At 32.7% G+C, this 251,127-nt stretch overlaps 6 protein-coding genes, 1 long non-coding RNA gene and 1 other non-coding gene across 10 annotated transcripts; 3 read left to right on the top strand and 5 right to left on the bottom strand.

Moving 5' to 3' along the window:
* Positions 1 to 23,942: 23,942 nt before the first annotated feature.
* LOC108914136 (dentin sialophosphoprotein-like) lies at positions 23,943 to 49,682 on the bottom strand (the record flags this gene model as incomplete). Its single annotated transcript, XM_018719861.1, has 5 exons — positions 49,514 to 49,682; positions 31,474 to 31,545; positions 28,687 to 28,819; positions 25,421 to 28,424; positions 23,943 to 24,006 (listed from the first exon to the last, which is right to left on the bottom strand). Coding segments are annotated over exons 1-5 (3,294 nt in total), but the record flags the coding sequence as incomplete, so codon positions are not given.
* A 6,417-nt stretch (positions 49,683 to 56,099) lies between these two features.
* On the bottom strand, positions 56,100 to 56,173 carry Trnai-aau. The gene has a single exon. It is a non-coding gene; the product is annotated as a tRNA-Ile (tRNA).
* Positions 56,174 to 75,945: 19,772 nt separating this feature from the next.
* Positions 75,946 to 95,339, top strand: LOC108914139 (paramyosin, long form-like). The gene is made up of 10 exons (XM_018719867.1): positions 75,946 to 76,192; positions 76,550 to 76,606; positions 79,273 to 79,359; positions 79,419 to 79,585; positions 85,737 to 86,608; positions 87,012 to 87,139; positions 87,499 to 87,611; positions 92,464 to 92,788; positions 93,393 to 93,965; positions 94,748 to 95,339. The coding sequence occupies exons 1-10, from the start codon at positions 76,073 to 76,075 to the stop codon at positions 94,940 to 94,942; spliced, it is 2,637 nt and encodes an 878-aa protein (XP_018575383.1). The 5' UTR covers positions 75,946 to 76,072; the 3' UTR covers positions 94,943 to 95,339.
* LOC108914140 (paramyosin, short form-like) lies at positions 90,240 to 91,417 on the top strand. Its single transcript, XM_018719868.1, has one exon. It carries the CDS (start codon positions 90,640 to 90,642, stop codon positions 91,387 to 91,389), a length of 750 nt encoding a protein of 249 aa, XP_018575384.1. The 5' UTR covers positions 90,240 to 90,639; the 3' UTR covers positions 91,390 to 91,417.
* A 2,522-nt stretch (positions 95,340 to 97,861) lies between the features above and the next one.
* On the bottom strand, positions 97,862 to 106,337 carry LOC108914141 (microcephalin). The gene is made up of 5 exons (XM_018719869.1): positions 105,667 to 106,337; positions 104,917 to 105,081; positions 102,059 to 104,530; positions 100,180 to 100,257; positions 97,862 to 98,232 (listed from the first exon to the last, which is right to left on the bottom strand). Exons 1-5 carry the CDS (start codon positions 106,246 to 106,248, stop codon positions 97,924 to 97,926), a joined length of 3,606 nt encoding a protein of 1,201 aa, XP_018575385.1. The 5' UTR covers positions 106,249 to 106,337; the 3' UTR covers positions 97,862 to 97,923.
* Positions 106,338 to 106,734: 397 nt separating this feature from the next.
* Positions 106,735 to 107,569, top strand: LOC108914142 (protein SREK1IP1-like). The gene has a single exon (XM_018719870.1). It carries the CDS (start codon positions 106,922 to 106,924, stop codon positions 107,333 to 107,335), a length of 414 nt encoding a protein of 137 aa, XP_018575386.1. The 5' UTR covers positions 106,735 to 106,921; the 3' UTR covers positions 107,336 to 107,569.
* Positions 107,570 to 112,162: 4,593 nt separating this feature from the next.
* LOC108914137 (titin) lies at positions 112,163 to 210,772 on the bottom strand. 3 transcript variants are annotated; one of them, XM_023455452.1, is made up of 37 exons: positions 210,406 to 210,772; positions 202,524 to 204,084; positions 202,240 to 202,469; positions 200,801 to 202,165; positions 198,843 to 200,699; positions 198,637 to 198,780; positions 198,162 to 198,563; positions 196,504 to 198,102; positions 193,504 to 196,262; positions 191,559 to 193,446; positions 191,266 to 191,497; positions 190,851 to 191,209; positions 190,101 to 190,443; positions 188,610 to 190,044; positions 182,989 to 183,118; positions 169,886 to 177,202; positions 168,333 to 169,636; positions 168,171 to 168,277; positions 166,433 to 166,662; positions 165,767 to 165,841; positions 161,929 to 162,033; positions 158,146 to 159,272; positions 157,455 to 157,515; positions 157,238 to 157,288; positions 149,159 to 156,778; positions 145,884 to 149,027; positions 145,345 to 145,746; positions 138,945 to 145,286; positions 123,747 to 138,881; positions 123,153 to 123,476; positions 122,129 to 123,097; positions 120,815 to 121,878; positions 120,338 to 120,653; positions 116,793 to 117,101; positions 114,985 to 115,284; positions 114,174 to 114,479; positions 112,163 to 112,960 (listed from the first exon to the last, which is right to left on the bottom strand). In XM_023455452.1, the coding sequence occupies exons 1-37, from the start codon at positions 210,551 to 210,553 to the stop codon at positions 112,770 to 112,772; spliced, it is 61,251 nt and encodes a 20,416-aa protein (XP_023311220.1). In that variant the 5' UTR covers positions 210,554 to 210,772; the 3' UTR covers positions 112,163 to 112,769. The 3 variants fall into 3 exon arrangements, with proteins under 3 accessions (XP_023311220.1, XP_023311218.1, XP_023311219.1); XM_023455450.1 differs by having other exon boundaries at positions 112,770 to 112,960; positions 145,345 to 145,647; positions 145,785 to 149,027; XM_023455451.1 differs by lacking the exons at positions 166,433 to 166,662; positions 168,171 to 168,277; positions 168,333 to 169,636; ... (2 more) ...; positions 188,610 to 190,044; positions 190,101 to 190,443 and having other exon boundaries at positions 112,770 to 112,960; positions 145,345 to 145,647; positions 145,785 to 149,027.
* Positions 210,773 to 244,943: 34,171 nt separating this feature from the next.
* Positions 244,944 to 249,393, bottom strand: LOC108914138. Its single transcript, XR_001964664.1, has 3 exons — positions 249,267 to 249,393; positions 247,898 to 248,078; positions 244,944 to 245,431 (listed from the first exon to the last, which is right to left on the bottom strand). It is a non-coding gene; the product is annotated as an uncharacterized LOC108914138 (long non-coding RNA).
* Between the last annotated feature and the right edge of the window lie 1,734 nt (positions 249,394 to 251,127).

Raw genomic sequence — 251,127 nt, 5'->3', positions numbered from 1 at the left:
ATCACAAATTAAAGGTACAAAAAGATCAAGAATTTTAATACAACCAAATGAGTCACGCACCTTTCCGTCTTGACTTTAAATTTCATCTACAATAATACGGTTGGATAATTCAAAATAAGCGTTATTTCATAGTTTTATGTTACCTGGCCGCGACTGAGGTAACGGTTTCCAGTATATTCCAAAACGATGTCCCGACACGAACTCCTAAACACTTCATCATTTGCGTCGTCGCTATGTTTGCTATACATAACATTATAATGGACAATAAAATTCGGTTATCCAAAAGCTCTGTAGCCAGAACAAAGAAATAAACGCCCACATCGAAAATATCCGCCAATTGTTTATTATACTACCAACTGCTGTTCTGTGAGGTGGACTTGTTACTCATGGTTTTTTGTATAAATTAACTTAACAATCGCCAAAGGCGTTTCTGTCATTTATTTATATACTACATTAAGTCATCTCACAACTAAAACTACGTTTGTGATGGCATTGAATAATCGAATGGTCGAAATAACGTTTATATTTTTTTAACAATTACATTCAACTTTATAGTCGGTGTAATTGACTCTGTAACATCATCCCATGGCTACAGTTGATAATTTTATGAGATGGCGGACAGAATTTTAATGCATCTACGTTTGCGGTATTAGATCATCCTTTAATAATAACCAAAATTTGAAAACAAACCTACGCCTGCAAAACGAGCAAAATGTAAGTGTAAACGAAGAAAACAGGTTTTGCAAATATCAATATTTGATTCAATAAGTTGTTCAAGTTGTTAGAATTTTGCCACTGAATACCTATGGAAAATCGGTAAAAATCCCAAATTTGGACCATATTTAAAACAAATCATGTTTTAGAGACAGAATTATTCACAGGAATTTTTCAAAAATCCTCAATTAAGGTCAATCAATATTCTTTGATATTAAAAAACCAGATAGATAACGAAGAACATTGGTTGACTTTATTTGATAAGATTTTCAGAAAAAAAAATGCTTTTAGAGAGAATTATTGACCGGAATTTTTCAAAAAATTCTCAATTAAAGTCAAACAATATTCTTTGATACAAACAATCCAGATAGCTTACGAAGAACATTAGTTGACTTTATTTGATAAGATTTTCAGAAAAAAACCGCATTTATTTGAATTAGTTAATTAACTGAATTAAAATAAAGCTAATAATATACTAAAAAATAGTCCTAACAGAACTAAACAATATCTGATGTCGATCTGTTTTCTTAACAGTATGCTCAGATTCACCCAGGAGTTAAATGATCTATATACACAACTGATACTAATATACAAACTAGCCTTAGGGAACCAATATAACAAGAATGATTTGAATTAGAATAAAGTTACCATTCTGAGTGGAATTACATTTATTTTCACAGTTATCTATCTACATTTCAACGATTTTTTCGTCTTTTAGAAAATAAAATTGATACATCGCTGACGGCAATACTAGATAAAAGGAAACGTCAGACGTTTGTAGTTTCTGAACTTTAAGAACTTTGAATATCTTTTCCAAACATAATGATTCGCTGCTTAACATTTAAGTTTTAGAAGTGTCTTTCGACCAACAAATTTTAGTTAAATTTTTTTTAATTAAATCTTTTTAACCGAAATGTTAATTTAATATTAAAAAAATAACAGTATAATAATGTAATAAGAAAATTTCCTTTGTTTTTAAATTAAATAAAATTATTTAAATATGCTGAGCCAAGGAATATAAATTATCACAACTGAGACTGATATGTTCAAAAGTAAAGTCATGCGAACAAATAAATATTATTATGTAACATGATAAAACATCTAGGTAATAGGTATACAGAGGACAGATATGAATATATATTTTATCAGGTCAACGAGGCCAAAAACTAAAGTTTTTAAAAATAAATAATGTCTAAAAGAGAGACTTTTAGACATTATTTTGAAAACTGAATCGAATAGCAAATATTTTCTGAATGTATTTATTTGTATTGCATAGTTTTATTTTTTTCTTTGTTTATTAATTCGACCACCTGTGAAAAAAAAATAATAAAAATTAAATAAAACATTATGCCAAAATAATTTGTAGAGGGCAATTTTAATGAAAAATATTGAAAAAACAGACAAATAAGAAACGCCCATAAATAAAAATAATAATAATATACCTGAAAATTAATATTATTTAATTTAATTTCTTAATTTTTCCTCACGTGTGAAATACCCAAATAAACAAAGCAAACAATACAATAACAGAGTTATTGAACTTGTCGTACTGTTGAAACACTCATAGTATGCAAAAATAAACTACGTATAATTACAATTCAGTAATTAGGTACTAAAAAAAAACTGTGAGTGCTTAAATTAATTATTTGCCCAATATGCCAATAAATGCTTGCAATGAGCTAGTAGATAATAAATATATGGACCATGGACTTTGTTTAAGTAAATATAACGGATATTTTGTTAACCGATGTGTCACTATTTAATATTATATTATTGACATTGACTTCTAAAATAATGATGTTTGCCTATACACATGATTAATAGCCATAGAAAAAATCAAATTATGAGTCCATTATGAACTCATTTAAACATGTGTAACTAAAAACTGGAAATTCAGAAACTAATGTAATCTAGGTAGCAACTTTTATTGTACAACGATTTCATTCTTAGATGCACACAAGTAAATTTATTCCCACGTCGTTGTCAATCTATTCATTTAGCAGGTAGGCACGTTTATAAATGAACAGAATGTAAAGTAAGTCCAATTACAGTATAATTACCTAAATAGAACCGTTGCTCATTAAAATTCTGTTTTATTACATAGATAAACCAATTGAACAGTTCCTCATTACGGCATGTACGAGATTTAAAATCACCAAGGGATCACTTGGTGCAATGGTAATATTTATCTTTAAGTAAATTGTTCGTCGGTTTGTTCGTTTGTTCCGAGGTTTGTCCATTCACATTACCTCTAACTTAAACTCAACAATCATAGAATCAAAGTTCGTAGCTTTTTTTAAAATAATTGGCAAGATAACTAAGGCAAGCCGTTTAGTAGGCCTTGGGATTAAGTCCTCTGGTCGGTATTAATAAATGTTTTCAATGCAATTTTATCCAGAAAAATTAACTAGGAATTGAGTAACAAATCTGTTCATATTTAAGTATTATTTAACTTTTAGATATTACTGATCAAAATGACCACACGTTTTTTTTCTTGATAAATATCAAAAACTCGTATAACCCACTGGTTCAATTTTTTACTTAATATTGACTGTAGTTTCCGTTGCTAGCAGAACTGCGCTTAAAATTTTAATAATCCAAACCGACTGTCAATGTAGAAATAAAAAAAATTATCGACCGCAAAACTAGCGCTTTATTGCATGCCGGCCACTGTTATTGTGTAAAAAGAAAGGTAGCTCCTAACAACAACTCCTAAAATCAATCATCAAAACAGGTCAAGGCGCGTACTTATCGGTAGCGTAACTGAAAGGGTGGAGCTCATAAAATTTTTGCGGGGGCTCTCAAACCAACAAATTGTGTTTCAACTAATCTCATTTCTGATGCGATATTCCTGTTATGCGTTGAAGAAATTTATAAATTTCTTCCAGTGTGCAACCTCACTTATTTCGTGTTATGAATGTTGCCAATCTACATCCATTTTCAGTAAATAGAGAATGTTATGTGGTAAAAGAGGAAAAGTTTTAAAAATTAACAAGACCAGCACTTGTGACAAAAGGGTTATTGTTATGACATTATTTGATTAATTAAAAATTCAACAGTGAAAAAATTAATGAAATAACAAATGTGACAGTATGTCACTGCACTTTTGAGTCAGTTTACGTTTCGAAAATCAATGTATAGGGTGTTTGGAAAAGTTTGTACAAAATTTAGGGAAATGAAAGTAGAGACAAAAGTAGTAAAAAAGTTCCTATAAATATTGGTCCTCCGGAGCACCGTTACTGAGATATGACCCTCCAAAGGAGTCTGATCATTTGGATATTTTTTACAATAACTTTCTTTCTGATTAAAATAATTGAATGGAAATTGTAGGTAATAATCATACCATAAGGGTCTTTAACTATCACAAGTAGCAAATGAAGCAAATAACATTATTTTTTAATGAATTAGACTTTTTTGAAGAAAAAATATCGCTACTTTTTTTTCGAATTCTGCGTAGATCAGTCAGAAATAATTATTTTTTAAATAATGTATGGCTCAGAACAATAACTTTTTTTTAACATTTTCACATAGTAGGCACCTTTCATGGTGACAGTTTCGTTGTAATGACACTAATGACTGTCACTTTCGCGTCTATCGTTTAAATTCTTACGTTTCTTAGTTGTGATCTTTGTGCTTGACTTTGCACTTCATTCGATTTTTTTACAACCATAAACCATCATGCTTTTACTAACCGTGAATATGCCGTACCGTATATATGCATATATATTTTATTTATGGTTTCTGTAATGGAAATAGTCTGGCGGCTCAAAAAGAGTATCGGCAACGTTTCTCTGATAGAAGGCAACCTTCCGCAAAATTGTTTGGAAAAATTCATGCAAGAACGATGGAATCAGGAGCACTAGCTCCAAGATATCGTGAATTTGGACATCCAGGGAGGCGTAGGCATGATTTAGACGAAGTGATTTTAGGATTTTTTTAACGTAATCCTACTGCGAGTGTAAGAAGAGCGTCTGCTCATGATGGTTCATGGTTGTAAAAAAATCGAGTGAAATGCAAAGTCAAGCACAAAGATCACAACTAAGAAGATAAAGAAACGTAAGAATTTAAACGATAGCACTCGAAAGTGACAATCATTAGTATCATTAAAGCGAAATTTTCACCATAAAAGACGCCTACTATGTTATTTAAAAAAATATCCAATGATAAGATTCCTTTGGAGGGCCATATCTCAGTAACGGTGCTCCGGACAACCAATGTTTATAGCAACTTTTTGACTATTTTTGGCTCTACTTTCACCTCCTTGTACCTTCACCTTGTTGTAAATTTTGTACCAACTTTTCCAAACACCTTGTATTTTCGACATAATTAACGTTTGTGTTGAAATAAATAAGTCAGTTTATATTTTGTTGTTTTATACCTAGAGTATCCTATATTTATATTATTATTGGAGTCCAAAAGGCCCAAATTAATACCAGCTTTGAAAAAAAAAATAGTTATTATCTCCTTACCGTTTAGACTACGAAGCCTATAAAATTTCGTTTTCCCAGTGTATTCGTATTTTTTTATCAAATTTACTCCATGTTATGTATCTAGTGCATTCGCAAGATAGAAATACAATTATTTCGATTTTGAACACCATTATTTAAAAAAATCTGCTTGCTTTACAGTGAGATTTATAGTTAGGTAAAAATAATCTCATAAAAATAACCCTTTCTGATATATTAGTAAATTTGTGAAGATATATTTGGTAATTTTTTCATAAATTTCCAAATTTAGTGTGTATATTTTTGTAGAATAGTCTGTCACATTAATTATAGTTTCTGAAAATATTTCAAACTAATCACTGACGAAAATGGAAAGAATTACGATTATAAAACTTAAGAAAGACAGAAGTAGGCAACGCAAGATGTGAACAACGTTTTTTGCTTATTAAATAGCTTTTCCAGAAAAAACATGATTAAAATTAGAAAAATAGGATGAAAATTATAAAGAATATAATGATTGTGCATATTCTTAATTGTATGCAAGTAACCACTCCGGAAGGAAAGTCCAACAGCAATTGTCAACGACCCTGGACCAAAGGTACTATTGTTACCCCTTCTTTGGTTTGTATTCATTGTTACTTCTTTCAACCATCCTCTTATAAAGAAGCTGCATTGTGCTGATGAACGGCAATAAATCTGAAACGTCGTACACAATTCGCGTTTGTTTCTTGTGTCTCCTAGGTACCTGTAACTTTTTCCCTTTCATATTCTCTGTACTATAATCATTTCCTTTCTGATTAAAATCAGTTTTTTTATGACGTACTGGTTTTTCAACTTAAAGTAAAAATATAAAAACACCCATTAATATAGTTATTTTATCACAATTCTCTTGTAATTCTTGAGACATAAGAAATAGTTTAAATTAAGTAACAATCACACCTAATTTAAGTTCTTTATCACCTAGTTACGAGTTATTAGGACACTAATATTGAACAAAAGAATACTGTAAAATTACAGAAAGATTCAAAACAACGCAGAGAACTGCGAGTCGTTATCTTAGGAAAATATTTGGAATATTAATTAAGAATACGATTAAAACGTGATCCTATATTAAAATTGATATTTAAAAAGTACATACAAAATTATTTATTCATTTTCTACTCCCAATGAGATGCATTCGGTCGGTGAATAAAAGTCAACAGAGTCGAACGCGGTGCTCGTTGAAATTCAATTTTCAAATGAATGTGAATGTAAATCAATCTAATTTATTCCATTGTATGAATAGTTATATTATATTTTCAAGAATTTAATTACAGCACATACCACAGCTACTGCGCTATTATAACAACAGTTTCCTCCTCACTTACATGAGGTAAGGGTATTATTCTTTATTCAAGACGCATATCTAAATAGGTTCGTACGGAGTTTTTAAGTAATTTAAAAACTACTATTTTCTAAAGGATTCATTTCCTGTTCAGTATTTACTACATATGATCCTCATGTGAAAAGGAATGTTGTACTCTGTATAAAATGAATTTAGTGACAAATAAATCCAAATGTTTCGATATGTTCAAAGTAAAGATCTCAAAAAATGTAAGTATGTAGTTTTCGTATACAATGACTCGAAATTTAGTTTTGTTTACTAAAGGCATATCCTCTTTCATGATTTACCGAGATTACGTTTTGAAGAAAGGTAAGAAAGGACACGTTCTATCATTTACATCACCATGTCTTGTCACGCAAAATCACGCAAGAAATTCTGAATAGTGTGTGGAAAAGGGTAACATCACATGGCGAAATTATTTGCAATTAAAAATGCAGCTAAATAACCCGTAATCTGTAAAATATAATAGAATGTTAGGTACTAGTGGTCCTAATCCCCAAATTAAACTGAAAATAAAAGCAACGTAAGATTAATTAAAAATGCTTTCAAATACAATTAAAATGTTTATCCAAACCTTAAAACAGATTATACACCACTGATGATACGTTTTTTAGATACCGGCTGTTTATTTCAATTATAAAAAAAAGCAATTGAAAGACGAGTTGTTTTATTCAAATCTAGTATAATGTGAATATCTGCATATTATTATCATTATTTAAACAATAACTTGATGTAATGAGAGTTTTGGCAATAAATAGATACAGGATGCATCAATTTCGACACTTTTTGAAAATTTCACCTATTTCCTGACAACAGTAGTTATTATGTTACGGGTTAATTTTTCGAAAAAAAAAAAAATAAGAAGGCAAAAATCGCATCTCGATGTTTTGATTCGTTTAATTTTTTATTCGGCCGATTTTCAAGATATCATATAACTTTTAGCCCAACTAAATGGGCCTTTAAATCGCAATTTTGGTCAACTTGCCTGAATTTTTGATGTTTTGAGGTATACAATAACAATAAACGACAGTAATTTTTTTCAACCCCTGGGTAGGGGTGAAAAAAATAAAATAAAGGGGTTTTTCAAGTTAACTCAAAAGGGGTAAAAGTTAGAAAAAAGTTTCTTATAAAAGTTGTAGAGCATAAAATTCTACATAAAAATGGTCTATTGACTTTTACTTGTACTATCAAAATTAACAGAGTTAGGGGGACTAGAAGTTAAGGGATGACTTCAGAAATTTAAAAAATCATAACAAGCAGAAAAATGAATGAATTTTATAATTTTTTTTTCTATCTACTCCAAAAAATGTAATGTTTTCAGAGAAGTAGATATATTTTTTAATTTTTAATAAAAAGTTGTAGGTAATAATGTCACAAAGCGAACGTGATTTGTTGTCGTAAAACAAAATTTCGACAGCAACTTTTCATTATTTTAAATAATCAATCGAATGGCATAGAAAAAAATTGTTTTAGTGTTAAAATCAGAAAAATTAACGATTAAAAAATTGAAACTGTTATAACTTTTTTTATTAAAAATTAAAAAATGTATCTATTTCTCTGAAAACAAAGTTTAGGTACATGTTTTAGAGTAGACTGAAAAAAAAATTAAATTCATCCATTTTTCTGCTCGTTATGATTTCTTAAATTTCTAAAATCATCCCTTAACTTCTAATCTCCCTAACTCTGTTAATTTTAATAGTACAAGAAAAGTCAATAGACCATGTTTATGTACAACTTTTATAAGAAACCTTTTTTCTATCTTTTATCCCTTTTGAGTTATCTTGAAAAATCCCTTTATTTTATCTTTTTTCACCCCTGACCTGGGGTTGAAAAATAAATTGCTGTCATTGTTATTAAATACCTCAAACTAACTTATATGAAAAATTCAGGCAAGTTGACCAAAATTGCGTTTTAAAGGCCTATTTAATTGGACTATTTGTTTTCTGAAAACATCTAATTTTGACATATTTATAGGAAATATTAATTTGTTACCATTCCACTAAGAATTTTAGTTACACCCTATTCATTATAAAATAAAGCATTGTCTAAAAATACGAATCATTTAGAACATGATTTTGATGAATGTCAAGTTTAGTGAACTTGATATTCACCAAAAGCATAGGAAAAGAAGGTGCCTGGAAAATTAAAACAGTTTTTTAACTATATTAGATGACTTGGTTCTGTTTCTAAGAAAATCTTAAACAGTTAGGCAAATTATGAACAACTCGAAACTTTATTTTAAAGAATTTCATTTCTAATCTCGGATAATAAAAGAAATAAATCAAATCGCCAATCGACATTGATAAAAACACAAACAAAAATATGGATGAATACACTTTGACAAACACTTTTATAAATAATAAATCTGCCTTTTATTTTTCTAATTTGTGTTCATTCTAACTAAATTTAAAATACCCACGTAGCATTTATATTTTCTGTACAGTAGACTTGATATCAGACCGTGATTGACAGATACAAGGAGATTATGTGCAGGTATTTTTTAAACTCTATCAGCTACTTCAAAAAATTCTCAACTGTATTTTAATTATTTTTATTTTGAATTCAATAATGATACGTTTAAAATACATCACAAACACAGAGAAATTTACAAAAACCTCACATCTACTATTGTATATATTTGTATGTAAAATTTATTGTCAATATTAAAACAAGTGTCTACGGTTTTTTGTTACATTTAGATGTCCATCAAAGACAAAATGAAACTCTCATAACACACTGGGTCCAAAAACCAATCCCGGCATTACAAATTCGTTCCATTTCAGAATTTGTAATGGAATCTTATAAATTTATAGTGTTCTCAGTTCAAGGTTATATCGGTTTGTGTATTACCTACAGTAGTACCTACAGTAGTTCTATTTATATATTTACTAAAAGTGACCATTCTAAATTTTATGCATACTTTCAACGGACATTACTTTTCCTACGCCGATAAGTAAGTACTGGTACAGAATGAGAGACAGCATAACACACCGCACCGTCCTGTCATTAATTGTAGCCAGAACGCTTCTCTTGGAACTGGTTTTTTGTTAATCTATCAAAAAGTAACATTTTATTGGTCGCCTGACTGCTTGCGAGCTCATTTATAACCACATGCAAATTTCAGAAGGCGAAACTAGAAACAGTTAGATCAGTACACGCTTGTTTATGTTCTTGTGAAACTAAAAAATATACAACAATGTATTAATCCACGCTACGGGAAGTTCAAACATTGCACCCCCGTTGCATCACCATTATTATAAAAATTAATGACGATACAAAATAATTTATAGAACATCTTCGGCACAGTTAACTTATCCCCTGCCGCTAAACATCACATGTAAATTAACCACAAACGTGCGTGATGCGAACCGCCAAATTTGCATTAAAAAATATTTTAAAAGTTGGTTCAACAACAACTGGAATGTAGCTGCTAACGACTCTCAAGATTCTCAATTCCAAAATTAAAATATACAAGTTTAGGGTTATGACTGGAACCGTATTTCCCACTGGTAGTTATCGTTATACAAGCTTTTACTTTATTTACTTTTTAACCATAGAAACAAGTCCTTACAGTTCACCTATCAAAGTTGGGTAAATCTGGTAATCAGCTGATTCAAATTTTAAATCACCATTCCTTGGCTTTAACCTGTTTGGTCACCACCACTCCACACACACAGTGCAACTCGATGTGTAAGGACCATACGCGAATTTCCGTTCAACAAACATTTTCGCGAACATTGGCCACAAACGCTGAAATCAAAAGTGAATCTGTCAAGTGACAATTAAACCGGTAGCATGCCAAAAACGAACGGCATCTATAAAAATACGTTTACGCTGTAGGAAAACGTGGATATTAATGAACAAAGACCAACTCTAGTATGCCAAACCGTCCGCACCGACGAATTATCCAAAAAACTAACAAATTGTACAAATGCATGGCTACCTGCGATCAGCAAACGGGGTCCAACGTCCTATTTACAAGGCGAACGCGACGCGACTGCTCTTTTCTATATACCGGCAAGTTGTGCACACAGCGCCACCTCACATAAACAACTACACAGCCGGGGAAAAGAATCAAAATAAAAAAGAAAGAAGTTACACAGCATCGTCCGGTACGGTCAGTACCTGTGCTACACCTGGTTCACCAGATTCTGTAATCTATCATCTTTAAGGTAAATCGATTTTAAATGACCCGTTTCAATGAAATTTGAAAAGACTATTTTACGTTGTTTATTTGATATCCGCACGGTGTCAGGTTAATACTGTGGTATGGATGCAAGTAAAAGTAAACTGGCGAGCACTCCCATGCGATTTTTTTGAAATGTGTTCGATATGCTGATATGGGTAATTGTACCTAACACGTCGCCGATAATGACTTACATTCAATTCGTTGAGAAACACCTATTAACCTGTTTACATCTAAACGAACTGCATTAAACTGATAATGGTTTTGGTTCAGGTAGGAATACGGCTAAATTGGATTTTTTTATGGCTATAGCGGGTTTTGCCTATGTAAATGTTCATAAGTGGAATTTGGACATCATGAATTTTCTGTGTACACCTCCACCACCTGTAGTCAAGTGGTCTTGATAATTAAATGCTGGATAAGTACAATGTCCTTGTAAGACTACCATATTAAATGAAAAAAATAGCAGTACTTTATTACTGGTGTCCAAATTAACATAAGCACATTAAGATTTTGGAATAAATAGTGCAAAATATTTAAACTATACATCGTGTCCCATTTTAATCGACAACACCCAGGATAACCTCTAAATGAAAAAGTTGTAAGGTTTTAAGGAGCAGAGGTCATCTGGACGTCAGAATTTCGAATGGAAACTCCATTTGTTTTATCCAGAAATGGAAAGGACAGGAAATTCTACGTTTAGAGGTATAGGTATATTTGATCTTGGGTCAGATTGACTCCTAGGGTCCCTCTGAAGATCCAATCAGCTTTCCGACTAAAATGTTTACACTTTATGGCAAAGGTTGATTAATTTTTGTGGAAAATTCTGTACAAACTACCAAGATTTAGGGGTCATTTAAGCTGATTTGAACTTCAGAGGACCCCTAGACACATATCTGCTCCTTCCATTTCTGGATAAAACAAATTCCATTTGAAATTCCAAAATTGACCTCTAAAAGACCCTTAAGATTGACCTTTGGGTCAAGACCAAGGTCATTCATGTACGGCCCTCTTAGAAATTTTTGTGATAGAAGTTCTTCAATTGGAGATTATCCTGCAAAGTTATTCGGGGTGATCGATTAACGATGGATATACGGGGTGTCCCAATATTCCGTGTACATGGAGCTTTCACTGTTTCTTACGTCAAATCAAATTTACTTCTATACTAAGTGGATTCGTTTAGCTGCTAGAAAAAAAAAAATGGAAAAACTGGTTTAACAGAACTATGAAAAATACCATTTTTGAACAAATTTTGACGAGGATCATACTATAGCTTCTATTTTTCTTTGTCTTAAAGATCAAGGTTAATTTTTAAAAAAATGTATTTGTAATAATTTTGGGTTAATTAACTTTTTATTAGATCGTTACTAATGCATTTTCGATTCAAACTTGAAGTAATTACGTCATTTCAAAGGAAATTCACTTGATAACAGAAGAAAAAAACTTGTAATAGACTGTTTTCTTATAAGAATTGTTCAATATGATCACCGTTTTCTGTAAACAGCATCTCCATATCTGTTCCACAGTTGTCCCCCACTATCAATACTCACTGAGTACACCCAAGTAAAACATGACATGGATTTAAGTCAGGTAAACGTGGTGGCCAGTGAATTTGAGCATCGTATCCCTTGTCTCTCATTCTGCCTGGAAACTGATCATATAATTGTTCTCTCATATTGCGACTGAAATGCGGTGGTGTCCGTCATGCATTAAATGCATGTGATTACGTAAAATAACTGGTAGATCATCAAACAATTCTGGCAATGTATTTTGCAGAAAATCTAAATAGCCATGCCATCGAGACGATTTGGTAATCTAATAGGACCAAGCAGAAAGTTGCTGATAAATCCAATCTACACGTTTATAAAAAATTCACAATGAAAATGTCTTTCTTAACCACATAATGATTTACGTTTCGTAAAACAATATTCGTCATTGAAAAGAATTTCATATCTCCAGCTCTGTACTGGCAAATAATCTGGGAGAATTGAAGATGCGCTGCAGGATCAAGAGGTAGAAGTTGTTGAACCGAGTGAACATACAAAGGGGGAATTAGTTGTTCGGAGAGTACTCTGTTCGCTGTGTTTTTGCAAACTATAGTCTCCCTGTGTATTAATCTGATACTGGTTACCGGGTTCTCTTCCATCATTTCCAGAATTTCTTCTTCCACGATGTGAGTTCAAGTTTGACGAAGACGTTCAACATTACCTCTATTAGTTTTAAACTGACCAGTTGCTCGAAAATCTCTTTCAATATTTCTGGAAGAGAGAGATTGAACGATTCTGATATCTTTGTTCGTCAAAACTGTATCTACCGTTCATCTTAAAACAGTTAAAACCAACGAAACTGAATTAAATGGTAATGACAACTTTAAGAATACATTATTTTCCAATTATCACATTAAGGCCTATAAGATATTGGCCTTTAAAAAATTTTAAAATGACACTTTTCCTAGGGATATAGAAACGAACAGTGAACATCTAAAAATTTATTGACTTTAAATGTAGCACAATTAATTGTATGGTTGAGGTCATCAAGAACAGGAGTTTTATGTCCTAAAAATTGTGTTAATAACCATTTTCTTTTGTAAAACACAATGATAATATAATATAACATAATTTGGCAGATCTTGTATTTTTGTAAAACCTTCGTTAGTTTAGTTTTCAAAAGTCGATACTTTTACCATAATGCATTTGTTTTTTTATTTATTATTATTTTTTTAGTTTTAACCGTAAGAAATATAAACTTTCAATATAATCCACATTGACTTCTAAATAATATGTTCACATCTAACAATATTGTGAATGATTATAATCATTCATAATTATGAATGCCATAATAAAGTATGGAGAACGGTTCTATAAATTGTACTTTCTCATTATCGAATAATGAGAACCGATTGTTGTGAATGCAAATGATTTAAAGGCGTAATTACTTTCTTCCTTAAACATGCATTATTCCAGTCATGAAAAGTTAGAAGCATTTTGAGTTTATATACTACGTAATATAAATTCTACAGAAGTATTACAACATTACTAACTACAATTGTTCTTAATACCGTAAAGCTTCGGCTGCATTCATAAGATGTGAATTGAATTTAAAATTATTTTGTTTATTCATCACAAACACCTTTATGAATAATTTTCATATCGTTATTTGATATAAAATTGTAATAAATGTTGGTTAAGTTCTATTTTATTGAATATAGTATAAATTTAATACATAGTTGAATGCATACAGCATGCTTTAATCAAAACTTTCTTCCATTGCCTTGTTCGGATTGAATTTTCACAAACGTGGATTCCTAGTTAGAGACACATTTTAACTAAAAAATATATAATATATGTAGTTCAAATAATACCTTATTTTAAAAGATTGTTCAATTTCTGTAATACTATATTTTTATTTTATGAATGTATCAATTGGTTTTTGAGAAACTACTAAATTTTTTTAGAGAGATATATTCAATAATGATTTCATAAGACAAATTAAAAGGGAATTAAATACTTTTAATTATTAATCTAAAAATATACCTATTATAAAATGACTGATAGTATGAGCAATCAAACGTCAAAAGCATTATTGAAAAACGGTAAAGACAGTCGTCATATTCCCATGTTTTGAAGAATATATCTTTTTATCTATATATTTAGTTTCTGCTTCATTGTTTGACATTTGTTTATCTTTGATGTCGTCTTCAAAATACTAATTTTCTTATTAGATTTAATTTTCTGAAAACTCATGTTAAGTTTTTGGGTAGAACATATAGGGATTTACAGTGTACAACTATGAGGATGTATTAGGATTTCTTGGGGATGTATGGGGATTTCTTTAGAACATCTAAGATGTATTGGACGTAGCAAAGATATATTTGGATTTATAAGGATGTACAGGCTTGGATTTACCAGGGATATACTTGCATGCGGATTGCATTAATTTTTTGCCACAGCCTCATAAAAGTGAGACCCTAAAAGTTGTTCTCTAGATATCTCCCAAAAAGCTCGAGATAACAAATTGAATTTGGAACTGAGCATTAGTGTTATATTTCGAATCTAACAGTTAAAGTTGCGTCGTTTTTGAGCCTACAATTAGTTTAAAAATTATGTTAACATGCAGAAAATATCAGGACGTACCTACTAATATACTTTGAAAATAACTAATAATTACTTATTTGACAAGAAGCTAAAAAATCTCTCAAACTTGATGCTAAAAATACAAATGAACACAAACAAATGTTATGCTGTCGTTGTTTCCATGATACACAGATTTTTCGATAGTCGATATTTACGCACTATTATTTTTTGAAGCGAGAGACTAGAATAATTTTTAATCAATTTTGCTTCGAAACAATACTGTCGACGACAACTTTTTTTTCGTCTAAAATCTCAAATTTTGGATCAAATCGATATCAACACACACAAAGTTGGAGTAAAATATTGTCACACCAACCCCCTTTCATCTCAGTTTGATATGCCCTTTATAAACTCATAATTTATTTTTTGACCAGGATCCAATCCAGTCCAAATCCAATTTCAAAATTTCAAATTTTCATTTTTAATGATTTTGGAGATATCTTTTAGAAACTGACTTATAAAGGGATGCAACCCTTTACAAGACTTTTTAGTAGTTTTAGCAATTCAAATTTTGTCATATAAGCTCGTCCATAGAAATAATATGTGTAATATATTAATAATTATAGAATCTGCAAATACTTGTGAGAAGTATATTTTCCTAATATCAATCACTGATAATACTAGAGAGGAACAACTCCATTTTAAGCATGGTATATAGATGGCTTAAAGACAGACAAGCAAATGTAGAACAATTGGTGGGATTGAAGTTCCCACCACATCCCCTACATCACACTGTTCAAGTCAAAAGTGATATTCGACAGAATTATCAAAAAATAGCATTAAAAATGAACGAAGTGCTAAAAGCAGTCAACTAGTATGAAGTTCTTTCAATATTTTGATAAATCTAGGAAGACAAAATGATATGACTTTTGTTTTTGTACTAGGGCAAAAGGGACATCGGAAAGGATGATCTAGAGGTGGCTCATCGACCATGTTATAAAGACGCTCATGGGTTGAAACCCTCGAAGGGGCAAGTCAAGTTTGTGTAGTTTATTCCATGGGAAATATAAGATCGCAGCATATACGTCGAAATCTAATCATGGTGTGCTATCTGCTACTCAGAAGAAAAAACCGGGAGCTGGAAGCTCTGAAGAGACGTCACCATGAATTATGGCGCCAAAGACTGGCAGAGAGTAACCTGCTATTTCGCAGAGTACTTGTTTCCTGCATTAATGTCACTTAGTTCACAATACAAATCAAAACAAAGTAGTTCCATTAAAAACAAGCTTGTTTAAAATTTGTTATATATGTATTTACCATATTTTACATGTGGCAAATTCCGCTTCTCTTTACATCTCTTAAATATGTCGACATCCTCTCCAAATTGGAATACTACACGAAAAAATGTTAGTTTATTTTCTCTCTTATGTTTTATAAAATATTTGATTCCTATAGCACAGGAAACATAGCTTGTTAGTATCGTTCCTTTGCAATTTTTCACACGTAAGCAAATAATTACGTGCCGCTACATGGGATAACAATTTGATTGAATACAGCCTTTGCGTTTTGTACGTGAGAAAGTTACAAGTAATATATTAATATTTATGGGATGGAAGAGGAAATTAATTTATTGGTCTGGGTCAAGGGCACGAAGAAACGCGATCTCGATGGTATTTGGTATATTGAACTGGGTTATTTATTAATGTTACAAGTGCAGTGGATGTTGAAGGTTATGAAATAACGAGCAGTCAAAGGCATTTTGTAAAAACAATCTTAACTTAATATTAATTAGTTTGATTCAATAAATAATTGTTTCTACAGAAGGACCGGAAATTAGTGTTTTAATTATGTAAAACTTGCTTCTAAAACTAGGAGCAAACGGCAATAAACCGACAGTCTCGTAAACACCACTCTTAAAAATTTCAGCGGAAATTTAAAGTTATTCTTAAAATTAAGAAGTCATAATTAGCGTAAAAAAATTAAACCAAAGATTTCTCTGACCAAATTGCACTTGACATAGAGGAGTTTTTAGGATTACTTGGGCGTAAATAAAAGTTTGTTAATTATCTAAAACATAAATATTGCCAAAAACACCTAAAACAGTTCTTTGCTATCTTTATTTTGTTAATAAACGTTTTTAGAATTTTTTGAAACATTGCTTTATTTACTGCGAAAAAGGTGTACTTGTAGCATATGGCTAAAATAACAGCGAGAACATTTGTGAATCCCTATACACCATTTTAAAAAACATTTTGGTATTGAGATATGAAGTCAATTATTATTTTTTTACATCTATGAATATTGTCTTTTAAATATTAAATAACAAATCAATTCATTCATACGTTACTTATTATTTTTTTCTGTTTCACTTTCTCATAAAGTTAAACAAATTACAAAGTTCCTTTATATTCAGTTTAATTTCAATAAAATTTTATACCTATTATCCTGTATCCTAGTCAAATGGTAGTATATTTAAATTAATCGTGATATAAACAATTTTATATTCTAATTATAAACTTTTTCTAGTAACATCACAGTGTTTGGAAATGAACGCTGTGTTCTATTTTCTCCTATTGATCCAGGATCACTGTCAGGAGTAAAGTTTCAAGCAAACAAAATTAAGTAGGGCAGGAGCAACAACCTGTAAAGCTACTTCCTATTTTCTAAATAAAGAATTCAGTGGAAGATAAAACGGTAACCTGAAAGAGGATCAAAAACACGAAAAACAAAATATGAATTTGTCCTTTGTCCTTTATTGAAGTAAATAGAATGTGCTGTAAATCTAGAAACTAAATTTAATCCTGGATGTTTTTGTATGCCTTAAAAAACATATTTGTAACTAAAACAAGTATAACATGTGGCTTATTTCAATACTTTAAGTTAGTTTTTCTTCAAATAAAATATGTTTTTTGGATCATGAGAATATATAAGCTTTTATAGTGTTACAAATACTGATATTTAATACGTATCTTAAAAAACAAATAGGTATTACGAATTATCAGTTTTTTAAATTTACAATTTTATTATTAAAGTAACCATTCGTCAAAATATCTTCAATTAATTTATTTATTACTTATTTTCATTCAATAAGTTTTAAAAATATGAATGATGCATATATATTTAAACCAAAAATTTAACATATCCTGTATGTTAAAATTTTGGTTTAAAATATGGTCCAGATTTGTAATTTTTAATTTAAGTATAGTGAAATATTTCTTTACAAATTTTAAGTATTAGATTTCATTTCGTTATAGCCTCCATATTCAGCATGTGTCAAGATTATTTGATTATTTTGTTTCTGAGATACTGTGTTGCAGTTTGAAAAAAATATATATATATTTTTTGTGTCCCTTAATGATGTTTGACGTAGATTGAGGAAGACTAAATTTGTCTAATTAAAGAAGAATTACTGAATTCAGATCTAAAAACGTCTGACAGCGGTGTAGTTTCCAAGAGTCTCTATTCTGAGGTATCAGTTTCTGCTTGTTTCTTCTAGTGGCAATTCTAGGAAAAAATATGTCATTTTATTTGAAAAACGGACTGTTTGTAAATTATTTTAGCTACATTTACTTTAAAGAACACTGCAATAGGCAGCACTAGACCTACATGTTTTGCAAAAAATTTATAGATTTTTTTACTGGAAATAATCTAAATACAATGTACCTACTCATGCCGTAAAAATTTGCATTTTTTCCGATTTCTGGCCCCTTCACTTATAAAAAAATTCCAAATTTTTAAGGCAAAAATAATTTTTCTGACTCTTCGACAACATTTACAGGAAACACATCCTACGAAATTTTTTGGAAAGCCAGGAATTATACAGTTATTTTAAATATATGTTAAGTAATGGTGATATATACATAAGTTAAAAAAATGGAACTGGATAATTGTGTGTTGTTGGAATAAAATCAAAGATACCAGTTTTCTTGTAAATATCGCTAGAAGTAGCGGGATACTCAAAATACTCAGTGGCCACGAAAAAGGTATCATCAATATGCTTCAAACGTCTTCAAAAATATTTTGAGAAAATGCATTTTTCAACATCCTGCTTCTTGAAATCAAAACATTTCCCGACACTCAATTTTTTACTTATTTTGACCACCTAGATCGAAATTTTAAGTGTGGTCTAATAATTTTGTCTGAATTGTCCTTTGTAATAATTGAACGTTAGTCGTTGCCCGTTATATATAATAAAGTTCCCTAAATTTTCCTTATTTTAAAACTATTTTTTTATATATTTCAGCAATCACATTTAACTACACACAATTACATGCCAATAACAATGACACAACAACGACTACCAAGCCCACCAAATAAATAACTATGTCCTGATCTATCCAATTTGCGGTTATTTTATACAATTAGCAGTCGGCTCAACAATTGAGTGTCTTTGCCATAGGGGCTAAATTTGGGGCCAGTATATTAGATAATTTCACAATTTACCCTTATTGTCTTAGGTTTTGTATCACGACATTAAAAATATAGGTGGGTACTGATATTAACTGAAATATTTATTATACTATATACGTTAATTAAAAATTTTCATTTAACTGGAAACCAATTTTTACACAGACAATTAGTTCAAGTTACGTTTGAAGCACATGAAATAATTTTCTAAACTTTAGGAAATTGGTTTCCGTAGTGTATTACATAGAATGTGTCAATCATAATAAAACGATGATACAGATGGCTGACTAGACTTTTAATAATTGTTACTATTATTTTAGTACGACAGTAAATAACTTTGTTTCATGTGAACAGTGTGTGGCTAGAGTAAATATTCAATATATGGGTGTAGCTACTTAAAAGCAAGTTGTGAAATATGGGTATATAACTATGCGTCCTTGTAATAAAGCGTATAAAAATGTTAAATAATAGATTATTGAGATGTGTGCCTGTGTCCGTTTAAAAAATTCAAATGGCTAGTGTGGACTTCAACACTAACAATTATAAAATAAATATTAATACCTGCACATATGTACTCGTATAACTGGTAATTATTACTTGAGTAATATTTTTCCATATTGTTCTATTCTAAATACCTACATGAACATACAAGTGCATCAATGATAGTCCCAATTTCAAAATTAAACAGCAGCACTGAATTAAGACTTCTGAAGGCGACAACATTAAAAAAATAGACATAAAGACGATTTCACACCTGTGCACGAACGTGTTCCACGTAAGGCAAAAACCGTGTGAACATATAAGTGCTGTACCGCACTGTGCGTATTAATGGAGCAGGACCGATAGCGCAGGATGATAAACGCCACAGCACATATTGAACCAACAAATTCAGATGAGCGGAAATCTTCCTCTTCGGTATGCAGAGACCTTCCGCATTTCGCCAATTATGTGTTTTGATTTTTTATGAAGATGACAGTAGAAAAACAGATGAAGTCCAAACAAAATGGCCGCGAATGTTAACTTTGATAATTTAAATGGAACTTCCTGTATATTTTTACATATTTAAATAGAACGTTGTCTGTCATAATATAAGGGTCTAACATTAAACGAGATACTATTAAAAAACGAAAAGAAGGTTTTTTAATCAAGAAAATAAGATATTTTGTAATTGTTAGACCTCCTTCAGACATTTCTGCCTTTTTTCCAATTAAATAAGGATTTACAGATATATTTTGACATATCGGACATTTGATATGGTCCAAGATACGTGCTTATAAGTATTTTAAATAAATCTCAGTAATTAGGCCGTGAGAGGCCTAATTACCCATGGACAATGTTATATGGTAGGCCGTGACAGTAGCAGGTAATGTCATGACAGCGTTGTTATTGTTTGTATTATTATTTAATTAAAATGGGTTACACATTTTTTTATGAGTCTAGAAACAAAACAAATAATGGGGAGGTCAAAATATAGTGAATCACCCTGTACAGCCTATACATGAACAAATATATCTAATTTTCTATAAATTCTCCTAAAACATAAATAAATACGTAAGTATTAAATTTAAAAAATATGGGTACAGTTACATGAAAATAAAAGTGTTTAACGTATATGAGCAATGCATTTTAAAAATAAAATATTTTCTAAGGATTCTACATTTTACTCTGCAAAGAATATATAAAAATTAAAACTTCTATGTATATTACAAATATAAAATACAATTGCAAACATTTGTCAAGAAATTTTAAGGAGCATGATACAAATATAATATTCCAGGACTTTATCAATATTACTCGTTAATATTTTAATGTAAAATGTTGTGGGTACACATGCCGCAAGTGACCCATGTTTGAGGATTACGTCAAGAGCGCCAGCAGGACGCTGCCGGACGTGTTCCAGGAAGGGTCTTCGGCGGACTGGCGCCGGCGACCAGATGCGTACTCATATACCTACGACCGACTCCACACACAGGAACTCTCCAACGAACACTCACCCTGTCAACACGTCTTTTTCTATACAACTTAGTTTTCAATAAAATACTTTATCATTACCGTTGAGAGAGCGTTTTATTCTTGCTGTACAACGAAAGCAACCCTCAATATGTTAAGTATATCAATTAGAGTGGTTGCAAATCAGCTAAGGTGATTAAAAAAATATTGCAAGATAGTAATAAAACTATAAATAATTCTTCAAATTAATAATTTTAATGTTTTTATTATTATGACGATTATATCTGTTTTAATACTCTCTCCTGCACAAGAAAAACATTTTTATTACAGTTCTGATCGGCGCTTCTCCATGTAAGGATACCGAAAATGGCTGAATGAGATCACAGTGTCGACAACGGAGTGAAATTGCTGGTTTGCATATGCTGTGGTAAACATGTGCAGTGTTAAATGACAGCGTTCAGACTATGCGCTACCGACCCAGTTTCATCGCTCCCCTCAAAACGCACAATGTGGTCCAGCACTAAGTGCAGACGCTACTCGAAATACGGCAAACTTCTGAGGGTCAGGACCAAGATCCTTGGAACGCAATTTCTGCTTCACTTTAAAGTGTTAAGTCGGGTACACATACATACAGAGGCAAGAGGAGGCAGAACGAACGCAGCTTTTGTAGATTTGTTAGGTAAACCATGCTCACATTTGAGGAAGAAGAGGTACGAGGCAAGACGTGAATGTATGAATGTACAAATATGGACGTTTCGATTTCATTTCGCCTCGTGCATTTCTGATCAAAAATCGGTTTTGAAGCAGGAAGAGATACAACGGTTGTCTCTTCTCTTGTGTCTTTTTCGTCACAAATGGATTCTCTCGAGACACCAAATCAGCGACAATATAGTCAATGATTCACACATCGAATTGTTATTACTGGAAAAACATGTCGAACGAAGTAATGGTGGTACCTAAATATGCGTTTGTAATTATTTTTAGTTTACTTTTATTATTTGTTATTATTTTTTGTATATCCACAACTTTCAGATTTGTTTTTTTTTTTTAATGTTTTAATGTATTATTTTAAGTCTTCTGAAAGTTTGTAGTTGTTGCAAAATAATATTATTCATTACTATGTAATTTCCTTAAAAATCTAATAACATATTTAAATTTCTTCAAAAATGCCCCATTTTAACCAATATGCACACACATTTTTAAAAAAGTAGTTGTAGAAAATTACACATCACGAAAGGAGCAAGTCCATAACAGAATTACCAGCATGGTATGATTAAACATAGTTATTACACTGTAAAATTATGTGAAGCTATCATTACACATTCTTGAAATATTTAAAAAATATATATTTCTCGAAAAAAAACATATGTCTCAAAACCGGTACATTTGTATAAACTTTTTTACTTATTTTCACATGAGGAATGTCCGCCTAAAGTTTATGCACAAAATATAAACTATTTCTCAAGCAAGTATCAAAACAGAATTTCTAGGATTCCAAATAATCTGAGTTTAATCAGTCTATGATTCCATTAGACAAAAACGTCGGTGTTTTAGATTTGCACGTGAATAACTAGCCGCTATTGTTGGCCGTTGTTGGTAGTGCCATCTAAGTCGCAGAAAATCTCTGATTTTACATATTTCAATACGCCGCGTTATCAAAATTTAATATTATTTAGAAGTATTTTACCGACATATGATAAACAATGAGGTAATAATTATTCTGTTTATTGTTTTTAATAGTAAAAATCAAAGTTAAAACTTGCATATACTTACTTCACTTACGTAAACGACTTTATTATTGTAAAAGTATGCTACTTTGATTTAAAGTAATCTGAAGAATAAAGCAGGACAAAATTTGTATTTTGGCAACGAACGAACCTTGTAATTTCATTCTCAGAGGAACTATTGGACTTATTTTAATTTCGATTTTATTTTTACACACCTTATATTCGTCTTTATTGGAATAAATAAACGCATAGACAAAAACATTTGTGCCCTTTATCGTTAATATACATCCACCAACCAGGAATTAAGAACTTGCCACAACCCACTACTTCTTAATGAAGCCGGATCTTCAGAGCATCTGTGAAATTTGGGTTTACTGTTTTTCGTGTAATTCTCTTTAAGCCTGTTCTTTATTACCTTCACGTCTGAAAGTTGATGAGGTCCATCAACATTTGTTTGTGCAACGTATATAAATAGGTAGTTCACCACAAAGAAATATTTGACGTTAACGTCAGCACCATCTAAAGTTATTACCTACATGTAAAGCAAGTAGTTATTACTCTTATTCAGATTGTTAGATAACAAAAAGATTCAGCTTGTTTTGTATTTTTATGAATTAGTTTTTTCACAGAATAAACTCAGCGAAATCTCTCAGATATATATTATCAGTTCTTTGAATACTCCGGTATTTTTTTCAGAAGAAATAAAAATAATATTTTATACATCAGTCACAATCCTGCTACCCTGCTTTGCCTAGTAAGCATAAGCGTAATGTCTATAGTAGTACTTATGTAATAAGGTGACTCTTGTAAGAATGATAAGAATAAGAATAACATAAATATACCTACTGTAGTCTGAGAATCTACTAGGAATAAATATTTATTTATCTCACTATCTTTCCTATTTTTTATATTAATGCTTAAGTATTTTTTTGTACTCTCTAAGTAAATTAAAACTAGAATGATATTTTCCTAATAAAAAATTTTTTTGGTATTTCCCCGTTGTAAATATTTATTAAAATTCCGGTTTTGGGACACAAGAATATTTGCCATACAAACATAGAAAAACCACACATTACTCACCTTTGTATGAGCAGATGGTTTTGGAAAACCTGCCTTGTTCCTGTAAACCAAATATTTCAGCAATTAATGGCAAAGTAATGTTAGCATACTGTAGACAATATGAATATAAATTTTAATAATGATACACAGTTATTTTAATACATCAAATGAAGGATTACGATTTTCGTATATCAATAAATGTTAAACAAAGAATTAATTACTATTAGATAATAAATAGCAGGCAAATTTTTTTGTTTGTTGAAATTTGTTCGCTTCATGAATTAATTTGTAAATTCTACTAAAATATGAGTAAAACTGTGTGTGAAACTTTTCTTAGCAGTAAATTCCTAGCACTTATTCTAGGCTCAATAAAAGTATCTAATAAACATTTAAAAAATTTCTATACAGGGTGTCCCACTAAAGTCGGCGAGGTACGATATTAAAGAAATTATAGGCCCTAGAGCTTCGCGATTTTTTTTATTTATAAATCGACAAAGAGAAATCGCTGGAAATAGTTTTCAAGTTCGGCCGCTACATGAACACAGTTAAATTTTTTATTACATATTTATTTTTTTCTCACTAATTTGCGAATAACTAACTAAAGATACCGAACCCTTTTTGATGGAAAAATGTAGCTATTTTTATGCTCTTCAAACTAACCTATAAAAAGTTTTATCCTGCAATTTCACTTTTTTAAGAAAACGTGAAACAACCTAAACTTGGGTAAATAGCGCCATTAAATAAACAACACTTTCGTTATAAATTTCAAACTTATACTATATTCATCAATTTTTTGTGCTTCCATATTGAGGTAAATGACGCATTCACAACGAGATAAAGCATGAAAAGATCTTTCCAACGAGGTATAACACTATGGGCTTTTGATGAGCCAATCTTTAAAAAAATGCATTTTTCTTATCAGGCATTAGTGGCTTACCCACCCTTTCTGTCAAAAGATAAAACAAGATGCTAATAACAAAATTTATGCTCAATGAATCCGCTATATTATCCCTAATTTTATAGCTCGCCTAACTTAATGGTATAATGTATAAGTTTTATAATAGACAGTATCGTCCTGCGATAAGTTGTGCATTCTCAACTACGTCACCTATTAAAAATCAGCGTAAAATATTTAGCTATATTATTATTTTCTAGAGAATTTCACAACATAATTTTGATTTTGTTTATTAATTAAACTGTCACCACTAATCCGCTGTCTACCCTGTCGCAGAAAAATAATTAAATAATAATAACACAATAAGTTAGTAAAGTATATAGCAGGGAAAAATTGTCATTTATTTTATAACTTATTTCCTCATTCCCAGTACCTGACGTAAACATTACTGTGCTCACAAGTATATGTTTTATTTGTCCCTTTCTCCTGTATCATACTAGTTAAATATAACTTTCAGGAGATATTTTTAATTGACCTACTATTAGATGTAAGTAATACAGAGATAAATATATAAACTTACAGTATGTTGGCCTGGTTGACTGTCCGTTGTGGTGTGCCCTCGTGTATGATCACCTGCGCCGCGTCAATTTCTGTGCATTCTTCGTTTCGACCACCCTCATATCCATATAGCCTATCCATCAGCGGACTCCATATTTGCGTGGAACCCCCAAGAATATCATCTATATTAGTATGCTTTGAAATAAAAAACGATAACTGCGAAGGTCTCTTGGCTCTCTGATTAGTCCGTACGTTATCATAAGGACTCAGACGGTGTTCATCCTCCTTGGGCATTTCCAAACCTTCTGGGCTAGCTCTGTCGCCAAGAGGCACTTGTTCCTGGTCAAATTCATATTCGGAATCCCTGTTTTGCTCTGAGGTGTTCTGTTGCAACCACCAAGCCTTTTCATTAGAGTCTTGATGGCGTATTGCGTATTTGGCCTGATTTTGGTTAGATCCTTCTGTAGCTTGAACCATTTCGGATATATTCTCGGAACTGTTTAGCCACCACGACCTTTCTCCTGAATCTATGTGCCTTATTTTGTGTTTGTCCAAATATTCGGAATCCATTATATTCGACGGCTTAGTTTGGTTTGAGTCTGTCTTATCGCTGTTACTAAGCCACCATGATGTATCTCCCGAATCATTCTTTCTTATTTTGTAAATTATCCTTCCGTCTTCAGTTGTGCCATCCTCTCTAACCCAGTTAGGATATGTCTGAACTCCTTCTGGAATTTCAGCATTCTCGTCCAACCACCAAGGTATTTCACCAGATTCGACATGTTTGATTAAAGGCTTCTTTAGATTTTCTTGATGCGACATTTGCTTGGGAGACCTAGAAAGGTCTTGTCCTGAAGATTTCTCATCTGACATTTGATTCCACCAAGCAATTTCTCCAGATTCAACACGCCGTAAGAGAGGTTTAATTGTGCTGTTTTCTTGCTTTGAGGTCTGTTTCGGGGAACTGCTCTGATCTTGTCGCGAAATTTCAGATTTATCGTCTAATTCTTGATTCCACCAACAAACTTCCCCAGAATCAACATGTTTTAAGGAAGGCTTGTTTGGATTATCATCCTGCAGTGACGACTGCTCCGAATTTCCAGATTTTTCATCTAACCACCAAGGTTTCTCGGTAGATTCAACTCGATGTATAATTATCTTGGCTGGTATTAATCCAGTTCCGGTAGGTTTTAGTCCAACAGATTGTGTATTCTGAGTCCCAAACGAGTGTAAATTTTGAACATCATCAGACAGAGAATTTTTACTTACTTCATTGTTACTTTCAGAGTTAGGATCCATCCAGTTCACCTTTTCCTCTGATCCGTGATGTTTGACTTTAAATAGATTTGTTACTGGTGCCAAAGCTCTCATTAAAAATGATTTTGCTTCAGCTTCGGATTTCATGCCGTCTATTTTCGGTCTTGGACTTTGTGGAGGTTTGGGAGATTTATCTGAAGAGAATTCGTCAGCGGAAGATACTACTATCGAAGTTCTTGATGAAGCAGCACTTTTTCTTTTAATTTTCTCATGTTTAGTTTTTAAATCATCGTCACTGCTACTTGTATGGCATGAGGTACTGGCGTCGGAACTGGGAGATCTACTATTCCTTTGAAGTGATTTATCAGAAGAAACCTTTTGAGGTAGTTTAGAAGACGAAGTGTGATATGATTTACAACTAGTTAGATTTTCCGATACATCCGTCGCATCAGGATCTGCCGCATCGGATTCGGCGGAACTCGCTGAGTTACTGCGCCTGCCTAATTTCTTTTTTGATTTTCCGTCTGGATTCATATTTAGTACCGATTTACGAAAGTCTTTGTTAGTAGTTTGTAAGGAATGTAACGAATTTGATTTATTTGTATTCTCACATTTCGGAATTTGCGGAGGAAGTTGTTTTTTATCATTGGGTATTTGTTTTGGGGGAACAATTTTTGATTTAGGAGGAGACGGTGACGATTTTTTTATATCCTTCTTTTCTGATTTAGTGGAGGACGGGCTTAAGCTTTTTGACGAATTGTTTCTGGATACATTTTTTGGACTATCACAAATTTCCTTTTGTTTCTCTTCTTCCTGACCGGAATTTTCCGATTTATTTAAAGTCTTTTGTTTACTATTTGGACTAGAAAATTTCATATCTAAAATCGATGACCAAGGCGAAGTTGATATCCTTGAAGCTCCAGCAAACCTAGATGTTCTTGTGGTATCATCCAATCTGTCTGACTGCATTTCCTTGTCTACCATAGTGTGGGTTCTGGTCTTTGGTCTTGTAATTTGTTTCTCTACGTACTTTGCTATTTCAATTCTCCTACTTCGCAGATAACTGTTGTTTTGTGTCGTTACAGGTGATGGAGACGTTGCTCTTGTTATAACTGTTATAGTTTCCATCTCTACTTGTTTTGGAGGTGATTGTGACTTACTCTCAGTATGCAAAGAGGAAACTGTTTCGTCTGGAGTTACAGATGAACATCTACTAGAAGATCTACTCAGTCTCTCTTGTTCTTGTTGAGCATGTAGAACACTTAAAAGTTCCCTATTTTTTCTACTTGTTTCATTTGTTCTTATATTTGAAGGTCTTGTGTGAGCGGTATAGCTTTTCTCAACGGCATTTTTAGGTAAAAACCTACTGTTGATATATTTCTGTGATCCTGACGAAAGATCTTCTCTAGATGAATTCCTACCATACCTCGCAGATAAAGAATCATCTTTGGAAGTTGAGGACCTACCAGTATACCTTGGAATTTCATCTCTCCCAATAGAGGTTCTACCGGTGTATTTAGGTATGGTAGTAGCCGGACTGGAATCTGATTTTTCGCGGCTGGCTGAACCTTGGTATGGTCTTGGATACAATCTATTATAACTATAACTGGAAGAAGAAGAGGAACTTTTTTCCGATTTATCTACTGGGCTAGGGTCTCTAGATCTTGATCCGGTGCGACCAATGGGTCTATAAGTTACAGGGGGATGACTCGTATCTTTTTTGTCCAGAACTGGTTTTATCCTGGAGGATTCGATTCTTCCAGAATATCCTGAAAATGAAATCGCACATTGTGTAAATTGAAAAACGGAACAATTAATGCATAAATTAAGAGATCCAAATGAAAGTATTCTAACATTAAATTAACAACGTAGGCAACCCGTAATTCATATCTCTTCTGTTTAATACAGAAGAACATTTTTATAACTTTAAATAGATTAAACTATAAGTTTTTATTCGGATAATGTTTGTGTTAACTTTATATGTTTTTAAGACAAACAAAAAGTCATCAATTGAGTAGCGTTATACCTTACCTGGTACACTACTGTCACGTTGGTAGCCCGCACTATAGGAGCTGCCATATCTTGTAGCAATTCTGGATGTGCCTTTATCATCATCTGCCTTTTTGCTAACATCAGTTCGATTTCTTCCAAATGTTAAGTCGTACTGAAATAAATGCATTATAATTAGTTAATTTTTGACAAAATTATTGAAAGAATAATGTAATATGTTCATACGTATTTAGATTTCTCAAATGTGTAAAATCTTTAAAGTTATGAAGTAGTAAGATAGCTGATCAGAGAGGCTAGACGAATGAATAAAACATAATCGAATTTTAGACAAAATAATCTTTCAATCTATTTCATTACCATGTTTTCTGATACTTGACACTGTTGCTCTTGTTACTTCTTCTCTACTTCTGTATATCTTTTCAAAAGTTGCGTTAAGTATTTTATTTTTATCTGTTTATAAGATCTAGCTGCTATTAACTAAAAGTTATTGTCATACAGTCGGTAGGTATATTTTTAAATAAAGATTTTTATCACCAAATTTGGATTCAGCAGCTGGTAAGTTCTTGCCAACACAGTCATAGATACATACCTATACAGTAAATACATAAATGAAACAATGCTAAAAATATCTATGTTACAGTTAATTGGAAGATGATTTAATTAAAACTTAAATCAAGAAGGAAATTTCTACTTATACAACAATGGCTGCACAAGTCTATTTTAAGATAATGATCATTTTAATGGAAGGAAAGGAAAAATTGTCCTGTCAACATAAATGCACTTAAAAGTGTTTTCAGTCTCGTGTTTACATAAAATACGTCTTTATTTTGTCATACGAGCTGCACGAATTGACGCCTGTTTTAAATAAAACGCGTATGTGTTTATGTTTGTACTAACAAATGTGTTTGTCTAAATTCGGAATTTATAAAGATAACTACCTAATTTTCTTGTTTTATACTGAATATAGTTAGAGAAATTTCAACACTTAATTTTAATTTACTCTATCTAAATAACCAGTATCACAGTGTTTATTATTTTCCTTTTACTCACCACATAGGCTATGAACATGTCAAAATAAGGCTGTTATCTCAAATTACACTTTTTGTACGGGGACACAAACTTCGGAGGCCTTACTTGGCATTATACTGATCACTATTAATAAAATGTCACTGCTGATTAGATCTTTTTTATAATTTGGCACGGTTCCTTCAATTAAATCTGATCTAAAAAATGCCTATGCTTGTGTCTAGGCACTAAAATATGTTTCATTTGATTTAGCAAATGTATAAGCGTTACTTTTACTTTGTTACTCAAATTGTAAAAAATTTTCTAAAAAGTTTTTGATGTCAAATTCCTTGAAAATAAATAGGTTGCAATAATTTATTACTTAAAAAATTTTACCTTCAGGCTTTGCTACATTCAGCTGAATCATCAATAATATCTCAAAAACGTACTCCTTCAGAAAACTCATTACTAACAATGAAAATGTTATCATGGACATTGGTCTGCATATATGTACGTAAAAAATAATGACGTTAACCACATGGATACATTTTTCTTATTAGTGATACTACCTATATTATGAACACGGAGATACTTTGACATTTAACAATTCCTCAAGGGTAAAAAATTAATGTTATCTGCATGCATCTACGCTAGGGTTAGTACTAAAGCTTGAAAGTCAAGATCGAACTGTATATAAAAACTCATTTTATAACATATTTTCCAGTAGAAATTGAAAAGTGTATGTATGTTATGTTGTATGTCATATAACATATGATATGCAATAATTATGCTTTAGCCTGTAAATTAGGCAACCCTTAATACAGATGCTAAGTCCAATGGGACCTTCTCACGTTTTGGTAGAGAATCACTCCGCCGTGTTTTCAGTTGCTTCATCGTTAGGGAAATTTCGATAAATAATTAGATAATTGCAAACATTATTTCTTGTAATTAATATTAAAATGTCGTTAAAATAAACTTTCTGGATATATTTTTCGGACTATCACAGAAAATTAAAATAAATAGGTTAAACTAAAAATAAGTCTTTATCCAAACAATATATGTTTTAACTTTGCTCATAAATAAAAGAAAAAAAATCACCTGAGTTCTTGACATTCTTGTTTTATGAACAAATGAAAGATGAAAGTATAACATACCTGTTGCATGTAAAAATCATTTAAAGGGTATTCAAAATACACTGTTACATCTTACATGTATACAGGGTTGGAAAATCCACATGGTCCATCTGCCTTTACATGAGAGCGACAAAGTAAAGAAATCCGTACGATAGACAAGGATGGCTATAGTGAAGACGTTTAATAATCTGAATAATCACCACCCGTTTCGGGTTAAAAGTTTGAGTAACTATTCAGATTATGAAACGTCTTCAATGTAACCATCCTTGTCTATCGCACGGATTTCTATGACTTACTTTATCGCTCTCACGTAACGGCAGATGTACCATGGGGACTTTCCGAACCTGTATAGGAATCGTATAAGAAGCTAAACATACAAAAATAGTTTACTGTGGTCCCATAAAATCTGATTTTATTTGATTTTTGTGTATGTACATTGATGCAATTGAAAAAACATATAAAGTCTTCAAGCATTGGCCCAAATATAAAATAAATATAATAAATTTTTATTAATAGTGTACATTGGAAATTAGAAATTGTCAACAACATATTATTTTATTTATTTGCAATGAAACCAATTATTATTTATGGAAAGCAGGAAAGTAATTTTAGAGGAACATATAATTTTAATACTGAAGCACGTCCAGCTGAAATTGACGATGTATCTTACCTTTGGTATTCCTGGGGATTCCTTTTTGATGCCGCTGGAGTAACTACTTGTGCTGGTCTTATTCCATGGTGCCTGGAAAGTAATTTTTACGGTGAGTAATTCTAGTAATGCGGTAATTGTATGCCGACCTTTAGCAAAACTTATTTTAGAAAGAATTAAATACCAATTAGTTCATCGGGCAAGGCTACAACTTAAGTTACAGTCGGGAATTACTTTTTATTATATTTTGGTGAGCTGCCAGAACCCAACTACTGGATTAATTTAAATTAAATCAGGGCCGGCATGTGCGACCAACATAGTCTAATGTCTAACTTTAATTGGAACAAATAAATAATTATAAGTGGTAAATGTACCGGAAAAATATAACATCAACATTAATTAATAATAATACTGATTGTGAATGAAAAATGCCTAAAGAATTTATATAGGAGCATAAGGATAACGAAGTATTCGTTTAGAATTAGAATTAGAATCTGATAGCGAAGTTCTGTTGTTTATTCGGTATCGGTAATGTATATTAATTAGTACATTTCTATGATTTTGTCCAAATTTTCAGTAATTTTTTGAACATATTTTTGCTAGAAAACATAATTTAGCCTGTTTGTATAGTGACATTTTTGCAGTGATTTAAAAAAATTCCTCAAGTCGGTCCTGTACCCATGTGTGAAATAGCTTACTGCAAATGCATGCCAGATTTGTTTTACTGACATCAAATAAACTTTTAAATCTAAAAATAATAGTTAGTTTCACCCTTCATGATGTCAAATAGTGGTAAAAAGATTATAAATTGGCTGTAAAACTCCCTAAAATGTGAACTGAGAAAAATACATTGTTTTAGTAGGTATGTGGTTACATGGTCTTCAAAACATTTTGTTCATGAATAAATCGAATTGTTTTTAATTTGGAATTTCTTGTAGGAAATATGATTGCATTTAATTGTGTTTTTTAATTCCAAATCCCAACAGAAATAAACCGTCTTTGATGTACTTTAATTACCTTAATGCAATAAAAACAGTTTTATTCCATACCTATTTGAAAATCTACAAAAAAAAATAGTTTTATACCAAATTTGAAATTACTAAACTATACCTATTTGAAGGAATTAAAGTACTAGCAGTAGTTAAAGTAATTAAACATTTACAGAGTTAAAGATAATTAATATTACATTGTATTTTATCTATTTCTGGGATGTACGCATTTGAAAATTTAAACAACTCAAATATTTTAAATGGCAAAAATTGTTTTTATTGGTCACAGTTTGGCCTATTTCAAAGAAAATGTTGCCAAAAGTTTATCTGTTGACAATTTATGTTTGCTCCCATCAAAGTCAAAGTGTCAGTGTAGGAAGTAGTGACGCTTTCTCATAAAATTTGTCACATATCACATACTAGTGGTATTCAATACAATGTTAAACCTTATGAAATTAGGCAGAAAATACATTCTACATAAAGAATAAGCTCTTAATAAGTTGCATAGTATCTTAAGATAACTTTTAACAGATAGATAAATTCCTAATGTGATTTAGTAGATTTAATTACTTATAATTCTTTATAAAAACAACTACTATTATAATTTTTTGTGGTATGTAGGATTTATTTAAATAAAAAAGTTGTCTACAAAAGGTGAATTGGTGGAAAATCCACTAGTTTCAAAAATGACCACTCGAAATTTAAAATAGCTGGGAAACATATTTTCGTTGCCGTTATATAATAAAATTATTTTAGGTAAACGTTACAAAAATTAAATACGATTATAGACTAACGAAATTTAAATTTATTACTTTGTGTATGCTGCAGTTAATGTGATGATTTTTTTATTTTTCCTGTCCTGATATATTATTTAGTATATCAAGTTATTCAACACAGTGATATACAGTAAATAAATAAGGACAAAGTCATTTTGAGAAAACGATGTTGCAAAACGAATTTGAAATAAAAAACTACCATCACATGTGAACAAAAAGACTGCAAAGATGATAAAATAGAACAAAAATCACCGATGATAAGTACCAGAAAAGAATACAAATACAAATTTGCTCCTAGCAATTTCCTGAAAAAATTAAGAAATCTAATCAACATCAACAAATAACAAGTCTAGTGAACGCTCTGCCAAATGTCACTCGATATCTGGAGGTACAACAAATCGTTTTTATATTGATGGAGAAATTGATAGGCAGATAGATAGTTCAAGATGAAAATCCTTAAACCGAATGAAAATATCCAGATTTCTAAAACAAAGTCTTAAATTGAAGTTTTGCCATGAAATTTAATACAAATATATTTTGTTAATTATAGTACTATATGTATTTTAAATAAAACATACATTTTTGCTGACAAAATGCCTCATGATCTACTATTTCAAGTTAACAAAGTTTAGCATCCGTGAAAGGATGTATGGTGGTCTACTAAAAACTTAATATTGCTGCTTAATTAAGCATCACTTGTTGAAATTAAATTTTCCATTCATCGTTTTCGTCATTTGTAGATACATTAAACTTAAAATTGCAAAGTTTCGCTCGAAAGTGCATGTCTTTTACAAAAATTCGGATATTGACATCAACTGAAACCAAGCAATTATAAAAAAAATTTAAAATTTTTGTTTCAAACATATAATTTCTTTAAAAAATTACACCTAGATATTAATTTTAAAACAACTAAGTAATAATTGACTTATCTGTCATCAGGAACTGTCATTTATTTTATTCTTAAGATGTGAAATATTAGTTAGTGTCTGTAAAAAAATGGATGAATATTTCAAGTCTTATCAGAAGAACGGTCTCCCATTCAACTGAGATTTTCGGCAAAACGATACACTATACCGATTTTCAACAAGTATACCTTTTTTATGTAGAATTATCCACGGAATCTAAAAATGAATTCCAAATGATTATAAGGATATTGGCGTAGAAGTTGGGGTAAAAAAATCCCGCTTTACTACCCATTCCTACGCCACTGACCTACAAAATTTTGTAAATTTTGCAGTAAATTATCCATATGTGTAAATGTACACACAACACACCAAATTTGAATCAATTTGTTATAAGCATATCAAAGATTTCGTAAATAACATGATTTTAACAACCGACCAATACGGCCCTGTACAGTGAAAACGGTGAGACTTAGACCGTTGCTTTATAAGGCAATCCTGAATTATTTATTGAGTTCTATTTGTGGTTAAAGTTCGACTCACTTGAACTGAAACACCCTGTATAGACCTTTTTTACTTTTCACATGAGAGGATGCGAGTATACGCCGAATGTCATTTACTTAAAACGTTCAAAGATGAATTTTAATGAATATATTTAATCGGATTACAAATCCCATTAAGCCATTTATAGCAGCGATCCGAAATAAGAACCGGATACGATAACAGACAGGAAGTTGCCAATAGAAATACTGGGGAATGCCGTCCAGCATTAGTCAAAGGTGTCTCATATTCTACATAATGGTGGTGTGACACTGCATGGGAAGCGCAGACTAAAAGTTGCTTCGGTACTTCGAAGCGTCTTTAAATAACTGAAGTGCAGGGATTAGTTGAGTATTGTCAACAGGCGTTGACTATTTTATAAACTACTCACTTCCAGAAATAGGTGCTTCGGTTATTGATTAACTTCTTACGGGAATGCTCCTTTTTTCATATTATATTTCACGTTCCTTTAAATTTGTTCTTTTTTTCCACTTTCTAGCTAGGCGCATTCCGAAGACAGACGGTAGAGTTTTAGAGTGATGCCTATCATGCTAATTAAGAGTCGAAATAATGGGGGAGTTGAAAATTAAAAATTTACGTCCATTAATTTAGTAATTTGGCACTGTAAATTTTTACCTACTAACCGACATTGAATAGATCTGTAAATCTGCCAAGTTGTGTTAAAAATACACGACTTTTATTGACATTTTTTAAACCTCGGCTCACAATCAGCAGATAAACGTACGTAAAAATAAAAGCTGGAGCAAAATATATATTAAAGCTTTTTAGCACCTTTCCTTTTAAATATTCAACAGCATGTCAACTTCAAATTGTGAAGTTAAAAGAATCATGCTTTCACCCTTTTGTTATTTCAGGATATTTATTACAGAAAAAAGTATATTACTTAACTACCTTCCGAGGTTTGATTAAAATGTAACGGGATTTATTAATCTCAGAAAGTATTTATCTAATCTTCAATGTTATCCCATTCTCTTTAAAGAACAATAGTTTATTTGGCAAAACCGATTTATTTTATTCAAAATAGTACAATGATTCGCATGGTCTACTCGTAAAAGCATGTCCAATGAGTGTTTTAGATCGTCGGCAAGGATGTTCTTCAGGATGCCAGTACAAGCCTTTTTGATGGCTTCTACGTACACAAAACACTCTCCTTTCATCGACAAATGCATTTTTCCGGAGAGGTAAAAGTCTCACGGTGCAAAATCAGGCAAATACGGGGAGTGGTTGACAGTTGAAATGCGATTTTTAGTAAAAAAAAATCGATCAGAAGTGTCGACCGATGAGATGGCGCGTTATTGTACAACAAACGTCAACTTCCTTTCACGCGAAATTCAAATACGAGAAATACGATGCATCAAACGCCTTAAAAAGCCAAGATAGAATTGTGCATTAACGGTTTGGCCCGGTGGAACGAACTTTTTGTGGACAATGCCGTTGGAATCGTCAAAGCAAATCAACATGAACAAAGAACAAAAATGGTATTCGCGCTTTAAAAGTGACTTTACCTAATAATGAAATTGTCATGTATTCATACAATATTTTCTAAAAAACTGATCTAAGATAAAGCGAGATCGTAAAATTTTTATAAATCTTACCCCGCTACAACGGCAACGTGATAAATATAGAAATCTGGAGGAACAATTAAAATATCGTACTGATAATGCAATGGTGAATAGCATCTAGCAATTACATGTAGGTATCCATGGAATTCCACAAATGGTTACCTACTAAAAATACTAATTACTCTCAGCAGTTACCAAAATAATTTGCATTGCTATTATCAAAACATCCGTGATCTTAATACTGATTGTAAAATGGATATTTTTTCATCAGCAGTATCTACTGAAGAATATGACGTGATAGCTCTTAGTGAAACTAATTTGCGCGAAGATGTGTCTAGTACTGAATTGTTTCCGGATTCTTATAGGGTTTATCGTAAAGACCGAAACCTTAAACTTGTAGATAAACTTGGAGGGGGGGGGGGTGTATTATTCGCTGTCAAGAATGTTATGCTTTGTGATATTATTGCTACATCTCTCCTTGATAACAGTTTTCCATTAATTGATTTTCTTGTATGTAAATGTTCATTTTTCGACAAAATCGCTTATATATCAGTGATTTATAGTCCACCTTCTGTGCCTATTGACATTTTTTAATCATTTTGTGAATGTTTGGAGCAGCTTGATTTTTTTAATAACGAAATAGTTATCGTCTTGGGGGACTTTAATATCCCTAAATTGTTTGGGTTTTGGCTCGTCTGGCTCGATCCATTCAACGGTGTTTGGTTCCAGGAGCATACACCACGTTTCATCACTAGTCGGCCAGAATGTTGTAAAGGAAGTTTTTGTCCTGTTTGGCCTTCTTGATGATGTCCTTCCAATGTTGAATTCTGAGCAATTTTGGTCGTCAGTCAACTTGTGCGGAACAAACATTGCACACACTTTTTGGTAGCCCAAATGTTCTGCCAAAATACGATAAACTGATGTTTTCGAAATGCTCGATTCCAATTCCATGAATTTCAATGAATATTTTGACTGATCTTTGCGGAATTCACGCGTAGTTTTGATGGAATCTGGAGTGATCACGGAATTTGGTTGACCAACATGTTATGTTGCTCTTCATTTATGTTCTCACGACTGTTTTGAAACAGGGTTTACCACTCATTAACTCTGCCACGGGATAAACAAGAGTTAAAAAAATTAAAACAAAACTAAGTGTTAGTCCTATGTACGATGCTCACTTATATACCGATGACACAAACATACTGTTACTTCGGACGCAATAGCACCGCTTCTATTCGTCCAAATGTCATGAAATTTTCACAGTGTATCACTGAATGAGGTACATTTCCAACGCCTGTAATTGCCAATAGATGGTCGCACTAGAAGTACCTATTTTTGAACGCGCCTTATAGTTCTTGTACTGGACAACCCAAGGTTGCATTAAATTATGTAATTATTGATTCATCGCATACTTTTAATAGTTTAATTAAGTATAGGATAGTGTAGATTAAACAAATAGCTGAATAAAATATATGATTTTCAATAACATTCAATTAAAAAAATTAATACTGATTTGAAGCAGGTTAAAACATTGAGAGCTTCTGTCAGTTTTAATATTATATAAATCACACACACTAGGATTAAAATAAATATATCCAATGATAGTGTAAAAAATTTTACTCATATTTGCGTTATTAACAGCGACATTATTAATATAAATATCAATTACCTAATTCCTGTAGTACAATTCTGTATCATTTTGGCAATGGTATGACTACTACAAAATTAATAATTGCCAAAAAGGTTATAGACACTTTACTCATATGTTTTAAATTTAAAAATTGTAATTTTAATTTTAAAACATATAATTAAAATTAATAATCTCCTACCTCCTACAACTTTAAACTATAAGTTAAATTAAATACTAAAAATTTCTTCAAAAGGGCTTATATAATTGCACACGGCTTCTAATGCTGTATCTGTACTTTATTTTTTTTTAATTGTATCAATTACCTTTCATTCATAAATTAGTAAATTTGAAGTACTATATACAAATCATACTTTGCTTTTGACAATGATATACTGTTTAAAAAGATTCTCGTTAAAGTAAAATTTCACTATTCTGTAACTCTAGTTCTGAAAATAATTATAGTTGTATAACTGTGATCATAATCAAATTTTCAAGTTTTTGTTTACCATTACTGAATGTTCCCATTTGATCGCAACATCGTTTCTATTTTTTGAATTTCATATTTATTTGTACAAGTCCTTGGAAACTTTTTTGAACAAGAGAACCAGGTGACGATATTTAGAACAAAATATTTACAAAATTGCAACAGATATTCAGCCTATTGCCCATTGATTTGGAGCAAAGCCAGAGAAATCTGGAAATTACATAAGCGTATGTTTTCTGTCTATTTAATGGTGTTACCTAAAATCTAAGTCTGAATTCAACTTTTTCTTAAATCACCAAAAAAATATATCAATTTAATTTAATACTTTTTAATTATTCATATCAACGAATATCATTTAATAAATTCTTTTAAATTTTATGTACTGGATGGGCCATTAGTGTGGGAAAGTAAAATCACTCCCTTGTTATTCATAATACAGAAAAAAAGTTTATATAAAACTGGTACAGAATCAAAGAACCTAAAGGACAAAATTAATTTGAAATACACAGGGCGATGAGTAAAAACGGGACTCACCAAATATTACATTTTTTAAATGGAACACCCTGTATATTTTTAAACTATGGATTTCTGAGAAAATTCTATATATGTCAATATAAACAATTTAACATTTTAGTGCGGGGTTGCCAAGTTATGTAGAAAATTCTTCGAATTTTGGAAAAGAAAATGATGACCTCGATGAAGTTGTATTAACTTTCAACTACTAAGACTTGAAGCAAAAACATTTGACATAGTTATAGGCAAATGTTAGGCAAAAACTCATATATTAGCTAATATCGATATTTTATACAGGGCATTTTTTTATAATACGATCATTTTTAGTATATTCTGCACCTAAAGTTGTTAGTTTTTAAGATATAACAACATTTCTGGAAAAATCTATTATTATTTTATTATTTTCGGTCGCACGAAATGGCTTTGGAAAAAACGGTCACATTGTGTTAATATTAATCTGTGGTATTCTATAAAATAATAAAAATTAAGTGTTTTAAGAAATGTTGCTATGTCTTAAAAACTAACAATTTTAGATATAGAACATGCTTAATAAAAGTTGAAGTGGACTGACATGTGAATAAAATAGAATAATAAAACACATTTGAAAGATTTTAGAAAATCAAGTTTAAAATTTTATAAATGATCGTATTATAAAAAATGTAATATATAAGTCTTTGCCTACATTTGTCTATAACTCTATCAATTATTTTTCCTCCAAGTGTTAGTAGTTGAAAGTTAATACAACTTCTTCGAGGTCGTGTTTTTTCCAAAATTCAAAGAATTTTTTACATAACTTGCCAAACCCGCACTAAAATGATACTGTAAATATTGTCGTATATAGAATTTTCTCGTAAATCCATATGTTTAAAAATATAAAGGGTATTCCATTTAAAAAATGTAATATTTGGCATGTCTCGTTTTTACTCATCACTCTGTATGTACCAAATTAATTTTGTAGTTTAGGTTTCTTGATTCTGTGTAACTTTTATATAAACTTATTTTCTGTATTATGAGTAACAAGGAAGTTATTTTACTTTCTAACACTAATGGCCTATCCTGTATATAAAGAAAAACCAGTGATATAATTTGGGAATGCGGTCAAAAGTGCTAACGGCTCCGCGTTTGTTGTCAATCTTTCGGAATTGTTAATTTCCTTTCTCAAGACGTAAAACATGAGCTTGTATTAAAAAAACTGTCAAAAAATAATGATAAAAGTCCATTTGTTTAATTAAATTTTGTCAGTTCCATTAACAGTAAAAATACCAATAGAACATTATAAAAAAAATTCATTCAATATAATATTGAAACATTTAAAAATGAAAAGCAGCAAAAATTGCTCCTTTTAATTTCTATAATAATCCTCGCAAGATAAAGTCTGATTTTGTTGAATCAGGTAATCTAACTAACCAATTATTTTTCATCTAATGTGGAAAATATTAATTCAAAACATTATTTTACTAGCTTTTATTGTAAATAGCGGCAATATACGTCAAAAAGTTTTACGCGTTTACAAAAAATATGAGAAATCTCAAATGTTTCGCTAAGTATAGGAAAGAGACCTTAATATATCTTTAAAACAAATAAATTTAAAAAAATCATAAAACAGACAAATTTATCAAAGTTCCATTTAAAAAAATCAAGGTACTCGTGATACAAAACTCGAAATATCCAACTCCCAAACATAAGGTATACGTGTAGGTACTTTGTGTTTTCTATTTATCTACTTCTTCAATCTGTTTTAAATATATGGTTAGGCAAAATTACTTTTATAAAAAATAACACTTGACCTATTCCCGCGGTGAGATGTATTATATTAATTTTATATTTTTTTCACATATGGAAAATGCTGTCGGACACCCTGTATTGTGATTACTTCTTATCCCCTGCGTAAATTCTAAAATTGGGACAAAATCCAGCGTATGACTCCTGTCGGATGATATTTTGGTTAACCAGCACAACTTCTACAACTGGAATAGAAAACTGGGTCGCTCTTGAACACTTCATTTATTTACTTTATCCAGAAAATAGGTCAATCTAGTGTGTGATTAAAAAATTTAATTAGTCCGGCACCGCCAAAATATTTAGATCTAATTACTTCCGCGCACCCACTTTATTACGGATAAAAATTGAATAGGCAGATTTGTATGTGTATTTTGAAATTGATATTTAAAAATAGCATCAGAGAAACATCTTAAAATAACGAAGGAGTAACAACCTGTACTCGTCTATAATAGAAGTATGCTAGGATCACATAAATAAGCAAAAGTTCGTCGGAGTCAAAGTAAATGCATCAGGTATTTAGATTTCGGGACATCAAGGTGCTTAAAATAGGATTAGATGTCGATTAAATAATTCGGGTTAACGTGTTATATCTGTCACTGCACCTAATAGCTATTTGACGAGATATGTGACAAGAAATAGAAGAAAAGCACCCTTAAAAATTCACAATTAAAAGTCTTCGTAACATACATATATACACAAGGTGTCAAACATTTGAACAATCTCACAGTGCGACAAAAAAGTTTTTGTCTTTTAGATCAGACCCGGTTTTTCCTATGTATTTTGATGTTCTGAAACTAATTTCAAGGTTAGAAAAAATTCCAATGCAAGGGTTTTCCACAAATCACCCTCACATGCGCGATATTTCAGGTTTTCTGGCTTTTTTTGGAAATGTCACTCATCGGACTTGTGTGATATGAACGGAATTCTAATTTTTAAAGTTTTTGACATAAGAGACTGCGTATGAAACGTTGAGGTACAGATTTCCAAGCTATGGAGTATCATCAATTGCCCATTGACTGTCGATAGACTGTCAATATAGGTAAGGTGGTCAAGAGCATCATTTTCTCAAAGGAACTGGGTGCCAACGAATCTCTACCTTCCGGTTCATTTGACAGTCAACATCTTGTCTTCCAGTGGCATCAATTTGTAGTCGGTGATATCATTTCCGTGTGCCTATGACATAGGTTATTCCTCAAGATGGCGAAGATGGTGGCCTTGGCGCTTGAGCTCTGGTTGAATGTTGATTGGTTTTCAATTCAGTCAATATTCATCCAGAGGGACCTATGGGCAGGATCCCAGAATAAAAAACCTAGAATGGACGGTTCAACGGAAGCAAATCTTACGCGAGAGGGTCTCGAATATCCAGAAGGGGCAGGAATGGAAGTAGACAAGCGGGCTTCTACCGGTCCTTATCAAGCAACCGCAATGCATTGGAGTTGTCCTCTAATGTAGCTAATGCAACAAGGCATCACAAGGATTATCTGAATCCAGTAGACAGATAGATAGATCCAGATAGAATTTGTTTTCCGTGTGGTGAGTATACTTTCAACAAATCTCTTCTGTCTCTATTGTCAATAAACTGTCAATATAGACCACCACATCAAGCATTCTCCAGTTAATGAAGGAGCTCATTGCCTGTGGGATTTTCAAGTTTCTGATGAGTGTTCTAATGTCGTTGCATCGATGATCTAACGAAGGAAACGTTAATAAGAGAAACGTTAAATCAACCCCCACTATTTTTGCAAGAGCAACTCGCTCTCCCAGTTTTTTGAGTTATGAACGGGACACCCTGTATAATATACGGATATAAGTATTCCATAATTTATTTTTACAGTCATCTGGGCCTAGAATGAGAGATCAAAACACATAGATATATTAAGTACAAATTTTATTATCTTTCGAACTATTTATAGAAAGCATAGTTGGCAACTGCCTGATAAAAAAATAGGCGTTAACAACATACGAATTTATTTTTTAATGCGCTGTATTGCTCCTAATAATATTCATCATCTGGCTTTTTAAAATAATTAAATCGTTACCATGAGCGCAAATATATATGTACCTACTAAATTTTAGGTAACACGATTTTTCAACATGTGAGGTGTTACAATATTTCAGTTATTAGCAGTTATTGTTCATACATATTTATTTGTTCATTTTATGTCTAGCTTCTCATTACACGAAAAAGAATATATACAACTTGACTGATTTTTTGTTCAATAGGTTTCAATTTAATATGTTATATTTAATTTTCTTTTCTTTTACGGCAAAATATTTCATAACTTTACTCAAATAAATAATCAAATTTGTATAGCCGAAGCGAAAGCAAGTAACAAAAAAAATCAGTAAATAACTCCTTTTGTAAGCAAATTAAAATTATTGAAATAACGCACACCTAAACACGAACTCAAATTCTTATGTTTTCCTGAAGAATAAATCATTGTAGATCAGTGTGAATTAGAAATACCAATAATTTTTACAGATTTACTAGTTTTACGACTTCATTAATTTATTTTTAAATTATTTCTCGTAATATGTATATAATAACAATGAATTTTTCATTAGTCTGTCTCATATTAATAATTCGAATATCCAGAAAATTAAAGAAACTCAATTTTGTAATACATTTAAAGACAAAATAATAACATTAACAATTTTTATTTGGTTTCTTTATCATAAGTTTTATTTAACACAAACTTGGTACAGTACATATCTAATTAGCAAAATCTTAACGAGGCTTAAAACAACATTACATGTACCTCTTTTTATATTTTTTTCTGGCGCCACCAGACTTATTCTGACTTCCTGAAATAGCAACCCTGCTAGAAACGGCCAGCTTTTATCACGTCGTTCTCAAAAACGATTTATTATTTATGGAGGTGTGATCTGGTAGTTCTATTATTACTCTTTATTACCTTTCGCACGTGTGCCTGGTGAAAGTTGTCCATTCAAGAATACCTACTTCGATTATTTAAAAGTGATTTTAATGATTTCACAACACATGCTAATATTTAAAATATGATTTTTCGGGTTGTCATGCTGTTGCACATATACAGGATCACCGCCAGTCCTTAGCCTTAGCTGGTAATATTTAACCTGCTCTTGTTGTTCTTGAGCTAGGTTCTGTGGATACGAACCATCAGAACACCTAACCTCACTCTAATATTGATTTCGGTTGTTGATGTTGGTTAATAACGGAAATGAATTCAAATCTGTTTAATAAAATAGAGCAACCCAGATTTCAGTATATTTCGCTAAATTTATAAAAAATCAGAAATATATATGGATATTCTAATTTTTGTATCCATAAGGAAACAATTTTAAATGAAGAGAATTATATATGTCTTCATATGCAGTCGACACGTATTACACTGAACTGATAATCACATATTGATGTACAGCAAAGATTTACTTTCCTTTCTATGAATTGCCTGTGACTAAAAATATTAATCTCAAGATGTTGCGACAAAATTTAAAAGCTTCTGTTAATAAAACAAACAAAAAACAAAAGGAAATGGAAAACAGTACCTACATTGATATATTTTCCTGAGGCGACTATTCAAGAAGGTTCTATTATCCTTTATCCCTAATGAGTTACAAGCAGTTAGAAGATTCAAATTTCAGGACAACGTAAAATAACCATAAAGCTAAGCTAAGATAATTTGGCCAAGCTATACTTATAACAAAATTTAAATAAAATCCACACTATATTAGAAGATATTTTAACTGAACCCTGTATAATTATATTCTTAAATTTATTAATACAATTGAACAAATGGTTTGTTTACATTTGTGGATATTGATAGAATTTCCTTGACGTGACTTTACGGATGAACAGTGTTTTCTTCGAGAAAGGTCAAGAGTCACAAAAAGTTTGGTTATAAATCGCCTACCCAGATCTGTAAAAGAAGTTTCCCGTCGACATAAAAAATTTTTAATTTAATTTCAACGTATTCAGTCTAATTTTAACGTTACCGTTCGTAGATAAATTGTATTTTAATTTATTATATTGGTAAGTGCTATAAGAAAACAACACTGTAAATACCTCATTTGAAATTTATTGTTTGAGTAATTAAAAAATAAAACAAAATTTACTTCACATCATATCATTAAAGAATCCTAGAGCTCCTAAAATAGTTTTAAGGAAGAATTTTTTTATTGTGCTGAGCAATCGGATCTTAAAGTGTATGGCGACGTCGCTTTTACACTTTGTAAAACTATAAATTAAAATATTTTGACTTTAAACTCAGTTAACCTTAAATAAGATCTGTAAGCATAATGTGTTTTCACCCACTTCTTTATTATGTTTAAATTATTTATTTTGACGGAAGTAATTTGAATTTTTATTGACGTTAAACCAACTGGTATCGGTTTTATTCCTATAGTAGGTATCATTTCATGGAACAAATCACTTCTCTGGACCTCCTTACAACATAAAACAAATGTTTATAATAATTCACGTGCAAATTTTTCCTGTCTTTAGAAAGTTGAATTCCTATACAAAATGTGTACCTATTAGAGAATTTATAACAAAGTATGTGTGTAATATTCAAAGGTATAGAAAAAATTTGTTTTTAGTGAATGAATTAACTGTTAATTAGTTAATTTACTTGACCTTGCATATTTCTAGTATTTGCGTGCTGCCACCTTCAAGTTATTTCGGTAATTAGGTATTTTTGAATTTCAAGGTATATTTTTTATATAATTCTTGTTGTTCTTATATTGTGACACGATCCAAACATATGTTAAAATATCGTGCAAAAATATTTAATGCCTAGTTACGAAATGATACTTTAAAATGGAATTTGCTTGTCTATCGTCCAATATGTAAAATATTTCATCATAATGTCATATGAGTGTCGATATTGCTTACAAACTATCTATGTTTTCAACAAAAATACTTTTTTTCTTCTCATATATTCGAATTTTCTCTCTTCAACCGAAAGTCTAGTTAGTAGTAAGGTGCAATGGGTCTGTTACAAAAATGTTTTAGTTAGTAAAAGTCTTGAAATGATAAACAAGTACTTATCTAATTTCAAACTTATTTCATTGATTCTAACAAAATATTTTACAAAGTTTATTATTTATACAAACAGTAAGTTAAAATAAACCAATCGCGGTAAACGTTCAATACGCTTTAAAAGTAGTAATAACAGTAGCAAAAATAAATGTATTGAAAAACATTTGAGTTCAAAATTTTAAAAAATTGCCGACTCGTACATAATTTATCTTCACGATCTAGGTGGGTATATTGGAATCTAGGTATGTAATACGCAAATATTTCACATAAATTAATGTTCAACAGTACGGTTGTGATTTATTTTGAGAAAAGCAACTGGAAAGTCAACTATCATTTTCTACATAAACCCCTTCTATAAATTTCTTGTCATTTTAACATCTGGTTATAAAAATATATTTATGTTGACAAGTCAGTGAACTCATATAAAGTAGGAAGCGTCGATACGCTGAAAAATCGGCATATGTTTTTATGCTCTTAAAACAAAAGTCGTGATTCTTTGCACATGATTTTCGCAGAATTTCGGAAATGAGAATTGGCTATGTTTATATGTTTTGTATAGATAGAAGTTTTCTGAAATATGTGTATACTGTTATATGTCTAGTTTGTTATAATTTTCATTCTCCATTACTGTAACATGTAAATATTTAATTATCGGTTGTAGTGAATGATAATGACAAATGAACGACAGACAAATTACATAGGTACGTGAGATAATTTTCGACATTTTAATATACAGCGCTATCCAAAAAGTTCTTCGATTATCAGTTGTCTCTGCATGTCGTCAAATTAAAATAGCGCCCATCGAGCCTCATAAAACGTGTGTTATATACAAGGGGCAGACGAAAACTGCAAATCGGCCCTAGAGTAAAGTACTTTTATTTTCAACCCTAGGAGAAAATGTTATAAAGAAAACTTAATTCTTTCTAAAACATTAGCCCGAATATAAAGTTTCAGTTCGTTCTGTTGAAAAAGCAATTCCTCACATTTTTGCTACTTTCCCTCGTACCATAATTCTAGCGAAATCATCCATTACTGAAGTCACGTTTCTTTAGTACGCTTTTACAAGAAAAACATAATTCCTGAAAACTTGTTGAATCACGAAATAATACGGCCGTTATAACAAATGGTGTAGAAAATAAGAACAAATTTGGTGCCAACTTCATTTTATGTTCAAAAAATATATAAAAACTATGTAAATTCTTAAATTAACAGTTTCAGTTCATTCGTTCAAAAAATATTAACACAATATTTATTTTAAAAGGTTATACAAAAAAAAACAAATAAGAAATGCCAAAAGAAAACAATCAACTCTATGACTACGGACAACCGTACTTCTAGGTGAAACATTATAGGCGATACTTCTTGAACAACATTAAATTAGCGTTAACATTTAAATTATTCTTGGACATAAAATAAAGTTTGCACCAAATCTGTTCTTATTTTCTTCCTGATTCAACTTGTTTTAAGGAATTATATAATGTTTTTCTTGTAGAAACGTACTAAATAAACGTAACGTCACTTTAGTGATGAATTATAGTACGAGAGAAAGTTGCAAAATTGTCAGGAATCGCTTTTTCATCATAATTAACTGAAACTTTATATTCTGGCTCATCTTTTAAAGGGAAATAGCTCTTCTTTAAAACATTTTCCCCTAGGATTGAAAATAAGGGTACTTTACTCTTGGGCCGATTTGCAGTTTTCGTCTGTCCCTCGTATATAATAAAAGTTTTGTGAAATTCGATGGGCGTTATTTTTATTTGTTCTACATGCAGAGACAATTGACAATCGATGAAATTTATTAAATTTGTACATAAAAACGAAATTTTTGAAATCTTTTTTTTGTTTCATTTCAGCCTTTTTTAAGGCGATATTGTAATATGTGATGGTAATAGTTTAAATGATGGACAAGTTTCCTGAATTTCGTCAAATTGTCCTGTTACTCAACAAAAATATGACGAATTTTGCTTGCTACAAATCCTCACAAGATGCTGATTCAAAAAGATTATGTATACTATTTTGGATTGGAAACATTGGCTATGTGACATCCATTTTTTGACACCAAAACAGTAATTAAGAATAAGAAATACCTCGAATGCAAACTATAAGAAATAAACCCCAAAGTATCCGTATGGTTAGACTATTTTTAATATATTTTTTAGATTATTGTTAAGTAGTTACGATCTTCTCTATATAATTATTTCCTTAAGTACCTACCTATATAAATAACACCTAATAAATATAATTAGAATTTAGGAAAATATATAAAATTAAATTGAACTAGCTTAAAAAGTTTGAAGTTACGAAGATTTATACTCAAAAGGTATTTTCAATATTCAATCACATATAATAATCTAATTTAAAAATTGCATTGTAAAATGAAGATTTTAGTTTATTATATGGTTTCAAGAAGAGTTGAATCAACCATAGATTTCCCCTTACGATAGAAATCTGTACAAAAATAGTTACCAAGACCGATACACCTGATTTACGAAGAAAACAGAAACATTTGTCAAATTAGTGGCAATGTATTAAATTTCACTTCTAAGGATGTTAGTTTTGTATGCCTCTTTTGTACAGACGAGAAAATATGTGTAGACAGTCTGCTGTGAGTCTAAATAAAGGTCTTAAAATACCTGCTTCTATAGCTTTGATGTAAAATTACATATTCATATAGAGAATAAAGTGAAATCTGATAATTCCGTCCTTTGTCATAATCTGATTTGTATATTTATACACTGAATCATTTTTGGACATCTCCACATGATTTCAATTCTACACATTAAAAATTCCTTGAAACATGTACAAACCAATGAAACAATGAGATGAGCTAAAAAATATAACTGTTTATTAATTCATATTTATTTTACTTGATCGTTAAAAAAGTCGTTTTAAATACTATTTAGAATGGTGTCATACAGTAAGCAATATTCTCATTAAATTAATCCAAATATTGAAATTTATGGTGCAGTTAATACACATTTTATAATTGTTGGTATGAGAAGCACATTTATTTCAAGTAGATATGAATATGTCAGAGTATTCCATCAAAATATTTGATTTCTAGAAATATGTTCAGTATTTTTAATTTCAATCTACATTTTAAAAAGTATCAAAAACTATTACAAATTAATCCAATATAATATTAATTGCTTTGGATGCGACAACTATGAATTATTCCTCAATTACTTGTCCCTTGCAAGATTTCTGCTAAGATAAATAATAAGAAGAAACAAGCATTCAGAAAGGGTTATCAGAAACTTTATAACGTGACATACTGTGATTATTAAGCATTGCTATTTTTTTAATATACTAAAATAATGTTCATTAGATATACTTCAGGAACTGAACATCTGTCAATATCCACATATAAATGTCTCTATTAATGATGTTGTTTTCTACCAATTTCATAGTAACAGATCTTTAGGAAAGCATGAAAAAATTAAACAGTATATTAACAGGTAATTGAAAAAACTAAAATAACTCACTAACTTCTGATTTTAAATTCGAAATAGGAAAACAATTACGCAGGTGCTTCAAGTCCATACTGGTAATTGCTTAGTCAATTAGATATTTTTGGTTTCAGTTTTAAAAGTATACGTTTTACTATTTTGACTATAAAACTACTTCCTCAGTCTCTTATGTTTATATTTCGTGCAGCTACAGTTTATACTTTGAGAAAGAGAAGTTTATACATTTTATAGTGTATTGTTTCGAATTCGACCAGGAACAAGGAAACCTAAATATACCTCAGTTCCAGCACTGAACGAAAAACAAATTTACGATTATCATTAAAGTTATTTCAGGAGAACAAATCTTGAGTTGTCTTGTCAAACGAAACTTACGTAGTTCCTGTAGTTGCTCATAATTCGAAACTTGATTTGTATCCTCCAATGTCTTCCTTATTTCCCACACTTAATCACTGATGTCTTCAACTATCCAAAGTTCCACCACTAATTCACCTAGTGACATTTGTGATCATTGATATTACACGAAATATTAGTTTTAGTACCTTTTAACTGGATGAACTCCAGCTGAATGAGTTACAATTTAATTTAAGCAATGAACGTAAGTGGAGACTGCAGTGATGTCTGCATTAAACGTTGAAATAGTTTTTCATATGTTAATCATGCAGTGACGGACAATTCTGAGAAAAAAGTCAGTTTGTTTTGTGTGCAACTCTAAATAACCTAAAAGTGCATACCCAAAATACACAACACACAAACTATTTTTGTTACAGGGAGTTAAATCAAAAATAGAAGAACAGTGTAATATTTCATGTAATATTCTCTCACATTTTACCACCGAAATTAAACAAAAAGGACTCACTGTATTATTCTAACCACTAACAACGTGTTCGAATGATTTAAGGTACCGGCGCTAAGCGTCTTTAGCGTCGAGTCGAGCACTGTCGAAAAAATACGTCAATAGCCGATAGCACTATTTAAAGAACGGGGTTCGATTTCGAAAATACATTTAATAATGCTGAATTAATTTTATTGGTTTAGATTTGTGTTTGGATTAAATGAGCGCCATATGTTCAGCTGATCTGTACAAACAGTAATATAATAACGAAACACTTCGTTAAAAATTGTCATAAAAATTATGTGTGGATAATTTTATTAGAGGTCAAACGCTTTAAATTGGAATTAAGGCGACGGATTTTAAAATAAAATATTTTTGTTTGCTAAAAACTTCTGTCGGATTAAAAACAAGGATGCATCGCTTAATTCAAGTTCGAGTGTTTGTGTGGGGTATCCTCTGACAAATCACTGTTTATTTTTTTAATGTTCTTCTCATTATTTAAATGCAGGCACTTAATTCTAGTTCAATGTTATAAGAGAACCCATTATTTTAAGCTTATCCACGTAGAAATGTATTGTTCTCAGAAATAATGTACCTAATTTTCTTTAACGATATGTTTTAGAGGAATTTTATACATTGATTTTTTTTCTGGTTTTTGTTTTGGATATCCTGCCACTAACGTAAAATTGAAAAAGTAATGGAATATACTTTTGCGCCAAATGGATCAGTCAAGAACCGAAATGAACGGCAGGACGAGCTTAGGGGTTCTAATGCGGATCCGCCGCCTCAGAGGCTAGCCCGAGAACAACAACAGCAGGGCAACGTTTCCTAACTAAATCTAAGAAAGTGAAAGGTAATTTTGTAGCTGGCGGCGACCAGATTTTAGTTTAAATATATGATGTTCATTCTAATATTAATTACTTATTCTTTTAATAGTTGCAGTCAATGAAGAGTCACGGAGTACTTTGATGCACATCTTTCACCATTTAATACAAAGATCGCTTTAATTTTATTTTAAATCTTTTACGTATTTTCTTTCTTTAGAATTTTATCCGAACCATTGAATTTATATGAGTATTTTCCTAAGTGTTTTCTTCGTGTATATCTAGTCTAATATTGGTGGGGAGGTCTCTCCAATATGACGTTTATTGCATTTTTTGCAAAGTAAGCTGTAAATAGAATTTCTAAATTTAATGCGTCATTATTTGGCTGTATTTGTGCAAAATTAATCCACAAAATTCTCCAAAAAACTGTTTTAATGTTAAATTTGTTATAGCCTTTCCGATCTCAATTGAAACGTCAAAGGTTTTTTGTGAAAAAGAGATTTTAACTACAATTATAGGAATATTAAATTGATGGAAAAATGGAAAAACTCAGTAGCGTAGAAATTTCGTATTTTAAAGGTACTATGCGCAAAACATCGACAAAATAAAAAATTTCTACGGCAATGAGTGTTTTGACATTTTTGTAAAAGAAATTCAATTCAATTCAATCAGAGGTTGTGGAGAAGCCCGAATTGAATTCCGCTGGTAGCCTGAATTTTGAAGTACCTCCACAGAATTGTTGCATTATAAAATAAAGGTAAATAATGAATAGTAAATACCACAAGTGTAAATTTTGTAATTACATACCTAATTGAGAACAAATTAGTTAAAACAAATGTTCTTAAATCAGCCATTAAAGATATCGGAAAATTAAAATGTAATTATAGATAAAATATAAGAATTCCTTGCGAAAAATTACTTAAATCATATTCCACCTTTCCAAAGATAACGCAATTACTATCGAATATAATATTTTCGTTGGATTATTCTCTTATTTCATTAAATATAATATTTTAATCATTAGGCTAATAAAATACAGTTCAATTTCTGAATGAAGGTGTATTTTGTAGCAAAAATAAACATTATTTTTAGTTTGAAATACCATAATTGAGCGCATTTTCCAACAAACCCAGGGGACGACGGGCATTGATGACTCACATGGATGATGATTAAAATTTAATAGCAATTTTTTTTCTAATTAATTCCTTTCATCGGTCGCTATATCAGTATTGCATTAATGTCTTCATCTGTTAAGAAACGAATGCTTAAGTATTATTTAATTTTTTTAGCCATTTAAGTTTAATTTAATTTTATTCTAGTACTCATAATATGTATACAACAATATGATCAACTATTTCAGCAGGGAAATAATTACAGGGTCCAAAATGTCAACATAACACTATTTAAAATGCAATCAGTAACCAAAGTAACTTACTGATATCATCCTCCTTTCATACATATCTGAAAATTTGATATGCTTATATTTCCGTAAATAAATACCATTAATTAAACACTCAACGCACAATATTCCTCGCACCAACTAACACCTTAATGAGCTATGACTATTAAAATACATAAGTCATCTCTCTTCCGTTTGTTTAATATATCTTTGCAAATGTTTTATGTGACGAAATAATTCACAAATGGAATGTACCTTTCATATTTATTAGCGACGGATGTGTAATAGATTAATAAAATACGAAATATTTCATTTGCTATTAAGCCTCCGAAAATTAGAAAATGTATTATTACAACTGCCCATTCAATGATGAAGATCTGTCAGTAGAGTCTATTTATCATTCAACCCGATTTATTTAAGGATGTCCACCATGGAGAAATGAAAGGGCTAAAAAGTTTTGTAACATTTATAGATTACCAAAAAAGTGGATTTTTTATAGTTTTTAAACAATTCTAAATTTAAATAATTATCACCTAAAAATGCCAGGAAAAATAAAATAATATCTAAATATTAATAATAATAAATAGCTTCTAGATATTGGTAGACGATAGTGACGCCTTCTTATTCATTCTATGGAGATAAATAATTAAACAGCAGTTTAATATGATGTAATCTAATCTTACTATTTTATAAAAGGAGCAACTTTTGTATAGTAAATAGTGGTTTGTTAGTGTGGTAAAGTAAAATACCACACTAACAAACCACTCTTTACTTTATAAAAGTTGCTCCTTTTAAAAAATCATAAGATTAGTTCACATCGCATTAAGGCTATAACTCCTATGCTCCTTTATATGTAATGTGTCGAAATTTTGCTAATTTGAAGGGCAATATTGATATTTTCCATACCACGGTGTCTAATATTAAGAAATTATTTTTAGGATAACTCTATTTAAATATTTTTTATTGTTTGTCAAATATTGTCGTATTTTCTGTGTATTTTCAAGTGTTCTTGTTTTTTTCTACAGCATTTTGTAATAACTTTGTATTTGAATAATCGAAATATCTACGTGAGGTGGTGTCAATAATTTTATATTCAGTTATGGCGTTGTCCAATTATTTCAAATAATCTTTAAATTTTACAAAAAAAAATGTTTGTGAAAATTTGTATTTCTTTGTTAAATGCCAACAGTTAGAATTTCTGTATTTAACAATATAGTAGACAAAGCTTAGATTAGGTTATTATTTTATATAGGTAATATGATGGTATTAAAAAATAATGAAATTACACAAAGTATTTTAAAAGCTATTAAAAATTTTGAGGGCGTCCTTTAGAGGCCTGTATCTCCTCTCTAGGGAAAATTTGTATAGGAACATTTCATGTTATTTTAACGCCCCCGTATAAATCCGAGAGATTGCCCACATATTCTGGGACACCCTGTATAAAAAAATAAAATATTGGTATATAAGTTTATTTAAAAAGAAAACAAAGTGTTTTTTAATTTTCAACTTTTATTTGAACACGTTTTTTTTTATAATAAAGGAACTATTATGTTTTGGCACATTAATAGACCACCTTATATTTTTACATATTTTCTAATGGAACACTTTCCTACAGTCGCCTACAATTTGAAGATTTTATCCGAAATAGTGTGAAAAATAAGACCAAATAATTGTTGTGCTGTAGGAGTAATTTATATTAGCAGCTACATATAACAATACGATTTGAAGCCATGCGAGCATCATTTGCATCAAAAACTCCTGATACACATTTTTAGAAGATGGTATAAGAAATAGGCCCACCAAATTACTCATGTTGTGTTTCTACAACCCACAATACAGCTAATAAAAAATTGTACATAGCACCGCACCGAACATTAACTTTGTGCAAATGTAGTTATGAAATATTTACAGACATATATATCTATTTCTCCTGGTATTTATAGGTAGAAAATATGTGATATATGCAAAGGGATTTATTTTTAATATCTACTGTATGATTTTCATATTCAAATTGATATAAAAAATCGTTTTAAAATCAGTTCACATGAATTAATAGCAAAATAAGCTCAAATTTAAATTTAAATTATTTTAAATTATTCCATTGTTAACTATTATCATTCGACTAATAAAAATCGTTTGTACCTATCCTAATTATCATTTCATCAAGATATCTCTCCAAATTTCCATCACTTACGCCCCTAGTCCCTCTATCCATCAAAGTCTTACCGGTTGCATATCCTAAATTGCAATCCAGACCACATTATTGCGTAATCACAATATGCAACCAACAGTACGAGGAAAGCTCAGGTATTTAACCTATCCTTCGATGTTAAAATGACACATTTGTCATTAATGTACTTTTCTATTAATGTCATATAAAAACTATACTTTTATACAAGTTCTTGAAAGCAGATATGTTACAATAAGATACCGAAGTGCAATATGAACTCTATAAGACACGAAACTATGTTGGAACATAATTCTAATACATCAGGGTCCGGGATGTGTGAGGGTGTAGAATTGTGAAAGTTAACATGGATCTAAGTTATCAGAAATCAAAAACTGTATAACTCTGGGTACACCCGCAATTCCAATACTCGGGATTGTAGAACCACGAAAGACCATATTGATATGGATCTCGTACAGCAGAAATTCAAGACTATACCTATGTATAATTCTGAGCTTACTCGCTATCGCAATACTATGAGCTTAGGATCTGTGAAACCACGAAAGACTGTGTTGACATAGATCTCGTACATCAGAATTTCAAGTCTATATAATTCAGGGTAAACGAGCTATCCCAGCACTTGAGACACGCAACCCCTGTGAGCTAATGATCTGACTGTGAATACTTCTGTTACTGAGTCAGCTAAAGATTCTCTTTCCAACTAGGGGGACTATAACAGAATGTTGTAGTTCTATACCCTCGCGTCTCTCGTGTTACAAGGTTAGAGAGTTATGGGGTTATGCGGACCATGAATTGGAATGTTATTCCAATCAATGACTACTCAGGTCAGTTTGAAACCTCGAAAACCGCTTTCCAGAGAAATTTCTTGGTGTTAGGGTCGAAATGCGAACCAATCCGGGAATTCTGATTTAGATTCGGAGTCAGCGGATCAAAATAGTATAGGATGTACCAATGTAGTCCAAAGCCCAGTCCACTTTTTGTTTGTGGCACTGAGAATTTATTAAAAACCATATTTTGCATCCCATCTTTGGTAATTCAATAGGATAGCACATTGTTTAGGACAAAAAGGAAAAAATCGTACGTCTGTTTCTTCTTGTTTTCTTTGATGAGAACGAGGGGAATAATTTGCCAAAATTTGTGTGAAATATTTAAACACATATTTGATAGTTAAAAGATCTCAAATTAAGTAACTATGCATAGGTATAAGTTATAATTATTATAAGTATGTATATCTTATTTATTTAAGAACCTATTTGAATGTAGTAAATCAATGGAAATGCTCTTTTTGATAAACGTGACTATAAATTTCAATCTGAAAATTACATAAATTGGCTCATTCAGTAGTACATTAAATACTAACTTCGTTAGATTTTATTTCAAGGATCTGAGCGACTAACAAATAGATATTTATAATAGATAGGTAATCTAATTAGATGTATATTTTTACAACGTAAAAAAAGAGACAGGAAGTGCTCAGAAGTTAAAATTATTCACAATATCGTTGGTAGAATAAATATTATTTTAATAATAGGAACATCAATTCGGTTAGAGGAAAATTTAAGTAAACAGTTATACATCTATTATTTCTGTACGTATTTTTATATGATGCAGATCACCTAGAATTGAAAAACAGTACAGTATATCTTGAAATTTATAATTAATTTTAAACAATACTTTACCTTCATGCATTATCAATACTTATAATAAAAAAAAATTGGCCCATGGGGGGATCGAACCCACGACCTTCGCGTTATTAGCACGACGCTCTAACCAACTGAGCTAATGGGCCACTTGGTATATATTCTCTTGATATGATATACATCCTACATATATTTAGGTTTATAAACAGGTCATCCTGTTATATCCTACATATATTTAGGTTTATAAACAGGTCACAGTATTCTTAGCTTCTCGCCATGAAATGGTATACTCGAAACATCAGCCAATCACAGCAAAATAGCTTAACATCCTCAGTGTTTACAAAACAATATTGTCCATGCCGAATCTAGTAGAGATAAGATCGATGTGCAGAATCAATCTAGAAGCTTGTCACAACTTCACTTTACATCAGACCAAATTTTATATTTTCCAATAAAATTTTTCCAAAATAGAATTTATCTCGACCAAATTTGAATGACACAATATCAAAACAAAAGTATATTTTTGAAAAATAATATACCTATGGAAAATTATATAAATTGAATTAAATGCTCAAATGTTGTTTATTAACGGCGAGGCAATACCCTAATCTAGAGAAAAACGTTTATTGAACATTGTCTAATATTTCCGGGGTGAATGAGCACATTTCTTGTAGAATTCTGTATTTTAAGGCCTCAATATTTATAAGCCTACTAAAGTAAATTTTAAATTATCCAAACAAAACCCAAAAAAAATATTTAAAACCAATCTGTTGATTTTAGTGTTATTCCCGAACTCGACATGCATAATGAGAAGGTGTTCAGTCTTGCTGTAACCAAATTATAGGATCAGGTGTTCTGCATTAGAAAACAACACCGCTAAATCTGGAATTAGTTTAGATCGGAGGAAGTCCAGGTATTGTTCACTACCCAGCATTCCCTCAAAGAAGGATGTTGGATAATTCGATTATTCACTCTTCCATGCACATGTTACCCTTTTGGGGATCTTGTGTATTCACCTTCTTTCATCGCCCAAATAACGGCAGTTTTGCTTATTGATGGTACCATTTCAACAAAATGTTGTCTCATCACAATAAACAATATTTCTAATGACTTCAAGATTGGAGAGTTCCACAAAATTGATCGATCAAAATCATGGGTTATAGAGAAGTCTCAAATCTGCCCTTTTGACATATTAAGATATGAAGAGACTTTCAAAGGATTAAATGTGAAATGTTCTTCACCATTAACAAGGTTCTATGTCTTCATTTAAATCGTTGGACGTCCAGTCCAGTCTTATGCTTATTTCGTACATATCCAAGATCTTGAAATTTGTTCTCAACTCGATTTACTGTTGATTGCTATATTAGAGGACGGTTTGGGTTGAGTTTCATTGAATAAAATAGGGATTCCTTCATGTCTCCGATTTCTACCTCCACACCCAACCCAATCAAGTAATATTTTTGCTATCTTATTTCTTAAATCCATAAGGAAGTAATACATACGCACTTCACTGAATTGTGTTTGACATCTAAAAACACACAAATTGCATTTTTTTACCTATACTTTTGCTTCAGCCGTATCAACGCCCGCTCCAATATTGGCATTTTCATTCACTTTTTTGTTGTTATATTCAGTGTAGAAGCTGTCAATCAAGATATCACACGGAGTACTTCTTAGTGGGGTTGAGGGATGAGGGGTTGAAAATTACATCTCTGATGGTTGAGTGAATGATTTAAAAGAAAATAAAGTGTCCGAGCATTTTTTGAAATATTTTTCTCCGCGATTTTATAGACTTTTATCCGTTACTTTCAGGAATCACAATATAATCATAATCCATGTGAACTTTTTTGCTTTTTTGCAGTACCCTTTGCTTTTTAATCTTTTTGCATAGTTCTAACACCTTGTATAACGTTTCCATTCGCGTCTAGAGAAGTTATGTGTCCCCAGAATAATTGTCAACTCGAATGTATGCACTTCTCATTAAATTATATATTCAAGTAAAATTAACGAAACGTATTATTCAGCCGAGGAAACATTTGAGTCACAACCTAAATATTTTAACTAAGGTGGGTGTTGGGCCGCAGCCAAAGTCTCTGTGCAAGATTTAAGTATCAGGAAATACTAAACTCGAATCCGTAGAGTACATCTGAGAGGAATGGGATTTTGTTGAGAATTCTCTACATTTTATTCTACAGGCTGACAAAATTGTGCAGAAAGTAATTGTTGCGCTGTGAGCCGAGGCCGTAATTCACTTAAGCCTCAAAAGATTAGTCGCAGGTCCATATATTCCGGGTGTTACATGACAAGCTTCGAAAAGTTAAACGTCAAATTTCTCATGCAGTAAAAGTCTTATGAATCATGGGTCTGAAACATCTCCCGAATTATAAAAATAATGATTTCCGTTCGCGAGAGTTCTGGACATGTGTGTCATGATTTGCCGTTCAACTCATCCTTAATGCTCGTGAAAAGGAAAATTGTTGAAATATGTTGTAAACTGAAAAAGGAAAACAGACAATACTTTACTTACTTCTTTTGACGTAGTTAGTTACTAAAATAAGAGAAAATATCAGTAAAAGTGAAGAGAATATAGAATAATTTGAGAAAATGTATTTTTTTACGTAACAAAATCCTTTGATCTGTGAAAGTCGCACCAAAGGACCCAATATGTTATTATATACGTTTATTCGAATTTAGGCGTGTGGATTAAGGAAAATTTTCAAGTTTTTCCATTATCTGATTAGTAATTTAGATATAAAAGTTTCTTATAGTGGTATACGTCATAATAAAGTATACTTTCCCTGCTTGTCATTGACTTTTGGTCTAAATATTTTCTACTAGCCTGGTAGCTATCGCACTAATTTTCAATTAATTTAAATGTACCTCTTTTCTTCCACACGATATACAGGGTGCTTATTAAGTACTTGTACCAACTTTAAAGGGTAAATGGACGCTTTGTATCTCAAGAACCAAGCCGTTGCAGACCCATGTTCATATGAACTTTTTGTCTTAAAATTAGTCAAAGATTCACCGTTTAAAGTTTGTACAAGTACTTAATAAACGCCCTGTATTAAAATTAACGGTATTAGCGAAATCTAGAATAGTTAACACAATCAAGAACTCCGTTAATAAGTCCAAATATTCCCTGGCCAAATTTGCCATTCTATATTTATCTCACTGGTTATAAAAGTGACTTGTCCTCTTGAAAATTTAGATAACTATTCTCACTCATATCTTGGACAAAATAATACAACTAAATAAATTTTTATTAACTAATGAAATTTTAAACTTTTAGGTGGGCACTTATTTTTCCATTTTGTTAGATATTTATTTATGGTCAAATGTTGAAAGGCCATATACGTATATTGTTCACGCCTTTAAAATATACAAACCTTCGGGAAAATTGTCGTTTACAATAACAAAATGTTAAATTTAACCCACGTCACTATCAAAACGCTCTTAACATCTTCTGTTTTTGAAACTACAATGTACTTAATTTTTTCCTTTTGTTTACGTATCTATACGTAACGTGTATGGTATAATCCAACAAAATTAGTAAATATTGTGGGAAGTTGTGAATTTCTCTGCCAATTTCTCAATAAAATATATAAAGGAACAGTTGAAGCTAGAATGTACTAGTCTATTACAAACGTTAGAATAAATATCATAATAAAAAATGTATAAATAATTATAACTTCGTTTTAGTTCCATTATTGATGATTCTCGAGTAGGTAGTTCAAAATAATTAACCACACTTGTACGACTTGCAAATAATACTACTCTCTATCGTTCTTCTGCTATCTAAACGTTATTTATTGGAGTACTATTTACAATATCAGCAACTTATTTGCCTTTTGTATTTACAATTCTCTCCACAAATAAAAACTAGAAAGACAATTAAGGATGCCATCCTGACAAAAGAGTGTTTTTTACAAAGACAAAAGCAGAGACGTACTATTTCATTTAGAAAAATATGCCACCGATACCCTGTACCTCCACCACTGGAACATGTAAATTTTACGAAAAGTCCTCGGATTTTGGACAATGTTTACATAAATGCATGTGCCCAATTTCAAATTATTTCACTTACTAGTTTTTAAATTATTTAAGAAAATTAAAAATGTTTTTTGAAGTTTAACACCCCGTATCTTTTTAACAAAACGCCCTAGATAAAAACTTTATAGGAGAGACTCCCCCTAAAATTCATCAAATAATACGAGGTTTAATTTTTGGTCACTATTTATGAATCACCCTGTATGAAGGTGAACATCGAAGCTTTATTTGGTATTATCCTTGGTAACAATTATTATTACATGATGATGTACTCCTCGATTTTACTCTAAAACTGTGTTTTCTAGCAAATCTTTTAAAGAGCAATAACTTTTCAGCCATCGTAATTATTTCATGCCCCAACACATTTTCCAAGAGACAATGAAAAACATTTTATTTATCATGCGTCTGAAAGATTTTTAATATGTATTTGAAGATGCTGTAACCCCGTAAAATGTCGTAACTGAATTTATTGTGTTAATTTTCATAAAGAAACATCCCCTAGATGTTTGGCAGTCGAATTAAAAAACGCCCTATACAATAATTGTGTGTATGTTATTTATGTATTAAAACTACTTGGTAGTAATGTATACACATATTTTTTTTCTCATTTAATAAAAGGGAAGTACATTTTAACTTTCCCTTGCCAATATAAAGCAGGAAAACTTACATTAATTATTACCGTAGAGAAAATATTTGTATTTTACGAAGTTCTTAGATTTCGTTAGATCTAAAAATAATATTCCACATTCCTTTTGTTAAACGTTCGCTAGAACCTCATGAACTTGACAACTTATATATTAATTATTGTTTCCTGCACAGATCCTGATCTGAAATTATAAATATATCACCAAATATTTATGCAATTTTTATAAGCTTTTTATTTATATATAACCTGCTTAACCACATAATGATCTGTGAGAAAATAATAATTAGCAACAGCTACGTTATTTATAAACTTTATGATCTAAGTCAGAGTTTCACTGAGGTGAAAAAACAAACATTTGGCATAGATTCGAATATACATATCCTCTACCAAAAATAACGTTTAAAGATCCTTCGCCGAAAGAATGCACTGATTTGAAAAACAGGTGAGCATGGATACAGGTAAAATAAAATTTTAAAATTTACGCTCAGCCAGCATTATCATAAATTTAACGTTATTCATTAGGTGAACGTACTTGGTAAGTTTCCAAAAACCCGCGAAACAGCTCGCACTGTACAGGATGTCACTTCATATTTATTAATGCTTTACATCCTCTAGTTTTAAATCCTACAGACACATTCGCTTTAAAAAAATTGAAAACTGTTAATTTAAAATATTTAGGTTTCTTAAAAATATCAAGGAATACGTATACAATTGTACCTCCTATACTACATTTCGGTCATAATTCTAGTTAAATGATAAAGAACATGCAAAAAATAATTAAAATATCATTCTCGTTCAAAATATATTACCTTTACCTTTAAACAATTACCAAACATAGTTATACTCGATGCATTCCATAATTTTCGAGAAAATGTAATGAGTCATACAAAGTCTTCAAAAATGTTTACAATCCACTTGAACACCGAAATTAGGCAACCAACGCTACTGTTAAGCTTACCGTTTAAAATGGTAACAAACATTTAATATTTCCAATTGTTTTAAAAAATGATCTCACATGTTTTTATGTTAATCAATCTTGTTCCAACGAAAAATACTTTTTACTCTCTGTTTTAAACAAAAACTAAACCGTTCCAAAAATAAACAAATGTCAAAAATACCCTGTTAACGACTTTAGAAACAATGGATACAGTTTATTTATTTAATGTGTTGCTGTTATAATTTCAAAAAGTAAGAGAAATATTTAAGTTGTAGTGCAAGGGACTTTATTTTTTCCGATGTTGTTTACATCTTTAGTTATAAATATTTCATTATTACACATCTTATACAAATAAAATACAAATTTCTAGTAACATTTATTAGAAATTTTACACATAAATAGAGTATAATTGATTTCCAAGACTTCCTTGGTAATAAAGTAATTTGAGATTTGTTCAATTGTATACTTTCACAATCAAAGAAAACATGTTATTAATAATTAACACACACCTCAACACCACCAGACACTTTTTTAACTTATGCATTTATTCTTGAATAGTGAGCAACAGGGGTCACACGTTAATCAAGCACCCAAAGTCATGACATGCGAAAGAACTCACGTTAATCAAGCATCTTAAATCCTGAGAAGCGAGGAAATTCACGTTAATCAAGCACTTGAATTGTGAGAAGCGTGAAAACTCGCGTTAATCAAGCACACCAAATTTTTAGAAAAAAAGGGAACTCACGTTAATCAAGCACTTGTATCATGAGAGGAGAGGAGACTCGCGCTAATCAAGCACCCTAAATTCTTAGAAGTGAGGGAACTCACGGTAGTCAAGCACTCGAATCATGAGACACTACGAAACTCACGTTAATCAAGCACCCCAAATCCTTAGAAGCAAGGAAGTTTACGTAAGTCAAGCACTCGAATCATGAGAGGCGAGAGAACTCACATTATTCAAACACTTGAATCATGAGAGGCGAGAAAACTCACGTTAATCAAACACTTGGATCATGAGAGGAGAGGAGACTCACCTCACGCTAGTCAAGCACCGTAAATCCTTAGAAGTGAGGGAACTCAAGTTAATCAAGCACTCGAATCATGAGACTCTAGAAAACTCACGTTAATCAAGCGCTCCAAATCCTTAAAAGCGAGGAAGCTTACGTAAGTCAAGCACAAATCCTTAAAAGCGAGGAAGCTTACGTAAGTCAAGCACACGAATCATGAGAGGGAACTCACGTTATTCAAACACTTGAATCACGAGAAGCGAGAAAACTCAAGTTAATCAAGCACACCAAATTCTTAGAAATGAGGGAACTTACGTTAAGCAAGCACTTGAAGCATTAGAGTAGAGGAAACTCACGCTAATCAAGCACCCTAAGTCCTTAGAAGTGAGGGAACTCAAGTTAATCAAGCACTCAAAACATGAGATTCTCTAGGACTCTCGTTAATCAAGCACTTGGATCATGAAAAGCGAGAAAACTTACGTTAATCAAGCACCCCAAATCCTTAGTAGCGAGGGAACTCACGTTACTCAAACACTTGGATTATGAGAGGAGAGGAGACTCATGCTAATCAAGCACCCTAAATTCTTAGAAGTGAGGGAACTCGCGTTAACCAAGCACTCGAATAATGAGATTCTAGGAAACTCACGTTAATTAAGTACCCCGAATGAAACAGGAACGTACTAGGTACATGTCACCTCTTCTGATTACAGNACTTGGATTATGTGAGGAGAGGAGACTCATGCTAATCAAGCACCCTAAATTCTTAGAAGTGAGGGAACTCGCGTTAACCAAGCACTCGAATAATGAGATTCTAGGAAACTCACGTTAATTAAGTACCCCGAATGAAACAGGAACGTACTAGGTACATGTCACCTCTTCTGATTACAGTGAAGTATAGGTTATGTTAAGTAATTTAATCTAATTCAAATCTGACGTGGCAGTTCTGCTAAAACTATAAAATTACATTATTGTATGGATTTGGAACCTAGCTTTTGGTTTTACTGTAGAGCTATCAAGTTACTACCTGTCTGGAGTTTTGAACGATGGATCTATAAATGTCTGTTTTGATTTAGTACAATAAGCATGCAACTTGCCAGTTTTAAATATATAGATTTTTAATTAATATGTTTCAAGCTTGAAATGAATGCGTAGATGATAAAATTTTGCATATGTTTTAGCACTTGAATGGAGATAACTGATTGTTTTCTGAAATCAGTTAAAATTTAATTGGCAAGAAAAGGTTGTATCGAGACGATCCAAAATGAAAATTAAAGAAGTAAAAAAACGTATCTTAGGTGCAACAGGACTTCAGAATATGTCAAAATGTCTTTTTTGGAATTTTATTTGAATATCTCAGGATCCGATTTATTTTTGGTAAAGGAAAAACCATAATCTGGTAAAATACAAAAAGGTATGAAGAGATAATTTCCCTGTTACGTAAGTTAAATATTAAATTTTTAACAATATTTATGGACCACCCGGTATGAAGAAGGTGAGAACATCCGATCCAAAACTCAACCTGGCATTAAAAAGAAATTTCGCCAGGTAGATGGACCCAGAGTACCTTCACATCGCCGCTGATCGGGCGCGGACGCACGTGTCTATAAAAGGACGCCCCCCACTACAGGTAACCTGAGCTAAGCGTCGCCATAGTCCCTATGAGCCAGCACAAATATAACTTCGCACGAAGTCGTTCTTCGTCGGGCCTTCAAACGAGCGAAATGTAAATGAACTGGCATATCTAATGAAATCCGAATTGGACTAATTATAAAACAATTTATTGACAGGTTGTAACCCGCGGAAAGATTTATTCGTGGGTAAGAGAAGAAATACGGTTGCTCTGTTGTGATAGAGTTTGGTTCTGGAATATTGGAAATTCCCTCCTTTCGTTAGTTAGAAGGCGTATGTTTTCTATTTTTAAAAGGAATAATTTTGAGTGGGCCAAAAAGGTGAAATATTTGTAGCCCACGGGTTGCTTCGCTTTTTGGAGTTATGGAAACAGTTGACAACGAAAAGCAACTTTATATTTATAAAATTCAACATTATTGCTTATTATACTTAAATGTTTACTAATGTAATGTTGCATTTGACATCTACTAGGAATAGAATACATGCATATTTTAGGATAAACACGATTTTCAAAACCAATTGATTTATAGATTAGATATAAATAAATACAAAGCCAAGGCACATCTGCTTCGTGATTTTGAATCGATAGGTTTGTTGTGCACTCCTCACCCAATGCAGCTACTCTCAATGAAATACCTTCTAATGCTTTTTAAAAATGATTTGAAGCAACGCACACTATACCACTGGGTTTGGAATGTACTGCGTTTTCGGTCAAAGCCAAATATGTTGCCCAGTATATTCTGATGGCTGAATAATTTTCCAACTGGTTGCCACGTCATTTGTTTAATTCCTTTAACATTATTTATGAAGAAGTCCAAATCGGCGACTGCCACGGAAGCCTGCAAACTAAACCAGTATATTCTGAGCCTAAAGAACATTGCAACTGGTGGAAATCATTCAAACAAAATAGAATTTGTTAGGTGTTAGATACCCATACGTTATCTGGTAAGTAATTCCATAATGAATGAAGTTGAATGAAATTGTTTCAGATTATATCAGAGTCAAGTAGGTTAATGTATTTTGTTACAATTGTCTCTTTATTTCCAATAATAATTACTTGGCTCTTACATGCACTCATAACCAGTGTTGCTTCAATTAAATAGATTTAATAGAATCTAAGATCTAATCTAGATCTAAATAGAACAGTTTTAAAGTGTGAGCAAAATTCTGTAAATTAAGGATTACAAAAAGTAGAGTGGCATTAGGTGCATACTGGTCAAAAGTAGTAGGTTCATGTTCCATTTTGTATTTTATTTGTTTCTTTATGTATTTTTGAGATTGTGACATATTGGAGACCCACAAAGGTATTCACTAACTCAGTTCAGTTCAAAATAAGTTAATAATTTAACTATAACGTTAATTTATAGTCAACAAGATTAATTATCGTATTAAAATGTTCATTAATAAAATATTTTTCCTCACTTTGAAATCCAAAATGTCATTTTAAATTCAGTTATTGGCGAACAAATAATTATCTGGTGACACGTATGTTCTATCTGTTAAAGATAAATCATTACTTATGGATGAACATTTAAGGTTTTTAAGCCAAAAGTGTGGGCTTCATAACAACACTAGGAACAGGATCTAGAAATTGCGCAGAATATTATTTAAACCAGAACAACGGGCTAAAATTAGTATTAAAGTGAGTTTCCACCCAAAGTTATATATTTTAAAACAATAATAATTTGGATAGAAAAGGACAAATGAAAGTTTCACATTTTATTCATCTACGTAACAATTTGTTGAATATAAAAGTTTTATAAAGCAAAGTTATATAACAACTTTTAGCGTCCCACAGTGTTCAATTTAGACCATCTACAGTTATTTAATATTTACTAACGATACAACGTCACTGATTCATATAGTTTTAATTGTTTGAAATAATAGAAAAACTACGCAGGGAGAAAATTTCTTCGGGCTACAAAGGAAGAGGGACTTTTCCAATATGGTCCTGGAATTTTCAAGAATCTGTTGGCCTTCAGAGGTCATGTAATGTCAACCAAAATCCCACAAGTGGTTACAATGTTAAGGAAAATATATAGCTATTTTAATTGAGACAATAGAGACAATAAAGTCTTGTTTGATCTGTCCAACACAATTTCTTAAAGCGAAAGAAGTATAGCCATCATGTTTTTATATACAGGGTGTTGCATCACGAGAGGGACATAGCTTAATGGGAGATAGAGGACATCTAGGGCAACTAGGATCGCCTATAGAAATAGCTCCTTGGCCATTCTATATTGAGATACAGGGTGGTATATGATTTTTGGTCAAAACTGCTTTATGTCGTAACTTTGGTAGGGAATGGAATAATGGGTTCATATATGGTAGGGTTAATGCACTCACGATNAAAAAAAGTAGGGATAGCTGGGGGTTAGGGGGTTGAAGAAAAATTAATTATTATATAACCGAAAGATGGGGGAAAATCAAAATCAGTTAACGTGTTTCGGCGTTTAATAAAAATACTCATTCAAAAGATATGAATTTTATTCCGTACTTCTGGCCATCCCTGTATATCTACTGTATTATGATGTTGATTACATATTCCTCGGTAGAATTAGCGTGAACATAATATAATTCTTGTTGTCGTAGGGATACCTATGATATGAGGTAGCCAATATTTAATATTTCTAATGTATTTCAAACGTACCGTTTCAAATTTTTAAGATACCAACTGAATATTGAAAAATACAACTGGCAGTTTTGTTTGGCAGTTTGAATTATTTTTATGTATGTTTCCTGTGACTTACCTTAGATTTAAAATAAATAGATATAAAATACGTGTTAGTGAATTTTAGCTAGTATTCGAAAACATGATGTGGTAAATTGTTTTGCATTTTACAGCGTAGGTATCTAATTTAATAGCTGATAAATTCTTTGACGACATTGTATATTAAAGTTTAGATAATAATTTATGCAATATAAACGAAATACAAAGTAATCATCACGGTGAAAGATTAGCAATAACACATTCAGTGAATACCTCTATATTTCTTGTATTATTTTGAAAACATCAAGCAAATCCAACTCATTCTTTATACGTAGTCTAAAGAGAAGTTTGATATAAAGCATATATCTACGAAAAAATATTTCAGAATACAAAAATAGAAAATAGTAACACAAAGCTAACTTAGAGGGCATAGGGTCGCATAGAGAAAGTTCTCTAAAATGACATGGAGAATTTATACTGAATACTTACATTTTTAAACACTAACACACAGATTCATCAATGAGGCGTAACGCTAGTCTGACTAGCGGAAGTTGCGCAAAAATTTTGCGCCCGTGTTGCGCGAATTTAAATAAAAAGCGTAGTCCCATTCACAAAAAGTGCGCGAAGAAGGCGCAACTATTAATTATAATGCCACGTCTATTGTCTTGTGGTTAAACTGTTATGAGGCACTGGAAATACTTTTAATAATAGATGGCAATTAAAAAAATAAAATGCAATGAACTTAATAAACTACACCTTAAGTTGCACGATTTTTATGCATGTCATGTAGAAGGTCTAAATTTTGACGAAAACTATTAGCGCAAGTAAAAGGCGCAAGGGAAGCGCATTTTTTGTGAATACGTTTACACGGGCTCAAAACTCCTTAGTCCGACTAACGCCTTGCCCCTTTCATGAATCCGGCTGAGAGTGTTTAGATAGTATTCCATTTTAATAAAGTACAAGCGTTTATTTTCTTTCCTAGCACCCACAAAAATAGAATTATACATTGGTACATATACAGGGTGTTTTTGAATGGAGTATCATAAATGATACCAGTGAATCTACATTTCAAAAGAACACGATCTGCAAAAAATCGCCTTAGTAAAATGTTCACCCCTGAAGAGATATGGGCCATCAAANGGTCACAATTAAAATTTGTAAAGTAAAGACACCTATTATTTTCTTTGTGTTTTATTGTTATTTGTTTTCCGTGTTTTATTAAATAGTCTTTGTTTCCATTTGCTTTTTTATTTCTATTTTTTAGAAATCCTATTTACTAAAAGAAATAAACTACTATGTTTATCATGTATTTTTTACTTACTCATGTCATGTGTTTCTTACTTACTCGTAATTTCATTTTAAAAGCCTTATTACCGTATATTGAATAGCATATTTAAGTAATCAATCAAAGAAAAAGAGACATGTCGCTGAGATTACTTTTTTATGTTCTTTTCGATAATCGTATGGGAATACCAAAAAAATACATACGGGGCGATGTTTTCTAGAGTTACAAAAAAAAATTAAAATTTTGCAGTCCGGACCTGGAATACATATTATTTAAAGAAAATGAGGTTTATGTATATTTATGTATTAAATATGCATGCTTATTTATAACATCTACCCTCAATTAAGCCTTCGCTAATTTTAGTTGCAAAACCATTTTTATCATGTGTCCTTTACGTAATTTAGGTTTAGAAGCCGTAGTCTCGTATATTCAATAGCTTATTTAAATAACCACCAAAGTGTAACAAAAAAAAGAAACACGTCTTGAAGATCACTTTTTTATCTCTCTTTCCGAATATCGTATCGGAATTTCAATAAAATACATACAGAGTGTTGTTTTCTAGACTTGCACAAAAAATTAACAATTTTTGCAGTCCGGACCTGGATTTTTTTGCTGTTATACATGCATACATGAAGTATCGTGAGTGCATTAACCCTACCAAATATGAACCAATTATTCCACTCCTTACCAAAGTTACGACATAAAGCAGTTTTGACCAAAAATCATAAATCACCCTGTATCTCAATAAAGAATGGCCTAGGAGCTATTTCTATAGGCGATCCTAGTTACCCTAGATGTCCTCTATCTCCCATTAAGCCATGTCCCTCTCGAGATGCAACACCCTGTATATATTTACTGTATTATGATGTTGATGTTGCATATTCCTCGGCAGAATTAACGTGAACATAATATAATTCTTGTTGTGGAAGGAATGCCTATTATACTAAGTAGCAAATATTTAATATTTCTAATGTATTTCAATACCTACTGGTAGTTTTGTTTGGCAGTTTGAATTTTTTATATATGTTTCTTGTGACTTACCTTGTGTNCTATAAAGCAAAGTTATATAACAACTTCTAGCGTCTCACAGTGTTTAATTTAGACCCCCTATAGTTATTTAATATTTACTAACGATACAACGTCACTGATTCATATAGTTTTATTTGACCGAAATAATTGAAATAATTGAAATAATAGAAAAACTACGCAAGTAGAAAATTTCTTAGGGCTACAAAAGAATAGGGATTTTCCAATATGGTCCTGGAATTTTTAAGAATCTGTTGGCCTTCAGGGGCCATGTAAAGTCAACCAAAATAAATTAATTCTCAAAAGTGGTTCCAATGTTAAGGAAAAAATAAAACTATGTTAATTGAGATAATAGAGACAATAAAGTCTTTGATCTGTCCATCACAATTTCTTAAAGTGAAAGAACATGTTTTATATACAAGGATGGCCAGAAGTACGGAATAAAATTCATATCTTTTGAATGAATTAATTTTTTTTTAAACGCCGCAACACGTTAACTGATTTTGATTTTTTCCCATCTTTCGGTTATATAATAATTAATTTTTCTTCAACCCCCCAACCCCCAACCCCCAGCTACCCCTACTTTTTTTTTAATGGAAACAAGGCATTAGGGGGCTCGTTGAAAAAGCTTATAGAAAACCGAATCCAGCCATGTTTCCATTTGAAAAAAAGTAGGGATAGCTGGGGGTTAGGGGGTTGAAGAAAAATTAATTATTATATAACCGAAAGATGGGGGAAAATCAAAATCAGTTAACGTGTTTCGGCGTTTAATAAAAATACTCATTCAAAAGATATGAATTTTATTCCGTACTTCTGGCCATCCCTGTATATCTACTGTATTATGATGTTGATTACATATTCCTCGGTAGAATTAGCGTGAACATAATATAATTCTTGTTGTCGTAGGGATACCTATGATATGAGGTAGCCAATATTTAATATTTCTAATGTATTTCAATACCTACTGGTAGTTTTGTTTGGCAGTTTGAATTTTTTATATATGTTTCTTGTGACTTACCTTGTGTGTATTATTACCTCAAAAGGTATATTTATAACATAAGATTTGAGTAGATATAAAATACATGTTAGCGAATTTTAGCTAGTATTCGAAAACATGATGTGGTAAATTGTTTTGCATTTTACAGCGTAGGTATCTAATTTAATAGCTGATAAATTCTTTGACGACATTGTATATTAAAGTTTAGATAATAATTTATGCAATATAAACGAAATACAAAGTAATCATCACGGTGAAAGATTAGCAATAACACATTCAGTGAATACCTCTATATTTCTTGTATTATTTTGAAAACATCAAGCAAATCCAACTCATTCTTTATACGTAGTCTAAAGAGAAGTTTGATATAAAGCATATATCTACGAATAAATATTTCAGAATACAAAAATAGAAAATAGTAGCACAAAGCTAACTTAGAGGGCATAGGGTTGCATAGAGAAAATTCCCTAAAATGACATGGAGAATTGAAACTAAATACTTACAATTTTAAAGTGTTTAGATAGTATTCCATTTTAATAAAGTACAAGCATTTATTTTCTTTTCTAGCACCCACAAAAATAGAATTATACATTGGTACATATATATTGCTGATACGTTAATTTGCTGAAAAGGTAATTTGATTAAATTGGCGGAGCTAATTTAATCATTTTCAGTTCGAATTTCGTTGTATTTGGAAATGTCTTAATTTGCAATAAATTCAGAACTGAGTCGAAAATTTCTGTGGCTTTGCTTGCTGCCGACGGTATCTCAGCGGTCGGTGGCATGTTCCACTAGCATCGTCCGTGATGGCTGTTGTTACTTAGCCGCGTATAGGAATTTTTGTAAATTTTCGAAACATGCTTGAAAATTTTATTTCCTGCTTGGCACCTTCCGCTGCATGTAGTAGGTCGTCTGCGATTTCTTGCCTATGGTTTTGTAATTTTAACGGGATTGTGCCTTGCGAATGGCTTCTGGAAGGTTTCCTGAATTATTTTGGAAGCATGGGTGAAAAATCAAAATTTTTGTAATTAATAATTATCTTTACAAACTACAATTATTATTAGTTACATTATCATAATTTAGTTAGCATCTATGTCGTAAATGTTATCGGAATATTTATCAACAAATGTGCAGAAAATTTAGATAACAACAAAATTAAGAGCGTTAGGCACAATCAAAGAATTCGAAAATGTAGATTTCATGCCTGCTAACACACTATAGACACCATTCCAAGTATCATTCAGTAAATTTAGCTCTGACCTCCATTCGCAAAATGTCTGTGTATACATAAGCAGTTTATGAGCAATGATCATTTGAAAATAATTAAATTTATGTACTCACTTAGATATAGAATATATGCCAAGTATTTCTGGCACTTTAATATTAAAAAAACTTTAAAGACGAAATAGATACCGAACATAATATTTAATTAAATCAATAATTAATTCTCATATGTTATTTCTTCTCCTTTCCTATTTTCCTTCTTCCTCTCTCTATAGGCTTTCCAAAAAAAAAAACAGTTTTAAATAATTTCGAAATATTGTTAAACAAATCATTCATGTGGAGACACTGGAGATGTACTTATAAACATTTCTATATTTTTTTGTGGATTTTAGTAGAAGATGAATCTATTCAATTTTGTGGAACAAACTTTCATAAACTGNCAATTTTAGAGTGTTTAGATAGTATTCCATTTTAATAAAGTACAAGCATTTATTTTCTTTTCTAGCACCCACAAAAATAGAATTATACATTGGTACATATATATTGCTGATACGTTAATTTGCTGAAAAGGTAATTTGATTAAATTGGCGGAGCTAATTTAATCATTTTCAGTTCGAATTTCGTTGTATTTGGAAATGTCTTAATTTGCAATAAATTCAGAACTGAGTCGAAAATTTCTGTGGCTTTGCTTGCTGCCGACGGTATCTCAGCGGTCGGTGGCATGTTCCACTAGCATCGTCCGTGATGGCTGTTGTTACTTAGCCGCGTATAGGAATTTTTGTAAATTTTCGAAACATGCTTGAAAATTTTATTTCCTGCTTGGCACCTTCCGCTGCATGTAGTAGGTCGTCTGCGATTTCTTGCCTATGGTTTTGTAATTTTAACGGGATTGTGCCTTGCGAATGGCTTCTGGAAGGTTTCCTGAATTATTTTGGAAGCATGGGTGAAAAATCAAAATTTTTGTAATTAATAATTATCTTTACAAACTACAATTATTATTAGTTACATTATTACAATTTAGTTAGCATCTATGTCGTAAATGTTATCGGAATATTTATCAAAAAATGTGCAGAAAATTTAGATAACAACAAAACTAAGAGCGTTAGGCACAATCAAAGAATTCGAAAATGTAGATTTCATGCCTGCTAACACACTATAGACACCATTCCAAGTATCATTCAGTAAATTTAGCTCTGACCTCCATTCGCAAAATGTCTGTGTATACATAAGCAGTTTATGAGCAATGATCATTTGAAAATAATTAAATTTATGTACTCACTTAGATATAGAATATATGCCAAGTATTTCTGGCACTTTAATATTAAAAAAACTTTAAAGACGAAATAGATACCGAACATAATATTTAATTAAATCAATAATTAATTCTCATATGTTATTTCTTCTCCTTTCCTATTTTCCTTCTTCCTCTGTCTATAGGCTTTCCAAAAAAAAAAAACAGTTTTAAATAATTTCGAAATATTGTTAAACAAATCATTCATGTGGAGACACTGGAGATGTACTTATAAACATTTCTATATTTTTTTGTGGATTTTAGTAGAAGATGAATCTATTCAATTTTGTGGAACAAACTTTCATAAACTGCTCATAATTTTCGAACGGCTTAACGATTCAGATGAACCAAGCATACGATATCGCGTCTATTCAGTTGATTCCTTTTTGTGTACTGGTAGCACTGTCAATTTTTAGGCAGCTGCCACACTTAGTATGTGTTTAACGACTAAATGAGTAATACATACCCATCCTGAGATAGAACATTAATGTCTTTTGGATTTATAAACACATGATAGTTTTTATAGACTTATGCTCTTTTTAAAACACACCATTTTCATCTAACATTTTTTTCCCAATGTGCCAGTTTACATCTTCTATTTAATCTTGTTTTTATAATTTGGGAACACCTTATATAGTACACATCAATAATATATAAATTAAAATAACCTTTTTATAACTTCCTAAATTTATTTTATTCATATGCTAACTTATCCAGCTATCACAAACTCTCAACCTCAATCAGCTATTTACGATCGCGTACTGAAAAATAAGTTTCACAATCACAAATTATAGGTGCTTTGCACTTATTTTTTTCCATTTAACATTTCACATTCGTATATTGCCAATGCTTCCTGTTTACGTTTATTGTCATGAGTTATTTCTGTGGTTGAAATAATTTAAAATAAATAGGCACTTATGTATGCTTAACCCAGTTATATTGGAATAAGTTTATATGATTTATTATTACATATATGTGTTAACCTTACGTTCACATATTTAAGGTACCTAAATATAACAATTACTCCTAATCTTTATCATTTGCTTTGCTTCGTTCATTTTATTGTTAAATATTTCTGACTGGCATTCAAGTAGAAAGGTTGAAATGAATGATGTTAAAGTTGCTAGAGTTCAAAAACTAACTTTAAAGGCCTTTTAATCTTTATGCGCTTTTGAAATACTTGAAATAGTAGTTACAAGTTCCTCTTATTCAATCTCAGGTTACGATTGGTTAGCCGATTTCATCAATATAATCAACAATAATGCTGTAGTGTGTGGTGTATTCATTTGGATTTGTTTATTAAAGCATCATTAGTTTTTAAAGTTATTACAGGTATATCCAGTGATATTTATAATTAGTGATAATCAAATTTGTAAATGCCAATTTTAAAGGTATATAGTTGAAATATATTTAATACATTACTAACTTTCGGTGACCATTACTACCATTTCCGGTGACTTTTCCATGTCCATTAATACCAAAAGTCTTTATACTTTTTTTTATAAATGAATGACAAAAGATGCTCTGAAATTCTAATGAATGATTCTAATGAAATATTCTCTTCTAAAGTTGCATTATTGAGAAATAGAACACATTGCTCTTTTCTCTCTTTATGGCTGTTCCACATATCTAACCGCTGTTTCTTATCCCTTCCACATTTGAGTATTTGAACAGTATCATGAGTCTTTTCTTTACAGATTCCGCTCCTGCACATCTATATAGATGTGCAGGAGCGGAATACAAATACTTTGTAATTTTGCGATTTTGCAAAAATATCCTTTCCCAATACATTCAAAAAACCAATTAGCAATTTGCACTTGGATATACCTACAGCACAGGGATATAAGATTACTCGTATACTTACTATATCTACTTTTTTGTCATAGTTGTCAAAAAAAAATTGAAGATTGTCTTTTATGTCGTACTGACGACTATTTCAAACAATCATAGTCTCTTCTGTACTTTAAAAATTATACCTACTCTTTATTATTTTTTTTCTACTTACTGACTGAAAATGTACTCAATAATTGCACTCAGGACTTTTTTGCTTTCATTAAGACCAATTTATTTACATTGTATTCCGAAAATTAAAGAATTTTCAAACTTCTCAAATAAGTACATTTGTCGAAACTATTTTGTCTTTTCCTAACCTCACAAAAAGATCTTGTAAGTTATTCAAATGACATCAGAAATGCAAATTCCCTTTAAGCTTACAATGTAAAAAAATTAAATCAAATTTACTCAATTTTACTCAATATTGTATTAATTTCGTCCTACATCCACAATTTTAATTGTATTAGTATCAGCACAACTTAAATTTTATGAGTGAAATTATTACAACAGAAGTGAGTGAATTTTACTCAAATCCGAGTTTCTACTAACTACCAAGTGAGCACTACACGCCATACACCACGCTACGAAATGACTTAATGGAGACGATGGGAATAGACAAAGACAACGCACGACAACCATGGAATCGCATGAGGTCACTCAATAATGAGGACATTTACTCCTATTTAGTTTAAAGTGTACCAAATACGAGTTTATCTGCAGAATTTATTTCACGGGTACCTATATTTGAGTGAATGTACTCAGTTTTAGTTCAAATATTATCACAAATGAGTGAAATTATCAAAATGCTCAATACTGGGTGAAAATGTACTCAATAATTTCACTCAATGGATTAATTCACATCGATTTTTTATGGTGCAGCTATTATAGGTACATACTTGTATTTTTAGCTCATTTCTCACTCATAAGCATCTAATACTCGATGAAAGAAAGTGTATGATGAGCAATGTCTTTGATTCGATAGAATTTTTGGAACATGTCGCGTGAAAACGATTCTGGATAAGCGGGCTTACGAATAAAGTTAAATATGGCACTGAAATTGCCAAGTATTAAACTTGGTCTATTTTAATCACGGATTTTCTGATGAACCCGTTTATTAAATGCATAAAAATGCATAAACAAAAATTAAAAATACCCATAACGTCCTTCCAAAAATACACACACATCTGAGTCAGGTGCGCAAGTGGTTGCGCCGTCGACCGATTCTCATAAAAAAATTTCCGGTATAACACGCAAGCGCGCGCCTAAGCTATCACTTTATTCTAATTCTCAACGTCGCGACGCTCATACGAACGACTTAGCCACCACTGTTAGGCGGCGACAGCACGCGGGTTTCAACACTGAAATTTTCGACGGTCAGTGCATCAACGAAAAAGAGACTATCCTCCAGCAACAATGTCTTCCTCAGTGGCGAGGAGCTCCAAATACTCATACCGCTCATCGGGAGCAGCTGGTGGTAGTGCCGATGTCAGCATCGAATACAGTGCTGATTTGACAGCCCTTTCTAGGCTTGAGGTAAAAATAAATCCCGACGTATGCCAGACGGATCAGATTACCGGAATCTGTCAGAATCATTTTTTTTTTAAGAACTGTGCAAACCTGTGATATTTTTGTGATCGTGTGAAGTGTACCGACAGTGATTTTGGCCGAGATAAACGTCAATTTTGTGATTTTCTTTTTATCTCTCTCAATGTGTTAATTTGTCACCAAAACCCACATATACACGTCACAAAAATAAATGCCATCTCTTTCCAACACTTACTTTACTCCTTTTAAATATACACTTCAATATTTTGTCACAATTTGAAATAACTAAATAGAGTCAGAGTATAAAGTCTAGAAAGAATTATCTAAAAATTACTATTTTTACAGGACAAAATTCGTCTACTTCAAGATGACCTCGAAATTGAAAGAGAACTTAGATCAAGAGTGAGTACAAATTTTTGCAGTAAAAATGCTTCTTCCATGCTTTTAAAAGACATATATGTTTGTTGGACAATAACCAAATTATCTAAGTTTGCGCTTGGATATTGCTTTCATATAATTTTTACCTCTATAAAGTTCTCTGGTCCTTAAAAAAATACGTTCATAAATGTCTGCACCACACTACCAAGTGAAACAATTACGTCACGACCAGCACATAGAAGACAACTTATTCACTGTTAACTAATAGATACAATATACTAATAAAAACATTCTATAATTTTTTAAGAGTGAAATTCCTTTCAGTGTACATTAAACGCTATTTTAACTGTTTCGCCACTGTATTCATAAAATTACTTTACATTTTCATTCTGCTTCACAAGACTAACCTCATTCATATTGCTTATGTTTTTAATAAAATGTTGCCAAAACTCTTATTTTCAAATGATAGTTTAGATAACGAGCGTTTTGTGGCCGTTTCATTCAAAAAATATTTTGTGCAAAACCTGCTTTTAGAAAAGTGATTCAATTAGGTTACAATCCGGCTATTTTAAATTTGGCAAGGTGTATTCCCAGTTTAGTTCATCTAGTTCAAGCTATTCCATTTCATTGTTCCAAAAATATACAGAAGGGGGGTTCAAAAATTTCGGAGATGAATTATTTCTACCTGTTTTCTAAATATGTAGATCTGCACTGTGACAGTTATTAATCATTTTTTTAAATACTTATAAAATAACATAAAGCATACATAATCAGTTTTTCTCTTCATAAAATTCAATTTTAAATTAATATTGGATTACTAAATAATACTGGTATAAATAAGTACATATAACTGAAAAAGGTATTAATTATTATAAAAAGTGTTTTACTCCAGTAAATGTTATATTTAATATTTCTGCTAATTTTTAAAATAGGTTAAAACTACGTTCGTGTCTACTTGTCTTGGATAACAATTGAAAACTAAAAGTTGGCATTTCCAGACGTAAAAATAAAACTATTTTCCCCTCCAATAATACTGAAATATATTTTTAGACAGAGAAAAACTACACCAACTTCCAACATTTTCCAATTTCTCAATTTTGACTACTAGATATTCATTGCTACCTTACGTAACCCCAAAAACCGACGCTTGTGCCTTGCGCATGTGATTACCTGTTTTAATCTATTAACCCATATATACATTTTTCTGTTACTATTATTGTAGTACAGGGTGATTACGAGAATAGGCGGCGATTACTTCCTTCCATGATTTAGAAAAGAAAACCTTGCCAAGGTTAAAGAAATACATTTTAAAAGATAATAATATAGGTTCACTATTCTAAATTATTGCTTTTACATTATTCTTCTTTTCTTAAGTGACACACACTAGGCAAAGGTTGATTGTTTGATTTTATTTTTATCTGCCTGTGTATGGGTTGAAAGAACATAAAATATAATAAAAATGTCTACTTACCTAAATCGTAGACTAATTCACATATGCTTCAATCAGATAAAAAAATATTTCAAGGCGATGCTTTAAATATAGGTGTATCTTGTCTGTTTAGGTAATAATTTCCAAAACAAAATCGTAAGTTAAGTTTAAAAATATATGTAGTTCATTTATTTAAAATAACTTGCTTCTAAGTTATTTCAATGAAATTTGGTATATCTAAAATTCTGGAGTACAGGTGTTGTATGCAATGTCATTTTATTTACTCTACAAAAAAAATTATATTTATTGCATGTCAAAAAAAAATAGATTTCAATTTTCTTCTGCAGCTGTTAATTAGGAACACTTGAGTTTTTCGGAAAATGCGTCTTATTTCTGTTTCTTTTTTACAAAATGCCTTTTACTCTTACATTTCTTAATTTGAAAATAAGTTGTTCCATTGTTTTTAAAACTGCATATAATCCAATGTTTTGTTAACTTTCATTATTAAATACATAGAAAACATTAAATAATGATTATATAAAAAATTATGTGAAACAACTCATTTTACTGAAAATATATAAACAAATTCTTTTTTTCAGAACTTTGAATTCTATTATCCCCATATAAGAGGCGATACTATAATTTTCTCATAAGTAATAGCTATAATACAATTTAAGTATCCTGAAGGATTTGCCAATTTTAATTTTCATTATACGTATTATAATTATATGTATTTCAAAATCCTATTTAAGTATAATCCCGTATACTAAAAAAAAAAACGGTGGATATTTATAATAAAAGACTCGGAAACATCATGAACAAATTAAAACTAAATTTAAATATGAGTAATAAATTATTGAATAAAATTATTAGAAGAACAAAGAGTACCATCACAAATATAAAAAAAATAAATACTTACCTACTTAATTCACCAAATCACGCACCTAAAATTAAATTAATGACTATAAAGCAATATTTGTACTATTGTACGTTAATTCTAGTTTTTTTCTTATGAAATACTTATACCTACATGTTTAAAAGAAAATTACCAGTGCATTGACCTAAACTTCAAAATTTTTTGTCTCTGAAGATTCACATTAACGTAAACATGGTTTCGAATTAGAAAATAAAACAATTATATGAGTTTAGTATGCTTTAACTGTGTTCCTAAATGCGTACCTAGCTATATTTACTAATTTTATTTGCATAATTCCATGCTAAGTTACATCTGTTCATATTAACAAAATTGAACGTATTCCAGATTGAAAGAGAAAAGGCTGATCTCAGTGTACAGGTTATCCAACTTTCTGAACGATTGGAGGAAGCCGAAGGTGGTGCTGAAAGTCAGGTAAACTTTTATCGTACATAAAGTTTGGCGGAAAATTTAACAAATCGATGAAATTTCAGTTTGAAATTAACAAAAAACGCGACACCGAACTGTTGAAACTTCGCAAACTTTTAGAAGATGTCCATTTGGAATCCGAAGAAACTGCCGCCATCCTCAAAAAGAAGCACCAAGAAATCGTCGTCGACTTCCAAGAACAAATCGACTCTCTTGCTAAAGCCAAATCTAGGTATGTATAAATATATAAAAATATATCATTTGAGTGAAAATGACAATAAATTGATGTTAACTAATATAGTTGGCTCTATATTATTAAAAATATGTCGATATGTTTCATTTCCGAGAATATTTCTTTCAGTAGCCCCATTAACCTAATATAAAGATTAAATAAACATGAAAATTATTTCGTGTAAACTACAACTGACATGTGTCATAAATAAATAGTCTTTTTCTTCAAACACTGGTTTCTCTAAATAAACAAGTACGATTTTAACCTAGAAACGTGGTATTGGAAGTGCATGCTTTCATTAAAAAAAATAGCTAATATTCATATTTCGAATCGCAGCATCTTTTGAACACAGAAACAAGATAGGAAGAACCTAACGCATTTTTGTCGACTACTAAACAATCAATGTTTAAAATACATCACAACTAGCGACTATATGCAGCTTGCGAACAATTATAACATGTTTGATTGTTTTTCTTAATTCTCTTTTATCACATGTATTAAGGTACAATATTGTTCAAATGAAAATGTACTTCCCCATTTTCTAGAACTAGATTTTTCGCTAAAAGAAGTAACTATACGCATTAAATATCATGTCATTAATATGCAAAAAGCATACGCAATTAAAAACAATTTGGAAAACTTCACGTAGGTGCTTTAAATAAGTATTCTTCCGCTGTTTTGTATCATTAAACTTCCAATTTTTTTATGTTGAAGAGATCTAATCGGTTTAACTAGAAGTTTGGCCACTTATACTATCATACGCTTATAGAAAAATTATTTCTGCTGTTAATTAGAGCTCTGTCTATACACCTTACAACTTCTACATTTTATAAGCCGCTAGTATGAAAAACAACTTTGTTACTTAAAACATCTTCGATGTGGTTCAAGACTGCAAACGGTGTTATCCTCTGCTGTTTACGCCATATACGATTTACATTCAGATCTTACTGATGATGGATATTTTCGCATAAGACCTTTCAAATAAAATGCTGTGTTGACAGCAACTTTTTGTATGTAGTTTTAATAATGTGTATGCTATATAGGCATAATTTTATTAATATCTAAATAAATTAAATTACAAAAACATAGTTTGGTAAAGAAATGTTACTCTAACGTTGTTAAGAAGTCTGCAAATAGGTGGATTGCAAAAAAAAACGAAAATAGAACAAAATTTGTAACACTAGCGCATTCGCCATTTCTTCGAATTGGCAAATCCAATACCAATTTTTGAAATTACATAATTAACCAATTAAAATGCAAATAAATACGTACAATACAAACTTCAATTACATTTGAAAATAGTCCTCTGTAGATTTTAATGTCTTTAATTTTCATAATAAGAGAGATATGGCTAAATTCAAAAATAGCATGGATTTTTTTTTATTCTTCAATCAAAACATAAATTAAAGTTTTGTGCATTGTATTTCCTATAAGAGGTATTAATAAAAGTCTATCTATCTATCACTTTCTCGTTAAAATATTATACAGTATGTGTTTAAATAAAGGAGCACAAACCCTACTAGATAATCTTGAAATAAAAATATGATAATTATGGCAAATAAATCTTGGTCCAAAGCTACTTCATTCGCATGTTAGAGCGTGTTTAGGTTTTTGAAAAACAACACAAATACCTCGAAAGGTATTAGATGTTAGATTAATGATACTTGGGCTGTCGATTTAACTAAATCGAGATAAAAATGCACTGAATTTGTGTGCAACGTTATTAAGTTCAGACTTTCGACTGAATATTTTGGAAATTCTATAAGTTTGATTTGCAATTGTATTTCAGTGGAAATAAATCTATACTATTTTATTCAAAACATTGACCATTTTCGAATCGTTTTTTGAACATAAAATTAACTTTTCACATATGTAGTTACATAAATTGAGGATAATTCTAACATTATTCTCCTTACAAAAAATATACAGGACATTTTTTATTGCACATACAATTTCGAATTATTAATTAATTGTTACTAATTAATCGCATATTAAAAGTGCCCATTTTTTCCTCAAAAATTTCAAATTTCTACGAAAATGTTTTTTATTCTTAATGATGACATTATATTTAAAATTGTATTTGGAACAAAAAATTCCCTTAAATGTTTTAGAATTATTTTTTATTTGTATAGACGGTGTTTATTTGGCTTTTGGTGGAATTTATTTTAGATTAAAAAAATAATAATATTCGAAAAATACTCAAAATAGATCTTTGAACGAACAAACTTACAGAATTTCCAAAATTCAGAAATTCCTAATGATGGTGTTTATGGCCACTAGTTGTCTACAAGTTCAGTATATTTTTCCCTTTATTTTATTTAGTCAAATCGTCAGCCCAAATTTAATTTAATAAATGTAAGTTGCAAATAAAGCAACTTTGAACTTAAGTATATTTAACCCAAGTACAGTCCGTACAAGAAGAAACATTGCAAAACACAGTATGCACTGCAAGCTGCTGCACTGAACACCACGCCGTCAATGCTTTTCTACCTAGGGCCTCGAATGAGGTTAACTCCAAGAAAGTGACGCAGAGGTCTTTTTGGAATTCTACCTCAACAAATATCGTACGGACTGTACCATTTAGTCTTAAGATTATCTGGTAGCATTTGTGCTATTCCTTCATTTAAATTCACTCTACAACCAATATAATTCATGCTTAAGTACTAGAATATTCACTAAAAAAAAATCGGTGTCGAAACGGATACAGACCAGATATTACAAAAGTACACACTTAATTTTTACGACTGTTAAGATTGTGCCATTTAAATTCTAAATTGAATAAAATTCGTTGCAGAATATTCTGATGGATGTTAATGGGAAGGTGATAGTTCAGATATGTTAAGTAATCATAAATTATTTCAATGTGCTAGATTTCATGGTTAATAAAATAATTGGACTTTAATAAATGTTCCTTGTAATTAAATTTAATTAATTAAGATGTATTTCTTATCCAAGATTAACTAAACAGATTTAAAGTCTTCATACACTACAATTGTATCCACATATAATCAAATGTATAAAGAAAAACAAGCAGTTAGAGAAGCCCACACGTGATATTTTATATAATTCTTAGCTTTTTTGTTGATGTTTTCTTTATTCTAATTCACTTGGCTATGAATACGACATAATTTATAAAAATGTAAGAGCTTACTTTCAGTTTATTTTGATTTTTCTTATACATAAGCATCCAAACTAAAGTTTGACCAAACCCAAAATTCCAAATCTCACCCGTGGAAAATATTAGATTAGATAATAGTTCTGATATTCGGTCCGCGCCGGCTTACTCCGCGATGATATAAATAACTTCTCCTAGTATCCTTGCCATATTTGTCTCGGTCAAATCGCCGTCGTATAGATCATACAGTTACTGTTGCAAATGAAATATCCATCCGAATATTTCTTGTTACAGGTACCGAGAAATAGAGCAGACACGTATGTACTCGTGCCGGTTTCGACCGTATGCAATAAATAAAACGTCAAATAAGTCACAGTGGGCCGTGCCTAATATCAACTAAAAATAATTATTTCAGAATATATACCAGAGAATTTGGAACACAGTTATTTACACATATTTTCGCGCTAAAAATAACCTTTTACTGTTTACGAGAGTTTCAGACACCTCCGAATTCTCATTTATGTAAAACCATTTTTTCGGACCAAAATTTTACGTCACTCTTTAATGCCAAATTTTTAACACCGTCCTGTTTTATTTTAAAAAGATAGAATTATAAATATATCATACACAGATATTATTTATTTTGCTTTGTTTTAAAAGTATGTGTAGTAGTTTCAACAGGCTGTTAATAATATAATTCTTGGTTTAATTCTTAAAGACAATTATAGATTATTTAAGAAAATATTTTCATTCCTTTGCAAAATAAACTGAAAGAATGTCAGTTAATGTTTTTATACAATTAGTTCGCGGATGTAGCTAAAAAGAAAGCTTGTCTTTGTATGTGGAGAGACATTCTTATTTAAAAAAATCTGCCTATAATCAAACGTACAAAATATAGTTTTATTTGACCAACAAATACAGGGTGTCATGAACTGATTACAAATATAATCAGGGAACTCAATAGTACAATTTGCTATTTCAAAAATTCTCTTCCAAAATGTTCAACATGTCCTCAGATCGACAGAATATCTTTGAGCAGAAATGTAACAATTTAAAGACCGAATCTTTCTCTGTCCTGTGTACAGGGTGGTTCACTATATTTTGATCCCCCCTTTAACTTTTTTGTTTTAAGAGTTATAAAAAAATATGAAATACAAAAGTTGCACAATTTTTTATGAATTTTTCGAAAATGATATACAAATAAAGTCCAAACAAAATGGCCGCTGATGTTAACTTTGTTAATTTAAATGGAACACCCTGTATATTTTTCCATATTTGGATAGAACGTTCTCTATCGAGCATAGTCATATAGGGTTTGTTGGGTCCATCTCTAACAATAAGCGAGATACTATTAAAAAACGAAAAGATGTTTTTTTTTTTATTTAGAAAATAAAACGTCTTGCAACTGTTAGACATCTTTCAGGAATTTCTGCATTTTTCTAATTACATAAGGATTTACAAATTTAGTAATATATTTTGCCATACCCGACATTGATATGGTCCAAAACGCGTATAGGTATTTTAACTAAATCTCACTAATTAGGCCGAGAGAGGCCTAATTCATGGACAATGTTATATGGTAGGCCGTGACAGTGACAGATAATGTCATGACAATATTGTTATTGTTTGACAGTTTATATTATTATTTAATTAAAATGGGTTATACAGAAGAAGAAAATTTAAATAAAGTTCTTCTCCATACTCTATATTTTTTTCTTACTATTCTTTTCCAAATAATATTTCAATTTTCTACTTCTGTGTAATCTATTTTAATCAAATAAGTAATACAAACTGTCAATCAATAATAATGTTATCATGACATTACTACCTGTCACTGTCACGACCTACCATATAACATTGTCCATGAGTCCTCTCACGGCCTAATTAATGATATTTAGTTAAAATACCTATACGTATTTTGGACCATATCAACGTCCGATATGTCAAAATATATTATAATTAAATCTGTAAATCCTTACTTAATTGGAAAAAAGCAGAAATGCCTGAAAGATGTCTAACAATTACAAGATATCTTATTTTCTAAATAAAAAAACCATCGTTTCGTTTTTTAACAACTTTTGTATTTCACATTTTTTTATAACTCTTAAAACAAAAAAGTTAAAGGGGGGGTTCAAAACATGGTGAATCACCCTGTACCTAAGTGCTCTTTTTGTGTAAGAAATCGGTAAAAGAAATTGATTAGAAGCTGTTTAGAATTAAAATGTATAAGTGTCCCAGAGTTAGTAATCGGATTTAATTCAGCAATTTAATGACTTGATTTTTTTATACCTGTTATCAAAACGGACCTTAAAATTTAAAAATTAGTGAAATAAATCCTTGCTCCAAAAGGATCACTCAAGGGTTATTTTTAAGAAAATAGTTTTGCCTAATCAAAAAATCACACTGAAAAAAGCAAACAAATACAAAATATATACAAAGTACACATGATTTTGTCTCGCACACTTTAAAAAGTTGTTGACGTTTCGAAAATCTATCTGTTTTCTGAACTTATTTTGACTTTTCACTTTAAACTTTCTAAACACCTAAAATTAAAACTCACAAAAAAAGTTCAGTAGACGAAAACAGACAGATTTTCGAAACGTCAACAATCTTTTAAAGTGATGTGTTTTTTGTACTATATTTTGCATTTGTCTGCTTTTTTTCGGTGTAAAATTTTTTGATTAGGCAAAACTATTGGCGCAAAGGTATATTTCAGTAAATTTTAAAGTTTTTCACAGGTGGCAAAACCCAAAAAATAAAGGAAAAAAAGTCAATAACCTGTTGACGTTAAAATATAACTAATAGTTCAAAATACTGACAATTTGTACTAGAATGATTATTATCGATAGGTAATATAATAATTATTCCATAATTTCGACTTTATTTGGTGACTTAGATACATAGATGTCATTATCTGAATGTTATCTTTAAAAAAATTGAGTACAAATTTAATTGTCTCAAAAATTGAACCCCCCACACTTCAAATGGATTTGGACTATACTTAGATACCTAATTTTTGCCAACTTCTTATTGCAGAGCTGAAAAAGAGAAGAGCAAATTCCAGAGCGAAGTGTACGAGCTTCTCGCTCAAGTAGAGAGCGTAACAAAGGAACGCTTAATCTCCGTCAAACACGCCGAAAAATTGGAGATCACCATCAGCGAACTCAGCGTCAGAATCGAGGAGTTGAACCGCACCATCGTAGACATCACCTCACACAAAACTCGCCTCTCTCAGGAAAACATCGAACTCACCAAGGAAGTACAAGACATCAAGGTCAACCTCGAAAACGCCATCTACCTCAAGTCCCAACTCGCTGGCCAATTGGAAGATGCCAGACGTCGCGCTGAAGACGACGAGAGAAGGCGCTCCCTCCTGGAAGCCAACCTCCACCAGGTCGAAATAGAGCTCGAATCTGTACGTGTCCAACTTGAGGAGGAAAGCGAAGCCCGTCTCGACCTTGAACGCCAACTCGTCAAATCCCAAGGTGAAGTTCAAGTATGGAAGTCCAAGTATGAAACCGAAGCTGCCGCCCGCGCCGAAGAAGTTGAGGAACTCCGTCGTAAATTCAATGCCAGGATCCAAGAACAGGAAGAACACATCGAAGCTCTCTTGGTTAAGGTCAATAACCTCGAGAAGCAAAAGTCTCGCCTCCAATCTGAGGTCGAGGTTCTCATCATCGACTTGGAGAAAGCCAACAACACAGCCAGGGAATTGCAGAAGCGCGTCGAACAACTCGAAAGGATCAACATCGACCTCAAGACTCGTCTTGATGAGACCGTCCAGCTGTACGAGCAAAGTCAACGCGATCTCCGCAACAAAGTCTCTGAACTACAGCGCACTGTCCACGAATTGGACAAAACTCGCGAACTTAAGGACCAACTTGCTCGCGAAAATAAGAAATTGGCCGGTAAGTTCAATCATTAAGTACAAGGCAATCAAACAGGAATCGTTTAATAATGTTTCGTCAGAGCGCTTTTGATGGATTTTCGTCTTCATATATGTACCTTAACTTTCAACTTCTCAAATGTTTCTTCAAGCTATAGATAAGTCTTTGACTTTTTAAAGGATTTTTTGATATTTGCAGCCAAATAGTTTTTTTTTTGTAAAGAGCCTCCACAAGTTTATGCATGGTGGACTAAATGCATATGCAGGAAGAGGATTATCCCAAAATATAAAGCAAAAATTTCAAGAAGCACTCCTTTGACAATGTTATTAAGCAATTCTATTGCTCACATAGTTAATTGTTGTTGGATATACATATATTTTTTTGGCAAGCAACCTGTTATAATTAAGATTAAAATTTGTTTTAGATGACCTTTCTGATGCCAGAATTACCATCACCGAACTCACCAGACGTCTGCATGAGGCTGAATTGGAAATTCGTCGTCTTGAAAATGAACGCGAAGAACTTACCGCTGCTTACAAAGAAGCTGAAGCTGTAAGTGGTCTTTTTTATATAATTTAATAAATATATCAAGAATCGACTTGTGAGAAATATTTAATGAGAAGTTGTTCATATAGTCACTATAGTATATCAAAAACCAGAAAACCTATATCAAACTCTTTCATTGGTTCTTCAATTTAAATGAGCGTTTTGATGTCGAATTAAGTTGTGTTATTATGATTCAAAGTAGATTTGCAACAAAAAAGTTAAAAGCAAAATTCATTCAAAACAAATCATCAATAAAATGTTGCAAGGATGTTCTGGTGCATGAACCATGCCACCTTTGAATTGAAAGGTGTAGAAATAAATGAATGAAATGAATGAATTCTTAATGATTATTTCTACGTCTATAGGGACGCAAAGCTGAAGAACAACGTGCTCAACGTCTGTCTGCGGAACTCGCCCAGTTCCGTCATGAGGCTGAGAAACGTCTTCATGAGAAAGATGAGGAAATTGAAGCCATCCGGTGAGTGAACCTTTTATATTCTTATTTCTAGCCGAGTTATGAATTTTGGATATGAAATCATTATCTGAAGAGCTCCATCACAGTTACGAAAAAGAAATGTGGTGTAAATATTTTATATTTGCAATTCTCGCTAATTTCAATGGTTTTCAGTATTAATTAGCTATATGGTTTGTTTTGCTGTACCTGCCATTCCAAAAATCAATTAGGTACTAGCATTGTCTCTCTGCAAGAGTTTTGTGGTAATTATTAATTAGAGAGAAAAAAAGAACAATAGGAGTTGTGTGACAATTTATGTACCCAATAAGTTGTAATAAGTAACCGATTGCATTTTCATATTTTATTGAACTGAAGTTACGCTAAAGATAGGTGGTTGAAGCTAACTAAATTGATTTTCTATTCTGTCATTCGAACAAAGCCTTAAAACATTATATCTATACGCAATTGTCAAATGATATAAAGAAAACGCATTTGAAACAATTTAAAAATTTAATTTCGGTAACTTTTAATAAGGTAACACAATATACATATTTCAATTGTGTGATGCTTCTGTCTTTAGTGGATCTTCACAGCGACTGTGTTATTTTAAATGGAATATCAAATTTTCTATTGCATTGTTACAGATCTTCTGAATTTTTGCGGTAATATATCTCCGATCCTTAAAAAATAGATAGGAATTATATTCAGAGTTTGACTGAAAATAGACTCAGCTGCTAATATGTTGAGTACGTAAGTACATACTGTAATTGAAAAAAAAAGAGTTTCACTACTTTTGAAGTTGCCAAGTTGGTGATTAATCTTTATTGATAAGTTCAATAACTATATTTACAATCGAATATCAGCAATTAAAGTTCTCAGTTCTCAATATATACCATAAAAGAGCAAAAAGTACAGACTTAATAATTAATTAGATGTGTATAATATGTTAGTTATTCTTTACTAATAATAATATACAAAATCAATTATAAAAAATTATATCCACTTTCTAAAATATAAACTAAACATAAACTATATACCAACAAGTTTTTTTTTCAAACTAAAAATTTATACCTGTATCGATATAATTTTATTTTTTGTCTTTTTTTATTTTATACTTTCTTAAACTTTGGCCTATTTATATTTCAAATCTGGTAAACATATTTAACAAATTTGATTAAAATAATCATGAAAATGAATTAATTGAAATTATTATTCGATAATAAGAATACGTTACAAATAATTATTTGAAAATGTTTAAAAACTGTATGCATACCGATGATGCCGCACCATACATTTACTCCAAAATGGCCTGGTTTTGGACTGGATTTACAATGTGGGGATTTTCAATGGACCAATAGTGTTCGTTGCGCCTGTTTGGCATACCATTACTGATAAACCGACTTTCGTCCGTCCAAAGAACATGCCGAAAAAGGTTCTGATCAACATTTACTACAATTTGGACCATAAAATTTTTAATAAGTTTGTTTTCAATGTGAAGCGCAGGCAAATACTCCAAATTCTGAATTTTGTATTAATGATACCCATTGTTGAACGGAAGATTTATCCAAATTCAATTCCCGTATACAATTTCATGGATTTTGTTCGAAATCCTGTAACAGTGTAGCTGTATTAACATTGTTTCTTACCCTTCGGTCAATTATTTGATTTTTCCGAACAGAAAATGCATCTTCATTTCGTCGCAGAGACGCTCTGGATACCTTTCTCGATATACTTAACTCTACAGCTCGTCTTGAATTTTTTTGTGACTCGCCGTAAATTAGCAACATATCAACTTTTTCTGAATGAGAAAACATTTTGTAAGCACAAAAGTTATACGTTTGACGTTCGTATTGAGTAATGAGAAGATTTTATGACATTTATGCACTTTAAACAACGAACATTCAATTATTTTCCAATGACTATTTGATCCTTCTACCCATAATGTGATTTTTAGATGGTATTTCTTTTGAGACTCTTTAGGGCGATATTGCTTTTAACTTTTAAAAGTAATACAGAAAAATTTATTTAATAAAAGTTTATTAGAAAAAGAGAGCTTTTTAACAGGAAAAAAATTTAGGTATGTTTCTGGAAAAAATATAATTGATGACGTCATATTAGTCGTTTCTCTGAAATCCCAAAGATAATACTTTCGATTGAAAATGGAGCTGACCTCATTCCATTTAATACCACGTGTCCCAAATTTGATTTAAATTTCTTATATCATCACAGTAGGTCCATATTATCGAGTTTGAGATACCCTGTACCATAAGTACAAATTATAAAATTCTTACGGTTTTTAAAAGTAGGTATAATACCTACATATAAAAAATAAACTGACATTACGATAGATAAAAAATATTCGGTCAGAATAAACTTATTACTTAAAAGCAACTAGTGAACTTTTCATTTAATTAAATATCTTTAATTGAATGCTGTTTCAATTAACTTCATTTTTGGGAGGTTACACAAAATTGGAAAACCATAATAATTAAGTGTACAAAATTTAATCTTAACCGTAATTATGTATGTATTAACTTTGTGTTGAACATTTTTATAATTGTAGTACATTTTTCACTGAATTAGCATTTAGTTTTAGCATTTAAGAACTTGGCAGAGGCACTAAAAAACTTTTGCAGGAGCACTACTGACAGTAATTACCTAAGTCACCTCTAGATGTGTGGGATTAAAATTTGGAACGGTTAATTCAGTTGGACAATAACTTCATTTCGAAATACTGCTGCCAGGTTTATTATAATTCGCAATATTTCATGTACATGTGTGAATATACAGTTTAGAAAGTTAGCGATAGAAAAATGTCTTAATTTATCTTTTAATTAAACAACGCAGTCTAATTATACTCAATGAAAAAACACGGTTCATTATATTTTGGGATCATTTTATCAGGAACGCGCTTCTGGCAACTCTAAAAATATTTAACCCTGATAAGCCGCGATCCGATTGGTTGATCTTCGAAAATAAATCGTACAAGGTATAAAAGGGTCCCGCTATCGACCTACATACCAGTAGTTCGATAATTACTGATGATTGAAAAATGTCCCGCGCCGCCACCACCACAAAATGGCGGCCAACAACTGCAACTTACGATTATAATTACGGCGTTGGCATAAATTTCTATCAACCCATGGTCGACTTCATAGAAGAAAAAGATAGCGGCAGAAAAAGGGGCCTGCCCCACCTTCCTTGGACGGATGAGCTGGGCCTGGACCAATACGATCCCATGAAAATTAAAAGTTACTCCCAAGATGATCTCACGAGAATATCTCGTAAGACAGAAGCCAGTGCGAAGGAAAGGTTAAGAGACTTTAAGTCGTGCGCTAGTTCTACTTTTGTTCTCAGCAAATCCGTATCGGCAGCGTCAATAACCGAAAAAGTAAAAACCGAAACGAAAAAGCAAAAAGCGATCATCAGGGAAATTAAAAAGTTAAAATCGAAAATGTACGACGACCTCAGGGACTACAATCCCGACAAAGACAAAGAAATCGAAAGGCAGCTGATGGCATCCCAAAAATACCTGCGAGGAAAGTCGGCCAGGGGAATTGAGGCCCAATTACTCTCCGAGAGTAGAAAAACCATCTCCGAAGGAATAGAACAGGATAAGTTTACGCAAAGTACGCTACAAAAGTGTAGTAGTTCCCGTAGCTTACATAAACACGTGAAAATAATGGATAAAAGGATGCAAGTGGAACTTGAAGACAGCTTTATGGAACCCCTCAGTAATCTAAGTACAGAATTAAAATGTTTCGATAGAAGATCGACGCATTACTTCATTGATCAAAGGTGAAAATGTAATGTTGTGTGGTTACTTGTTACATCAAGTGAGTACATTCAGAAATAGAAAGAACAAACTCTTTTACATAACAGATACATTGTGTCTATAAATACGCACAAGTTGAACTTCTGGTACCAGTGTTTGCTGCTGATTGTAATGCTATTTGCGTCTCTCTACTGCAGAGCAAATTAAAATATAGTTAAGCTTTAAGATCTATTCGTTTATAAACTAAATGCCTAAAGAATTTTTGAACTTGAATATATCACCAAAAATTAAATTCCAAAAAACAGAAAGATTTTACGAAAGTTTCCTTCAAATTACATTGTAAGAGATCATCGATATAATTAGATCTTACCATTTAATATTTATTTTACACAAAAGATCAAAAGTAATTGTGTTTGAACTGATCATTCGTTGATATGTAGACATGGGAAGCATTCCAAAGAAACTCGCGGAAATATTTAAATTACGTTTAAATATCATCAGCAGCGATATTTAAGAAATAAGTTTGTAATCACACCAATTTATATTGTGACAATGAATTTTTGGAGATGGTATCACTAGTTGAAGCAAATCAGCAAAAAAACTCTTGCAATTTTTCTTGAAACACAATTTTTGATCAATGTTGATGACTCAAGAGGCATTGAAAATAGTACATCAAATTTAGTGTAGTGCAGTTTCGTCATTTCATGCAAAGTTAAAAAAAAAACAAAATTATAATCATTTATCGAGTTTTTGCTTTCATAAAATAAAATGAAAATTGGAAATGTTTATCTATATCTGTACAATTATCTCTTGCTCTCTTACCCTCTTTCTCTCAGCCTAATTCTGACGAAGCTGGTTACATTTCCTTCGAAGTTTACAATATTGTAACTGCACTGTGCTAAGTTTGAATTCTATATCTTTAATAATTGCTGAGTAATTAATTTCATTTCCAATTGGTGAAAGAAAGAGTCCTTGATTCATTCCAGGAAATATGTTAATCTTGTTTTCGATTGTTTCGACGAGAGAAATAAGTTATGAAAATTTGTCACAACCTTGCTGCTGTATGTACCTACTTAAGTTATCATTTCATTTCTTCCACAGCAAAGCTACCAGCATTGAAATTGAACAGCTCAATGCCCGTGTCGTCGAGGCCGAGACCAGGCTCAAGACCGAGGTCGCCCGCATCAAGAAGAAGTTGCAGATCCAGATCACTGAACTTGAAATGTCCTTGGACAGCGCCAACAAGATCAACATTGACCTCCAGAAGACCATCAAGAAGCAGTCCTTCCAGCTCACTGAAATCCAAGCTCATTACGATGAGATCCAACGCCAGTTGCAGGTCACCTTGGATCAACTTAGCGTCTCCCAAAGGAGAGTACAAGCCCTTACCGCAGAAGCTGAAGAGATCAGGGGCAACTACGAATCTGTGAGTACTTGAAATGAGTTTCATATTTTCTTAATTGTTGCTAATAGAAGTCAGTTAACATTCTTATATAATTGGGTCGCTTTAAGTCTTTCTAAAAATAAGAAGTGTTAGGTACTAGCCAAAAAGAAATAAGATGATGAAGTTGTATCATGAAAAGAGTTGCAACTGTAAATCCCTTTTTTATAATTCGAGAGAGACACAATACACTTTTTTCTATCAAAAATGTCACATTGTTGACTCAGGAAAAGCTTCCCTTTTTCCTGATTTTGACAGATAGGTAGGTACCAGTAGCGCAAAATATTTACATTTATTAGTAAAAAGTTTAATATAACAATAAACCTATATTTTGATACACCTATTTGTTTTGAAACAGATATAACTTTAGTGCAAACTTTTGGAAAATGAATTTATGTAAGGACCTACCAACTCTGACCTTTTTGTTTGTTATACTAAGGCAAATTACTTGATTACGAAAACTTAAAATTTTACTTTAGAGATGCTGATTTTATGACTTAAAGTATACCTTCCTGCATGCTTTAAAATAGTTTATAGATATGATCAGTTTCTGACCAGTATCATTGTTATTTTTACTCTTTTTTATTAGGCCCTTCGTGGTAAGAGACAAGCCGAGCAACTGTACGAAGAAGCTGGCACCCGCATCAACGAACTTACCACCATCAACGTCAACATTGCTTCAGCTAAGAGCAAAATTGAACAGGAACTGTCTACCGTTGTTGCTGACTACGATGAAATCACTAAGGAACTTCGCATTTCAGATGAACGCTTCCAACGCGTTCAGGCTGAACTGAAACATACCGTTGAAATCCTCCATGAAGAACAGGAACGCGTTGTGAAGATCGAGGCCATCAAGAAGAGTCTTGAAATTGAAGTGAAGAACTTGTCCATCCGTCTGGAGGAAGTTGAAGCCAATGCTATTGTTGGAGGAAAACGTATAATCAGCAAATTGGAATCTCGTCTTCGTGATTTGGAAGCTGAATTAGATGAAGAAAAAAGACGTCACGCTGAGACCATCAAGATCTTGCGCAAGAAGGAACGCACAGTTAAGGAAGTCATGATCCAATGTGAAGAAGACCAGAAGAACATCGCTCTTTTGCAAGAATCTCTTGACAAATCCAACCAGAAGATCGTCTTATTCAAGAGGCAGTTGCAAGAAGTGGTAAGTTGAAGTTGTGTTACAGCAAACTTTTGGGGGGTTAAATGGATAAATCGATTTAACAGGCAGATTTATCGTACGATTCTTTCCGTTTATGTGCAAATTGTATCGAACAGAATTATAGTAGTTTCAATCGCAGATGATATGTAACTGTCATGACATTTGTTATGAGAAGATTTTTTCGTGAATTTTCACTTTCTTCTTGAATTTATTTTGATAGCAAATATTCCATTACCTATAAAATTTTAAGGTTTTGGCCATGGACCAGCAACAGACTGAGGAATGAAAGCCCGAAACGTTGTTGTCGATCCTATGAATGCAACAACCTTCAAAACTTCATAAATTATCTTTTCTATTCTCCATTTTTCGGTCTTATTTTTCACTGGAGCAAATAAAACTTACGTCTTCGTCAAGTTGTAGGCGTGTTAGTTTCGTCCCTTTTATTCTAGAAGAGGAATAAAATGCCTTTGAGAAACATTGTTCATTTGACAGGATTTTCCTTCCAGCATACTACTGGAGGTAGGTACAAGGTGAAAAGAGAGATATATGTTATGAAGGTACATGCTATCTCTCTCTCGCCGAACGTGATTAGCTTACGACCAATCTCCGATCTCTATATATACGTGACAGGAACAGCCAATCGCATTCGGCGAGAGAGAGATAGCATGTACCATCATGTCAGCTATCTCTCTCTTCGCCTTGTAACGCGCCCAACAGTATATGCTCAAAGGGACTTTTAGGAAAAAGAAATATAAAGTAAAAATATTAACTGTTGCGATTTTCAGGAGGGAGTTTCCAGCCAGAGCGTGACCCGCGTGCGCCGCTTCCAGAGAGAATTGGAAGCCGCAGAAGACCGTGCCGAAACCGCCGAATCAAACTTGTCCCTCATCCGCGCCAAGCACCGCACTTTTGTCACTACCAGCTCGGTACCCGGCTCCCAGGTCTACCTGGTGCAGGAAAGCCGAACAGCCGAGATTTAACTGCCCATCATAGCGACTAATAAACTGCCTCATGTGTCTTAACATTACCTTTATTTCGACATGTGATGTAGTAAAAATATGATCATGTTATCCAAATAATTTTTTATTTTTTTTTCTTTCGTGCACATAATAAATAGATAAATATATATATATAACAACCACTCTCTTTGAAATATTTTCAACATAACGAAACATACACATTTCATACAAAAATAAAAAACATAAGCGATTTATATTTGTTTCTCGATCGCACATGTAAATTACGTTAGGAGGAAGAAATATGTAGGTTTCAGAATGTTATTGTATCAGCTGTATTCTTTTAATGGAGATGCAGGGGTATTGAATATGTAATATGTAAGTTGAATGTACTGTGTAAGAATAAATTGCTTATATACAGTTCAGGCCTTTTTTTTAAACTTAAAAAACAAAAATTTGTTCTCGGTAAAGCCTGCAAAATAGAAATATAAAGACGCATATAACAATAGACCTTTTTAGTAGTGACGTCACATGCGCCAAATAATAGGCAACCCCATAGTACACATTGTCATGAAGAAGATCGATTTTCGACCTTACGTACTTTGGAAATAAGTGCCAAGAAAATGTCTAATTTGTTATGACCTTAAATATGGCGATATTCTGGCTAAATTAGAAATATTTAAGAAGTACGCTAATGATGACAGCGATGATATATCAACAAGATCTCACCTGCGTATGAGGCTATATTTCCCGAGCATGCGCATTAGGGATAACACGGCTAATGTTAAATTTTTACTTTATTTAAATTTAGGAATATTCTTTTATATAGTTTTTGTAAGTTTTAAGCACATTAGTGTATTTATTTTACGAAACACTGGTTGTTCTTAAATACTTCCAAATCATTGTAAAAATAAATTAATTTGAAGTTGTTCATTGCTATAGTATTTATGTAAATAGTAAACAAAGGTCAGATTCGATCGGGACAATTTGTTGCCGGTTGCCTAATCATGTGACGTTACACTAAGAGTCTATTATTCCGCTAACATAAAAAGAATTCATAAGCTCAACTTTTCACCGACTTTCTAATATTTCTGGCAAGGCTCCGAAGATATCGCAATTACCGCCAGAGGCACCCACAACGATGGTTAAATTTCATCGCTGTTTCTAAAATTTTACTCGCCAAGCTATCCAGAGTGCATTCGCTTTTTCAATAATTTGACTGATTTGATTAATGTAGAAATTTTCGAACATTTTAGATTCCACAAACTACAGTATTTACTGTAAAACTTTAAAGGACAAAATGCAATAAAAATATTCAAACTATCTTTAAAGTGGCGACCGTCGATTGACTTTGGACGAGATGAAGAGTGTTTCCACAAATCTCCAGATCTCTTCTGCATGAAATTATTACTAAAACACTTGACTATCAAATATTGTGTGTGAGATGAATACCAAAACAGCTCACAGATCAACACAAAGCCAACAGAATCGCACCTTCACGGGAATTTCTCGAGCGCTTCGAACTGGAAGGTGTACAAATCATTGACAGTATCGTGATTGGCGACGAAACATGGGTGGTTTACTATATCTCTGAGTTGAAATGACAATCAACGTAGTGACGACATCTGTCTTCACCATCAGCAAAAAATCATGACAACTGTGTTTTGGGACCCTCAAGCAATTGTTCTCATTGACTTTTTGCCTCAGAAGGAAACAAATGCTACGCGGTACGGTGAAACGTTAAAACCAGTGCGCACGGCAATACAGAACAAAAGAAGGGGAATGTTAACGAAGGGAGTGGAGTGTGCTTGTTGCAAGGCCAGTGCACATCCTCATGCACACAGCCCAGCTCAAAGTAACTATTGGATTCATTCGGTTGGAACATATCAACCACCCCGCTCACAGGCCTGACTTGGCACCTCCTAATTTTCATATTTTCTCTTCTCTGAAGGTGTTTAAAGGTAGGAAAAGGTTTTTCTATGGACGATGAAGTCCACAGTGCCGCGAAACGATGGGAAATTTTTTTTGACGAACGTATCAGAAAGCTCATCCTTCGGCTCACAAAGTGCATTGAGGTTGAAGGCGACTATGTCGAAAAATAGTGTTTGATGTACCTTTCAAAATATGTAAATTTTTCATAAATATACCGTTGTTCTGATTTTTAAAAACTTAAGTAGGTACTCTTATAGTCCTTCTGAAGTCAGTTGAACATGTATAAAACGCCTAGCAATAAAATTTAATGAGATTCATAGGCGTCCTTAAAAAAGTTTTTTGCTGAAGGTAAAAAAATTATAATAATTTATAGGTATATAATGTGTAGAAAATTTCTATTATATGTTCATTTGGTTTTAATTATTGATGTACTCAAACAATTTTATTATATTGATGGAAAATTTCGATTTGTTCTGTTTCAAAAGGTCTCTAAAATGCCATGCTGTAAAAATATTACTAAACAAATATCCCTGTTATATCTCCCTTTCACAATTGTAATATGAATGATTAATAGAAGGTGCCTATAATAAATTAAAATTATCTGAATCACACCAAATTCCGAATTGCTGCACTGCACTGCTAGGCCATTTGTTGACAACTGAACTTATGGCCAGATCGCCCAGTGCGGCTGTGTTTGTGCCGCGTTTGAACGCGCGCTCATTCTCCAACTGGGCGACCAGACTTGTATATGGGCATGGCTAAATAAATATGGGAAAAAGTTTTTCAAAAATTCCAATGCCGCGTTGCTGCGTCAGCGATCGAACCTGTACATACTGCCAACCTCTTGGTTCTTCAATTGAGATCGAAAAGAATATACTTTGTGGATAATATTTTTTGACACTGAATATATTTTCTGATATTCAGATTATGGTGAGGATAAGGAAAACTAAAAACTCAAAAGTAATTAAAAAGAAATATACTTATATTCAATAAAATGCAAAATAACACAAAAATAAATATATAAGAATGAGCAGTAAATTAAAAATAAAAGTAAACTTAATAAAAAGCATTTGTTATACAATAGGACTACAGTTGGTTGGGGGAATTAGATATTTTTTTAAAGATATCCTTTTATTACAAGTTATAGAATCCAGTACCCAGGTTTCCCTAACACATTTTACACCTTCGTACTTGACATACTCTCCTACTACTATGGCCGCATTTCTTGGAATACTGCAAAGGTTTCCCTTACATAAAAGAACCAGTTCTTTTAAGTCTGAACACCTAGGTATACTTCCCTTTGCTATATAGATTGGTCCACAATCTTGGAAGATGTCCATAGTATATGATGGTCCAAAGGCTTGACGTTGTAGGCGGCATCGCTTTTGGTAAATAAAATTTGTTAAGGTGGTTATATAGCATGTCCCTGGTTGAGGAGCCACACTCTTAAGAATTTTCTTAGTTTATTTTTTAGAAAACGTCATTCTTGATAGAAAAAATTTGCTCGTTTTGTAATGGTTGTGATAAAATGTTAATATTTCGATTATAGTTTATATAAGGTGTTTTTGAAGTCCATGTCATAACTTCAGAGTCATATTTCTTGTATTATTTTTGTCTCAGAAGTCTTAATAAAGAAGGGGCTTAAAACCACCAGCTGCTCAGATACAGTGTGTACAAATTTAAAGATAATATCACTTTTTTCTCAAACATGTCTGAAGAATAATAACTTGTTCCAAATACACTTTTAAATATATTATCATCAAGGGTCATCTAAAAAAATCACTGTAGATGAAATTTTTAAATACCTAAGCAATGGTAGAGTAATGGTCGTATTTAATACAGGGTGTTACAAGTTTGACTGCCTTAATTTCAACAGACGATAGAATACATTAAAATAAACAAAAAAGCCAGCAACCACCAATACGCAATTCAGTTGGTATCTGGATTTGACCGTGTCGGAGTGTTTTTTGCGTACCACTATTTTCCTTTTCTTGAGGTGTTTTCCAGCGAGAGCACGAAAATTGGATTCGAAGGTGTCGTGCATGCATCGAAAATGGTGGTGAACATTTTGAGCATATGTTGTAGTTTGTTTTGTACATGAGCATTTGAAAATTACTGAATTTTGTTTTTTGGTAAGTACCTAAATTATAGTACGCGAAGCACAAAGGCTCCATCTATCGCGCTGACTTCCACTATGCCATTCAAATGGCTACTACGGTGGAAGCGACCTGCTAAAATTTGCCAGGTACTTTATTGCACGAATGTCGCCTATAGAGGGCGAAACTAAACGACTTACCTAAATTATTTTTAATACGTATGATTATTTGAACGACGTGAATCTTTGGGTACTTTAATTACATATTTTTCAAATACATAATTTGATTAAAAGTTAAGTTCCTGTTTTAAGAGATTCATAATTACTAAAATTCGAGCTAAAATTTAAGCACAACACTAGGTATCTTCGTACTACAAAATCGATACATTTTATTTTATTTATTTAAAAACTGGAAAACAGTTGTCTTGAAATTTACTAAATGTTTCACAATAATAACTGTTTACATTTTTTCCGTAGGACAAGTCTGCCACGTATACAAGTGGTGTGCATCAGCGCTGTTGTCACGTTGTGATGAAACTCCCCAATATTAATATGCGCTGAAATTTGAAAACTCTTAATCTTACACCTCGGTAACTTTTTTGTTCATTTATGATTACTCTATTTCATGCTGAAGTACTGGCAGTCAAATTTCTTACACCCTGTATAGTTTGATCTCTAGCCATCAAATGTCTACATAAGCAAAATTTTTTATTAAGAATGTTTTCTCAAAAAAATAATTAAATAAAAAGTTTACGGGAATGTGGTACCCTATCTAAGGATGACTGTATACATAGTTAGATGGTTAGAATGTACTGGAGGGAAAGAAAATTTATTTTTCAAAATACAGAAAAAATTATTCTTGATTTCATTCTTGATACTTTTAAAATTAGAAAGATATGAGGACTTCTATGTTCACATGTGGAATATTAAAATAAAGGTGAAAAATATGAAAATGGCGTATTTTTTACACCATAAAATGTATTAAGATTAGTTGTTTATAATTATATTAGAATTTAATTTTTTGGATAAATCGATAGTTCTGAAATAAAATAAATGGTGGATAAAGTAAATTGGTTCGTCGCATGGATATTTTTTAAATCCGTTAGCAGTTCTTTAAGAAAAATATTTACTTTAAAAAATTATCAGAGAAAAGTTGATATTTTGAATATGTTTCGCATAACAAAGGATTCAGATTCTCACCATTTCAGTTTTTTAAGCTTTTTATAATACTCACTTGAACTGCAGGTGAAAAGTCAGTTTCCTCAAAATCTTCTTCTGGAAGCCATTTCCCTTCTTCAAGTGACCTCAGGAGCTAATAAAGTGTCAACATAAGTAACATATACAGGGTGTTCGCGCTTAAATGTAATACAAGCGTGTAGCTTCTTTGTTTTTTAACCGATTTCAAAATTTTTTTATTTAGAGTGTAGAATAAAAAAACTAACTGTAATGCTGCTGTTTTTATTAATTCAATTCACGACCAATTAGGACGCGTTTTTTGACGTCAAAACAGCTAATTGGTATTAGCGATTTATTTTCCAAAAAACAGATTACGTATTCTCATTCAGCATCCCTTAAAATGTCTTATCACCAAGTTTCATCAAATTCGATACATCTTCAGGCAAGCACTAGTTGGCCCTGTTATTACATTATTAAAAAACAGCAGTATCACAGTCACAGTTTTTTTACCCTACATGTCATAAAAAAAAAATTAATAAAGAAGTTAAAGGCTTGTATTACATTTCGTGACATCATGGAGTGCTCACCTGAAGATGTGTCGATTTTGATGAAACTTGGTGGTAAGACATTTTAAGGGACGCTGAATGAGAATATGTAACCTATTTTTTGGAAAAAAAATCGCTAATACTAATCAACTGTTTTGATGTCAAGAAAACGCGTCCTAGTTGGCCGTGAATTGCATTAATAAAAACAGCAGTATCACAGTTAGATACATTTTTTTTACCCTACATTTCCAAATAAAAATGTATCATATTTAAGCGCGACACCCTGTATATCGGGTGTCCCAAAATTTGCGCAAGATTTGAATTTTACAATATTTATGCGGTGAAATGTTGCCAACGAAAAAACAAAGATATAGTGTGAGCTGTGAGTTTTCGATTTTTTTAGATGTTGCTGTGGGTGTGTGTCCTCTAGTTTTTGCTTTTTTTGTACAATATGTTGTGGGTATAGATTTTTCTTTTTCTCCTGTGTCGAGATTTTTTTTGACCTGTGTGGGGAGTGTTTTTGTTTTTGTTCTTTTACATTTTCTCGCTCTTTTTCCACGTGTTTTTCTATACAACATCTCGGCGGTTTTCGCGAGTGTTTTTGTGAGTGTCGGGACACCCCTTTTGGGCTGTGTTGTTGAGTTTTTTATTTTTGGAGGCTTTTTCTAGTGTGTTTTCTTGTGAGATTTTTGTCTTTTTATTTTTACAGTTTTCTTTTGTCTCGAGCTGTGACCCGTGTAGTCTACAGAGCGCGGAGAGTTCGTTGAATGGGTTATGGATTGATGATTGGGCTCATTTTCATCTTGATGGATTCATTAATAGACAAAATTATCACATTTAGGGCTCAGAAAATTCACGAGTGACTGTTGAGAAACAAATGCATCCATAAAGTGTAACTATTTGATGAGGAATATGGGCTGGAGGCATCATCTGACCATTCTTCGAAACTAGTCAAGCAATATCAGTGATGCTTGCTATCGCGACATGAAAATCGAGTTTTCTGTGCCTAAATTGCAAGACATGGATGTAGATGACATGTGGTTTCAACGAGATGGTACCACATGCCATGCCCGAGAAACAATTTTATTAATGCATGAATCATTTCCTGGTCCTGTGACTTCCCAATTTGGTGATCAGAATCGGCTGCCTAGATCATGCGATTAAACACCGTTGGACTTTTTTCTATTAGGAAGGAGAAAATTGGAATACACTGTATATTTTATGATTCAATACAAAATTAACAATTTTTAATTAAAAACCTGTGATTTCTATCAAAATTACTTCTTGCCTGAATTTTGGGACACCCTTTATTATAACAAAGTAAATGAATAAGGTTTATTTTACTCATAAATTATTTTTAGCGCAATAAAAAAAATTAAGGAAATTACTCACCCATTCATGTTTTAGTATCCAGCATCCCATAGTCATTGCTCGTAACATGTTTATCGTCCGTTTTGGCTCTCCAGCCACTAAATGTGTCGTTTTACTACTAACTTCATCTTCGATCACAAACCCTCCAAGTTTTCTTACAATCTGGTTAAATATCTGGATATCTTCTTTGTGCAATTTGGTACAAACAATACTTGGACGTTTACTTTTGTCAATTTTTAGTTTTTTATTCGAACTCATTTGTGATTTCGTCTGAAACTCCATGGTACTTCTTCTATTCACAAGTGGTGTGACCGGTACGATACAATTTTCATCAGAACTTGAGGTACTGCCATTTAAATTTAATTTCCTCCTAGGATTCTGGGACAATCTAGCAGATTTCCGCCTTTTAATTATTTCCTTCTTTTTCGTGGTGCTTCCTGGTGTTGCTTTTTTAGGCAACTTCTCGTTCTGTTTATTTGTAAATTCTGCGGCTAGCTGACATTGTTCATCAGCTTCGCTGTTTCTTGAAATTTGTTTCTTATTCTTTTTAGTTTTCCGTTTTTTTGATACCTTTGCTTTGTCCTCTGTTTCTGTATTTAATATATCCTGGACGCTGATTTTATTTTGGTCAACGAATTTTTTGGCTTTAGAAGTTAGCAATGTGTTGGGAGAAATGGTTACAATATTACAATTAAGTACCACTCCTTCCTCTGATTTTCGCTTTTTTATTTCATTTCTCTTGCACTCCCTCTCTGATTCGTCATTTGTGATTACTTCCTTAATCGATTCATCTGGATTGTACAATTTCCTTGTTCTATTCAATTTTTTGTTACTTCCCTTGCTTTTTGAAGAATCTTGTGAACTATCTGATAATGAACAGCTTTTTTCAACTTGCTTAGACAAATCTGAGTTAATATATTTTTTGGAAACCCGTTTCCTTGACTTTGTTTTTTTATCGCTGAACTTTATCTTTCTACTTTTATCTTGAGGTGTAAACTGTTTCCCGGTAGAGACATTGTCAAATTTGATGGCTTTTTTTGATTCATCTTCAATATCTTCTGCCCTACTTAAGGTTCCTCCATTCTTATTACACTTGCTTGAACTAATAGGCAAATTATTATTTTTAGTTTTTTTTGCAGGGCTTCGCTTTGGTGGTACATCTTTGTCAGATTCTACATCATTATCTGATTCCGTTCCATTTACATCAGGAGGTAGCATTGTTCTTCTTCTAGTATTATAACCACTTCTACTTTCAGTGTATTGTCTTTTTCGTCTTTTTGTAATGTTTTCATCTTTTGACGGTGTTTCATCCAACATATCCAGCACTTTCTCTATAACACTTGAATTTATTGGACTGAAACTATTCTTTCCATTCAGCGATGTCTCTTTCTCCATGGATTTTTTATTTAAATGTAATTCTAAGATGTTATTATTTTCTGAGTTCTTATGGTTCGCAGTGTCAGCAGATTTATCTTTGCCTGAATCTGACGATATCTGCAATGTAGACAAGTTGGTACTTGTTGAAACACCTACAGCTTCATTCGCTTTACCAGAATCAGACTTTTCTTTATTCAGGGAAATCTGAAGGGAAGACATGTTTGTACTGGACGTTTTCTCCACAGTAACAGTAGAAGTTATAATCGAAAAACTATTCAAAGCTGCAACATTATTATTGGTATTACAGACATTTTTACTAAGGATCTGTAATTCAGTAGACCTGCGATGTAGTTCCAAAACCGAGTCACTGGTTGTACGAGAACTATTTGTATCAGCTTTTAATTTCGATCCACTGTTACTATGTGATCTAGTTTTCCTTCTATACCCCGTATCCTTTGGAATATTAAATTCATCCTCTACCGACTTAGGACACGCTTTGTCGTTACTTATTTTATTTTTAACGGGAGTCTTTTTGTGATAGATACTTTCGTCAATTGAACTATTCGGAACGCAATTCTCCTTGGCGTTGTCACAAACTGAGTCATTTAAAAGCACCGTATCCTTCAGTTCTGATATGCCTTCAATCTTTCGAGACAAGTTACTTCTTCTGGACTTTACATTACCTTTCAGAGGCGTTGATTTTTCTAAAAATGTTAAATCCATATTTGAATCCTGCAACTCATTCTCAAAATTGATGTCATTGTTACTGTTTGGTAAATTGGGAAACAATGAACTTTGTCTTCGTCTTATACTTATACCATTAATGAAAGGACCTAAATCTGAGTCATCGTCAGAAGGTAATTCACTGGGCACTTTTTCGGTGCCCGAGTTGTTACCCCATGCAATTGTTTTTCTACGAGAACGTAAAATTTTTTGCACTTCTATATCCTGAGACGAAGGAAGCTCTTGAGAAAGTTTGTTAGATGATGAAGGAACTGGTGTCATTAGAGTTCGGCGTCTATCAATAAGGGCCTGCGTTGAAGGCAATGGAGTTCCAGTGGCTAAACTACGATGGAGTTCGTCTCTAATAAGACTTTCATATTCTTTCTGCAGTTGCTAATGAAACGAAAATATATTTGAAGGAAATTCTCTTCGAATTTCTTATTAACCCTCATTATACCGTCTATAATGATTTAATTATTGTTATTTCAGTTAGTTTATTTGTGTCATTTTATATAATGTGAAAAATTTAATGAATAATTTAGCACGGTTGACAAGGGTTAATAATTTGCATAATTTACTAAATTTTATAAAATTATATTTATACGCCATGAAAAAAATCAAAGGTCCTGTGATGAGTGCATTATAACAGTTAACTACTTATGAGAATAATTTTAATAATAATAATAGCTTGAATAATAGATATAGCACTAAAAGTTTTATATTGGACAATGTAACTGTCAGAAAAATGAACAGATATAGATACCTAAACAATGACTTACTGAACACATCGATGAAACATTACTGTCATAAGTTTCCGTTCCCAAAGCTGGAAATTTTTTTTCAGGTACTCTCATGTTGTTACTTCTAACTGCCTCTATCCATAGAACCGACACTAAATGAACTTTCATCAGTTTGGCTTTTTGATACGTTGTAAAAGAACCATCCTACAAAAATCAAACAGAAGTAATACTTTTTATTAAAGAACACAAAATATCTGCAATGATTTTGGTTATAACTTAACACCATCTATAACTATCTATTTTTATTCTACTGAGGATATGTTTGAAGAGATATTGCAGACAGAAAAATGAAATTGGGCATAAGGCAAATTCAAATTAGGTAAAATTGGGACTAATTATTAAGACATAATGTAATATAAAATTAAGTTTGAAAAAAAAATAAATAAATAATAAGGAGGATGCTGTGAAAGGCAGAAGCATATCTAAATCTAAACTATTTAATAACAAAGTCTGAGTAAAACATAACCAAAACTCAAGCCGAAACTTTACTGCATTAAACGTTAAAGTAATCCTTCCTGTAACCTCATTTCTATTCGACAGACAACTAACAATGTTTAACGTGAACACACCTCAGAATATACTAATTTTGTACTAAATAGCTAGTTCCTATTCCTAATTTAGTATTAGAGGAGGGATTCATTAAAATCATATATATGACTAAAACTCATAATTGTCTCTATTTCATTTTTGTTTTAATGCAGTACAGTAAATGTATTACTTTAGAAATACCTTAAATATAACATGCGTAACATCCTTGGTAAACTTGTCCCTTATAGTAGCTCCCATAGCTTTCATAAGTGCTTTTGCACCACTGGATCGATCTTCATCTTTACTTTTAATTTCTACGTATGCGACAACCCCATTTAGCAATTCATTAAATGGGACAGTGGATGGACAACTTGAAGCACTTGAATGTTCAGAGCTAGATTGACTTATACAATCCAATAGATCATCTTGGTTATCGTTTCCATTCTGGCGATTTTTCTGTTCTAAAGCTCTACGTCGCAGTAAAGCAGTAGGGCTTTCACAGTAGTTTCTTTTAACTTTATGCAATGGACTGCCATCAACGTCTTTTCTTAGATCTTTGGTTCGGTTACGTTTATATTCTTCTATGTTATCCTTTTCTGAATTGATTAAAGTTAAAACTAACTGACGTTTTATAGGGCAACTCATAAGTTTTTGGAAAAAACTGTCACTCAAATCTTTTACACTGGTCAAGTTTTCATTTGATTCTGTACGTTTCACTTTTAAAATACGTTTACTTTTGTTGGTTTGTGGGGTGAGATATCCAGTACTACATTTAGGTCTCATTTTTAATATTATAAATAAAAATAAACCTGCAGAAACTTGCAAAATATGTCTTACTTAAGAAATATGAAATGGTGATAAGCATTAAGCAAACAAAAACAAACAATCAATAATATTGAAATTAGGTGCAGTTCACAAAGTCCGCTAATCCGCGATAACAACTTCACAGCTAATATAAGAAATAGAAATATCATCGCGTGTTAAAAAGTGTAGACGCTATAGAGAGAAAAGGCGATAGCTCTGATGCTTTCCCTCTCTCCCTAATCGTTGTGGAAGGAGTTGCTTTAGCCAATCACGAGCCTGCGCGAGATAGAAAGGTGATACTCAAACTATCTCTTTCTCTCTATCCTACCGACATAACTAAACACTGAACAAGTAGTAGAAAAAATAACAGCGCTTTTCATGACGCATATTTATTTGTTCTGTTTCTGTACCTTGATTGGAGAAGTGTTCTGTGTTCTGTGGTGGTTTATTTATATGAAACACGTCATGTAATGTACATGTGATTTTTTGGTTGGGTTTTGTATTTTGTTTATATACTTCCTGTATTTATTGTACTCCAGTTAATAACCACTGTAATCAGAAAAAAGAAAAATTGTCATAATTTTAAACAGTGAATATAATAATTTTGTCTTCTGCCATCATATAAGTAAAAATATAACCAGTTTTATTTTCAATGAATGAGTATGGCTCTCGTTTGCTTCCTCCAGCCAAAGAAAGCAGTACTCGCGCTGCGTGTAAGAAATGTGGCTACGCAGGGCATTTAACTTATCAGTGTAGAAATTTTGTTAAAGTAGATCCTAACAAAGAAATTGTTCTTGATGTTAGTAGTACAAGTAGCGAATCAGACCAAGATTATCTCACCCCTCTTACAGAATTAAGGGAAAGAGAACTAAAAGAAAAATTAAAAAAACAGAAGAAAAAGAAACATAAAAAGAAATCGAAAAAAGTCAAGAAAAGGAGACATTCATCCACATCTGATTCTGAAGAAGATACTTCATCAAGTGAGAGTGATAGCGAAGCTAGTGATACGAACCATAAGAATTCAAAAAAACATAAACACAAGAAAAGAAAGCATGAGAGAAAATAATTTACTTATACAAGAATTGATTTGAAAAAGTACAATCTGATTGTACTAAGGAGTAAGCAGTCGTTTTTCTTCAATCGTGATGAATGTGTAAACGTACCAAAATTTTGTTTCAAATGTGCTATTCGTAATACCTATATTTTTAAAACGTAATGTAAAGTGAGCTTATAAACAAGATTGTAAAAAGAATTTGTGAAATTGTCTTCCTTTGAGATTGAAATAAAAATGTATAATTTAGGTGCCTATTTTTTCATTAAGGAAATGTCAATTTTAGTAGAAAATAATTTTAGGAAAATTTACATGTTATTGTTCCTATACGGGATACTTCTAATAGTTTAAGATTTCCTTTAATTATTTTGAGTAACCTGACTTGTGCTGTATACTGTTCACGTCTAATAACAAAACAATTCACACAAAAATTATCATGCATTTAATAAAGTTGAAATTATTTACCGACAGTAACTCTTGAATAATGCTTTCCTTCTTAATTTGAGCGACTATTTGATTTAATGTGAATATTACTTACAATGCATTACCGTTATGCAAAAATAGATTCAAATTAATTTATATCCACGTTGAATTTAAATTAATCTCAAAAAGGAATCACAGTGGCCACCCTTTTATTAAATTAATGAAACTTGTCAAGACAATTTTTTCATTCTGAAAATTAGAATAATTCTTATCATGATAGGCATTGGGTCACATTTTGCAATTTTTCTCGAAAAAAGTATCAAGAAACAAAAAAGTTTCTAAATTCAATAGCTTTCTAGCGGACTAACAATTTTTAAGTTTAAATACGAGACCAAATTTTTGGCTCCAAAGACAAGGAGGCCCACGAAAAATTGTCTTAAGGGGATTCCCCGTGTCAAAATCTTTGTTGTACCAACTTTAGGTTTCTCGTACAGCAGAAATTTCAGGGGACTATAACTCCGACAAAGGGTACCACTTGGCGGAATAAAAAAAAATACGGGTCCCATAAATTTGTATTAAGAATCTATGTCCAAATTTTGTTGCATTAATTTCGGGTCACCCTGTATATAAACAAGGGTAACGTTGAGTATTGTCAAAATAAATATTGAAACAAATGACTGCATAGGCATAGCATACTAGGTTTGATTTGAGAAAAGGGCACGCTTACGTGCGGGAAATTTGTGTGTAAAGTTTAAAAAATTTGTGTTTAAATAAAGAAAATTCCATACAATATTTTTTTAAATATTAAAACAGACAGAGTTATCTGTTTTGTGCTATAAAATAAATGCTGTGTTGTGTAGTTCCTGCAGCCAACGCACCATGACTAAATTCGAGGCTACATGCAGTAAGTACCTCCTTTCCTCCTTATTTCTTAGTTCATTTTCATAGTATTGTCGTTAATATGTTATAATATATAATATTAATATGTTGTTAGACTGGAATACAGTAAACGGATTGTAGAATCATATTTTGTTCATTGTCACTTTTATCCAGGGCCGGACAACAGGTTTTTTTCTATAAAAAAAAAGGTCGCGCAGCAATTTGTCAATATAAAATTTCAAAACCTAAACACTTTTTAGTTTAATTCTAAAAAGAAAAAGCTAAAAATTTATTTTGTAAGATCTTGCCGAGGCCCCCCGATCTCGTGAGGCCTGATGCCAAAGCTCCCATAGCCCCCCCCACCCTAACCCGGCCCTGCTATTATCGAATGCAGGAAATGAAACAAAACAAGTCATCTGCACGATATTTATAAGGAGAGATTCTTTGAATGAGTTTAAGACAAAATTATTTAAACATTGGTCCACAAGGGTTTTCGAGATACAGGGTGTTAAAATTTTAAAAAATTGTTTTGAAAAACGAGAAGTTCCTAAGTTATTTTATTTTTGGAGTGTTTAGTAAAGTTAATGAAAATTAAAAAAGTTTCTTCGAAACCACAAGTTACAAGTACCTAGGTAGGTTTATACAGGGTATTCCACCTAAGAGGGATTCTTCTGTAACTCTGCAACTGTAAAATTTATTAAAAAAATGGTTTTAATAAAAGTTGTCTGGAATCATGTGGGCCATGTAAAGAAAATATTTATAGCTTTACAGGATATTCCATTTCCCGTAGGTGCTACATATCTTTGTTATTTTAAATGGAACACCCTGTATATTATTGCATTTTTGAATTCCTTTGTTAATATTAGGTAGATTTTATTAAGTGTACATGGTGTTTAAAACTTACCATTTTCGAGGTAATCAGTTGTTTTTGAATAAAAATCACAATTTCAGCTCTCTAAATGAGGCCAGAAATAGCGTCTAAACCGCCAGAGTTAGAAATCTACAGTTTTCACAGTTCGTTTTGGCATAAATTACTCTATCTTGTCATCTGTGAGCAAAACGTGTATGTTATTCAGACTCGGGAATACCGAGACCTACATTTAATTATCTTACGAGTTGAAAAACTATTTTTTTTCAAATGGAATGACCCATATTACTCGTCATGGGTGAATGCAAAATTGAATGCCCTTTCGACTGATAGAAGGTCCTCCATTTTGATTAATACACAAACGAATTCGGTTTTTAAAAGACTGTTCAACATTGGTCAGCATATCTGGCGTAATTTCTTGAAATGCTACTGTAATGCGCTGCAACATATCTTCTGCTGTAGTTGGTGGGGTAACGTAAACTTTGCTTTTTATAAATCCCCATAAAAAGAAATCGCAACTTGTCATATCTGGACACCTTGAAGACCAACTCGCTGGTCCCCTGCCTCCAATCCATCTATTGGGAAAAGTTTCGTGTAAAAACTGACGAACACAGTGGTATTGTGAGGTGGAGCACCATCATGTTGAATCCACATTCTTCGAAGTGTAGCTATAAGGGAATGTCGCCTAACAAATCTTCTTTGTTAAAAAGTTTAAATATACTGCTCCAGTTATATGCTGGTCAAAAAAGAATGGTCCAATAACACGGGTTCCCAAAATTGCTCCTCACACGTTCAAAGACCATCGTTGGCTATGAGTTGTCCGGAATTGGTGNTAATACACAAGCGAATTCGGTTTTTAAAAGACTGTTCAACATTGGTCAGCATATCTGGCGTAATTTCTTGAAATGCTACTGTAATGCGCTGCAACATATCTTCTGCTGTAGTTGGTGGGGTAACGTAAACTTTGCTTTTTATAAATCCCCATAAAAAGAAGTCGCAACTTGTCATATCTGAACACCTTGAAGCCCAACTCACTGATCCCCTGCCTCCAATCCATCTATTGGGAAAAGTTTCATGTAAAAACTGACGAACGCAGCGGTATTGTGAGGTGGAGCACCATCATGTTGCATCCACATTCTTCGAAGTGTAGCTATAAGGGAATGTCACCTAACAAATCTTCTTTGTTAAAAAGTTTAAATAAACCTCCAGTTATATACTGGTCAAAAAAGAATGGTCCAATAACATGGGTTCCCAAAATTGCTCCTCACACGTTCAAAGACCATCGTTGGCTATGAGTTGTCCGGAATTGGTGAAGATTTACTGTGTCATAATAATGGCAATTATTACTATTAACGAAACCATTTTTATGAAAAGTAGCCTCATCGGAGAACATGACCCGTTTCAAAAAATCATCATCTTGATTTGACATCTGAAGTGCCCACTGACAAAACTCCAGTCTCCGCTGAAAGTCGACTTTTAGTGTAATTGGTGTAATTGGATGTGATAAAGGATGTGCTGTATTGTGCTTTTGTAAAATCCTATGTATCGACATTATACTAATACAATTGCAAGGCCCTGTTGACGCTTTTATATAGGTACTTTTGGGACTTTAGAAAAGAACCTGATTTTTCTGGAAAACTATTAGAGATAAGTATGGATAAACTTATATCAGTCGAAAGGGCATTCAATTTTGCATTCACCCATGACAATTAATATGGGTCATTCCATTTGAAAAAAAAAGTTTTCCAACTCGTAAGATTATCCAATGTAGGTCTCAGTATTTCCGAGTCTGAATAACGTTTTGCTCTCACATGACAAAATAAAGTTATTTATGCCAAAACGAACTGTGAAAACTGCAGGTTTCTGACTCTTACAATTTAGACGCTATCTAGCCACGTTTAGAGAACTGAAATTGTGATTTCATTTCGGAAACGGTAACTTTTAAACACCATATACTAAACTGTACTTAATATTAACCATGGAATTGAAAAACGCAATAATATACAGGGTGTTATTTAAAATAACAAAATTATGTAGCGCCCACACGAAATGGAACACCCTGTAAAGCTAACAATATTTTCTTTACATGGTCCACATGATTCCAGGCAACTTTTATTAAAAACATTTTTTTTTTATAAATTTTACAGTTACAGTTACAAAAGAATCCCTCTTAGGTGGAACACCGTGTATATAAAATTTTCAAAATATCCAATGGCACGAGTTTCTAGGGTTTTCAGTGAAAGTAACCCCCAGTGGATTCAGTGGATTTTTATCTTCATTCTACATTTTTAGATATATTTTAGAAAAGGTGACATTTTTTTTTAATTTCAACACTGTCTCGAAGATTATCGAGTTGCAGATTCATGTTTATATAACCTTTTTGGTTTAAAATCATTCAGAGAATCACTGTTAAAGTTTGTGCACATACTCAATTAACACCCTGTATATTACATTTGTAACAAGAATTTCTACTAAATAAACTTTCCACTTATTGCAAGGGAGCGGTAGGTATTTAGCAAAACATGTTTTGTTACAGTAAAAAAGCATTTCATTTGGCGCCTATTTAATGCAGATGTTTTGCTGCGGTTAGTCAATTTCTACTAGTCGTAGCAAAAAAGTTCTGAGTCTTAATAAGTCATAGGTCAGGATAGGGTTTCATGGAAACTATAAACTTATTTGAAATTCGTTTATTATTATGTTACAGTTTGAAAGTTAATGAAATTAGATAATTTTCTATTGTATATGCACCTATATTTTTCTCTCTTTATGTAATTTCATCAACCTAAACTTAGATGTAGAATAACAATATTTTAAAAATAACTTTAGCAAAGCAAAACAATTAAATATCCATAAATTAAACAAAAATTGGTAAGTCGTATATGTTTGATATTTGTGGCATAGCAAAAAGTCATTCATTGATACTATTTTTAACTCGTAGTCGTTTGTGAGGCACACAACTCACCCATATAATAAATCATAATCAGTATCACAGTATCCTTATAAACATCATTTTTTTTAATATGTACATAAGCTGATATTAAATCTGTGTCAAAATAAATGTTGGATGGTTTCTTCTATACAGCTCGCAATTCGCAAAATTTGGTACTTATTTTAACACAAATTTAGTACGCACCTTTTAAAAAAATCTAATTATCGTGAAAAAGTCATGTCAGGTATAAAACACTTATAATTATTTTTCTCTAAAATCAAAATATATATACAACTTAGAGGAAAAGTTTACCTTTTTTTTTTTCGGTAATAAATATTATATAACAGTATTTACTTAAATAGTTTTGTGGCATAACACCATATACGGAAGAAATACTCGTCTTTCTTTAAGAGCGTTCCTTTTGAATAGGAATGAATGTCAGCGTCCATGCTATTATCTCTCAACCACGAAGTGGACGTCTCTGTGCTGTACGATGTTGGCTCTTTGTCAGTCACTTCACGGAAGTCATCTTGATCAGTTTCTAAAACAATTTTTTTTTAGTAAAAAGAAGTCATTTTGTACAAATACATTTTTGCTTAAACAATCATTGTTTACAAAGTAATTTTGTTGAATGACTGTTTCTTGTACATTTCTTGTAATGCGCCCAAATTATTGTCCAAAGAATGTTCCTATAGCGGTTCCAAAATGATTTCCTAAACACACGTTTGTGCCCCTCTAAATAGTCATTTTGAAAGCCAGATTTAGTTTTTCTCTCAAACAGAACCAATTAAATCGTGGAAAAAATTCGCGCGCTTGTGTACAATTATAGCAAGCATACTATTGATGTACCTGCTGAATTATCTGGTCTTTCGTTGACCTCAGTGTAATGCATTTTAGCCGAAAATTTGCACAGAAATACGTCCCCCGCTTGTTGACTTTTGATGAAAACGTTGGTTGTGTCGTTGCTTGCCATGCTTGTTGGACCACTTGGATGTGAACGAGAACTCTTTGGAAAAAATCATTACTGGGGATGAATCGTAGTGTTATGAGTACAATGCTAAGACAAAAGGTCAATCGTCACTGTCGAAGGCCACGAACAGCCTTGCCCGAAAAATGCCTAGTAAGTCAAATCGGCTGTGAGGACAATGTTGATATGGTTCTGGTTCTTCCATTATGACAACGCTCCAGCTCACACAGCCATCTCTGTACGTGACTTTTAGGCGAAAAACCACGCAACACCGCTTCCTCAACCACCGTACTCGCCTGATCTTCCACCCTGAGATCTATTTTTTTTGTTCCCTGTGATGAAAACGGAGCTGAAAGGGAAATGTTTTGCAGACAATCCAAAAGTGAAAGGAAAACAGAAGGTGGCCCAGCAAGGCATCGGAAAGGACGAGTAGCAACGAGAAGTGTATCGTGCAATGGAAAAAACATTTGAACCAGTGCAAATGGAGTGTACTTCGAAGATGACTAACGTTTGAAACCCGAAAAAATAAATTATTTTTTTTTTAAACTGGTGTTTGTTATTTTTGCCCCCCTCCCTTTATTTTATTTAAATGGGAGAATGATATAATTCAAATAACATTTACTAAATATTATATGGTCCTCATATAATCAAAGGAATATTGAAGAATGGAGCAATGATTCCCTGATGACGCCATTCTAGACAATTGCCAAGATTATCTGAAGAAATTAGAGACATGTAACATATGGCAGATGCGTTGTTTGTACCTAAACAGAACCTTTTTACTCACCTCCAGAAGGAAGCACCTTGAACGGCTCGTCTGACTCTAAAGGCTCGCTTAAACCAATCTCATTCTTTGCAAAAATCCTAATCATGTACTCATGATCCTCCTGTAAGTCTCTGATAGTGAATTTCTGTACGCCTTTTTGCACCCTGCCGATTTCCATCCACATTGTTTTCTTGGTATCCCTTATGGCAATGTTGTAACCCAAGAGTGGAGCACCACCGTCTGATTCAGGTATGCCCCATTCGATGACTATGGCGTTAGGTCCTATGGTTCTAATTTCCAGTGGTGGCGTGGGGGGAGATGGTACAGCTATAAAATAAATGTTTTGTGTCTTAAATACCAATTGTCTTACCGGCTTAAAATATATTTGTGAACATTATATTTCTGAATATATGGTAATGCTTCTAATGGTGTATATTTATTTTTCAATTACATTGAAATCTAGTAAATTATAAAAATTTCAATAGCATCTCTTCTTATGTACACCCGAGTGTACACCCTTTGGTACCAAATACTTATACAGTCTGTTTCATTTCAAATGAATACAGAGCCATATCTTCTTTCACAAGGAACATAGAGAAAAAATTTTTGACTGTTGTTTAAAGGCCATCTCTATGCACTTTGTGGTACCATAGTGTGTAGTCTGGGTCAAGCTATGATGTTACCAAAGCGAAAAAGCAAAGTGGCCGATAAGAATAAAGTAATGTCAGCGATGGTCGTTGAGTAATATTTTGTTAATAATAAATATAATATAATAATTTTAAAAGCAAAAATGAAAAAAAGGTAAGTTTTAACTTTTCACACAGGTACTTACTAGCATGAGTTCTCATTTTAACAACTTCTGACATAGCTGGAGCACTTAAACCAACAGAATTTTCAGCTGATACCCGGAACAAATAGTCACTCTTCTCCTTAAGATTCTCGAATGTGTATTCTAGGACGAAAGGCTCCAGCGTATATACTTTTTCCCATTTAGGAACATACTCCAGTTTCTTTTCAACAACGTAACCCGTAATTTCTGTTCCGCCATTATTCAGTGGTGGTTCCCACGTTAAGGTGGCGCTTCTGCTTGTTACGTCTTTTACGTTTAGATTGATAGGCGGTGAAGGAGGCGCTAAAATGTAACATTTAAATTGTAGAAATACGTATCGTGAGATTTAGTTAAGACATAACTGCTTCACGAAAGTGTTTGCTTTCATTTCGGTCGTAAAATGATTAAACGATTCATTTTCGAGGTACAGAAATATTTGAAAAATAATGCATTCTTCAAATATCTCTGAAGATGTTGAAAGTAGATCGGGGAGAGTTAAACTAGCGACTTAACTAAGTAATTAAATTAACTTCTAATAATTTATGTTAAACACGTTCTGAGATACTCGTGTAATCATTTTCCAAAAACTTCAACACTCTCTGCCGTGAACATCTTTCGGTCAAAAATGATCGAAGCAACTTCCTGAAGTTTTAGAAAACACTGTGTACAAATGGCATGCTTGTGACACAAAAGAGTCCATGAGTTGTAGATTAAGTAAGTAACTATAGTAGAATAGTATTCGATGCAAAGTAGAGGAAAAAATTATCAGCCTTTTATCAAAGGAAAATTGTGTCATCATTTTTAGGATGCGTAAGATGAACCGTTTCAAATTTAAAATGAAATTGAATGTAAAATCTGAACGTGAACTGATTCCTTCATCCCTTCATAATGCATAAAGAAATTACTCAATTTCTAAACCCCTTAACACCATACTGCACTGGATCCCTTGACAGGCAGTGATTTATTACTACACATCAAATATGATCCTACTATAGTAGAATATCCACTGTGCAACAAAACACAAGAGTATTTCAATTTTTTTTATCAAAATTCGATGGAACTTACTTTTCTTCTACAATTGAGACTCCATAAGTGAGATTGGTTACCTACCATTTATAATTCTCCTTTAGAACTGATTCTTTCCAGAAAACTTTTGATTTGAATAAAGAAGGGATATTAGTTTCAAAACATCATTTTAATGGCAAATAACTTTGTAAAGACCATTTAGAAAAAGTAATTAATAAAAATAATTACAATAGATCAAATTAAACACTATTTTCTGCTTAGCAGTGCCATTTATTTAAGTGAATAAATTAGAAATATAGATTACCGAACATTAGAGATCTGGACACAACCATGAGATTGTGCAATAGAGTAGCCAGTCTGTCTACCAAACTTAATGCTCCTCGATTTTTCCATGGTAGAGATTATTTGTAAAAAAAAGTTTTCCTTACAATTTCTAAAATTTAGATAGCAAATCTCACTTATTGAAATAATCGTAGTCAAGAGTTACACTATATTTAAATTTAAATGTTGTTAGTTTTTTTTTGTAATAATGAAGCAAAATTGTGTTTTTAAGACTTTGGTAGTGTTGTAAAAAGACATTGTATTAAAAATACTCACTATGCGTGCTAAGTTTTGCAGGAGGAAAAATGCCTAATAAGCAATAAAGCGTTTCGTCAGTTTTTTCAAACTGGTAATGGATTCCTAAGGCAAAAGCGTTAAATATGCATAAATATTAAATAAATAAAAAAAACAAAAAATAAATATAGATTAGTTAAATGTAAAAATATAAGTTAATAAAAACGTACTTATTCTGGATCCAGCGACTATAATGTCTTCTGGCAGGTAGGGGTCGCTAATTCCTATCGAATTTCTGGCAGTTATACGGAATTTATAGCCATGTCCCTTTTCCAAGTAGTTTACGGAAATGTTAGTGATATTGCCTTTTGTGGCGCCAATCTTTTTGAAGCCTTTCTTAGACGTGGATTCTTTTATTTCTACTATATATTCAATGATGTCTGATCCACCATCAAATTCAGAAGGTTGCCATTGGAGTGTAAATGAAGTATCCGACATTCCAGAAACGTCAAGGGGAGCTCGAGGCGGTGAAGGTTTTTCTAAAATGTTAAAGTTTTGTAACGGTTATAGACACTAAGAACAATATTCCTATTGACAAAGACTTTGTATTTCTTAAATGCTTGGTAATATCTTCCACAAATAATATAAGACATAGGACGCATGGCAGTATAAAATTATAATGCCCGTGAGAAGTAATTGAACCAAAATATGGATGTACGGTTCGAATGAATTAAAAAAAAAAAACAAAATTGTTTTTACATTAGTATTAGTTTTTTTTTACGGAATGATGCATGTCTGGAAGAAATTATTAAAAGGCTAAAAGCTGTGTTCCTTAAACGATGTATTTATTGTATGTCATAATTTTCTTAAAGGAAACATTTACTTGTATGTTTATAACATATCTTATATATTTTTTAATAAACTGAAGTATTAATTATATTAGCTGTAATATTTTATTGCAACCCTCCATCGTATGAGTATACCTATACACTATATATTTCACTTTTCATGGAGCCACCCTTACATATGTCTTATTTAATATCGAAACATTCACTTTCTTACAAGAAATAGTTGCCTGTAAAGAGATTATTCTAATATAATTTTATTTTAGTTTGGTTTTGAATCACAAAAAGGATATACTTTTAATGAAAGATATATTAGCGAATTTTTTTAGCTAAAAATATAGCTATATTCTAATTTAGCATCCACAGAATTTTTTCTAGAGCGAATTTGAATGAAATATCTTTAGTGATCGAGTTCCAAACATTAGGACCCGAACATTTAGTTTGTTTTTTACATTTGTGTAACCATTAAACTTAAATAAGCTTTTACTTTTTGTAAAGCTATTAAATTATCGAGCAAACTTTATTGATCATAAAAATAAATGAGGTACATGCCAAAAGAACTAACAAATAATTATCCAACTTCCTCTTTTTATGAATTTTCAGCCCTTTTTTTTGTTTTTATTGTTTTGTTTTTTCATTTTTTCGTAGTAATTTTACCATACGTTGGCCTAATTTTCTATATATTCTCTAACACGAATCCTATCCTCAAACTTTGTCTTAATAGTGCTTCAGAAATGCTAAACAAGAATATATTACTAATTTTTAGATTTATAATGTCCACCCATTTTTAAATTTTAGAACCGGATGCATATGACTATCAAATTCGGTTGTAAGTATCAAAATAATGTTTATAGAGATAGTTATTTCATCCTAAAATATCAAAAACATAATTAACCCGTGTTATAAAGATGACTCCAGAAAAGTAAAACAGAAGCAGCTACTTCTGGTTGTAGACAATATGATAATTTTATATATATCCACTGACCCTCTTTTCTCGATTTTCCTCTACTACTCGACCGCGTACGCGCGCTCGGTCGTTCTTGAGCATGTTTGTAGTATTATAAGTATTTCTACATTTAAAATCCGGCTGAAAAATTAAAATCGGACCACCTTCAACACATCCAGAAATTTTGCAAAATAGTGCACCAAAAAATTCAAATTGCAATCATGCCAAATCCAATGATGGTCCGACAGCGCCTGCTTTGTGCACACTTAAATATAAATCACTACTTTTATGCACATGGTCAGCTCTACAACTTAAAAATTGTCAGAGTAAAGAGTTAAAAAAAAGCTAAATTTTCTTGAGTTTTCTTCGTTTCTAAATATCCGATCGGATCGACCTCTCGTTTTATTCGTATTTCGATTCTCCACAGCATCCAGATTTTTTGATTGCTTGAAGTTTAGGTTTTATAAGCAAAAAACAAAAAAATGCATATATCTATAGACTGTCTTTTATATGATGGTACAGTCCGTTTGCTACTAGTAACGAGCGTTCAAATAAAAACGTGGTCGAAGTTGGCTCTGACACATTGGACGTAAGGAGTAGCTTATAGCGACCAACTTAACCTCATTTCTCAACGAGCTGTATAGCAGCTGTCAGTTTCAATAACGTTAATGACTATATAACTTTATTATAACAATAACAAACAATTAAAGGAGCTGCGGAAAGTGTCCCCTCCTTGTTCCAAGCACTTTTCACACCTGTTCCTCAAAGAATTAAAGACATTTTCTAAGATGCTCGGCGTATTGTTAATTTCACGAATCTTGTCTATAAGTCGAGCCTGCAGATGGTTTAAATCAGGAATAGGCAGTTCAAAAATAGTGTTTTTAAGGTAAGGCCACAAAAAGAAATCACACGGCGTAATATCACATGACCTCGGGGGAAATTCATGTTCAGCATTGAGACTTATTAGTCGATTTTGGAAAAGTTCCCTCAACATATTCATCGTCTCGCCTGCCGTATGTGCCCTTGCGCCATCTTGTTAAAAGTAAAAGTTTGTAATTTCGTTTTCTTCCAGCTGGTTAACAAAAGGAGCGATAATTTCTTCTCTATACCTTTGCGCAGTAAGAGTATCATTAAAAAAAATAGGTCCATAAATAATCCTTCGATTGAGAGCACACCAAACTCCAATTTTTTGAGCGTGTAGAGGGCCCTCGACAAAAAAGTTATCTGGTTTTTCAGAAGACCACATTCTCATATTCTGTGAGTTTATGTAACCACTTAAATGAAACCAGGCTTCATCAGAAAAAAAGGTGATATTATGAAATTCACCGTAGTTGTTTAAAAACCATTCACAAAATACAGCCCGTCGCGGAAAATCAACTTCATGAAGTTCTTGCTGACAAGTTAAACGATAGGAGAACAAACGCAAATCTTTTTTTAACACTGTGTGGCAGGTACCGACTGATACTCGCACCATTTGTGATAAAACACGTACAGAAGTTCTTGGCGCATTTTCCATTATTCGTTGGACATTTTCTTTTAATTCTTCAGTCCGCTTTTTAGGTCGGCCGCTTTCTTCTTTTCTTGTTACACTGCCCATTTCACGAAAAACATTAACAATGCTGAACTGCACTTTGAAAAATTTTGTACTCAACAACGCCGGGAAATTGATTTTGAAATTCTATGAAACATTCCTCAATAGAATACTTCCATATTTCATCAATCTTGCGTCCATTTCTAAAGTAGGACTCTTTGATAAACACTTTTTGTTCTTGAGAAAACACCATTTTAAACGCTTTTTAAAACGAAAATATTCAAATTGATAGCGGCGATATAGCGCTTTGACAGATGACGTTTAAGTTCATTTGCTATACGCTACGCCCTACGTCCAAATTTTCAGAACCAACTTGACCACGTTTTTATTTGAACGCTCGTTATTTTTTGGCCTATACCCATATGTAATATATTTTCGACTAATTTTACTTACCTCCGATTTTAAGTTTTGAGGAAGTCTTGAGCTTGTACTTTTCAACAGTACAAGAATACTCATCTTCGTCCTCACGGGTTGTTTTGCGAACTACTAATTTTCTGAACGTGTGATCTTCGGTTATCGTATACCTGGATGATCTTTCAATTTTTCTATTATTTCTAAGCCACGTTACTTCGACGTCTTCTCTAGATAGCTCCACGAGGAATTCAGCATCAGTCTCAATAGGAATTATAGTGTATTCTGGTAGAGGTTTTATAAATGTACACGTCGGAACTTGTACTGTTAAGGAAGCTTTCGATGATTGGTTGCCCACCTACAATGATATAAAGATTTATTTAATACAATATCTAATATTTGATGTATAAAAATGTTTTTTTGGAACTTCTTTAGTAACAATTTAAGATTTAAAAGATTAGAAGTACGTGTCACGTGTTCAACAACCTTTGTATCCATACAATCGACTGAATTACTCACCTCGCATGAATAAATACCCTCGTCTTCAGGTCCAGAATTATAAATCTTTAGTTTTTGACGTTTGCCGTCAATAGACAATTGTACGTGTTCTGAAAATTGAATTTCTCTACCATCTTTGTACCACCTTGCTAATGCGTCACCTTTAGACAGTTCTATTTCAAATACTGTTTTTTCTCCTTTCATTACAGTTTTATCTTGAAGTGGAGTTATTATTTCAGGAGGTAGTTCGATTACAGTTACCTCAGCTTTGCATTCTTCTTCCAAAAGTGTACACGAATATTCACCTTCATCATGGATGGAAGTGCTTCGGATGAGTAATTTTCTTACACCTCTATCCTTCTCTGTTTCAAATTTATCATTGTCGTCATCTAAAACTATTCCATCTTTGTACCAAATTACCTCGGCGGTATCTGATGTAATTTCTACTTCCAATATAGCTGTGTCTTTTTCTGTTATTTCTAAGTCTTGTAGTTTCCTGACAAATTCAAGCTTACGCTGTTGTACCTTCACTGTGGTCTCGGTTTTCTGATTTTTAACGGTACATTTGTAGTGACCTTCATCTTTCAGTGATATATTTTTAATAACAAGTTTATGGGTTCTCCCATCCTGAATTACTAATCGGTGATCCATTCCACTGATCTCTGTGTCATTGAACCACCATTTGGTACGGACGGAATGAGACGTTTCACATTCTAGTTCGAGGGTGTCCCTTTCTGACGATTCATACAATTTCTTAAGTTTCTTTGTAAATTTAACCGTGTCTACTTCGACGGAGATCCTTGCGCCATGTGACGCTTTACCCATAGAATTGACAGCAATGCATTTATAATCTCCAGAATCAAATTCGGAATTGGTTTCCTTAATAGACAGTTCTATATTTTCACCGTCGTATAAAATTCTTAGACGATCCGAGGGTTCCAAAGGTTCATTATTGCGAAGCCAAGTCACTTCGGGGATAGGATTTCCAGTAACTTTTGCTCTGAGCACCAAAGGACTTTTTTCGGGTATGTTTTGCTCTTCAAATCGTTTTACGAACATGGGTGGTTCCAAGTTTTCAGGGAACTCTGAAATATTATATAGTCGTTAGTCTCTCTTATAACCTTAAACATATAAAAAGGTATTTGAAGCAAAAAGCAAAGACAAATGTAGATATAAAAAATTTATTGAAGAGCAGGTAAAAAAATATAAAAGCTGAGGCAATTTATTCATTTATTTCTCGTTAGCATTTTGCAAAAGCAGTTTTTTTCTGAAAAAAAAAGAAAAACGTGTTAGTTTATTTGCGTAGCCACTATAAAACAATGAAATAAATTTTACCCTCGACTGTCAATTTCGACGTGGTTTCTGCAGTTCCAAGAGGATTAGTTGCTTTAACCGTATATTCTGCGGAATCACTTAATTCAGCACGTCTTATCTTTAAAGAATACGTGTTTCCATATTTAGCTAGCAATGCATTAGATAGTGGCTTATCGTCCTTAAACCATTTAATTGTAGGTTCTGGATTACCAACAATCGTGGTGCTGAGTGTTATTTCTTCTGTTTTTCTTACGGTAATCGACCGTAGTGGTTCCAAAATTTCTGGTGGCTCTTTCTTATTCGTTAATACCTTTAATGTAAATTCAACCGATGATTGTCCCTCTCTATTTTTAGCTACAATTCGGTATCTACCTTCTTGTTTTCTTTCGATTTTTGTTATCTTCAGAATCGTTGTGTATATATGTGTTTCGGATGTTGAAACTATTGATACGTTACCTTTCGAAGAAATACGTTTTCCGTTGCGATACCATTTTATGTCTGGTTCTGGAATGGCTATTAAAGAGCTTTCAATTTCTAGGTCCGATTCCTCGGGTATAGACTGGGACAGAGGTTTCTTAGAAAATATTGGGGGAACTCCTTCTAAAATATCTGCTAGGGATGATGTTCTGGATAAGCTTTTTCTTGAAATTGATGTTAAATCAGATCCATGAGAGGAAAGAGGATATTCTACTGTTAGTTCAGTCGTACTTGATGCGAAACCTGCTGAATTCTTTGCCACGCAGGTGAATGTTCCAGCATCTTCTGGAAAAACTTCCTTAATGATAAGTGTCGCAGTATTGTCTTCATCATAAAACATCTGAAAATCTATAGATTCTTTAATAATATGTGTTTGTCTGAACCAAGTAATTTGGGGTCTTGGGAATCCCTCCACGCGGCATTCAAATTGTACCGTATACCCATCAGGAGTAGTTATTGGTTTCAACTTTTCAATAAATCTTGGTGCCCTTGCAGTCTCTTGAGATTTTGGCTCTGAAATGTGTTTATTGTTAAACGATGTACTAATTAAAATACTAACCGAACTTACTTTCAAACACTGGAAGTTTGTCAATCTTTTCGTTTAATTTTCTTTGGACGTATTTAACATACTGTGTTTCATCCATAAGAATTTTCGCCGGAACCCATCCGCTTTCTTCTGTTAGATGTTTCTTGACAAACCACCAGTCGGCACTGTGGGTTTCAACCACGTATACCTTTTCACCTTCAACTAGATCTATAGCCTGATCAGCTTCGGCATCATAGAAACTTATTGAATAGAAGACATCACCTTTTTCTATGTCACCCTCATGTATTACCTCGAATTCGTCGTCGAAAATCTCCTTTTCTTTGGTTATGCTTAACGTAACTGCTTCTAAAAATAAATAAGGAAAAAATATAACTTATATAAATGCTTAGCTTTAAAGGGATCACAATATTCTAGCGACCTTTCATGAAATCCTGATTTTTAGCCTTTTTTTCACAATATTTCAGGCACATATCCTGGATCTGTTTACTTTCTTTTAAGGCATAAAGCGCCACAATTTCTTTTATATTTAACCTACTTCGTATTTACTCGGGTTATTGATTGTCATTTGTGGGATACCGAATCATATTGTATAGAAAACTAAACATTAAGACTTACCTTGATCGAATGATGGCACAGATGCTTTCCTTTTAGGTTTCAAAGTAACAGTCTGTTCTTCGAAATCAACTTGTTCAGTAGGTTTCTTTAGACTAATTTCTGCTTCATCTTCTTCAAACACGGAATATTTTCGCGAAGGTTTTCTCTTGAACGCAACGTGGAAACTTCCCGATATTTCGTCTGGGGATATATCTTCAGCATCGCTTCCTTCGTCTATAATTTCCTCAATAACCGGACCTTGGTCTTCAATTTCTTGTGTTACTTTAACTGTGTCCTCAGCAGTTTCCTCAGAGTAAGTAAGTGGTTTTTGTTTCTTCAATTTTACTTTTGTTGACATAGAAATCTCTTCTTCAGCATATGAATCTAGGGATATTCTAAACTCTTGTTCAACATTTTCCTTGGTTTTTGTCGTTCTAGGTCTGAATGTAACCGTTTCTACTTCAGTATATTCTGGTATTTCTGGCTCGGATGGTTTCCTTACAGGACGCAATTTTTTTATGGTAATTTCTTCGGAATGTTCGTCAGTAGAGGGTGTTTTGGTCGGTTTTTTCTTCAATTTAAATTCGGCTGTATCATCACTTTGCTCTACTGGTTTTATAGTTTCCTCAGATTCAGTTTCATCGACTTCTTTAGGTAGCTTTCCCTTGAATACCGCTTCATTGTCTTCATCAGATTCTCCTGGAATCGGCACATATTTTTGTACTGTAACTTCATCATCTGCTTCATCTTCTTGTTTTTTAGGTTTCTTTTTTATTTGAATTTCTTCTGATTCTTCCACAGGTTCCTTAGGTAGTGAAGGCTTCATTGATATTTCAGTGTCTTGTTCAGAGACTTCTTTTTCCTCTGGTTTGGGTTTCTTAATAACTACTTCTGTTTCCTCATTGTCCTCATCCTCAGGTTCTATTTTAGAAATAGGCATTATTTTCTTGACTGTAATTTCTACATTTTCTTCGTTCTTAGGAATACCTTTATCAGTTTTTTTAATGAAAGTTCCTTCAGTTTCATCTTCAGGTGGAAGTTTAAATGCTGCTTCAGTCTCTATTTCAGACGTTTCTGTGTCGTAAGGTACGAGTTTTTTCACTGTAAGTTCAGTTTCGGCTTCATCTGGAGCTTGACTTTTCTTTTTGGGCTTCTTTATGGTTATTTTTGTCTCGTCATCTGATGGTGGTTTGGATTTAATTTCGGTATCTATTTCTTCTTCTTCTTTCGTAATAGGTACGATCTTTTTCACTGTAACTTCCGCACTCTCCTCATCTTGTGGTATATCTTTATTATCCCTCTTAATAAAGGTTTCTTCGGCTGCATCATTTGGGGTAGGTTTAACTGTTACTTCAATCTCATCTTCAGTTTTTTCCTTGGGTATGGTTTCCTTTTCTGGTTTCTCTATAAATGGTTCCTGTGATTGATCTTCTAGTGGAGGTTTTACTTCTTCTTTCTCAATTTCTTCATCTTTTGTGATGGGCACAATTTTCTTAATGGTAATTTCATCGTCCCCTTCATCTTCTTTAGTTTTTGGGACCTTATCTTTAACTATAGCTTCTTGAGTTTCGTCTTTTGGTGTTGGCTTAATTGTTACTTTAATATCATCATCAGATGTGTCCACTTTCGGAACAAGTTTTGCTATAGTAATTTTAGTATCATCTTCTTCAGGAGTTTTGGCCGCCTTTTTAGGTTTCTTAATAGTAATATTTTCTAGTTCCTCTGTTGGCGATTTTAATGCTTCTTCAGGTTGTTCAGTAAATTCTGTTTTTTCTTCTGATTCTTCTATTGGTTTGGGTAACTTCTCATCAGTTTCCTCCGCTTGTGGAAGTATTTCTTTCTTTATAATTAGCTCAGCTGTTCCTTCATCGCTTGCATCTTTCTTTGGTTTTTGAGGTTTTACTTTTACAGCAATTTCCTCAGTAGAATAGGCGTTCTCATCGTCAGTAGGTTTGTCTTTTTCCAAAGTAAATGAAACCTCAGCCTCTGTTTCAGTATCTGGTTTAGGTTTCTTGTCTTTTCTCTTTTTAATTACTACTTTTTCTATAACTTCTTCAGGTGGAACTTGTTCTGTTTCTTCGATTGGTTCTTTTTGAAGAACGGTAAATTCTGCTTCTACATCTTCACCTTGTTGTTTAACATCGGGAAGGTTTTCTTTCGGCTTGATAACTGTATCAATTTTCACTTCACTTTGTTCTTCAGATGGTTGTTTTGGTAATTTTATTATTTCTTCTACGTCTTCCTTTACCACCGGTGCTTTACGTTTAATAACTACTTGGATGGTATCTTTTTCTTCAGTTGGCACAGGTGCTTCATCAATAGTTTCTGGAATTTGCTCAGCTTTCTTCTCTTCTGTTTTAGGTTTCTTTTTCTTTAACGGCTTCTCGACTTGTTTGTCCTCTACATCTTCTGGTAATTCCTCTTTCACTGGAGTAGTTTCTTCTTTAATTTCTTCTTCAGAGATTGCAACGGGGCTTTCTCTTTCTTCTGGAATTTCTAGCTCTAATTTTTCTTCAGTTTTGTCCTCTGGTTTTGGTTTCTTAGATTTCTTTTTGATAACTACTTCAGTAGTATCTGTAACTATTTCAGTAGTATCTGGTCTTACTATTAATTCTGCTTCTATAGCCTCTTCTGGCTCCTTCTTAGGTTTTTGCTTCTTAATAATTATCGTCTCCGTTTCTACTTCAGTTTGATCTTCAGTAGATGGTTGTTTCTTTAACATTTTAACTTCCACATCTAATGGTTCTTCGGGTACTTTTGACTTCTTTTTCAAAACAATTGTTTCTGATAATTCAGCTACTGGAACTTGTTCTTCATCGGTTGGCTTTTCTGGGATCTCTTCTTTTGCTTCGTCTTTCTTTGGTATCTTCTTTTTCAGTTTTCTTTTTTCCGGTGCTTCATCTTGAGCTTGTGGAATTTCTTTTAATTGTGCTACAGGTTTTTCAGGCTTCTCTGTTTCATATGTATTTTGTTCTTCTTCGTCTTTAGGTTTATCAAATGGTTTTAATGTTATATTCTCGGGTTCTGTTTCTGGTTTATCCTTTTGCACAGTTTTGAATGTTTTTTGCTCCTCTGGTTCTTGTTCACTTGATTTCGGTAAACCTTTTTCTATAGGTGTTTCGATAGTTTCCGGTGCTGGTTTCTGTTTATCTTTGGGTTTGTATTTTCCTTTTTCTTTTGTAGGTTTTTCCTTATCCGGTTTATCATATTCTGGCATTTCTAATTCTAATTTTTCAGGTTCATCGCGATCAATATCAAATGGTTCAAATGGTGCTACCTTGACATCATCTTTTGCAACTATTTCTTTAGTTTCTTTTTCATCTACTTTAAATATTTTTTCTTTAGCAACATCGTCTGGTATTTCCTCATCTCTTTTTTCGGGACGTTTTTTCAACTGTATTGTATCTTCTGTTTCAGATTTTTCTGGAATCTTGCCTTTTCCAATTTTTAGGGGAATAGTTACTTCTTCCGTTGGCTCCTGCTTCTCTTTGGGTTTCTTTTCATATTTGTAAGCTTCGTCGACTTTTTCAGGTTCCTTTTTCTTAAGCTCTTCAAATTCCATATCTAACTTTTCTAAATCTTCAAGTTCCTTTCCTGTATCTTTCAGTTTTCGAACCTTAGTCTTTATTTTTTTCTGCGCTTCTTTTATGTTCCTAGAAATCACTCCATTATCTTTCATTGCATCTATATTTATTACTTGTGGTATTTGCAAAATTTCGGTACCAGATGGAAAATCAATATAAACAATTCTACTTTTAAGTTTAAATTTAGGCATTTTAACTGGTTTTTCTTCTTTCTGAGGAATTTTCTTTTTAACGGTTTTTGGTACATCTGGTTTTTTAGGAACTTCTTCTTCTGGCTTAACTTCCTCTACAGGAACTGGTTTTTTAATAGCAAGACTTACATCTTCAACTTGTTTAAGTTTTTCTTTAGGTTTCTTTTCATATTTATATGCCTCGTCTACCTTTTCTGGTTCCTTCTTCTTAAGCTCCTCAAATTCTAAATCCAATTTTTCTAAATCTTTCAGATCTTTTTTTAAGTCTTTGGGTTTACGTTTTTTTGTTTTTATTTTTTCCGCATCTTCAATATTTCTTGAAATTACTCCATTATCTTTTGTTGCATCTATATTTGAAATCTGTACCAATTGCGATTTTTCTGAGTCTGATGGGAAGTCGACGTACACAATTCTACTTTTCAGTTTAAATTTGGGTGTTTTGACCTCTTTTTCTGGTTTCTTTGGAATCTTCTTTTTAATCTTAATAGTAGTTTGTTCGACGTCTTCTAATTTTTTAGGTTTCTCTGATGTTTCTTCCTCGGTTTTGAACTCATCTTCTTTCAAGGACGGCCTTTCAGTTGGTTTAAGAATTTCTGATTCGGAAGGCTTTTCCTCTAAGACCTCTTCCGGAACTTCATCTTCTTCTAATTTCTTTGGAATCTCTTCCTCCAGTTCTGTTTGAGCGGATTCCGGTTTTGGCTTTTCTTTCTTTCTTATTACTTTGGGTTTCGGCTCTTCTTTTATATCCGGTTGTGTAGGTACTTCTTCTTCAGCAGAAGCGGGTTCAATATTTTCTTTTTCTTCCTGCACTGGTGTTTCAGGTTTTTTCTTATGAATTTTCTTGGTAACTTTTCTTTTTCTGTCCAAATCTATTTCATCTGAGTCCGGTTTGATATCCTCCGTTTTTTGTGTAGGCAATTCAGGGCCTTCAATTTTGACTTTATGAACTTCTATTGCCTCATCAGGTTTTTTGAATGGTTTTAATGAAATTTGTTCGGGTTCCTCTTCAGGTTTTTCTCTTTGAAGTTTCTTAAGTTTAATTTCCTCTTCAGTCTCAGGTATAGGCGGTTTTGGAATACCCTTTTTAATTGGTATTTCAACGGTTTCAGGCACTGGCTTTTCCTTTTTCTTCTTCACTAATTTTGTTTTAGGTTTTCTAGGTTGATCTGTGTCTTCTTTTTCAGAATCAAAGTGATCAGGTTCCAATTTTTCAGGCTCGTCATGATCAATATCAAAAGGTTCAAATTTGAGATTATCGGTCTCTTCAATGGGTTTGTCTTCAGTTGGTTTTTCCTTACTTTCAGGTTTTGGTTTAACTTTATGTTCTTCCTCCAACACTATTTCAGTAGGTTTTTGGGGAGTTTTCTTCAACGTTACTGTTTCTTCTTGATCTACATTATCAGGGATTTTTCCTTTTCCCATTTTTAAGGATATAGGTGTAACATCTTCCACTTCAAGCGGTTTCTTAGGTTTCTTTTCATATTTAAATGCTTCATCAACTTTTTCTGGTTCTTTTTTCTTTAGTTCTTCAAATTCCTTATCAAGTTTTTCTAACTCAGGCGTTTCCTTTTCTATATCTTTGAGTTTCTTACGTTTGATCTTTTTAATTTTTTCGGCTTCTTCTACATTTCGTGAAATTACTCCATTGTCCTTCACGACAGGTTTTAAATCAGTAATTTTAGGTTTTGTTTCAGCCTCCTCGAGGGGTGGAAAATCAATATATCTAATTCTGCTTTTAAGTTTAGGGAGCTTTACTGATTTTGGTTTTTCTTTCCGTATTACTTTGGGTTTCGGCTTTTTAGGCTGTTCTTTTATATCCGGTTGTGTAGGTACTTCTTCTTCAGCAGAAGCGGGTTCAATATTTTCTTTTTCATCCTGTACTGATTCAGGTTTTTTCTTATGAATCTTCTTGGTAACTTTTCTTTTTCTGTCCAAATCTATTTCATCTGAGTCCGGTTTGATATCCTCCGTTTTTTGTGTAGGCATTTCAGGACCTTCAATTTTGACTTTATGCACTTCTATTTCCTCATCAGGTTTTTCGAATGGCTTTAATGAAATTTGTTCGGGTTCCTCTTCAGGTTTTTCTTTTTGAAGTTTCTTAAGTTTAATTTCCTCTTCGGTCTCGGGTATAGGTTGCTTTGGAACACCCTTTTTAATTGGTATTTCAATGGTTTCAGGGACTGGCTTTTCCTTTTTCTTTTTCACTAATTTTGTTTTAGGTTTTTTAGGTTGATCTTTGTCTTCTTTTTCGGAATCAAAGTGCTCAGGTTCCAATTTTTCAGGTTCGTCATGATCAATATCAAAAGGTTCAAATTTCAGTTTATCGATCTCTTCAGAGGGTTTGTCTTTAGTTGTTTTTTTCTTATTTTCAGGTTTTGGTTTAATTTTATGTTCTTCCTCCAACACTATTTCAGTTGGTTTTTGGGGAGTTTTCTTTAACGTTACTGTTTCTTCTTGATCTACATTATCAGGGATTTTTCCTTTTCCCATTTTTAAGGATATAGGTGTAACATCTTCCACTTCAAGCGGTTTCTTAGGTTTCTTTTCGTATTTAAATGCTTCATCAACTTTTTCTGGTTCTTTTTTCTTTAGTTCTTCAAATTCCTTATCAAGTTTTTCTAATTCAGGCGTTTCCTTTTCTATATCTTTAAGTTTTTTACGTTTGATCTTTTTTATTTTTTCAGCTTCCTCTACATTTCTAGAAATAATGCCGTTGTCTCTCTTAGCTCCCAAATCAGTGATCTTAAGTTTTTGCAATATTTCTGATAAAGGTGGGAAATCCATATGAACAATTCGGCTTTTCAGTTTAAATTTAGGAACTTTGACACTTTCAATTTCCTTTTTAGTTGGTATTTTCGGTTTTTTAAGTTTTACATCGGCAAGATTTATCGCGTCTGGTTTATCTATATTTATAATTTTTGGTTTCTGTGCTATTATTTCCACATTTACAATTTTCATTAATACAGGTTTATCTTTCTTTGACTTTTTAGGTCTCTTTCTGTACTCATCATCAACTTTTTCAGGAGCTTCCTTCTTAAGATCTTCTAATTCCTGATCTAACTTTTCCAAGTCTTTAATCTTCTTAGAGATTTTCTTACGTTTTGGTTTTACTTTTTCGGCCTCTTCAATATTCCTAGATAAAATTCCATTATCTTTATGTACGGGTTCTAAAACAGTAACTATAGGTCTTTGTTCCTTTTCTGAGATTGGAGGGAAATCTAATCTCTGCAGTCTACTTTTTAATAATATTTTGGGTAGTGTTACATCTGTTTCTTTTTTCTTTCCAATTGGTCTTGATTTCTTTAGTTTTATTTCAGCAAACTCTGGCTTTACCTCCATAATAAGAGGTGTTTGTGGTTTAGCAGCTGTAATACGTTTAATCTTCATTAAAACTGGTTTTGTTGCTTGCTCTAACGGAGTTTCTTCCTCCTGTTTTTCAGTTTTCTTAGGTTTCTTTATTTTTTTCTTAATAATTCTTTTTGTTTCATATTCTTCAATTTGTTTGACAGTTAAAGGTTCTATAAATTCTTCTGATGGTTTCATCTCACTTATCGTTTCTGGAATAGATTGGTCCTTTTCATCTTCTAGTATTTCAGTTGGAACAGTTTCATATTGTGTTTCTTCTAAATCTTGTAATTCCTCACTAGGAGTTTCTTCTTTCACATTGCTCTTGGGGATTTTGACCCTTTTTATTTTCTTTTTTGATATGGTTGGAGTTTTCTCAGGTTCTTCTAATTCGAAATCTCCAACAGGAATTGCCGTATGTTTCATAGGCGAGTACTCCGTTGCAATTAGTTCTTCTTTTTCATCAGACTTTTTAAACGGTTTAAGTAAAATTTCCTCTGGTAATTCGTCTGGTTTATCCTTCTGCTTATATTTTAGTTTTATTTCAGGTTGTTCCTCTGGTGCTTTTTCTTTTGGTACTCCTTTTTGTAACGAACTTTCAATTGTTTCAGGAACAGGTTTTGTCTTCTTCTTTTTAATTTTCTCAGGAGCTTTTTGCATTTCAGGTTCTACTTCTGTGCTTTCAGGTTGCCCAGGTTCATATTTTTCTTTTATGGGCGATTCTCTTTCAATATCATATGGTTCAAAAGGTTTCATTGCAGGAGTTTCTCCTTCTTCCACATCAGGTGCAGTTTTTACAACATCTTCAGTCTTGGGAACGTTGTCTTTGACTTTTACAATTTTGTCCTCTTGTTTTTTCGGTATTTTTTTTAGACTAATAGTCTCATCGTCCTCAGGTTTTTCTGGAAGTTTTCCCTTTCCAATCTTAAGTTTTTTATCGTCCTCCGGTTGTTCAATTTTCTTTTTCTGCGGCTTGAAGCTTTTATATTCGTCGTCAATTTTTTCTAGCCCTTGCTTCTTTAGGTCATCAACTTCAAAGTCTAATTTTTCAAGATCCTTAATATCTCTTTCAATATGTTTTATGCTTATACGTTTCTTTTTTGGCAATTTTTCTGCATCTTTAATATTTCTAGATAGCACTCCTTTATCGCGGCAAACCGATGGAAGGTCAGTTATTTTAGGAATTCTTTCTGTTTCAGATTCCGGTGGGAAAGGAACAATATTAATTCTACTTTTCAACAAAAATTTAGGCATTTTAGATTTTTCTGTTTTTCTTGCTGGAGCTCTTGGTTTCTTTAACTTAATTTGTGCCAGTTCCACAGTATCTTCTTTAGGTGTAGTCTCTGGAAGTTGTGGTTCAACAGGTGCTTCATCAGTAGTAACTTCTGTCTGTAGTGGACTTTCAGTATCTTCTTCAATAGGTTCAGACAACGGCTTTTCTTCTTCCTGTAATATTTCTTCTTTATCTCCTACATCAAGTTTTTCTTTAGGCACTTTCTTCTTTACGACAATTTTCTTTTTGATTTTCTTGGCGTCATTATCACTCGTATCTCTAGGTTCTTCTGGTCTGTATTCATTTGTAGGCAATTCAGCAGTTTCCTTCGTTGAATCATATGGAATATCAATGACTTGTGGTAGCTCACCTTGGAATATTTCACTTACTTGCTCTTCAGTAACATGCAATGCATCAGAATCGGGATGTTTAGGCTTTATTTTTTTAATAATCTTCTTTTTCTTTGTTTCTTCAGTTTTAGGCGTATATTCAAATTCATCTTCATCGCCTGTTGTCGAAGGTATTTGTGACAGTTTCAAGTCGGAAGTAATTTCTGGTTCCATTTTTTCAGTTGACTTGTCCCGTTTAAATGGTTTAAGCGTAATATCCTCTGGCGGTTCTTCCGGCTTAGGTTTTTGTTTGTACTGCAAATTGATTTCTGGCTGTTCTTCTGAAGGTGTGGGCTTTGGTTTTCCAATTTCAATTTCACTTGTTTCGACTTCAGGCAAACGTTTACTCTTCTTTTTCTTTGGTGGTCTTACTTCTTTATTTTCTGGTAATTTTTTATCTTCGTCTTCGGGTACGGTAGGTTCATATTCAATTTTTTCTGGAGACTCTCGGTCAATATCATATGGTTTAAAGTCCAACTTGTCTACTTCATCCTCTGGTTTTCTTGGAATCTTTTTAGATTCACTAGGTTTCTTTTCTTTTTCCTTCTTCTCAGGTTTATCAACTTCCTCTTTCAATTTCTTTGGAATAGCTTTAAGTTTGACTATTTCGTCTTCATCTTCTGGCGGTAGAAGCTTGCCTTTTCCAGGTCGTATATCTTTGAGTTCATCTTTCGCAACGGATTTTTTCCTGGGTTGTTTTTCAAATTTGAACCCATCGTCAACTTGTTCCAGTTCCTTTTTCTTTAACTCGTCAAATTCCAAATCTAGTTTTTCTAAATCTTTCAAATTTAAATCTTTATCCCTTAATCTTCTTCTCTTCGTTTTTGGAATCTTTTTAGCTTCCTCAACATTTCTTGACAGCACTCCATTATATCTGTAAATTGGTTCAAGAATTGATATTCTTGGTAACTGTTCTTGTTCACTTATAGGGGGGAAGTCAATGTGACAAATTCGGCTTTTAAGTAAAAATTTCGGGAACTTTGTAACATCTTTTTTCTTTTGTGGAATTTTTGGTTTTCTAAGCTTAACATCGGCTAATTGAGAAATATCTTTCGTTTCGACTATTTTAGGTTTTTGAGGTTTAATTTCTTTATGTTCAATTGGCATCAGAATAGATACTTCTCTTCTCAACTTACTTCTTAATTCTGGTTTTTGATCAGTCGGAGTTTGTTCATCAGGTTTGAGTTTTTCCTTAGGCTTTTTCTTTATAACCTTTTGTTTCAGTTTATGAGGAACCGGTTCAACTAAATCAATTTCTTCTACATTTACAATGGTTTCAGGAGTTTTTCCTTCCTCTTCAGTAGTAACTATTTCTATTATTTCATCTTTTGTACCTTTAGGTTTTTTGATAACTCTCTTTTTTTGTAAAATTTTCTTTGGCTTGCCTTCAAGTGTAACAGTTTCAGTAACAGTTACTTCTTCAGGAAGCTCTTCTATGTATTTTACCTGTGACAATTCTGGACTTGGAATTTCTTTTACATATTCTTCAGGAATTTCTGATTCTGTAATTGTTACAGTTGTCTGTGGAGATTTCCCTGCCTCTTCTACTGTCAAAATTTCAGTAGCTTTCTCTTTTTTACCTTCACGCGTTTTTATTACTCGTTTCTTTATCAACTGTTTTTTAGGTGAACCTTCTTTTGGAATTATTTCAACAATTTTTATTTCTTCAGGAAGTTCTAGTATATAACTAGGTTCTTTTGGTAGAATTATTTCCTCTGGAATATCAGTTTCTTCTATAGTTACAGCAGTTGTGGGCTTCTTGCCATCTTCCTCAACTGTAGTTATTTCTGTTACTTCTTCTTTATTTCCTTTTCGTTTTTTCAGAACTCGTTTTTTGACAGTAATTTTTTTTGGAATACCTTCGTCACTTATCTCTTCAGATATTGTTATCTTTTCTGGTTCTTCAAAAATTATCACTTCTGGTGATTTTTTAGTTAGCTCTTCTAAAATTTGCTCCTCAGGTAAATATATTTCTTCAACCGACACTGTACTTACAGGCATCTTACCTTCTTCTTCTATGGTAACTATTTCAGTAATTTCTTGTTTACTTCCTTTTCTTTTTTTAATCGCTTTCTTTTTAATAACTTTCTTCTGTGGAACATCGCCCTTATATTCTTCTATTATCTTTACTTCCTCGGGGAGTTCTTCTATGTAAACAGGTTCTTCTGCTGAAGGTACAGTCTCTTCACAAGGAAGGTCGACTTCCATTATGGTGACCGTGGTTTCAGGTTCTTTGCCTTTCTCCTCGGCAGTAACAATTTCTGTTACTTCTTGTTTATCCCCTTTACGTTTTTTAATAGTTTTCTTTTTAACCGTTTTCGTTGGACTGCTCTTTGTTGTTATCTCTGTTACGCTAACCTCTTGGGGTATTTCCTCTATTTCCATTGCTGTACTTGGTGCTATATCTTTTTCTGTTTGAATAAGTTCCAAGGGCAAATCCATTTCTTCAATAACTACAGAAATCTGAGGCTGTTTGCCTACTTCTTCTACTGTTACAATTTTCGTTGTTTCTTGTTTATCCTTGCTGCGTTTTTTAATTGTTCTTGTTTTAATTATGGTTTGTTGAGGCTTACCGTCTTCAGCATCTTTCTCAATTATCTGAATTTGCTCTGGAAGTTCTTCAGAATAAGCTTCTGGTAAGTCCTTTTTCTTTTCTTTTTTCTTCTTAGGTTTCTTGATTTCGTCAGGTTTTTCTTCATCTTGAGGATGCTCATATGTTGGTTGTGAAAGTGCCTTCTTGAGGAGTTCTGTTTGAACCAGTTCTATAATATCTTCAGATTCAGGTTTATTTTGCAAAGTAGGAACAATAAGAATATTATCTTCGGAAATTAATTCCTGCTTTTCTGGTTTAACCTTCTTAACTTTTCTGATTTTCTTTACAGGTTCCTGTGTTGTATCTATTTCTTGAATAGTTACTGTAGTCTGTGGTAACTTTCCTTCTTCTTCAACAGTTAATATTTCTAAAGCTTCTTCTTTGCTACCTTTACGTTTCTTTATAATTTTCTTTTTGATAATCTTCTTTCTAGGACCACTTTCAGTCTCTTCTTCAGTAACTTGTACTTCTTCAGGTAGTTCCTCTATGAGCATAGTTGATTCCTGTTTTACAGGCGAAACTTCTTCCAAGGTCTCTTCAGGCAATTCTTCTTCTTCTACAGTTACTGTTGTCTGTGGCTTTTTTCCTTCCTCCTCAACGATTACAATTTCTGTAGTTTCCTGTTTGCTACCTTTGCGTTTCCGTATAACCCTCTTTTTTACTGTTTGTTTTTTAGGACCTTCTGCTGTCTCAACTTTAGTTACAGTCACTTCCTCCGGAAGCTCTTCTACTGAAGTTTCTTCAGGCAAATCTACTTCGTATATGGTTACTGTAGACTGCGGCTTCTTTCCTTCTTCTTCGATAGTTACAATTTCAGTGAGTTCTTGTTTGCTTCCTTTCCGCTTACGCATTACTTTCTTTTTCATGACTTGTTTTTTAGGTCCTTCTTCGGTGTCAACTTGAGTAATTGTTACTTCTTCTGGAAGTTCCTCGATAAGGGTTTTTGGCTCTAATTTTAAAACAGGCAATTCCTTTAAAACTTCTTCAGGCAGTGTTGTTTCTTCTATAGTTACTGTGGTCTGCGGTTTTTTCCCTTCTTCTTCAACAGTCACGATTTCTGTAGATTCTTGTTTGCTACCTTTGCGTTTCCTTATAACTCTCTTTTTTGTTGTTTGTTTTTTAGGACCTTCTGTTGTCTCAACTTGGGTAACTGTCACTTCTTCTGGAAGCTCTTCTACAAAAGTTTCTTCAGGCATATCTATTTCGTGTATCGTTAGCGTAGACTGCGGCTTCTTTCCTTCCTCTTCGACAGTTACAATTTCGGTGAGTTCTTGTTTGCTTCCTTTCCGTTTACGCATGATTTTCTTTCTGATGACTTGTTTTTTAGGTCCTTCTTCGGTGTCAACTTGAGTAATTGTTACTTCTTCTGGAAGTTCCTCGATAAGGGTTTTTGGCTCTAATTTTGAAACAGGTAATTCCTTTAAAACTTCTTCAGGTAGTGTTGTTTCTTCTATAGTTACAGTGGTCTGCGGTTTTTTCCCTTCTTCTTCAACAGTCACGATTTCTGTAGATTCTTGTTTGCTACCTTTGCGTTTCCTTATAACTCTCTTTTTTGTTGTTTGTTTTTTAGGACCTTCTGTTGTCTCAACTTGGGTAACTGTCACTTCTTCTGGAAGCTCTTCTACAAAAGTTTCTTCAGGCATATCTACTTCGTGTATCGTTAGCGTAGACTGCGGCTTCTTTCCTTCCTCTTCGACAGTTACAATTTCGGTGAGTTCTTGTTTGCTTCCTTTCCGTTTACGCATGATTTTCTTTCTGATGACTTGTTTTTTAGGTCCTTCTTCGGTGTCAACTTGAGTAATTGTTACTTCTTCTGGAAGTTCCTCAATAAGGGTTTTTGGCTCTAATTTTGAAACAGGTAATTCCTTTAAAACTTCTTCAGGCAGTGTTGTTTCTTCTATAGTTACAGTGGTCTGCGGCTTTTTCCCTTCTTCTTCAACAGTCACGATTTCTGTAGATTCTTGTTTGCTACCTTTGCGTTTCCTTATAATTCTCTTTTTCGTTGTTTGTTTTTTAGGACCTTCTGCCGTTTCAACTTGAGTAACTGTCACTTCTTCTGGAAGTTCTTCTACTAAAGTTTCTTCAGGCATATCTACTTCGTGAATGGTTAGTGTAGATTGCGGTTTCTTTCCTTCTTCTTCGACAGTGACGATTTCAGTTAGTTCTTGTTTGCTTCCTTTACGTTTGCGCACTACTCTCTTCTTGATAACTTGTCTTTTAGGTCCTTCTTCGGTGTCAACTTGAGTAATCGTTACTTCTTCTGGAAGTTCCTCGATAAGGGTTTTTGGCTCTAATTTTGGAACAGGTAATTCCTCTAAAACTTCTTCAGGCAGTGTTGTTTCTCCTATTGTTACAGTGGTCTGCGGCTTTTTCCCTTCTTCTTCAACAGTCACGATTTCTGTACTTTCTTGTTTGCCACCTTTGCGTTTCTTTATAATTCTCTTTTTTGTTGTTTGTTTTTTTGGACCTTCTGCCGTTTCAACTTCGGTAACTGTCACGTCTTCTGGAAACTCCTCTACATAAGTCTCTTCTGGCAAATCTACTTCATGTATGGTTAGAGTAGACTGTGGTTTCTTTCCCTCTTCTTCAACAGTAACAATTTCAGTGAGTTCTTGCTTGCCTCCTTTGCGTTTACGGATTACTCTCTTTTTAATAATCTGCTTTCTTGTGCCTTCTTCAGTGTCAACTTGAGTAACTGTTACTTCTTCGGGAAGTTCTTCGATAATATTTGCTAATTCTGCCTCAGGTTTGTCTGATATGATTTCTTCTGGCAAGTTTTCTTCTTGTATAGTTACAGTAGACCATGGCTTCTTTCCTTCTTCTTCAAGCGTTACAATTTCTGTGGACTCTTGTTTGTTTCCTTTGCGTTTTCGAAGCACTCTCTTTCTGATGGTTTGTTTTTTAGGTCCTTCTTCAGTATTGATTTGAGTGATTATTACTTCTTCTGGAAGTTCTTCAATGAGGCTTTTAATTTCAGGCTTTTCTGTATCAATTTCTTCAGGAAACTCCAATTCGTGGACAGTTACTGTAGATTCTGGTTGTTTTCCTTCTTCTTCGACAGTTACAATTTCAGTTAGTTCATGTTTGCTCCCTTTCTGTTTCTTAACTACTCTCTTCTTTACGACTTTAGTTTTAGGTCCTTCGTTAGTTTCCACTTGTGTTATTGTCACTTCCTCAGGAAGTTCCTCTATTAACATTACTGGCTCTAATACTTCTTCGGGCAAGTCGACCTCTTCTATAGTCACCGTTGACTGAGGTTTTCTTCCTTCTTCTTCCACTGTCACAATTTGAGTGGTTTCCTGCTTGCTTCCTTTTCGTCTTTTTATTACCCTTTTTTTAATAATTTGCTGTTTGGGTCCTTCTTTAGTTTCAACTTGAGTAACAATAACATTTTCTGGAAATTCTTCAACAGGTTTTGATTGTTGTGACATTACCTGTGGTATATCTTTCAGGGCTTCTTCAGATAATACTATCTCTTCTACTACAACTGTTGTCTTTGGTTTTTCACCCTCTTCCTCGACTGTTAATATTTCCGTTTTTTCCAGTTTGTCACCCTTGAGCTTTTTAATAATACGTTTCTTAATCCGTTTTTCCTTAGGTTTTCCATCTTCCAATAAGCTTCCGATGATCTCTACTACTTCTGGAAGTTCTTCTATAAATGTTCTTGTTTCAGGAACCTCTTCAATGGGTTTTTGGGTTTGAACCGCTTCTACAATAATAGATTCCTTTATATCATGGACTAAGGTTCCCTTGGCTTTAATAATTTCAGGAATTAGCCCACCTAAAACGTATTCATTATTATTTAATTTTCAAATTAACAATATGTCAGTTTATAAAGTCTTACCTACTGATGTATCCTGTGTTTGTTCAAATGTGTGTACTTCTGTAATTGTTTTTGTGGTAGTATGAGGTGTAATTTTTGGTGTAATTTCTGTTGCGTCTATTGTAAATTGAGTAGGAACAAGAGCCTCAGTTTCCATGTCATCAATACTTAATACCGTAATATTTACAATAACTTCAGGTTTTCTGCCTTCTTCTTCTATTGTTGTAATTTCTGTAACTTCCTTCTTATCTCCTACGTTCTTTTTTAGAACCCTTTTTTTGATTTTTCTGATAGGCGCTTTATCTTCTTTATCCTCCACCAAGTGAATCTGTTCAGGTATTTCTTCTATAATGGTTGCCTCCAAAGGAATCACTTCTTCCGTATTTATTTCTTCATTTACTTTAATAATTACTTCAGGTATTCCTCCTTCAGGAATTATTGTTTCTATGGTAGTTGTTTCCTGAATGGGTCCATGTTTTTTCCTTATAACACGTTTTCTTATAGTTTTCTTAATAGGTTTCCCTTCTGGCGATATATCTTTAAATTCTATAGTTTCTTCTGGTAATTCGTACACTTGTGTACCTAATGTATCTGGTCTTCCTATCGTCTCCCCTACTTTATATAGCTCTTTATCAGCGTCTGGTTTTTTAAACGGTTTTAATTTTATACTATCTGGTGGAACATCGGGCAAGTCCTTTTGCTTGAATTTATATTTTTTATCTTCATCTTCAGGTAGAGATTTTTCTTTAGGTTTTCCTGGCACAATGGTTGTTTCTTCTACTTCAGGTTCTTTTTTCTCCTTAGGTTTACTCAAATATTTTTTCTTTTTATCTTTCTTTTTCTTTTCTGTGGTATCTGCATCTAATTTCTCTGGTTTTTCTAAATCATAGTCATCTCTGTCAATATCATAAGGTTCAAATTTGAGAGGCTCCGTGTCTTCCTCATTCTTATCTGCTTTAATTTTTTTACGATCACTAGGCTTTTCTTTAGGTTTGTGTTCTTCATCTGATTTTTTAGGTTTTGTTTTTTCAGGAATTTTCTTCAATTGCACAGTTTCCGGAGAATCTTCAGTTTGTGGAATGTTTCCTTTTCCTATTTTCAAGGATTTTGGTTCATCTATTTTTTCTTCCACTTTCTTCAATTTTCTTTTGTATCTTAGCTCATCATCGGGTTTATCTTTCTTTATTTTTTCAGGCATATCAGCTTCCTCATATTTTTCTAACTCAGGCATTTCTCTCTCTATATGTTTAAATTTCTTGGGTTTCTTCTTCTTTAAGATTTCCGTTGCTTCTTTAATATTTCTAGACAAGGAACCGCTGTCTTTTATGTAAGGTGGCAAGATATTTATAATGGCTTTTTGTTCTATTTCTGACTCTGGTGGGAAAGATATATGACGTATTCTGCTTGTTAAGCGAATCTTAGGAAATGTAACTTCTTTCTTTTTCTTTTGAGGAATTTTTGGTTTTTTAAGTTTCATCAGTCCAAGTAAAGGCAAATCTTCTTTATTTACAACTTTAATTTTACTTGGCTTTACTTCAACAACTTCGATAGACTGCTTTGTTAGCGGTATTTTAGTTGGCGCGGAACCCTTAAGTTTTGGTTTAGTTTTCTTTCTTTTAGGGATTGTGCCGGGAAATTCCTTAATAATTACTGTTTGTAGAGGTTCTTTATCATCTTCCAATATGGTCTGGATTTCAGTCACTTCTATATTTGGACCGACCTTCTTCAAAAGTGTCCTTTTTTTGGTTATCTTTTTTTTGGGTGTTTTGTCACTCGTGCTTATTTCGATGACATCAATGTCTTCTGGTAATTCTATTACTGGAACTACGGGATACCCTTCTTCTGTGGGTTTTATAAATTCCTCAATAGTGACAGTAGCATTTAAATCATTTTCTGGAGTCTCTGTTACAAATATCTTAATAATTTCATCTTTATTTCCCTTATCTTTTTTTATGGTTCTTTTTTTAGTAATTATCTTGTCACCGTTAGGCAAATCTGATTTCTCTATTTGTTCAGGTAATTCATATAATATGCAGCACTGTTCTAATGGGAAATCAAATTCTAATGGAAAATCTGGTAAAGAATGTGCTAGGAATTTTCTTATAATTTCAACTTTCAGAAGTTTTATTACGTCTTCAGGTGTTGCAGTCTCTTTTTCCTCTGCCAGTGTTGGCACAAACAATATTTTTTCAGGTTCAGTTATTTCTTGCTCCAGTGATTTTTGCTTATCGTCTTTAGTTTTTTTCTTTGGATGTTTTTTAACAACTTTTCTTGGTGTTTCCCCGGTTATTTCAGTAACTTCATCTGGAAATTCTTCTACCATTGGACATTCAATTTCCTCTATTGTGACAGTTGTTTCAGGTTCTCTTCCTTCCTCTTCAACTGTTAAAATTTGGGTTCTCTCTTCTGTACTACCTCTACGTTTTTTAATAATTCTTTTCTTTGTAGTTTTCTTTCTAGATATACCGTCATCACCTATTGTATCAATGACAACAACTTCTTCAGGCAATTCTTCTATATAAGAAGGTTGTTTGGGTTCTACATTTTCGGCATCAATTTCTTCTATTTCTACAGTTGATATAGGTTTCTTTCCTTCTTCTTCAACAGTTAAAATGTTAGTTATTTCTTCTTTATTCCCTATAAGTTTCTTTATAACCCGTTTTTTGACGGTTTTTTTCGTAGGTTTTCCTTCGTCATTAATTGTTTCAGTGACAGTAATTTCCTCTGGCAATTCTTCAACAATCGAAAATTCAGAATATTCAATTTCTTCATCTTGAGGAAGGTTAGTTTCCACTACTGTGACAGATATTTCAGGTTTCGTTCCTTCTTCTTCTACTGTTAAAATTTCTGTTACTTCTTTCTTGTTTCCTTTGCGTTTTTGAATAACTCTTTTCTTAATAGTTCTCTTTTTAGGTTTACCATCTCTCATCACCATGTCGGTAACAATCTCCTCAGGCAATTCTTTTATGCAAGTAATATCTGCAGTTTCCAATGGGGTAAACCCTTCTGGCAATTCACTTTCATGGATAATGACAGTAGTTTCAGGTTTCTTCCCTTCTTCTTCTACTGTTAAAATTTCAGTACTTTCAAGTTTGTCCCTCTTTTGTTTTTCAATGGTTCGTTTAGTAACTACCTTCTTTGTTGGTTTGCCTTCTTTAATAATTATTTCCGTGGTAATTTGTTCTGGCAGTTCCTGTATGGGATACACCTCTTTAATTTTTTCTGACTTATCAGTAATCTTTTTCTTACTAACTTTTCTTTTAGGTTTCTCTTCAGTACCGACGACTTCTTCTAAATCTCCAGCTTCTGATGTCTCTATTGGGCGTATTGCTTTTTTCAAAACTTCTAATGTAACAAGATCTATTATATCATCGGGTTTCGATTTATCCTTTTCAGCTAAAGTGGGAACAAATAATACTTTCTCAAATTCATCTCCAACTTCTTCAACAGTTACAGTAGTTTTCGGTCGTTTACCTTCTTCTTCGACGGTAACAATTTCTGTCCTTTCTTCTTTCTGGCCAATTTTCTTTTTAATAACTCTCTTTTTAATCACTTTCTTCTTTGGAATACCATCTTTTGAAATTTCCTCAATTACTTTTATTTCTTCAGGCAACTCCTCAATAGAATATGCCGATTTTTCAGCTAGAGTTTCTGCAAATTCTTCAACTTCCTGAACAGTTACAGAAGTTCTTGGTTTTTTACCTTCTTCTTCAACTGTTAAGATTTCAGTTTTCTCCAATTTTTTACCGTCACGTTTTTGAATAACCCGTTTTTTAGTTACCCTCTTTCTAGGTTTACCATCTTTTGAAATTGTCTCAGTTACTTGTATTTCTTCAGGTAATTCTTCTACACAATACATTGGCACTACGGACATTGCTTCGTCTGGAATTTCGGATTCTTGTACTGTGACAGTGGTTTCTGGTTCCTTACCTTCTTCTTCAGTAGTAACTATCTCTGTCTTTACTTGTTTCCCACCTACTTGATTTTTAATCACTCTTTTTCGAATTACCTTCTTTTTAGGCTTACCATCCTTTGTGGTTTCCTCTATAACTTGTATATCTTCCGGTAACTCTTCTACGATATGTGACGGTAATTCCAGTTTATATTCTTCGGGAACTTCTAGTTCTTCTACTGTGACAGTGGTTTTAGGCTTTTTGCCTTCCTCTTCAACTGTTACTATTTCTGTCATTTCTTGTTTTCTGCCTACTTGTTTTTTAATTACTCTCTTTCGAATTACCTTCTTTTTAGACTTACCATCCTTTGTGATTTCCTCAATAACTTGTATGTCTTCCGGTAACTCTTCTACGATATGTGCCGGTAATTCCGGTTTATATTCTTCAGGAACTTCAAGTTCTTCTACTGTGACCGTAGTTTGAGGCTTTTTGCCTTCCTCTTCAACTGTTACTATTTCGGTCTTTTCTTGTTTTCTGCCTACTTGCTTTTTAATTACTCTCTTCCGAATCACCTTCTTTTTAGGCTTACCGTCTTTTGTGAATTCCTCCATAACTTGTATATCTTCCGGTAACTCTTCTACAATATGTGACGGTAATTCCGGTTTATATTCTTCGGGCACTTCAAGTTGTTCTACTGTGACCGTAGTTTGAGGCTTTTTACCTTCCTCTTCAACTGTTACTATTTCTGTCTTTTCTTGTTTTCTGCCTACTTGCTTTTGAATTACTCTCTTTCGAATTACCTTCTTTTTTGGCTTACCGTCCTTTGTGATTTCCTCAATAACCTGTACATATTCCGGTAACTCTTCTACAATATGTGACGGTAATTCTGGTTTATATTCTTCGGGAACTTCAAGTTCTTCTACTGTGACCGTAGTTTGAGGCTTTTTACCTTCCTCTTCAACTGTTACTATTTCTGTCTTTTCTTGTTTTCTGCCTACTTGCTTTTGAATTACTCTCTTTCGAATTACCTTCTTTTTTGGCTTACCGTCCTTTGTGATTTCCTCAATAACCTGTACATATTCCGGTAACTCTTCTACAATATGTGACGGTAATTCTGGTTTATATTCTTCGGGAACTTCAAGTTCTTCTACTGTGACCGTAGTTTGAGGCATTTTGCCTTCCTCTTCAACGGTTACTATTTCTGTCTTTTCTTGTTTTCTGCCTACTTGCTTTTTAATTACTCTTTTTCGAATTACCTTCTTTTTAGGCTTACCGTCCTTTGTGATTTCTTCAATAACCTGCACATATTCCGGTAACTCTTCTACAATATGTGACGGTAATTCTGGTTTATATTCTTCGGGAACTTCAAGTTCTTCTACTGTGACCGTAGTTTGAGGCTTTTTGCCTTCCTCTTCAACTGTTACTATTTCTGTCTTTTCTTGTTTTCTGCCTACTTGCTTTTGAATTACTCTCTTTCGAATTACCTTCTTTTTAGGCTTACCGTCCTTTGTGATTTCCTCAATAACTTGTATATCTTCCGGTAACTCTTCTACGATATGTGACGGTAATTCCGGTTTATATTCTTCGGGAACTTCAAGTTGTTCTACTGTGACCGTAGTTTTAGGCCTTTTACCTTCCTCTTCAACTGTCACTATTTCTGTCTTTTCTTGTTTTCTGCCTACTTGCTTTTTAATTACTCTCTTTCGAATCACCTTCTTTTTAGGCTTACCGTCCTTTGTGATTTCCTCAATAACTTGTATATCTTCCGGTAACTCTTCTACGATATATGACGGTAATTCCGGTTTATATTCTTCGGGAACTTCAAGTTTTTCTACAGTGACAGTGGTTTTAGGCTTTTTGCCTTCCTCTTCAACAGTTACTATTTCTGTCTTTTCTTGCTTTCTGCCTACTTGCTTTTGAATTACTCTCTTTCGAATTACCTTCTTTTTAGGTTTACCGTCCTTTGTGATTTCCTCAATAACTTGTATGTCTTCCGGTAACTCTTCTACGATATGTGACGGTAATTCCGGTTTATATTCTTCGGGAACTTCAAGTTCTTCTACTGTGACCGTAGTTTGAGGCATTTTGCCTTCCTCTTCAACGGTTACTATTTCTGTCTTTTCTTGTTTTCTGCCTACTTGCTTTTGAATTACTCTCTTCCGAATTACCTTCTTTTTAGGCTTACCGTCCTTTGTGATTTCCTCAATAACTTGTATATCTTCCGGTAACTCTTCTACGATATGTGACGGTAATTCCGGTTTATATTCTTCGGGAACTTCAAGTTCTTCTACTGTGACCGTAGTTTTAGGCCTTTTACCTTGCTCTTCAACTGTCACTATTTCTGTCTTTTCTTGTTTTCTGCCTACTTGCTTTTTAATTACTCTCTTTCGAATTACCTTCTTTTTCGGCTTACCATCCTTTGTGATTTCCTCAATAATTTGTATGTCTTCCGGTAACTCTTCTACGATATGTGACGGTAATTCCGGTTTATATTCTTCGGGAACTTCAAGTTCTCTCTTCTACGATATGTGACGGTAATTCTGGTTTATATTCTTCGGGAACTTCAAGTTCTTCTACTGTGACAGTGGTTTTAGGCTTTTTGCCTTCCTCTTCAACTGTCACTATTTCTGTCTTTTCTTGTTTTCTGCCTACTTGCTTTTTAATTACTCTCTTTCGAATCACCTTCTTTTTAGGCTTACCATCCTTTGTGATTTCCTCTATAACTTGTATATCTTCCGGTAACTCTTCTACTATATGTGACGGTAATTCCGGCTCATATTCCTCGGGTACTTCAAGTTCTTCTACTGTGACAGTGGTTTTAGGCTTTTTGCCTTCCTCTTCAACTGTTACTATTTCAGTCTTTTCTTGTTTGTCGCCCACTTGCTTTTTAATTACTCTCTTCCGAATTACCTTCTTTTTACGTTTGCCATCTTTTGTGATTTCCTCTGTTACTTGAACNGCTTTTTGCCTTCCTCTTCAACTGTTACTATTTCAGTCTTTTCTTGTTTGTCGCCCACTTGCTTTTTAATTACTCTCTTCCGAATTACCTTCTTTTTACGTTTGCCATCTTTTGTGATTTCCTCTGTTACTTGAACATCTTCAGGTAATTCTTCTACAGCATATGTAGGTAGTTCAGGTTTCGTTTCCTCTGGAACTTCAAGTTCCTCTACTGTCACAGTGGTTTCAGGTTTCTTACCCTCTTCTTCCACAGTAACAATTTCTGTTTTCTCTTGCTTGTCACCTATTTGCTTCTTAATTACTCTCTTTCTTATTATCTTCTTTTTACGTTTACCATCTTTTGTGATTTCCTCTGTTACTTGAACGTCTTCAGGTAATTCCTCTACTGCGTATGAAGGCAGTTCAAGTTTCGTTTCCTCCGGTATTTCCAGTTCCTCTACTGTCACAGTGGTTTCAGGTTTCTTACCCTCTTCTTCTACAGTAACAATTTCTGTTTTCTCTTGTTTGTCACCTATTTGCTTCTTAATTACTCTCTTTCTTATTATCTTCTTTTTACGCTTACCGTCTTTTGTGATTTCTTCTGTTACTTGAATGTCTTCAGGTAATTCCTCTACTGCGTATGTAGGTAGTTCAGGTTTCGTTTCCTCCGGTATTTCAAGTTCCTCTACTGTCACGGTGGTTTCAGGTTTCTTACCCTCTTCCTCCACAGTAACAATTTCTGTTTTCTCGTGTTTGTCACCCACTTGCTTTTTAATTACTCTTCTCCGGATTACTTTCTTTTTACGTTTACCGTCTTTTGTAATTTCCTCTGTTACTTGAACGTCTTCTGGTAATTCCTCTACTGCATATGTAGGTAGTTCAGGTTTCGTTTCCTCCGGTATTTCAAGTTCCTCTACTGTCACAGTGGTTTCAGGTTTCTTACCCTCTTCTTCTACAGTAACAATTTCTGTTTTCTCTTGTTTGTCACCCACTTGCTTTTTAATTACTCTCTTTCGAATTACTTTCTTTTTACGTTTACCTTCTTCTGTAATTTCCTCTGTTACTTGAACATCCTCAGGTAATTCCTCTATTGCGTATGTAGGCAATTGAGGTTTCGTTTCCTCTGGAACTTCAAGTTCCTCTACAGTCACAGTGGTTTCAGGTTTCTTACCCTCTTCTTCCACAGTAACAATTTCTGTTTTCTCTTGTTTGTCACCCACTTGCTTTTTAATTACTCTCTTCCGGATAACCTTCTTTTTACGTCTACCGTCTTTTGTAATTTCCTCGGTTACTTGAACGTCTTCAGGCAATTCCTCTATTGCGTATGTAGGCAATTGAGGTTTCGTTTCCTCTGGAACTTCAAGTTCCTCTACTGTCACAGTGGTTTCAGGTTTCTTACCCTCTTCTTCTACAGTAACAATTTCTGTTTTCTCTTGTTTGTCACCCACTTGCTTTTTAATTACTCTCTTCCGGATAACCTTCTTTTTACGTCTACCGTCTTTTGTAATTTCCTCGGTTACTTGAACGTCTTCAGGCAATTCCTCTATTGCGTATGTAGGCAATTGAGGTTTCGTTTCCTCTGGAACTTCAAGTTCCTCTACTGTCACAGTGGTTTCAGGTTTCTTACCCTCTTCTTCTACAGTAACAATTTCTGTTTTCTCTTGTTTGTCACCCACTTGCTTTTTAATTACTCTCTTCCGGATAACCTTCTTTTTACGTCTACCGTCTTTTGTAATTTCCTCGGTTACTTGAACGTCTTCAGGCAATTCCTCTATTGCGTATGTAGGCAATTGAGGTTTCGTTTCCTCTGGAACTTCAAGTTCCTCTACTGTCACAGTGGTTTCAGGTTTCTTACCCTCTTCTTCTACAGTAACAATTTCTGTTTTCTCTTGTTTGTCACCCACTTGCTTTTTAATTACTCTCTTCCGGATAACCTTCTTTTTACGTCTACCGTCTTTTGTAATTTCCTCTGTTACTTGAACATCCTCAGGTAGTTCCTCTATTGCATATGTAGGTAGCTCAGGTTTCGTTTCCTCTGGAACTTCAAGTTCCTCTACAGTCACAGTGGTTTCAGGTTTCTTACCCTCTTCTTCTACAGTAACAATTTCTGTTTTTTCTTGTTTGTCACCCACTTGCTTTTTAATTACTCTCTTTCGGATTATTTTCTTTTTACGTTTACCGTCTTTGGTAACTTCCTCTGTTACTTGAACGTCCTCAGGTAGTTCCTCTACTGTATATGTGGGCAGTTCAGGTTTTGTTTCTGCTGGAACTTCAAGTTCCTCTACTGTCACAGTGGTTTCAGGTTTCTTACCCTCTTCTTCTACAGTAATAATTTCTGTCTTCTGTTGTTTGTCGCCCACTTGCTTTTTAATTACTCTCTTTCTTATTACCTTCTTTTTACGTTTACCTTCTTTTGTGATTTCCTCTGTTACTTGAACATCCTCAGGTAATTCCTCGATTGCGTATGTAGGCATTTCAGGTTTCGTCTCTTCCTTAACGTCAAGTTTTTCTACTGTCACTGTAGTCTCAGGTTCCTTCCCCTCTTCTTCTACAGTTACAATTTCTGTTTTCTCTTGTTTATCACCCACTTGTTTTTTAATTACTCTCTTTCGGATAACTTTCTTTTTACGCTTACCGTCTTTTGTAATCTCTTCGGTTACTTGTACGTCTTCAGGTAATTCCTCAACTACATCTGCTAGCAACTCTGATTTAGTCTCCTCAGGTGCTTCAAGTTCTTGTACTGTCACAGTTGTTTCAGGTTTCTTGCCTTCCTCTTCAACAGTTATAATTTCTGTTTTCTCCTGTTTGCTGCCGATTTGCTTTTTAATTGTTCTTTTCTTAACTAACTTTTTCTTCTTGCCTTCCTTTGTTTCTATCTCACTTACTTCTACTTCTTCTGGTAGCTCTTGAACAATGTATTTTGGTTTGTCTTCAAATTGTTCCTCTTCTGATACATCTTCCGTTATTTCTGTTATATCAATTGGGGTCTGCGTAATATGTTTTTGCGGTTCAATTACATCTAAAATCTCGTCGATAACTATATCACTATCATTTTCCCTGTCTCTTCTACCTTTTAAAATAGTGCGTTTGGTTATGATTTTGGTTGTCTCATCACTGTCGGGAGTTGATTTGAATTTTGTTATTATTTCATGTGTTTCTTCGGTATTTGTATCTTTTTGAATATCTGTTTTGTGTTGTTTAGCGGTGAACGTCTGGGTGGTTGTTTGTGTAATGCTGGCACGTGTTTTGTGTGGCTCTGTCTCATCCAGTGGTCCTGTAATTGTATTGTGTTATCTTAAAAAATATTATAAATTTATTCGTGTTAGTGTGTATGTGTTGTGTGTACTGTAATATGTTGTACGCTTCACCTACCCATGAATGATTTATTATTTTAAATTAACTTACCTTCTACCTCATGCGGCTGTACTTCACTTATCTGCAAGCTTGGAGAAATTTCATCCATTACTATTTTAACTGTTCTGGAACTTGGTATTTCGTATTCTAAAGATCCTAGATTACCCGTTGATTTTTGTTCAGTAACAATAAGTCCATGCTGGATATTGGTATATTCGGGTTTTATTTCCATACTTTGCACTTTTTCGGTTTTAAAGAACTCATGTCCTTGTAGTGGAGTTATTTCTTCATTTACTACCACTGACCTTTGTTCTATTTCTTTCTGTGCAGTAGTTTCCTTGGCAGATACTCCTATGATTTCCTCTCCTGTCTGTCCTTGCGTCAAAACTTCAGTTACAATTACACTTGCTTCAGTCGTTACATCAATATTAACAGTTTTTGCTGAGGGTGTTTCGATGTTAATGGGATGCGCATCCCCTTGCACAATTACGTCTGTCTGAATTAAACTGCCTAAAGTATCAGTTTGAGGTGTAGCTTTTCGAGTTTTATCAGATTTACTTTCGTAAATTTCCTTTAGCCCTTCAAGCACATCTACATTTCTGCTTTCTATTACTTTATGTTCATTAATTACGACAGTTGCTATATCAGTTTTAGGTTTTTCTTCTAACAATGGCCTTTCATTTTCAATTATGTCTGTTTCTGTGATTTCTACCGTTTTACCAGCCTTTTCTAGTGACACATCGACAGACGAAAATTTTGGTTTTTCATCCTTAAGATTCGATTCTCTTTCAGATACTAGGGTTTCAGTTATATTCACAGTTTTATATAAAATATGGTCTTGAACAGCACTGTTTTGCTCTTGTACCTCAGTTTTAAGTTGAGACACACTATGCTGTGCAGTTGCTTCTGATATTTGAGTTGCTTCTTGGGGCGTAAGTATTTTTTCGGCAACATATCCTGTTACTTCTTTATCTGCAAATGTTGACTCCAGTTCAGTAATAACTGTTTCTGTAGTAGTTAAGTGTTCCTCTGGAAGAAGTGAAACATTTGCTGTTTTCCCTGTGGCAGGCAGTTCATCAAAAGGAACTTCGTTTTCTTGAACATCTTTTGTCAAAACAATCAAACCTTCATGTTTGCCTTTGGTCATCTCAGCTGTTTCTTGAACAGGCGACGAAGTACTAAATTTATCAATATTTTCGCTTGAAAGGATTACTGTCTGTGATAAAGGAATATTTGGAAAAACAGAACTTGTAGAGAATTCTTCTTTTCGATCTTCAACTGTTAATGGCTTTTCTGTCTCTTGCGCAATAACTTCAGAAATCTTTAAGCTTGACATTTTGTCTACAATAGTATCTGCCTTCCTTAACTCTGCCGTAGGAGTTTCTTCGAGTATTTGTTCCGACTCGTGAATAACATTATCAGTCAGTATTATACTTTCAAATGTGTCTTGTTTAGCTTCCAAGGACAATAACTCTTGTTTCTTAATTTCATGATCTCCTATATTCTCAGAAGGTACAACCTCAGATTGTAAAATAGCTTTATTAGAATCTATAAGTGGTGAAGCTGTTTGAGGTTTTTCTGGATGATATTTAAAGTCTTTGGCTGTAGTTTCTGTAATGGTCTCTTCAATGATAATTTCGTTGAGTTCATCAATTTTTCCTTTGGCGTTGTCAGATTTAGGTTTAAATGTTTCATTGAAATCTTCCGAGGTGTCCAAAACAATAGGTGCAGTTTGAACCAGATTGGACATGACGTCCATTTCGGGCTTTGCTGTTGCTGATGTAGGTTCTTGAGTAACTAGATCTTGGGTATCCAGATTAGTTTGTACATCAGATACTTCAGAATGTATGTTAGCAACTAAATTAAAATCTGCAGTGCTGGTGTGCGGTTTTCGCTCTACCTCCATTATGTCTTCATTTTCTGCCAAAATTACCACAAACGTTGAAGGAACTTCGGTCTCTTCAACCACAGGTAAAGCACTTTGAGTAAGTGGTTTCTTACTTTCAGTAAACGTATCTTCTTTTTCTTGTATTAAAGGTTGGGTCTGAATTATTTTCTCATGTATAGTATGTTTCACAGTTGCAGTCGTTAAATCAGGCACAGTGGAGGTACTTTCTTGGAAACCTTCTCCTGTAAGCGTTTCACAAGTTTCTGGAACAGTAATAAAACTTATCTCTTTCGTTGCTTTTTGTTGAGAGGGTGTAGTACTGCTTTCAAATTCTCCTTCCTTATCTTGAAGAATTACTTCAGACACATTTGTACTGCATTTATTTTCTTCTAATGATATTTCAGCGTTGTTAACATCTGGTTGAAATTGTCCTTCAAACCTTTTTTCCTTCTCTTCTACAATATTTTCAGTAATAATTACACTATCGAAAGTTGATTCAGTTTCCAGTGCCTTTATACTATCTGGCATAGTAGGTTTATAAATATCTGAAACTTCTGACGTTTCTGTGATATTTGATTCTGCTATTTTATGAGTAACATCAATTGTCATATCTGCCTTTTTAGATGTGGGTAAATCAAATTCATTAAGATTTTCTTCTTTTTGACCAGTAAAGGTTTCAGTCGTAGATAGTCCTTCTGAAGGCTCAATATCTATGGTGGCGGACGCTTCCCTAGCTTTCGAAATATCACTTAATTCTTGTTCTGTTTCTATTGTAACTTGTTCTGATGTTACAGCTGCATCATAAGGAATCGTTGTACCCTCTATCAGATTTTCTGTGGGCTTATCGAAACTAAATTCTTTCAGATCATCTTCTGATCTAGTTTCAGCTTGAGATGCTACATATTTAGTGTCACTAAGTGTTTGTTCTGCATATGATTTATTCACTGCCGCTTCTACAAAATCTTGTTCTTTTTCGCGTGGAAATACGGATTCAATTAAAATGCTCTGATCTTCGTTAAAGCTTACTAACGCTTTTCTTGTTTCTGCTTCGTGCGTTTTAACTTCTGCCGATTCTGATTCAGTTGGAATGGTTTCTGTGGTTACTGCAGTTTCCAATGGAAATAGTTCGGAATGCGCAATTGTTGATACTGGATTGAAGGTAATATTTGATTGGTCTACGGCTTCTTGAATACTTATTTCAGTGTTCACAGGCAATTTGTGTACATCGATATCTACAACTGCCTGTTCCTGTAATGGTCTTTTCACTTCAAGTAAACCGGATTCAGTATCTGTGCTTACAATTTGAGTTACCACAATACTTTGATCTTCTCTGAATTCTATGTTGGCTTGCTTTGTGTTTTCTGGTTGCTTTTCAAAGTATTTTTCGCTTTCTTGAACATTATGTTCTGTTTTTATTATGCCTTCAAGTTGAAGTTGATTGATATTGGCCTGAGCCGATAACGGTTCCTCTTTTAACACGTTTTCAGTTGAATCCTGTGCAAATACAACACTAGTTTCAGCAACTGGCTGAACAGTGAAAGAAGGAGTGGCTGTTTTATTATCAATAAATTCTGAATCTTTTCGAACGGCTTCTTTTTCGTTTGGTAATGTTTCTGTAACTTCGGCAGCTGTTTTAGATTCAACGGCCAATTCAGCTTTTTGTTTAGATGGCTTAATGGCGTCTTCTAAAATTGATTCTTGTTCAGCTGCTACTGCTTCAATGTTTATAAGGCTTTTATACTCTGACTGACTTGCAACAGCTGTAACACGTGTAGGGGAAGTTCTCTCGAAATCCTTTATTGTGTCACTTGCTACAGTTTCAGCAATTTCTAATACATCGTGCGGAGAGAGGCTGGAACTCGCAGTTTCTTCTATTTCTTTTTTCTGGCTCAAATTTCCTTCTTTAATACCAGAAGTGACTGATGTTATACATATACTTTCTGCGGACTGATATTCGGGATAAGCAACTTTTTCTTCCGGTTTAATTTCATTTAAACTTTTCTCTGCTTCGATTATCATTGACTCAGTGGTGGTAAAAGAATCTAATAATATGCAATCAGGCTTCGCTTTCTCAGTTTGTTGCAGTGATTCTGAAAATTTGTTGACTGAATCGTCAGATATAACTTCTTCTTTTATCGCTGTCACAAAAGATGATACAGTGGGTTCCCCTTTTACACTTTTAGGTAAATCAATAAGAGATAGCTCGTTTTCCTTATCATCTGCATTTACTTCGGTTACATGCACGCTTTCACTTTCTGTAAAACTAACGTTAACATGTTTCGAATCTGGTTTAACGTCGGTTTCTTTTTGGCCTTCTTTTTCTCCAGGCGTGAATTGCATTTGTATAACTGGATGTGAAACATCTTGATGACTTGCAGCAAACAACTTTTCCGGAGATATTTCAACCAGATCTTGCGGTAGAGTATTTGCTACTACTTCTTCTTTTAAAGCCACTTGCTGTTCGCTGATATTTATATTAGCTAAAGAGGTTTCTGTTTCGGTTATGTCTAGATTTTGCTCTTTATTATTCGTCACTGTTTCTGTAACGGATATGGCTTGCCCAGGTAAAATATCTATATTAGCTTGCTTTTTAAACGGAAATATATCTGAAGGCAATTTTTTTTCTACATCTACTACATTGGTTTCTGTGACTATAAGCTCTGTATACGGCCTAGCATATTTTTTAGCTCTTCCGGTTAAGGGTTCTTCTTCCTCAATATTATCAGCGTGGACTACAGTTTCAATTTCAGATGTAATAATTACTTCCTGAGTTGCAACAGCAGAGGAGGCAAGTACTTGTAACGGTTTTGGTAGCGGTTGATATTTATCTTCTTTTTCGTTAGAAACTACTTGTAAAATATGCGGACCTGAAAGAGTTTCACTTAGCTGAATTTCGGCTTGCTTTGTTTCAGGTTGGGATTCGACATGTTCACTTTCTCTCTCTGCTGTCTCATGTTGAAGAATTTGAACTGATTCCAAAGTACCTTGTTCGGATACAGCTTCCATTTTCAAAGGCGCCATAATATTTAATTGTTCAGTAGTATCATTAGGTAGAACAACAGATTTACTTGCTACTTTTTGAGTGTCTATATCATACGTAGCATGCAGAGAACTTGGTAATTCTCCTGGAATATATTGCTTTTCTTTGTCATCAGCTAAGATCTCGGATACATTCAGTGCCTCTTGCTGTAGTAGAGTCGGCACTGCTTGTTTTGTAGCTGCTTCTTCTAATACGAATTTATCAGTTGCTTCACCTGCCACCGTTTCAGATATTATAGTCTCATTTAATAAGCTCTGACTAAATGCAGCTTTAGTTTCATCGATTTTATCTTCCTCTAATTTTTTTGCACTATAATCAGCAATTATTTGTTCTGTTAGGCCAGCGGATAAAATATGCGATGGGACTTTCTTGCCTTTATGAGAATCTGGTAATGTGAAACTATCGAGTGTATTTTCGGTTTCCAACGCATGTAATTCCTTAACTTCAATTTGTTGGTGTGGTCTGGTAACGGTATTTTCTATGTTAAAATGTTCTGGTTGTTGTTCGTCATACGACAGTTCCGATTCACCAGCTAATGTCTCTATTACATTAGTAGCTTCTAATGTTTCAATATCTTGATATGCAATATCTGTAACAATTTTAGGATAATCCTTAAATTGTGTGGATGTATCGCCTGTTTGTACCTGTTCCACTGTGAGTGGTTCATTAGGTGAATAACTTGAGCTTGCTAACACTTTAGTAGGTTGTTTATCTGGTGCTAACATTTCTTCAGATTCTTGAATTGTTGGTATAGATTTACTACTAATTTCAAGGCAAGTTATATTAGAATCTGCGTTCTTGTATGCTGTTTCTTTCTGCTCATAATTGTCCTCAGATTCAGCAGCTATCGTGGTTTCAGAAACCACTGACATGTTTGGTAAAATATCTATGCTAGCTGTTTGTTTAGAAAGTTCATCTACTTGGATGTCTGACTGAGGTTGTTGGGAATCGACAAGAGTAATTGCTATACCTTCAGACAGAATAATGTCTGATAGAGCCTCTGCCTTTTCAGGACTAGAAGCTTTTTGGAATATATCTTCTTTCTCGGATATATCTGTTTGTGATATGACTAAACTTTTATCAGTTCTAATTTCGACATTAGCAGTTTGGGAGGGTGGCAATCTTCCAGGAATATATTCACCTTCTAACTCTGGTGCAACTGTTTCCAAGAGATTAATGGACTTCTGCGGAATAATATTTTTCGTCGCTATTTCGGTAGCCACGAACGCCTCTGGCAAATGTTTGCCTGGTTTAATCTCAGGCAAAACTTCTTCCACGGTTATGGGCTCTTTTGAATCTATTTTATACTTTGGCTTTACAGATATAGGTTTTTCGGTGGTATCCAACTCTTTTTCTGAAATTCCTTGCAATATTTCTTCAACATTGATACTTTCATTAGTAGAAAAGTTTCCTACAGCTTGAACACTTTTAGGTAAAGTAAATTCGTCCATAAGAGATTCCTTATGTGAAACTTCAATTTCTGTAACATTTTTTGCTTCTTGAGGTAGTAGTGTGATGGAAGCTGTATCAGTTACTTCTTGTTGTTTAATTAATTTTGAGGGAGTATCGCCTAAATTAATTTCTTCTACTGAAATACTTTCATTAGGTATAATATCCATTGACCCTTTCGACATATTTGGATGGAAAACATCCTCAAACTGGCCTGTAGTATTATGAACGTTTTGCTCAGATATCTGAAACGCTTCAACAGTATCAAATGTCTTTCTAGCTGAGAACGAAACAGCTTCTGATTTAGAATGAGGACCTTCTTTTTCTTCTGGTTGAGTATGCTGTTCGATTAATGCTGCATGTGGAATAACATCTATCTCTGCCGTCATTTTTTCAACATCTTCATTTATTTGAGCCACTTGACCAATATGCACTGCTTCAGAATAAGTACCAGGAGATTGTACTGAAAGTAGTTTTTGACTTGTTAATTCAAATGGAGGAAGTTCCTCTTCTTTAATAGAAACCTCAATCTGAGATACATTTTTTGCTTCTTGTGGTAAAAGAGAAAATGTCGCTGTATTTGTATTTAGTTGTTTTTCCAATAATACTGAAGAACTATCTGAAGGTGTAGTTTCTTCAACGAGCGGCGTAATATTTGGTAAAATATTTTTTGTAGCGGTGGATGTAGCTGGTTGAAATTTATCTTCAAACTGTTCGGGAGCACTTTGCACATTGTGTTCCGTGACTTCTAGGGCTAACACCTCATTGGCAGTTTTATTTGCTACAGCAGTCGTAGAAGATTTCTCCTCTTGTTCTCTTTCATTTTCTTGGACCATTGTGTGCTCTTCTACTAAAGCTATGTGGGGAATAACATCAACAGTTGCAGTAGATTGCGGTATCCACTTGTCCATGTGAATTGTTTCTGTTAAACCTGTTGTTTCTGACAAAGCAGAAGAGGTATTTAATGGAAATTGTTTCTGTGGAGACGCTTCTAAAGGAGATATTTCATCACCAACTTCTTCAGGGAAATATTGATCTGTTTTCGGTTTTGGAGTTTTTATTATTTTTATCTTCCTCTTTTTCCCCTTTCTCACTTCTTCGATTTCCTCGATCTCTATTTCAGTATCACTTTTAATTTTAGATATACGTTTAATTTCAGCATTGGACTCAAGTTCTGTTTTTTGTTCATCAACGGGTAATTCAGTTATATCTGTTATTTCCACTGAATGTTTCTTAGGTAGTCTAGATTCACCTTTTGCTGATCGTTCTATTTCTTCTTCGACCTCAAGGGTTTCTGTGAAAGTGTTTGTATGATAGTTTGGTGTGTTGTATACCTTATAAATATTATAGTGACTTAGTAGATAACTATTAAGGCTAAAGCCTAGCTTGAGCCTAAATATTGGTGTGAATAAGTAGGTATAGAAGCGTTAAAGAGTTTTTGAGTGGCGTTTTGTGTAAGTAGGTAATAGAATAAGTGTAGAAAGAACTCACCTCAAGCTGAGCTAATATCACTAATAAGCCATGCTTTCCACAAACACTGCTTCTACGCAATTGCACATTTTAAGCTTCTACTTTTAGTTATGCGCCATATAAATAAAATATAACTCAATGAGCTAACGATCTTCAACACAAGAGAATTTCCATTCATACTAGGTGTACTTACCAACAGAGCTAGTATGAATATAAAAATATTGTAGTTATTTGTAAGCGTTCTTATTTCACCGAAAAAATCTGTCACACATTATAAGCTTACCCTCTATATCTCCTACAGTTTTGATTTCTTTCTTAATATGTTTTCCGGAATCTGTATGTATATATAAAAACACAGTTTTAGCGTAAGTATTTAATATGAAAATAAAATAGTTGTAATAACTTTCTATAAAATTAATAATATAATGAACACTGACCGGCAATAATATAACTTTAATATCAACAAAACAGTTCATGCTGCAACAACACTCAAAACTCACCCTTTAATATTTCAACTTCTCTAATTAATGTTATTGTTTCTGATACTCCTTTCGTTGTAACCTGAAGAAAAATTAATGTTCAATAATTTTTGTACCAAGATTAATTTATTTTTCTATTGTGTTAATAAATATATTATTTTCAAATTTCTATTAAATGGGTTTCTAAAATATGATTCACAAATGGTGACCAAAAATGAAACCTCGTATTCTTTGGTGAATTTCAAGGGAAGTCTTTCATATAAAGTTTTTATCTAGGACGCTTCGTTAAAAAGATACAAGGTGTTAAACTTCAAAAAATATTCACCAAAGAATACGAGGTTTCATTTTTGGTCACCATTTGTGAATCATCCTCTATGATTTTTCTATTGTTCCTTAAATGATGCTTGTGTTTCATAAACCTTCATGTATACGTTGGACAAATAGGCACACAACCTCACTTGAAGGGTAATAGTGTCGAGCTGTTAGCTGTTGCGGAGCACAGGTCATTTAGATCTAAGCAATATCAGACTCTACTGAGGCTGAAAAGGAATCTACTGAGAATTGTCTAAAAAGTCTGAACCGACAATGACGCATTTTTTCAACCATCGTAATTTTAAAAGTGTTTCAATTTGTAATTTTAGATAATGTTTTTTTTCTGTGGGTGTACTGTAGCTTCTGTTCAATTTATTCCAAGATATATAAAATGACTTACCTCTGTTGTTTCTGTCGATTCCCAAGCCCTTGATATGAAATCTTCTGGAGTAAAGTGAGTGATCACTTCCTCAATGGTTACGTAATTTGCTTCAACCATTTTCATAAATGCTCTGAAACCAACAGTAGCCGCAAGTTGACTCTCATCGATCGTAGTTTCCTCCGTAAGAACTTCTGATATAAGAGCTCCGTGACCTTTTCTTTCTACTACGTTTACCAAAGCTGACTGCGCTTCTGGGGATTTTAATGATGGAAATTTGTTTTCATCATAGAGCACTGTAATTTCCTTTACGGTAATTCCATTTTTAACAAGATATCCTATTTCAGCAATTTCACGGAGAGGACTTTGACCAGGCCCAAAATCTTTCGCGTTTATTAACTCCAATGTTTGTGTTACTTCCTTTGCCATCTTTAATTCGCCCTTTCGAATTATTTTTTCACATCGTTCGATGATTTGTTCTAATTTAACTTCAGTAATATCGGCAAACTGTGACACGCCACTTTCGGTGAACGGTTGTGCTTTGCGGGTTCTTGGAATAATTTTCTCAATGTCTTTAAGAATTTCTTCAGGAAGAATTTGTTCGGAGTATGTAGGTTCCATTGGCGACAATATTTCCTTCGCTTTCTCTTCAGGTTTTTCTTCCGGTGATTCATCGATTTTCTTGCAAGTTGCAACTGCTTCAATTTTGAGGGGCTCTTGTATATCCAGTTTTGGTTTAGCTTTTACTTTGTCTGTTGTAGTTTCTACAATTTCGGATGTTGTTTCTATAGCTTGCACTACCGTAACATCCAAAGGCTTGATTTCCTCTTCGGTTGTGACAGTCGTTCTCTGCTTCTTGCGTTCCAATTTCTTCTTTTCAATTTTGATCCTTTCTTTTTTAATTCGTTCCTCTTCTTGTTTTGCTCTCTTCAAGAGGATTTCTGCTTTCTTATATTCAGGTATTTCTTGTACATGTAGTTCTGCTTTAGTAACAGCGACTCCTATGTCGCTAACAGCTTTACAAATGTAGGTTCCCACATCGTCGGTGTTAACTTCAGATATTGACACACTGGTTTTGTTATCTTCAATTCGAACTTTGACTCTTTTGGTGTTACGAACAATTTTGTCGTTGTGATACCATATGATATCTAAAATGAATAAATACAGTCCATGAGAAACTTTGTTATTTTATTTCTGTGATAATTTAATTTACTACTTATAGTCCGGGCGAATTAGGTTTTTTTTTTTAAAAAAAATCGGGCCTACCTCGAATTTTATGGGCTTAAAATTAAGTAAAACATACACAGAATAAATGCCTAAATTTGTGTATTTCTAGAGGTCGAGCGTCATATTGTTTGTAACAAAAGAAAAAAAAAATGTTCTTTTTTCAGTTTTTCGCTTATATCTTCGAAAATAAGCTTCTAATCGACATGAGCTATACTTGTCGATTCTGTTCCTGAAGAAATTTGCTATAAGAATAGACTCGCAAATTTTTTTTACATTGCTTTGCATTGCATTTTTACATTAACGGTAAAAAAAAAATTGCAAAATTTTCGGCATTAAATAAAATGAACGAATTTGACTAAAATTGGATGATGATAACTGTTGGAGTGCTCAACAAATACCCGCAATCCGGACCCCCAATTTCAATATGGCGGCCTATTGCAAAATTACAAAGTCGAAAACGCGAGCGCGTATATCTTCTGCCCAAGTCAAGATATCGAAATTTGGTAAAAAAGGAGCCAAATTTAATTAGATTATCTCGCGTCTGTGTAAATTTGAGATTTTTAAGTTGCAAAATAAAAAAGTTATTAACAAAAAACCAAAAAAAAAGGTAACTAGGGTCCTTATCTCGGTAATTTTTTGATATACAGATTTCTAGGAAATTGCATCAAATACTGCTTAAAAAACATGAATTAAAAAAAGCGTCACGATCCGACCAATAGAAGTCGAGATATTTTTTTTCCTTTAAACGGTAATTTGGCTGTTCTATTTAATATTTTGTAATAAACTTGATCCCGTTGTAAAGTAGAAGTCCTATACACGCAGATTTTTTTTTAATGGATTCGACCAAGAAGTGACTAAGTAAACGTTCGTTAAAAACAGCGTGATCCGCGCGGCTGAGCGGTAGCTAAGAGAGGGGAGCTCTGTGACGTCATAGTGCCCATGCTGGGCTTGACTTCTCAAAATTATTTCTTAGCAAATGGATTGTGGAATTTAGAGAGCAGCTACCGGGATGTTTTTTTTTTAAATCAACTCATTTTTTCCGCTCTTTTGAATATTTTATAAGCAAAAGTCTGTGAAAGTCATCGCCAGATCCCGAAAAGTACATTTTTATTGACTTTTCACGTTTTATTTTGTAATTTCATTGTGCTTTCGATATTTTGAAAAGTAAGGAGGTATTTTTACGTATTTAAAAACAAAAGTCAATTATTTCTTTGAAAAAAAAAATGATCAGTATTCTATTATAAAACATGGTAGAATTAAATGTAACAGTTCTTTTAAATACTATAAAATGCAATACTTATATGTAATGTTGATATTATAACATTCAATAATATTCTAGACACAATTTACGCAATAAGTGTTAACAGTTAATTTTAAGACGATATTTTAAACGTCGACCTCTTCTGAGCACGGTAAATTTTCATTCATTCATTTTTTTAAAGAAATAATTGATTTTTTTCTAAATACGTAAAAAGACCTTACTTTTCAAAATATTGAAAGCTCAATGAAATTAAAAAAGAAAACGTGAAAAGTCAACAAAAATGTATTTTTCGGGATTTGGCGATGACTTTCGAAGACTTTTGTTTACACCATTCGAAAGAGCGGAAAAAAATAAGTTGATTTAAAAAAACATTCCGGTAGCTGCTTTCTACCAATAAGTGCGAAATCCATTTGTTACGTAAGAATTTTGAGAAGTAGAGCGCAGCATGGGCACTATGACGTCACAGCGCTCCCCTCTCCTGGCTACCGCTCAGCCGCGCGGATCACGCTTTTTTAACGAAATTGGTCACTTCAAAAAAAATTGAGCGTATAACGAGACTAAGTATTACAAAATATTAAATAGAACAGACAAAATACCATTTAAAGGAAAAAATATTTCGGCTCCTATTGGTGGGATCGTGACGCTTTTTTTTCTTAATTCATGTTTTTTTAAGCACTATTTGATGCAATTGGTTTGAAATTTGTATATTAAAAAATTGCCGAGGTAAGGACCCTAGTTACCGTTTTGTTTTTTGGTTTTTTGTTAATAACTTTTTTATTTTGTAACTTAAAAATCTGAAATTTACACAGATGCGAGATAATATAATTACCTTTCGATCCTTTTTTACCATATTTCGATACCTTGACTTGGGCAGAAGATATACGCGCTCGCGTTTTCGACTTTATAATTTTGCAATAGGCCGCCATTTTGAAATTGGGGTCCGGATCTTTTCCTGTAGTTTCATCCAATTTCAGTCAAACTCGTTCTTTTTGTTTATTGCAGAAATTTTGTTTTCACCATAAATTTTGCAATGTAATAAAATTTTTGCGAGCTTTCGCAAAAGCCTATCCTTGTAGCAAATTTCCTCAGGAACAAAATCGATAAGTATACCTCATGTCGATGAGAGGCTTACTTTCGGAGATATAAGCGAAACATTGAAAAAAGAGCAATTATTATTTTTTCTTTTGGTATAAACAATATAACGACAGATTTCTGAAACAGTCATGTGTTTGATCTAAATCGCCCGAATAATTAATTAAATCTAATTTTGGGATTATAATTTATACCAACTATAATTTTGGGATTATAATTTATACCTGGGGTAGGCGTTCCAGAAAACAAGCACTCAAATTTGATTGTCTCAGCTTCCGTTGTGTGGATGTTGGTAATCTCTTGCACAAATGTAGGAACGCTTTGAGAAGCTACAAAAAAATATATATACATATTTTGGTATAACTTTATATATACATATATGAAAATGAAAGTTAACAAAGGGTGAATTATTCAATCGGGATGCACAAAATGCATTATATAACTACAGATGGTAAAAATACCTAATAGTCCAACCAAATTACACTTGGAGAAAAAAAAAATTGTTACCTGGACTGTTATAAGTGGAAATGGTAAAAGGGCTTATATTAAACCTAAAAAAAATAAATGCGTGAGCAGGGGCGGCGGAGGGTTGATTTGGGGGGTTGAAAAGTTATAAAAAATTGTATCATTGGGATTTCTGGCGAAAGTTGACGTCAAACAAAAAAGTATCCAATACAAAAGTTGTAGATCGTACAAAAATCTACAACTTTTGTAGAAGTCACTTTTTAACATAACCTCTAAATTTCCGAGAAAAATGCGAAAAACAGGTTTTTTTCTGATTTTTCGTTTTTTATTTCTTATTTCCGTAAAAATAATTTAATTTTGACGAAACTTGGCGAAAGTATACCTTTCTCCGTCTTAAATAACCTCAAATTTTTTTAGATAAAAAAATCAAGAAGTTTCTGAGATATTCATTTTTTTCGGCCTGAAACACTTTTTTTTCAAAGAAAAATTCTACTTAGAAAAATCATCGTACAGAGTTCTGCCGGTAATAATTTTTTTCGTGAAATAAAAAAATCTTTTTTTTGGTGAAATAAAAAAATCTGTAAAAACAGTTCAGACATGCTCTAAAATACAAAAAAATAAAAAATGACTTGCAACAATGAATTTTTCAGTTATTGTTGATAATTTGTTTAAATTAAAAAACATTCAAAAACTGATTACACCATTCAATTCTACGGAAAAAATTAAAAAAAACTGTCTCATTGTTTGATCCAAAACTTTATTTTTGTACAGTATTGCTATAATCATCTAAGTCGAATTACAAATGCACAAATGATAAATTATCTCTGGATGATTTGAGATTTCAACAATACAAAAGTATTAACTGCAAAGTCTACTGTTGACGCGAAATCCGAAACCTCAAAATTTTGCAAAATCGTTTTAAGTTTTTCCTGACTTTATTTGAAAACGAATTTTAAATAAATTGCATATTTACATTGCCACATTTTTCGCTCTATCCACTGGCGTCGATATTTTTGCAATCCGACGTTTCGTCTTCGAGGGGCCATCAGCAGATTAATTTTTTTAAATATATCGCTGCTATTTTCTAATTCTGTATTAGATAATATTACTATTGTTTAAAGAGATTTTTAGCTATCATTAAAAATTTTTCCTGAGTACGGCTCTGAACGCTTTTAAAATAACCTGTATCTATTGGAGGAGAGCAATACAGCACAAAATATTTAACAATTTTTTTTAATCCATAATTTAAAAAGTTGTACCTAATAAAAAAATAATACGAATTTATGAAATACCTATTTTATTATTTCTAATTAGTATTGCTAACAGTAAAAAATTGTTGGATATTTTGTGCGGTATTGACCTGTATACTATTTTGACTTCATCCAATAGATATTTTGAAAGCGTTCAGAGCTGTAGTCAGGAAAAATTTTAAGCTATAGCTAAAACAAGCTAAAAACTTTTTAAGCGATTGCAATAATTGTAATATCCTCTAATTCAGAATTAGAAATGACTTTAGATTTTGTCATAAAAATAGCAGCGACTCATTTAAAATAATTAACCCGATGATGGCCCCTCGAAGACGAAACGTCGGATTGCAAAAATGTTGACGCCATTGTAAAGAGCGAAAAAAGTTCAAACTTTAAAAAAATAAGTACACTAATCGATCCTACGGAAAAAAAAAAAAATATTTATTTTATTTATTCACTATTCGACTTATGTTTATAGCAATACTGTACAAAAATAGTTTTGGGTCAAACAATGAGACAGTTTTTTTATTTTTTCCGTACAATTGAACGGTGTAATCAATTTTTGATTTTATTAAATTTAAACAAATTATCAACAATTACTGAAAAATTCATTGCTGCAAGTCATTTTTTACTTTTTTTTTGAATTTTTGAGCATGTTTTTGAACTGTGATTACAATTTTTTTCTTTCACCAAAAAGTATATGTCAAAACGAATAAAATGATTACCGGCAGAACTCTGTACGATGATTTTTTTAAGTAGAATTTTTCTTTGAAAAAAAGTGTTTCAGCCCGAAAAAAATGAATATCTCAGAAACTTTTAGATTTTTTTATCTAAAAAAATTTGAGGTTATTTAGGACAGAGAAAGGTATACTTTCACCAAGTTTCGTCAAAATTAAATAATTTTTGCGGAAAAGAGAAATAAAAAGCGAAAAATCAGAAAAAAATTTTTTATATTTTTCTCGGAAATATTCAGGTTATGTTAAAAAATGGCATCTACAAAAGTTGTAGATTTTTGTACGATCTACAACTTTTGTATAAATACTTTTTTGTTTGACGTCAACTTTCGCCAGAAATCCCATTGATACAATTTTTCATATGTTTTCAACCCCCCAAATCAACCCTCCGCCGCCCCTGCTCACGCAATTATTTTTTTCCGTTTATTATAAGCCCCTTTACCATTTCCACTTATGAAAGTCGAGGTAACAATTTTCTTTTTTTTCCCCTCTAAATGAGTTATTTTGATCGGTCTATAAACATATTTTTGAACTTTAAATGTGGTGATAAATGGAAACGTAAATGGAAACGTATTTGTATTACCTGTTTTAAAGGTTTATTGCCTGGCCATGCTGGTAGGAGATTTTATTGGTCTGTTCAAAATGCAAAAAAAAATCACACAAAATTAGTAAGCAACTCACAACTTGGCAGTTAGTTTACCTTTGCTTGAAGGGGAAAACGTATATGTAGTTTCATCAAATGCAGACGCTAATCCACGACCCCTGTTACAGTCACCCATACATTCGCTTTCAAGTAACAAAAATTCTTGCAATTCTTCCTGACTGTCCGCAGTATGTAACTGAAAAAAAGGCGCTTGGATCTAATTCCCTTGGTTCTAGTGGATACATGGTGTTTTCGTTATAATAATTTTCATAGATTCTACTCTCTTTAGATATCGATTCATTTTTTACTCTAGGAAAAGTTTGGAATTTCTCAGGTAAATATTCAACCCCCATAGGGTGGGAAGGTATTGCATTGCAAGAACTGGAATACTTTGTCAGCAATTCACTTCCATATCTGCGTTTTCCAGATCCGTTACTGCCTTTTAAGCTGCTGCTTGTGGTAGAAGGTTCGCTTTTTTCCTCTATGGGCGATAATATGTAAAACGCGTCAGGGGTAATGGTGGCTTCATATTCGCACATTTCTACTTCTTGTGGCTCTATTATGGGATCTTGTAACTGGAAATCGGTTTTCAGAATATCAAAACTTTTGTAATGGTCATCATCCTGATCAAAAGGGACCGTCGAATCTATTAGTTCCAATACGGAACTCAAGGAGTGCCTATGCGAATTTAAATATTCTGCCATTGCCGAATTAACGAAATCGTGTTTGACCTTTGCTTTGCTGTACATTGGTTCACTGAAGACGGACGTGCAAGACGAAGCTTGAGATGTCAAAGTAACGTATTCATTCAAGTAAATCGATTCTCTATGAGCCTCAGCAGCAAATTCTTGACATTCGGGAGCTAGCTTACCTTCCTTTTTAATTTTTTTAGCTACCGTAATGCTTTCTAAGCTGTCAGTAGATAAGACATTAGAACATGCATGCTGCAAAGAACACTCCACGTTTGATTTACCTTTTAACGCTGCTGATAGTTCTTCCATGTGTGTTACCCATTCGGGTTTCCTGTACTCTTTCGTGCCTACGATACCTAAGAGAAACAATTCAAAAATTAATAAATGACGCTTCAAGTAACTAATAGTCCACAGTACAGGCCCCCTCTGGAAAGTTGATTACCACATACTTTATAACTCCAGAGGAGCTTCGTTTTGACGAGTCTACCACATTTTTCCTCTGCGACTTTTCTCGATTCCTCCGCTTTTCCACTCGGATTGTCCGACAAATTTAAATCGGCATTTGCAACAAAATTTCCAGTTACTTAAGCTAAGAATAAAAGATGTGGTCTTGACTTTTCAAGACCCCGGGAGATTGCCATGTTTTTTAACTTTTCCGAGTGGAAAAGCGGAGGAATCGAGAAAGGTCGCAGAGGAAAAATGTGGTAGACTCGTCAAAAGGATGCGCCTCAGGAGTTATAGAGTATGTGGTAATCAACTTTCCAGGGGGGGCCTGTACTGTGGACTATAATGCAGTGATAGTAATTATGTATATATTGATATGGTTTAAAAGAATGTATAGATGTGTTATTTCTGGAAATAGAGGGATTCCGGTATAGCTTAGGAAAGCTGAAAAAATTAAAGCCTAGATTATTGAATAATAATGACTACTGTTACAAAACATTTACCTTCTGTAGTTTCTACTACTAATTCAGTACTGGTAACAGCCACACCCAGAGGATTATGTGCCTCAAATACTATTTCCCCAGAGTCATCTGGGTACGCTTCGTTTATTGTTAAAATGGAAGTGCCGTCGTCCAAATTTTCAATGGTAAATTCATTTGATGGGATTATTTCCGTTCCAGCTTTAAGCCATTTACCTTCCGGTTTGGGCTTACCTAAGGCTTGTACTTCCAATCTGTTAAAACAATAACCAGGTTAATACAAGTTTAGAGATATTAGTTAGAAGCAAATTTGGATCATTGGATATACAGGGTGTTAGAAGTTTGACTGCCTTAATTTAAACAGACGATAGAATACATTAAAATAAACAAAATAACCTTATATGACATGGGTCCTAAACTCAACCATTTCTGAGAAAAAATTATCAAAATATTGACGTAACAGCGTGCATAGAATACCATAAAATACAATGTTTATAGTGATAAAAAAGTGTTTTTGAACTTCTTTATGCTTAATTCTAAAAAATAATTAGCGTTGTAATAAATTTAAAATTCGATAAAATTCATATGGAGCAATGTGACAACGGCGCGGCAGATAACACGAAGTACTAAGCTGTCCAGCAAGACGCAATTCAGTTGGTATCTGGAATTGGACTGTGTTTGAGTGTTTTTTGTGTACCACTATTTCCTTTTCTTGAGGTGTTTTCCAGCGAGTGCGCGAAAATTGGATTCGAAGGCGTCGTGCGTGCATCGATAATGGTGGTGGACATTTTGAGGATATGTTGTAGTTTGTTTTGTACTCGTGCATTTAAAAATTACTCAATTTTGCTTTTTTCCTAAACTATTTTTAATACGTATGATTATTCGGATGACGTGAATCTTTGGGTACTTTAATTACATATTTTCCAAATTCATAATTTGATTAAAAGTTAAGTTCTTGTTTTAAGAAATTCATAATTACTAAAATTCGAGCTAAAATTTAAGCACAACACCATGTTCGTACTACAAAATCGATACATTTTATTTTATTTATTTATAAACTGGAAAACAGTTGTCTTGAAATTTACTAAATGTTTCACAATAATAGTTGTTTACATTTTTTCCGTAGGACAAGTGTAGCGTTAGGTTAAGCGCTGTTGTTACATTGTGATGAAACTCCCCAATATTAATACTCGCTGTATTTTGAAAACTGTTAATCTTACGCCCCTGTAATATACAACTTTTTTGTTCATTTATGATTACTCTATCTCATGCTGAAGTAATGGCAGTCAAACTTCTTACACCCTGTATAAAATTTTATTATTTTATTTATAGGAGCGTTGAATAAACTAACCCCTGACTGATACTTTCGGGCAAATGTTTATTTCTTATTTTTTTTTATTTTGTTCACGGGTAGGGAAATATACAATAAACGAGAAAAAACGCAATTGAATGATTTCGACATTCTTGAGTTTTACTAGACACTACACTATTAGATATTTGTTATAACTACACTTTTTTCCCAATCTCTGAAAATAAAACAATAAACACGTTTCATTTGAATGATTTATTAATTTAAAGATTGTTTATGAGAAACTCGCGGCTAAATAAATATAGTCTGAAATGTTTTTATACACGGTGTCTGGTAAGTGGCATACTCTCGGGAGTCATTTGATCAATTTTCAATTCCATAATGAAATAAGTGAATAATCAGATACAACGGTTAATCTTTTTCTTTTAAATGTAAATGAATATAGGTACTAACCGAGTAACATCTCCATCTTTTGTAGAAACTACTTGTGGAAGCTTTTTCACTATCTTCGGCGCACATTCTGTCTCAATGTCAGATTGGAAGTCAGTTTCGCTAACAGTCTGCAATGAAATTGAATAAAAAAATAAATTTCTTAATTAATTTCTTAATTGCTACCTTTTCAGCTAAAAGATCTTCTTCGGAACCTGTGAAGTGACTTAATTCTGAATCAGGGTTATATTCATAAGCTTCAACTATGAGGGGTGACTTGCAAATAGCTTCCCCGATTTTGTTTACAGCTCTGCACACATATTCCCCAGCATTTTCAGGAAATACCTCTGAAATTGTTAATGTACAAACGCCTTGGGTGTCCTGGGAAATGATTACGTCCTTCGCTTCTTTGACAAGGGAGTCGTTGTGATACCATTCAACTTTTGGTATTGGTTTTCCAGTTACAACACAACTGAATGTGACCTTTTCTCCATCCATTACACGAACGGGATACATCGGTTTAACAAATCTGGGATATTCCAATTCCTTAGTATCTTCCCATTCAGTTTCTTCGATAACATTTAACGATGCAGTACATGTTACCGAACCGACGGCATTTTCTGCTCTACAGGTTATTAAACCGGCAAATTCAGGTTTTATTTCGGTAATTAATAAAGTGGATTTATTATTTTCTGTGACGATTCTGCGCTCAGGAGAAGAAACAATTGGGGTGGATTCGTGGAACCACTCAAAAGTGGCAGCTGGGATAGCTTCTACCACAGATTCCAAAATCACAACTTCTCCAATGGTTGCGACATGTGGTTTCAATGGTTCTATAAATTGAGGAGGTTGTGCTTCAGTGGTGTCTTCAGTTATGACAACTGTACTCGACGAACGGGCTTCTCCTTTAGGGTTAACAACGCGTACTTCATATTTACCTTCTTTTTGCTTTTTAGTGGCTCTTTTCTTGATTTTCAAAATTGTTTTGCTTTCTTCTACTTTTATGTCATAATCGTTACTAGGTTTAATAGGTTGGCCATTTTTCAACCATGTGACTGTTGGTTTCGGTGTTCCTTCAAAGTCGGCTTCAAGTACAATGTCCTCGGTTGCTTTAACAGCTATTGGTTTGAGAGGTTTTGATATTTTAGGAGCATACATTACCACCGGTTGAGTAACAGTTACAGATTTTGATATAACAAGATTTGCTCGACACTCAGCCTGACCAAATTTGTTAGTGGCTTTTACGGTGTAAATAGTTTCATCTACTGGAGTTGGTTCTAGTATTTCTAGTTGGGCTACTCCTGTTTCGGGATTGTAGCTCAGCTTCTTGGTGGTACTAGGTATAATCTCTTCTTTTGCCTTAAACCATTTAACTTTAGGTGTTGGTTGGCCAGTAACTGTGCATCTCAATATAGCATTTGACGTTTCTTCTATGATTTGGGGTTTTAGAGGTTGTGTAAAGTGTGGGGCAATACCAGATTCTTCTTTTTCTGAAAAATATTATTAATAATTGAAATATTGGTAAAATTACAATTGTAGCACAGTGCCGTAGAGTTATATCAGTTTTATTAATTACAATCACAAAAAGCTTTTATTTTTTATTTAAAATACAATAAATACAAATTGCGAAGCACCTTTATTATGTTATTTTGTTTATTATAAATGTAAGGACAAGCTTAAATATCTGCGTTTTCAAAGAAAAAGAAAAAACGACAAGTAAACACCCAATAAATAGCTACCTAAAATGACAAGATTAGCTGTTGATGTAGCTACACCAGCCGGATTGGTTGCTTTGCATGAATAAACTGCAACATCTTGTGGTTCAACTTTGGAAAATTCTAATGTGACAGTATTTTCAACGATATTAACGAAAACACGTTCATTTGCACGAAATACTGCTTCATTTTTATACCAGGTGATATCTGGGAAAGGTGTACCTTCCACCGTGCACGTAAGGATTGCAGGTTTTCCCTTTTCTGCAACTACAGGCTCAACCCTCTGTATAAATCTTGGAGCAATGGTTTTTGTCTTTGCTCTTTTACCAATAGTTTTATGTACTACTGATTTTTGTACCACAGTTTTTTCTTGAACTTCTACATCTTCTGTAAGGTTTTCGTCTGGTACTTTATCTAATACTTCAGTAGTTCGTTTCTGTGAAATAATTTCTAATTCTGGAATAGGTTGACTATCATCAAATGATACAATTTTTCTTTGTTCAGTTTTAACTTTTTTGGAGGAAATTTGTACGTCTAATTCTTTTTGGAATTGAACTTCTTCTTCTTCAGATGGTTTTTCAACTTTCTTTTGTATTTCTTGTTTCTTTTTCTTTTTAGCTAGTTTAATTTCTGTTTCAGATTTTTCTATTTCTGGGACTTGGAGTTCTTCTTCTATATCCTCGATTTTAGTGGGTTTTAATTCTGGCTTCTCTTCCGCAATTATTGGCGTTTCTTCTGCATCTAAAGGTTTTTCTTCTTTAGCTTTACCTCTTCTCCATCCTCTAATTTCTGGCTGTTCGGTTTGTTTAGCTTTTTTAGGCGTACGCTTCTTTTCATCATCATCATCTGGCTTTTCAACTGATTTCAGAGGTGTTATACCAATTTTATCTTCATAATCGTCAACCGGTATTTCTCTTGCAAAATCTTGTTTTGTGTCTTCAATTTCTGGTTTAAATATAGGCTTTTCCGGTTTTTCTTTAGATATTGGTTTGAGTTGAATTTGTTCCTTTTCTTCTTCAGGTGCAGGTTTCCTTTTGCCTTTAGGCCATTCTTTAATTTCGGGTACTTCATCCTCCTTCTTTTTAGGTGTTCGCCGCCAAGGTACTGGCGCCTCAGGAGTAATTTCCTCAGGTTCAAGCTTTTCTTCTGGTATGGTTGTTTTGTCCATTTTTTCAACTTCGACGATGTCATCTTTCTTAACGTCAGATGGTTTAATTTTTTGTTTTTCGTATTCTTTCAGCTCGACATCGGCTTCAGGCAATTTCATATGTTTTGATAGTTCTGGTATATCCTGTTCAGGCTTTTTCTCTTTCTTAACTGGTTTCAGCTTAACTTCCTCCTCAACTTTCTGGTCCTCTGGTAATTTACCTTTTCCAATTTTAAGTGGTGTTTTTTCTTCTACTGGTTTTTCTTCTTTTGTCTTTATTTCTCGTCGCCATGGAACAGATGGTTTTTCCTCTTCCTCTTTTGGTTTTGCTTCAATTTCTATTTTTTCTGCGATCTCAGGGACATATTTATCTGAATCTTCAATTTCAGGTAATTCTTCTGGTTTTTGTTTCTTTCCTCTTCTCTTCTTTTCTTTGGTCTCCGCAACTTCGATAATTTCTTTTTGCGGTACGGGTTTCAATGAAATCTTTTCCAGTTCTTCCTCTTCTTCCACTTTGGTGGCTTTTGGAACAGGTTTTAGTTTTATAGTTTCTAATGTTACATCGGGTTCTTCTATTCTCTTTATAGATTTTGGTTTTTTATCTTCTTCAGCTACTTTAAGGACAACTGTATCTTCTACTTCTGTTATTGTCTCTACAATAACTGCTTCTGGAACTTCATCTAATTTGCTTGGTACTTCTTCTGATATCTCTACATCTTTAGGTTGTTCAAATTCTGTTTGTTCGCTTTGAGGAATTTGAGGACGAGTACGCTTCTTTTTCTTCTTCAACTTTTTCTTAGATTCGTCAATATCTAGTGGTTTTTCGTCTTCAGAGGATATGTCGGAATGAGTTTCTATAACTTCTCCTTTCTTCTTTAAAGGTTTAAGAGTAACGCTCTCAACTTCTTTTTCTAAACTTGGTTTAGTTTTAGTAGTTGGTTTTAAAGTTACTGTTTCTTCTGTCCAAGGAGAAACCTGTTCAGTTGTTTTAATATGTTCTGTATCAGAAGGTTTTAGTTCTGGTTTCTTCTTTCTCCATTCCTTAATTTCTGGTTTTTCTTGAGTGAGCGTTTCTTCTGGTAACTGTTCCTCGGACGCAGGAGTGTCCTCTGGTTTTACTGGTGTGATATCTTCTATTACTTCAGGTTTTTCTTCTTTTTGTTCTTCTATCTTGGGCTGTTTTCCTCTTCTCCAGGATTTGGTTTCTGGTTTTAAGTCAGGTTGTTTTTTAATATTACGTTCTTTGAGTTCTTGTTCTTTTATATCCATAACAATTTTTTCTGCTGTGATTGTGAGAGGTGCTTGTATATCCGTTTCAATTTTATCCAAGTCCTTCATTTCCTGAGGTATGATTGTTTCAGCTTGTGTTGTTAGAGGTTTCAACGTAACTTCTTCCATCTCTTTTTTAACTTCTTCTTTTTTGCTTTTTTGTGTTTTCTTAAGTGCAATAGGTTGTTTATTCCATGGAATGTCCTCCTCTGGTTTTTCCCGTGGAGAAATTTTAGATTTTTGTAAATCAGTAGTTTCCTTTTTATCTACTTCTTGAGGTTTATCTATAGGTAGTATTGCCTCTGGAACTTCCGGTTTTTCTTCTTCAGGTTTCTCAACTTCAGAGACCTTACCTCTTCTCCAGGATTTTGTTTCTGGTTTTAAGTCAGGCTGTTTTTTAATTTCATGTTCCTCGGACACAGGAGTCTCCTCTGGTTTTACAGGTGTGATATCTTCTATTACTTCAGGTTTTTCTTGTTTTTGTTCTTCTATCTTGGGCTGTTTTCCTCTTCTCCAGGATTTGGTTTCTGGTTTTAAGTCAGGTTGTTTTTTAATGTCACGTTCTTCGAGTTCTTGTTCTTTTATATCCATTACAGTTTTGTCTTCTGTGATCTTCAGTGGTGCTTGAGTATCTGTTTCAATTTTATCTAATTCCTTTGTTTCCTCGGTTATGATTGTTTCAGATTGTGTTGTAAGAGGTTTCAATGTAACTTCTTCGATCTCTCTTTTAACTTCTTCCTTTTTTGTTTTTTGTGTTTTCTTAAGTACAATAGGTTGTTTATTCCATGGAATGTCCTCTGGTTTTTCCTGTATCTTTGTTTCTTCCGTTTTATCTACCTCTTGAGGTTTTTCTTCTTCTGGTTTCTCAACTTCAGGCACCTTACCTTTTTTCCAAGATTTTGTTTTTAGTGTTTCTTGCGTTTTATCCTCTACACGAGATTCATCTACACTTGGAGCCACTTCAACTACATCTTGTTTTTCTTTTTTAACATCTTCCTTTTTCAAATGCTTACCTCTCCTCCAAGATCGTGTGTCTAATTTTTCCTCTTGATTGATTTCTGTTGAAGAATCATCAGTGAATTGTACAGGCGTTTCTGTTTCATCGATGGGTTTTTGTGTTTTATGATCTTTTATGTGTAACTTTTCAGTAACATCAGTTTTTTCTTTAAGCACTTTTGATTTATCAGTTTGTATTTCAATGGTTTCTGTCTCTTCAGTTTTAATTATACTTTCTTGAGGCTTTGTTGGTTTTAAGTGAATTTCTTCTACGTTTTCCTTAACTTCTTTATTTTCTCTTTGCGATTTTTTGAGAGTAATTTGTTGCTTATTCCATGGAATTGTTTCTTCTATTTTCTCTGACTCAGGTGCCTTTGGTACCGGAAGTTGCGGTTTAATTTCTTCCTGCGTTTCCTTTTCTGGTATTTCAGAGGGTGCAGTTTCTAATATCTCGGATATTTTATCTTCATCATCTTTTGGCTTACCCCTTCGCCAGGATTTAACTTCTAATTTTATTTCTTGCTTGGTTTCATCCGTTAAAGATTCATCTCCCGCAACGTGCTCTAACGGTTTGGTTAATTCTTCAGGTTTAATTTCTTTTGTAGCATCTGGTTTAGTTATTTTATCTTCTGGCTTTATGGGTTTTAGTTGAACCTCGTCAATGATTTCTTTGACTTCTTCTTTTTTAACCTTTTCAGTCTTTTTAAGAGTGATTTTCTGCTGGTTCCATGGGACTGGCTCTTCTTTCTTTTCTAACGGAATTATTTGCTGTTTTGGTTTTTGTGGTTTAATTTCCTCTTCTTTTATTTCTTTTGGAATTTCCTCTACTAATTCTGGCTTTACTTCCTCAGTAATTTTCTCATCTACGGATACTTTTCCTCTTTTCCACGATTTTGTTTCTGGTTTAGTTTCCAACAGTGAATCTTTTATAACAGATTTTTCTTCAGCAACTTGCGACGTTTCGTCTCTCCTAAGGTTTGTTATTTCCTTTTGTTCGATTTCTTTGAGATCGATTATGGATTTATCTTCTAAATGTTGTAGTGGTTTAACTCCTGTTTCTTCAAGTCCAGTTTCTGTTACCTCTTTCTTTTGAGTTACTTTATCATCTGGCTTTACAGGTTTTAGTTGAACTTCTTCAATTTTTTCTCTAACTTCTGCCATTTCCTCTTTTACTCTCTTTTTAAGAGTAATATTTTGTTTGTTCCATGGAACGGGTTCCTCCTTCTTTTCTAGAGGAGCAATTTTATGTTGTGGTTTAATTTCCTCTTGTTTTATTTCTTTTGGAATTTCCTCTATTAATTCTGGTTTTAATTCCTCAGTAGTTTTCGCATCTACGGATGCCTTCCCTCTTTTCCAGGATTTTGTTTCTAACTTGGTTTCCAACACTGAGTCTCTTATTACAGATTTTTCTTCAGTAACTTGAGACGTTTTGTCTCCTCTAAGGTCTGTTTTTTCGGTTTGTTCAGTTTTCTTGAGATCGATTATAGATTTATCTTCCACATGTACTAGAAGTTTAGTTTCTATTTCTTCAATTATGGTTTCTGTAGTATCTTTCTTTTGAATTTCTTTATCATCTGGTTTCACAGGTTTTAACTGAACTTCCTCAGTTTTTTCTTTAACTTCTGCCGTTTTCTCTTTTATTGTCTTTTTAAGAGTAATATTTTGTTTGTTCCATGGAACGGATTCCTCCTTCTCTTCTACAGGAACAATTTTTTGTTTCGGTTTTTGAGGCTTCAGTTCCTCCTCCTCTATTTCTTTTGGCATCGCCTCTACTAATTCCGGCTTTTCATCTTTATCTTTTTTCTCATCTACAGGCAGTTTTCCGCGTCTCCATTGTTTTGCTTCTAATTTAGTATCCTGTGACTTGTCTTCTTTTCCAATTTCTCTTATTTCCACCTTATCAGTTTCTTTAATTTTTATTAAGGATTTATCTTCTAAATCTTGTACGGGTTTAATACCAGTTTCTATTACCTTGTCCTTGTCTTCTGGTTTTGCAGGTTTTAATTCAACCTCGTCAATTTTCTCTTTAACCTCTTGTATTTTCTCTTTTTCTGTCTTTTTAAGAGTTATTTTCTGTTTGTTCCATGGAATTGGTTCCTCTTTCTTTTCTTCAGGTAAAATTACATGTTTTGGTTTATCTGTTTTAGGTTGCTCTTCTCCGATTTCTGCTGGTTGTTCTTCTTTGGGAACGTTATCATCAGCAGGAATTTTTCCTCTTATCCAAGCTTTTGTCTCTAATGTTTCTTGTTTCACATCTTTTAATGTGCTTTGTTCGGTTTCCTTAATGTCTATTGTTGACTTATCTTCTAAGTGTCGTAAAGGTTGTGGTCCTGCTTCTCTTACCTCTACTTCAGTTGCAGCTTCTGTTTTAGTTATTCTATCCTGTTGTTGAACTGCTTTCAACTGAATTTCTTCTGTTACAATTTTATCTTCCTTTTTCTCTTTTTGTGTTTTCTTAAGAGTAATTTGTTGCTTGTTCCATGGAACGGGTTCTTCTTGTTTTTCGAGTGGAGTAATTTTTTGTTTGGGTAGAATAGGTTTCACTTCTTCTTTTGTCTTTTCTGTAACTTCTTCGGTAGAGGTTTGGACTGTTTCAGATTCTTCTTTTGGAATTTTCCCTCTCTTCCACGATTTTGTTTCCAACTTGATTTCCTTTTTATCTTCTACTGTAGACTTCTCATCATAAACCTGTGTTACTTTCTCATGTACATCAATAATTTTCTCGTCTTTTACATGTTTCAGCGGTTGTTTCTCTGGCAGAGTTTCAATTTCCTCTGGTTTCAATTGTTCCACCACGTCTTGTCTTGCCTTATGAGTTTGTTTAAGGGTAATTTGTTGTTTGTTCCATGGGATGGGTTCTTCCTGTTTTTCTGCGGGAATTACTTTTTGTTTTGGAGTGTCTGTCGATATTTCAGTCTTCTGCTCTTCCGGTTTCCTTCCTCTAGGCCACATCTTCGTTTCTAGGACACTTTCACTAACATCTTCTGTAGCATCAATAATATGTTTATCCTCAATTTCTCGTAGTGACGTAATTTTTTCACGCTTTTCATCCCTTGCAGTTACATCTTTAAACTGTTTTTCTTCTTGTTTGGATACCACTGCCTTTTCAGGAACTGTCGGTTTGAGAGGTACCTCTTCTAGTTTTTCTTTGGGTATTTCCTTTTGTTCTCTAGGTGTTTTCTTAAGGATTATTTCCTGTTGGTTCCATGGTACTGCTTCGACGGGAATATTTTGCTGTTCAGGCTTCCTTCTTACTTGAGACGTTTCTTCTCTTTCTGATACTTTAAGTAAACTTATGTCTTCAGTCTCATCTTTTGATTGTTTTCTAACACGCCAGTCTTTTGGTTTTAAATCATCAGTCTTTGTTTTTACCTTTTCTTTTTCATCTACTGTTAAGATCGATGTTTCTTCTGTGTCTGAATATTTTTGAACACCCACTTGAGGTCCTCTTGACTTACGCCAATCTTTCACTTGAGATGTTTTTGTTTGATCCACCAATTCTCTTTCATCAATTTGTAAGAGAGTTTTATCTTCAGTATGTATCAATTTTGTCATTTGATCTTTTGATTTTGATTCAACCTCCAGAGTTTCTTTAGTAATGTCTTTTCCACCGCGATGCGTTTCTTTTAATTTTATTTGTTCTTTTGTCCACGGTTGAGCCTGTGCAGCTTCTGGTACTCGATCTAAAGGTTTCTGTACAGCAAAGGGAACCTTAGTTTTATCTATTTTTCGCCACGGTAGTGATTCATCACCTACGGGTAATTCATTCTCTTCTAAGGGTTGCCCACCTTTTGATCCAGGTGTAGCTTTTAAAGTGGTTTTGCCCACCCCACCTGGTCCAGGACCAAACTGGGTTTTTGTGTGTGTCTGTTTTTCATCTTTACTTGTTATATCTACAGCTGAAGTTTTTCGGAATGTCCCAGGACGTTCTGAAATTGTAATACTTTTCTATACAGGCATTCATAACAGAATAAGTGTCGAAATATTCTGCTTAAGAAAAAGCTTATGGAAAATTTATGTTCAGAATTCAGTTATTATTTTTATTATTATATTACAATAGTCGGTTTAATATGACTTAAAATAGCTTTTGTCATATTTGTCCTTCAGTTTAAATACAGTTTCAAGGAAACTTTCGTTGTAAGATTGTGTACTAAATGGGAATGGATAATGATAGTTTAAAAAAACGATAAGGTTTGTAAATTATTTTAATGTTTTCTATTATTTTCATATTATTATCTTAATAAAATAATAGTATAATATTCAACGAGCGTATAATGATGGGTATTATTCACGAGGTGAAGTTTACGGCCACGAGCCGCAGGCGAGTGGCCTAAATCACCGAGTGAATAATACCCATTATACGGGAGTAGAATACTATACTTTATCCACGACTACTAAATATTTTTGTTGAAGTTTTTTTTGAAATGTTTCGAAAAACATGGTATGTTAAGAAACAGATATACGACTCGCACAAATGAAGTCGCTGATGGCTCAGTGTAGATGCTCTTTCCCTTCCAACCGCGGGTCCCGGGTTCGAGTCCGGTCTAGGAAAATTCACTTTTTTATTTTTTTTTTATATGTACAGCACTGAATTGAAAATATTTAGTGGTTTACACGATAAAATTTTAAAAACGGATTGTTTGTAGCAGAACAATATAATATTATAGCTAAATTAAGGAAGCATCTGACAGTAGTGATTAATGACTCATTAATCACTGCCGTGATTAATGGGTATTATTAAGGTCGAGCAAACAGACGTATAATGGGTACATTATACAATAGTCGTGGATAAATAAATAAATAGTTCAGTTCTATAGAGACTCTTATAATTCTTACAATTTATTGTTTCATTGTTTCCAAAATTGGTTTTATAATAATTTGCGTAATACCACCACAAATTTTATCGAGCTTTTCCTATTTTTGCGAGAACGATATAGTTTCTAGGATAGTTTTTTATACTCAAGAAAAACTGACAGGTTAGGAGAAAATCGAGAAGAAATTTCATCATGTTCGTTGTTAATTTATTTTTTTTACAATCTTCTATTTATTGTTGTTACAACTTTTGGAATCCAAATTGAACCTTCTTGCTTTGATTCTCTGAAGATAGTGAGATTGTAAAATGGACCTCGAAACTAGTAGCTTGTAATAGTAAAATAAGGACTATAAAATAAACTGATAAACTATTTTCTGTTTAGTATCTGGTAGTTTAGAAAGCAACTACACGAAAGTAAGTAGATTTGGATAGAAATATTTAATAATAATTTATTAAAATTAATTCAGTACCCAACTGGAAAATAAATATGAAATAGAATTAGTAAAAATGTGCCTAATTTAGAGATTTACTTATTTTTATGGATAATTGTCTTTCCCGAAGTTTAGAGTTGATTTGAATTTTTGAGAATTTACACATGTCAAGATTTGATAAAATTTTTCTTTAATTTCCAACTTTTCTTTGTTTCCGCGGTTTCCTAGAATGCCCTATTTAAGAAAAATGCAAATTTGTAGAAATGTTAATGCTCCGCCAGACCCTTTGGACCGTGCAAGAATGAGGAACGATATACATTAGGGGTCGGCAACCTCTTGGATAATGCAGACGCTAACAGTCATAAGATGTTTTTCTACCATAGAATTTTTGAATTCGTAAAACTATTAAGAAGAAAGAAAGCCATACAATTTACCAATACCGTCATGAACTTCAAGTTCATCAGGTTATAATTTATGTGAACGAAAAGTTTGATGTATACCACTGAAGTGAATACAGTAGAAGAATTATGCGAATGCATAGAGAATTTTGACAATTCTGAACATATTTATGCTGTTCCGGATTTCCGACCATAATTAAGACGTTATGCTTTTATTTGACATTATATTCTACATCGTGTTTGAAATACTTTTTTGTGTTACTGATATTAGCAGAGATACGGATGAATCCGTATTAAGTGGACACCCTGTACGTTATACTGACACTACAAGGATGAGTACATTCATGTTTCAGACCACCTTGAGTAAGAATCCGCTTAATTTTGTCCTTAAAAAGACCCAGAATAATGGTTATCTAATTTTTGCGTTATAAAAAAGTTTGTAGTTGTCCGTCGAATGGAATTATTGGAATATTTTTGATGCGCCTTCAAGAGACCTATCCAACAAGAAAAGATTTGTTGAAATGTGTTGATAAATAAAAAAAAAATAACAGGGGCGGGTCACTACTGTTTCTTCGTAGTGATATCTATTTAAATTTTAATTCAATAATAATATTCTATCTTACAAATTTTAGAAATATAAATTTTGCTTCAACAAGAAAACACCTGTTTGTAACTATCAGTTGATTATAAAAAAAATATATTGCAAATATATTTGTAACCCTTTTCGAGATCTCGAGGTCGGCCACCCCTATTTTAATTTTTTTATTTGGCAAATTCCTTTCGAAATTTTTTCATTACTAAAGTTTTCTAAGTGGGCGTAGAAATTATCCCCTAAAAAAACGGTATGGGTTCTGTGCATCAAAATTGGAATACGAACATTTTAAAATTCGCGAGTGGTCACTGTAGTAGATAGTGCTAAAGTAAAACGCACTGTATATTGGAATGGGCCAACTCAAATGAGAAAAAGTCTTTTTGAAATGTTACGAAAAGATTTGATATCTCAAAACTCTATTATAGTAGTAGGTACGAAACCGATAGTTTTGTAATATAGGTAGTTGTGAGATATAAGGACTAAAAAAAAGTTTATTTAAATTCGCTCAGCAAAAAAAATTCCAAATTTTTTTATTGATTTTTGAGATGCTGTAACAACAAATTTTTTTTCATTAAAAAAATTATCTTAAATTTTATTAACAAATTTTCTTTTCATTTGATAAGTATTTAATGTGAAATTGTGAAAAAAATAAGGAAAACAAATTTGAAAAATTGGATTTTTTTTCAAAATTTAGATTTTTTTCTATTTCGATGTTTGATAAGTATTTAACGCGAAAACGTGAGAAAACTAACCCAACATTTTTTTTCATCTTAATCATTAATTGATGTTTAAGAAGCAATAAACCTGATCATTTATTTTTTTTATAAAACTTTGACGACTCGGGAAAGGGCAACAGTTCCACCGATCGACTTCAAAATTTACAAGCCTCCTAGGCATGTACTGAGTTAAAAAAAAACTACAAACATTTGTACTTTTCGCAATGTTTGCAAAGTAGTCGTTGATTTCCCAAAACAGCAGAAAAAGTAATTTTTTGCAGTTTTTCAGATTAATATTGAGTATAAAAATATTTTTTTTCTTTAACCTGCTAAAAGGCCCTTGAAGAGGATTGATTGAAGTTTCCAAAACGCACATTCCGTTCGCTGTACGATCACTAGTTCATGAGATATCGATGATAAAGAAAATGTGACTTTTCACTCATTAGCCGATATCTAATGAGAAAAAATCGCAATAAAGAAAATAAAAAAAACAAATTGATGCTGAGAAATCATGCTAAACGACCTTGGCAATGATTAAGCCAGAAAACAATTTTCTGAACCGATGGGCAGTTTTGACGAAAAAATTTGTAAAATGTTTGCCTTGTGTTATTTCTTTTGGTTGCGTCAAGAGTGATGAAATTTTTTCACCTCAAGATTTTAAAATTAGAATTTTCAAGCTTCAAGATGCTTTCTTTATTTTCTAGATACGACCATTATTCACAAGTTACATCATTTCAAAAATCACTAAAAATATTTGTAAATTTTTTGTGCTCCATTAATTGTTTTGCAGAGTTTATTAAACGTAAAGCAAAAGTGCTGTGTTGAATATCCATTCGATAATTTACTATTTCGAAACTAAATGAGTCCCACGAGAAGGTGCAAAACAAATTTGTAAACAGTCTCATCTATCAGGGTCCCCTACTGAGTCAAACAACAGGTTAATCATAACCGAATCTATTTTAGAAGACTGGTAATAGCGTTGGTCAGAAACGCTATTTTCGGTATTCATCAGCGAGATATTTTCAACGCGTGAATCACATACATAATTTGAGGTGAACACACGCTGTGCGTCTACATTTTTTTTCATGTGCACGCACATCCCCACCTTGTGGGCCGTGCATGTGAACGTACGTTCCGGCATTCTTCAGAAAAACGGATCCCACTGGGTCCCGAGTAGTTGCTCTAGTAAGTGGGTTAGTGAATCGTGACACGAGCTGTGCGCGCCCGAGGACGGTGTCTGTGTTTTCATGTTTTCGAACCCAGTGCATAATGCAGAGAGTTCGCGTTGTGTGAAAAAGTGCGCTCAGTTACCTAAGCCACATAAAATTATGGTTAAATCGCTCAAACGAGCACAGAAATTAAAGTATAATTTTATGTGGCTTTACACAAACAGAATAGAACTTCCCCTTATCTTAAAATTTTGTTCAAATTCCAAGCATATTGTATAATTGTCTTTGTAACTTTTCTGTAATTGATTTAATTTACAATAATTGTTAATTATAGTGCTAAGTAATTAACCTACTTGTGCGAGAAAACGCTGTTCGGGTTTCTATTTATTAAAGTAGCTTTAAGACTTAATTTTGTATGAGATAACGTGTGTAAATAATAAATGAAAATGTTAAGTATGTTTGTTCTAAAATAAATTATGTCCATTTTTACCGATGTCTCAGGTGAGAAGGTGTTGGATTTTTTCCAACGATTTCTCAGGCATGAGTCATTCGCCTTTTGGTGAGAAAAAAAATCATTTTATTTTAGTCGAAGGGGATACGACAGACAGAAGCAGATAATCACAGTGACTAACGATGTTTATTTACCGAAATATTGGCAAAAATATAATTTTAACGTGTAGAACTGAAAACTGTAATGGATTTTAGTAATAAATTTATTTTATTACGTATTTTTATTAGCGCCAGTGGACCGCACCGTGATGTATTACAAATAAAGTTTTTAGAGAAGAATACGCGTGATACAGACATCTGGCAAGGTGCAGATTTCACTATGAGGTCTCCTAATTTAGAATCGTAATGTTATACACACACGTAAAGTTTAAAATAGTTCAGCATGTGTCATATTGCGCACGACTCCACAGTTTTAGTTAAATGAGTTTTTGTTTTGTTTGAAATTAGAACACAGAGATGTATGCGGCTGCTAATGATTTTAGCATGAAATACACTTCTATTTAGAATTTGTTGCTTCGCAGCAGGTGCGAATGTATCTTGGGCTCTGCACTTAATCACCTTTTGCTTGTCAGGTATTTTTAACCGTGTTAATTGTTTTCAAGGCGCCTCAAATTTATTTTTTTTTAAATAGAAATACTTTGGCCGAAAGTGGCGCTTTTAATGAACAGGTTCGTGAAGATGTACTTGAAACGCAGGTGTTCTTAACAATAGCAGTTTATTAAATAAATTAAAGCATGAATTATACAGTTCTATGACAATTATAATTTATAAACTAAGCCCAGCGTTCAGCAAATTAGTGCCAAAGCTGTATTCAATCCTAAAAATATCACTTGGAAGTTGAACAAATAAGATTTTAAATCCACCACCAGTAAGTAATCTAATGAAAGAAGGCTGCAAAATTTATACTCCAAAAATCCAGTGACTTAATGTTAAAATGAGACATATAAAAATTGCAGGGCAACAATTAAAGCTATAAACTAATTTCTAAATCAATAAATTAACGAGGCTTCAGTTAAACCGTCACCTCTTTTATGTATGTCAATTATTTTACAAAATGTGAGATATGGGAGTGGGTTTATTTCTTACTTTTAACGATCAATTTCGCTGATTGTTCTACTTGGCCAGCGGATGAAGTTGCTCTGCAGCTGAATGTTCCAGAATCTTCTTCGTACGTGGTTGATATTAACAAAATGGCATTGTTGCCTTCTTGGATCATCTGAAATAGAATGAAAGTGTTTACAAATCGATGCGTATTGGATAAATATACAGTCCTAGGCGATTTAGAAGCCATATTTCAATAATAATGTGTAAAGCCGTCTTTAACGTATAAAATGTTATAGGTACTTAGACGAATTTTTGAGATTCCTAAGGTAGCCGTAATTTTTAATATCTGAGGCAGTGTTTATTCTAGTTAATTATGCTGTCCTGTTGACGGACATTATCCACATTTACAATATACTCACATATTCAGCAACATGTAGAAAATATATTACGAAATATTTCCGACTGTTATAAAACGAACAAACTAAACATAGCTTTCCGCAGATATTCTAAACATGAGAAAAAAGTTATTTTTTGTTGTGCATTTGCAAATAAGATTTTTTTAGTGAAAGTTATTTTTTTTATTTCAAACAGGACAAAAGACGATTGATTGTAAGAGTCAAAAAAGTTATTAAGGGTGAAATATTAAATATTTACTGGAATTAAATATAGAAAACCTTATTTCAAGCGTATCTTTTTTTATTCTTACGAGAGTTATTTTGTCTAACAGGGGACACTCTTTATATAAATAGAAAAAAATTGTGTTTCCTATTTGAGATAAAAATCTACTTAATTTTTAGATAAAATGTTTTGATTTCTATGTTAATTTTTGTCTTTTGTCATTTTTTACTGGTGCGGTTGGACCAAACTGTTTTCACTCTCTTATTGTATTTAATTTTTCTTAATTTGCACACAGTGATCGAAGGATTTTAGTGTAGGTACACAAAAATGCATATATACAATTTTTGTAGGCCACACTAGCACTTTTATACAGGGTGATTCAGGTTGCATAATTTCAGGAATCGATAGAACAGGTTAAAATAATGTTCATTTGTGATATAAGCTTATTCCTAAATCGCACCGTTTTGGAGATAGAGGGCGTTGAAGTAGGATTTTTACCCGTTTTCCCTCATAACTTTTGAACTTGAACAAAAATCATAGTGCTTTTACAAATCACTATGATTTTTGTTTTTCATGGGTTGCTATAACGTTAAATAAAATGAACGCGGCTGGGCCGCTACACTGTCACGAATTTCATTGAATATCTCAGAAACGAGGCCAAATATCGAAAATAAAAAACTCGTGAAGCACAAGCGGTGTGCAGCTGTTTTATTGAAATTAATTAATTTTTTTCTAAATTAATGTAAGATGGGGTAGCACACAAAACACACTTTTAAAAGGGGTAGGTGGTTCAAACTTATGAAGCTTATGTAAAATCATAAGGAGTGTTTTTGTTCCGAATTTCACTTCAATCGGATGAGTGGTTCAAAAGTTACGAGGGAAAGACGGGAAAAAAATTCTATTTCAACGAAACGGTGCGATTTAGGAAATAAGTTTATAACATCAATGAACATTATTTTAACCTGTTCTATCGATTCTTTAAGTTATCCAGAATAAACCTGAATCACCATGTGTAGAGAATTTTCCCAAATTTTCTTTAAACATTAAATAAGTTTGTTGTAAATTTATTATTTGGTATAGTATTATTTTAATGCATTTGATGAGACTCTCTACTCAATTCGGCCTGCGTAATAATAATATGCCGCCTCCTCTCCCGCACAAGTCTCCGACTTCTGGGTTAATTCTTGTAGTTAGAATGAGGAGTAGAGATATTATATTATATATTATAATTGTTTAAAAATATTGAAATTATATTATTATAGTTTTAAAGACCTCAATCCCAGCAACTTCTTGTAGAATTTACTTAGAATCAAGATTTGCGTAAGTTGTATTCTTGGTAAATGTGTACTAAAGTATTAAAAAAATACAGGGGAAACCTAAAATTAATTGAAAGTCGCATAAATAAAAAAAATTACTTGTAACTAATTTTATAATTAAATTTTTTTGTTCAATTGATTTGACAATGTTAAACTCATTCAGTTGATGTATCTTTCGAGCTTTCTTTGCCATTTAAACAATTTGAAGTTGCTGCTGACAAGTAAACTTCCAAAATACGCAGTGTGCCATGCTTTCTGGGCACAATACAGGGTGTTAACTAAATAGGTTGCCAAACTTTAATAGGCGATGCTTTATAGATATTAAACCAAAAAGGTTATATAAATATATAACAAATGAATAATTTTCAAACTACAGGGTGTTCAAATTAAAAAAAATAATATTTTCTAACATATATTCGGATAAAAATACGTGTACCACTGGCGGAGATATCGGAAATCGCCCTCATTGAAAACCCCAGAAATCTATCCAAAAAAAAATCATCTTATTCGAGAGATAAACCATTTTTATTTATTACTATTTTAATTTTCATCAACTTTTCTTCCACAAATGTAAAATGACTTTAGAACTATACTTACGTTTTCCAAAAAAAATATTTTTTACCATTATTTTAATGCTATCTAATGGCGATACATCTGATAAAAATTAATAGCGGGAAATTGCGTTAATTATTTTCTTACTCTTTTCATGATTACGTTATATTTAAAATCGAACATTTCGAAAAAGAAATTTTTGCGAACTGAGTAGTTCTATAGGTTTAATGAACTGTTTGAAAGTAGTAAATCGAAAATGATACGTCTTTCGATTAAAATGAAAGATAATTTTTTTTTGAAACATCAGAAGGGGTTAGAATTAGTGAGAAAATTTTTTAAATATTCTGTGGCGTCGAATTCCTGCGGTTTTTAGTAAAAATAATTCCCTATACCTTCGCTAATGGTACATGCATTTATATCCGAATTCAGTGGACTTTTATTTTCAATTAAATAAATCATTTGTCTAGGTTTCGTCATTCTATATCAAACGTCTTCAGAGATATTATAGAAATTGTGATTTTTTTTAAATGTTCTCGAAATCTGTTGATTTACACGCTAATATTATTTGACTTAAAATCACTCGTAGAATTACGACTGAAAAATTTGTCTATGAATTAATTACCACTATACATTTTCATTTGCATTTTTAAATTTTCATTTTTCTCCAAAACGAAAAAATTCGCAAGTATTTAAATAATAGTTCAATGTAATCGTTTCTTCATTTTTTATACCGCAAAAAGGAAATGAAATAAGAACTTTTTGTAGTTATTTTCTGCAAACTATGAATAGTAATAAACAGATTTTCAACGACTTGTGGTGTTTTATTTCTTTATATACCTTTTATTTAAAAAAAAAACATGAGAACCACAATTTTGTACTTATCGTCAAAATAATAATTTTTATTATACCTACAATTTCATATCGTGCTCTTACATAGGGTGTTACATGGATTTCCTTACAAGTACCAATGCAAAATTTGGTACCTACACGGTTTTTGACCATTGGTGGGTCATATTTATAAAGGGCGATTCACAAATAGTGAACAAAAATGAAACCTCGAATTCTTTGGTGAATGCTAAGGGTAGTCATTCCTATAAAGTTTTTATCTAGGACGCTTCGTTAAAAAAATACAGGGTGTTAAACTTCAAAAAATATTTTTAATTTTTTTAAGTAGGTAATTTAAAAACTAGTAAGTGAAGTAATTTGAAATTAGGCACAGTTCGTTTTTCAAGTTTCATTCGAAAATCAGGCTTTTTTCGGAAACCATAAGAGAAGAGTAATTTGTAGAAAATTGAAAGACGAACCCGAAAATATCATGGTTGTTACCATAAACCAGAGCTGTATTATTTTATTTAGAAACATATGCCACCGATGCCCTGTATCTCCGCCACTGGACCATGTATATTTTATGAAAAGCCCTCAGATTTTGTACAATGTTTATATAAATACATGTGCCCAATTTCAAATTATTTCACTTACTAGATTTTAAATTATTTAAAAAAAATTAAATATATTTTTTGCAGTTTAACACACTGTATCTTTTTAACGAAGCGTTCTAGATAAAAACTTTATAGGAAATACTCTCCTTAAAATTCACTAAAAAATACGAGGTTTCATTTTTGGTCACCAGGTGTGAATCACCCTGTATAACTATAAAGGAATGAAACCCACTTTTCAGAGTCACCTTGACAGTAAAAATGTCACAACTTTTTTGTCTTTTGGACGATGTGAATTTCGATCCTGTAGTATAAAACAAACATGTCAAGTTGTCATCTTTATTAATTAGAAATATTTATTTGTATCTGAAGGTGAATGTAGCAGCTTTTTTTGACGAGTTATCCTTGTAATAATTGTTACCTAATGATAAATGTACTCTCTATTTTTACTCAAAAATCATTTCGTTTAACAAAATTTTAAACGCAGTAATTTGTTACCATAATTTTCTTGTATTTACAAGATGACAACTTGCATTTGTCAAGAGATGAAAAAGTCCACGCCTTTATCAAGGTTGTTATGAAAAAGTGAATTTCGCGCAATCCCTTGTGTGACCCTAATTCATCAATTAGTTCAGAAGGTATTGAAATAACATTGTCAATACTTCATCATCAATCTGTTATATTTTCGTTTAGGTAAGAATGAAGCTTTAGTTAATTTGAATATTTCTTTTGGCTGCCAAATTAAGGAAGACGCATTATAAGAACCCGGTTTTAGAGATTACTATTTTCTCTTTTTTTGTTTTTTGGAAACATTGACAATATCAGTACCTATACCAGTTACAGGACATTTTGATTTACTTTATTTTGTTGAAATATGGCTTAATGTACAGACTACATATTTTCTATGTGAATCCAAGATATTGCAGAACCAAAAAATAATTATTAATACTCTTGCATTCTTAAGTTCATTTGTTAGACAGGTTCATCTGTGAGATTAAAAGTTTACTTTTTGAATTTGAAATTCATTTTGTTTTATATAATTTTGGTAATCAGTTGTACAAGCCGTAATAATTTTTACAAACATAAGAAGTTTTATACAGGGCTGGAAAATCCGCATGGTCCATCTGCCTTAACATGAGAGCGACAAAGTAAAGAAATCTGTGCGATAGATAAGGATGGCTATAATGAAGACGTTTCATAATCTGAATAATCACCGCCCGTTTCGGGTTAGAAGTAGGACTGACTATTCAGATTATGAAACGTCTTCAATGTAACCATCCTTGTCTATCGCACGGATTTCTATGACTTACTTTATCGCTCTCACGTAACGGCCGATGTACCATGGGGACTTTCCGAACCTGTATATACTTAAAATCTTATACTTTTATATAAAGATTATAATAAAAAATATAATGAAGTAAATAAAATTATAATATACTTAATAAAAAATAGTGCTATTAGTGTTTATTACGTTGATAATACATTATTATATAGACCTCTAGGAATTCATAAAAGTTACATTTTTTGAATCTGTATTACATAAAAACGGATTCACTGAATATGACAGTATGTACACAAATAAATTGAGTATTAGTGCAAGAAGGAAAATATTGGCCAATTTTTAACTAGAATCTGTTCCGAACTGTGGTATTTTTTAATTATTTTCTTACATCAAGACGACTTTATGGCTTCATTATTTTCTATTTTGCTATACTAAGGAGTTTTATTTATAAATATTTACCTGGAAATCGGGCGATTCTGGAATGAGGAATCCTTCTCTCAACCATTGGATGGTCGGCTTGGGCTTTCCGGAAATGGTCGTTTTGAACTGTCCAGGACTTCCTTCAGGTACAATGACGTCTCTCATAGGAGTTAGTGAAGGTGCTACCTCTTGTGTTTCGGGCGCTAAAACTTTCAGTTTAGCTTGAGTTGCAATAGTTCCCGCTGGATTTTCGGCAATGCATTTATAAACACCTTCATCTTCAGGGAATGCTTCGGATATTCTCAATGTACAAAAGTCTCCTTCCTTCGTCATCTGGAAGTACCTGGACGGTTTGATCACTTTATCAGCCTTTTGCCATTTAATTGTTGGAGTTGGTTTGGCTGAAATTTTACATCTGAAAGCTACTGCTTGACCTTCTCTGACTGATTGTTCTTTAAGCGGTTCAAGGACAGTTGGTGCTTTTTCTGCGCCGGGAGTTGTTGGTTTTGATGGTTGCTGAGCCGTTTTTGCAGCTACTACGGAGCATTCAGCTTCACAGCGCGCTTCACCACCACTGTTGATGGCTACACATTCATATTTTCCAGAATCTTCAGGTACTACTTCAATTATGAGCAGTGTGTAAAGTTCATCTTCTTCTAGTGTCTTGTAGCGGATATCTGAGGTGATTTTCTTGCCGTTCTTAAGCCAGTAAACGTCAATTGGTTTAGTTCCAGTAATTTTAGCGTCAAATCTAACTAGCTGACCGACATTAGTGTTAGTGCTTTGAATTGTGGTTGTGAAGCTAGGCGGTATGACACCTGCTCTTCCTTGTCTCCTTCGTTCCTGTACTACCAAGTTAGCACTGCACTTAGCAGTGCCTCCTCGGTTTTCTGCTACGACGCTAAATACGCCAGAATCTTCCATAAATACTTGTCTGATTTGTAAGATAGATTTTGTACTAAATGTATATACTTTTAAATCTGGTGAACTGGTAATTGGGAAATCTTCTCTGAACCAAGTAATCTTGGGAAGTGGATCACCATCGAATTCGACTTCAAACTTCGCTGAATCGTTTTCAAAAGCACGGCAAGGTTGGATTTTCTTAGTAAAGAATGGTGGATTTGAGGGAAGCAACTGACCTTGAACCAGTCGTTCTTTAGTTTTGGCTTTGTGTTCGACGTCAGTGGTCTCTGTAGCAGTGATGTTTCGAGTAATTTCCAGATCACCTATCTGTTCCTTCTGAGTCTGTTTCTGTTTAGTAACATAAATTTCTCTTCCGTGAACGCCCGATTCTGTAGGTTCTGGTGGATATGCTCCACGTTTTGAATCAATTTCAACCTCTTCCTGGATAAATTCTTTGCTTTTATCCGTTTTTCTCAGTCTGATTTGATCTTTATGTGGTATCGGTTTTGGAGGTTCCGCCTTTGGTAATTTGGGTATAGGAGTTAGGTCAACTTCAAATGGTTTTTCTTCCCTAAAAAATATACAATGATCAGTATTATGAAGCACCGAGGTGTATTAGAGACTTACAAGTTTTCTTCGTATTGCTCCGCCATTCCTCTTGTCAAAGAACTGCTGACGATTTTTTCACCAGGGATTGTGAACTGGTGAGACGATTCTCGAAGCCTGATCTCTTTGGATACTTGTTCGTTTTCGAGTTCTTGTATCTTTGAATAGTATTCTTCGCCTTTTCTAGTTTTTATTGTCTTTTGCCATTCCGTTTCAGGTTCCTTGAATTCCCTTTGCTGAACGTGAACTCCAGTAACTTGCAGTCCGTCTTCGCGGAGCGTTGTATTCCGGTCATCAAATACTCGTTCTAGTTCAGATTCGGAACGCTCCTTTTGATATTGAGACAGCTCGAGGTCATACCAAGCTAGACATTAAATACATTCTTTAGTGGATAGATTTGGTGACTTATTTTATTGAAAATATAATAAAAAAAAAGAACAAATACATACAATACACATAATGCACATAGGATTGGATATTTAGCATGCAATAAATATAAGGTAACAATGGCATACCTGTTCATTATTTTCTTCAGTTGAAAGCATGAAAAAACATCCGTTGATAAATGCTTCGAAGCAGAATGATGCGGACTGGTGCGGAACAGGAGAGGTTTAAGGATTTGAGGAACCTTATATGTGTTAGAATAGTTTTTATAAGTGATTGTGCTGGATTGCTTTGCTTGTAGTTAATTGTGGGTAAATGTGCAATGTGTAAAGTATACGGTAAATGTAAGTCATTATATGTATTGTCGTATTAATATGAGTAACTTACGTCTCGGCGAGTTCTTCAAAACTCCTCTGTAATCGTCGTGCCTAGGAACAATTTTCAGTTCTGTTTCTGCAACAGCTTCGCCAACAGAACTGCGTGCAATAACTTCCACTTTACCAGTGTCATATTGGCGAGTTTTTGGGATATCCATGTGATACATTCCATCGTAAGTTAATTTGTAACGAGAGCCGTTTACTACGGTATGTCCGTTGATAAGCCACATAACACGTGGTCGTGGGTGGCCAGTAACGCGGCAGCAGAATCTGGCCCATTCACCTTCTTCTACTATGACTGGTTCCGGTTTGCTTACAAAAGCTGGAGCCGATCTCGGTTTAGATTCTTCCACTGGCTCCTCAGGGACACTAAGGTAAAAACACCATTTACTTTGATACTTTGAAGCGATTAAATATATACTTACACTTGCCAAGCGGCTTCCATCTCACGTATTCTCTCAATGCTCTTCATTCCCTTCGGCAATTGAGATTCATAAATTATTCCGGGTTTTCCAGCAGTTTTAATCACAGCTCTAGTTTCATCCATGCCGTATAAGTTAGTAGCGCGGCATAAATATTCTCCGCTGTCCTCTGGGTAGACCCATCCGAAATTCATAGCAACGTAACCAAAGTCGTATATTGGAGTAAATCTATTTTCTGAAAAACGAATGGATTAGGTATATAAAATAATACTTCCTTCTATAAATATTGAACTTACTGTGTGATAAAGGTTTTCCATTTAAGAACCACTCAACTTTCATGTTAGGATCTCCAACAGGAGCCAATTGGCATTCAAACTTAGAACTTTGCATTTCGACTAGTTCTGTTTGATCCTGAATTTGTGTAACGAATCTAGGTGGTTGTTTCTTATCTACATCGTAGAGATCATCCTCAGTAAGATAGATCTCCGAGGTGTATTTCTTAATGGCCGCTTCCATCTGCATAAGGGCTTCTGATCTCTTCATACCCTTGGGTATTTGGTTTTGCAAGATAATATTTGGAAGTTTCTTGCACGAAACGTTGGCCCTTGTGAAATCCTCGCCGTGATCATTTACGGCTCTACATACGTATTCCCCAGAGTCTTCAGCATAAACATATAAGATATCAAGAGATACAAATCCTAAATCAAAAACAGTTCTGTAACGATGTCCTGAAGGCAAAAGTTTGCCATTTCTGTACCACTCGATGCGTAGTTTCGGATCATCTTTTGGTTCGACTCTGCATTCGAAGTGTACTGATTCAGATTCTTCAATAGTGGTTGATTCAATTTGAGTAATAAATTTGGGTGGTGAGAAAACTTTGTCTTCTTCTGGGGCTTGAGATACAGGGCCTTTCTCTAATTCCTTTAATTTCTCAGCAGTCATACCAGATGGAAGCTGACTATCAAAATCGATGTTACGTTTAGTCTTAGAGGTAACGGTAGCTTTGGTGGTGGCTGATCCCCACTTATTTGTGGCGCGGCAAATATATTCGCCTGCATCGCGACTGTATGAGTAGTCAATATCAAGAGATATGAATCCAAAATCGTTGATTTGATGAACCCTTGAACCTGTCGCGAAAGGACGGCCGTTATGGAACCAATCGATCCTCATTGTTGAATCGTTAGTAGGTTCTACACGACAGTCGAAATGAATAGGACTGCCTTCTGGGATATCGATATTGTCTTTAATTTCAACAGTAAATCTTGGTGGGTTTGGTTTTTCTTCTTCAGCCAACACTTCTTCCTTTTTATATAACTGTTCTTCAAGTTTCTGGATACTTTCTGTACCAGTTCGGAAGTTAGATGGTAACTGTGGTTCCATAATAATGCCCTGTCTGCCTCTGACTTGTAATTGGCAGGAGACAGTCGCTTCACCATGACGGTTAGTAGCTTTGCATGTGTATAGTCCGGAGTCTCTTTGGTATACTCCGGATACCTCGAGGATGACAAAACCAAAGTCATTAATTGTTTTAATTCTAGATCCAGCCCAAAGGGGTTTGCCGTTGTGGAACCATTCCACGCGCATGCTTTGATCGTTCACAGGTATAAGTTTACATTCGAAGTGAGCAAGGCCATTTTCATTTAAGGTCAAATCTGAAGGAGAAGTTATAAATTCTGGTGGTCTTCCTGTATCGTCTTCGGGTGTTGGTTGGGATGGTGCAGCGCCTAAACCTTCAAGTTCAGCGATTTTATCTATCGTTCCTTCCATGCCTTTGGGCAATTGCGATTCTAAAATGATACTTCTCTTTCCTGATACTTTCATAGAGGCAGTTGTAACAGCCTCGCCATAGTCGTTGAATGCTCTGCATGAGTATTCGCCAGAATCTTCAGGATACACTGGAGAAATTTCTAGAATGACAAATCCAAAGTCGCAGAATGTGCGGAATCTGGATCCAGTCCTTAAAGGTTTTCCGTTCCAGAACCATTCAACTTTCAGTTTCGAATCATCTGTAGGAATTAGTCTTGCTTCGAAATGAGCATTTTCGCCTTCACGCAGACTGTCAATGTTAGATAAAGGTACTGTAAAAACAGGTGCTCTTCCTTTTTCAACTTCTTCTTTTTCGTCTCTCTGTCGGATTAAAGAATCTTCCAAGGTTTGGATTTTCTCCAATCCACCTTCCATGCCCTGCAAAAGAAATAAATTTTATGATAACGAATATTAATTATGAAATGTATTTCTTACCCGCGGCAGTTGCGAGTCCAGGATTAAATTAGTCTTCGAGACGCATTTCAAGGTAGCCTTTGTAGAATCTTCTCCGTACTTATTATATGCTCTGCATTCGTAAATTCCAGAGTTTTCTTCGTAACAGTATAGTATATCAAGTATTACGATACCAAAATCATGGAAGGTGCGGTATCTGTGACCATGAGGTAACTTTTTGCCGTTGTAGTACCACTCAACGACTAAATCTGGATCAGTGACAGGCGTAAGGCGAGCCTCAAAGTGGGCGCTTTGACCTTCAACAAGTTTTGTGACATCTTCAATTTGGGTAATGAATTTAGGTGGCTCAGTAACGGGAGTTGTTGGTGTTTGGGCTTGCTGTCCTTGTAAGCTTTCAAGTTCCCTAATTTTAGCAAGAGATTCTGGTTGCAAACTTTCACTAAATACGCCTCCCTTTCCATGAGCTGAAATGGTTGCCTTTGTAAAATCTTCGCCATACTTATTGTATGCTCTGCAAACATATTCTCCAGAGTCGTGACTTTGGATGTATGAAATATCCATAACAACAAATCCAAAATCGGATACGGTTTTGATGCGAGATGATTGTAGAATGTGTTGTCCGTTGTGGTACCATTCTACTTTAAGATTGGGATCATTGACAGGTACCAATGTACATTCAAAATGAGCAGATTGCCCATCTTTGAGACCAACGATATCTTGAATCTGGGTTGTAAATCTGGGTTTTTGCCCAGAAGATTTTTCGACGCATTCAAGGGTAACGCTTTGTTCTGCTACACCCCATTTGTTTGTAGCTTTACAAGTATAGGTGCCAGAGTCTTCAATCTTTGTGCCAAGAACTTCTAGAACAACCATACCAAAGGCATGTACAGTTCTAAATCTGTGAGAAGCCTCAATTGTCTTGCCATTGTAGAACCATTCAACAGTCATAGTTTGATCACCAATAGGTGTCAGGCCAGCTTCGAAGTGAGCAATTTCGCCTTCGCTGAGATTTACCAAATGTGTAAATTCAGATGTAAATACTGGAGCGTGTCCCTCATCTGATTCGGCAACCGGAACTTCGGGTCTGTTTAGAGAATCTTCGAGATCTTGAATCTTTTCAAGTCCTTCTTGTCCTTTAGGATGTTGAGTTCTTTCAATCAAATTGGCTTTGCTAGTGCAGTAAATAGTTGTAGATGTAAATGCCTCACCAGCCTTATTAGATGCTTTGCAGGTGTATATACCTTGATCTCTTTCATATACATCAGTTAAATCAAGAGTTACGAAACCGAAATCATTTGCTAGTTTAAATCTAGTTCCGTGGTCGAGCGACTTGCCGTTAAAGAACCATTCTATTTTTAAGTTCGGATCTTCTTTTGGTTCTACAGTGCCTTCTAAATGTAAAGGTTGCCCCTCTATTAATCTAAATTCTGGATTAAGTGGTATAACCCAAATAGGTTTAGGATAATCTTTTTCAGGTGCTGAAGTTTGTCGTCTGTATTTCGCTGCTGCAGCTTCCTCAACTTCTTGAACTTTCTCGAGGCCAGCTTTTCCCTGGGGATGTTGGGTGTCCAGGTAAATGTTTTGCTTAGCAATACAACGCAAGGAACCAGATGTTGTGGCAGAGCCTTTGCTGTTGGTGGCTTTGCAGGTGTATACTCCGGAATCTTCTTCATACGAATGAGTAATGTCAAGAGCAACATAACCAAAGTCGTAAGTTGACTTAAATTTAGCTCCGCTTTGCAATTGTTTGCCATTAACGAACCATTCTATTTTCATAGTGGGATCTTTGGAAGGTTCAACATTACATTCAAAGTGTACATTATCTCCTTCTAAACATTCGACGTTGTTAAGATGGGATATAAACATAGGAAGCTCATAAGTTGGCTCTGGAGCTTCAGGACGAACTTCGGGTGGTCTTTCTAAAGCTTCTAACTTCGGAATAGCATCTGGGTGAAGTGTTTGACCAAGAAGCCAGTGACGGTCTTCGATTTTAAGAGAGCATGTTGAAATAGCTTCACCTAATTTATTAGTAGCTTTGCATGTGTAAATAGCTGAATCGTCGTCCCTAAGACCATTAATGGACAAAGTGACCAACCCAAAGTCAAATGTGCTACGTAGACGAGTTCCAGTAGCCAGTGATACTCCGTTCTTAAACCACTCAATACGTAAGTTCGGATCAGCTCTAGGTTCCACTTGCGCTTCTAAATATACATGTTGCCCTTCAATCAAGTTATCGTAACTCTTGAGATGTGTCGTGAATACCGGAGGCTGTTGAGGTGTAGTATCAACAAACATTTCAGGTACTTTGTTCATTTCAGCTTCCTTCAGCTGGATCTTTTGCCAGGCATCGGGTTGCAATGGTTCACCTACGATATGGGATCTTGGTTTTACTTTCATTGATATAGATGACACAGCTTCTCCAGCTTTGTTGATGGCTTTACACATGTACACTCCTGAATCTTCGGTTACAGTGGACATAATGTCGAGAGTTACGAATCCGAAGTCATTGGTAACTTTGAATCTAGATCCAAGATTCAGTTCAACACCATTGACGTACCATTCAAATCTTAAGTTGGGATCACCAACTGGGACAACCCTAGCTTCAAAATGGGCATGTTGTCCTTCCCAGAGCTCTGTGGGACCAGTAAGTAATTGAGTAAATATGGGTTTTTCAAATTCTCTATCAGGTTCTTCTGGTCTAGGTGCTTGAGGTTGTTCGAGCTGGGCAATTTTACGTTGAGCCTCTGGATGCTGTGTTTCCAACTGGATGCTGGCTTTGGCTGAAAAAATAAATCATGTTAGTTATGTAGAAGGAGAATTACTACTATAATTATGTATTTATAAATTATATATAAAAACTGTAAATTTAAGACATCAATAAAGAATTGTCTCAGAGTTATTAGTTTTCATGTAATCATTTAAAATTTTAGTTAGAACAAAATTGTAACCTATTTGATTTTTAGTTTTTGAAAAATCTGTTATTTGTTTTTTTGGGGTTCATAAAAGCCTAAAAATACCTACTTCTAATTTTCATAGATGCAGTCGTGACAGCTTCTCCAAGTGGATTAGTTGCTCTGCAAATATATACACCTTCGTCTTCATCCCTGACATGGGAAATATCTAAAGAAACAAATCCAAAGTCATGTACTTTCTTTATACGTGAGCTGTCTTCTAGTGGCTTTTCATTCCTAAACCATTCTACTTTTAGGGTTGGATCACCTACAGGAATAAGGCGGCATTCAAAGTGAGCAGTTTGCCCTTCGTGGATAAAGTCAATATTCTGGAGGGGTTGTGTAAATACAGGCCGCTGTCTTGTTACAGGTTCTTCGTGTTCCGGACGTTTGTAGGGTTGTTGCTCCTCTAATTGTCTTATTTTCTCTAAACCTTCAGGTCTTTGAGATTCAAGGATAATATTGCTCTTGGCAATTACTCTAAGATTAATGGAGGATACGCATTGTCCAAGATTGTTAATGGCTTTGACTGAATATTCCCCGGCATCTTCAGGAACTGCATGTCCAATATCTAGAGCTACGTATCCAAAGTCAAATGTAATGTGGAACCTATTACCTGATGGAAGTGGTTTGCTATTGTGATAGAATTCGATTCTTAGATTAGGGTCATGAATAGGTTGAATTTGAGCTTCAAAGTGAGCCGTTTGGCCTTCATAAATTTCAGTAGTGCCACGTAATTCCGTGACAAATATAGGAGGAGTTGGAGTAGGTTCCTCAATTTCTAAACGAGCAGGATGTCCCTGTGCTTCCAATTCTCTGATTTTTTCAAGGCCTTCTGGATGATGAGTATCTAATAATATGCTCTTCCTTCCACCTACTTTAATAGTGCAGGTGTTAACGGCTTCACCAACGAGATTAATGGCTTTACACATGTACGTTCCACTATCTTCTGGCCATGCATATAGGATATCAAGAGCAACATATCCAAAGTCATGAGTGGTTCTAAATCTGTGGCCTGTCTTAAGTTTAACTCCATTGACATACCATTCGATTCTTAGATTGGCGTCATTGATAGGTTCGACTCTACATTCCAAATGCGCATGTTCTCCTTCTTTCAGATTGTCTAAGCTTGTTAGCGGCGTAAGGAAAACTGGTCTTTGCGGTTGAGGTTCAATCTCTTCCTTTTTGGGGCGTTCATAACTTTCTAGTTGTTTTATTTTACTCAAACGTTGTTCGTCTAGTGTTTCAAGATAAAGGCCAGATTTAGAAACGACAGACACAGCCGCAGTTGTGACTGCTTCACCAACAGCATTCCTTGCTCTGCACATATATGTTCCAGAGTCTTCGGCGTATGCATAAAGGATGTCTAAAGCCACATATCCAAAGTCGTAGGTTGTCTTAAATCTGTGACCGGTTTGAATCGGTCTGCCGTTGCAGAACCATTCTACTTTCATTGTTGGGTCGTTGACTGGTGTGAGTGTTGCTTCTAAGTGAGCGCTAGCGCCTTCTGCTAAATTTTCAATAGTTTTCAGACCGCGTCCGAATTGAGGCTTCTCGAGTGTAATTGCGTCTTCATGTGAAACACGCTTGTATCGTGATTCATCTTCTAAATGTTGAATCTTTTCAAGGGCTCCTTCATGTTGAGTTTCGCGAATAATTGAAGATTTTGCTAAAAAAAATAAATAATTAGTATACTGCTTCAATTAATGTTTACCTTTTTAAATTTACATTTTACGTTGGTTACCACGGAAGATGTTGCCTGTCCTATGCGATTTGTTGCTCTGCAGGTGTATTCTCCAGAGTCTTCTGCATAAACGGTAAGCACATCTAAGCTGGCAAATCCAAAGTCATATGCAGTTCTGAATCTGTGACCTGTGGTTAATGGCTTTCCATTGTGGAACCATTCTACTTTAAGGCTGGAATCTGGATAAGGTTCAATGCGGCATTCGTAGTGCGCGCTTTGACCTTCTACGAGTTCTGTAGGTCCATTTAGTTTGGTTGTAAATATTGGAGCTTGAGTGATTATAGTTTCCTGTTCTTCTTGTCTTTGATATTTGCTAGAGTCTTCTAATTGACGAAGTTTTTGTAGAGCACCTTCATGTTGTGATTCCAGTTGTAGGGAAGCTTTGGCTGTAAAATAATTAACGAAATAGTTTGCGATATTTCATATGTTTATAATAATTATAAGCGCTTTCTTACTTACATTGAACGAATAATGTAGCTGAAGTTACAGCTTCTCCTAAGTCATTAACGGCACGGCATGTATAGCTACCAGAATCCTCCGGATTTACGTATTTCATGTTTAGGGCTACATATCCAAAGTCGTGCATGGTCGTAAGTCTGTTGGCTATTAGAAAATAAAGGCATTTAAGTAAGTAACAATATTTTTATGACAAAGTTTATACTTACAGGCTTGAATTGGTACACCGTTTCGTAACCATTCTACTTTTAAACGAGAATCTCCTACAGGAATTAGTCTTGCCTCAAAGTGAGCAGCTTGATTTTCCGCAACTTTCAAATCTTTGATAGGCATTGTGAAACATGGAGCTTGGCTAATAGTTTCCTCTTGGACAGTCTTTCTTTGATAACGGGAAGAATCTTCCAATTCAGTTATACGTTCTAGGGCCCCTTCATGTACGGATTCAAGATAAATAGATTTCTTGGACTGTACATTGCATACAGCCGATGTTACTGCTTCACCTAGTATGTTTGTAGCTCTACAGGTATATGTACCGGCATCTTCTGGATAGGTGTATAAAATGTCAAGTGCTACAAAGCCGAAATTGTTGGTTTCTGTAAATCTTGATCCAGATTTGAGAGGCTGTCCGTTGTGGAACCATTCGACTTTCATGGTCACGTCCGATACTGGAATCAATCTACACTCAAAATGAGCCCTTTGACCTTCTTTAATGTCGATATTTTTTAAGGATGTTGTGAAAATTGGTGCCTGAGTGGTTATTTCTTCAACTTGTTCGGTTCTTTGATAGCGTGAACGATCTTCTAAGTGTTGGATTTGCTGAAGACCGGTTTCGTTTTGAGTACTAGTGATAATTTGACCAGATTGTCTGCATTTTAAAGCACATGTTACTTCGTCAGATCCAATAAGGTTGGTAGCGCGACAGGTGTATGTTCCCGAATCTTCGGCAATTAAGTCGACTATATCCAGAGCTACATAACCAAAATCATGGATTGGTCGGAATCTATGTCCGACTGTTACCGGTCTTCCGTTTTTGTACCATTCTACTTTTAGATTTGGATCAGTTACAGGTTCAATTTTACATTCGAAATGGGCATGCTTTCCTTCCGTCATGTTTTCCAAATTCTTTGGTTTTGTTACGAATGTTGGTTTTACAGTTACTTGTTCATCAACAAATTCAGTGCGCTTGTATCTGGAAGAATCTTCGAGGTACTGAATCTTTTCCAGTCCAGCTGGATGTTGGGTGTCGAAAAGCAGATCTTTCTTAGCTATTACTTTTACGGAGCATGATGTAACTGCTTCCCCTAATTGATTTCTCGCCTGGCAGGTATAAATACCAGAATCGACAGGGTATACGCTTAGTAAATCTAAAGCCACATAGTCAAAATCATAGGCCGGTCGGAAACGATGACCGGTTTTGACCGGTACGCCATTTACAAACCATTCTACTTTCATGGTCGAATCGCCAACAGGTTGAAGGCGGCATTCCATGTGAACGTTCGTACCCTCAACCGTTTCGATATTATGGAGGGAACGAGTAAATTGAGGAGCTTGAAGTACAGTTACGTCTTCCGTTACATGTTTGCGATAACGCGAAGAATCTTCAAGCTGTTGGATTTGTTCAAGCGATTGTTCGTGTTGGGTATCGGTAATAATGTCAGATCTGCCAATAACTCTTACACAAGCAGATGTGTGAGCTGATCCAAGCTGATTGACAGCACGCACTGTGTATTCACCAGAGTCTACAGCTGTTGCATGAATGATATCTAAGGCTACAAATCCAAAGTCATTGTACGTTCTGAATCTTGAGCCTACAGTTACGGGTCTGCCGTTGTAGAACCATTCGACTCTCATAGTTGGATCTCCCATAGGTTCTAAACGGCATTCTAAGTGTATGTTTCTTCCCTCAGAAACAGGTTGAGGATCCGAGAGTGGCACTACGAAAATAGGCTTGGACTTGCACAGTTCTTCAATGTGATATTGTGGTTCTACAAATTTCGATTCTTCCAAATGTTTGGTTTTGTCATAAGCGCCTCTGTGCATGCTCCTAGTGTCTATACTAGCACGGGCTGTAAAGATAACAGAAAAAAATTGATAACGTATTGAACATATTTTAAATAGAAATAGGTATAACAGAATTTAATATTTCTAGTACTACTAGTACACTTACTTTCAATCACCATGCTAGCTGAAACTTGCGCTTCCCCTAGGGCATTTCTGGCAACTACCGTGTAAGTGCCAGCGTCCTCTTCACGCACACTTAAGATGTCGAGAGCGACATACCCAAAGTCGTGATACGTTTGAATTCTGTTTGCTGATTGGATAGGTTTACCATTAAAATACCATTCGATTTTCAGCGTCATGTCACTTTGAGGTTCAACGCGAGCTTCGAAATGGGCACGTTGTCCTTCTACAATCTTGTTTGTGCCTTTAAGTGGTCCCAAAAACTTTGGTTTTTGTGTTACAGCGACTTCCTCCTTCGAAGTGCGGCTATAACGGCTGGAGTCTTCAAGATGTTGTATTTTTTCTAATCCTCCTGGATGTTGTGAATCAAAAATGATGTCTTTCTTACTAACAACACTCAATTGGGCTGTTGTTGTTGCTTGTCCCAATGCGTTGTACGCGCGGCATGTGTAATGGCCTACATCATGGATCGTTACTTCTTTAATTGTTAAAGCAACGTATCCAAAATTGAAAAAGCTGGTGATTCTGGAGCTGGCTTCTACTGGACGGCCATCTTTGAGCCATTCCACTTTGAGCGTTGAATCACCCACAGGTTCTAAACGGGCTTCAAAATGAGCAAAACCACCTTCTCGTATTTCATTCTGATCCTTTATTGGCGTTTTAAATTCTGGTGGTTGTGAACTTTCTGGTGATTCTAAGACATATTTTTGATGTTGTTGTTGCTGATATGCCTCGAGTTGTTCTACTTTCTCAATGTATTTTTGTTGTTCGGGAATACCTAAGTCACCAGTGACGGTAGAACGAACAAGGACTTGAATACTAGCAGTGCTTATAGCTTCTCCTAAATGGTTAACAGCCCGCACAGTGTACGATCCTGCATCTTCGGCCCGTAGGTGCATTATGTTGAGAGAGACGTAGCCGAAGTTGAAGATTGTCGTGATTCGTGAACTGGCGGTAATTGGTCGACCATCTTTGTACCACTCCACTTTCATCGTTGGGTCACTCACTGGGGTAAGTTGTGCTTCGAAGTGAGCATTTCTACCTTCTTGTAGTTCTCCAAGATCTTGGAGTGGACGGATGAAATGAGGTTTCTGATTTGTTTTTTCTTCTAAACTGTCTGTTCTTTGATATTTGGAATAATCTTCTAGCTGTTGAATATACTGTAAACTATCAGGATGTTGGCTTGATTGTTCTATTGATTCTCTTTGGTTGACTGTAAGCACTGCTCGTGATTCAACACATCCTGTTGCACTGGAGACACGACAAACGTATTCCCCGCTGTCGTTCAACACGAGACTGATAAGATCTAATGCAATAAACCCAAAGCGGAAGATTGATGTTGCTCTGGAGCCTGCAAGGTTAAATTAAAGTACTTAGTATGTTATTTTATTTGAGAATGTTTGTAGGCAAAAGATTACTACTTACTTGCTGCAATAGGTTTTCCGTTCAAGAACCATTCTACAACCATGGATGGGTCGCCAACTGGTTCAATCCTAGCCTCGAAGTGGACTTTTCCTCCTTCAAATTGAATAGCATCTCTCAAGGGGATGATAAATTGTGGTGGTGGATAAATACGATCTTCCTCACCAGGAGCCACATAGGGTCGAGCTCGTTCAACATGACGAAGGTAAATAACTTCTGGGCCAGGTTCGGGTCTGAAAGTGTCGTTATTATATTTTTGTTGGTTTACTGTATTCGAATATACTTACTCAGGTTCGATGACTTTCGTAGGTCGAGGTAGGTGAAGGCGTCTTGGTTCTGGTGGTGGACCTTGAGGTGTTTGAACAAATAATCTTGCGCGAGTAGCGGTGGAGCCGGCCACATTTTGGGCAGTGCATTGATACCATGCTGCATCTGATGCTTTAGCTCTCGGTATGTCTAAGGTAGAGGCTCCACCGTCAATCGCAATGCGAACATCGGGGCTAGTAACGAGAGGTACGCCGTCCTTCTGCCAAGTGATTCGTGGCGTTGGGGTGCCGACTGCTCTTGCATGCAATACCACAGGTTCACCTTCTGCGACGTTAACGGTAGTAAATCTTTCTACAAATTTAGGTGCTACTACTTGTTCTTTCTCAATTACGTTCAAGTTGCACTGGAAGGAGGTTTCTCCGGTTTTATTTCTAGCAACGCACGTTACAACACCGGAGTCGTTTCGACTAACAGTTGTGATCATGAGGGCATGATTTCCCGACTCATTAACTAGAATCTTGTGATTATGGTCGTCTGTGACTTGTCGGCCGTTTATATACCAAGTAACTTCAGGATAGGGGCGACCAGTAACACGACAATCGAAGCGCGTCATTTTACCTTCAGTGATATCTCTGTCGCCACATACTCTAACAAAATTGGGTGCTAAAGTTTTGCCGGTGTCGGTTTCTACGTCGGTCTGTTGCTGTTTAAATGTAGATTCGTGAAGTAGTCCTTCTTGAGTGGTGACAGGTTCGATTGCAAGATAAGCGGAGGACACTATACAACCTTGCGGATTTTCAGCGAGCATTGTGTAATGGCCGGAGTCATTCGAGGCGGTTTGTTTAACGCGTAGTGTTGCCTGGTTGTTCGAGAAAGTGGTTTCATACTTTTGCGATTCAGTGATTCGTTGGCCGTTCTTGAACCAAGTAATTCTAGGTCTAGGATTTGCTGATAATTTCGCACTAAATACAGCATCAGAACCTTCTAGCAACTTGGAGTTGCGAGGTTTCTGTGAAACTTGCGGTGGTGCGGGAGGGCCGAGCGATCGCTCTACAGTGGTAGATATTTGTGAATCTTTTTCATAAGTCGATCGTCTCGTAATAGACTCCCTGAAAGACACTTCCCTCAATAGCCTATATTCGAATGTATCAATTTTAAAGTCTTCAGTGATAACAGTGCCATTGGAATAAGTAGTGCTTTGTTCAAATTGTGAAAAGCCCTGTCGTTGGGGAATTTGCATTCCCTCTGGGGAGATGTAAACGGAACATATAGCAGCGCCGTATTGGTTTTTGGCGTTGCATACGTATTCGCCTTCATCTCCTGGTCCAATCTGATGAATCTGGAAAGTGATATCTCCAGTCGATTCGTTGTATGATAGTTTGTGTTTTTGGGAACTTAGGAGTGGGGCTCCGTTTCTTGTCCAAGTAACGGTTGGCTGTGGTTTGCCTGTTACTCGGCCCTCGAAAGTAGCCACACCACCCTGGGCAAAGCGGGCATTACTAAACACTTTCTCGAACACCGGCGGTTGTGCGTTGGGGCCAAATCCAATTTGCTGAAGTTGCTCTTGGGTCATTTGTCCTCCTAGAGACAAAAACATCAATTTATTACTTTATACATAATTAACCAAAAGTTGTGTCGATGTGATATTAGATATTTTTTCTTTGATTATTCCCGTATGTACATATATGTTTAGTTCTACAAAAGCAAGGCAAGGTAAAATGAAGAAACAGAATTTAGTAGTTCAGAAACAAACGCCATTTTCAATTTTCCTAATTATTTTATTACGATTGTTTTAGTATTATGAAGAGAGTTCAAGCATTGTTAAGAAGCGTTATTATTTATTAGACATACTGTAAAAAATATTTCACTTAAATTCACTCAATTTTACTCAATAATGTGTCAGTTTCAGTCCGTACACGATTGAGTGAAATTTTCACTCTATTAGTATGAGTGAAACTATTGCAACAGAAGTGAGTGAATTTTACTCTAATCCGAGTTTCCGCTAATTATCAAGTGATTTTTTACTCTATTCGGAGTATGTAAAACCAATTACGAATTGCCTTTTTCTCTTTAATTATTATCGAGTAATTTTTCAAGGGGGCGGCGCCCAGAGTCCCCCCCCCTCTGCTTCCATTTCATTAATATTTGTAATGGCTTTGCACCACTTTATATTTTCTATAAATTTTATTTTAAATATCATTGTATTAAAGTTCTACTAAGCTGCCACACTGGTTTCTACACAGATCTGTTTTAGAGACAATATTTTAGGTCTAGGTTAGAGGAATTGGTTAACTGATTGTATATTGTACGTTAAAGGTACGTAAGTAGGTATAGATAACAATTTAACTATCCTTTTAAATATAATTTTCATCAGAATAACCGGATTAACGGACATTTGTTCAACACTACACGCCAACATCACGTCACGAGATGGCCTAACGGGGACGATGGGAACAGGCAAAGACAACGCACGACAACCATAGAATGGAGTGAACTCACTCACTAATGAGTACATTTACTCCGATTTAGGTGCAAGTGTACCAAATACGAGTTTATCTACAGAATTTATTTAACCGGTACCTATATTTCAGTGAAAGTACTCAGTTTTAGTTCAAATATCATCACAAATTAGCAAAATTATCAAAATGCTCAATATTGAGTGAAAATTTACTCAGTAATTTCACTCAATGAATTCACTCCGCACCTTTATTGCTTTCACTCACCATTTTTTTTACAGTGTAGTAAAGTATCATGATATTGAACTTTCTTCAGGATGTTCTGATAAGGTGTGGCAAACTAAACTTATATGTTTTTCTGAAACCCATTAATATTTTTGGTATTCTCAAATCTACGTTTCCAAATCAAATTAAATCAAATCAAATCAATGTTGAATATTTGGCCTAACTCTTTTCAAATGTTATTTAACAACTCAGCCATATTTTTGCTTGGTTTTCAACATGAAAAAGAATATAGGTATTCTTTTTGTAAACGGAACTTGGGATATTTTATTAATATTTAGAGTAAATGTTCAAAATGGCATTCAGTTTATTATTATTTACGTTCATTAAATGTTTTGTTATTTGTGGTTCAATTTTATTGATTCTATTTCACAAGTTATTTTACGACAAATATTGTCTGAGTGGAACCACTACACTTCATAAAAGGTAATCCCACTAAAGTATATCCGGAGGACTTAAATCAGGGTTATTTGCGGGCCCCTGAATATAACTAAATATATTTAACCGAAAACTAAAAGTAGTATTCAATATAGTACTTTAAGAGAATTATATTGAGGTGCCTCATTCTGTTTGTGTTAACTAGGCTTTTTGAAAAAAAAAAAAAACAAAGTTCAATATCCGTATGCAAAAAATTTCGAATTGAAAAAAGTTAAAGGGTTAAAGGTTAAGTGGTGCTAAAATTAGTTTCTATATTGAAATAAATAAAGAATAGTTTCGTTTCGTTGAACCGGCTTCTTTCTTCTACTTTGTAATAAATTATATGGGGAATAAAAAAATTGCAAATTTTATAAATCATAACAAAAGTAGTGAGAGAAATTATAGGTGACTACCTACACGCGGAATTTTTAAGATGACAGTAAGAAAGCAATGGGGTACCGGGCTGTTACTATTTTAGATCTTGGATCGCGTTTCAGGCGTCCATTTTAGGAGCAACTATTTTTACTCCACCAATCAGATTTCCACTTTACTGCAGAGTGCTACGCCAGTTATGTAAAAAATATTAACAAACTCTTATTTTTCGGAATAAGTTCATACGCTTTATAACTCTAAACATGCGGATGCACAAATTAATGTTGTTTGTGTACGTAGGTATAATGTTCGAGTTGGTAATGGCGTAGAAAGTAAACAAATGAAGTAACACAAGTTCTAGTAAATATTATCATTAGAATTCATAGTACGAGGGTAGATGGTAATGTACTTTTCCGGTTCTGTTTACGAACCTTCAAGGTACTGATAACCGTATTAAAAAATATATATTTCAATGCATTTTCAAGTCCTTGTTTACCGCAGTATATTTGTATATAGTTATATTAAATGTAGTAGATATTTCAAATGGTTTGTAACATATTTTAATATTTTAGGGAACTAGGGAAATTTTCTTATTCGTTTATAAATTAGGCCTATTTCGTTTGCACATATATTAGAGAATTATATTAAAAGACAATGTTTTGTTATTCTAAGGTACTTTAGTCAAATTTTAATACAATTTTAACTATTAACTACCTTATTTATATCTATTAACACTTTAATTGCCACATGTGCTGCAACTAACATGGACTATAAAAGTTCAAATATAAATTTTAGCAGGTAATATCACTGTCAGCCACACTTTAATGACAAACATATTTATAGTTTTTAACAACATTTTCTTGGCTGTTTGCTTATTATTATTTATAATTATTTACTCTTTTCAACATGTGGTGTGGTATTCGTCGTTTTTAATTTTTTTTTAAGTAGCATAACAAAAAATTTTTAATTAGAATTTTATATATTTTTAAAATTATTGAACTATGTAGTTTTTAAGAAATTCGGAAAATATTATTTTAACGCTAATATTCTGCTTTTAAAAACTCAAAAAATATTTGAAAATTCAGTAATTTATTCCAGTTCCTAGTTTATTCATTTTTCGCCTTATAAATACATTTTTCAAGTGAACTAACTGACATTGAAACAGTTAAATACTTCAAATGTGTAGTACCTAGTTCTTTTTCTGAAAATTAACAGTTTTACTTGTTTGTACGTATATAAACAGGATTTTTATTTATTAACTGTAACATCAGAATAAATAATATTATGTGCAGCGTATGTAGTAATCTTCTTAGTATAAAAGAATTATTACTTGTGTATAGGCTGACTTTCTCAAGTTGGTTTTTTAAAACTTACCAAATCTAATTCAGTTGCGCTATGGCCTTAGATTTTATTTAAATAATTTCTTACTATTTTCGATCACTGAATTTTCCTTCTGTAGAATGTACTTTTCTGCAATATCTAAAACTAATGCTCTATTTAAATCTTTATTCGTAGAATATATTTAATTCATAAAATATACTCGTACTTATTTTGGATGCGCTCAAATAAAAGGTAGAATGATATGTAGAAAAATCTAGAATACAAATAAATACTTAAGCTCCATGTTTCATAAACGTGCTAAAATAATAAATCCCTAAGAAGACTAAGAATTGACGAAGAAAGATTGATTGAAGAAGTGTTGAAGTATTGACAAAGAACACTAGAAGGAAGATATAAAAAATCTGGGAATTATCAAGAAGCAACAAAACACAATTGGAACATATCTTATTGGTTTAAAAATTGTTTTTTACATATTCGAAACACAAAATTGGAATTTTCTGTTAAAAACCTGATGTGTATTTTTTAACAACGCGGAATACAAGTGAATACTTCTGCTTCTAAAATACGGATCCAAACTAAAACAGCAGATACAAAAGACCTTTAAAATGTAAAAAATTTCACATGAACCTGATTCCAAAAAAAGTTACGGGTCATAAGGGTGCATTGCCAAAAAGAAACCTTTTTTACATAACAAAATGGCTAATTAGATAGACATGAAACTTCGCATAGGTCTAAATTGTTGATTGCAATCACTGGCGGAGGTGTGGGGGTAATTTGGGTTCCTTTGCTGGCAATAAACCTTTGTATGCACTTCGATATATAAAATTTATTATGGAACTGGTTTTCTTCTTTTAACTATTATTAAAGTAAAATCATAGATAAATAAATTTATTGCAATTTTTTTCGAAAACAGTACAAATTATTGGTACTCAAAAAGGGTACCTTTTTGTGTTTCTGTGTTCTGTCAGATCAATATTATACTATTTACCCAACATATCAATGATAATTTTGTTAGATGAAAAAGCACCCCTGAATACCAACTGTATGTCCGCCACTGGGAATGAAAAAATAACGTTCCTCTGTGAGGCAATCCCTTATTGCAACCGAAAATCGTTTGGAATCTCTTTAGCCATTTTGTAATTATTTATAAAAATGTGTTTTTCACAATGCACATCAAATTGTAAGATTTTCTAAGCATTTTTGAAACTAACTTCTTACGAAACTGTTTCCTTAAAATCATATTTTCTATCTTCCGATTCGTTTTAGCATTGTATTTTGGAAATGTTCCCTAAGATAAGGTTAACCGCGTTGTTTTCCATTCTGATCCATTTTGCATTGATTATTTAGTAAAATTTTTGAAATGTTAATATTGAATATTTTAAAATTTGTGATCAAAAGGTTATATGTAAAATAATAGTTTTTTATGTTTTTCATTTTAAAACATTTTTTTTTTGCAAAATCAACAATATCAGGATATTCATATATTTATTATTTAGATTTATGTACATTTGGCAAATTACAAACCATGTACTTAAAGTTAGAGAAAAATAATTGTTTATTTTTGCGATTTTATAAAGAATGGGGTCATTAGTTTCTATATTCAATCATTAAATTCTTGCTGTATGAAATATATCGGCATCAACTTTGTTTTCTCGAACTAAATGACACTGAAAACCTCATAATTAAAATAAGTTCAGTTTTTCTCAAACAATTAATGAGGTAACGCTTAAAATTTATCGCAGGTGGCAAAATATCCAAGATAAACAGAAAGAACCAACAAATAATTTAATATTTGAATTATTTAAAAAAAAGAGGGAATATTGGAGCAATGGGATTATTCCAAAATAGTAATCTGACAGTTGTCACGATCACTCAAACTGTTTTATGCCAATTTTTCCCGCGCCGTCCCCCCCCAGCTTTCCTCCTCTATCTTCATTTAATTTAGAAATACGCGCATACTGGTGGTAGGGGAAGATGCGCAAAATGGGATTTATGCAGTTAGAATGGTCAAGTGTCATTAAGAACATATGAACATTCTTTTCAACAGCCTCCTCTTGAGGGTATACAGTACTTCTGCAGGAAACTGCTCAGTGTTAAATGTATTAAAAAAATTAGTAGAAATCAGAAAACGGTATTAAATGATTCAGATTATACGGAACTAAATCTTTTTTAAACAAAGTAGTAACTTGCCATTTTTTTTCTATTTTTACCATACATACTTAGGACATTTTTTATTCTTCTCGAAATATTCTTAGCACTGACAGCAACATTGAAGCAATTTTTGGCATAATAATTTGTATTTATACATTTTTATATAAAATTAGAAATGTTACAAACGAGTTAATTTTTGTCAATGTGAAAAAGATAATTTGGCACGCCTTTTAAGGATTGGTACTTATATATGTAATGGTTCTTTTGTGTATGGATTGTTATTTCAAATCATAGTTACAGAGATTTCTTTGGGACTGTCGATTCAGTTACCAACGAACGCTAGTGACTTTGGAAAGATCCGCCTTTTTATTTTTGAAAATTAAGCCTTTGTATCCAGATTTCATTTAATTTTTATGCTAAAGATCAGTAGTGACGTCTTCAGTAATTATGAAATTAGAAAGGAAGCAACTAGGCAATAAATTTGGACCATTTCGGATTGATTTTAATGTGTTGTGTCGCAAAGTTCTAGATTTTGAATTGCTGCCAACCAGGTTTATTTTTGCTACAGCTCCAGCGCCACACTAAATAGGTATTTTGGCACTATGCAGGAATAGAGGAATTGGAGGACTCATTTCCACATAAAAAATGGAATGATTTTTGTTTGGCGACCCGAGAAAAGAAGAAAATTTAGTCCTTGCAAGCAATTAATTATGGAATATATGGCCATGAAGACATGCACTCTACCAAACAATGATTTATGTTGGAATGGAAAGCATTATGGGCTTCTCGGAAGCTAACTGAGAAGGTTACAAAGCTCGCAGGTGATTTGGAATCAAGACTGCAGCAAAAAAAGCTTGAACTAGATAATAAAAAGTCTCCTAACCTGTCACGTGACCGGTGACTTGTCGAGTAACGTGCTGTTGAGTCCGGGTTACCCTCTGTGTTGTCTGTTGACTTTGCTGAAATTGACTCTGTTGGGTCTGGCTCTGGCTCTGCTGAGCCTGAGACGTCTGTTGCTGGTGCTGTTTCATCTTGTCACCACAAAAATCTCACAGATCGAAAAAATCGAAAAATACACAAAACACAAAATCACAACACGGTAAATAATAAAATGTTTATATGAGAAAAAAATATAACTAGTCTCTTATAGTACGTTTCGTTGCCTTCCACGGCTTCAGTTAGCAGAAGTTCAAGTCATCATCCCCGATATCTCTACCAAGACGTCGGTCGTTTGCGAATTGCGAGCGAAGAATGCGCGGTCCGGCGTCTCCCACTGCGGACGCCCCTGAAAGAAATTGGTGGGGGGGCCTGAAAATCCGACCGTAGACGATGATTTTGGGGCTATTTTAAGACGCGCTGTAGATGATACACGATACGCGTCGTATTCTGTAACTCAGACAATCTGTGCCCGTATGCCTGCCGTGAGTCATTTCTAATAAACTTATTCATACATTAAAATCAGAGTCGGTGGTAACTACTTGGCGATTTTCCCTCGGAAGGGAAAACCAAAATAAGTCAAGATTATTTGCCCCCAGTGCAAATTTTCGGTATACCTATGTTTATTATCTATTTACCTTAATGTGCATGGTCTGATGGAAACATCATTTTAAGAAAAGGGAAATGTCTATTCGGAAATAAAATGAAAGGCACTGGGTTTAAGTATAGGGAAACTTTAACAATGTTACACTTAATTTTAGTACAGAATGCGAATACGTTAAAAAAATTAGGGGTTTCCATTTGAAAATTTCGAGTTTTCCACATTTTCTGAACTTCATATTCGATCATTTTTTTGACCACCCTGTATAACAACTGGAAAATTTTCATGTCATGTCCGATAAATTGGGTCTTCTTCTACAAAATGTCCAATTTGCACAAAAAATAAACATATGTTTCCAGGAAAACAAAATTTTGCTGACAGTCTACATCTGTCAGTTTTTGCTTAAAAATCTAAATTTCCCAGAAACGGTCAATCCTAATTATGGAGTGTGCTATATGTTTTCAACTTAAAAAATGGATGCTCTTTCCAAAAATGCAATAATATACAAGGGGTTCCATTTAAAATAAGGAAGTTAGTATCTACTTCCGGTATAACTGGAAGTACGATGACGTTGAAAATATTTTAGCTTGGTAGGCCCCACGGTCCGTATCACATCGTCACAATTTCAAAAAAATGCTTAGGGCGGTTTCCCAGATATTCATCGACGGAGTTCGTGGTGGGACACCCTGTATTGAGGAGCGTGGTAATTAGTTTTTGGAAAACCCAAATGTTCAAATACTTTAAAAGAAGATTGGATTAGAGGACGTCAAAGTAATTTTTTTAATGTCAAATTTTGAAGCCATCCTTGAAATATGGCAGTTGTGTTTTTTCCAAAAAAGAGTGAGAAACACTTTTTTGTAATATTTTATATTATAATATATGCCAAAAAATTATTACTAGATGAAATATTAGCTAGCGACATTTAGCAGATTTCTTTGCAATAAATGTATTTTATTTAAAGATACAAAATTCGATATTAAAATACGACGACTTTCGACGAAATCGTTTCACTTTGTGATATTTTGTCACCCCTCTAATTTTTTGCGATCATTTCCGTAACATTCTGTATAACTTTAGGCACATTTTCTTTATAATCTCAAATAATATGCAGGGTATATGAATTTTTTATTACCTCTGAATAAATGAGATGAGATCCATATGTTTTTCAGTTTTTTCTTCATATAAAAATTAGATTATTTATTTACATAAATTGAAGTACCTAGAAATTTTGCTTAACTCGTATGAGCACATAGATTTCTCATTTTGTATTATATTTTGAATTAGAACACCTAACTTTATTAGAATTTTTATAGTTAATTGTGTACATTTCCAAAAATATTTTTTTGTTCATTTTCGTCACATGACATTTTATTTAAAGAAGTGTTTGAGTGGTTCAGTTTTATTTTGATGTTTAATGTTGTTTTTTATATTCTTCTTAATTTGGATCGTAATTGCAGATTGCAGACATCAGAAGAATTAGATTTGAAATTTATTTAATAATTTTCACGCCTTCAGCGAAAATCGGTATCAACAATCCGCTGTTCCAAGTTTCTACTCCATTTTCACTAAAGCTGTCTAAATTATGGAATAATTTTTAAATAAATCAAACTTTAACGCCCTGTATATGGTAGATCAACAACATTTTATTAAGCCATCTTTGGCTAAATCCTATTATTTTGATATCTACAATCTGCAATAACTCTGTGACCTATTCAGTACGGACCACTCTGTATAATTAATTTTTAAATATCACACAATGATTTCTAAGGGCCACTCAGTCTTTTATTTTAATAAAACGTATGAATTAACAAATTTTGATGAAATTATTTTTTTTTGGCTTTTAAGAAACTAATTGTTTTACATTTTTTTACGTAGGAAGTATGTAAATAGATATGTAAATACTTATGATTAAACTTAGTTTTTTATATCTCAACAAATAATATTAGCAATACAAATTGGAATATTACTACTATTTCTTTACTGTGCGGTTACCGTTCAATGGAATCGTATATGGCTTTTATTTCATCTTGTGAACACGTATCATAATAGTAACAGAATATCATGTAAACTATCTAATTTCAGAATTCTGATGAAGGCCACTAGGCGTGGGTAAACTCTATTGGTATGTAAAAGAACAATTTTTACGTGTGTATTTCATTTTTAAGTGAAATTAAAAATTCCTTCCATGTTATAATTATTTAACCGATATTTGCATAATAATGGAAGTAACTCATAAAAATACAGTGGTATGAAAGCTTTTGAACATTCTCAGTGTGACTTTATGACAGTGACCTTTATCCAGTGACCAGTGACTTTATTTTGTTTTTAATTGTTACGATGTATTTAAATATAATTGCTTCACGAAAATATATCTTTATTTAATTTAACCAGTTTGTATCTTAAAAAATATATTTCCAATAGCCCATCTAAAATGAAATTTATATATTTTAACAAAATACTTGGAAGAGAGAGTTATATATATTTACTCCGTAAGTATGTTAGAATCAGTAGTGTGCAGAAAAAATAACAGATTCTAATAAATTAAAAGATTGAAAAGGTTATGTTTTAAATAGTTGCAAATATTGCTGATGGTACCAATTATATTTCCAATTTAGTGTTAGCCTATTATTGACCAGTATATAGCACAAATTGTTGCATAGGAAAGAATTGTTTTCCTGCCTCTCGGAACACTGTCATTTGGAAACAATTGATAAAAACAAACTGAGGCAAATAAGGCTCAATAGGTAATAAGGCCCAAATTTAAAAATTGCGATCACTCTTCACGACACACACATGCGATTAGTTTACATAGTTAAGAGAAGTCTCATTTAGTTTTACTCGTAGATAGGGAATTTTCATTTACTGTACAACGAATTAGGCATTATTTCTTTGAATCAAAGAAAAAGTAGTCCCATTTATTTATTTTTTGTTATCGATAGAGAAGTTTTCATTTCTTTAAGAAAAGTTTGGTTTACCTAGTTTACTTCAGAGAGTACTTAACTAAACTTTTTGAGTAGCCTTTTTCTAATTTAAGCAGCCATTGTGAAGATGTTGCGAAAAACTGCAAGTTCACAAGAGGGCCTTATTATACCACTTTCGTTGGTTTAATAAGGCCCAGAGAACGAGATTTTTAAAAGTCAGATGTTTTTAAAAGGATTCTCTCTTGTACTGTTCGTTTAACTTTTGTGATAACTCAAATTAATAAAGGTTCAGTATATATGTGGCATTGGACAAAGTTACTGATAACATTATTGAAGTAACAACTATACTCTTGTATTGTTAGACTTTGTAACATTTTTAACAACTTTTCTAGCAATATTGAGACTACCTCAGGCGTGCTGCAGGGCTTAGTGAGACCTCTGTTAGTTTAATATATACTGGCGTTATTTTTAGGTCGTCATCATCATACTAATAATCTGCAAGCAGCAGAACTTATTAATGAAGATTTACAGCTGTTGTAACAAAAAACGTATAATATTTTTAAAAGAGAACTGTTTGGACACATGTTCTGTTCGTTCTACTAAAAATTTGGGAATTACTTTAGATTCGGATTTTCGTTATAGAAAAGAAATTGCTTAAAAAAATCTTTTACTGCATTAAAGCTTGTGTTTTCTTATGAACACATATAAAATGTCTCTTAAGAAACACCACTTTGTGGGTCACTATAGTTTTATCTATCCAGTTTCGGTGACTGGATTTATTTACGGTTATTGTTTAGATTCGAAAGAATATCTTTATATTTTGAAAACATTTGATCACATATCCCATTCGTTTAAACAGCTTCGACTAGTTAAAAATGGATAATTGAACAACACCTCAAAATTTTTGTTTCATCTTAGAAATAAATCATAGATCATGAATAATTAACTATGCCTCATGCTGTAGTTTTATTAAAAAAAAAGTACATACTTTATGTTTGCTATTGTCTGTGTTAATTAATCTTATTAAAAGTATTGTTATAAAACTACCTTTTTACGTGAACAGCTTTTATTAGTTTTATTGATTTACATTCAAAGGCAATATTATATGTAGCAGTTTGTTACTGTCTCTCTACAATATAAAACTATGTATTAATATGTATAGGTTAGTAAACGTATGTATAATATAAAAGATTTATAAGTCCTTTCTTTTTCAGTTTTCGCAGTTTTCTAGTCAGTATGGAAGACCATTTGACTTACCGACTACTTGAGGAGGCGTCTCGGGGGATTCAGGACGTCTATAGAGTAAAACTTCCGGAGAGACACTTCTTCTTCCTGTGTTCATCTGACGGTAAGTACCGTACATATGGGACGGAACTCCTGCAATTAAAGTTTCTCGAGTCATTATAATGTCTTTTTTCTAACAGATGCACAAACATGAAACATGTTTGTGTGAAAAAAATTAAGTAAATCTTCGGGACATAACAAAGAGAAGAGCATTTGTATTCCAATGTTAAAATAATAATTTATTATTATTTATATTAAATTTATCATAGTTTGAAAATACTTTTTGATTTTCTCTCAACGCTGTCAACCATTATTTTTTCTTTTTTCTTAATATATGGTTTTAGTCAGAGAGTTTTTACTGTAAACATTGTACCTGTATAATGTTTTTTATAAATATTGATAATAACAGAGCTACATTTTTTTAGCTTTAACCTTTTTAACAATGAAACTGTTTCTTTCAAAATAGACACACTAATTACCTATAAAATGAGAATCATCGAACTGAACAGGAATTTTTTCAAAGGTAGCAAAATACCTAATAAATAAATGGAATTTATGCCACATTTTTTCTGAAACACTGTATACGTAGGTCGAGTCAAATGTCTATAAAAGAATAATAAACCTCTCTTATTATTATGGGATGCGTCGAATTGAAGCCGACCTAAAAATTAAATATTCTACTCATATAGCGAGTACTTATGAAAATAGTTCTAATAATAGGAAGAGCCTACCCATTTATTTATTTAGTTCCGAACATACATTAACGCGTTCCGTGTTAAATTTGATTATTAATACTCTGGAAAAAAAACAACGGGCCACATGTGTCGCGTGCTACGTTAATTATGCATGTATTATTAACAGTGCCACATGCTAAGAAATACTCGGAGATGAAGGAAAACAATAATAAAAAAGATATTATTGCTTACAAGCTGCAAGTACCTCCGTTAATGACTTATTGGGTATTATTTTCACAGATACATGATTTCAGTCTCTGAGAATTTTTTCTAAATGTTACGTTCAATTAAGAACGCATCATTGGTTTTATCCAGGTGTAAATCGGTGTAGCTAAAAGTCTTGACGTCAAGACCAGGATCTGATCAACATAAATAAATATAAGGAATACAGGGTGTAATAACATTTTATTATTGTCGCCTATATTTCATACTGACTGAAATATATTTGGTAAAAATGTCCAAGGTTCAGATTAGATTATAAGGTATATCGAAAAATATTTTCAAATAATTTTTGGTTTCGTTAAAAACTGAAGTATATTTTGAAAATGCAACCCCAAACATAATATTCTTAAAACATCATAGAAAACTAGAAACGCGCGCCACTGGTGCGAATGAAACGCTGTCAAAAATTAGAGGAAATTTCCAATGGACCTTAGATAAGATGTAGGAAGGCATAAATGAGTATTTAACGCGAATTATAAAACAACAGAAAAAGCTATTTTTGCACTTGTCCAAACTAATGCTGAGTATACAGGGTGATTAAAAAAACCGCTGACAGACTTCTAGGGTAGATAATACATGAAAAATTAACAATAAGACGAAAAGTCTTAATAAACATAGGGTCGCAAATGCCTCTTTAACGAGATACAGGGCGTCAATGTTCTGTAACATTGTCTGTAATAACTCCAATACGCCTGAACATTTCTATTTCAAATTTACTATGCGTAGTTAGCACCTTAAGTCCAATGGTTGATGTACTGCTCAAAATTTTGTGGGCAGCAGTGTCGTAGAGACGGGGTCAATATTTTCTACGATACTGCTAATTTTGTCAAACGGGCTTCATTTTCGTGTAAAGTGTTCAATTGTCCATCGAATTGGTCTCTTGCAAAATTTTGATTAAAGCTACAGTTTTTAAGTAATTTAGGTTTCAACTAATTTTTAACAAAATGAAATAACGTAAACAATAAACATCAAATTTAAGGGTGAAAACGTAATGATAAAAATTGTATAACTGGACATAATGTAAAATATCAGAGTAGGTGCTGGAATTGACTATCTTGTGATTCGACACACGTTTCTACCCTCCGAGCTAAGAATCTTCCTTTTCTTTCAAAATTCCCGGGCGTATTACGAATTGTTTGAAAGGCTTGTTGAATTCGTTGCCATAATTCATCAATCAAATTCGCTGGAGTTACGTAAATCAGCTCCTTAACATGACCCCAAGTGTGGAAATTTAGTGGATTTAAGTCTGGTGAATGGTCGGGCCACTGGATTGGACCATCACGTCCAATCCACCGTCTAGGGTATGTCATATTTAAATAATCTCTTACTTGTCGAGCGAAATGTGCCGCAGCGCCGTCATGATGGAACCAAGGGCTCCTCCGCACATCCAGTGGTACTTCATCTAACAAACTGTTCAAATCATTCATTAAAAATTTAAGGTAAGACTACGGCCATCTAGTCTATTTGGTAGCGTAAAAGGACTAATAAGCGTGTCGCCAATAATGCCAGCATGAACATTAATTGAAAACTCATGCTGAAAATTCGTTATTCGAATGACGTAAGAATTTTCGTCGCTCCATAAATGATTATTGTGGAAGTTAATTATTCCTCGTCTCGTAAACGATGCTTCATCTCTAGACCACTGTAGTCTTGGTGGGTCATCTTGAGGTAGTAAATGTTGAACACGTTGAGATTAATAAGGGTGCAGTTGTTGTTCGCGAAGTGTTTGTCAGGACCATTTCCTCAGATTCCGGAGTTCTAGCGTAACGTCGTCGTCCAGAATTTATTTTGTTCCTTTTTTACCCGATTTTCTTAATCTTCTATCGATATTATCAAACATTTGCCGATTTGGTGTTCTTCGTGCAGGAAACATTTCTCTGTACCGCCTAACTGCATCACGGGAAACAAAATTCGCTAGCCCATAACATAGATGCATATCTGTCATCTCTTCAAATGAATATTCGTAATTTATACTGTTATGGAAAAAATAGTTGAAGTAGCTGTAGTAATTTAAATAATCGTAAAATGACACATAGAGCTAGTTTACTTAACTCACTTATATACTTATTATTGACATTAGTGACAGCCGATGTTTAATTTTATTTTGAATACCACAAGCCTACTGTGCGAAACTAAAATGAATAAAAATAAAATTGGATTCACAAATTTTCTGCAAACGTGTTTTTCTTAAAAATGGTTGCTTTAATCAAAATTTTGCAAGAGACCAATTCGATAGACAATTGAACACTTTATACGAAAATAGTTTAACAAAATTAACAGTGGCGTAGAAAATATTTTTAAAAAAGGGTCATGTTGACCCCGTTTCTACGACACTGCTGCTCATAAAATTGTGAGCAGTACATCACACATTGATCTTAAGGTGCTAACTACGCATAGCAAATTTGAAATAGAAATGTTCAGGCGTTTTGGAATTACTGCAGACAATGTTTAATTTTACAGAAACTGACACCCTGTATCTCGTTAAGGAGGCATTTGCGACCCTGTCAATTAAGACTTTTCGTCTTAATTTTTCATGTATTACCTACTCTAGAAGTCTGTCAGCGGTTTTTTGAATTACCCTGTATAAAAAAATTCTCAAATATACCAAAAGGCCTTTGAAGAGTATTGATTCAGATTTCCAAAACCCACCATCCGTTCGCTGAACGATTACTTCATGAGATATCGATGATAAAAAAAATGTGACTTTACACTCAATAGCCGAAATCTCAATGAGAAATAATCGTACAGAAAATTTAAAAAAAAACAAATTGAAGCTGATAAATCAGGCTAAATGATACTGGCATTAATTAAGCCAGAAAAAAATTTCTGAGCCCATATGCAGTTTTGAAAAAAAAAATTGTAAAAACATTTTTTCTCTATTCGACCATTATTAACGAAGTTACAACCTTTCACAAATCAAAAAAAATTCAGATCTTAATTTTTCTGCTGAGTGTAGTTAAAGGTGATACAAATTATTATGATACCAATACCAAATACAGATATTAAGAAAATAGAAGTATTTTAGACGAAAAATCAAAAATGTGAGGGGAAAAACAAATGTGTATTAATCTTATAACAAAACATGCCACCAAAAAAAAAATTCAAATATATTTTCTACTTATTTGCTTGTCGCATGATATTGTTTTATTTACCACAGTGAAATATCCAAAATCCACTTCATTGCATAATGCCCTTTTTATTTTTCAAAACCAAAGACAGATAAAAGTGAACCTACCAATACTCCCAATATGAGATTGCGCATATATCTACGAGAAACATCGGAAGATATTAACCTGTGTCACAGTTAGTGCTTCCTATTTGAAACGTGATCTACTGTCGGGTTAAATAATTGCAAAATTAAATGACAGTCGTGATAACTGATACGGGTACAATGAAATCCATTTCGTAATTTGTGCGTGTGTATGTGTTTGTGTGTGTATATCTGTGCATAGGGAAGTGCAGTTTATTGACAATCTCAGAAGGCCACACAACTATTATGTAAATAAGAACATTAAAGTAAAAGGTAACTATAACATATAAGTATATACGATGATTGCAAAAATACGTTGATATTCACTTAACGGTAATTCAGTATCTAACAATAAATTAGTTTAATACTGTAGCTTTGACTACAACTGCATTTTTATCGCTAGCGGCTTTTGCGCGCCTCGATATAAAAACCTTTGACGATGTTCTACAATCGCAAAGCAAAAAATAGTTGTGTATTCTACAAAAACGTATGAAGTACGAAATACATCTCCTTTGTTATCATTATTGGTGTTACTTAAGATTGAAATCAAACAGTACGATGCCTTATAAATTTATTTATTTATTTATTCATAAAGAGGATGCTTATTTGATAGTATTGTATTACGGCAATTCTGAATTTTACAGTGATTCTAAATCATATCTTTTTTGGTCGATTTTTAATCCAATGTACTTTGCACTTTGCCTATTGTTTTTTATACAGGGTGAGTCATTAATAATGGTACACAGCTTAATGGCAAATTGTTAACATCAAAATATAGCGATTGAGCTAAATATGCCTTAATCAATTGTTGATCCTTTTCGTTCTACAGGGTGTTAAAGTTGAAAACATATTTTCGATTTTTTGCTATATTTGGACCGTATGGATCGATTGTTTTAAAAATTTGTAGTTTTACGTTTTTTGATGTGGCAAATATGAATATGCATAGTGTTGGCGTCACGTCTAGGGGGCGCTAGTTGTACTGTCCTGTCAATGTAAAAATATGTCTAACTTTTATATTTTACAATTTAAATATTCAAGAATCAGTTCATATTATCAAATAACTTTATTTAACGTCAGACAAGAAAAATAAAAGGGCTAGAAAGTCGCTGGTGGTTAATAATTTGTTAAGATATGCATAATAAAAATTTAAATTGCTGTAATGTTTGTCTTAATTCTTAATTCAAGCTTGGTATCTTAAGACATAAGAATTTTCTAATTTAATTCCCGCCGAATCTCAAAAACTTAAAACGTCTGTGTCTCGAAAACGGTTTAGTTTATCGATTTGTACCTAGTATACCTTTCTTATTTAGAATTGAACGTATTTCATTAATTTGTAGTTAAAAAAATCAAAATTGTAAAATACAAAGGGTTAGACAGATTTTTACATTGATAGTACAGTATAACTAGCGCCCTCTAGACGTTACCCTAACACTGTTTGCATATTCGTATTTGCCTCCTCAAAAAAAAAAAAAAAATCAAAACTACAAATTTTCAAAACAATTGGTCCATACATTCTGAATATAGGTATAGATAAAAAAATATTTTTTCAACTTTAACAGCCTGTAGAACGAAAAGGAGCAACAATTGATTAAGGCATGTTTGGCTCAATCACTATATTTTGACGTTAACAATCTGCCATTAAGCTGTGTACCATTATTAATGACACCCTGTTTACATTTATTTCAAATTTGCGTTTATAAAATATTCTGAATCATATGAAGCTTGATCAAAATGTTCTGTAAGTGCATGGAAGATGCGTCATGTTTTCAGAACTATTCTATGATAAAAAAATAAATACTGAACATTTTTTTACTAGCACGTGTGTGAGGGTGTTGCACCCCTATTTTTAGTTCGGCAGCTGTAAACTTTGTCAACGAGCACGTTACTTCCTGTGTAAATATTTAAAGCACGTCTTGGAGGGTGGTTGACGAAATTGACCTACTATTGTTGATAATGAAACTAGCAGGAAAAGTGACATAGCGCAGATAATATTTTTGGTCTCCGTTTGTGAATTTGGAGGAATTGGTAATAAAATTACTTTTGGCGGTAACTCAGAAACGATAAAGTTTGTTTTTAATTTTTGGGACATTAAATAAGACTATTAAACTACACTTTTTTCATAATAGCTTGCGATTGAAATATGATACAGTGAGTAGACATTTGACTTTTCTTTTCTGTTTCATCCGGTAACGTTTATGTGAAACTAATTCGAATTCTATACTTTAATAATAATTCTTAGACGTTTTATGGCAAAATATTACCTCTTTGTTTATTGTGTTATGTGCTATGGCATGTCACTATACTATAATAGTGACATGCCAGTTATTTAGTTGATTTGTTATTCAGGAGTATACAGGGTGAACCATTTTAATCACCCTACGCTAATATCTTTGACAGTTTAGATTCTAACGAAAAATGACCCCCATAAAATTTGTAGAGTTTAATGGGGGGAAACTGTTACTGACCTTAAATTTGACCTTGAGGTCACCGGTCAAGTTCGATCAAGGTCAACTTCAAATTTTCAAATAGGAACTCCTATTTTTGAACTCGGAATTGAAAAGAGCGGAATATTTTACGTTTAGATTCATTTGTCATGGGTCAAAATGACCTATAAAGTCGTTCTGAGATTAAGGTCCAGACCAGAAAATCTTATGGGTTCAATTTTGGAGAAGATGAAATTAAAAACTTACCGTAATCCTTTCTATTGAAAATTATTAGGTATTCAAAAGGACTAGAAGTTATAAGTTAGTTTTTAGATGATCGCTTTCGTACACAGCCATTTTTTACAAATGTAAAGAATTTTAAGCGGAAATGAAATTTGTAGCAACTATACGATCCGGCATTTGCTTGCTAATATTTGTCAAGTTTAGATAAGTAGTTATTTTATTATTATTATTTTTTTGAAAAATACGACTATCTAAGGATTTGGAATCAGGCGAAAAATTGAAATTATTAACTACTGAATTATTTTTTAATCATACAGTTTCATCGAAAGTTGTATTTTAATTAATGATTTTACCATGAGACCAAAAAACTAAAAAAAAAAACATTTGTTCGTTTCTGAGACATTGCCAAAAATAGTGTTTGTTTTAAATTCAGCACCGTATCTTATAAACTATTAATAATACGACATAACACATAATTTTTTATCCCGAATCCATATCTGGCCGTAAAAATGCTCCTTAGCANCAGCCTCCACAATCTCTTCCGACTCACAATTATTCATTGTGCACTAAACAAACTTTAAACTAAACCAAACTAGCACCTTAATTTGACAATTCTTTTTGTTTGTTTATTTTGTAGTTATGACAATAACTCAACGACTACTAAATAAATGCTCAAATCCGAATACAATAATTCTGGTGCTACTTACTTCATAATGACAAAATATGTGTTTTTAAGTTAATGAGACCGTGGAAAAAATAGTATATACCATTCGGGAGAGATGCTATTTTGTCCTCGCTGCATTGTAGCCCTCGGGCTTCAAATTGCACCTCTGCCAAAATAACGTATTTCTCTCCCTTATAGTATAATGTACTATTGTTTTAACTTCAGCACCGTATCTTATAAACTATTAATAATACGACATAACACATAATTTTTTATCCCGAATCAAATTTGGCCGTAAAAATGCTCCTTAGCATCAGGATTTTGGCAAGTTTTGAGGTTATGTCATACGTACATGTATATTTTTTTTCCTGCATATGTTATCTTAAAGTACTTATTTTCCCCTTTAATTTCCAATTTGTTTTTTAAATAAATTTTAAAGCTTAGCTGACAATGTTTTTTAATTGATCTATGTATTCTAATTTCGAAAATTCTAGCTGCTCATTATCCAAGCACCTAAATGATGATAAGTGATGGGACTCACACTAATCGAGCACCCCGAACTGCGAGAGACAGGTATATATTTTTAGTTAATATCATTGAGATTTTCGTATTTAGAATGAATGAAAATGCTTCCATGTATTTTAATATTTAATTGAAGGGAGGGAAGTACTTTAAGTTAACAAATACAGTATTCTGTAAAAAATATATGTAGAAGTGTCATAGTACTTTTATGACTGGATATCTCCAAATTTTGACGTATAATTAAGCTTGCGTTCAAAAAATGACAAAGTTGCAACATTTTTGGTCTATATTTGTCCATTTCAAATGCTGTGAATCGCGCATTTTAGTCATCATCGGTATTTTAACATTTAACATCAATATTAATTTATTAATTGTTTGTTAGTCATAAATTTAAAAACTTTGAAAATGCCTCGTATTTGTATGTGATTTTTCTTCTTTATAAACCATCCTATAAATTTCATTAAATCTCTTTTCCAAGGGAAGGAAAGTACCGTAAAATATAGAAATGCATAAACAATATATTACGAAATCTTGCAAAACTCCGTTTCCAGGCCAAAAGTTGTTTATCGAAAGATTCGCAGTAATTTTAAATGGCAGGAAATTCATGCTGTTCTTATTTTAGACCCACAGCATACTTTCCTAAAATATATGTTACAAAACTTTGCAGATGCAGATCATTGTATGAAATCAGTAAGTAGAAAATGCGAACTTTTTCAGATGCAGATATAACTTTCCCTTTTTTTAAATTCCAACTTCTTTTATTTGGTAAATGGGTTCTTAAAAAAGCATCACAAATAAATTTTGTTTTCTGATTTTACATAAAAACAAATAATTTTGAATGATATTGCGATGTAGAATTAACTATCCTGAGAATCTCTTTGTTTATTCATATCAGTAATATTTTTCGCCTTTAAATTAAAGCATTTGCTTATTGGAAGTTAAGGAGATGTTCTGAAGTAAAACCGTTTCATTTTTCATACATATTGAAGGTTTGCTTTTACTTTGAGTTTTTACAACTAGGAGTAGATGCTTTTAGTACTTAGCACATGCTTTGAGCAAGTGCTTATTCATACGAGCATTATCGTAATGTCCCTATAACGCAAACGCTTCTTGTACCGCGCCTATTTGCAGGAGTTTTTACTTAGGGTGACTTGCAATACAAATGTAACAATTTTGATAGCATTTTAGTTAAGGGCCCCATATTCTTTAAATAGTGTTTTCCGCAAAGACAAATAATTTCAAACATTTAATAACTGAATAATCTAAAGCTTATCAAATAATAGGAATGTTATGTCATGCCATCTGGGTATTTTCAAAGACGCCGCAGTAAAACGAATAAACAGGTGCAAAAAACGATCAAACCATCAAGGTTTTAGGTACTGAAATCTACGAAAATACTAACTTTTTTATATATAATTCCACATATAAATATTCTTATAACATTTACTTACTTAGTCCTACATATAAAATTGTTTACTTTTATTTATAAGTACGTGAAAATAATTCTTAAAATGTGGGGTTAGAATAACAGCAAATTTTTTAGTTATTATTTTATTTGAGTAAATTTAAATGGTAACAATGAATAAACAAAACGTCAAGGATTTCATTTTTGTGCTTACTTTTGTTCTACACGTTTTACTTTTAAAGATTTCAGTACCTAAAAACGCCAGAAATTTCACTATTTCTCGGCCGGGAATATGGCCACCTTAAGTTAAAAAAATAATTTTTAGTTCACAGTGTATCAAATCATGTTAGGTACATAAGTGTTGCTCAAATAACACCCAGGAACTATAATTAAGCAAAAAACATTCAAAGGTATTCTTCTAAAAATGAATACTTAAAAATATGTTTATTTAGACTGTGAAATATACAGGGTGTTTATTAAGTACTTGTACAAACTTTAAATGGTGAATCTTTGACTAATTTTAAGATAAAAAGTTCATATGAACATGGGTTGGCAATGGCTTGGTTCTTGAGATACAGGTAGTCCAAAAAAATGTTGTTTGGTATTTTGATTATATTTTTGTTCAATAACATGGCAATTTGACGAAATTTGGGAAACTGGGAGTATTGGTGATGTAAAACTCAAATATTTACTTAGTTTTTGTTTAATGTTACATATACAATATTGTACCTTATTTAAATAACGATAACTTTTTTGTGTCGCATTGTTTGTAATTTTACAAATCCGTTTTGTAAAAAAACGGGTTTAAAGTTAAACTTGCGTTGGAATTTTGTAAGTTGAATCATTAAGAGTTTCTGGAAAACAAGTGAAAAATAGTCATGTGCTATGTTACACTATCACTTTACAAATTACTATTACCAAATTAGCGAAAATTAGAAAAAAATAAAAATTCGCAAAAACAAAAATATGATCAAATGTTCATATGAATTTTTTATCTTAATTAATTAATTAATTAAAGATTCACCCTTTAAAGTACAAATACAATAAGCACCCTTTATTATAAGCTGGTATTATAAAAATAGGTATATTTGCGTTTCAAGTCGCATTGACTAACAATTAGCTGGAATAATTTTTCTAAAAAAAAATCCTAACTGTGCTTTTCTTTAAATAGCAAAAGTTCTATTTTCCTTTCTGTTTTACTTTTCGGTTATTGTTTAAGTATTAATATTAAAAAAGAACATTAGTTTTGCTCTTATGGTTAGTATCTCGATAATATTTCCAGTTCCTATTAATTTTTCCAAAACTGGTAACATAATAATAATAACATAACCACGAAGATTGTACTATAAATCTTATGATTTTCTTAAGCAATGATATTTATTATCAAGAACTCTTGATTAGACCTATTAAAGTTCAGAGAACAAAGGAAAAAATCCTGCGTTCTGTAAATGATTTTTCAGATATTTAATATGAAATTAATTAATTTTGTATCAATTGAAGTCGTTTATAACTAGGCAATGTTTTTTATAGAACTTAAATCTCTAATGGTTTCGAGATTGTACATTTTGCCAGCACTTCGAAGAAAAAATATTACTGAAAATAGATTGGTCTATAATTTGGTCATGAATTTATTACTAGTCCATTCTACATGACTGTTTGCATGCAGTATATTTTTAAAATAAGGTGATACGTTATTTTTTCAACTTATTTATTCAGTGTTGGCTCGTGGGTCGGGAATTGTGAATCATTTAAGACCGTGCCAAAATTTATGTTGTTCGGGGGAATTTTGCATTGCTACAGGATTACAAATGAGCAGTATAGTACGCTACTATATTTAATCCAAAGTAGAAGCTATTTTTGAGAGGAAGATAATAAAAATTATTTTAAAAATTGATGAACTACACTTTCTTATTTAGGTACTTATCTCTTTTTAGCGATTACCACACGTGTGAAAGCAAAATATAGTAAACTGTGCAACAGAAAGTGCAAACTTGCAATTTGTTGACTTTCTCCTACCGTTGTAAGGGGTAGAAAAAGCCACCCCTAAAACTTGTTTCATACGTAACTTTTTCTGTTATTAATATCTTACCATTCAAAAATTCATTTCAGATAGTCTGATGCATTCTAAACGAAAAAGGTCTCTTGTAATTTTTCGTAAAATTAACGATTTCTCAACAAAAAAAGGTATTTAAAATCAATTACATGGTATGATTGGCATAGGGCAGAAATTTTGTTGAACTGTAATTTATCTAGTAGGCGGCTAACTTTTAATTGCGTTGTCATGGTCCCTCACGAGTCAGTTCTGGGGCCTCTACTTTTTATTACACATATAAACATTCAATAGAATAGAGGTTAATCTTTTCACAATGTATGCTGATGAGTTGTCATTGAGTATTTCACATAGGTCCTCAGAAACACTGACAATTAATTTTACAGTGTCTAAGTGGTTTAGTGGCAATAATTTATATTTTAATACAGATAAAATCAAACTAATTACATTGCATAATAGACAAAATAAAGCTGATTCTATCTCGGGAAATATTATTAACTGCAGTATAACTAGTGGTGAAGCAGACGACGACAAATTCTTGGGAATCATTCTTGATAATAAATTAAACTGGAAAAAATATTGCAATAATTCTTGTTTAAAATATCTCTGTAAGTACATACATATATAAATAAGGAGTATTTAATTTTAAAAACAAAAATATGCCCACAATAAATAAGAGACAATGTTTTGTAAAATATTCTGTAACAACTAAAGTGCCAAATTGTTCAAGTTTCAGAATATATAACAATGTAGCAAGTGAGTTTAAATCTCATCGTCATTTTTTAAGTAAGTGCTTTTATTCCTTAGCTAAGTTTGTTTCTTCTTCTGCTGTACTTTAGATTAACTGTAGATGTTAATATTTATATATTTTGGGATGTTTCTCGAAATTTCCATGAGTTTCTAAAAATAGTATAAAATAATCTCTAATCTTCTAAGGGCATGTTAGACCAAACAGAACATATTCTAGAAATATCGTGGAACACGTCAACAAATGTATAAGCAAAGCACAATAGCTCGACTTTTGCTACATTGTGTTGATAAAATGATAATAATAATGATTAAATAGTTAAAACAGATGAATTATAAAAAATATAACAGCCTTATACGTTTCGAGAAAGTTAAAAATATTTATGTAACATTTTGTTAAGTTCCTTGTTGTAAAAACAGTTATTTTTTAGAAAAAATTGCATTTTTTCGTGTCTCAAAGGGTAACGGAAACATAAGTAAATGAGCAAGTTAATTCTTGAAATAAGCTGTTTAGAAACACATAACTTGTTCAAAGAGTGTATTGTCTCTGTTCAGTAGATGATAACCTGAAATGTAAAATCAACATTGCCACAATCAATTTTATACTTCCGCTAATTAAACACTTTTTTGTTGCAAGGAGATAACTGTACGAAAAAACCAATATTGGGAACTAGGTTATTTTTATTTAAAATGAATTAACACGTCAATGCAGCTGTGAGCAAAATAGATATTTTTAGTTCTTTTATTAGAGAATATTCACAATGTGGGCGGTAAACTGAGGTATCAAGCTTAAAAATGTTTTTTAAGTATACGTTTAAGCAAAAGAATTTATTTTATGCAATTAGAGGTACTTTTGTGAATAAATTTATAAATTATGTGATATTTTCTGTAATGTGTATCCAAAAGCATATCGTATGTATTTGTACAATTTGCTCATTCATAATTTTAAGAAAGATTTGAACTTCAAATATACAAAAGTATTTATAATTTAAAAATACCTACACGCTCTTTGTAAGCGACGAATGTATTGATATATTAGAGAAAAAAAAAAACAAATAATATGTACATGTCGAACTTGGTTGGGGATATTTATTTAATCGGTAGTATTTTCGATAGCAATAATTAAATTTATTAATAAATATAGCTAGGAATAAAGGCAAAATAAAATAATTTCGAAAAATTCTTATGACGACTTAGTTAGGTACTTTTAAATTTGTTAAAGAAAAATTTCTGCAGTGCCATCTACTGAGGTGTGGAACATTTCAAAAATCAAAAGACGAGAATATTATGAAAATAGGTGTCCTGAGTCACTCATCTATTTTTTCAACAAGATATTTTCAGGTGATGTAACAATGGACTCATTCCACAAAAATAATGACACATAAAACGGGATAGATTCGTAAAATAGTTTTCCACTTAGTTTGAAAATACTAGTTGAAGTTCATAGTAGTTAAGCAGCTCATTAGCAAATCTTCACGGCCTACTTAATCTGTAAGAGATGATGTTGACAAATTTTTAAGATGACAAAATATCGATACATCGTTTATGAATTTTGATCTATAAACTGTCTATTAACATAAAATTATGTGTAAAAAAAACGTATATTTTTTTTCGTGTTTCTTGTGAAAATATGTTAGTTTATCATGTTTTAAGAGCCCCCTCAAAAAATCAGCTCAAAAAAAATTTTTAGAGGTCGCCCAAGATTTTTAAAAATTTCCAAAATCGTCAAAAATTATTTTTTTTTTAAATTTTTTTCTCGTTATTTTATCATTTTCTAGGTTCTAGGTAGTAGAAAAAAATCTCGATTCTGAAAATTTCCAATCGATATTTTAATTTCTAAAGTTCACTCATAATTATTTTAACTTTCAAAGTAGTGTACATATGTTTTCGAGCGACCTCTAAAAATAAATATCAACGAACTAATAACTTTATTTATTGAATTTGATGAACAAAATAATAGAAATAAATCACGACACTTAAATTTTAAAAAATTAAAAAATTATAAATATTTGATACAGTGCGGTAGTCTATTTTGCCTCGAGAAAATTTGTATTGTGTATCAAGTTAACTATCTCATTTTTTAACGTAAAATAATGCAATTTATTAAACGACTAGGTTTTTTTTTACTAGAATTTTAATGTTTTCATTCTTTTCTGAGCCTTTTCAGATGTTTTTCTTTTAATGGCTATTACTGGTAGTTAGTTACCTTACCTTCTATCTCATGGGCTTCGCGTTCTCCAGGTTTGAATCCCGTCGATTTTTTGGGGTTACTTATTCTATTAGCATTGAACTTCATTTTTTTATTAGATATTATTGCGCTGGTGTATCAAAAGTTAAAGAAATACAATTTGAAAAGTATAATCTTGTTTGTACTCATGCTAGTTGTTGATATAATAGTGTGTTTAATTAGTTTTACAAACTCAAAACTATTTTTAACAAATTACATAAATAATAATTATAATAATATATAAATTCGTATTATTTTCACCTGCTTAAAAGTTATCGTACACTTCCTATGAATCACCTTGTATATATTTATACGAAGTTACAGCGTTCTACCGTAGAATTATAAAATTGTTTCAATGCATGTAACATTTCCTTTCGACTAAAAAAGAACCAAATACTTTTGTGTTTATTTTTTCATTTCATATTTTCGGGCTATTTTAAAAGTGAGGCAAACATATTTGCATAAAATTCGAAGCGTAACCTAAATATTATTTCGGGAATGTCTGAGTGATAAATTTGCTAAATGTGTCTACTGCTAATTATTTACTCTTCGTTATCTTTTTAATAAATGAATTGTTAGTTTATCTTTCTTTTGTAAGTGGCCAATCCATTTTATTTGGAAGGAAATATAAATGCGTAGATACCATATACGAGGACTTGTTAGGAAAAAAATTCTTGGCTATTTCACGCAAATTCACATTTTTTTTTTTTGTAATACCTCAAAGCGATAAAGTTTTAATTAACAGACGATTTGCGTCAATTTGACTAATGGTAAATATCTAGCTGGATATAGTTTCTTCGCAATGTACTCATGTGAATTGATTACTTTCCAGTTTCATTTTAATAAAAATTTACAAGTCTTCTTGATGTACTTCTGGAACCAATTACGTGAATCCATTTAGTTATCCATAGCCTTCAGCGACTTTTTTTTGGAAACAATTTTTTGGGAAATATATAGTATAATTAGTGTACAACAGCTCTGTTTCGTGGGCAGATAATGATAGTAATAGAGACTTTTAGTTTTCATGCAGATTTTGGAAATAGTGAAAGTTCTTATAAGCAGACTGCTATTGGTCAGGATTATTTTTTTATTCTTTAGGTATTTCCGATAGATCTTAGGTTTTTAAATAGATACAAAGACCATTTTAATGTTGTTGGGGTTTTAAATAATGCTGTTTTCGGCAATAGAACCAGATCCTTAAATGAAATTCCTCAAAAAATTGCTTCAAATAAAAAAAATGCTGTGGTCAAAGTTACCAATTGCATTGTTGTATTTGATTCAACATGTGTACTTAGAAGATCCACTATATAAAACGAATTATTGAAACCGTGCTTCTAAAAGAATTTTTAGAATGATCTCCTGATTTTTAACAGACCGTATTGAACATCGTGAAAATTGAGTTTTTATTTTTGAACAAAATTTAACTACACCCAACGTCGTTATTTTTAGGTGATGTTAAGTGGGAACCGGAATAAAGTATTTTTTATTTCAACACTCAATACAGAATTAGACATTTTTGTGTTTATTATTCCAACTACGCGTAAAATAAATATGCCCTATTTCGTTTCCTATATAAATGGAATTCATGTTACTTCTAACTTATTTACTTGTAGAAGTTAATTGTGCTATTATTAGAAATGCATATGGTTTTGTTAAAAACAAATCAGAGACAGTTTTCGTGTACTAAATACGTAAATAATATGGAAGATTATATTTTTAAACAACCAATGAAAAGTTATTTTTGATCTTATGTTTGTTGTATTCTAAGACTTATTTAGTGTTAGGGATATTATTTGCCATTGTCTGAAACTATTTATTTTTTTTATTTAATTAGATATATCTGCCACACTGAAAATAAAAAGAAATAATAAATAACATCTTGCCAAATTAGTTTCACTGAAAATACAAGTGATAAATTTATTTTTTCCATTTATTTTACTAAACGGTAATAAATGTGTTTTGTATCATTGTTTAAGTTTTGAAAGTTATTGGTTGAATATTTTCAAGGATGAGATAGGTGACAGCAGGGTAAATATAATATGATATCTTGTATATCTGTGGAAAAGAACCAAAAGAAAGATGTTTCAGAAACCTTAACAACTGGTGATGAATTATAGTGAAAAACATTAAACAAACACTGAAGTCTTCAACGACTATCCACTTTCCCAATGTGAGATATTTGTGGTTAAGCAAAACTAAATTGTTGGCTCAATGACTTAATTATTAAAAATTCTTTTTCCTTTTCGGTGTCACAGAAATATTCTTTTAAATAATGATGTTCCAACACATTTTCAGAAAACGTAACAAAATAAAGTGTTCAACTCGTACAATAAATGCTGCTTGCTGGAGAATTAACCAATTTTCCTGACGTTTCCTGTTGTAATATTAGCCAGAGATCTAAAGCATTGAAAGTTTACTGCTACCTTAAAATATGTATTTTGGATGGAGCAACCGGAAATATTTAAAGAAAAAAAACAAGATAGAAAATAAAATTTCGTCTGGTTATGCCAATTGGATGTCATTGCACTTCATACAGGCTTACAGCAAAACTAGGGTACAATAAGCGACAGTAAATTAGCTTGTTGAAATATTAAAATGAGCAAAATACAAGTAGTGTGCAGTGTTGTTTAACTGGATTGAAATGTGTTAATCGTAATCTTCCACAAATTAAGTAGGCCAATCTAAACAATTAAATAGTAACAGCTATATGCACGGAATATAGTTCAAGGATTGGCCTCCTTCAAAATACATAATTTCTATTGTGTTTCATCATTTTTAATTTGATCCAAATAAAGGTGGTCAATCGTGTGTGTTTCTATTCCAACAAAACCGATAATTTTTCATAATGTAACCGCGATAAACAAAGTGTGCGTAGGCACAGAAATGTGTTTGTTTCAATTTAGAGTCTACATTGAAATATTACTAAACGCGCATTTTTGGATTGTAAAAGAGAACGTTCTTAAAGTTGTAACAAAGTAAGAACATATAATTTTAAGATAAAAAGTTCATATGAACATGGATCCGCAACGGCTTGGTTCTTGAGATATAGATTGTCTAAGTCTAAAAAATAATTTTTGTTTCAGCAATTATTGTAAATGTTATTAACGTATTTGTAGAGGTAGTTTAGTCTTAGTCTTGTAAATGATCTAAGTTTGTCACATCGCAATACAATCAATAAAAGATACATTTTTTCACTTGTTTTTCAAAAACTCTTACTGATTCAACTTACAAAATTCCAACGCACGTTTAAACAAAACGGCTACTTTCAGCGACAAATACTAATAGTAGCTTCCTACCTAAAACTGAATGGAGAATAGGTATGTGTAGTCAAAAATGACATACAGTACGACACAAAAAAGTTATGGCTATTTAAATCCAGGTACAACTTTGTATGTGGCGCCCTGTAACATTAGACAAAAGACTAAGTAAATATTTGAGTTTCTCATCATCAGTACTTCCAGTTTCCCGAATTTCGTCAAATTGCCATATTATTGAACAAAAATATACTCCAAATACTAAACAAATATTTATTTTGGACACTCTGTATCTCAAGAACCAAGTCGTTGCAAACCCATGTGCATATGAACTTATCTTAAAATTAGTCAAAGATTCACCCTTTAAAGTTTGTACAAGTACTTAATAAACACCCTATATAAATGTTTATAATGTATTGTTTATTGAATTTACAAGCCCCTAAAAATGTTAGATTTTTGTTCGTATTTTTTTAAATTGAAAACAGAAAACTCTTTTTATTCTTATGCCATATTTGATTTGTGGTTTAAAGAAAAATATCCATATGTTACCTCCAACAAACTTGACTGTGCCATTAATTTCTCGGCTACCCTGCCAAAGTTTGGATAACTAAAAATACAAAAATACAATTTTCACGAGAAGAAACTTTTTCATTGGTTAATATAAAGAATGTTTCATATGAAAACTATATTTTTAGTCATCGGAACTTTGATATTGCTATTAACCTGAAAATTTAATACAACTGTCAAAATTTCGTTTAAACTCATGATTGTATATTCGGTTTTCAAAGGACTTTTTGTAAAAACGAATAATTTGACATTTTGACGAAAACGAAAAGTTAAACTAATTATATCACATAACACGTAATTAAAAAAATGCACTGGATTCAAGAATGCGAAAATACAATACGCATCTATAAGAAAAACAAAAGTTGCATGTCGTTTCTATGTCCCAGTAGGCAACATGGCTAGTTACCAAGACTACATAATTAAATTCCTCGTCAAAAAGCATCCTCACAAAAAAAAATAAAATAAAATTTTTCAGTTTTTTTGTCGATAACTTTTAAACCAAGACAAGTAGAATTTTTTCTTCACCAAGTTTCTTCAGATAACCGAGATCGCAACACCCTGTACATATTTCTTAAATGGTGAATCTTGTTTTCTAATTCTCTAAATGGTTTTCATGCTTTTGTCAATTTATAACAGAAAATTGGTTACAAACCTGAAACTGAAATATCTATCGCCAAAAAAGTATATTTAGAATTAAGTAAACAATATTATTTTGACTTAACTTCAAGCCAAGTTTCATATTGGACGTCTATTCTTGGACGATTACAAAATGTGAATCATTTAAGTTGAAATTATTACTTGGAGATACCTCCCAAATTACCGCAAGTACAAATCACCTCGTTAAAATTCTTTAAAAAAAAAATTATTGATATATATTGCAAAGTTAAAGATTAAAACAAGAAAATGAATAATATGTATTTCGATATGTGTTAACTTCTTCTGTATGGACATATTCAGTTATTGTTATAATAAGAATAATTAACAGAATTGGTTCAGTATAATAAAAATACAATTTGTGGTGTAGTTTCTTAAGATTGCCTTTAAAATATATAGAAATTTTGTTATTTTTTGTTTTATATCCAAAATGTACAATTTGTTATTATTGTCCTATTATGATAAGCCTTTATCTTATTCCAGTTTGGCAAAAAATATATTTTTTAAAAAGCCTGTGTTTTCTATCAAAATTACTTCTTCCGTGAATATTGGAACACCGTTTACATGTCTTGTGAGAGCATTTATTTTTGAAGTGTGGTAACTTCGATGCGGCAGGTGTGTCAAGTTTGGCACCATTACCAAAACCTAAATTAAAAATATACTTTTTATAATATTTATTAATAAATATGAATAGAAAGATATTTTCTTATTTAGTTTTTAAATTATTAAATAAATTAAAAATGTTTTTTTAAGTTTAACACCCTGTATCTTTTTAACGAAGCGTCCTAGACAAACACTTTATACGAAAGACTCCCCTTAAAATTCACTAAATAATCCAAGGTTACATTTTTGGTCACCCTGTACATTATACTCATTTATTATTATTATTATCTTATTTACTATATTATTTTTACAGACATGGAGCAAACAAACCAACTAAAAAACATAATTGCCTATACAGGGCGATGCAGGTTTTAAGGTGGAACCTGTAAACCAACGCGAATAATATCGGAGACAATTTAGAATCACCCCCATACAAGGGAGGATGATCAGATTTCAGTTGTTCGGTGAAATGTCCCTATATTTTAAAAAATTAGGGTGGTGCCTATGCCACACATGTACGATGATTCTATCTCTTTCTAACAGAAAATAAAAATGATCAACTTCTTTCGTTTTCGCTGCATATAAATGGTAATGATTCTAAAAAATGTCTCTCTCAGGTAACATCCATTTGAAAGAAATTATTGTGTACTTATATCAAGTTACCGAAAATGACTTTTCTCCATTGAAGTTTCCTTTAGGCCATTTGAAAATTGTATTTAACTTCAGCGAACAATAGCGAAAAGGAATTTCCTTCCGATTTTAAGAAGCCATAAAATATTATAATTTCAAACGGTTTGCATGGAGTTATTGAGCTTTACTTTTATGTTGCATACATTCCCCAGAGTAATTGAGACTTTTATATTTAGCCACCGAAATATAAAACTGTTGAAGCATCCGCATTCAGTAAACACTACACACGTCATTAAGATTATTCATGCTTCACATTTAGGGTGTTCCAGATTATACGAGCGCTTGCAACTGCAGAAATTAAAGGGTAACTTCAACTGTTATTTTTCAACATACCTACACAGAGTATTTTTCTCTTTTTTTCTATTTCTACGTAGATACTAAATGTACAGCGTATAATCCTTTTTAATATTAGAAATTTACCTTACAATTTTTTTGAAAAAAAAGTTTCAAGTGTTATACAAGGAGTGGATTTTCATTGTATTCAGGAAGGATTCACAACTTTTTCTCAGTTAAAGAAATGCTTTATAGCTTCGTTGATAATTATTTATGACATAGCGGTGTCAGTTAAAATTTTTTATTTTTCACACTGCCTTCATTTTCCAGAGAGCGATCAGTACAGAGATTTTATGAATATCCAAATATATTATTAAGTAAATACTACCAAGTTGAAGGTTTTACACGGTATAAGAAATTTAATTTCTGGTTTTATTTAAATTCAGTTCGAAGAAAAATATAAGTCGTATACACTACTGGAAAAAAGTTAACGAAAAAAAAATTTTTATTGAATTTTTGTTTTAGTGATTTTTTAAAGGCTCTATTTCCGTGAAAAATGGTTCTACCGAGATAAACAAATAAGCGTTTTGAAGCTTTAAGTCTCTAGTTTCAAGATCTTTAGACAAATAATTTTTTTAAACTACGGTTATCGAGCAATTAAAAGAAATAACTCGAGAAAAAAGTTTTCCAAATTTTTTTTAGCACTCTCCATGGAGTCAGGAATTTTTTTTCAAACTCAATCAATACAGAAGTCAATTAATTTATTTATTCAGCTTCAATTTGATTTTTGACAGATCTCCCTGCGATTATAGGTTGCCGAGATATCGATGGTGAATGGAAAATAACACTTTTATCTTTAATCATCGATATCTCTGCAATAAATTATTGCACAGTAAATCCAAGGGCAGTTTTGAAAACTTGAATAGATTCTCTACAAGTATATATTTTCGCAGAAAATTTTTTTGTTCATCTTTGACATCAATTTGAAGAAGTGCAAAAAAATTACGTTTAGATTTTTTAGAAAATCTATCTAATTTACAAATGTTTATGAAAACACTAACGTTGCAGCTTTTTGTACCCACAATAATCCTGTAAATTGAGTAGTTGATCCATAGAACCGTTTTTCTGGTCCAAGTGATCAAAGTTTTGGAAAGAATTAAAGAAACACGTTTCTTGCTCCTAAACATTTTGTAATCATTATCAGAATGAAAAAGAATTATTTTTCTCGACTGGTCCCACAATTTTGCATTAGATACAGTTTCAATTTAAGACAAAAAATCAGAAAGTTTCCAAAAAAATTTTTTGCAAAAGTAATTGGATCTTAGAGAAAGTAGCCGCTTCGACACAATTTGAATCCTCATTTTTTAACGGCGGGCATTTGTGTTACACAAAATATACGAACGTAGTTGTAGCAACGAGAGTCGTTAAACTAGCGACTTCCGGCTCAAATCAAAGCAGCCTGACTACGATAAAATATTAAAAAAAAATAAGTACAAAACTGAATAAAAATATAAGTTTTGAAAAACTTTTGATTAATTTTTTTTGCCTAAAAAGCGTAGTTTTGAAAAAAAATTTTTGAAACGTAAACTTTGCAGAAAATATTGAAAATCAATTTTTATGAATGTTTAAGAGGACATGTCGAAGAAGAAATTTAGTTTGAGGTATTAACTGTGCGCTTAATGCAATTAAATAAATATTAGTATAATTATAGTATGAAAAAGCCTATTCATACAGCAGCTTTCCCGAAAGAAAAAAAAAATCTAAAAATTTTTGAAATATTTCTGATTTTTTTGTTTAATTTAAACTATCTATCTAATATGAAACTGCGAAAAAGTCGAGAAAAATTATTCTTTTCCATTTTGATACTAATTGTCTCGGGAACCAATTGTTGCACAAAGACCTTTCAAAAATCAAAGTCCATGCATGCAAAAAAATTTTTTTTATTTTTTTAATGAAGTATTTCTTTTGATTGCTTGATAAACCTCTTTTTGGATAAAGATCTTCAAACTAGAGACTTAAAGCTTTAAAGTGCTTTTTTATTTATCTCGATACGACTATTTTTCACGGAAATACAGTATCTCGAACATCACTAAAAAATTCATGAAAGTTTTTTGTTGCTTTAATTTTTTCCAGTAGTGTGTTAGTTTTTTTATGTTCTACATGGAAAATGTACTTCGATAATTATTAAACAGATGTTGATTTCAGTTATATTTCACCATCTAAGATATTCCAAAATAAAAAGAGAACAAAAATAGAAACGTTATTTCAACCTTTTCTACATTAAATTTTACTTCGATATTTTGTCAATAGTTATGTTGTAAATGTGTACTATTTGTAGGTCAAATATAACACAAACTGCAGAAAAATTTTAAACTTTTCTAGTCTAAAATAGGTACCTTCACCCTTTCTACTGAAGTACATATAAGTTATATTGATTACTAAATGTATGGCATTGAAGATGATATGAAATAATTTAAAATTATTAGTATTATCATCATTATTATCAGTATTATTATCAGCATTATTCTCTTAGAAAATCTAAAATCTTATTAAAATATAGTTATCACTAGGTATAGACGAATGAAATTAAGATTGGAAAAAAACTGCAGTAACAAAAGCGTAAAACACCAACTAATACCTACTCGTGGATTGAGATACAGTGTAGCAGTAAATTTGAGATAATATACCAATAAAATTGAAAAAAATATGTTTTCAATGTTTTATTTCGATAATACTTTTTTGTTTTTGGTGCTAGAATAATTCAGTACAATTTGAGCAACGGTGAAAAATACAAAGATTAACGAATAAATGTGTTCAAATGCGTTACTAAAGCCATTATAGAGTTTAAAACAAGAACAGAAATCAACCACAGAGCGGGACTAGAGATTCTGGTAGCAGGTTCGCCACCACAAAGCCAAGCCCGAGCTAAGGTATATTTCCTAGTTAAGTGCATTGTAAGTCTTCAACTGGTAACACTGATCAGGAAAGCCTTAAAATCATTGTGTATACTACTTATTTAGATTTAGATTGGTGGTACGAGATATATGAGCGATGTTTCTAGTCTATCAAAAAAAATATTAATACACGGTGGTCCGATGTCCCAGTGCATCAGAGTATTATAACGAAAAATAAAGAAATTAACGTAATCGCTTCTGTAGGATGGCATATAAGTAATAACCAGTATAATACTGTAACACATCGTTTCACGGTTTATACTTCGAGGAGTTCGGAATTAGACACGGATGCCTCGCATACAAATCTATTTTGAGAACCACTTTGGGCAACTTTCCATAATATGTGGGGCTAGAATCTGAATCAACTGTTTGCGAGTGTTTCCATTGGCTGTTTTTTATAATAACTGTTGTAGTTTTTATTGCACATGCAAAGCGTTTGTTACCTGACCATTTAGCAATCGGTGACAAATTGCCTAAAAGATTTCGCTTTTTTATATATTTTTGATAAAAATAAAATTAGTTTTAAAAATAACCGACGACAGTTTTGTACTTTAGAAATAAACAGGGTGTTTAAATTTGTCATTTAATTAAATAATAAAACATAGACTTCATATTAATTAATTATCAAGTCTGAATACTTCTGATGACTTTTTTTAAAAGGAAGTTGTATTTGGTGTTCGTTTAGTGGAACATATTTTGATATATTTAGTGACATTGAGATATTGTTAAAAAAATTTTATTACGATTTACACCCCATATTTGCTTCATAGCTGGTATGGCTCATATCTGGTACATCTTTATTTTGTTTCTCTAAAAAAGAGCTAAACTTTCTGCTAGAAGATCTATTTGAAATTATTTAGATATGCCTAAGAAGATATTTTGCGAAACAGAATGTCTCATCTAGTATTTAAAAGTTTAGATTATAATCTGTGACTTTGTAGCCGAAACATATACAGGGTGTTCTACTAAGGTCGGCGAGATACGATATTAGAGAAAATATAGGCCTTAGAGCTTTGGGAAAAAAAATTGGTTCTTTTGTGAACGCATTTTGTTTTGGTAATCAATGTCTTTTCGTTAGCGTCGTGTTCCTCAATGCATTATCATTTTTTTATTTATTTTTTGCTCACTAATTTGCGAATAACTTAATGACAAAAAAAGATATCAAACAATTTTTGGCATCAAAATGTAGCTATTGTTATGCTATTCAAACTAACCTAAAAAGTTTTATCCTGCTAATTCAGTTTTTTAAGAAAACGTGAAACAACCTAAACTAGGATAAATAGCGCCAATAAATAAACAACACTTTCGTTATAAATTTCAAACATATACTACATTCATCATTTTTTTGTGCTGAATTCATTTATGTAAAGAAAACTTCCTTTGCATTTAAAATTTTTGACAAAAATCCGTTAAACGGCATTCTTTTGAAATAACGCCATCTACAGGTTTCCATATTGAGGTAAATGACATTACTCATTCACCACGAGATAAAGCATGAAAAGACCTTTCCAACGAGGTATAACACTATGGGCTTTTGACGAGCCAGTCCTTAAAAAAGTGCATTTTTTTATAAAATATTTTTTTCCGAAGCTCTAGGGCCTATACTTTCTCTAATATCGTACCTCGCCGACCTTAGTAGGACACCCTGTATAGAGCTAACGGGATGAAAAGTAACAAGTGAACTAGAGGAAAATTTTGAAAGCAAAATTTCTGGAACATATTTTTTTATTAGTGAGAATAACTTATGCGTAAGGTGTAATCGTCCTCTTTTTTTATTTGGTTTACGAGACCCCTCCCTCATTTTTTTTTATCTCGATTTGGAATTCGGTCGATTCGTTGTTACGAAATTGAAATTGACTTCAAAAGAAATTTCTCACGCGTCGAGTACCAAAACATATATATTCAGCAAGTTCGTTATTATGAGGGAAACAATTTTAAATTTGGATTACATCTATACTTTTTTTTTATTTAATATTTTTATTTCAATTTTCAATTATTACAAAAAATTAAAAGCAATTATATAAATACAAATTACAAATATTACAATTGCTACAAATTTTAAAATTTACAAAATACAGTGTAAATGAAATTACAAATCTATACAAAAACATAAGAAAATTAACAAAATGATTGTCATTTTGGATATCACTTCTCTATTAGTTTGGGGAGATTAGATTAAACGCGAGAGTTTTGGAATAATGTTCCCCTAAATCAGCCTCATGACGCTATAAATTAAATATAATTTATAATTATTAAAAAGGTAATTTGTAACAATGAAAAATTTCTAAACATTCGGTCTAATCGATTTGCGAAGAAATTTCTACGCCCGCGCATATTTTCCAACGGTAGCAGTCCTAAATTCGAGTTTATTTATGGTTTCTTTCTGATTTATTTTTCAAATGCAAAAATAGTTTGCGTAGGACCGATGCAATGGTGTTGTGTCAACAACTGAACGTTTATTTGCTATGGTTATACAGCTGTGCGGTGTTTTACGGACTTTTTATTGGCGTTGTAAAAGAAATTTATAAGTACTTTACGAAGCTTCCAGCTGAAAATATTACATAAAAGGACATTCAAATCCCAAATATGATTTTTTATGTTGTCACTGGCACCTTCGCCATTTTCTCGAAAATATTTTAACCGAAAACTTAAATTAATAAACTGAGTCGTTTTTATGGAAAAAAGTTGTAAAATATTTACACTTCTCACTTCAGTTATAGCGAGCCTATAATAACGATTTTATAGTTGAAGAACAGAAACAATATCAAATTATTTATGGGAAGCTAGGAACACTAACAACTCTGTAAGTTTGATTAAAAAAATCAAAATTTCATTAAGAAAAGTTGACTAGAATCAAATGTTGTACCCAAGTAACAATTTTAAAGACAATTGCAAAAAATTATTGAACATTTTTTTTTATCTAAGTGATTTTGTTTTATAGAGTATGTGAGAAACATTCTTGAATCAAGAACATATTAATTTAGACATATTTGTGATAAAGTATCATTTTATTAAAGTCAAGTTTATATACTAGGTGATGCATGTGTGTGGAATCTCGGTTATTATAAGTGATAGAAAACCGGTTAAATGTAAATAGATTGAAACCATTTTCGAGGTAGCAATTTTAAGCAAAAAATTTTAGAGCACAATGAAACATTTTGCAAAAAGTTGCTGTAGTTTCACGGATTTAAAAAAATTGTAGAAACGAAAAAACTTTGCCGTCAAAATAACCCACTCCGCATAAGCAAATAAAAATTCATGTATTTGTATACTCGCATGTATCTCTAAGCTTATTATAATCTTGGACCTAAAAAAAGGTTTTGAGATAAATAAATAAATCTCTACAAAAGAAAAATTGCTTAAATCGAAATTATAATATTTTTAAGTAAGTAAAAAAAATACATTTTAGTTTTGCTGTAGTCTGTAATAGTAATTAGGAAAGTCGAAATAATATAATGAAGATTCCTTCAAAAATAAACTTTTTTAGGCAGTGTTCAAAAATTAGTCAAATCTTTAATTTGCATTCAATTGCATTATAAAAAGCTACTGAGGTATTTTTTATTTAATTGAGTTTTTGCCACAATGGACAGAAAAAAGAGAATATTTAAAGATATTTAAACATTTTAAAGAAATTACTCTTTGCCCAAAAAAGTGACAAGTAAGGGTTGATTTGATATGCCTACTATACCTACTTATTTAGCAAAATCGTAACCAAATATATTTCACATTGAGGATTTAAATAATTATTATTTGTTTGGAACACGATATCTGAGACAGTTTTTGGAAACGTTAATTTACTTAATGTCTAATTGTATCTGATTAGGTAAAATAGGGTTATAAAGTTAATCTTTTCATTGATTTTTTGAGCGAGAAGATAGTTATAAAAAAAAATTAATAATTTAATTCTCTTTTCCTTTTCAGTACGGTACCCACTTAATTGAAAAAAGCAGTACTAAAAAGTGTTAACAAATAAATAATTAAATGCAATACAGAGGCAAGCATAATGATTATATGTTTTTTACATATTGTTTATAACTTCAGTATTTTAAATAGTATTTTTAATTTTTTATCCAAATTCATCCAATTATGTTAAATAAACCTGGTTCTGTAATATGTAAAGAGCAAGGGTAGGTACTTACCTCACTAGAGTCTTATGAAGCAGTCGATTGCAATGTAAAGTTTTACTGTTTATCAAATAATAAATTGAATGGTTCATTTTTTCAAGCGATATTGTCTTATTTAAACTACTGAATTTTAGTAGCAAAGATCTTTCCTTATAAACACGAGATCACTTTTACATATTCAATTATTTAAATACAATTTTGCGATATCGACTCCTATAAAGTGACTTGAAAGATTTCTTTTAAGTTTTTTGAAATGCCAGGTTTCAAAAGATGAACAGAACTGTTTGACAATTTACGATATCTATATCTCGACACATATTTAATACTTAAAAAATCCTGCACCTACTTTCTGCCGAAAAACACAGTTATCAATGTTCGTCTATACACCATACTTTTTTCTATAAAACCGGATTGATATAGGTACATTACTATACTATGAAGTGACCCATATTGTAATTAAATCTATTTTTCCGATAAATATTTGTAATTATTTTATATGCTGCTCATTTTTCTTTATTGGTTAAATAGTTTTTTCCCTATATCTAAATAGATTTTAATATGGAGCACTGTATGTAAAATAATAGATTTCATTGATTAAGAAATCCTAATTCGTTTCTTTTTGAAAACAGGCATGTTGTTGTCATACTCTGTAATATCGTTTTCAATACAAAAATAGGATTTTTGCTATTTTTGTTCAAGGCAAATGTTTGTATTCCGAGAAAATAATATTTAGGATACGTTTTATTAAATACTCAAACGATTTTTGAAAGACGTAAGCAATCTTGGTATTTTAGTTATTTCCTGTACTTAAAAACAAATTTAAATATTAATAATATAAAATTTTGTGAATCTTGATGAACTAAATTTAATGTCAAAAACAAAGTGCCCTGAATGTACACATTACCTTTTATTTAAGTAAATGAAGCTAACAGAATTTTTTTTTAAATAAAATTTTCATATGTAATACGTGAAAATATGCTTGAATTCAGTACTTATGTGTTTACATTTTGTACATGCATAAGAAGTCTATTTATTTCCTCTGTGAATTAAAAGTTATTTTTAACTTATACTTATGTGTTATGTTCTTCTGTGATATGACATAAAATAACAGGCATTTTCTAAAGTCCGGGTTTTAAGGATGTTTAAATTTCTTATAATCTTATATGATACCGTAATGAATTTGATTTTAATTTGCAATTAAATTCTAAAATTGTATTTTCAAAACTAATGAGAATTATTGAGAAAAAACAGTAAGCATAGGCAATTGTTTATAATGTAATACCTTTCTCAAAAATTGGAGAAGGTTTTCCAAAAATTTTTAACTCGTTTACATGCAGATAGAAAACTTTACCAAAATTATAAATTTGCTACTTTCCAAATAGATACGTTTCAAGACGACAAACAAAATGTTACAAGAAAATTTTCTCTATTTCTTATTCTAACCTGTGTTCTTATTCCTTAACTTTACATTAAAGGAATCGTTTCAATGTACAACGAAAATGCTGTTATATAATACAGTTGATTAGTTGTGATTTTTACAAAAGTTAGTAGTGCTACTAAACACAATTTTGAATTGCTAGTAACAGAGACGTGTACATACATTGAGCAAAAGTGTATAATTTGTGATATAAATTACTGTTATGTTAGAAGGGGTCATGTGAATTGGGGTGGATCATACATATGTATTCATTAAATAATTATTTTAGCAGAAGTTATTAGGAAAGTAATAAGTAACGACGTTTCTGCTTTCACTAAGCTTTATTTTTGTTAAAACGTCAGTTTAGGCTTTTTTTTAACGGAGACCGGAATTTGTATTTCAGAATTATCTTTTCAACTTTGTGGAGTAATATAGACAGAACAGAATACATTATTTGTGCAATTAAAAAAAATCGAACAAGACAGAAGTACCGTATACAAAACAAGTCATTTTGTTTATATGAAATAGACCCACCTCATTCAAAATTCCCCTGTATACATACAATGTGCAGTTAGTACTTACCCAAAAGCCACAACTAAAGAGAATCTATGTATTGAAAAAAGGAAAGGATAGGTGCCCAACATAAGTAAAAAGTGTAAATGCAGAAAAGCTTTAATATCCAATATAACAGACACAATAAATAAATAAATATAATAATAAAAGTCAGTAACAAATATAAATTTATACACATATACTCTAAACACTAGTACATAATGACCAGAATGAGTTTGATAAAGGCTTTAACCTTAATGTATTAAAATAACAAGAAACACTTTGATACAGCTTAGTATTTTCGTAATAAAATATCTGAAACGTTGAAGCGGGAAAAACTAACACTACGTGATTCATGTCACAAATTTGTTATAGCAATAAGGCACTTCGGAGTCGATAATTGAAAAATTGAAATGAAAAGTACGTACAGATAACTGCTTATACATTGGCAGTGCACAAAACTATTTTGTTAGACCACCACCATCTTATTTTATATATTGGGATCGGCGCTCACCTGGTACTTGAAGAGTTGCAGTTGTATTTGCCGTGCCCACAGGATTCGTCGCAGTGCAGGAATAGGTTCCTGCGTCCTCTGAAAAAGGAACTGAGTTAGATAAGGACTTCTAGGCTTGCTGTAAACTTTGACAAAAGAAAGTAAATAGATATATTATCTAGAAGAAAATATCAACATTTATGGCGATATTAAAAAGACTAAATGAATAGCTCATTATATGAAGCAGTCAGGTCTACATCATGCCATCGAGCGGTTATGGATTCTCTTGCCACCTGGTCAATTTAATTTGTTTCGGTCTTGGCTAATCGTTCTCAATACATCACCTATAATAGAGACAAGGTCTGATTTTGAAGGATTTTCATGATATTAAGGTTTTAAGATCCATATTGCTCTCTTGTTTGGAGCCCTTATTATGAAAATCAAGTTAGATCGATCGAGAAAATTTCTAAACTGACTTCTTACGTAATCAGTTTGGTCTTAACTCGTTAGATTTTAGGAGACATCGACTGTCCAGAAATTCTTAACCAAATTTATTTTCTAGTTTTTAGAATGTCAAATCGTTCTTGGTCTACCTTTCATACTCCTATAGCTAGATTGTCAGGATATTTAATAACAATAATTTGTAATAGGTGTGACAATTCCAACTGATATTTCTTACAGAGCTTTTTGATGCAACTAACAACAGGTTTATTTAATTGTTAGTATATCTAATGGTAGTGAGTAGAATATTTTCATGAATTTTTTTTGTCCTTTTTTTTGAGTAATGCTGTGCTCTTAGTGCATTTTTTTCTTTTCTTCAGTTTAATACTTGTATTGGATTGTCCTGTAATTGGTTATACTGTTGGACAAATAAAGTATTATTATTATTACTTATTGTACCAAAATTAAACTGAAGCATGCGTTGTCTACTCTTTACGTCAGATTATCATTGTATAAAGAATATGTCAATTTCAAGAATGACTATCTACTAAAAATGAATATCGAAGTTTTAGTAATTTGATAAATATGTAATAACATAATTTTACTGACATTTTCTTCATTTTGTAGATTCAACTTGTCATGTTATAAGGTTTAACTTTTGAACTTTACCTCTAATTTTAACAGTTACTGAATATCAAATTTATGATATTTTTGCGAAATATTCGTACTTAATTATTGATTTTTATATTTTTTGGATTTTTGCAAAATATGTCCCAGGCGACTTCAGTAATTCGAGTGAACTTAAGGATTTTGAACAGTATTTAAAATGTCACACCTATGTTAATTTTAAAAAGACGTTGGCTGCTTTACCAGTGGTGTGGATACAGGTTGAGACAAACAATTTCGTTATGTAGGAAACTTAATGTCATCATCTTTTTCATAATATTCATAAACTTTAAGTCGATTGGAGATTTAACTCGTATCACTTTTTGCCATATTTTCGAATGAAGATTCTCCCCACAAACTATGATACACGTAAAATATTTCTTTTTTCTTCAAATATTATGTTATTTAAATTAAGAGATGTTTCTTAATTTTCAAGCAAACAATACAATTTAGTCTCATTGTGTGTTTATTTATAATATGTAATTACAAAGCAGCTATAATTCTGATTTTAACATTTGCCAAATATACAAGTACATACAATTTACTGCAGTTTTCTCATATTTTTGGAAATTATAAAATTGGCTTTATTTATTATCATGTTCGTCCTTGTAGAACTTTGGGATTATAATATTTACGTTTTATTGCCAGATTAGAATGTTCATATTAATATGCGTATTAAAATGTCTTGTAACTGAAATATTTTGAAACACTTAGCAAAGCAGAATCCGGCTCTACAAATTTTTTGGACAATTTTATATTTTGGGATAAATGCTGGGCTGCTATTTTGAAATTATGTTTTTAAATTCTGATTCAGGGGAATTCTTGTAAAATTTCAGTAGATTAAAAGGTTTCTGAAAAATATAAAAACGTCCAAGTGAAGTAAATACAGGTGCTAACTGAATGTCAGTCTTACCTTACGGCAAAAAATATGTCTTAATTGTGAAATTACTACAAAACAAAGTGTTTTTGGCATATATAGGGTGTCCCAGTACTTGATACAAGAAAGTCGAGCACAAATAAGTTTCTCTTACATCAAAAACAAGCTCTAAAATTCTGCAGCCAAAAGTACGTCTGAAACATTTTTTTCGGTTCATCGGATAGATGGCGTAAATATGCATGGTGCTTGGGTAAATATGTTCGAATACCAAGTTCAATTGTAACAAGAGATATAATGAAATTTTTATTGCACTTCTTATAGCTTTAGTGCAAAATAATTACATTAACGTATGCCATGATTGCAGACCATTTTTGTAAATATATTTTTTTATTTCTAGTGTAGGTTCATACATATAAAACACATATTTTTTTATTGTTGAGATATCCTAAGCAACCCGAATGTCAGGCATATTGTATTCCTAGTACTATTTAAGTTATCTAGCCCAAGAACTTGGCGCCGTTTTCTGTTGTTGTAAATTCCTGAATGCCAAGAAAACATTTCGACTAGTGCCAAAGGCTTACCTGGATACGCTTGTGAGATTGTCAAACGGCAAACACCATTTCTGTAATGTAACTGGTGATCATTCGAGTTGTCTATAATTCGTCCGTTTTTGGACCATAGAATATTCGGGGGCGGTTCTGATTGTACGATACATTCGAATTTCGCTGCTTGTCCACTGACTACGGCGATATCACGTAAAGGCTGAAAAAGGAAGCAAAATTATTTACATGTATACCTAAATGTAGATAATATAGTATTTGTTATGGTGTTCTAATATGAACCAAATTTAAAATACACCTAGTATTTGAGTAGCATATTGCATCAACAGAAAAAAAATTCTTTATCAAGCAGTATTTGTTATATTTTTTAGATTAATTTAGAGGAAGACTACACTAAAATATCTCTTTTGCAAACGTTACAATCATTGCGTAGAAAATTTTAACAAAATACGGATATTGAACACAGAAAAAACATTATCAAGGAAATTCGCACGATTTTCCTGTTGAAATTATCATTTAGGCACCTCGTATTTTTTTTATAAGCAAAAAACAAATGACGGTTTAAGTGCTGACTGGTATGAATCAATAGTATGTATCTTGATACAATAATTTGTTGTTAACAATATAAAAAATATGTATGCGATCAGTATCTATAGATGATATTTTTTTTATTTAAGTGCATTTTGGTTTTTCCGAATTTGTCGTCATAAGATCTGAAATTTTTCTTTAGAAATTATATTAAATAAACATAATAAAATTTCTGTTTTCGTCACAGACAACATTTCCCATAAATTTGATGCTTAACGTTCTCCAAACTAAATATTTTGAGAAAAATCAAAAGGAAATTCGAAATATTTGTATATTCGAAATATTTGTATAAATAGATTACATTGTACGTAGGATTCGTTGATGTGATATATTTACGACTTTGTTTCTTTACTTACAATGCTTATGCCGTATTATCCCATATTATTAGAACACATTGTAAAATAAAATAAAATAAAATAAAGTTGGTTGGATTACAAGTTGTAAAAGTGTTTCCGTTTCTTTTAAAATATACGGTAACTAAAAATTGCTACAAACCCGGTTATAGAGAGAAAGATAGAAATGTCTAGTGCAAGTTCTTAATAATAAAGAGAGATAAACATTGCATTCTTGCCAAGTTGCTGGAGAACTGAAAAATCTAAAAAAGTAATCTTCCACATATTATATTTTTCAGTAAAATCAATGACACTGATTGTGAGTGGCAAAAACATGATTGTACAATAAATGATATTTTGGACTTAACTGAGGTATGCTTTAATTTGATATTGTTACATCGTTACAGAAGTTTACAATCATTTTTTAATCAGTTCCAATAAATACCCACATGTACGTAAGACCTACTTACCGTTATAAATATTGGCGCTCGGGCTTGTCCAGGTTGAAGAATAACTTTTCCAATAGTACTTCCCGGGGTGCTAGGACAACTGGGAGGAGTTTCAGCACCTTTTCTACCAGGACCTGTTTGATACAGAAATTGATTTTAAAAAATAGCTTTTCATGAACAAAATTTTATTCTTTTAATAGTATTTTGCTTTTTTTAAAAAAAACTCCAAATCATTGTTATAAGGCCTTTAAAGAATAAAGTTTTTGTGTTAAAGTTAAAAGCCAAAAATGTATATTATCCAGAGACCCGTCTACCTACACCACTTAACAATCAGTACTAAAGTGACCAAGGAATCTTTGTTTTTTTTAATATAATAAGAGCAGTCGGAAAATATCATTAATGCTCTTTTGAGACTAAATATGCAATCCCAAAACGTTTGCATCAACCTATATTTTTTACGTAAAATTTCGCGGTTCTGCTTAGTCTAGGCCTGGTGTAACCTTGCAGTAAGATGTCTTTGAAGTTGTCTGTAATGTAAGATCACAAAACGTTTATGCGATAAAACGAAAACAATACTAAGCTCGCAATTTTTTTTCATATTCTGGTTAATCAAACTAGATCTAGTGTTTACATATGTAATACTGATGTTATTTACTTGGTTAATGTAAGTTGATTCAAAATTTATAATTGGTTTTGCATTTCGAACATTCAAATTTGGTGTTTTGGACACCACTCCATATTTTAACCCCAGCGAATGCGGCTCTATGAATGTATCGTTCCAAATATCTTATTTTCCATTAATGAAATAAATATCATAATTAAAAATTACCTCTGGGAAATTGTGAAAGAAGTAATTTTTAGCTATAATTGAAAATTTGTCTAATGCTCGCGCACAGAGATGAAATTTATAACTTTAACTTTTCGTCATTGAAGAATATTAATATACTTACATAACCTGTAGCCAGTTCTATTTTAATAGATTTTAATGACTATTGCATATAAATATAAATAAAGAAAACGATATTAGATTTTCTTATTGTTAAGGCGGTTTTCCACTAAACGGACAAAACAAAAACAAAACACAAACTTGTGTCGAATAAAACAGAACTGTAACTTTTCGCAAACTTTTTGAAGACTGGCGTGTTTTGCGACAGTTGGTAATTTTGATTTTCGGGTCCCGCTCGAAAGCGGTCACATCAAAAGGTTTCCACGTGTTTTGAAATTCGAGTCTGTTTAGTGAAAACGGTCGTGTTGTGTTTTCTATTTAAGTGATCCAACCCAATATCTATGTTGGCGTTTTCTTCTTCCCAAAAACAATATTTTAATCATTAATGAATTATAACTATTAAAAAATATATAATTATGTGTACGGTTAAAGTGTTTACTTGGCTAGGATACAAACTAACCAAGTAAACAGTTTAACCGTACATATACCACGAACTCCATCGATGGATATCTGGGAAACCACTCGAAGGATTTTTTTGAAATTGTGATGGCGTGATACGGACTGTGGAGCCTACCAAGCTAAAATATTTTCAAGGTCATCGTATTTCCAGTTATACCACAAGTTGATACTAACTTTCTTATTTTAAATGGAACCCCCTGTATGTTATTGCAAAAAAAATAGTGGTTTTCATTTAAAAATTTCGAGTTTTCCACATATCTGAACTTCATATTGATATTTTTTTTGATCACCCTGTGTAAAAACTGGAAAATTTTCATGTCAAATTCGATAAAGTAGGTCTTTCTCTACAAAATGTCCAATTTGCACAAAAAAATAAACCGGGAAAACTAAATTTTGCTGACAGTCTGCATCTGTTAATTTTTGTTTAAAAATCGAAATATCTCGGAAACGGTCAATCCTAAGTATGGAGTGTGCTAT

This window comes from Anoplophora glabripennis, unplaced genomic scaffold (genome assembly GCF_000390285.2).
Source record: "Anoplophora glabripennis isolate ALB-LARVAE unplaced genomic scaffold, Agla_2.0 scaffold714, whole genome shotgun sequence".
NCBI lineage: Eukaryota > Metazoa > Arthropoda > Insecta > Coleoptera > Cerambycidae > Anoplophora > Anoplophora glabripennis.
Note: the sequence above shows the minus strand (reverse complement) of the source record. Positions and strands in the feature narration are given on the sequence as shown.

What these genes read in the sequence shown, in the direction of transcription:
- LOC108914140 (XM_018719868.1), top strand. Translation starts at nt 90,640, where the DNA reads ATGTCCCGCGCCGCCACCACCACAAAATGGCGGCCAACAACTGCAACT.
- LOC108914142 (XM_018719870.1), top strand. Translation starts at nt 106,922, where the DNA reads ATGAATGAGTATGGCTCTCGTTTGCTTCCTCCAGCCAAAGAAAGCAGT.
- LOC108914137 (XM_023455452.1), bottom strand. Translation starts at nt 210,553, where the DNA reads ATGAAACAGCACCAGCAACAGACGTCTCAGGCTCAGCAGAGCCAGAGC. An exon ending in GAGCAATACGAAGAAAACTT is followed by an intron (nt 190,045 to 190,100) that starts GTAAGTCTCTAA and finishes TATATTTTTTAG; the next exon opens with GGAAGAAAAACCATTTGAAG. An exon ending in CAAGGTGCTTCCTTCTGGAG is followed by an intron (nt 112,961 to 114,173) that starts GTGAGTAAAAAG and finishes AAATTGTTTTAG; the next exon opens with AAACTGATCAAGATGACTTC.
- LOC108914139 (XM_018719867.1), top strand. Translation starts at nt 76,073, where the DNA reads ATGTCTTCCTCAGTGGCGAGGAGCTCCAAATACTCATACCGCTCATCG. An exon ending in CTTACAAAGAAGCTGAAGCT is followed by an intron (nt 87,140 to 87,498) that starts GTAAGTGGTCTT and finishes CTACGTCTATAG; the next exon opens with GGACGCAAAGCTGAAGAACA. An exon ending in TCAGGGGCAACTACGAATCT is followed by an intron (nt 92,789 to 93,392) that starts GTGAGTACTTGA and finishes CTTTTTTATTAG; the next exon opens with GCCCTTCGTGGTAAGAGACA.
- LOC108914141 (XM_018719869.1), bottom strand. Translation starts at nt 106,248, where the DNA reads ATGAGACCTAAATGTAGTACTGGATATCTCACCCCACAAACCAACAAA. An exon ending in TTACGCATGTTATATTTAAG is followed by an intron (nt 105,082 to 105,666) that starts GTATTTCTAAAG and finishes TGATTTTTGTAG; the next exon opens with GATGGTTCTTTTACAACGTA. An exon ending in GGATACTAAAACATGAATGG is followed by an intron (nt 100,258 to 102,058) that starts GTGAGTAATTTC and finishes ACACTTTATTAG; the next exon opens with CTCCTGAGGTCACTTGAAGA.